This window comes from Sceloporus occidentalis, unplaced genomic scaffold, assembly GCF_023333645.1.
Source record: "Sceloporus occidentalis isolate IW3139 unplaced genomic scaffold, rSceOcc1.0.p SCAF_1, whole genome shotgun sequence".
Lineage (NCBI taxonomy): Eukaryota > Metazoa > Chordata > Lepidosauria > Squamata > Phrynosomatidae > Sceloporus > Sceloporus occidentalis.
The window spans coordinates 57,274,360-57,484,595 of record NW_028316981.1 but is presented as its reverse complement, the minus strand read 5'-3'; the positions used below and the strand labels follow the sequence as shown (position 1 = coordinate 57,484,595).

Here is a 210,236-nt window from a genome sequence, read left to right as displayed (position 1 = left end):
GGATAGAACCCACAGATTTGGCAGACTAGATTTCTGATAAGCACCATTATAAAGGGACTCTTTTGCAAAGCTGTTGCCTCCCTGTTTGTTATCGCTGAGTGAAAAAAGGCATGTGTTTTTCTACTTCAGTGCTGTGTACCCAGGCTACTTGTAGATGTTTATTTGGAATGACATAGGAACAGAGAGTCTGGCAATTACACCCTTCATTTCCTCAGCTACACAGATGCCCTTTGAAAAATGGCACTTGAGGTCCAAATAGCTACAAGTCTTGCACTTCAGCTGGTCATCCCCCCCCCCCCCCCCGCACAGCTCCAGTGACCAGAGACACACTGAGGCTGGGGTGGCTTGGTTCCCCCTCCACCACCACCTTCATAAACACCTTGGATTTGGCTTCAGCTCAGAGGGCACCTCACAGGCATTGCTCTTTGTGCTGTTTGAATGGTTGGCTAGGAAATGCAATGACTGTTCCTAACAAGCATGATGACAGGAAAGGGATTATCCAAGTATGACATAGTTCCTTAAACTTCAGGGAAGGGCTTCCGGGATCATACCAATTTTTTAATTTTAATTTTACAAAAATATACAATCACAGATGGAGGCTGCTGGAACCCTTCCCACCCTACCACATTTTTTTAAAAACTCAGAAGACCCAAAGGAATATGTGCTGGATTACTGACAACTGGCTACTTGTAGCACAGGCCATTTAGTCATAGGGCATGTTGTGTATGTCTGTATGTTGGGCATGTGCCAGCTACGCCCATTGCAGATGGCTCTTCATTTGTCTTCTTGTAGTTGAGTAAACAGCGGCACAAAAGATACAGCAAGTGCTTCAGTGATCAACATTGTACAGCAAGCTTCTGACTAAACAGAGAGATAGGTTCTGAATCCAATGGCCTTTCCCATTGGACCCAAACTCAAAGAACCAGCAGGTCTTTCTCAGAAAGGATCATGGGCTGAATTGTCTGTGGTGAGGGTCTCAAGGGGCAGGAAATAGCCAAAGAACTAGCCAGAACATAAATGTAGTTGCTGTGTGCCTTCAAATAGTGTCTGACTTAAAGCGACCCTAAGGCCAACCTATCACAGGGTTTTCTTGGTACGATTTGTTCAGAGGATGTATGCCATTGCCTTCTTCTCAGGGAGAGATCAGGTGTGACTTGCCCAAGGTTACCCAGGGGGTTTCCATGGCTAGTTAGGGATTCAAATTTTGATATCCAGAGTAATAGTCCAATGCTCAAACTACTATACCGTAATGGCTTTCAGAACATATATACAGGCAAGTATGTGTTAATCTCTTAGTGAGCAGTTGAGTAGAAAACTGTATGCAGATTGAAATTTTCTCAGGTTTGAAAAAGAAGGACCAGGAGAGTCACTATAATATGTATAATGATATAAATGTTGGACTAAGGGCCTGGGAGGCCAGGGTTCAAATCCTTGCTCAGCCATGGAAGCCCGCAGGGGGGCCTTGGGCAAATCATAGTTTCTTTGCCTCAGTGGAAGGCAATGGCAAATCTCCTTTGAATAAATCTGGCCCCAAACCCTAGGACAGGGTTGTACAACTTTAAAGTGGATGATGAAAACATCAAAATAGTTAAAGATTTTCTTTTCCCTGCTCAGTCATTAATCAGAATGTAGAATGCAGTCAAGAAATCAGAAGATTAGGGCTGAACCTGCATTGCAGAAATAATGCAGTTTGAGACTGCTTTTACTGCCATGGCTCAGTGCTATGGAATTCTGGGATTTGTGAGATATTTAGCCTTCTCAGAGAAAATTGGTGCCACAACAAACTACAAATCACTGGATTCCATAGTATGGAGCAATGGTAGTTAAAGCAGTATCAAACTGTATTATTTCTGCAGTGCAGATTCAGCCTAGGACTTGGAAGGGCAGCTACAAAGGAACTAGAGAAGCCCTTGAAGTGTAAAAACATATTATTAAATATTAAAGTTAGAATTGTCCATATCATTGTATTTCCTATTTCTATGTATGGTTGTGAAAGCTGAACACTGAAGAAAGCTGACAGGAAGAAGATCAACTCATCTGAGGTGTGGTGCTGCAGAAGAGTGCTGCAGATACCATGGATTGCTAAAAAGACCCCATTCCCACTTGCCCATTTACCCTGGATAGAAATGGGCAGATCTGGGTTCCCCCATATCGAATCTGCTCGGAAAGAAGTGCCCACTACCCTTTACCTTGATTGGGGCAATTTGCCCCTCTGAAGTTCACATTTGCAGTACCGCTTTAAAATGGAGCCTCCTTTGTTGTCAATCAAATTCACTTCCACTTTCGTCAAAGGTGACATATCCTACAGCCATTGGCCAACCGAATGGGTGCTTTCCCCCCTCCTTTTTTTTTTTAAAAAAAATGGCAGCAGTGTGTGCATATTCTGTCAACTTGTCAAATTTAAAAACCTCCAGGTGTGTGTGTGTGTGTGTTGTGTGTATTTGGGTCATTACAGATTATGGCAACCCTAAAACGACTCCATCCTGGGGTTTTCTTGGCAAGATTGGCTCCGAGGAAATTTGCCATTGCCTTTGCCCTGAGGCTGAGAGAGTGTGACACTCCCAAAGTCATGGGTTTCCGCAGCCCTCTTTGGAATCTCTTCCCTTCTCTTCCAGCCCAAAGCATTTGCATAATCTGTCACAATAATAATAATAATAACAACAAATGTCGCTTGCAGGGGAGGCCACCTGAATGCTATCACTGCATCCTCTTTCTTTGCTTTCCCTCCGATTGCCACCCCAAAATGCCATCTATCCTTCCCTCCTCTTTGGATCTCCTTGCTCTGCCTCTGTTTTCAACCCCAGAATGCCATCTATCCTCACCTCAGAATGCCATCTCTGCATCTTCTTGTTTTGTGACCCCAGAATGCCTTACATACAGATATACATATGTAGCAAAAGCATTCAAACATTGTATCAATTTGCCAAATTTAAAAGGAAACACAGTCGCATATTCTGACACACACACACACACAAATAATTTTTAAAAAGCCACTTGCAAAGTGAGGTGCTGTGCCGGCAGCAAGCAAATGAAAGGGAAATGTAGCACAAGCAGACACATTCTATCAATATGTATCAGCCTGTAGAACTATTTGCAGAGTCTGTCAAAAATAACATTACAAAGAGAGAGAGAGAGAGAGAGAGAGAGAGAGAGAGAGAGAGAGAGAGAGAGAACTGCCTGCAAGAGGGGAGGCATCTTCCACCCTCTGCCCTCCCTCTGACCTAATCCCTCCCCTAAACTTGACTGGGAACAAGTTCACATTTGCCGGCACCTGGTTTTTCCTCAAAAGATACAGGAAAAACTCTGCTTTCAAAAGACCCGCGCCAAGGGGGATTTGCTCCTGAATGGGTGTGCAAAGCTCAAATTCGAGTGTAAAAGAACTGGTGCCAGTATGAACTTCCCGCTTTTAATTCGGTTTCTGAACCAGGGTAAAAGGTAGTCTGAATGGCCCCTAATGGATCCTTGAACAAATCAAGCCTGATCTCTCCCTAGAAACCAAGATGTTTAAACTGAGGGTGCTGTACTTTGGCCGAATATGAGAATACCTCATTTACTAGAAAAGATAATAATGCTGAGCAAAGTAGAAGGCAGTAGGAAAAGAGAAAGACCGCATTGCAGATGGATGGACTCAATGAAGGGAGTCATGGCCCTGAGTCTGCAAGACCTGAGCAAGGTGGTTAGTTATAGGGTGACTCATTGATGGGGTCATTGCAGTTGACTTGATGGCCGTTAACAGCAAGAAAGGGACATCATAAATTGGAGTCAACCTGAAAGTACATAACAACAATTACAACAACAACAAAGGACCAGATGCATCATTTTCAATGAAGGTTGCAAAATAAAGGAGGTATTTCTCAAGATGTCAGGACCCCCTCCTGTGACAACTAAGGCTGATGGCCTTGGAGAGGATTTTCAGTATCACTCTGTTATAAAACAACTACATCCACTTAGTTTCAGTCTCCCTTCTCTCTTTCTGGTCAGCAACATTCCCTTTGATAAGTGGGATTTGTTGGCAGATCAACATAAACCTTAACCTGTTTGTGAACATTTTTGAAATGACTCTAGCTATCCAACTGCACCTGCTGCTTGTGGTGATTTGACTGGCCCATACAGAAAAGAGGATTCATGCTCTCTTTTCAGTTGCTTCCAGAGAATGATGGTGATTGCAATAATTCCTGCTGATTGTAACAGGAGGAGTCTCACTAGCTGAACTTATTTCTTCTGTGTATTTATGTGTCTTCATGTCTCCTATCAATGTATGGCAACCACATTAATTTAATCTATACATTACTGTTAAAAGAAGTCTTTGTTCTGTATGGTGTCTTACATGGCTTGGTATCATTACCCAGCAGCTAGGTAATCCATGGTGTAGAGGAGTAGTATCCTTGCAGAGCCAGACACCTCTGAAGCTGAAACATTGGAAACCTTGAACCCTAAAGATCAAAAACAGCTGAGTCTGACAACTTTGAGTCCAAGACCTGTCAGCCACTGAAGGTTGTACAGCGGACCCTTGTTATACTCTGGGGTTTGGTTCCAAGATCTGCCGTGGATAACAAAATCCATGGATGCTCAAGTCCCATTAAATATGACATAGCAAAATTGTGTCCCTTATAAAAATGGAAAATCAAGGTTTGATATTTGAAATTTATACTTTTTTTGAACATTTTCAAACCGTAGATGTTTGACTCCATGTATAAAAAATCGGTGTATAAGAAGGGCCGACTGTATAGGACAACACATCCTACTTTAAGAGCTCACAGTTTCTGGATCCAAGGCACCAGCCCCAACAGTATGCTCAGCATGAGAGGCAAACAAATAGCTGACTTTAAGTTTAAAACCTATGCGTTTAAGAAAGAGATGGGTAACTGGTGAGTCCAGGGGATAGTTTTGGTTTCCTGGGTCTCTTGATGCTACAGAGACTAACAAAAATGCTCCTAAAGGAAAACATGGAAGCAGCAAGAAAACACTTATCATTTTACAAAATAGTTATTTTTAATGTGAAACAGTGCAAGGGGCGCAGAAGACTATTTAAAAGGTAAATTGCTGTTCCTGGAAGCTTCTATAAATGACTATTCACCTTTTGGGGGCCAGAAAGTAGTATTCCAGGGAGTCTGAAAAAAAATAAGGGGCTCCAAAACCAGCCCAGGGGCTGAACGTTGCCTATTCCTGCAAATGACACTGCATTATGATTCTCTGAGGAAATCCTTCCCCATCTTCCACCTTTTGGTGCTGGTTATAACCTCTAAAGACCTCTATGACTTATATCCAGGCTGACAGATCATTTTTTCTCACACAAGCCTGTTTGGAGCCTGAGATCCCCAGGAGAGACCCTTCTCTCAGTCCTCCACAGGTACAGTTGCTGAGGACACAAGAGAGGGCTTTCTCAGGGGCTGCCCTTAGACTTTGGACCTTATCACACTAGACAAATTCTGCTCAGAAACATGATTTAAAAGTATTAAAAAACTTGCAAATACAGGATGATTTTCAGACGACGTTTCTCCCAAACAGCAACAACACAAAATTAAAGCAAATGGAAAGTGGACAAAAAGACACCTTTTTACCCGAAGTAAAAAGGTGTTGCCTTTGTCCACTTTCCATTCACTTTATTTCAAGAGACCCAGGAAACTCTTCACTGCCCAAAGTTCTTCCATGGTTTCAGTCTTGTGAGCACCTGGCCCTTTGCCTGTGGGAAAGTTATGCTGGCTGGGGGATTCTGGGAGGAATTAAAAGTAACTTTCCCACCTTTTGCTTTTAGGCACAAGATCCAATACACATGTTGAGTTCACAGGTGAAGCTAGTAGATCTTCTTATCCTCCTCCTGCCCTGCAGCATTTCTACAATCATTTAAACTGTAAATGGTAAAATATTTACATAGGACCCTTCAGTGGAAATACTCCTGCCAAACCATCTTAGCTGTGTATATTTCCTCAGAATAAACTCTATTATATTCAGTTTGTGCTTGTTGTTAACTGACCTCAAGTTGATCAGCCACACTGCAGAAATAAAGCAGTTTGATGCAGCTTTAACTTCCATGGCTGAATGCTATGGAATTTTGGGATTTGTAGTTTGGTGTTGCTCCTGAGCACTGCTACAGGGAAGGCTAAATTGCTCACAAAACTATAAATCCCAGAATTCCATAGCATTGAGCCATGGCAGTTAAAGTGGTGTCAAACTGCTTTATTTCTACAGTGTGTCAACAACTTTCGACTCTGTACACCGGATGGAATTAGTATAGGATTTAGTCCTCTACCAGTGCTTCAATCATTATTAGTACTTGTATGTATGTGTTGTGTGCCTTCAAGTCATTTCTGATTTATGGCAACCCTAAGGCAACCCTATCACAGTTTTCTTGGCAAGAGTTGTTCAGAGGAGGTTTGTCACTGCCTTCCCTTGAGGCTGAGGGCATGTGACTTGCCCAAGGTCACCCAGTGGGTTTCATGGCTGGGCAGGAATTGAACCCTAGTCTCCAGAGTTGTAGTCCGATGCTCAAACTACTACACCACGCTGGCTCTTGTCATTAATACTTTCAAGCTGCCATCTCCAACCCCACCCCACAGTATGTCAAAGTTGCCTTGGCCAACTTTGTTCGAGGAAAGAAATGAAAGGAAGTGTTGTGGGGTGATAAAGGAAGGGGGAAGACTCCATCTGTTGACTTTCTCTAGCTATGCGAAGTCATAGTCTGTGTTAGGAAAAATGGAGTGGAAAGCCTAGCCTAAAACACTGGTCTTCAAAAGATGTGCACCAGTGCATTGTACTGTGATCCAGCAATGGATCTTGATTTTTGGGGATGGTGAGGGAGCTTGGGCCCTTGATCTGAAAGCCCACCTCCCTTATCCCTCTTCTCTCAGCTGCCCCACTACTTACCTTCTCCTTCTGGACCCAATCCACAGTAATACTCAAAAGGAGAGGGCAGGGAAAGAGGAGGCTGTGTTCCTCCACCTCATTCTTGTCACTGCCTCCTTGTGTGTAGAAATGGCGAAGACAATGTGAAAGGTCAGGGAAGACATGGGGTTCAGGTTCCCCTGCTTGGGCATCCCACCAGACAATGGGATAATTGGGGGGGGCAGTGTGGTGTAGTGGTTTTAATGTTCAACTACAACTCTGGAGATCAGGATTCGATTCCCCACTCAGCCATGAAACCCACTGGGTCACCTTGGACAAGTCACAGTTTCTCAGCTCCAGGGGAAGGCAATGACAAACCTTCTCTGAACAAATCTTGCCAAGAAACCTTCATGATAGGTTTGCCTTACGGTTGTCATAAGTTGGAAACAACTCAAAGGTGCTGAACATGAAAGAAAATAGATAAAGCAGTGAAACTGAGACCAGAGCCACTCAGAGGGTGCATCTACACTGTAGAAATAAAGCATTTTGCCTCCACTTTGTAACTCCATTCTATGGAATCCAGGGATGTGTTGTTTTACAGGGTCTTTAGCCTTCTCTGCTAAAGAGTGCTGGTGCCTCACAAAACTACAGATCCCAAGATTCTGTAGGATGGAAGCATGGCAGTGAATGTGGTGTCAAACTGCATTATTTCTACAGTGTAGATGCACCCTGAAGGCATCATGGCTTACTTATCTTGCCATTCTTGGAGAGATGTTTGTGGGATTTCCTGCCTTGGATATCAAAACAGCTTCCTGGCTTTGAATAAAAAGCCCATTGACTTGAAACAGTGGCTGAGTAGTGCCTTTTGGTTCTCTGCCTTAGGCAGCAAAATATCTTGGGCAGCCCCTGAAATGTAGCAAACGATTAAAACTGTCTGTGTGTGTGTGTGTGGAAGCCCTTGTGAAACTCTCACCATGTTGAAAGTTGCTAATGGGTGCAAAGGTGTGTCATCCTCTGTTACATTTCTTCAGAAGTTCTCACTGAGTCACAAAACTGCCAGCATAAAATGGGAAGGAAAAGGAATCTTGCCGCACCTTTTAAGAGCAACCAGTTCACTGTAGCTTAGTTTTTGGTGGATTTATGTCTTAAAAGTGCCACAAGACTGTATCTTATAAGTAGTTCCTTACTTCCAGACTATCTTTTTGAAAAAAGGAAAGCTGGGCCAGTTCCTCTCTCCTTCCTACCTCACTGGGCTGTTGTGAGAATAATCAATTGCATTCAATTGAGGAAAGGTGGGACAAAATTAGTCATAATAAGCTTCTGGTAACTTCCGGTAAGAGCCAGCCTGGCTTAGTGGTTTGAGCGTTGGGCTATGACTCCGCAGACCAGGGTCCAAATCTCCGCTTGGCCACAAAACCCACTGGATGACTATGGGAAAGCCACACTCTCTCAGCCTCAGAGGATGGCAATGGCAATCTCCCTCTGAAGAAACCTTGCCAAGAAAAACCCATGATAGGGTCACCTAAGAATTGCCCTAAATCAGAAATGACTTGAAGGCACACAGCAACCACAACAACCTGTTAAAGTACGTACGGTGACCAGATGTCCCAACCGCAAAAGGGGACAAGGCTCGGCAAAATGTAGGACATTCAAGAAAAATGTAGGATGTGGCCCAATAAAAGCAAAGCACACTCACAGAAATGTAAATCCATGCTCCTTAGCCATGTTCAAAATGGAGGACATTTTGGAAAGTCTTCCTTGACAGAAAGTTGAAATGGAGATGTCCTGGAAAAGGAGGACGTCTGGTCATCCTAAACCCAGGGTGGTTAGGTGTCCTAACTGCAAAGGAGGACAAGGTACAGCAAAATGTAGGGCCTTCAATAAAAAATGGAGGACGTGACCAAATGAAAGCCAAACACATTCATATATAAATATAAATCCATGCTTTTTTGCTATGCTCAAACTGGAGGACATTTTGGAACCCCTCCTGGACAGAAGGTTGAAATGGAGGACATAGGTTCTGGAAAAGGAGGACCACCTGTATTCATCCTCAAAATGGAGGGCATTTTGGAACCCCTCCTGGACAAGAAGTCTAAAATGGAGGACACAAGGCCTGGATAATGAAGATCAACCCTGGTCACCAATCATGCTCAAAATGGAGGACATGACCAAATGAAAGCTAAACACACTCATATATAAATGTAAATTCATGCTTCGTGTTTGGGAACCCCTCCTGGACAAGAAGTCCTGGAACATGAGGACCACCTCTGGTCACCAATCATGGCCAGATTGGAGGACATTTGGGAAGCCCTCCTGAAAATGGAGGACAGGTGGTCCTCCTGGAAAGGAGGAGGAGGAGGCTCCCCTGGCCCCTCCCTCGGAGGCTGAGGCGGGGTATTTAACCTCCCTCAGAAGAGGGGCTCATTTTGTAGCGCTTTCGTAGCGAGAGAACAATACTAAGAAGAAGAAGAGGAGGCAGAGGAGCGGCCTAGAGGGGCTTTGGGTGCTTCTGACTGTGACTGAGCCAGGAGTGACTGAGGAGGAGGAGGAGACAGTCCCTGAAACCGCCAAGGGGAGGCGGAGCGGCCTCCTCCTGAGCATGAGTGCGCATGCGCGGGGCCAGGCGGCTCCTAGCGGCGCCACTGAAGAAGAAGGAGGAGGAGGAGGAGGGAGCCCCAGAAGCCGCAGCCTCACTTGGCGGGAGGAGGCGAGGCAGAAGGCAGAAGGGTCCATCGCCGAGATGCCCGCGACGGAGAAGGACCTGGCGGAGGACGCGCCCTGGAAGCGCATCCAGCAGAACACCTTCACCCGCTGGTGCAACGAGCACCTCCGCGTCGTCAACAAGCGCATCGGGAACCTGCAGTTCGACCTGAGCGACGGCCTGAGACTCATCGCCCTCCTGGAGGTCCTCAGCCAGAAGCGCATGTACCGCAAGTACCACCAGAGGCCCACCTTCCGCCAGATGCAGCTCGAGAACGTCTCCGTCGCCCTCGAGTTCCTCGACAGGGAGAGCATCAAGCTCGTCTCCATCGGTCAGCAAGGGCGCCTCTCGGGGGGGCTTTGGGGGTCTGCCTCCCCCGCAGTATCTCCGCAAATGTGGAGCCCTGTTTGGTGGATGCTGGGCGTGGGAGTACTTTGGTCACACACAGCCACTACTTCCCTCCCCTCTGAGGAAATGCACCCCTTGGCTTCACAGACACACACACACACACACGCATCTCCACACATTCTTCCTGTGTTGTGGATGCTGGGCGTGGGAGTACTTTGGTCATATCGGGGCTACCATTTTGGGGTGGTCTTCCTTCCCCTTTCAAGGAGCTGCGCCCCTTGGCTTTACTCTCTCTCTCTTTTTCACACACACAAACACAGAGCCACAATATCTCCACAAATGCATGAACACCCATGGTGCTTGGGTGCCTTTGGGTTGGCTCTATTTTGTGGATGCTGGGCGTGGTAGTACTTCATTTATACCAAGGCTACTACTTTGGGGTGGTCTTCCTTCCTCTCTCAAGGAGCTGCACCCTTTGGCTTCACACACACACACACACACACAAAGATACAGTCACAATATCTCCAATAATAATAATAATAATAATATATTTATACCTGCCTCTCTAATTAGATTGAGACGGCTGACAATACTAAAAAGATTAAAGTACAATAAGACTCAATATCTGACAAGCCCACCCGTGTGGGTGTTTCTGCCCCATGTGTTGTGTGTTGTGTGTGTCTGTGGGCTGGAGCCTGAGGAGGGGGGATCCCTTCTTCTGGCGCCTAGCCTCTTCCTTGGGGCAGCCCTGTTCAGGAGGGGCGCTGGGGTGGAGCCCACTCTGACACACCTGGGGCTTTGGGTGGCGAAGAGGAAGCAGTCTCACTCTCATAGCAAGAAAGGAGCGCCTCTTTTGCCAGGCTGCATCCTGAACTGACATGTCTTCATGCTATGGGATTCTGGGAAGGGTAGTTTGTTGGGGCACCAGAGCAAAGATCCAAGAGGACCCCTAAGAGGAGAGCAAAGCTCTGGTGACACACCAAACTACCTTTCCCAGAATCTCATAGTAGGCAGCCATGGCAGTTAAAGCCGTGTCAAACTGGATTATTTCTGCACTGTGGACACAGCTTCAGAAGCAGTTTCAGTGCCCTTGTTTTTTGTGGGGAGGGGGTTTATTGGATAGAGCTTAGACCAGTGATTCCCAAACTCTGGCCTTCCAGGTGTTTTGGACTCCAGCTCTCAGAATCCCAGACCATTGACCAAGATGACACCTGGAGCACCTGATTTGGGGAATTACTGCCTTAGATATTACTGCCTTAGGAGGGAGTGGTGCTTGTGCTTGTTTGGAATACTCTTGGTTAGGATATTTGTCTGCCTCCTCCTCCCCCAGTTTGTGTACGTCTAGCCTGCATTGCTCCATGGTGTGTGTTTTTTGTGCCTTCAAGTTGTTTCTGACTTACGGCGACCTAAGGCAAACTGATCACTGTGTTTTCTTGGTAAGTTTCTTCAGAAGGGGTTTGCCTTGGCTGTGCTCTGAGGCTGAGAGAGTGTGACTTGCCTAAGGTCACGCCCAGTGGGTTTATATGGCTGAGCCAGGATTTGAACCCTGGTCTCCACAGAGTTATAGTCCAATGCTCAAACCACTACACCAGGCTGGCTCTCTGCTCCATAGTTGCAGGAGCTAAACCTAATCCGGGGAAATCGGAGAAACAGCTGCGCTGCTCAGACAGGATTTCCTGAGGTGCCTCCCCTCCCAGCAGGTAGAGCCACTTCCTTTTGGCTCCAGGACTTTGGTTTCTACGCTGGAGGCTTATGAAGGGTTTGCAGTGTTAAAAAGGCAAGCCTCTGCTTTGGAGAGCTCAGCTTTTTCACTGCGGGTCTGCTTTCCAAAGACAACCATGTATTATTATTATTATTATTATTATTATTATTATTAAAGACAGAACAGTGAGTTGTAGTGATCTCTTGTACTAAGTAGTGTAGCTTCTTTTGAAAGACATCAGTTAAAAAACTGCCAGAAAATGCACCAGCCTATCACTTTCTCACTTTCTACTCTGAAGAGCACATGGATCACCAAAAAAAATCTGGCTGTTGTGTGCGCACTAGGTACACAGTGGGTACAAATGGGTGGAGGAAACACACACTTCTTAATAAATTGATTTAAAACTCTTAACAAAACATTCTAAAGTGCTTGTCGCATAGTAATAAGACTATGGCTTAATAAGACTGTGAGTCTGAAAGTATCAGCTTCTTGAGTTTGATACTTATTTCTTAATTTAACTCAACAGAAGCTATTTCATATATATTTCATATACTGTATTTCTCAGGCAATATGATGTTTCAGTACTTTGCGTTCAAGAAGACTCAGCTGTTATGGAGTGGACAGCAGCTACTTGTGTAAAAGCAGACTTTAGATTTGTAGGATCTTTTTTCTTTCTGATTTTCGAACCAGATTCAAAATAGGTGGATAGGTACTAAGAATTAAGGTCTGTGATGCTTCACAGCAAATCAGCCAGCCCAGGAGTTTGTGATCAGTATCAGGATGAAGCTCATACATAACCTTTCATACAAAAAATCTACTTCACTTCTGCAGATTTTTTTAGCAGTGCCGATTGAGCTGGGTTGGGGAAGTCTTTCATTATGGAACTATTAAGACAGTTGGAACAGATATGGCAAATCTACAAAAGGCTACTGATAGGCCACATGGTTGTCCCTTTCCATTTTATAGTCTTGTAGACTCCATTTCAGTATATGTTTGAAGTTGCACAGTTGTGTATATGCTATGCCGTATGCGTGTATGTACTTTTTCCTGTGTGCTTCATAGCATTTAGTGAAATGCAATATGTGTGTGTGTATATATATATATATCTCCATAAATTTATATATCGTAATATGTTTTGGTCGTTAAAGAGCTACACAACTCTAAGCACTACATCCAATTGTTAGTCCTAACCAGTGGAGTCACTAGGGTTGGTAACACCCGGTGTGGTCCCCCCCACCTCCCATTTCAGACCATATGGAATCTTTAGTAATGCTTTTTTGCACTAATGTTACTCATAAATCATAATTCCCTTATTCCACTGAATGTAATTCTAATAGTTGTGACATAAACAACTAGCAAAATTAAAAAGATACCTTCAAATTACAGTACTATCTCTGGCTTTGCGTCGCGAACGAAGATCCCTCGCTTTGCACAAGCGCATTGGTGACTAAAAAGGCCAATCCGGGACAAACAGGTCCGGTTGCAGAAAGCACAGCGGAAGGTCTCCTTGGGTGATGTTTCTGGGTTGTGGTTCTTTCTGCGTTGTCGTTTCTCTTTGAGACTCGTTCGCCGTGAGCTTTCGAAAAAGGCTGCAGCATCGTGGATAGTGCGTCTTCATGCCTCCCGATGCGAGGCCAGAGCGGACCACTGTTGGTGATCAAATTGGCCGAGCCTGAGATGTTGTTTCAGGGAGTCCTTGTATCTCTTCTTTGGGGTGCCCCTCTTACGCTGACCCGTGACAAGTTCACAGTAGAATACTATTTTTGGGAGGCAATGGTCCTTCATCCTAGAAACGTGTCCTGCCCAGTGTAGCTGTGTCCTCAATAGCATGGCCTCAATGCTGGTGATCCCTGCTTGTTCAAGGACAGCAACATTCGTCACATAGTCGGTCCAGTGTATATTTAGAATTGTGCGTAAACAGTGCCGATGAAAGCGTTCAAGGAGTCGTAGGTGTTGGCGATAGGTGACCCATGTTTCAGTACTCTATACACAACCTAAAAGTATTTACATATACATAATGTGTATAATGTGATGTTTTAAAAAATTTTTTAAAAAGAATTTTCATAAAATTTTGAAAATATTTTTTTTAAATTGAATGTTTGAAATTTGAAATTTTAATTTAAAAAAATTCTAGGGCCTCTCTTTTCTCCTCCCACTGAGCTTCACCCCACTCCCACCATCTCTTAAAGCATTTTAAAGGGAAGCAGATGAATGCCACAGCCCATTTCTGCCAAAAGGTTGGTCAGCAGCCATGGTATCATCCCCCCCTTAGGGTGTCACCTGGTGTGATCCGCACTCCCTCAGTGACACCACTGGTCCTAACCACCATAGACTCAAAGTGGGAATGTAGGGGCTTTTTCCTTATGGTTCAGCGGCTCTGCTCTGGTTGAGATTGACAACTGGACTGACTAGACCTTACTTTTTTGCCAGTGTTGTTGGAGTAATACGCTTCTGAAACCCAGTATTGAGGGACTTTAGAAATTGCCCATAAGGACTTAAACCTTCTTCCCTTCACCCACTTTCTGAAGACACATTTTGGAAAATTATCTAAATTGAACAGTGGTAGGGTCAGAGAAGGAAGATGCTACTGAGTTTTTAAGATTTAGTCTGAGTCCAGTCATGAGGGACTATCAACTTCTAAAAGAATTATTAATAGACTACCAGTATCATAGGTCCATGTGAATAGGGTGAAGATCCTGTGCCCTTCATATGTTGTTAAACTTTTAACTTCCAGCAGCCCTTGCTAGTGTTGTCAAATGGTGAAGAATGCTAGGAGTTGCAGTCCTGGAAAATCTGAAGGGCTGTGTGGGTCCCACCCCTCTATTGTGAAATATAACTCTTTCATAGTTGAGGAAAGCAGTAGTGTATCAGACATTAAGCAGAGTGTGAGCCCTCCTGCTCTCAGTAGCTGTGTCTCTCTACTTGGTTCTGTTCACATGGACCTATGACACTGATACCCTATCAAAAAGGATGTTGACAAATTGGAGCGTGTCCAGAGAAGGGCGACCAAAATGGTGAAGGGTCCGGAAACCATGCCTTATGAGGAAAGATAGAGGGAGTTGGGCATGTTTAGCCTGGAGAAGAGATGGTTAAGGGGTGATATGATAGCCCTGTTTAAGTATTTGAAGGGGTGTCACATTGAGAATGAAGTAAGCTTGTTTTCTGCTACTCCAGAGACTAGAACACTAGAAAGAGATTCCATCTCAACATTAGGAGGAATTTCCTGACAGTAAGAGCTGTTCTATAGTGGAACACACTCCCTCGGAAAGTGGTAGAGTCTCCTCCTTTGGAGGTCTTGAAACAGAGGCTGGATGGCCATCTGTCGGGGGTGCTTTGATTGTGATTTCCTGCATGGCAGGGGATTTGACTGGATGTCCCTTGTAGTCTCTATGATTCTATGATCCTTATTCTGGCTGTGAAATTTACTGTATTGTACTTCTCTGCAGCTGAGTGGCTTTATCCTATTGCCAGACACTTAGCAGTGTGTGTGTGTGTGTACGTATGTGTTTGGGTTGCCAATCATAACTCTTTAAAAATGGAGTTGGAAAAATATGTGTGCTTCTGTCCCTGAACCTTCTTTGGGAAAAAAATCCAAGGACATAATTTGATCTTACTCCCAAATAAGTGTTTGCAGGATTGTAGTCCAAGAAGACTTTGTATGGTTTCTAACAAAACAACTCAGATTTTTGCTAGATAAGCTTCTCATCTTGATCACCCTCCCAATCATATATGTAACCTAAATCCTGTTGGTGGTCTCAACTAAAATAGACCCAATTGAAACAGTGGGACTTATTGACTGACCATTCAAAAAGTTGATTCACTGGGTCTAACTCTGGGACTGAGATCCAGGCTTTACTCTGATACACAGCAAGTGTATAATACATTGTTTAATGAATACATGGGTTGAAACTTCTGGGTTGAAGTTGGAAGAAATATGGAAAGATGGAAAGAGCTCATACATGACTGGGATAGAATGCAAGAGACCAGGGTTCAATTCCCAGCTCGGCCATGAAACCCAGTGGGTGATCCTGGGCAAGTCGCATGCTCTCAGCCACAAGGGAAGGTAATGGCAAATCTCCTCTAAACAAATCTTGCCATGAAAACCCCATGATAGGTTCACCTTAGGGTTGCTATAAGTCAGAAAAAACTTGAAGGCACACATTAAGAACGAATAATCTAACCTAGAGAATCAGCCTGGTGTAGTGATTTGAGTGATAGACTAGGACTCTGGTAGCCCAGGGTTTGAATCTCTGTGTGGCCATGGAAACCCATTTGAGTGATCTTGAGCAAGTCACACTCACTCAGTCTCAGAGGGAGGTAATGACAAACCCCCAAACCATAAACAAACCATGCCAAGGAAAACACCATAATAACTTTGCCTTAGGGTCACCATAAGTCAGTAACGACTTGAAGGCACCCAACAACAATAATCTGCCCAATACTCAAAGGCAGAACATCTCTGTTTGAATCTCAGAATATAGTTGTACAATCTGTGATATCCAGGGTGGAAGTTGTGTCCCTTCTAGCCACTCCCTATTATTCCATTTTTAGAAGTTGGACATGCATACATAACATTAGAATAATAACAGAACCCAGTGTTACAAGATGAAAAGATGTAGGAAATATATTTTCTGGCAGGTTATTTTTTTTTAAATAAAGACTTCACGCTTTGGCAAACAGGACACTGTCAGTTGCAAAACAACTAACGAATCTTCACTGTCAGATCATGTATAGTTTTTTTTTTTAAGTAAATGGGATTGGTGGCTTTTAAAAGTAATTGGGATGCATTGGCTTAGTGGTTAACATGCCAATGCTGATGATGGGAAGATAGGAAGATTCGCAGTTCAAGGCCTGAGTGCCACATGATGGGGTGAATTCCTGTCACTAGTCCCAGCTTCTGCCAATTTAGCAGTTGCAAATGCAAGTAGATAGATAGATACTACTTCAGTGGGAAGGTAATAGCATTTGATGCAGTCATGCTGGCCCCATGACCACTAGAGCAGTCCTCGGACGATGTTGGCTCCCTTGGCTTAGTAAGAGAGATGAGCACCAGCCCCTACAGTCAGTTATGACTAGACATTTATGTCAAGGGACTGCCTTTACCTTTACCCAAATGGGATCCCAAAAAATAATTAAAGAAAACACATTGCTCTTGAATGAGACTTGCTTGGCTTTAGTAATTCAAGTGCTACTAAAGCCAAGCAAGTCTCATTCTAGTCAGTTCTTGAATAGACTTTAAGACTACTAAATGATACTACTCTGAGCTTCCCAAAGGAAGAGTAGGGATAAAGGCATAATGCATGTTCTGCAAATGGAACCCACCTCTTAAAAGTTTGAGATGCTAGCAGTCATTCATTCCTATAACTAAATCTTGTGTGCTCCCAATCAACAGCCAAGGGGTAGCATAGAATTAGTATGCTTAACAAGTAAAGAAAAATAAAACTAATACCTACCTGTGGGAGCTGAACATAACTTTTAAATAATTGTTACCCTGTTTGGTGGAAGGCCATATGAATTTTAAGTAAGGAAGTAACTTGGTTTTCTTTGCAGTTGTGTCTCTGGAGTATAAAACTATGTTGTTATGAGCAAAACGTGACCTTGAATTACAGACCTGAAGCATAACTTCAGAGACCTTGTGTCTGTGTAAATAGACTTGAGGCTTCAAGGAAAAGCAAAGGAGAAGGAATGTTGGTTTTCTGTATGTAACCCATATGTTTTGAGACAGGGGAACCTTGCTGATCTCTGAATATGTCTCCTTGTGGGAAAATACCTCTGACAGCTGCTGCAACTTGCGTTTCCAGGAATTACTTCACTCTACTTTCTTTCAGTTTAAATATTAACAGCAGAATATATTGTGCAAAGTGCCAACTAAAGTAACAATAGGAATCATGTGTACTTTTGCCCTACTCATGCTGGGTGTTGCTAGTGTATAACTAGCAGAAAGTTGACAGAATTGTTAACATGGGTGGGAGAATGTCTTCTACAGAACAAGACTGAACACCTTCTGTATTGCACATGGGAGATGTGCTTTCCTATTCTAAAGTGATGCTGTGACTAACATCTTGGCAAAGTATGGCTTGTGTGTTTCTCCTGGGTCAGTAGGATACAAATTGTATAGAAGCAATATGCTGGATTATAGTGGATTTGCAGACAACATGAATTCTGGGAATATCTGCCTTGGGTAGGCTTAAAACAAGGGTGTTATCTCCCCAATCCCATTCAAGTGGTTTTATATTGGTGATTTGGTGCACTAGGTAGGTTCCTCTAGGGATGCATGAGCTTATTTTAAGGTCACTTTTAAGCACTTGTTGTTGGGAGCAGGTGTTGGGATATGTTAAAAGACCAGGCCATCCTTAACAGCCTCTTTCCCTTGCTGGGAAACACTAAAGTAGGCTGACATGGCTGTCCTTACTCTAGCACAAAGTTCGTGCTTATACTTGGAGGACATACTGTAAAATAGCTTGGGAACTTTTAAGGTTGGTATTTGATTATTCATCCATCTAACCAAGCAATTTTTGCTGGTGGAATAGGATTTGAGACAGATTCTCCTTTTCCTGTTCACTTTCAGAGTTTGCTCTGAATGCTTGGAGGACACTTCTGGGAGAAACTTAGGGTGGTTAAAGCACATGCCAGAGCAAATTTTGAGGAAGGGAAAGTCCTGTATGTGGGTTCCTTTGACTGCTTAGTCACATTGAATTAAATGGGCTTTACTCCCAGTGTAATTGAGTATATGATAGCCGTCGAAGTCAGCCAGAACTTAATCTTGATCTTACCTGTCTCTGGGTGTCCTAACTAAACAGTTTTGATAGGTTTTCATCTCACAAAGCCATTTTTTTGTCCCAGACAGCACTGATGGGGATAGTTTCATGATCCTGTTTGGCAGTGCATTGGTTTCAGCCAACTTTATCCAAACCGGTAATCTACAGATGTCCTGATTGCCAGTCTAAAATTTGGCACTTTGAGTGTCAGTATAGCACAAGAAGAAGGATGCTTTCATTGTTCATGCACTAGTATGTGTTTCCTAGATGGAGACCCCTCTTTCCATAATAAACTATATCAATAATACTGGCTGGCCTCCAACTCTTCATATAGATTTGCTCACTTAAATATTCAGTGAACGGTCTTGATACTGAAAGGTTTTTCAGAAACGAGACATATTAACAACCTACCCTTTTTTGTTGTTGGAGGAATATAGTTAAACACCTGTGTATTTTGGCAGTTACATGCAACTAATGACTAGCTATCAAATTTAATAACTGATAGTTTACCAAGTCATTCTGGTTCATTTGCCATAAGCAAATTGCAATGTAGCTTTTTGCTTAGGCTCAGAATTGGATGACAATTGGAAGCCTAGTGACTACTACAGAAGTGGGAATTCATCTGAATTTACCAATGTGATTGCTGCATGACTGAGTGTGCCACTCCTAAAGTTCAGGTTATGATGTGCCGTGCACACTGTATGCTGCCAGATTTTTATGTGGGAACTTTTTCCTACAGTAAACTTGGCAGGTTTTTTTTCATGGACAATAAAATGGTAGTTGCTCGTTAGTGGCAGCACTAACATTCTGAAGACATCACTCATGCCAGAATCATATTCCTCCAATGAACCAGACCTCTTGGGTCAACTAACTAAAAGCTACTGCACTGAATGCAAAAATCTGCTGGTCGGGGTTGTGTTGCACTTTGCCTTAATTTCACAGCTTGGTAGCACACATGGAATAAAAGTCCATAGCACTCACTGAAACCATTTGTAATGTACTGGCCTGTGTCAGGCTGTAGATCTGAAGTCATATAACATGCTGTGCATATGACAGCCATGGCAGTTTAAGTTGTATTAGACATTGTCTGTTGATGGTGAAGGGTAGATTCCCCCCCCCCTTTTTTTTTAAATGCAGCCTTTTGCACTCAAGTTGGTTAAGTAAAGGCTGACTCAGTTTAACACTAACAGTGATAAGCAGCAGTGAGAAGATGACATTGTTTGGAGTTTCTGCCAGGCCCACTTTATAGTAGGAGTTTAGTAGTTTAATCACTTATGAGTTGTACTATTATCAGTACTAGGGTGTGTGTCTGAATGTGTTAATTGCATTGCAGTTGGTTAGTTTGTACCCTACTTGGGTTTTTGGGTGGAGTAACTCAACTGAAATGTTTGATTTATGGATTTCTTTATATGCAGTTGCCCTAGTGAATAGAAGTAGTAGCTTTTAAGTACAGAAGGTGGTTTCATTGCTGACAGCTAATGTGTCCACACCCACATACACAGACTGCAAGAATCAGTCTTGTATAACTGCAGCATAGATTGGATGCTTCCTCCTCATCCATGTGGCTGGTGATAATAGCACACTTCACCACTGTGTGCTGCCCCCTCCCTCATAGAGCAAAACACTGAAATGCTATACCACCTTCATGAGACCAGGCTTAATGAAAGTCAGTATCCATGAGTTTGGAAAAACAAACCAGATTGAGAATCCTGAATATCTATTGGAATTGAATGAATGTCTTTTACTGAATCAGTATATAGATGTGTCCAGTGGCAGTTTGTGAAGTCCATTGGGGTAGTAAATCTGCTCTGGGTTTTATCTAAAGGAGCTATCCAGGGTGCTAAACCCTACTTCTGAAATATGTTCAGCACCTTGAATAGTTCCTCCAAAACATGGACTAAAATATGGCATGGATTTACTGCCCCATTGACATGACATGAGAGTTTCCAGTTTCTGCTGGGCCCAACTGGTCTTGTCTATTTTCAGTGGGCAGTGACTCTACTAAATCTTGTGCAAAGAGATTTCCCCCAGTCCTGCAGCCTGAACTCTCAACCTGAGATCTGCTTGAATGTGGGTCTGCAGGGAACAAGCAGATGTATGAGGCCCCTACTCCAGCTCATGGATTCAAAGATTGTTTGGCTACATGATCCAGGCTGTCACTTGCTTAACATAGCTAGAACCTTCCTGTATAGAAGTGTTACCTGGCAATTTAGGAAGGATGATATTAACCAGGCTGTGTGACTTTGAATAGTGTGTTGATTTAGACATTATTATCAAGGATTACATTGGTTTTCTATCTTTCAAGTTGTTTCCAACTTATGGCGACCCTAAGGCAAATCTGTCATGGGGTTTCCTGGGGCTGAGGTCATCCAGTGGGTCTCTATGGCTGAGCAAGGAATTGAACCCTGATCTCCAATCATACTCCAATGCTCAAACAACTACATTACACTGGCTCTTCCTGTCAGTACAAAAAAGGAACTAGCAAAGAGGCTAAGAAGAATCTGGATTGCCTTCAGCTTCTGGACCAATCTATGTAAACCACATTATTGTAGTCTAGTACCGAGGTTACCAAGGCATGGCTGTGTCAAGGTTATTCTTGCCAGGAATAGTCATAATCTGATGTATCAGCTGAAGGTGCTATTAGGTGTTTCATCGATGAATGTGGGAGCATTCTGAGACTCTTTAAAAGTTCCTCTAGGGTAGATAAAGTGGAAATCATGTGGTCCTCATGTTGTTGAATTGCAATTCTCAGTATTCCTCATCATGCAGATTAATGGAACTTGCAGTCGATAAAATTTGGAGGGCTACATGATTCACACTCTGCTGCAGGGGATGTGCATCCAGGCCAGGTACATTACTTTATTCCTTATATGTACAACTTACATACTGTGCATCTGTCTTACAATCCTGTTGGTTGGTGATCATCCAGCCCAGCCCTGAATCCTGGCTCAGATCATGGACTGCCATTCCTGACTAAGATGTAACAGAGATAGCTGGGTGATCGGCATGCTGATGACTCTTCTTCCCAAGTCATTAATGACTGTACTGAGTGACTGTGGAAAGATGTTAAATGACAGATCATGCCCTGTGGCTTCCTATTGCAAGAAAATATCCACAGCTATGCATTGTCATTATTACCACTTTTACTCTTCCTGGAGAGTCCCTGAGAGAGCAAGGCACACAGATTTGACCAGGGACTTTTTTTCCTTTTCTTTTTTGCAGTTGTGTAGCTACTTTAAGTTTTCACTTGTATTTGTTCCCTATGATGAGATTTTTTTAATACATTAGGAATTAAAATTATTTTTGTAACTGGGTTTTTTGTTCTAGTTTACACTAGAACAGTATTTCTATTTTTAATGCAGTATGCAGTAGCACATTTGCTGAGAGGCTGGGACATAGACACTCAACATTCTCTCAACAGCTTTCTTTTTTAAATAGTATTGGAACTTATGCTCCGTAGACCTCATAGTCAATAAAATTGAAATGAAGGCATAATATATTCAAAATACTGTGACATTGGCATTTCAAAGATGTTTTCATGCCTTAAACTTATGATCTCTCCCCGCCCCCCTTTTCTGTGTAAGATTTTTATTGGGAAGGCTTATAATAAATGCTGGTAAATTATCAGAATGGAAACATAGCAACTTTGCTATTAGAATATGCTGGGACTGGGAGACGGGTAGGCCTCCTCATGTTGTCAGACTGCAGTTTCCATCACCTTTCATTATGGACTTATAGAATCATAGAGTTGGGAGAGACCTCAAGGGCTACCCAGTCCAACCCCCTGCCATGCAGGAATACACAATCAAAGCACCCCTAACTGATGGCTATCCAGCTTCTGTTTAAAAACCTCTAAATAAGGAGACTCCACCACACTTGGAAAGAGTGTGTTCCACTGTTGAACATCTCTTACTGTCAGCATGTTCTTCCTAAAGTTGAAGTGGAATCTCTTTTCTTATAATTTCATCCATTGCTCTGTGTCCTAGTCTCTGGAGCTTCAGAAAACACCGACTCTGGTGGCCAGGGCTGTTGGGACTGCATTCCAGCAGCATTGGGCGGTCTGCTCTTTTCTCCACCCCTGCAATTGAATGATGATTTAACCCACAACAAACATCCTGTGGAAGGGACAAGGTTCAATAATTGATCTCCACCTTATGACTAAATCTTTATAATAATTCTTTCTGGAAACTTTTTTAGGCCTTGTGCCTAAATTGCTTATCTTCAGACTATCTCACAAGAGTTTCAATGGGTTTTATTGTAAGTATACTTCTTGCAGTGTTATTATTATTATTATTAACCTTTATTTATGAAGCGCTGTAAATTTACACAGCGCTGTACATGCAATCTTATTAGTTAGACGGATCCCTGCCCTCGGGCTTACAATCTAAAAAGACATGACACAGAAGGAGAAGGGAGTGGTGGAGGGAAAGGGTAAGAGGTCCAGCAGTTCCTCTCTACCTCCGAGGCCTGGACCAAGGCAGATGGACTGGAGGGAAAGCTTGGCTTCATAATGGATGGTTAATCATTTTCCAGGGAAAATACATACTCTCAGGTAGGATAATGCATATACAGTACATAGCAATACAGGAAATGGTTTGATAAACAGGCACCAAAAGAACATCAAATAGTAAGCGACAATTATGCAATGCCTGGGAAGGCTTCTCTGAACAGGATGGTTTTCAACTCCGTTTTGAAGCTGGTTAAAGAAGTGATGGCTCTTGCTCATGGGGGAAGAAGGTTCCAGGAGTGAGGGGCAGCAAGTGAAAAGGGGCGAATCCGAGATGGGGCAGAGGAAATCCTGGGCTGGGACAGGAACCCTTGACTACCAGAACGGAGGGCCCTAGTGGGAAGGTGAGGAGAAAGAAGGTCTGATAAGTAAGGAGGGGCCAGCCCATGGAGGGCTTTAAATGTCGACAGCAGGAGCTTATACTGAATGCGGAAAGTATAAACTATATAAACTATAATTCCTCTGTTATTTTGGATTTTGATAATGGGTGACATAAAATCAGTGCAGATAAAATACCACAGCTACTGAAAGCTCCCCCCCCTTTTTTTTGTTGTTGCTCAGCTCAGGAATTCAAGGGCATCAGATGATTATTCAGTGCTGAAGTGATTATTACATGCATCGATTGGATAATAATTCATGTTTCTCTGGTGAACTAAATGCCTGTTTCAGCTTTGTTGAGGGGTAACTGTCCACATGGGGACACCAAAACTTTGTTTTTTAATCACTTCCTTTTACTTTGAGGGGCTTCACCTTTGAGAAGGAAGCAAATCATACAGAGTTTTTTTGTGGGGTTTTCGGGCTGTGTAGCCATGTTCTAGAAGAGTTTCTTCCTGGCGTTTCGCCAACATCTGTGGCTGGCATCTTCAGAGAAATCATACAGACTTTACAGAGCTGAGAAGTTAATCTTTTGGATTCTTCTGTAGGCTGCCAAAACAGTGTGAATCTGGTTGTGCTGTTACTGGCAAAATAATAATAATAATAATAATAATAATAATAATAAAACTTTTATTTCTATACTGCTTTTCCTGCAGATCAAAGCGGTTTACAGTCATTAAAAACTCTATGATCCATGTCATAGTACAATCTATTATACATTCCAAGAGTACACTTAAAAATTTAAAACATGTATAACAACAATCGGGCATCAGATAAAAGATTTAATCCATTAGGGACTGGTTTCCCTACAGCAAATCGGGAGGGTATGCTACCTGGAAGAGATAAGTTTTCAATGCCTTTTTAAAGGCTTCCAATGTCGAACTGAGTCGAATCTCTTCTGGGAGCGCATTCCAATGGGTTGGAGCTATTGCTGAATAAGCTCCTTGGTGTGTTGCTGCCAATCTTACCTTTGGCCATTCAAGGACTAATTTCCCTGTTGTTCTGAGGGTGTGGGGTGGATTATGTAGGGAGAGGCACTCCCTCAAGTAACTCGGGCCCAAGCCATGAAGGGCTTTATAGGTAACAACCAACACTTTGTATTGAGCCCGGAAGCTAATTGGCAGCCGGTGTAGAGATTTTAATACAGGTATTATATGGTCAGTTCTTGATGTTCCCGCGACCAATCTGGCGGCAGCATTTTGAACTAGTTGAAGCTTCCGAACTTGGTACAAAGATAGCCCCATGTAGAGCGCATTACAGAAATCCAAACGAGAGGTTACCAGTGCATGTACTATCGTTTCAAGGTCCTTTTGGTCCAGACAGGAATGCAGTTGGCGTATCAGCCGAAGCTGGTACCAGGCACTCCTGGTCATCGCATCCACTTGAGATGATAATTGTAGAGATGAATCCAGGATATAACCCATGTCCTGCAAAAAATGAACCATCTGTGGTCGATGGCATTGTTAGTCTGAAAAATGAGCATTGACAAAGTTGTATTCAGCTCATTACTATGGGCAATCTGCTTCACCAGAATTCTGGAGGAGAAAACTGTAGACTTGGTTATCACTTTCGGAGCTATTGAGCTAAAAGGACAAGACTCCTGGTTTATGAAACTGTTTAGCTGAGAAGACAAATTGAAGCCATGAAATATTTTCCTTTCACCCAACCATTGTTTGCTGGACTTATCCACTAATTGTTACTTGGGAGATCACTATTTTGGTCCATTGCTTGTACTGTAGCTAGTCACCTTAAATCTGCCAACTGTTGCTTAGATGAAGAGTGTCACTGAGTGTGCCTGTGGCCTGCCTGCTTTTGATTATGGAATTCTGGGTGGTGTAGCTAAGATTCCCAGAAAGTTTGTCCTCCATAATTAGCCCACACTGGGACCTGCTTAGCTTCAGCCAGATGGCTATGTCATTTGTTTGTACATTTTACCCTTGTATGCCATTCCACCTTCCTGAGTTCTTTGGACATTATGTCAAAACTTGGGAGGACCTCTTGCTTAACTTCTATTTCAAAAGAATGCCTTTCTACAGTGGGAGATGGACAGCTGTGGAAAGCTAGTCCCCCAGGAGACTTGAGGAGATGCATCCCCCACTGCACCTGCTTCCCCCCAATCACCTTTCTACCAAATGCCCTTTAAGGGGCAGAGGTGGCACTCTTGTCATGTTTTGGGGCATTCGTGGGCTATTTTAGGCCCTTATTTAACAAGAAGTGAGCAGAAATCAAGAAAGGCCTCACCTAGGCATAAATTGGCCCGGGGGCATCCAAACATGTTGGAAATGCCATTACAGCCTTAGAAATCATTTTGGGGGTGCTGGGGCCACAGAAAAGTGACCCAGGGTGTCTGCATGTTGCCCACAGGTCACACTTTGCCCACCCCTTCTATTTAAATTAATAACCTCATACACAGTTTAACTTTGGAAATGGTTTATCTAACTCAGTTTCTTTTGATACTGATTGGTGATTGACTTCTTCAGAAGATTTTTTTTATATTGTGGACCAAATTTGGGAGATTCTTCATGCAAATTACTTCATCTGTCACTAAGCTATGACAGTTGCTTCAAACATGTAAGTGTTAGCAAGAAGTATGATTTTTTTCCTCTTCCCTTCTGCCAGAGTTTTCTATACAGATACTCATACTTGGAAAAGGAAGCTAGTCAGAAAACTATAATTGATAAATATTGTTGTGTGCCTTCAAGTCTTATGGTGACCCTAAGGCGACCGACCCTATAATGGAGTATTCTTGGTAAAATTTGTTCAGAGGAGGTTTACTATTGCCTTCACCTGAGGTTGAGAGCATGTGACTTGCCCAAGGACTAACCTAGTTTATTTCTGAAACACCCCCCTCCCATTGTTATGGATGAAATCTGCACGTCCCTCAGGGACAGCTCTGATTTGCAGTTAATAGTAATTCCCAGTTGCCTGGTGTAATGTGATCTGCTGGTTGATTTATGTGCCACTTTAAGATATGGGTGAGAATATGGGTATACCTCAGTTAATAAAGCCTCTGACAAAGAAACACAATTTTACAAAGTCTTTTTATGTTAGTCAAGCCCATCTCCCTTTCCTCCTTGTTCTCTATCTAGCTGGAAATTTTATAGCAACATTGAGATGAGGGTTGGAGAAAGTCAGACTTTCAGTGTTGGTAGTAGCAGTGTGTCTGTGGTAAACAGTGCAATAAAGTTTGATCTGGGAAAGAATGGGATTCTGTTTTAAACAATTCGATTGTAGCTGTGTGTGCTTATCTACAACAGAAATGATAAATGGCAACTGCCTCCAGAATATTTCATTGAGGATGCATGAGTAGATTTGCATGCCTCACCAGCTACCCACAACATGTTGAAAAACCATGTATCTCTAATTTTGGCCACCAAAATGGAAATCGTATAAAAATAGAGACCAGTGGTGGGGGTGAAATCATGTCTGGATGCATTTTGGAAGAAGCTTGCAAGTAATCTCCAGAAGTAAACACATTTTTGTTTACTTATGTAAGATTTACCTCACTTGGTTGTTTCATTTCAATATGTATATGGTTAGTTTTCAATATTTTTTGTTGAAACATATTGATATGTTCTTCTTTTTTTCTAGTGTAGGAAACTAGCCCTGTTCTTTTCATGTTATTTCCACCTCTAGTAGTAATGTTTCTATTTAAAAAGTCATGCAACACATCCAGCAACATACCTGCTTTGTTGGTTGATGTATATCTGCCATGTGGCCCTCCAGGTGGTGTTGGGACTACAACTTGTAGTACCCTTATCCTGGGCTAATTAAAGCTGATGGGGACTGCAGTCCTGGCACATCTGCAGGGCCACATAATTCCATTGCCTGCTTTTAATGATTTAACAAATAAATCTCTCCCCCCCCCCCCTTTAATACTCAAAAGTGAGTGTAGGGGACTATTTTTTTGTGCTGGGACTCTAGCATTAGAGGTAGGGAGCTTTAAAAATATCTGGATTGTGTAAGAGATACAAGTCATAAACTGGATTTGGGATCCCGTGTCTTAAATGTAAATAATAAAAGAAGGTTCGATTTCTCTTAATTTGATAGGTTTTCTTAGCAGTTGACATTTTAGTCCCAAGGCCCAGTCAAGGTCATACAGTAGGGAAAAAAGATAAGACCTTCTATTCCCCACGTAGTTTAGATTGGATCCCCTTTTATGCATTCCTCCTGCAGTTTAAAAAAAAGTAGATGTCTTTCTAACATATGCTGACCCTAATTTGAATGTGATGTCTGATACAACAGTTGGGGAAACTAAGGCTTGGCTATCCATGGTATCCCCCTACATCTGTTTAGGACTAGCTAGAGATGTAGTAGTGAGTCCTATGGTATGACAAAGTCGGTATGCAGTGCATTGTGGAAGGAAAAAGACCACCCAGTCATTCAGTGTTTGGGGTACATTTTGTATCGCTGCACATTGTGTTTTGGACATAGCTCAAGGGGATCAGCAAGCAACATCATGAACAGACAAGCTAACTGGGCCTTGAGCCAACATTCTTATCTCCAGTGTTCGAAAGGTAGTGGTGTCAACCTGACCATCCCATATACTAACTATACTTACTGATCTCATCTGTCACAGTAGGATGCCAAACTTGATGAAGAGATGAGAAGAAAGCTTTACTTGTAATGGATGAATTGCAAAATGATTTAATGTCTTTTGTAACAAACCTGTTTGCTGCCTCTTAGCAGCTGAATAGCACTTGGGCATAATCCAAAATGTTGCTTTGAGTACCATAATAGTTGCAGGTCTTGACTGCAGCTAAGTTGGGGTGACTGGATGATTGAATAGGAAGAATACCATTACAAGTTTTCTATTCTGAGTAATAGGAGTGATAGGATGAGATGCTGGTCTGTATCATGTTCCCCTGCAATTTCTCCATAAAAGGTGGCAGATTGAAAATAGGTCTTACTCTTTTCTAAATAAAAAAGAACTATGTGTGTTGTGTGGGATAAACTTTTCCCAGGCACTCAGGGTCCTAGATGGTCTCCCCAGGGATGAAGAGAAGTGGTGGAATTTTCTGTGTAAAAAGAAACTGAAACTTAAGACAATAACCAAGGAAGCCTATTCTTCAGCAGTGTGGCTCTGCAAAGGAGCATTGTGGCATGGGGGTGATTCTGACTTGAGGTTGTTAATCACCAAATTAAGTTCAGGTGAAAAAAGTTGTGGACGCTCCTCTACAGCTAAGATGGGTGCATCTGTAATTGAGAAAGGGACAGGAGCTCCTAAATAATCACCTCAGTAGGTACCACTTGGGAAAATGACTAGCTGTTTCAGGATATCTCATATCAGCATAAAATCTGTGGTCTCAAATCTTCATGGCAAGCTAATATGAATAATAATAATAAATTTAATTATATTTTTCTGCCTCTCCCAGGTGGATCGAGGTGGGATTACAGTCTGTTAAAACCCATACATCAATAATAAAATACATCAATAAAAATAATACAGTTAATCTTAAAACCAATCCATCATCAAGTGGAAATGCAGTAGATTCGTACAATGGTCTGGAAGTGTTTCTTACACAAGGTCAGGTGGGTAAGCTCACCGGAAGAGATCTGTCTTAAGTGCCTTCTTAAACGGCTCCAAGGAGGTAATGAGATGGATCTCTTCCACAATTTCCGAGCAGCTGCTGTGAAGGCTCTCTGAGAAGTTGATGTAAGCCTGGTTGATTGATGTTCTAACACGTTCTTCCCTGTTATTCTAAGTGTGCGGGGCGGATTGTGTATGGAGAAGTGTTCCTGCAAGTAACTCGGGCCCAAGCCATATAGGGCTTTAAAGGTAATAAATATAGTAACTGGTATATCTGCAAAGAGAGCCAGCATGGTATAGCAGTTTGAGCATTGAATACAACCCTGGAGATCAGGATTTGATTTTCTTTTCAGACATGGCAACTCACTGCATGACCATGGGCAAGTCACATACTCTCAGCACCAGAAAACCCCATGATAGGGTCTCCGTAAGATGGAAGCTACTTGAAGGCACACAACAGAAACAAAACTTCTGCAAAAGGAGCTCTGCAAAAAATGAGTCCCCAAACCTCAAGGTTACCCAAGTGTAGGGATCAATGAATATTTCAGTATGGAATGGTTTTTTTCTAGGTATAGCAAACTTCTAAAACCTCTTGTTTGTGTGGAATGAGTGTCTCCCCCCCCCTTTTTTTTTTTAGTAGAATTTTGGAGAATTTGAATGCTCACATGCTCCTCTGGAATTTTAGTTGGTCCTAATAAAGGTATTGTGTGCCTGTGGATTTTAAGAATCCACCCTTTCCCAAAATGGGCTCACTGCTAGGATAGCTTCCCTAATGTTTATGGTAGCCAAGAAAAATGCTGCTGTCCCACTGCCTCCTTTGGAAGTGCCATGGAATTACCACATGGCAGCCAATGCTTTTGTTATCCTAATACGTTCCCAGGAATTTTATTGATCACTTACTGTTTCAGTTACATTACTGAAGATGTGGCCAAATTGAATCATAAAGACCACCGTGCCTCTCTGCCATGCCAATTGCAAGTGGTATACAGAAGTTGCTGTACAGATTTAATTCATTTCAGTTAAGAAAACAATACTGAGCTCTATTTGCTGACAAATGCTTTTGCTGCTGTGATAAAACATTCACATGGCAGCACCTGGGTGCATGTCTCTCATGCTTGCTGTATAAACTACATTCAAGTCCCATCTTCAGAGACAAACTTTGAGTTGCTATATATACTATATATATATGGGTAGATGAGTATGTTTTGTGCTTCATTAATGTGACAAGGTTGCCAGTTTTAGAGGAAGCAGCTAGGTTTCTTCAAATTCTAGGTGAAAATGCAGCTAAAACATCATGATTTTGCAGTGGTACGTTAATATCAAACATTGTGAGGGGTGGAGATGGCAGCTTGCTTCAACAGCATGTCTGTGGCTATCCTGGTTGTATGATAGACGTTGTAGAGCTATGCATCAGAAGGGTAACAAGTTTATTTATTTAATTAATTTATACCCTACTTTTCTCTTGGCACAGTGCCCACAAACATCTCCAAGCTAATGATGAATGTTGTTAGGGCCAAAGGAATCTTCCTGTATCTAATATTTTTTCTTTAAAAAGGTACCAGGTTTCTTTATTCTAGGATAATCTGCTTCTCACAGAGTGACAAGAGTGAACCATCACTTTAGTCTTCCATTAGGTAGCTAAAAATTAGGATTGGCTTTGGGGTTTATGTTGCAAGTGCCAAATTGGCAATGTAAATCTGATCAAGCTGTTTTGAAATTTGGCAGCATATGAGGAGGTAGCTCATGGCATCAAGTTTTAAAGAGGTGTGACAGGCTGTGAAGTGTAAGATGTTTCCTTGAACTAGAGCAGTTGATATATCCCTCCCCCCCGAATGCTGGCTGTGATGGAGTCTGGCTGAACTGCACGTATTTTCATGAATGGGATTTCCTCTCACCAGTCCTGTGAGTGTGGTGACTCTGGATGGCTTCAGATGGAAAAATTGAATCAAAGTGTACATTGTAGTCAAGGATTTCCCCAAACAGTAATCACTTCTGATTATTTCCAACGTGTTGGTTTTGGCTCTATAAACCCCTGTCCATTGCGGCTGCAGTGCTTGTCGTGTGCTGCTCAGAAGATATTTGGCTGAACCATATCTGAATAGCTTCACTTATCTGTGTAGTCCTTGCCTGGCGGCAGCTGCCTAAAAACATCTTGACCCACACCCAGTGTGAGTAAACATGCTTGCTAATAGTGAAGATGTTAGTCCTGGAAGCTTGCTAGACCTTTTCGCTATCATGGAACCTCTTAGTGCTGCCAACAATCTAAGGCAGGGTATTGCAGTTGAGTCACTGGAATCTTGTGAAACTTCATTGAGAGAATAAATTTGACCAGATGCCTCTAGGATGGATTTTATAATGTGGAGCAAAAGTACATGGCATTTTGGAATAAAAGAATAAGTGAGAACCAAAGCAAGGACGAATAAAGTAAACTGTTAAGAAAGCAGCTGTGGCAATAGAATACCCATTCTCATGGTCACTCCAGTTGGTTTTTGTAAATGGCTCCCTGACACCAATTTGAAGCAGATAAAGCCCCAAACCAGTCAAGTTCTTCTGGTACTTGAAGAAGGGGGTCTGCATGGGCTTTTTCCCAAGCTTTGCAATTTAAAAAAAGCACAACAATAATAATTTTGTCCTTTTCTTGGCATTTAAAATCAGTTGCCTGTGGTGGTCACCTCCTTCTGTCTTGAGTGACAGGACTGGCTTGAGAATTTTTTGCCATTTTTGGATACATTGATCAGTCCTGTCTCTCATTCAGGCACTAGCTGGTAGCTTGCTTGCCCTGGGGAAAGTGACTGATATGGCCTGTTTTCTGAAGAGGTTTCATGGAGTGCAACCAAACTGTCAAACTGAATAGGATTAGCCAGATGGCTTGTTCAAAGCTTAGCTAGACTGCTACCTGAAATGCTGAGCAGTAGTTGGGCAGGCTGGTTTTGGCTTTTGCGAAAGCTAAACATGAGAGGCTCCTGTTGTAGTTTAATCAATTCTTGTGTAATAGTCTAAAAAGAAAAATTGTTTAACAGCACAGTGAAAGGACAGTGTTGGGACTTACTGACTTCAGTGCTGCTGAACTCCCCCCCTCCTTTTTTGTTATTTGGGCCTGCTATTAATCATTGTTTTAGGGAATGCTAAGTGGGATTCTGATTTTTCTTCTGCTAGGAGAAGATGCTGAACAAACACAAAAGATGTTCATGCATCCACAGAATGCATATTTAGTAAGGAACTCTTTTATTCTTTTCTTATTTTCTGTGTTCTTACAAAAACTCCCTAGGATGCAATTTTGATTTGTGCACACAAAACTGCAAATAGTTGTGTCCACACAAGCCATATATTTTGACAAGACTTGGTATTATCAAATGAGAGGGTTTTGAGAAAGGGGAAATGAGAGGGCAAACAGCTGGTTTCAAGCTGACATAATTTGTGCTCAAACTATGCCCACATATTCAGAGCCAACCATGCCTTCAAAGATAACTGCCGGCTTCAGGGAGAGTCTGTTGTCTGAGGCTGGTGAATTGGAAGAGTGATACTGATAATTCTTGCAGCCTCAGTCTGAAGTGGTGCTATTCTTGTCCTGTTGGAAAGCCTTCACTCATATTAAAGATGTTTACTTGCAGCAGAAGAGTGTGCGCTGAAATATGGCATATATCAGTACAAATCATGTGGGTTGCTTAAGCCCACAGAACCAGCATTCTTTTGCCTGGTTTCCTTGGAAGACTTGTTTTTCTGACTCTCTCAAATGTCAAATTGAGAAACTGGCCTGCCTGTATTGAAAAGCAAAGCAAGTGGCCTGTGAAAGAGGTATTTAGTGGAAACACAAAATTGCCCCAGCAAATTTAGAGATGGGCTAACTCCTTTTAGCATTTTTATAGTGCAAGTTTCATAGATGATGTTTCAGAATAATCTGTGGTCTACAGTGTCTTGGCTCTTCCAAAGCTTGTATACTTGGCCCTCCATATCCACTGAGTGCATCTACAGATTCAGCCAACCATAGCTTGAAAATATTTTTTAAAATATTAAAAAAATCCAAAAAACATACCATGGACTTGCCATTTTATATAAGGGCACCATTTTAATATGTCATTGTATATAATGGGACTTGAGCATCCACAAATTTTGGTATTCATGGGGTGGTGGTGGTCCTAGAACCAAACCCCAGTAGATACCAAGGGCCCACTGTACTTGCCAGCTTCCCTATCTGTGGAGACCATCTGCTTGCCTTTCCCCTAGTGAAAGATGGAGGGGCAGGAAAAGTAGGGGTAGCACAAAGTGTACTCCCCTATCTCTGCCAGTCACCCAGTATTTTCTGGTGGAATTTCTGGGCAGGATGGTGGAGCTTCCTCCATTGGACCCCACTGTCTGTTAGACCCAATGTTTTCTCTCTGACATTTTTTCCTGAGGAGAAGCAAAAGTGCGGTGTCATTTTTGCTTAAGAGTAGGAAATCCTAGTGTTTAGTGTCCCTAAACACTAATGTTTCCTGGTAAAAGAACAATTTAGCTTGGTTGTTCCACTTAACAACAATGGAAATTGCATCATCATACAAAATTATCTATATGCTGTCTTCCAAACAAAGTATGTGGTAATGGAAGTGTGCTATTCAAAAAATGAAGTAAATAAAATAACTGCTTTTTGGTTTGGCAAAGTCTAGGTCCAGTTGTTAGTGCTTTTGCTGTGTTGCAAGTCACTGGGGAAAAAGGGGTATTTATTGAAGACCAGAACAGGCTTTTTCTCCCTTTGGAATACCTGTCCATTAGCAAGACTCCCCCTTTCTAATTGTGTAGTGCAAGAATTCACCCCCCCCCCATTATAACTGTATTCAAACACTCATAGTACACACTTGCTGATTGTTACAATTAGGGTTGCCGTAAGTCAGAAACAACTTGAAGGCACACAACAACAATTTGCTCATGAGTAGACAATCCATTATTTTTTTGGAATAAGATGATGCAAGCAGATTGATGAGTGAACATTCCAGACAGCAATCTTAAGTGGCAAATTTGAAGGGGGTGGGGGTAGCAGTGATAAGCAATATTGTGAGGAAGTATCGAGATATTGCTATAAATCAGTAGTTCCCAACCTGTGGGTCGGGACCCCTTTGGGGGTTGAATGACCCTTTCATGGGAGTCGCCTAAGACCATTGGAAAACACCTATTTAATTACAATTATGAAGTAGCAACGCAAATAATTTCATGTGTTTGGGTCACCACAACATGAGGAACTGTATTAAAGGGTTGTGGCATTAGGAAGGTTGGGAACCACTGCTATAAATGAAAGGAAATGCAGAATTTGGAGTCAGAGGCCTGATGCTCTAATTAGCTCCTTGAATCAGTGGAATTTATCTGTAGGTTGATCCACCATACGACACTTAAATTGATCTTTTCTTACATGGAATATCTAGTTGCCAGTGGTAGTGTGAGAGCCAGTGTGGTGTAGTGGTTTGAGAGTTGGACTATGACTCTGGAGACCAGGGTTTGATTCCCAGCTCACCCATAAAACCCACTAGGTGACTGTGGGCAGATTATATGCTCTCAGCCTCAGGGTAAGGCAATGGCAAACCTCTTTTGAACAAATCCTGCCAAGAAAACCTCATGATAGGTTCACCGTAGGGTTCCCATAACTTGGAAATGACTTAAAGGCACATGACAACAACAATATCCAGTTGGATCCATGCCTTTAATCTGAAGTGTTACCTTGGTAAAATATAATGACACACACGTGTGCACACATAGAGAGTGTATCACTATATGTGTATACCATATTATTAGAAACAATGATTGAGAGTGGATGCAGACATAATATTGGGGCAAGTGTGGGCAAGATGTAGTCTACAGGTCATGTGTGACACCTAGGAACCTTAGGTGTGCCTAACCCACACCTTCCCAATGCTTATAACTTTTAAAACTAGAAATGTGTCTCTTAGAGGGGACACAAGGCACACATTTCATTAATGGTGGGGCTGTATGTGGATCTTCACATTTGTGGGGAGACATTTGTGATTCCAGACTTCTGGAAGCTGTGTGTGTGTGTGATTTAGTATTTATACCCCACTCTTCATCCAAAAGACTATCAGAGTGGCTTACATTTTTTAAAATTAGACATTTCCCTGCCCTCAGGCTTACAATCTAAAGACAATACACAAAAGGAGAAGGGAATGGCAGTGAGGAAGGGGAATAGTCCAGCAGATCTTCTCTCCCTCTGATGCCTGGACCATGGCAGATGGACTGGAGGGAGGGCCCTTCTTTTTCAGGCAAGGCCTGGAGTTGGCCTGAGCATCTCTCCCTCTGGATGATGGTGAATAGAGGGAGGGCCTTTCTTCTTTTCAGGCAAGGCCTGGAGTTGGCCTGCCCATGTCTCCCTCTGGTTGATGGTGGATAGAGGGAGGACCATCTTCTTTTTCAGGCAAGGCCTGGAGTTGTCACCTCCTGCCCAAGAACATTCTAGCCAGGATTTAACTACCTACTGCTTATAGCCTGGAAATAGTAATTTTTAATCTATAGTTCCCCCTTTCTCTCAGACAGTATGGCTCAGACAGTTTCCAATCCTCGCTTTACCTGTTTACCCTCAGGTTGTACAGAACTGAATAAACAAATCTCTCCTAGCTGAAACCTGGCAGAGGTTGATGCCTTTTCTGGTCTGGGTAGGCTTGTTGGTACTCTTCAGGACCCCAGATTGGGATTATGCCTTAAATTTAACTGAAGAGGTATTGAAGAAGTAGAGATCCAAACCTGCATTGGAAACAAACAGCAGTAAGTGACTCTGTGTGTATTTGTAGATATAGGTTGGAATAGCTGCCAAGAAAATCTCCCTGGAATACTTGCATCAATATTCAGAGACGCTTCACAAGGCAGGATTTCAGTCAAGGGAATAACAAAGCAAACTGATCTCATCTACAGCTTCTGGGGGCTTTTCACATAGATGGGGGGCAAGAAGTGATCTCACAAATGAGGAATGTGCTTTGCTAAGTATAAGAGGGGGGCCTGCTCTCCTGGGACTTATTGTCAGTATAACAAGTTTGTCAATGATGTCATTTATCCAAAGCATGCTGGAGCAGGCTGTAAGGATACAGGAAGAGCTTAGGGAAGCTGGAGTTTCTGTTTTAGCAATAAATGGAAGCAAAGTTGTTCAGGGTGGGGTGCAGAAAATTTTATTGGAAAAGGAAGCATTACCAGGTGTGACTCCTGGTAGATCACTGCTGCCAGATACTCATGACTAAAAGGCTCTAATTCTGACCATGATGGCAAATGTGGAGTGATAACTACTTCAGGGTGGGGAGGGGAGTCGAGTTGAAGGTGAAGCAAGTTAAATGTCTAGGTGTGCAACAACCAGTGTAGGCTCTGAATCACAATAAAGAAGAATTCCAGTACTCATCAATTAGATCTTGGTTTAATTTTATGGTTTGTATTCCAAAATCCCCCAGCCTAGCCAATGGTTGGGGCTTCTAAAAAAGAGTATTTTGAGCTCTGATCACATGTGGCAGACACTTGGCATGTGTCTGCCTCAACAGGTTAGGAGCAGGGAGTGCTAGAGCGCAGGAGTGAGGGCCTGACTGCCACACAAAGGCCAACACATCAGTCATCTTGCTGTGGTCTAGGTGTGCCACAACCTCTCTTGTGGCACAGGTTAGTAACTCACGTAATAGTCATTAACTACAGCAGCATAACTTAAAAGTGCTTAACATGCAGCCACTGTGACCAAAGTAAATTATGAAAACAAACTTCCCATTTTTGGCTACTTGGTGTGCTTTAGTAGGAGGCAGGTGATGGAAAGTTTCCAATACTACAGTATTTAAACTTCGCAGGGCAGTACTCTGCAAGTCAATTAAGTACGGGTGGTCACAAAAAGTGTACTGGAAACACAAAATGTTTCACACAATGTCTAGCTAGAACTCTTACAATATCTGTGAGGGCTAAAAATGTTATTTCATGTCAAAGATGGAATGTATTTATGTGTCACAGCTGTAGAAGACAAACAGCTGTGGCTGTGTATCCTACAATTCTGTACTAACCCCTTGAAACCTTGGACTAAGACTTGTTGAAAAACCTGATGGTTTTTTTTCCTTTATAAAGAAACTGAAAAGAATAGGCATAATGTTAGCCCTAGTGGTGACTGGATGGATAAAGGCTTAAATTATGCCACAGATGTCTTATTGACCACTGCAGGCTTGTGTTGGATGTGTCTGCTCATAGTATTCAGTACAATTGCTTGGACTTGTCCATTTCAAATGTGCTGAGAGGACTGTATAAAAATGCTTGCACTGCTTGATGCCAACACTGTATTATGTCTCTCCTTGCTTTCTGAAAAGGCAAGTTGCTAAAGAGGCCATCCCAGTTTAAGATATCACAAGTCTAAACGACTTGCATTTTTTCCCATGGAGGTGACTCCAGACTAGACAATCTCTTCAAAAAGATTTCTTTTTAAACCAATAATGTTATGGGTGCCTTAAAGCAGTCCTATTCAAAGTAGTTTGTTGACTTACATTGGTCCATGAGAGATTGGCTGGCCATTCTTGGTGAGTTTCTGGGAATGAAAGAAACAGTTGTAGCCAGTGGGCACAAATATGGTACTGGTCCCTGGCAAACTGGGGGGGAGGGGGAGAATGCTGGTCTTCTACAAAATAGATTGCTTTAAAATATACCCCAGTATTTTTTTTTAAACATTCTGATGGCAAAGATTTCTTTCAGTAACCCTGTAAGTAAGTGAATGACTCTTCCTGTGCCTCCAGACTAATACAAGAAGCAGTTCTCAGTGTGTCTTATTTCACCATTTACTGGTCTGTTACAGACAGCCAAAATAAAGCTGCTTCGAGTCACAGTGGAGGTATGGTGTTTCAATGATGTATGTGTCCTAAGAGTCCAGAAGCCACACCAAAGCCACGCTCCAGTCTGGAGCGTGTCTTTGGTGCGACTTCTGGACTCTTAGGACGCATGCATCATTGAAACACCATACCTCCACTGTGACTCGAAGCAGCTTTATTTTGGCTGTCTGTAACAGGCCACAGTTTTCTGCCCCCACTCCCAAGTATCTTATATTATTTGATCAGGTTGCTATTGGAAATCTCTTCCTTCTACCCATTTTGTGGTTAGGTATGAATGTAGATGTCTCCACCCCAGAGGAGTCCATGTACCAGAACACAAACAGACAAAATGATTTGTGGCTTGTGCCAGACAGGAGAAAACTTGGCACTCCTCTGGTGTCTTTACAGAGGCCAGCTACTATGCCTTCAGTTCACTTCTGCTGAAGAATGGCAAGAATCTATTGTTGCTTCAGAAGATTTTCAAAACATGGCGCAGGGCAACAGAATAAGTCAAACCCTGCAGAAGGAGGGCATTAATTCTCTCTCTCTCTTTTGCCTTGCCTTGGATACACTTGAAAGCACTGACAGTTTTGGCTCTTTCAGGGTACCTTTTTAGCCTAGCACAAACTAAAGTTGTCCTTTTCCCTCATCCAGGTCCTCTGCATTTGCCAGAGGACAAAGGGATGGTGGTAGTGTGATAGGAAGGAAGAAAGGTTTTGAAAGAGATGTGGACATCTGTGTTTGGGCATGAAAGTTCTTGCGAGGTGGGTCACTGTGTTCTTTTCATATGAGGATTAGAAACTGAGTGGCAACATGCTTGAAATGCCTAGTAAATACTTTATGGGAAGCATTTGAACCCAGGGTTCATTGCATCAGTCTGAGACAAGCAAGCCCTTTTGCATGATGTATCCTGAAAGTGACTTCTAAAAACAAGGATGTGGGATGGAAGAGCCATTGTTTAGGGCTATTTCTGCCACTAGATTTCATGTGTGTGTTCAATAGTTAGGTGCTTTGAAATAGCTGCTGGTCAATAGAAGTTTTTAATTCTGCAGAGAGAATTACATTCTTGCTACTAATGGTGGTGATCATTTGGTGTAGTGTAGACATAATGAAAAATGATTGCCCTTTCTGTGAGTTGCAACAAAATTCAAAATGGCACATCATGGTATTAAGTGCACAAAATAGGTCAAATAGTTTTTGAAGCCTGCTGTCTTTTTCATCAGTTACAGATAAGAATCATTAAGAGGAAACATAAGACAGTCTTAATGTTCTAGATATGAGCTATGCTTGAATTTTTTCTTCATGTCTTGAGAGAGAGTAGATACAGATAGAGGCCACACTCTATTAGTATTGAGGAGACTTGAAACAAAGGAAATAAGATAAAATAGATTTTCTGCCTCCATCAGCATCACTTCTGAGATCTAGGTCTGTAACTGTCGTTTTGAGGCAGAATACAATCTTTTAGGAAGTTTCTGCACTGTCAATTCTGGAGATGAATTTCGATTTTGTAACAGGCAACGCATACCAATTAATGTCGCTTTCATGTTGCTTTATCTGATGCTGGATACACTTTTCTTCTATGCTGACCCTCTGCACCTTGGTATAGCAATGTTTGAAATAGGTTTTGTTAGCTTTGGTCCAGAGGATAATACAGCTGTGAAAGAATTTATGAAGCTGTTTCCTAAGATGATAATAGCTACCTCACCACAGGAAGCCTTTTTAAAGGAAAGAATGGGCTAATAAATGGAGATGACTGCGCTATGATGATCTTCTGTATTTTGAACACGATAACTGGAAGCTTAAATTGAGAGAGATGATTCTTCAGGAAGGCAAAACATCTTTAATTGATTTGCTTATATGCAACTTAAGGACAGACATAATCAAAACAAGGGAAATACACCCATAGAAATGAGAGAAAAATGAGTTTTATTTAGAGCTATGTAAAGATAATTAACATATAATTAAAAAGTGTAAAAATGGCCTTTGAAGCAGAGGATGACAGAAGAAGAGCCTATAAAAGACAACATGATAAAGTAGAATGAAAATTTTGGGCCGAATGTCATGTTTGGGGGGAAATGTGATAGAAAGATACAAAAATTATTTTGTGCAGTAATTTAAAAGAAAACCTATATAAGATTATGTACAGATGGGATCTGACCCCAGATAATCTGTCAGAAATGGCCCCGAATGTTCCAAATGAATGTTGGGATTGTCAAGATAAAGAGGGCTCTTTTTTCATATTTGGTGGACATGTAAGCATGTGAAAAGTTAGTGGTCTAAGATTTATATGTTAATCTAAAAAAAATTTAAAGCTAGATTTTGCTCTGTTAACCAGAGATGTTTTTGTTGTGCATGAGGAATAAAAAAAACCTGGATAATAAATATGGATCACTTCTTTGATACATGGTAGCAGCAGTCAGAATATTGTTTGCTCAAACTTGGAAACAAAGTGAAGCACCAGTGATGGAACAATGGGTTGCTTAAATTTCTGGAGCAGCCCAAGTGGCCAAATCAACATGAGGTGTGAAGGCTAAGCCAATTGAAGACTTTACTTATGGGACTTTTTGAGCAACAGGAAATGTAACAATGTAGGAATCTGTGGCTATGGTTATTAGCAATTTTAATAAGACAATTTAGTTGGATCTGTAATGGTAGAATCATATATATTTTTCTCTTTTTATATTTTTCTTTTCATTACAGTCAGGATTTGGGGAAGGGGGCCAGAACCCTACTGTGTATTAGTTGTATTTCTCCCTCCCCCTTCCCTTTCTCACTGCTTTCTCTCTTTGTTCCCCCTTCTTTTTTCTGTTTCTTCTCTCCACCCTCTGGTTACTTTATCTTTGATTGTATATTAGATTATTTGTGTAAACAATTAATACAAATCTTTTAAAAAGAGAATATATGAAGCTGTACTAGTTACAGTTACTTGTTTCCTTATCATGAAGAGTTTCCACTAAAGGTTGCTAGGTAGCTCTTAATGGCTTCAGATATAGGCAGTTTTCTCTGTGGAATGAAAATGACATACACCCCTCCAACTGATTTAGAGATACGTTTTTCCCATGGAGATTATGAATAATGGCTTTTAACAGGGAGAGCAAGTTGTGTACGTGAGTATACAAAGTGAATTGCAACAGAACAGTCTCTGCCCATTTAAGGCATGTTGTAATCTATTTTTTCTGAACTGAATGCTGGTTTTGAAAGGAAAAAAAGTACAGGTTAAGAGGACCAAAGGCAATATACTTCCTTGTTGCAGTCCATTTCAGTGAACAAATGCCTAATCTAAAATTATAGGGTTGGGGTCTTACCCCTTCTTATACTTGCAGATAGTCCCAGGGTGGTGGTGACAGAGTTGGTGATGTGGAGAGAAGCAGATTTTTGCCCCTCTTGGCTGCTGAATCCTATATAGCTTGTTCTGAAGCTCTCATGTTACTATTCTTCAGAACACAACTGTGCCATTATTCTCAGCCCATTTCATTTAAGGAAGTGTTGCAATGTGGGGTACTTTGTAAACTTCCAAACCCCTTTTCCTTTCTTGCACAGTGAGAGGTGAGCAATGTGCAAAAATGCAATATAGGTTGAACATCTCTAATCTGAAAATCCAAAATGCTCCAAAATTCATTTTCCCCCATGGGAGGCTGAGATAGTGACAACTTTGCTTTCTGATAGTATAAACTTTGTTTCATGTACAAAACTGAAAATATTGTATAAAATTAACTTCAGGCTATGTGTCTAAGGAATATATGAAACATAAATGAATGTTGTGCTTAGACCTGGGTCCCATCTCCAAGATATCTAATTATGGATATGCAGATACTCCAAAATCCAAAACACTTCTTCTCCCAGGCATTTCAGACAAGGGAATACCAACCTGTATGCAATTTTGCAGCACCAAAGAGGCTGTACAGGATCCTAGTTGGGGAGAAAAATACCACTGTAGATTGCAGAATGCAGCGGGAACATGGGCAGAAAATGAGTTGAGACATCCATTTTCTAAATGCTTGCTGTCCAGCACAGGGTTGATCACAAAACAATTTCAGTCCAAGCTATACTGTCAGGCATGTTTTGTCAGACAGTCCACTAGCTATGGCAGTTCTTCTGCAAAAGCTGTATTGGCTGGGGATATTTCTATTGTGTTGTATAATAAGTGGAGATGTGATGGCTGTCCTCTCTAAATCAAAGGGATTAGAGAGGACAATATTCTGAAAGCTTGTTGGAAAGGTCTATAGTTTATGGAAGCCAAGCTCATAAACAACTGTGACGTAGCTGTATTCCCTTCTGCTGGAGACAGGAGTGTAATTCCAAATCAAGGCTAGACAAGGAGGGCAAGGTAGTTTATTTGCTTAGGGGTTAAGTCTTAACCAATAGCTTTATTGAAACATTTGAACAAACAAAGTGAGTTGCATATCCTATTTCTATGTTACAGAAACTATGTCAGAAATTCATGTAAGTGAATTAGTGTGGTTGAATTGGCACACTAGTTACTATCAAAGCATTAATAGAAACCAGAATTACTTGCAGTGGTATGAATAAACATGAATGATGTTCTGAACTCTTGATCATGGCAAAGAAGAAAAAATAAATTAACAGCTCTATGTTCTCTACATCCAAGATGAGCATTAGTTTGTATTTTACTAGACTAAAAATATCTGCTAGCTGGAGCATGGTGGAATTAACATGTACTTAATCCAAAAGAATTTTAAGCCCAGAAACTTGTTTCTGGGTTGTTGAACTGAAGAGCTTGTAGCCCAGCCATACTTAGTTTCAAGCTTTCTTTATCTCTCTCTAATATACTTTAATGGAGATGGTGGTGGTGTCAGATCATTGTTGCTGTTGATAAACAGATGGGAATCAAAAGTCCTTGTAGATAATCATAGTAAACCCTTGGGTTTACTAGGAATATTAGCGACTACCCTAGGCCGCTGCAAGGCTCTTCATCTTAATCACTGAAATGCTCGGTTTTGTCCATCTAAAGCAAGCCCAAATGAAGTTTCTTCTTGACCCAGACTTAGGAAAATCTGTGGGAACACAGCATTTAACAGTATAGAAGGGCAGTAGTTCAGCCCTTCGTCTCAATTGCGTACATAGATGACAAAGCCTAGACTTCCAGTTGTTCAGTTCTCTAAAAAACTGTTTAGTCCAGCAACTCCAGATGGGTATATTTAAAACGCTTGTTGGTGGCCAGTGCATCTGAAGGAACCAGCCAAACCAGGGAATGCTCAACAATACTAGCTCCAAACTGCATGTGCTATCCCACCTTGTTCTGGCCAGATAAGCTGCAGAGTCAGGCTTTGTAGAGAAGCTTGGCAACCAACCCGATTCTCTCAAACTGCCGAGCGTACTTCATGCGACTCTTTTTCATGGCTTTTTCTTGCTTATGGTCTCATCTCTTTGCTTGGAGTCTGTAAAAAGCACAGCTCTTCTGTGTATTTCAGTTGCCAAGGAAACTGACTGCAGTAGCTTATCATGTTTCCGCTAATTGTCTAACAGCAAATTCCTTGTACTGCAGCAGGACAAAGTTCAAAAAAGTATCTTATTTAGCTCTTATGCTAAGAGTTTTTAGGCTGCAGGACTCAATCCAGGCAATTATGTGACTAAGCAGCTGTAAACTTCATTATGAATGACAGTGTTACTGAATAGTGAGTAAACAGTGCCACATATTTTAAAGGAATTTTAAAAACAGTTTGCACTATTACACATTGGGTGTATTTATAGAGTCAAAGGGTTCTACCTACTAGGTGCCACCCTTGGGTATTTTTAAAGGAGTTCTTTGGGTTGCAACTTAGATCTCAGAGCTAATTTAACTGACAGGAAAATGCCAGTAATAAACCTGAGTTTCTGTTTGGGACTTTCTTTTAGTAAATATTTAACACTGGTCTCCAGGATCTGACTAATTCTCAAAGATGGAAGTACATACTTATGTGATTGCTCAGTCGCCCAGTATTGATCAGCCATGAGTTCACAGTGGGTTGTAAATGGGAGTAGGACCGAGTATAGTGATGAAAGGTATATTAGAATAATTTTCAGTAAATTTGAACTCCATGCTTCTGTAGAAGTAACATTTCAAAAACAAAGGCACAATTACCATGTATTTGACTTGCTCATCCTTCAGAACACTAGCAAACAAAATTTCTTCTGGATAACTATAGGGGCAACCCCTTCCAGATACTAGCAAGATCTTTTAAGATCATGCAAAAGTCTCCTTTGCACTTGCGGTGGATTAGGAAATAGTAGTAGCCCTGTGAGAGTAATTGCAACCTGTAATGCCTATTCTGTTGTGATGCTTCATCTGTTCTTCTGCTTGAACGAGAGATGTAGAGCACTTGCTGTACATTGTGATACTGGTTAATCTATTCATTTAACTCATGGTTTGAACTAATTTCCATATCTGAAATATGAAGACAGTAGTATGGCTATCATTACAAGATGGTAGGTGTGCTTAGTTGCAAAATAACACCAAAAGGAAAACTGTTGAGGCTGAGCGACAGTTTGTCCCAAAACCTGATTACAGATTAGCAGGTGTCCCAGTGGCGCTGTAAGCCCCAGCCATTTTTTCTTACTAGGAATACCTCTGAATCCACATGGGACCCACAGATTTTCTGGGGTGGGAGTAAGAAATGGAAATATCAAGTGGTTGCAAGCCACAAACCTCAATATACGTGCATCAAAGCTTCTTTAAAAGAACCCACAAGAACCTGAGGGGGAGGGTGCCATAGTAGGTGCTGAAAGTAGAGTCCTTGGCTCCCACATCAGAGTTGCCCAACATAGCTCATGTTTTTAAAAATGTACTGCATTCAAAGAGTCTGGTATTTTAGATTTAAATCTTGATGCTTCCAATGTGATGTATCTGTGCATCTGATTCAAGATCAGACCTTATTTTAGGTTTAAGTGCTGAGTTTTTTAAAAAATCAAATGCTTTATACCTTGTGCTAGAAAAGACTTCCAAATGAGGAGGAGGAGGAGATGATGATGATGATGATGATGATGATGATGATGATGATGGCCATCTGCCGGGTATGCTTTGGCTGGATGGCCATCTGTCATCTGTCAAGTATGCTTTGATTGGGAGTTCCTGCATGGCAAGGGGTTGGCCTGGATGGCCCTTGTGGTCTCTTCCAGCTCTGTGATTCTGTGATGATGATTATGATGATATAAAAAGGTCTCTTCCAGCTCTGTGATTCTATGATGATGATGATGATGATGATGATGATGATGATGATGATATAAAAAAATAAGAAGGAAGGAAATGTTAATCATTATCTTTTGGAATTTTTTTATATCCCATCTTATATATGAGGATCTCACGGCATCACACAATAAGAACAATTTAATACAGTAAGAATAGTTTTGAAAGACTAAAAGGACATTAAACAACGCAACACTTAATAGACGATTAAAGCAGTTAAAATAATATTAAACCTTTACATGTGCATAAATTTGGCTGAAATCAATTAGGCCCTAAGGGATCTACTTCTAAAAAATCATATTTTGACTGGAATGACAACAGCATTGTCAATGAACAGGCCTCTTCGTAACTGGGGTGCCACTGCAGAGAAGGCCCTTTTTCATGTCGTCTCCCACCCCTGGAGGGTGGTCCCTCCAAGAGATCTCAGTTCTTAGGCAGGTGTATATCTGGAGTTGGACTTCCTCCAAGTGAAAGAAATGTCTACACTTATGTATGAAATAGTTGGCTTACTGATGGAATTCTATCAAGCATACTGCTTTGAATGAAACTGATAATGAATTCTTTCAGCTTTTGCACACTTTAGGGCTTGTTCCGAGGTGAGAAATTTATCTGGAATATAACAACTTTGAATCTACATGCCAAAGACCAGAATGAGGCTACAGAGCTAGCGTACTTTCCACAGTGAAGTTTCTGCCCTACAAGCATAGTTTGCATGTCTGTACTGAAATGCTGTAATGTAGCTAAACACTGTTCCTTAGGCCATATACCTTAATGACCTCAGATTAATAGTTTGTTGCTTAAGCAGTTTAAAACTGTAATTAACAAACTACAGTGGCTGGATATAAATTATACTGTTAATTGCCTGTGGAATAGATCAGTGCTTGGGGCCAGAAACATAACAATAAAACTTTGTAGTGGGAGGAGGTGTGTAGGTTGAATGAAGCTGATTATAGAATAGTGCATTGTTTTAGACAGAGGATAGTATGAAAGTCCCATCTTTTAGCAAGACAGGTCTGACACATAATGGAATGTTTAGTAAAAATAAAAGGAAAAAAAGGATTAGGAATTTGCATGGTGCAGTAATAACTTGTTCTCATAACTAAATGCCTTTAAACTTTGTTGGTGTGACATGTAAGTTTGTTGATAGAGCACTGGTGAACAAACGCCTTCATAAATCATTCAATCATGGTAACATTTCTGTAGGCTCCTTTTTTCTATTAAGTTTTCGATTTATAGACCTTTCTGATAAATCACCTTAGAGAAAATGAGAGCAATTCCATTTAGAAGAAATGGCATTTGTTTTTGCTTTTGAACTTGTTAATAGAGAGGCTAGCTTTTAAAGTCCAGCTTTTTAGGAAGGTGCTTGTTTTCCTTTCTAGTTCACTAACTGTAGTGTCACTGAAGTGTCCAATGCAAACTTTTATTATAGGGCACTGTGGAATTTCTAGTTTACAAGATTATTCTCAGTTCAGTGATAGGAGTGGAAAATATTTTCAGCAAAAAGTAAAATTTTCATAAAGATGTGAATAAACAGTGGACCAGTATAAGCAATGAGGAAGAAAGGAGACTTTGTTCAAAAGCTGATTTTGTTTGATAGATTCAAGAGGATTGATAACAGTCTGGACCAGTCTTGTGTTTACCCCCCCCCCCCCCCCCCACACACACACTACATGAAATATCTGTCTCTTGGAACACAAGGGCCGTGATAGAACACATACTTCACTATCAAAGTTCCCAAGTTGAATCTCCAGGTATGGCTAGGAAAGATTAGAATCTCTCTGTTGATACGGGTGTAAGGCAAATGTTGAGCATGAAACAACTGTCATTTTTGAATCGTTTAACATTTTTGGCAGCATTTTATGCAATACTTGTTACTGCTTTATGAAATATTTGTGTCCCATTTGGGGAGAAGGCAGGGTATAAATCAATAAGTGGGTTCAAGAACAAATCAAGCCTGAATTCTCCGTAGAAGCCAACATGGCTAAACTGAGACTGTTATACTTTGGACATACCATGAGAAAAAACAAAAAAGCTTGACAGAGTAAAAGGAGGTAGGAAAAGAGGAAGACTGCATGGCAGATGAATAGACTCAAGTCAAGGGAGCCGTGACCTTGAGTCTGCAACACCTAAGCAGGGTTATTGATAACAGGGTGGTTTGGCGGTATCTCATTCATAAAATTGCCATAAGTAAAAGTTGACAGCAGTTAAGAACAACAAGTGGTAAAACCGTCATGGAGCAGGCACAGCAGTACCGGTGACTTAGGTTTGCCTTTTGGGGCTATTACCAAGAAAGTATACTTGCTAGCTGGCAATAATATATCTGTATAATAATAATAATAATAATAATAATAATAATAATTATTATTATTATTATTTTTATTTTTACCCCGCCTTTCCAAATGCATGATCAAGGCGGCTTACAAGATGAAGAATAATAAAATACAGTTAAAAACATCACAATATAAAAATTTAAAAACATCATTACAAGGGGTATGAACGGGAATCTATACAAATCGCATTCACCAGGGCCAAGAAAAAAATAATCTGTATAAGCACTATTTCATTTTGCATGAAAAGGTCTTGGACTGAGGATAGTAGAGTAGGTTGCTCCTCCGTTCCCAAGATCTTAGTATAATGTGGAGGCTGATTTTAGACAATTGTACCTAGTAGCTGCTTCAGTCATGGATTGAGTATCATCTTTCCAGACTTGAGTCTTGGAGTGTGTCTATTTCACTTTTCACCGTAATCCTCAAGTTTCTAATTGGAATCAGATGCAGAGCAGTGATCCAGGAAGGTGAGCATTGGCATAAGGTGCTTCTGAGTGTATGCTGAGCCCAGGGCTTTTCATGTGGTATCAGAGGTGGAATTTGCACACAGAACCTTTTCCTTAACATTCCATCCTCTTGAATTGAGCAGTCTAATGTAGGAGAGAAATAAGGGTTTTTGTTCATATTCTACCATTGACAGTAAATCTCTTGCTCATCAGTTGTACCTCACAAGGAGATCCATTAGAACATTTTGGTTGACTTCTGCCAAATCCTTCTACCTAATATGAATGATTATGTAGTCTAGATCTGGTTGCAATGTTATCTATTTTTTGTGTACAGATGTATATGGGCAAAAACCTCTAAATGAAATTACAACAGAAATGTTGTCTTTCAGCGATAAACTTGATTCTTAAGGGTAATATGAATAGTAACTTGTTTATTCTCTTTTCAGATAGTAAAGCTATTGTTGATGGGAATCTGAAGCTAATTTTAGGATTAGTATGGACCCTTATCCTCCATTATTCAATTTCTATGCCGGTCTGGGAAGATGAAGGAGATGATGATGCCAAGAAACAGACTCCCAAACAGAGACTCTTGGGATGGATTCAGAACAAAATTCCATATTTGCCAATTACAAACTTTAACCAAAACTGGCAAGATGGCAAAGCACTAGGTGCCCTTGTTGATAGCTGTGCTCCAGGTAAGCCTCCTGTGTCCTCCAACTTTTTTCTTCCTTTGGTAAAACATATGATTTATCTTATCAACTTCAGTGTAAATGAAATTCCTTGGTTATAAGAAATCCTGCCCTGACCTAGAAGCTATAATTATGAAATGTAACTAGAAGGTCAGGAACCCTTAATGAAGGGATACACCTTGAGATAACATTTTAAAATTGCTGGAAGGCCTTAGGTTGCAGTATATAATAAAGTTCTTTGTGAATAAATAAGGTTTCTTAAATGCTTAATTTGTTATTAAACAACAGTATTTAACATCAGGAAATATTGCATTGATTCTAATGTATTTTTGCAAAACAGAGTATTTGAAATTTTTAGAGGAAAATGCAACACTCATGTAACAGAGCTGTTGCATCACTTCAGTGCCTGCTAATGCTCTAAGTACTAATGTTGCACACAACTTGCAAGCAAATGAGAAGATTATTTCAAAGTTACTGTCTTGCTGTTGTCAATAGGATTATTTAGAGCATGGATAGGAAATGTCGTCCATATTTTGTTGGACAGCAGCTTCCATGAACCTTCATGGTTGGCTATAGTGATTAGTGCTCATGGGAGTTGCAGTCCAACATCTGGATGCTTGTACACTTACTTACCCTGCTTTTAATTCTGTTTGGTCTATCTAAATGAGCAGTGGGAAAGGTGAAGCCTGCAGCTCATATGGAGCTGACAGCATCCAATTTTTTGAAATGGAAAAAAAAAAAACCAAACCCAAAACTTTTGAATATTTTGGTTGCCTCCAAATGCTCCCCAAACACCTTCTGGGAAGGAGGGGGTGGTTTTCTATATTTTGTTCTCTCCTGGGCTTTTTAAGCCCAGGTGAGGCCTTTTACCAAGAGGAAGTGACTTGACAGTTGATTTCTGAGTCAGTCCCTGTTGGGAAAAGAGGGCCTTTTCTTACTCTAAAATGGCCCAGAAAAGGCCAAAAATGAAGTTGAACCCTTGCAATCAAGGGTGAAACCCTCAATTTTGGGGAAATTGCCCTCCAAGGGCCCTGGGGAGCCACTGTGGCCTCCTAACCCTTGATAGTTCCCCATCCCTGTTCTAAATCATCTGTTGATATTATTATTATTATTATTTGTGAGATACAGATTTTTCTAAGTACTAAAGTACCAAATGAGGTTTCACACAGTATTTCTAACACATTTTCTGTTACAATATTTCTATCTCATTTTTTTATTGGCCAGATCTAGACATGTGATCAATTTTAAGACCACCTTTTTAAGTATGTAAAAACTCCACCCATAACATATCTTATCATACGTCTCATGACCATTTAAATTAGCCATTATAGATTCATAGGTGTGTTCTAATATTCATCACCCCCCATTACGCATGCTCAAAAGGGGATATCTCTTGACTTTTAGTAACCCCACCAAAAAAATAGTGTTCTTGGCATTTAATGAGGATGGAGCTCTCTTATCAGTTGGCTCCAAAAACTGTTTTGCCTCCTTCTTTGCAAAGTTGTCCTTGACTTCCAGGTGCAGTCTTATTTATTTATTTGTTTATTTATTTATTAAATAGAACACTTAGGCCTGTTACAGACTGCCAAAATAAAGCTGCTTGGGGTCTCTTTGGAGGTATGCTATTTAAATGATGCATGCATCCTAAGAATCCAGAAGCTGCACCAAAGCTGCACTCCAGCGCTTAGGAATGGAGTGTGGCTTTGGCGCGACCTCCGGACTCTTAGGACCCATACATCATTTAAATAGCATACCTCCAAAGAAACCTGAAGCAGCTTTATTTTGGCAGTTTGTAACAGGCCTTATTTTACTAATTTATACATTTTTATAAAATTCCCTTTCAGGGCCTCAGCTGAGCTTTATTCAATCCAATTAGAATAGATATATTGATTATAATAATATACATGTATATATGTAGTTTCATATTATCTATATATGTAATTTAATTATAGCATACATTTATATAGTCTAACATGATTTCTACTTTGTTCATGTGTTTCTACCTCTTTTTAAATCTTATGTGTTTGATTCAAATCCATTTCTTTCATTATTATTATTATTGTTATTACTATTAATATCCTGCCTCTGGTTGGATCTAGGCAGCTTATAACATAGGTGAAAATACAATACAACAAAATCCCTCCCTCCCACACAACACTTAAAATTCCCAAATTACAGTAACAATAATAAAAACATCCAATAATAAAATAATAAGAATAATAAAAACAACAGCAAGATGATAGGAATCCTGAGCATTCGATATGGAGGTCCATATTGGCGGGGGCCAAGTGAGCTAATCAGGGAAGGCTTCTGATATCTTTCAGATTTCAGATACCTTCTGAAAATTCAGTTTTTAAAATTTCATGTTCGGTGTTTGATTAATTGTATCAGGTCTTGGGTTGCTTTCCAAACTGAACTGTCAGATATGTGAACTTCAGATCTCAGATGAATGATTCCCCGGAAAACTTTGACTGCCGATTTCTGTGTTGATGTCATAGAGTCTTAATCTTTGTAATGCTATTCCTTAGGTCTGTGCCCAGATTGGGAAACCTGGGACCCTAAAAAGCCTGTTGATAATGCCCGTGAAGCCATGCAACAAGCAGATGACTGGCTGGGTGTACCTCAGGTATGAAAAGGACTGAAGTTTCTGTATACACCTGTGACAGGAAATAAACATGACAGTTACTTTCAACAACTAGTTTCTGATAGTATCTGCCTGCTTTCTCCAATGGATACTCTGGCTTTTATTGAAAATCCAAATAGATTATGACCATACATGTCCAGAGAGTACATTTGAAAGTTTCTTTAGTACCCTGGAGACTTGAATTCATTTAGAGTAGCTAGGTTTGTTTGCACCAGATGGAGCATTCTTTTCTTTTTGTTAGAAGACTGAGGTCCAAAACACACTGCAGAAGAAATAATCCAGTTTGAGACCGTTTTAACTACCTTGGCTCAGTGCAGGGAATTCTGGGAACTGTAGTTTGTGAGACATTTAACCTTTTCTGTCAGAGCTCTGTTACCACAATAAACTACAATTCCCAGGATTCCCTAGTACTGAGCCAGGGCAGTAAAAGAAGTCTCAAACTGGATTGTTTCTGCAGTGTGTTCTGGACCTGAATCAAATAGGTGTCTAGCAGTTCTGTCAAGCAGTTCTGTTTTCTCTCTGTCCCCTATTAGCATTTCATCATATTCTCTGTGCATTGACTGTTATTTCTTTGTTCTTCCTCTTTACATAGCCAACCTGCCTTTTTATTATTTTTAACCTCTCTAGAAATCCTGAGCTTGTTCTCAGCTTCAGCTTTTCTGATTTTTTCCATGCAAGTACAGGATATTGCTTAGTATTCCTAGATTCAACTGTCACTATAGATTTAAGTGGACCTTGAGGCCTGGAACCAGCTTCAACTGGTCTGGCATTTAAAGCCCTTTGTGGAGAGGGCTGTAGGTGCCAGCCCTTTTTTGGAGAGGGATGACCTGTTCACAGGTGTTCTTCCACTAGTAATCTCCCATTCAGGCTACTGCAGTGCATACTGTGTGAGACTATCCTTGAAGATGAATTAGAAACTTCACCAATTGCAAGAATGACAGCTACATTGCTGGCTGGAACATCTTATATAAACAATCTTAACACCAGTTTTAAATGTGTTGGAATTCTGATTGCTGCTAGAATGTTTCTGATCTTAAATTTGACATATTGATGATGATATATAAAGCCTTAAAAGACCTTTTAACCTAGTTACTTTAAAAGGTACAGTTTGCCCTGCGTTTTCGCAGGGGATCTGTTCCAGACCTCCTCGCGAGAATGGAGGCTCGTGCATATACAAGCCTCATAACCTTGAATGGGGCGTGCCCTCGTGTGTGCGGCCTGGGCATGCGCATCATTGGAAATAGTAGAGGTCACTCCTCCATGGATATTCTAGGGCGCGGATCCCAGATCCGCAGGTTAGGAGGGGCAACTGTATTTCTTCTTGTATATGATTGCCCAAGGATTGAGGTTTGCTGGAGGGTCCTTCTCTGTCTCCCATCAGCAGGAACATTACACTAGGTGAGGATGAGGGAGACAGGGCCTTTTCTGCTGTGTTACTTGCTGAGTTTTAGAAAGACAAAACTGAAAGATTGACTGGGATGGAAAGTCACAGCCAGTGGACTGGTAATAAGGAATGAGGTAGTGGGCCTGAACCTTTTTGATGAAGTTGCACTTGTCCTATGGGACCAGCCTGTATTGAGTACAAGCTCCTCAAGCAGTGGACTGTCGGGTACAGATGATATTGTAACTTCCTCATTTCTTTTCTTGGTTAAGCAGTAATAGTTATTTTCTTGTAAAATGCCTCTAAGGTATGTATGAATAGAACACTAGGTAATCTTTAAAAGGCCTGATTGCTCTTATGAAAGCTTTTTTAAACCATATTTTCAAAGATACAGAAATATTTAACTTAAAATTATGGAATTTGTTGGGTAATTTTTTTAGGAAGGTTTGGGCATTTTAGGACTTTGTACAAAAAAAATGAGTTGGATTTGAGAGCAGCCAGCTGCCCTCTCCTTATTCCTGATTCAAAGGAACAATGATTCATAGGAGTAGAAATGTACGAAGTGAACCTAATCCTGGTTCAGTGTGTCTGTAATTGTTTACCAGGTCATCACTCCTGAAGAAATCATACATCCTAATGTGGATGAGCATTCTGTGATGACGTACCTGTCACAGTTTCCCAAAGCCAAGTTGAAACCAGGTGCTCCACTGAAACCTAAACTTAATCCAAAGAAGGCAAGAGCATATGGCAGAGGTAAAGTTTAAAATGCTTCACTTTTCATTAACATTCATAACCCTTAAAAAAAACAATGTTGATTTTTGTTTTATTTAAATTTGATTTGTAATCAGATTGCCAAGTTCCATTGTATTCATTTGCTGCAGTGATGAGATTCAGAAATGTGGAAATAGTCCAAGAGCCACTCCTGCATTCACATGAATTCCCAAAATCTTTGAGAACCAGTTTGACAAGGCTGATGTCTCTGTCTGTAAGGTTTTCTTGCACCATATTCCTGACTTGTCTCATTGTCCATGCCCCTTCTCATCTTTTTATGATGTAAACGTAAACTACCATAGAGACATGACTACTTAAAGAAGGTGGATTCAGTATCCAAAAATAGGGAAATATGAAAATGTTACCTTGCTGTTACGATGAATACAGTTACATGTTAATACTGTTTATTACTTCAAACTCAAAAGTGCTCCATACATTCATATCAAGGTTTGACAGATGGGTGTTGTGTGTCTGAAGCTATTGGCTTTGGTGGCTAAGGCTGTTAGGACTTTAACACCTGGGAGGCACCAGATCCCATACCTGATCTAGGATGTTCTATGTCACTTTGTTTCTTATTGATGGCAAGTGAAGAAGGAAAAGACAGTACATTGCGCCTGCGCTGTATGCGGGTGCACTATACGCGGCTTCAAGCTTACACGGAAGCTGCGTGGCCATTAAACAAATGGGACGCATGCCCATAGTGCGCACCCCGTGTCACAAGCGCACACCCCTTTGTTTACAATGGGAACTTGAGCATATGCAGAATTCCCCTTGTACTGGTGGTTTTTATAAAATTCCTTGACATGGAAGAAAATAACATATCTAAAAATGAGAGCTAAGAATTGCAGGTTCAAGGGTGTCAGAAATCATATCCATGACTGTACAAGAGTTCCTAGGCCATTAGCTTAGATGATAAGCTAGCCCACTAGCTTAAACCTGTTCTCTATGAATCTGTCTGTCGATGGGTTTTAGCTGTAATAATTGAAAAATGCAACCTCCACGTTTAGCGACAGTGTTACATATTCAGATGCTGGGGACAAACCGGGTCTTGGCACTAGTATCTCTCTCTCTCTTGTGCTACTTCTTAAAAGCAGGCATAGCTCTTAAAATTTGATCCTGCTAAATCTTGGCAATAATGTCTTCATACTGAGGTTTTAATGAGTGACTTCTTTCTGGTGCCCTCTGACAATTCCATTTATGTGTTTGCAGGAATTGAACCACATGGTAACATGGTGAAGCAACCTGCCAACTTTACTGTGGACACTATTAGTGCTGGCCAAGGTGAAGTCATGGTTTTTATAGAAGACCCAGAAGGCAACAGAGAAGAGGTGTGCATATCAAGAGGCCTAGGGGAAGATAAGGAGTTGGTTGACTACTTGGTCTCTTTACATTTCTTGGATAAATGTTTGAGTTTTAAGAGTTTGAATCATAATTCTGTGCCAGGTGGCAGGATGCATATGAAGGTTCCAGGTTCAAACCCTAGCATTCCTACTTACCAGGATTGGATGCTAGGTGTTGCAGGGGAGGAAATCCCTTACTGAGCTGCTGCTAGTCAAAGCAGGCAGTAGTAGGCTAGGTGCAGAAATAATCTAGGTGCAATACAACTAGTTTATGTTTCCACCAGATTTGACCTTACTGTGGTAGGCTCTTGATAATATGAGAAAGGCTCTTGATAATAAAACCTAGAGCTGTGGAAGAAAGAGCTACTTAACTGAATTGGCTATCATTGAAGGGAAAGCCAACCTGCAAAAATGTAGCTGCTGATTTTTGTGGTTCCTGTGACTCTGATAAAATCCTACATATTTCTGCTGTTTTAAAAAAGAACCCAGGAAGTATAGTTCTCCATTAAAACATATTCTCCACACATCTTGTTTTGTATGGGAAGTGTGTGTTTCTTTACATCTACCAACTAGCTTGGGAGCCAGGGGTGTGTCTCCTTGGAAGGCTTCAGTCAGGCGTAACTGATCTCCTGGACCCAGTGAAGTTGTCCACCTTTGATTTGGTGACACAAAAGCAGTTTCTGTAGAATGTGTTCTCACTAGAACTGTGCAGGACATCAGAATCTTTGGTTTCAGTGGGAGGAGTCCACCATGTGCTCTTTCCAAACATGTTGCTATGGCTTCCAAAAAGGATAGTGCTTGTATGGGAAAGAGCTATCCTTGATTGCTCTTCCTCCATGCCTTTGGATGTTTCCATAACTATGTAGAGTGGATTCATGTAGAGAGAAATTGTTCTCACTTGGCTAAAGTAACATCAGAAGGAACTTTTAAGTGGGAATAAGGGAGATGAAAACTGGGTTCTTTGCAGTTCATTAATTCCTGGACATCTTTTATTTTATTTGTATCTTTTATTTCTCGCAGATTCAGGGCTGTTCACAAGAAGATTAAAAACAGATACAGATAAAAACACAAAAAGTTATAAAATGAAAATAATTACACGCACACATTGAATTAACCAAACACTTAGGTGCATTGACTAAAAAGTACAACACACCTCTTTGTAATGCCCTAGTCAAAATAAGGGCTCTACATTGTTCTTGAGAGAGTTGTTGGCTTGAAAAAAGCTAGCGTTGACAAGCATATTCTGCTGTGGAAGAGAGCGTGTTTGCAAAACTACTATTTCATATGTAAAGTCTGCCTTAAGTTGACAAGAGCTGTTCAGAGATACTGATTGGAAAGATTTTCTAATACCTTTCTCTTTCCCAGGCAAAGGTGATCCCAGATAATGACAAGAACAAGACCTATGCTGTTCAATATGTGCCAAAGGTTACAGGACCACACAAGGTGAGAAGATCTGGGGATTTTCAGAGAGTTCAAATGATAAGGACGTTTAGTCAGGACATTGTTACAACTATCTTACATCTAGTTAGTATAGTACAGTAGCCATACCTGAGAGTGACACCTTACCCCCACTTCTGTAATGGTAGTAGTTGGTCATGTCAGAAAGCTAGTTTCAGATAAAATGTGCAGAAGAAGCAAAGCCCAGTCACCACTCTAAAGCAAGAAATGGCTAAACTGTGTCTTTGTGTATATGCATTCTTTTGACTTCTCTTTTGTTGAGAAAGAAACACATCTTGAAAGCTGGCTTTTTAACTGGCTTGTTCCAAATCAAATCAGAAGGGTTTGGCTCTATTTAGACTCTGTCCTGTATAATCTAACCAACTAAATGGCTTGGCAGTGCATTTGAGTTACCTCCTATGAGAAGTCATTGTCCACAATGAAAAGTTGTCTCTTTCTCAGTAGGAGTCTGTATACTGTAGTGTGTTAGGCATGCTAAACAATGTTGTGGCCACAGATCTAGGTATGTTGTCCCAGTTATGGAATTATTTCTAGCAGCCTGTGGAACCCTTAGGGACATGGTGAGATACTGTTAGGTGCATCTCTTGGTGCAGTATGTTGGTATCATACTCTACTTACATGGTAGAAAGAATAACCTTCACAGATGGTGCATACTTACTTAGCTTTCTTAAACAAAATTGCTAAGCTGTTTCATTACTGGTACCCAGTGGTTTAATTTAAAACTTTAAAAACACAGTGAAGGACAGCTTTTTTGCTCCTCCCATGTCAGTTTTGAGACAGAGGCTGTGTTGCTGAGCAGCAGCCAACAACTCATGCAGTTCCTAACAAGTTGTGGTGTGTGGGTGGAAGGAGAGTTCTGGATATGATGGCAATTCATGAATTTAGGTAGACTGGAATAAACAGGCTTTCTGAAATATGTGTGATTTATCTGCTTGTGGTAGCCCATGTACCACACTCCATACATGCCTAGAGACACTTGTATCTAGAAGTTTTTAAGTGTTTTAATTAGTAGCTGAACATCAGTATACAAAGTCATAATTCCTGCCGTTTTCTGAGTGGGCAAACAAATAGTTTTAGCCAGTTTGTGATCTTGCATATTTTATGTGAACACTATTAACTGTATTTCTAGGTTTCAGTTCTGTTTGCTGGCCAGCACATTTCAAAGAGCCCATTTGAAGTCAATGTTGACAAGGCCCAGGGAGATGCCAGCAAAGTAACAGCCAAGGGGCCGGGCTTGGAAGTAACAGGAAATATAGCCAATAAACCTACTTACTTTGACATTTATACAGCAGGTAAGATGTGTTAAACAGGGTTGACATATATTTCTCACTGTATAATTTGTCATCTGGGCAGCTGTACCAAGCTTAGTTTTCATCCTGGGTCATAATTTGTTTATGTAGAATTCTCTTGAATATGGCTCAGATGGTATCTGCACAGAATAAAGAGTGATTGAAGAACAATGGTGAAAAATGAATAAGAACAGCTTTACTTTTGCACCATTCTTTTTGTATTGCCCAATATGTCTGAAGGTGGAAAGGGTGCATGATGCTCCATGAGTTAAGCTTAATAATTATTTTCCAGTTAAAGGTTCTGTGGATATTTAAAGTAATCAATTTATCACCATATTCCATTTATCAGTACTTTTCTTTTAGCTATGAGAAATGTACTTTGTCTCATTCAGACATCTAGACTTTATCATACAAGCGCAGGAGTCTGATTCCAGGACTAACAGTCCCAACATTAAAATGCAGGCATGATAAACTGATGAATTCATACTCCTTTTCTGAATTTTGCTTGGTGGTGGTGAACTTCTGAAAGAAAGTTGTCACACAGGTTTTAAAGTATTATTTGTTCCTTTTCTGCAAAGTGTGGGGTTGTAGTGCAAGGTGTATGAAATTGTTCCCTTAAATCTTTTTCTCATTGATCTTGGGAATTCATGGCAAAATGGGGGTGGAACAAGCTTGTAATCCCAGTAATACAGTCCACCTTTCCCTTACGCGGGGGATCCGTTCCGAATCCTCCCCCCGTGTAAGGGGAAAAATGTGGATGCTCAAGCCCCTTTCAAATGAATGGGGCTCGTGCCCGTGGTGGTGCAGCGGCGGCGCGCAGGCGCATGCCACGGGAGTGCGCACATTGTTTCCTTCTGGCGCACACCTCCCTTGCTTCCATCGTGGCTTCCAGCGTATGCTGGATGCCGCGTAAAACACGCCCGCGTATAACGTGGGCACACTGTACTAAGATAGGTGGACAGAGATTATGGTAGAAGATGTTCATAGAGCCCAGTTGAGACTGATCTCACAAGCTTGGCTTTACTAGGTGTACAGGCATTTCCTGCAATTTACACTTACATAGAAGCTTAATTTGTAATAATCTTTTTTCTTAGCTGAATTGCTAAATATAGCTAGGAATTTCTTAACAAGAGAAACAATTCTTGTTCCACTATATTTCAAAACTAAAATTGCTTAAACACTTTAGGTTGGAAAACTGCTAAATGCTGGTCTAAATTAATCTAGGAGTGGGTTTTTTTTTTGTTTTGTTTTGGAAAATGGCCAAAATCTTGCTGAATGTTAGGAGAATACATTTGGTGTGTATTTTCTGTCATGCAGCTCAGCTTGTAAAGCTACAAATCTTGAGTTTCACCTACTCAATGTTTTATAGACTTCAACTTCATATGCTCGTGTGTGTGTGTGTGTGTGTGTGTAGAATAAGATGTAGACGGGATTGCCTTTTCTACAACTCCTGCATAAATTGCCTTATTCTTGAAATCCCAGTCTCTTTGTACTTTATTTGTCCCTGTTTATGGCTTCAGAATGAGAAGACAAAGCTAATTCTGGGAGCTGAATATTAAGCTTATGTTTACTGTTTTGTAGGAGCTGGTGTTGGTGATATAAACATAGATGTTGAAGACCCTCAAGGGAAGAACATTGCTGAAGTTATGGTAGAAGACAAAGGCAATCAGGTGTACCGCTGTGTGTACAAGCCTCTTCAAGCTGGTTCTCATACTATTAGAGTAATGTTTGCTGGAGAGCATGTTCCAAAAAGCCCTTGGGGAATTGTTATTGGTGAAGGTATGCATTAAGAACAGATTTATGTCTCCTTGCTGTTTTATTGAGTTTAAATACAGCTCTTACTCTGTTCTTCTGTTTTTAAAGTGTGAATTTGTCTTCTAAATTGACATCAAGCAATTAAGTTATTCTTGCCTGGAAGTCCTTTCAGAAGAAGTGCTTCTAAGTGTTGATGTCTTCTTGCATAACTAACTGGGTTTTAGTCTGCCATCCTAATGGCCACAGTGCTTCTTTTGACACTTTTAGAATCAAGCTCTTCGTTGCTGTATCTCTTTATACCTACTATATTCACTTTGCTTTGTATCACAACTCTTTTTCCCCCTCCTCCTTCTGAACTGACATTTGGCTTTTCTATTCCATCTGTGCCTGCTCCTGTGCTTTCAGACTTCTGCTCACCTCTCCTGAGCTACTCTCAGTTTGTGGGATATTGGACTACACTGCTATTGGCTTCATAGTTGGGCAAGTTCTGTCGGTAAGAGAGTGTGCAGGGTGATCATGGGTATGTTTGGGGCAGGGTGTGGTTACTGAACACCTAGACTTCATCTTGAAGCAAAATCTACAGGGTGCAGTTACTGAACACCTCCTAGACTTCATCTTGAAGCAAATGTTGCAAGCAGGTTGCTAGACATTTGGGCTGCCTGCAAAGTGTTTTGCAAAAAGACAGAATGCTTAACCACAAACTGTCAAACTTCATTGCGAGATGGTTTGAGTCTGAACTTCAGCTTACTGGAGTATTTGAGTGAACAGATAGGCATAGAGCAAGTAGTAAATGCAGATTGGCTGAAGGAAAAGAATTGCCTGTGTTCTTGGAGCAGGAAATTGTCATATGGTGAACTGTCTCTGCCTCCAAGGAGATTGTTACCAACTCCAGAAAGAAATGTGAGTTGAGATGTTTGGAACCTACACTTTTCATCTGGGAGACCTTCAGGGTGCATGGCAATTACACCCCAATATCATGGCTACACAAATATTGACATGCAAGCTCATAGCTTAAGTTTTTTAAGCAGTCTTCTACCTCCCATAATGTTTCACTCTATGGGCCAAAGCAGCTGTTAAGGATGTAGCTAGCAGCTACTGTGAAACAGATGAGAAAGGCTGAGTTAGTAATTAGCTTTGTCTTTAATGTAGACTTTGGTCCTGTGCATTGCCTGCTCCACATTGTATCTGGTATATTTCTCCCTCTCATACATAGAGAGGCATGCTTTCCTTATAGTACAGATCTTCAGCAAAACATGTATATGAGTATTTCTCTCAGTGTGGTTGTGAATAGGTCCTTGACACTCCATTTATTTCCCACCTCATGGTTTTGCTAATTTCAAGCACATCTGCACAGACCTTTATTTGGAGATCTGGTTTGCTAATTTAGCATTCCAGGTTCCCACATTTCCATGGGTCTGGTGGTTGCTTGGTGTTCTGCATGGCATATATAGCAGAATCAGCACAGCAGTACTGTCTCAATCCAGGATATAATGTTTGGAAATTCTGGCTTGTAGTTACCATCCCCATGACTTCATCTTCCTCTCACTACCTAAACTTGGGACTTATTCTGAAAATCTGGTTCACATTAAGTAGTTTCATTTGCATGTATCCTTTAAGGCACATGGCTTCAGAAGAAAATAACATGCCCACTAAATTTGGAGCTTTGGAAATTAAGATACCTTTTACTATTATCAAACTCGATCCTTTTTGAAAACTACAAAAACTGATCTCAGATGTTTAGAAACCTTGTTGGCATTCAGACTATTTCAGTGGGATTTTCCTGTACGAAGTATAGGAATTTAGCCCCAAACTGTAATACTTACTTTTATGTAAATATAATGTGCCTTGACAGCCACGACCTTTCTCCTTAATACTACAGAATGACATTCAGGTTTTGCATTTCATAAAGTAGAATCTCATCCATCTTAAGCAAGCTGAGCGAAGCTGTTTCAGGCTGGCTTGGTTGAGTTAAATATCTCCAGGAATCAAAGACTGCATTGATGTCTGTCTGCAATTTGCTTGTAGCCTGCAATCCAAATGCCTGCCGTGCCAGCGGCAGAGGCCTCCAACCTAAAGGAGTTCGGATCAGAGAAACCGCAGACTTCAAGGTTGATACTAAAGCTGCAGGGAGTGGAGATATCCATGTTGCAGTAAAAGGACCAAGTAAGTGTTCAGCTTAGCATTGCCTGGGTTTTGGGCGTGGTTGAAGAAGTTTGCAAAGGGCTTAAATGTATATCAATCAACCTGTGGTACTACTATCTGCATGTTGACTTTGCCCCTCAGGGGAACTCCAGAGGTGAAATGGAGCTCCTTTTCCTCTCCACATACCTAATTTAATTGTACAAGAGTAATAATATAAATATGGCTGAAAGTATGAAATGGCTAGTTCTTGTATTGTAATAGCATCTGCTTTACGTGTTTGTGCAGAAGTAACTTGAGCCGGGCAACTCCTTTTTTGGATTTGGTAAGCCTTGAACTTCTGCTTTGAGCATAACTCTTGATGAGAAGGGAGGTAGGGTTGTGTTTGTGTGTGTTTTTGTATGTCTGTGTATAAATGTGTTTGTTTTTTTGCGGGTTTTTTGGGCTATGTGGCCATGTTCTAGAAGATTTTCTTCCTGATGTTTCGCCAGCATCTGTGGCTGGCATCTTCATTCTCTGGCAAAATGTCAGGAAGAAAATCTTCTAGAACATGGCCACATAGCCCGAAAAACCCACAAAAAACCATGGATGCCAGCCATGAAAGAAAGCCTTTGACTTCACATTATAAATGTGTTTGTTGATATACTAAGTTTCATTATAGCCCTGCTCAAGAAATATAAAGCTGACATATGACTTAGAAAGAATCTTTGGGCCAGGCTAAGCAATCTTTATATAACTTGGGTGTGTGTTTTGGAGAAATTCCCCTTGGTTTCACACATGGGCAGGAATTCCTGTTCTGGGAGCCCAAATCCAAGCCCCCTGGGTGTGCAGAACTAGTTATATGGTACTTAGCTCTCTGAATTCTAAACTTTAGCAGAAAGGTTTAACTTATTTTTGGTACGAGGTACTGAAGCTCAAGGGGAGAAACAAAAGGTCCAAAACACACTGCAGAAATAATCCAGTTTGAGACCATTTTAATTGCCATGGCTTAATCCTAGGGAATTCTGGGAACTGTAGTTTTGTGAGACATTTAGCTGCCTCTGTCAGAGAGCTCTGGTACCACAATAAACTACAATTCTCAGGACTCCTAACGCTGAGCCAGGGCAGTTAAAGAGGTCTCAAACTGCAGTGTGTTTTGGATCTAAAGTCTTTCCCAAACTTGGAATTACTTGTATGTTGGGCAAGTACTGCTGCCACAGATGAACCAGTGTGACCATAGCAAAACTGCTTTGAAGGATATTCTTTTGATTTGACTACCTTCTAGGCTTTTTCCAAATGTGAAAATCGGAAAGTGATGGAGGAATTTGCACTCAGTTTCAGATATACTGAATGTAATGAAACTTTCTAACCGCAGAACCATTTCAGCCTTCCAAAGCATTCCTTTGTCTCCCTCTCTCTGAACTGACATAGCAAGTGAAAGTTAGCAAATTCAGCATGCTATATCTTCTACATTCCCGGAAACTTAGATTTGACGTTCCTATAAAATCATGTACCCAATGTTAAAGTCCCTTGTCCATTTTTCTCTACTTCACCTTAACAAATCTATACTTAGGTGGAGTCATAAGGGACAGAAAGTGATAGCTGACTTGTTAGTTCATAGTGTAGAACAACGTTTTTATATTTTTAGAGAGAATGTGGAAATAACATGTTTGAAGTAATGTTTTTACTTGTGAGATGTTACTTTTAGTGGTAATGAGGAGGCAACATTATGTAAAACAATGTAACTGCTAACATCTTTCAATCCTTTTGTGTAACTAATAATGTGCACTTTTGGGGGATAGTATTTCTGTGAATTTTTACAGTTTTAGATATTAAACACAGTCACAGGTTACTAATTAATATCATTATTATGAGCAGCACATTGCTTTTTAGAAAAATAATACTAATATATTTGTGTTTTCAATAATATTCCAAGTTCAACAGTTAAAAGACAGGGCCTTTAAATAGATTTGATGCTTTCTGGATCCCGAGTGAAACAATTGACAGTCCTCCTCAATGTCTTACAAATAGGTAGGGTTTGTGGAGGAGGGCATGTGGAAAAATATCTTGTAAAGCAATGTTTATAAGATGATGCTTGAGCATTGGCTGGGAAAAGTTGCCAAATGTGTGCTAAAGACAATAGGCTTGTATCAACAAACGTCAGCATATTTAGACTATCTCAAGAAAACTAAATCAAATAGGCATTCCCCAAATACTTGTGGTCAGGAGGTCTGACAAAGTGTATGCTTTCCTTGTTTTAACATATGACATACATAATGTTGTAGACTAAGGAGTAACATAAAGGAATGAATTAAGCATGGTAATGCAATGCATTCACTCGTTGTTCTCTTCTGGAAATGTTTATGCCATCTTTCTTAAATGACTAGAAGTAGTTTCTCATCACAAACTATTTCTGGTTGAGAAAAAAAAGACAATCTTGGCAATTCATCTTAAAATATTAGAAGGCACAAAATAACCCCAAACTAGAGCAATTAGATTGGGACTACTGAAGGCTAATGCTAAATCAATTCTGTTTCTATAGAGGGATTGGAGGAACTTGTGAAACAAAAAGACTTCATGGATGGTGTATATTCATTTGAATATTACCCGGTAATTCCAGGAAAATACATGGTAACGATCTTGTGGGGAGGCCACAACATCCCCAAAAGGTGAGTTCAAAAATTTCATCCCCCGCCCCCCCTGCAATGCTTATGCATTGAAATTTTGGGAGCAACAGAAGTTGTCATCGTTGCTCAGAACAAAATCAAATGACAGAACCTTCCATGATACTAGAGTACAAGTGGGACTCAGCTCCCAATTATCATTGTCTGTCCATAGTTTTTCTTGGCAGTTTTGTTGGATAAAGGTGATTTCATCATAGTAAGTGCAATTTTGTTTGTTCTGTACTCATACTAGCTGGGAGTAACTGGCAATGCAGTGAATTACAGCAGCAATATTCTAGTATTCACTTTTAGTCAAGGCAGTATCTGGTCTCACAGTACATCCTGTCCTTCCCATTCTATCTAATCTAATTCTGTAGGCTGGGATTTGTTCTATTCTATTTTTATTTGTTAAAATATTTATATCTGCTCTATATCTGAAGATCAGAGAGCAGTGTACAGTCAGCTTGACCAATTTAAAAGCATTTAAAACAGTAAAAAACAAATAACGGATTAAGCAAAGTCAAAGCAAGACAGTTTAAAAGCAGTTAAAACATTTTAAAACCATGCAGCTTTGGGGTTTTGTATAAAATCAATTAGGGTCTAACTGTTAGGCCCTAGGGGCTTTAACAAAAAGACACATTTTTAGTTGGTGCTGGAGTGGCAACAGTGTTAGCACTGATTGGGTTTCCAGAGGCAGGGTACCAGGGTGTCATAGAAAAAACAGTCCTCCTCATCATAGGGTGTTGTCCCAACTGGGAGACAGAGGAGAGCCCCTCCAGCATAATCTCAAATTGTAGGCAGGTGTGTATAGGGAGAGAGGCACTACAACTTTTGAGGTCCCAGAATGTCATTAACAACATATGGAATTCAAACTGGTAGAGATTTCACATGTTAGGATTGGGAAGAGGTTAAAAGAGGCAAGAGTGAATGCAGGAAGACATTTTGTGGCCTGGATCCAGTGCATCAGCTGCTTATGTGGATTGGGGTCAGCAATAAAGCTTCTTCTTCTCAGTAATTCCTGCCCATTCATTTCTATTAATTGTCTTTTCTGATGTTTTTCCTCATAGTCCATTCGAAGTTCAAGTAGGTCCTGAAGCAGGTCCCCAGAAAGTAAGAGCTTGGGGGCCAGGACTTCATGAAGGTGTTGTTGGTAAATCTGCTGACTTTGTGGTAGAATCCATTGGTCCAGAAGTTGGATCCTTGGGTAAGGAATTGACTAACTTGCACTGCATATTTCTCAGATAGATACTGTATTACATTTGTCAACTGTATGAGGAAAGTGTCAGTATTAGAAACTAAAGCAAGCATGGATTTCTTTCCATTTGTGGCTTCTAAGCCACTAATTAGCCTATCTTCAGGTTTTGTTGCCTTCTCTAACTCATCTAGCAGTACCAACTGTTTCATCATGTCTCAGTTTTAGAAAGAGTAATATTAGCAGATGATGGAAATGTTTTTCTTGGACATGCAAGGTGGACTTTCCTGGTAACTTATTTGCTTGCCTTGCCTTTCAGATAGACTGTTGTTGTTGTTGCTGTTGTGTGCCTTCAAGGCATTTCTGATTTATGGCAACCCTAAGGCAAACCAATCACTGGGTTTTGTAGGGTTGAGAATATGTGAGTCATCCAAGGTTACCAAGCAGGGAATTGAATCCTGGTCTCCAGAGTCCACACGTAGGCCTTACTGTTTGTAATACAAGGCACACAGAAAGCTGCTTTATAGTGACTCAGACCACTGGTCCATTTGACTTGAGTATTTTTCGCTCTGACAAGTGGTGGTTTCAGGCAGGATTCTTCCTCGTTTTATTTGGAGATCCTTGGTATTTCCTGATGGTCCCCCCTGACTGTTAACCACAAAGTGAAGGATTTTCTAGCAAACATCATAGGAAGTGTTTCTGGGATTATGGGATCTCTGCAATGAGTGCCATGGGTTACTTTGTAAAAGAACACTTCTGTGCATTGAGTGCAGTAAGGGATAGAGCCTTTCCAGCTGTTACTTGTCACTTCTATGTACCATTGTTGGCTTTCTTTTTTAGGCTTTGCCATTGAAGGCCCATCTCAGGCAAAAATTGAATGTGATGATCAGAACGATGGCTCATGTGATGTGAAATATTGGCCCAAGGAGCCTGGTGAATATGCCATCCACATCATGTGTGATGATGAAGACATCAAAGACAGTCCCTACATGGCTTTCATCCAGCCAGCTTCTTCAGACTTCAACTCCGACAAGGCAAGATAATGAGGAACTGCCTCTCCGAGGAAGCTATAATCATACCAAAGCCTTCTGAATAAATTATGATTTAGTGAATGCATGGAGATATATTCAAGCCCCAGTTATAAGGAAATTCATCTTAACAGCTCCAAACATATAGGGATTCTGTTGGTTTACCTTCCACCCTGTTGCCTATCCGAGCTGACGCAGCTGGTCTCAGAGTTGCTGTTGGAGTCACCCAGACTTTTGATTCTGGGTGACTTCAACATCCCACCCGAGACCAGTTTAACAGGTGCGGCTCAGGAGTTCATGGATTACATGACAGGCATGGTCCTATCCCAATTGGTTCGGGCCAGTACACTATGCGGGTCATATCCTCGATGCAGTCTTCAGCACGGAGCAGGAATATTCATGGGCGGAGGTAACTAATACCACTGCATTGTCATGGACAGATCATTTCCTGGTCACGGTTGGACTGAGAGCCATTGTTGGTTCCACTGGGGGTGGAGGACCCATTAGAATAGTCTGTCCTGGAAGACTAATGGTGCCAATAGGATTCCAGAAAGCCTTGGAGGGTTCCTTGGTTGGTAATGCTGGTGATTCTGTCGAAGCCCTGGTCAACACGTGGAACATCGACCTTACCAGAGCTAGGGTTGCCATAATTGTCCACTTTTACCAGGGACAAAATGTGGAACAAATTCAAGACCAAACTGTAGGACAACTGCAGGACAAAACTCAGCCCAAAATGTAGGACATTGAAGAAAAATGGTGGACCTTAAATGTCCTACATTTTGAGCTGAGTTTTGTCCTGCAGTTGCCCTACAGTTTGGTCTTGAATTTGTCCTACATTTTGTCCCTGGTAAAAGTGGACAATTATGGCAGCCCTAACCAGAGCTATCGACATGATCGCTCCCAAGCATCCTTTCCAACCTGCTTCAAATCGCCAACCATGGTATACGGAAGAACTTAGGAAGATGAAGCGGGTTGGACAATGACTAGAGTGTGCCTGGCGAAAATCTTGACTTATCTGACAGGACTTGGCATAAGAAGTTTCTTTGTTCCTATAAAGAGGCAGTAAACGTAGTGCGTAATTCTTTCTCTCTGCACTTTTTGTGTCTGCAGAGTCACGTCTGGCAGAACTGTTTGGGGTGGTAAGGGAACTGACACAGACTCCACCTGTGCAGAACCCTTTACTTAACCTGACAACAGCCTGCTGTGATGCTTTTAACAACTACTTTGCAGATAAAATCTCTCAGATAAAACCAACTTGGATGCTGAGATTACAGCAGAATCAACTAATGAGGTGTCCAGTAAACCTGTTTTTGAGATTAAACTGGATCGGTTCGAGTCGGTGAGTACCGATGACATGGACAAGATCCTTGGAAAAGTGAAGAAGACAATGTGCCCCCTTGATCCCTGCCCATCATGGCTGGCCATCCAGAGGGGTGATGCCTTGATGGCATTTCTCAAAAATGTCATCATTGCATCTCTTAGGGAAGGCCAACATGTTTAAAGGAAGCGGTCGTTAGGCCGCTCCTAAAAAAGCCTTCCCTGGACCCCTTGGATTTGAAAAACTATAGGTCACATCTGCCATTTTTGAGCGAGGTGATCGAATGAGCAATCGCCCTTCAACTCCAAGTGATCTTGGATGAAACCGATTATCTAGATCCATTTCAAACCGGCTTTAGGATGGGATATGGGGTGGAGACTGCCATGGTTGCTTTGGCTGATGACCTTCATCTATACATCGACAAAGGAAGCGAGACCCTGTTGGTGCTTTTAAACCTCTCAGCGGCATTTGACACAATAGATCGTGACATCCTCTTGGAACACCTGAGAGAGTAAGGAATTGGAGGCATTGCATTACAGTGCTTCTGTTCCTTCCTCTCAGGCAGATTCCAGAGGGTGATGCTCAGGGACTGTAGCTCCTCAAAAACGGAGCTTAATTGGGGCGTCCCTCAGGGCGTCATCTTGTCCCCAATGCTATTCAATATTTATATGAAGCCGCTGGGGGAAATCATCCATAAACATGGGGCAGGGTGTTACCAGTATGCTGATGACATCCAAATATATTTATCCATGTCTTGGTCAGTAGCCATGACAACAGATGGGATTTCTCCCCTCAATCAATGTCTTGAAGCGGTAATGGACTGGATGAGGAAAAACCGACTCAAGCTGAATCCAGACAGAATGGAGGTACCTATAGTAGGGACCCCCAAACCAGGTATAGGGTTGCAACCTCCAGTCCTGGATGGGGTCACACACTCCTTTAAGGACTGTGTTCGCAGTCTGGGGGTGCTCCTAAACCTGTCACTTCACATGATAAATCAGGTGAATGCGACAGTCAGGAGCACCTGTTATCAGCTCCAGCTGATAGGCCAGCTGCGCCATTTCCTGGAAGTAAGGGACCTAGAAACTGTAGTGCATGCACTGGTAACCTCACGACTAGATTTCTTTAATGGACTCTACATAGGGCTACCCTTTTATCTAGTCCGGAAACTACAGTTAGTATAAAACATGGCAACCAGGCTGAAATGATCATATTACAACTAATCTGAAATCTCCTCACTGGCTCCCTATTGGTTTCTGGGCACAGTAAAAGGTGTTGGTGATTACCTTTGAAGCCCTACATGGTTTAGGTCCAACCTATATAAAGAATCAGCTACTTCCGTACAATCCACCCTGCACCCTCAGGTCCTCTGGGAGGAATTTATTGCAACCCATAAAAACCAGACTAATGGCAACCTTCCAGAGGATGTTCTCTGTTGCCGCTCACAGACTATGGAACGCCTTGCCGGAGGAGTTCCGTCAAATAACCAGCCTAGACAGCTTCAAAAAAGCTGTCAAGACGGATCTCTTCCAGCAGGCCTTCACAGAATAGTTCAATCTAATTTCTGTACTCTCCCTGCTTTATGTAACCACTGCCTCTACTAGGAAATTGCTGTCATTTTAACAGGTTGAACTTTTAAACTGTATTGTATTTAATCCTGTTTTAAAGGGGGATTAGTTTATTTATTGAGAGTATGTATTATTCCAATCTAGTCATGTAAGCCACCTTGATTGCTGCAGCAGAAAGGCAGGAAATAAGAATAAAATTTATTATTTAGTTTATTCATAACTGGAAACCATTAAGCCAATATTCTCTTAATGTTCCTACTTCATCCAGTAGCATGGCAGTAGTAAATACAAATATGTCCCAGGTTAATCTGACAGATGTGTAACTGGAGAAGTCCCTTCTTTGGAGTACTACAAAGCTAGGCACCTGTGTTTTCTCTGTGTTCTAAATTACTTTGTTTCAGCAATAACACTCAAGATGTGTTCAGACCTAACAAGTATTGTATCTGAGTCTTGAAAATGATCTGTGTTCACTGTAGGCTAAGCAATACAAGAGTCTACAAAGGTGTTTTGGTATGTTCTCCATTTTCTTCTAATTGTTCCTAGGTAAAAGCCTATGGTCCAGGGCTGGAGAAAACCGGCTGTATTGTGAACAATCCTGCAGAGTTTACAGTTGACACAAAAGAAGGTGGCAATGCTCCTCTGAAGATATATGCACAGGTAAGGCCAAAGATCAAAGTGGCATTTACTTCCCTTTCCGACATGTAGAAGAATTGTCTTATTGCCCACATAGCTCTTGCATGTACTTCATGTACCCGTAATTTGGATGGTATGGGGACAAAGGGTGGGAAAATGATTCCAGAGACACTCTATTAAAGTGAGAATTGTTAGGGGATGGATTATGAGTGATTATTATGGGAATGAAAGGTCTGTTAGAGCCTTTACTCCATTCACAGCAGAGGTGCCCATTTTAGAATGGTGAGTTCGAAAGAACCAAATTGCAGGCAGAAAAGTAAATTTAGTAACCTCAACAGAAGGTACATTATTAAGGAAATACATTCTTGAATAGCAATAGTACAATCCGTTCTAAAGTAATCTAAAAGAGAAAAGAGGATGATATTGTGGCATGTCCTCTGTCATCAAAGAGCAGATGGAAAGACAGTGGTGAGGTTCAGTGTGGGCCAGTTCTTTTTCTTTTTCAATATAGGGCAGTTACATAATCAACCCTAATTGAACCAGTCAAAGTTATCTGCCTATAACATTTTTGGATAAGGGGCTGACAGAAAAAAAAATCCTAATCCCTCTCTGTCTAATGGGACTTGAAGTCCTGCATTTTTTTGTATTCGTGGGGATCCTTGCAGATACAAAGGTCTGATTGTAATACTTCTATCTCACTGTTGCAGATACAGATCCTTCCAAGGCAGCGTACCATCAACATTCATTAATAAAATCCCAGAAAAACAACAATAGGGTATTACCAGGATCCATCCCATAGAACAGTTAAGAGGAGGTGGCCTGATGGGTGGTGAATCAAGTAAAAGTGTCCAGATGAAATGGGAGTAGGCATTTGCTGCTCTGTACTTGCCTGCCTGCCTCCCTCTCCTGGGATTTTCCCCATAGGGCAGTTGGTAATACATAGCCATGTATGTCGGGAACATTGAGGCCGGGGGCCAGCAGGAGGAAAAGACAGTGCAGCTGGAAAAGCGTAACTGTGTTTCAACAGTTTTCTCTAACCAGCTTCTCTTAACTCTGAAATCTTGTGCTTCAAGTTAGTCTTTTCTCTTCTTTTTCTTTTTAGGATGGGGATGGAAATCCTATTGATATCCAAATGAAGAGGAAGCCAGATGGCATCTATGCCTGCTCGTATGTTCCTACAAAACCAATTAAGCACACAATTGCTGTTACTTGGGGAGGGGCAAATGTGCCCAATAGCCCTTACAGGGTAGGTATTAAAGCAGTTAAAACAGCTGTCGCTGGGTTTGTTCTCCAGTTTAAACCTATCCCATTGTTGTATGCACACACTTACCTTAACTGGGATGTGGTGATGATAGTAGTTAGTGTTAACTCTAAGCAAAAGTTCTACTTTTAAAATGCCTGTGCCCCCTAGGTCCAGATTGGACAAGGCAGCCATCCCCACAAGGTGAAGGTTATAGGACCTGGAGTGGAGAGGACTGGTCTGAAAGCTAACGAACCTACCCATTTCACAGTAGACTGCACAGAAGCAGGAGAAGGTAAAAGCAGGCTTGTTTAAGATGTGGACTTCTGAGCACTAGTGTTGGGCTTCTTCTATTAAAAAAGTAAGTCCCATTGCTGTTGAAAGGGAACTCTTGATTGCAGTAAATGCCTTCTTTTGGAAATCTTTTTCGGATGGGTTGACAAAGCTAATTATGTGTCTTAAGCATATAAAATGTTCACGCAATGAGTAGTTAAGAGAGCAGTTGTGAAGTATATTAATGAATGGATCTTTTTCTGTTTTTTCAAGGTGACGTGAGCGTTGGCATCAAATGTGATGCTAATGTAATAAGTGAAGAAGAACAAGACATAGAATTTGGCATCATACATAATGCTAATGATACATTCACAGTGAAGTATACACCCCCTGCAGCTGGGCGCTACACTGTCAAAGTCCTTTTTGCTGGAGAGGTATGTTGTTTGGAGGGGGAGATTTGAAGGGCTAAGTCTCCCACCATATGGTAATCATATTGGTTGACTGTCTTTATGTTTTAGCCTTATTTTGTGGTTGACCTAAAGATCATTCCTGTCCTTCTGTTTTTTGTAATCACATTGCTTACGGTGGTTTACAACAGTGAAAAAGAACTATAAAAGGCATCATATCTATACAGTATAAAGAAATTGGTGATAGTTGCAGTAGATGAAAACGTCTGTTTCTAGTTTCAGTGTTCAGAAGTTGTTTCTGAATGCCTTGCAGTTGGTGATTAATATCTGAAGACCAAAATGAAATGTAGCATGGAGGAAGGAAACTTGTGGCTTAATATGGTGTTTAATATAAAATGGAATGAAAAGGAGAAATGTATTCAGTGTTCTCTGGCATTGTAGTGAAGAATTGGTGCCAGAGAAGAATCAGTGTTTCTTTTTTACATTTAGCTCCAAGAAAGTAGCCTTTTAAGAATGCCACAGACTTGCCTCATGCCCTCATAAGAAGCTCAGTTAAGACTGTAAGAACTGGTAACTTTAGCTTGGCATCATTTTCTGCTAACTCTGCTTAAAACCAGCCCTATTTCTTCCGTAGTTCGTATCAAGAAGGAGTGGCCAAAATTCAGCCCAGCAGGAGTTGTTGGTCTGTAGCTTCCATCAGCCTTGGCCAGTTTAGCCAATTGCTATGGATGCTATGGATTGCTATGTATATCAGGGGGCCACACTTGCCTGCCCCTAATTTAGAGATTCACTTATCTTTCAAGGAGCTAAATTTTAAAAGAAATGCTAGCAGCATTTGTCTGTGAAATGAGGGGGAAATGTTACATGCTAGCAGAGGCATAGTTTAATAATGGTTCTCTTGAACACCCCAAAATGAAATGGATTATTAAGGTGTAATGAAAAGTGACACTTCTCTTGTGAAGTCAAAGGCTTTCATGGCTGGCATCCATGATTTTTTGTGGGTTTTTTGGGCTATGTGGGCATGTTCTAGAAGATTTTCTTCCTGACGTTTCACCAGCCTCTGTGGCTGGCATCTTCAGAGAATGCTTGCCTGGAAAAAGTGGGTCAATATATACTGTGTGAGTCTGGGAATGCAAAAGTGATTTGCATGTGTATTGTTCTGTGCTGATGGCAGGCCTTAGGCTGGGAGGCTAATGCAAAAGAGAATTAATGTCTGCTAATTGGTGATCATTATCTGCTGGGAAAGCCCCTGACTCTGAATGGTTTCCTATTTGCATTTGCTGAGTTGTTATTTTGCTATTCCTCAGGACTGGTAGCCAACAGCACAGAACAATACACATGCAAATCACTCTTCTAGAACATGCCACATAGCCCGAAAAACCCACAAAAAACCATGACACTTCTTACTAAATTACTTTATTACTATTTATTATTTTATTTCATAAGGAAATTAATAATTTGGCTTTTCAATAAATTTGGATAGATGAAGGTACAAGGAACAAGGGAAAGATATCTGTAGTAGTACTATCAGAAAACTACTGCTTGTACTTAAAACTTTTTTTCTGTCTTGAAGGAAATCCCTACTAGCCCTTCCAGAGTGAAAGTGGAGCCCTCGCATGATGCAAGCAAGGTGAAAGCGGAAGGGCCTGGTCTCAACAAATCAGGTGAGATTTCTGCTAACTTGATAAGCCAAATGGGACTTGTCTTCCGATTGTCTCTTTGCTGATCTCTATTATATTTGTAGGTTCTAGATCAGGAACATATAATGTAGATCAGAACATATAGATCAGAATATATAAGCAAACTGATACTATGAGGCCTCAGTGTTACATTCGGTTAGAGGTTGGAAAAGGTTTTTTAAAAAAAACATATCACAGAATCTCCCAGATAGTGTGACCATGACTGAGCTGGCTTTTCCAAGCTCTGTGTTTGGTAATCACTTGGCTTTAGTATTCTGTCCTTAAAGGTCTGGAATGCCTTGTTCTAGAAGATACCTAAGGGTGACAATGATGAATGCCACATCACTCTTTTTTGCTTTTCCTCCTGCTTAGGTGTAGAGAATGGGAAGCCTACACACTTCACTGTCTTCACAAAAGGAGCTGGGAAAGCCCCTCTGGATGTCCAGTTCAGTGGTCCAATGGCTGGAGACGCTGTCAAAGATCTTGACATCATTGACAACTATGATTACTCCCACACTGTAAGATACACTCCAGTACAGCAGGTGGGTTGTTCAAGTAACCTGCAACAATGTGAACCTAATATAGTGCGCCCACGTTATACGCGGCTTTCAGCATATGCTGAAAGCTGTGAGGGAGCCGCGCAGGAGCGTGTGGTGCACAAGGGGCGGCGCATCCCATTCATCTGAATGGGGCGTGTGCCCAAGGTGCGTGCGTGCCGCCGTTGCGCCACCACATGCACAACCCCCATTACTTTCAGTGGGGCTTGAGCATACACTTTTTTTTTTAACCCGGGGGGCCCAGAATGGATCCCCTGCGTAAAAAAGGGTGGACTGTACAAGGCATCAGGAGTTTATAATGGGTGCTATTATGGGAAAAGTGTTTCTGAGTTCTGCAGGATGTTGCTAATGCCTCCTTTGTTGAACACATTGTAGAGAACAAGCTGGTGGCATATGCAGACTTTCTGACCTGAACAAAAAAAGATTGATCAGATATGTTCCTGGGTTGTTTTATATTCCCTCTCTCATGTTTTGGACTCTAACTGTAGCTGTTCTAGCAGTTTGAACCATGAATGTTTATTGGTACATGTTTCTGATGAGTGAAGTTGCTATAGTTTTTTTGTGGGTTTTTCGGGCTATGTGGCCATGTTCTAGAAGAACATGGCCACATAGCCCGAAAAATCCACAAAAAACTATGGATGCTGACCATGAAAGCCTTCGACTTCATAGTGAAGTTGCTTTTGGCCTTGGGATTACATTGTGAACATCCTGAACATCCTTTTCTGATCTTTGTAAGAACTAGCATTGGCTTTGCTGCTGTAGCACTGTAGGGTTGGTACCTTTTTTGTGCATCTCAATCCTGTCAATTTTCATGTGGTACCTTTCCTGTCCTAGGAGCTTTTGGATGTCCATATTCTGCAGATGGCTTTGCTTTAGTTGGATCATGGTTAAAAAAAGTTGTCATGCCAGCTTTCTATTTGGCTTGCTACTTCTGGATACTGGCTGGTATTAATGGAAAAAAGGGTTTATGACTTCTGAAACAGTGATGCTGTGTACTGTATTCCGGCAACTTGCAAAGGTTCAGAGTGGGGTGAGTTTGAGAGGCTGTCTTCAAAAACATGGTTGACTGCTGTTAAATGTGTCCCTTGGAAGGCAGTGAACTATTCTGGCTGACTGACTGTCCAGGAGGTATCAGCCTACCCCCTGTCCTAATCTGGTCAGGTCCAAGACACACATTAATGACAGTTAAGTCATTTTATACGTTCTACAGACTCTGATAGAACTGTAGATTGCACCACTTCAGGAGAAGGCTTATATCTTAAATGAAAGCCACGTAAAAATTCCCTGTCTGTCATATACCAGCACGCCTGGGAGAAGCCTCTAATGGAACTGGCTGTTGCAACAAGGGCCAAGTTTCATCCCTACATCCTCCCTGGCAGGCCTCACCATTGCATTTACATCTGAAAATATGACCTGGAGGAGCCTGTACACCTACCATCCTATATTTTCTGCCTTTTGGGGAGTGTTGTGGGGTATTCAAAAAAGGGAAATCATTCTATTTTAGTATGTCTTCATAATGTTTTGACCATTTTGGGGTGTATTTGGCTGGTTTTGTTTTTGTTTTTGTGGGAGTTTTGGACCCTTTGGGGGAGTTGGAGGGAATTTAACAGTACAAAAAGAGGATGGGGGACACATGCATGTCCCCAGAGCAGTTTCTTCATTCCTACTCTGTTCTTCATGCAGGTAATTGCTACTTTGGTGGGAGCCTTTTTTAAAATAAATAAATATGACAACTCCAACCCAACCTCAGCCTGATATGGTAGTAATAATAATAATAATAATAATAATTATTATTATTATTATTATTATTTGTATACCGCCCTATGGCAAACCAATCCAGGCGGTTGACAACAGTAAAATATAAAATATAACAATTAAAAACTCTTTATCCCTCCCCCCTTAAGACAGTATTAAACAATATAACATATTAAAAACACAATATCAAAGCATAAAAACAACAATTAAAAACTAAAAACCCTGATATCCCTCTGTTGATCCTCAACCATCACTAAGATGGGGCCACGGGAGGAATGAGGGAATTAGGGAACCTGGGCCGGGATGGTTAATCTGGAAAGGCCTGCTGGAAGAGATCCGTCTTGACCGCTTTTTTAAAGCTGTCTAATGATGTTATCTGACAGATCTCATCCAGCAGGTCGTTCCAGAGTTTGGGGGCGACAGCAGAGAACGCCCTCTGGGAGGTCGCCGCAAGCCTAGATTTTAGAGGCTGCAGTAAGTTCCTCCCAGAGGACCGGAGAGCGGTACAAAGTTCCTCCCAGAGGACTGGAGAGTGGTACAATGGTACCAATACTACCATTGGTTTCTGTATATAGATGGAATATATGTCATTGGGCCTTTCATTTTAGAGAAGGGAAGTCCAGATAAACTCAGGAAGCTAAACAGTGGCATCCTGCCAGCATCCTGCCAGAGACTGAAAATTTATAGTAGGTGGTGGTGCTGTTCAGAAATGCTGCCTTGTTTGAAAAGTGCACCATAGGTACATCTGTATATGTATTCTTTTGAAATTAACCTGACAAAAGCTCTGGAATGGGAGGGGAGAATGAGCAAGATAAACTGAATGAGGGGTGGAGTAAGCAAACACTGCAGGCAGTTCTTGGCTGTGTCAGTTCTGTAAATATGGCTGTGACAAATAGTAGCTATCAAACATTAAACTGTTTCTAGCCCTGTGAAAATGTAACTCTCATACTGAAGCGCTTATCCAAGGGATTAAGTCCCAGAACTGCCACATGATATGCACCTTAGTCACAGGGAGTTAACATGTTATAATGTTTTGGCCCTTGCCCAAGTGGCTTAGCTGAAAAATCTTAATTTCTAAGTATCTTTTCTATAGCTATTCTCCATGCTTTCAAATTTATTAGTGTTCCACAGAAAAGGAACAATGGAAGAAAGGATTCTGGATTAATTTTGTGTGTACCCATTCAGGAACACTGTAGATAGCTGCATGGCAGTTTCTAGGCAGTAAACACTGCTTGTTTCTTAGCACCTAATTAATCTGCTATACAGAAGCAAGCAAAAGTAAAGTTGTCCATTTGTCTTGATTGGGGCAAATAGGGTGCAGTTGAGAATGTAGCTGGTGAAATGACAAGGAGTGAATGAGAACCAGGAAGCAGATAGTAGGCAGACTATGGGACCCATCTGGCTTCCTTTGATATTGAAGTGGAATGATCTTCTTGGGTGTGGAACACTGGCGTTTGAGTGGTTTCTGTTTCTTAGAATTCAGCTATTTGGAGTCATATTTAAATGGCTTTCTTCATACAAAGATACTCTGTTAAAACAGACTCAAACCCTTAACTTTCTAATTTGTTTCCTTAGACCTTTTGCTTCTTTGATCCCTGTTTTTAGACTCTTGAAATGTGTTTTGTGTCAAAATCCATATTACTGTGATATTTTTATTATCTCAGATCAAGCTTCATATAATACTATGGAAGCTGTCAAGTTCTCCAGAATTCATAGTCAAGCAAGATGCTAAAGAGAGCAAATAAACTTTGGGGGAGGGAAAAAAAGGCTAATATTAAAGTCAAAGAGTCTATACTCATAACAATCTGAAGATTAGAAGTGAGTAGATGCCGTAGACATTCAAATTGGTGCCAACAGGTACTGAAATGAACTTAGATTCCAGGGACATGGCCAAGGACTACTTATTGGGAGGAAGCTACATATAAAAATTGGATCCCTCATTTCTTAAAATCCAGCTGTTATAATACAAAATATAAATCCTTGAGGGTGAACAACTGGAAATGTGAAATGTTTTTGCTTTACAGTGTTATAGATAAAAATAGCAAGGTCTTCAGTAGATTTCATTGAAGTTTGATTAAATTCAGAGTTCCAATGCACAATATTCTTAGAATGAAGAAAGCATAAAGCTGGTGAATATGAGTAAAAGAAACGCTTGGATTTTCAGTTAAATCACACACAGCAGACCACCTTGGTGTCCTGGGAAAATCATAGTAGCATTTAGGGCAAACGTCTAAAAGGTGCTTCCTCCACCAGTTTGGGTTTTCTAATTCCAAATATGTAGGTGGTGTTATAGCCATGTTTGCATGTATTATGTGCAGTTCTTAGCAGCAGTCTGGAGCTTTAGGTTAGCTTCTACCTGCTTGATCTATGCAAGTATGGATAATGCTTTCAAAGAATATTAAAATGTCCAACAGTTCAGTGCTATGCTTCCTGGGATATCTTATTTATTTATTTATTTATTTATTTAGGTATTTATATCCCGCCCTTCAGCCCTAATGGCTCTCAGGGCGGTTTACAATATTATTTTTAATCAGACAGTTCCGTGCCCTCAGGCTTACAATCTAAAAGACACGAAACAAAAGGAGAAGGGAATGGTGGAGGGAAAGGGGATGAGGTCCAGTGGTTCTTCTCTCCCTCTGAGACCTGGACCAAGTTGATGGATTGGAGGGAGGGCTCTTCCTTCTTCCAGGCTGACCCTGATGGAACTGGACCTGCCTGGTGAAACTCCCTCTCAGGCCGGCGGATGGCAGTTATGGAGGGCGGAGTCTCCTTCCTCTCAGGCCGGCAGATGGCAGTTGTGGAGGGCGGAGTCTCGTTCCTCTCAGGCCGGCAGATGGCAGTTGTGGAGGGCGGACTCTCCTTCCTCTCAGGCCGGCAGATGGCAGTTGTGGAGGGCGGAGTCTCCTTCCTCTCAGGCCGGCAGATGGCAGTTGTGGAGGGCGGAGTCTCCTTCCTCTCAGGCCGGCAGATGGCAGTTATGGAGGGCGGAGTCTCCTTCCTCTCAGGCTGGCAGATGGCAGTTGTGGAGGGTGGAGTCTCCTTCCTCTCAGGCCGGCAGATGGCAGTTGTGGAGGGCGGAGTCTCCTTCCTCTCAGGCCGGCAGATGGCAGTTATGGAGGGCGGAGTCTCCTTCCTCTCAGGCCGGCAGATGGCAGTTGTGGAGGGCGGAGTCTCCTTCCTCTCAGGCCGGCAGATGGCAGTTATGGAGGGCAGAGTCTCTTTCCTCTCAGGCTGGCGGATGGCAGTTGTGGAGGGCGGAGTCTCCTTCCTCTCAGGCCGGCGGATGGCAGTTGTGGAGGGCGGAGTCTCCTTCCTCTCAGGCCGGCAGATGGCAGTTATGGAGGGCAGAGTCTCCTTCCTCTCAGGCTGGCGGATGGCAGTTATGGAGGGCGGAGTCTCCTTCAGGCTGGCCCTGATGGAGCTGGACCTGCCTGGTGAACTCCCTCTCAGGCCGGCAGATGGCAGTTATGGAGGGCGGAGTCTCCTTCCTCTCAGGCCGGCGGATGGCAGTTGTGGAGGGCGGAGTCTCCTTCCTCTCAGGCCGGCGGATGGCAGTTGTGGAGGGTGGAGTCTCCTTCCTCTCAGGCCGGCGGATGGCAGTTGTGGAGGGCGGAGTCTCCTTCCTCTCAGGCCGGCGGATGGCAGTTGTGGAGGGCGGAGTCTCCTTCCTCTCAGGCCGGCGGATGGCAGTTGTGGAGGGTGGAGTCTCCTTCCTCTCAGGCTGGCGGATGGCAGTTGTGGAGGGCGGAGTCTCCTTCCTCTAATATCTTGAATATTGAAATATGAAATGAAATGAATAATCTGTCCAACCTCTCTAGGGTAGCATGGACATTCTGGTGAATTATGGTGGTGATCCCATCCCAAGGAGTCCTTTCACGGTTGATGTTGCTGCTCCACTTGATCTGAGCAAAATTAAACTTAATGGTCTAGAGAACCGTAAGTAACTTTTAAAATGTGATTAGATTAGATTAACTTTGAGAAATAGCTGCAATATAAACTGTTCCAAAATAGTGAACAAGATGTCAGAAAGAATCTGAATTTAGAGTTGTAACTAATTTATTTGTTCTCTGTCATACTAAAATCACAAATTTTGAGTGATGCGTGCTATTTAATAAATCTATGTAAGAAGGAGCATTGAGAAGTATGCTGGAGTAAGATTTCTTGATTGTACTAGTAGTTAAATGCAACTTGCAGTCTTAATTATAGATCAGTTTTGGCTTAGTATTCATAAAGTATTGGGAACCCAAACAGGCAGTTTAGATCCTTGAAAAAAGCTGCATCTGTAGTGAGTTACCTTTTGCTGAAAACATACAATTGGATCCACAGGGACCCTAGCAGAGAATGTATCTGTCTCTCTCTCTTTGGGTTTGTGATTGCACAATTGTCACCAATTCCTCTTCATTTACAGCCTGTTACATGGTGTTACACACTTGTTTTGGTTTACAATTTTACAATTTCTTTCTTCCTTTTACAATTTCTGATTTTACAAATTTCAGCTACTGTATATTGAATTGTTTACATTAAATACATGATGAGATATTTAAGGAGAGCTAGCACTGAGAAGTAGCATTTAAATAATATAAATAAATGAGGATCAGAAAGACTGTTCCATGGGCAGAAATCTACTTCTGTTTTGGATCCAAGCCATGATCTCCCTGCCCCCAATCCAGAAATCCCAGAGGGTGATACACTAGGGCTTATTCAGGATTTTAGAGTTTACAGTAGAGACCTGTATCATTCCTTGCTCCCTCTCAGTGGCTAACTGGAACCAAGATTGTCTAAACAGTAGCAAACCACTTAGTGAACTTGCTTCACCTTTCTAGACTTGACTGAATATTTATTTTATTTACATCCTGCCTTTTCTTCCAGTGTGCTCAAATATGAAAAAAAAAAACCAGTAATATTTCTGGCAGGACTGTGTAAGAATGGCCTGTACAGAGGGTCTCTTTCAGCTCTTACATTGGGTTTCCTGTTTTCTGTGGCTATTTAAATAGTCTATATTTAAGGGGGTGGGCCAATCCCATCAGGCCTCCCCAAAGGAACTGAGCCCTTCCCAGAAGGCATCTGGCTCCATCCTCTACTCCCTTCCCCTTTTGTGTCATGTCTTCTTAAAAGATTGTATGTACAGTGCTGTGTAAATTTACAGCGCTATATAAATAAAGCTCAATAATAATAATAATAATAATAATAATAATATAACATACATGGCTTAGTCCCCCAAATTTCACTTTACCTGGATTACTGAAACAGTGCAAAACGAACTGTGGCATAAATACTACTTATTTCAAGTGTTCCTCTGGGTAGTTATTTAAACACATCCAATAATGTTTTGATATGTAGGCATATCCTTCTCCTATTCCTATTTTGATTCCTCGTGCTGTTTTGATTACTGTTACAAATTCTTAGTATGATCTGCAGTCAGTAGAAAAAGACCCTTTTCAATATGTTATCTTTATTTCCTAAAGGAGTTGAAGTAGGACGAGATCAAGAATTTCTGATTGACACTAAAGGAGCTGGTGGACAGGGCAAACTGGATGTCTCGATCTCCAGCCCTTCCAGGAAACCTGTGCCATGTTTAATAGAACCAGTGGTAGGCAAAGAGTGTTGCACTGCAAAGTATATTCCAAGGGAAGAAGGCCTTCATGTGGTTGATGTAAATTATGATGGGAATCCAGTTCCAGGAAGCCCTTATACTGTGGAAGCTACTCTCCCACCTGATCCCACCAAAGTAAGCAAAAATCTAACTAGTCCTAGTTTATATGACTTGATGACTTAGGTGCTTTCATCTGTGATATGTTTGTCATGTACATTATGCTATTTCTAAGTTTGACCATTCCTTTGGCAAGAAAGAGGAATTTGGGGGACCCTGATCATGATCTTGATATAGAAACTACACAACATGTTCTGGGCAATTCTAGACTTGTGTTAGTGGAGAATTCCATACAGAACATAAATGATTTAAGTTTATAATTTAACTTCTTAAATTCCTTGCTGAATGCTTCCTTGAAGTTCCTTCTGAAATAGTCTCTGTTTCAGTGTTATTGTCTTAGAAATCAGTACAGGTTTTGCACTATAGAGCAAGTTCCTATAAAGCCACAATATATCTGCTATAATAATTATTATTATTTTGGATCAGCTGTAGTTACATATTCATCTCATTTGGATTTATTTTTAATAATCTAAATTTGTGTACTATTTTAATGCATGTTGAGCTTTATAATAGTTTTCATGATAAAAAGCCCCTTCTTCTCTAGTTCCTATTGAAGAAATGATGGGACTTTAAAATAAATTAACAAAAAATCATGTTTGATCATTGCAGCTTTTGTTTCTCTTGTTTATTTAACCCCCTTGCTTTCAAAACCAATTAGACTAATGTGAATCAAGTTAATAAAAGCATGGCAATATGCTGATTAGACTATTATGCAATAGTATTGCTACTTCTAAAAACAGCAAATATCATATTAAACTTGCAACCTTTGATGTGCATTCAAATAGTCAAGGATGCACTTGTTTCTCATATCTTAAGTTTAAGACTGCAGAAAATTCTGCAGTTGACTGAAGTGGCTTGTTACAAATGTAAGCAACCTGGTATTCTTCGGAAGTTTTGAAATAAAGATACAAACTATGACCATTGGCCATGATGGCAGATGCGTATGATACCTGTAATCCAAGACACTTGGAGAGCACCAGGTTGCCTACTGTTCACTTTCAGAGTAATTTAATTCAACACTTCTTTTTATTAAACTCTTCAGGTGAGAGCCTATGGTCCTGGCCTTGAAGGTGGCCTTGTTGGAAAGCCTGCAGAATTCACAATAGACACGAAAGGAGCTGGAACTGGTGGCCTGGGACTGACAGTTGAAGGACCATGTGAAGCCAAGATAGAGTGCTCTGATAATGGTGATGGCACATGCTCCGTCTCTTACCTGCCCACAAAACCGGGTGAATACCTTGTGAACATTCTTTTTGAAGAGGTCCATATTCCCGGCTCTCCCTTCAGAGCAGATGTTGAAATGCCATTTGATGTGTCCAAAGTAATTGCCACAGGCCCTGGACTTGAACATGGTAAAGTAGGTGAGGCTGGCTTGCTAAATGTGGACTGTTCAGAAGCTGGACCTGGGAAATTGGATATGGAAGCTGTGTCAGACTCTGGTTCTAAAGCAGATGTTGAGGTTCAAGATAATAAAGATGGGACATACGCAGTTACATATGTGCCCCTTTCTGCTGGGATGTACACACTCAAAATGAACTATGGTGGAGAACAAGTACCAAACTTCCCTGCACGGGTCAAGGTTGATCCTGCTGTGGACACAAGCAAAATCCAAGTTTTTGGGCCAGGAATTGAAGGAAAAGGTAAGCCTATTTGTTTTTCTAAAACTAAAAGGTAAGTTTATTTTAGCTAATGAATTCAACATTTCTGAAGCATATGCAGATGTAAGGGATGCATGTGCAGGTGTACCTTTTGGCACTTGACCCTTCTTGCATTTTTCACAATACTAAATACTCATTTCTCTGGTCATGCTAACAACTCATAATGACATAGGAAACAATTTCAGTGATGGTTTAACAGATTAGCAGCTCTGAAAGAAACTGCATGGATGAAAGGGAAACCTGGGTGGAGGAACCAGTGGGTGGGTTGTATTTACATTGTAAATTGTTTGGCTGTCTTTGACACCATGTTGGGGGGGTTGAACTAATTTGTGTGAAGACATGTGTATACATGTGGGTTGAAAGCATTGTTCTGTTCAACTGAAATTGTTCTCAGTGGAAACTGTTTACACTGCAGATGTCTTCCGTGAAGCAACAACAGATTTCACTGTAGATGCTAGGCCCTTGACCAAAACTGGTGGAGATCATATCAAAGCACAGATTGCGAATCCCTCAGGAGCTTCCACAGACTGCCTTATCAAAGACAATTCTGATGGGACATATGCAGTAGAGTTCACTCCATATGAAAAAGGTAAATACTGCTAACTGCTATTGACTTTAGTTAGTGGGGTAGAAAAATAGATAGTAAGCAGTACCATTCTGTATTTCACATGTATAATACCTGCAGGGCTTAGTTGCTCTGGAGCACATAACATAACCTCTTTCTTGAAGATAACCAGTGGCTTCCTCCTGATTTAAAGCATAACTTCCCCAGATGATCAAGAAATCACTTCCTTGAGGCAAGAAGAATACCACTTGTGGGTCTACACTGCCATGTAATCTTTCAACATAAATCTTCAAGGAGCTCACAAATGTATGTTGATATTTTGTTTACAGGCCCTCATACTGTTGAAGTGACATATGATGATGTTCCTGTGTTAAACAGTCCTTTCAGAGTGGATGTCACAGAAGGATGTCATCCTTCACGTGTTGTAGCCCAAGGTCCTGGACTACAGGAAGCCTTCACAAATAAACCCAACCCATTCACTGTTGTCACTCGGTAAGCATCACAGGCTGTAGTCTGAAATAATCACATGGGAAGTTAAACCACGTTAGAGAATCATTTTATGTGAGCGTGTGCACATATGCTTTGTAAACTGCAAGGTGTGACTGTAGATGCATATAATGTAACTGTATATGCTTGCCGCTCCCTTTCGGGCTAACTGTCATGGATTGGAACATGCCATAGACGAGAAACAAATAGCATAAATCAGTTCAGAGCTGCTTTTGGCATTGCCTCAAGCTTACTTGTTGGCATGTTGATAGCTGTTAAGTGATTCTTCCTGACAGACCCACCCACACACCTCAAACTTGCTGTGCTTGATTTTTTTAATGTCTTTTCTCAGATCTCTTTAGCATGTGGTTCACATGCCTGCCAACATATATCCTTATTTATGACTTCAGCATTCCTTAGGCTTAAATCAGGATCAATATGCAAGTAATCTTTAGTCAATCAACACTAAGACTTATTTGTACTTCAGGGTTTTTATCACCCTTCTTGAGACCTTACTGGATAGACTTGCTGCCATTTGAGAATGAGTGGCTGAGCACAAATAGTTGCATCATAAAATGCAATACAGTGAGCCCTTGGTTCCAGGACCCGCCCACCCCACCTCCCGTGAATCCAAAATCTATGGATGTTTAAGTCCCATTAATTACAATAAATGGTGTCCTTTATATAAAATAGCAAAATCAAGGTTTGCTTTTTGGAATTTATATTTTGGGGGAATATTTTCAAGCTGTGGGTACTTGTATCCATGGATAAAGAAACTGTGGATATGGGGGGCCAACTGTAGTAGACTTTAACAGTGAAATAATAATCAGTCATATAATTATATGAACTTTTGCTGTTTGCAGAGGGGCTGGAATTGGTGGCCTTGGAATAACTGTTGAAGGGCCTTCAGAATCCAAGATAAGCTGTAAAGATAACAAGGATGGCAGCTGTAGTGCAGAATATATCCCGTATGTTCCAGGAGACTATGATGTCAACATAACTTATGGGGGTGAACACATCCCTGGTAAGACCACTTGTAATGTGTAATAATAATAATAATAATAATAATAATAATAATAATAATAATAATGTTTTTAATCACACTATTTAACTGCTTTTAAAATCCTTTCTAAGTATTAAGTTTTAAATTGCTTTAATATTAATAATACTTTTATTCTATTTTAATGTTGACTTTTTCTATGTTTTTATTATTATTATTTTTATTGTAATAATTTTAATTTGTAAGCCACCTTGAATCCCACTGCGGGAGAGGAAGGCAGACATAAAGAATGATGATAATGAACTTCTGACTTGTTAGAAAATTTTCAATACAGATATTAATAGAACTTGTATCTTAATATGCACTGTACCTGGTAAAGTAGTATATCTTAGCAAGAACTTTCCCAGTAATAATTGAATTTTCCTGTGCTACCCTTTCCCTCCTTCCTTTTACAGATTTATTACTTATATTTATAGCCAGCTTTTCCACTAGTGGGCTCTTCCTCCCCACATTGGCTATGTAAGATAGGTCAGGGTTAGAGTGGAAGGAAGTAGCTGGCCCAAGATCTCCCAATGAATATCCTGGCTTACTGGGGAACCTGCATCTCTTTAAGTCCCACTCCAGCACCTTAACCATTGTATCATACTAGCTCTTAGTGTTCACTCTTCACCCTTCCTTACATTCCTGTTTCTCAGTTTATTAAACATTTTCAAAAGGACCAACCACCTTGTCTCTGGACTCTGTCCTTAAGCTTCCTGGCTTCTGGAACTTCTTCCCAGTCATCAGCCTGTCCCACAGAGCTTCTCCAGTCCCTAGGGGTCTGTGTGAGGCTTCAGTTCCAGCCCCACTTGCAACTTTATGATCTCTCACAGAAGCCAGTCTGTAGATGTTGTGACAGTTTTGTTCCTGTACATCTTGTTGCTTTGGGGAACTTTCAATCAGTTAGTGCATTTTTAATTTCATTTTCTCTTATCCTCTATCCTTCCCCAAAAAGGAATGGGCATCACTATTACAAGTATAGAACATACAAAAACTATTGCTGTTAAATAAAAGTTGGCATTTCTGGATAAGAGTTGGGGCCAAATGAGCAGTATGAGATGGAGCTATGCTACTGAAAAAGTGGCTGCTATCCTTGATGTCCCCCTTGTGGTCATTTAAGCTTTAGTGGACTCCCGTCAGGCTAACCCCTTGCCTCTGCTTTGTTGGCAGGAAGTCCATTTAAGGTTCCTGTAAAAGATGTCATTGACCCCTACAAAGTGAAAGTTTCAGGACCAGGCCTGGGAACAGCAGTCCGTGCCAAAATTCCCCAGGCCTTTACTGTGGATACCAGTAAGGCTGGAATAGCACCACTTGAAGTTGCGGTGACGGGCCCCAGAGGTAATGCTTCAGTGCCTTAGCTTAGTATCGGTACTAGTTTTAAATGTCAGTGCATATTTACAGGTAGGAATTAGAGTTCTTGCTCAGCTCCATTGGTAGCAGTGGAACCCAAATGAAGAATAGAACTAGTGTTGAATACAGTTGGGAGATATATGCTAAATTTTTCTGAGTAACTTAGTTATTACTCTGTGGCAGAGCTTACAAAAGTTGCTTTTTGGATTAACTACTTCCAGAATCCTTCCACCAGCTAGGATGGACATACTGTTGGGGGACTTCTGGGAATGGTAGTCAAAAAATAACTCTTCCAAGCTCTGCTTTTTAGCGCTACAAAAATTACTAGCTATAGTAGTGAAGACGTTCCTTAAGCAAGTTCTGTTGGAAACCCTTAAGCTGCTATTTAAACACCCTTGGAATGAGAACACTTTGCCTGAATACTGGTAATATGGAGGAGAACTGCAGTTCCTGTGCTGCCTCATCAGTGAGTATTGGCTGGACCTGTTGGAAATTGGATTCAAGCTGGAGGGCCACAACCCCACTAACAGGCCATCTTCTATAGGAAGCAGTGGAAGAGTGAGTTACCATCTAGAATCCTCTCCCAGCTGAAATTGAGAGCAAAAGGTCTTACATCATACAGCAGCATATTAGATTTTACTTTCCAGATTGTCTTCATCTAAAGTGTTCTTGTTCCTTGACAGAAGCAAGTAGGAAAATAGAGATGAAAGGCTAAGGACAAAAGAAATGTGAATGTGGGGGCAGGGAGGAGAAGGCAGCATAGAGGTTAAAGCCCGAGGCCAGGGAAAATGTGTGTACTGTTGGAAGACAGATTGCAGATAAAAGTCTGAGTCTCAGAAAGTATGTGTATGAGGGAGCAGGGATGATTGGAAGAAGACATAGTTTAGGACAAGGTGAATGGGAGGGGAGGAGAAGAGAAGGCCAAAGAGGGTTTTATTACTATCAGATAAATGCTTGCTAGTTAACATAATATCCTATAAAATATAGAAATCAAATGTATTGAATGTCATATGCTTGTACCAAATACATGAATATCTGAAACTCTTTCAGTGCCTACACTTCCAATATGAGCTTTTCAAACTTATCAGAGCACATTTATTTTAGGCCTGCCACTGCCAGGTCTAATTTGACTTCATATGCAGCACCATTTCTTCTCTGTGCCTTTGAAAATAACTACTCAAGGGAGGTAGTGGTATTCAAACATGGTTATTGCATGCGAAGCTACTTGGCTGTTCTGTAATCCATTTTAGGCCAAATACTTTTTGCAAGGAACAACTGATAAGTTCTGGTTTTGGATTATTAAGTTAATAGTTTTTTGATTCTAGCTGATGAGCCGGATTCCCAGTCATGGCACAGTCCCCTGAAAGCAATTTCTGAGTTCTTTAAAGGTGACCCACAGGTTGAGTCTAATGAAACAGGTTTGAACTTTCACTAACTAATTCCTTTTGTCTTTAAGAAAATCTTCCAATCTCAATAGATGTTCTCTGTTACTGTGAACTAGTTTAATTAAATTACTCTGCTCTGATGCTATGCTACTAGTTTCTCACTGAAATAATTCACTACTTTTTCACTCTTTCCCTCTTCCTGCTCCCCCCCCCCAATTAATATAACTTAATTGTGACTTCATACATGTTTAATTACAGCTTATGTATGTACAACTAATCCTGGGAAATGGCTGCATGTACAGATTCAGACATCTTAATTTCTGGGATGGGTCTTAAAATATTTCCATCTTGAATTGGCTGATCACCCAACCCTTGCTTGGTAGTGATGAATTTATTCAGTTTTTTAAACTCATTAGTGGCAAGCTGAATAAAACCACTACTTTTTGTAAACTAACAAGTCACTATTCTGGATTGGATGTTGAGCTTAACCAGTGGTAGTGGGTAACAGTAGAAAACAAAAATGTTTGTCCCTGTTTCTGGAAGCTTGTATGTTAAGTCTGCCCGATAACTGACCTAACCATCTTGTTCCTAATTTTGGAACAATAAATTCTTCTAGTCTTTCTTTGATACTGGGCTCTTAGCTTACAGCTGTTGGACTTCAGCCAGCCAAGGAACTGCTTGTGATTTCACTTCTTTCTAATTGGTGAGGTCACAGACTGGGAATGATAGGAATAAGGACTAAATTGGCTTTATCTGAATAGACCACAAAACAGATGTCTGTGTGGATTTCTTATAGAGCTTTAAATCAGTGTTGTGTGCTTGTGCTCCAAGTGACAAGATTATTCATACATAACTAAAGCCCTGGTGAGAAGGCAACTAAATGAATTAAAATGTGGTATCCTTTGTCTTCCCTGCTTAGGTTTGGCAGAGCCAGTTAACATAGTTGACAATGGTGATGGCACTCATACAGTAGCATACACGCCAATGCAGGAGGGTCCTTACACAATTGCAGTAAAATATGCAGATGAAGAGATTCCTAGAAGGTAAGAGGAAGAAAGTCAGGCAGTAGAATTTTAATGAAATGTAGCTATTGGCTGGCTTCCATATTTAGAGTGGAGGTTGCATCTGTAGTGCATTTTTAAATCATTGTTATCTAATTATAGCAAAGAACTTGGAGAATTGCCCTGTATCACCTGCGCTTCATTTCTCTTGGTGGTTGCAGGAGAGAGATAATAGTAGAATTCAATGTCACACTACATTGTTAAAATGCTATTATTCCACTTTAACTGCTATGCCTGCCTCCTATAGAATTCTGGGGTTTATAGTTTAGACTAGGACCTCTCTGGCTGAGAATTCTAAATGTCCCTTCCTAAACTACAAATCCCAGGATTCCACAGAAGGCAGGGATAGCAGTGGAAGTGGAATAATATCACTATAACAGTATAGTGTGATATAGCACACAGTCTAATTTGCTTGATGTCTGCTTCTGAATATAGTATGAAAGGCTAACTTGGACTTACCCTTTCTCAACATATACATTTTAGCTTGTACATGTAATAGCTTTGAGTAGTTAGTACTAAAAGACTATGGAACTAATTGATGTTCAACCTTGGTAGGCATACTAAACCTGCATGTACTGTAATTTTCATGCCATTTATAATTATGAAAACTGCCAGATAAATGTGGATGCTTAGTGATGCTGGAGAAAAAAAATCCTTCTTTCAACAGTCCTTTCAAAGTGAAGGTGCTTCCAACATATGATGCCAGTAAAGTGACAGCTAATGGGCCTGGCCTTAATGCCCATGGGGTTCCAGCCAGCATACCTGCTGATTTTGTTGTTGATGCTAGAGATGCCGGCCAAGGACTTCTCTCAGTACACGTAACTGTAAGATATTATGTCTTTTTGTGTCCTTTCTAATATGTGTTCCTTCAGCAGATAAGCTCAGTCTTCACATGTGAAACTCTATAAATATTTGAGATGCTTGATTGCTAACCAATAGAGGGCATAAACATTGCTTCCTAATAAAACTGTAGAATATTAACAGGGGTTAAATAGCTGGCACAGAACAGATTGACCTTCCATATAACAGTTCCTCCACAACTTTCCTTAAAAAGAGTAAGTTAAGTATCAGCACAATGGTGTATGGCCACTGTATGCTGGCTCTGAATTTTTCAAGCAAAACTTGTGAATCCTAATGGAAGATGTTTTGTACAAAGTACTTGATAAAGTGCTTTCAGTGTGAAATATTTCTGGCCTTTTCAAATTCTCTAAACTAGGCCAGTCTGCAGTTTTCACCATGAGTGAGCATATACAAGGTTTTGTACCAGGCCAATACATGTTTGGAAGCTAATCATAATGGTTCTGGGCTCAGTTTCAGGACAGCTTTGTTGGAAGATTTTTCAAGTACAGGCATCGGTTTAGAGAAGTGCTAGTTAACCCTTGCAGTGAGTAAGAAGTCTGTTTGCCTTATGAGGTGAATACGTACTTGGCCAAATAAAATATGGTATACCCTTTGTCTAATGCTCATTATTGAAAAAATGTTTTATGGGGGAAAAGTTAAAATGCAAAGGAATAATAATCAAATTAACCTGTTTTACTCAAGAAACTTTACTGTCACAGCCCTTAAGTTTTAAACTGCACAGCACAGATACTGCATGTAGAAAGTGAGCAGTGATATTGGTGACTGACTGCCCTAAACTTTGACTAAGCTGAAGACGCAGTAGATTAACATATCTGCTTCCTGCTGGTGCATGTAGTGAACATTCATCCCTCCATATTTGCGGATTTGATTATTCACGGAAATGATTAATATGTTCTCTCAAGGAATATCTAGGTCCTCCAGTGCAGTTCTATGGTCAATGTCTGTCAGACGTTGACCACAGAGTTGCACTGGAGGACCTAGAGATTCCTAGAGAGGTGTCCTCTCAGGTAAAATATGGTGTTTTTGTTATTTGTGGTTTTTCTATGTTGACAGGGGTCTTATGCCCCTAACCCTAGCGAATGTGGAGGGACAAGTGTAATATTGAGTGCATTGCCCAGAAGCCTAGTTCCAAAGACTTTCGGATCATGAGGTGGGATTTCGTGAGCTGCAACAAACCAACCATTATTTGATAGATTAATTTTCATGTAAACCTTAAATTGATCTTTTGTTACTTAATAACAGCATCCATTCAAAGTAGCACAATTGTGTTGGCAGAAACTGTCAAGCCTAAACAAGCATGTCTGAAATCTTGCAGCCTTCAGATATAATACTATGCCTTTTGGTTTTAATGTGGCTTGCCTCTGTTTGGTGTCGCTTCTGACGTCCAGGACCAAGATGGCAAGCCAAAGAGGGCAGATATCCATGACAACAATGATGGCACTTACGCAGTAACTTACATCCCTGACAAGACTGGCCGATATTCTGTTGACATCAAATATGGTGGCGATGATATACCTCTTTCTCCATATCGAGTTCGTGTATCACCTGCAGGAGATGCCAGCAAGTGTCTAGCAACAGGTAAAATCCTACTTTGGTCTCTCCTAATTTCGCTTCTAAATACTTGAGCAAAGCAAATAGTCTTGCCCAGAACATGGGAGCCAGGTTAGCCATACACCAAACTGGATTATTTTAAGATGATTATTCTTCCCCTCTGTAATAAGCAGAGAGGTTTGTGGAAATTTTGAATTTGTATAGGACTCTGTCTTTTTTAAATACTTTCAAAAACACCATTGCAAGCATACTGATAACAGTTCATGGCAAGAACTGTTACTTGAAGTTAACTGATATTTGAAGGTTCTAGATGGGATTTTCCTGGGCAGAAAAGTACTATAAAGGAAGTTGGTAAATATGATCAGAAAAGTAACTGCAAAGCTTGGTCACAATTTCCTCAGGTATTGCAGCTTGATTGATGGACACATTGAATAAAATCTGCTGGTTTCTTGGATGATTTCACATTTGCTCATAGCAAGACCTGTGACTACATGTGACTCTTGTGTCCATTATTTGCATGTTAAGGTGCATGCATTGAAGGAATAGCTACATTTACATGGCATATTAAACTGAAGATACTGACTTGAGAGACCTGAGTGGAGTTCACTGGACATAGATCCGCTTCATTTGTCTTATTTTTATTTTTGCTTGGCTTGAGCTGCCAGGATTTAATAGTTAAATGTAGTTTCTTCTTATGACCAAACTAGGACCTATGTTTCTTCTTAGTGACTTCTGTGACTCACAGGGGTTGCTGCCAAAATGGCTTAGTTTTAGACGTTCCCAACTAGGTTCTGTGCAGGTGCAGAACAATCTATATCTGTGAGTTCATAGGTGTTCACTCAAAGAACCACAGTTTCAGGTAAGCAAACTGTTCTTCAGTGCCAAGCAAACTGTTGTTCATGCCATGTTCCTCTTATATAAGCAAATTTTATAATATATAGGGTAAATCAGAAAGGTTTATGCCACTTGTGCACAATTCTGGTTGATTTTTGATTTAGTGTGACATGTTTACTGGGCCAATGTTGGTAAAGAGGTGTTTAAAATTACTAGTCTTGCAGAATCATCCTGCATATTAGAGGCAAGAAATGAGTTTTTGCAAGCTGAAGCAAAGAGCTGATAGAGAATGAGGGATGTGTACAGAAAAAATATAAACATTTGCCTTGAGCCAGGAGGAAACTTCCATTTTGTGCTTTTAAAGTGTGTGTGTGTGTGTGTGTATCTTGATTGGGTGGGGGGGGGGGGAGACTACCTGATGGCAAGGGGCTGCACAAATCCTCTCTAGATCTGAGAGGATCACATCCACCCACCATGGCCTCCCAAAATGTTCAGTCTTTTAAAAAAATGTCCTCTCTGCTCCCTAGGGGAGGGTGGGTCCAGTTTCACCATATTGTTGATGACATTTGTTTAACTTCCTGCTTTTAGCAAGGGGCCTCTCTTGAGCTTAAAGCAGCCGAAGATGGGGAAAACATTACAAAACCATCCCTTTCTGCACTGCTACTGGGAGTAGGGGCAGTTGAGTAAAAAAAATTAAAAACCTCAATGTTTTCTAAAATATTATTCAGTGGAAGGTTGCCCTTGGGGGTCCCATGCAGCCTTGGAGACCATGAATATCCTAGAGGCTGCATTTTACCTATCCCCAGCTATTTATTGGCCATAATGACCCTTTTGTGTATTTTCTCTTTCTATGTGCAAGTATGGGAAAGTGACTAACAAATCTTGTGGTTGTTTCAAGGTCTTGAGATGGCAGAGTAGATTCAAGGGGAAGGTCAATATATATAAGGGGCGCAGGTAGCAGACCTTTGGCCCTCCACATGTTTGACTACAGCTCTCATAGTCTCTTATTATTGGTTATGCTGGGTGGGGCTGAACATCTGGATGGCAAAAAATTCCCCATCTCATGAGAGGGTTTATGCTGCAGCAGCCCATTTTCAACAAGAAATTAGCACAGCAAAGGTGGGTATAGATTTGCATCACCAATATAATAATAATAATAATAATAATAATAATAATAATAATCCACTACGGTTAGCCTGAAGAAAGAGAGCCCTCCCTCCATGATAATTGTCATCCTTCAGCCTGCGAGGGAGTGAACAGGCAGGCCAAGCTCCACCAGGGCTAACCTGAAGAAAGAGAACCCTCCCTCCATGATAACTGTCATCCTTCAGCCTGCAAGGGAGTGAACAGGCAGGCCAAGCTCCACCAGGGCTAGCCTGAAGAAAGAGAGCCCTTCCTCTGTGATAACTGTCACCCCTCAGCCTGTGAGGGAGTGAACAGGCAGGCCCAGCTCCACCAGGGCTAGCCTGAAGAAAGAGAGCCCTCCCTCCATGATAACTGTCACCCTTCAGCATGTGAGGGAGTGAACAGGCAGGCCCAGCTCCACCAGGGCTAGCCTGAAGAAAGAGAGCCCTCCCTCCATGATAACTGTCATCCTTCAGCCTGCGAGGGAGTGAACAGGCAGGCCAAGCTCCACCAGGGCTAGCCTGAAGAAAGAGAGCCTTTCCTCCATGATAACTGTCATCCTTCACCCTGCGAGGGAATGAACAGGCAGGCCCAGCTCCATCAGGGCTAGCCTGAAGAAAGAGAGCCCTGCCTCCATGATAACTGTCATTTTTCAGCCTGTGAGGGAGTGAACAGGCAGGCCCAGCTCCACCAGGGCAAGCCTGAAGAAGAGCCCTCCCTCCAGTCCATCTGCCTTGGTCCAGGCCTCAGAGGGAGAGAATAACCACTGGACTTCATCCCCTTTCCCACCACCATTCCCTTCTCTTTTTGTGTCATGTCTTTTAGTTTGTAAGCCTGAGGGCAGGGAACTGTCTAATTAAAACTAATAATTGTAAGCCGCTTTGATAGCCTTTAGGGGTATAAATACCAATAATAATAATAATAATAATAATAATAATTTTTTGTATTTCCCACCTCTCCCTGTGGATCGAGGTGGGGTTACAAAAAGAATAAAAACCACAATACAATACAAAATACAATATTATCTAAAAATACAGTCAGTAAAACAACAATATTACTACCAATCACTAAAAAGGCCAAATTGTCGTCAATTTTCCGTGCCATCAAGTCAGAGTGGGAATGTTCCATAAAATCAGCTATAAAAGGTCAGGTGGATAGGCCCACTGGAAGAGATCTGTCTTAAGTGCCTTTTGAAAGGCTTTTAAGGTGGTAATGAGACTGATCTCTTCCAGTAAGTTGTTCCATAATTTAGGGGCTGCAGCTGTAAATGCTTTATGGGAAGTTGTAGTTAGTCTAGTTTTTATATGTTCCTATAGTTTCTTCCCTGATGTTCTAAGAATGCGCGGGGCAGATTGTGTAGGGAGAGACGTTCCCTTAAGTAACTCGGGCCCAAGCCATGTAGGGCTTTAAAGGTAATAACCAACACTTTGTATTGTGCCCGAAAGCTGATTGGGAGCCAATGAAGAGATCTTAATATTGGAGTAATATGGTCAGATCTTGACAAGCTGTAGAGACGTGTCATAATTTCTGCAACGTTATCACAAACCGTTCTTGAAGAGTTCAATTTGATTCTTTAATTATATTTCACCTGAAAACCATTGCTATATTGTACAAATCACAAAACCACCTCTAGATTAGGGTGGGTGTCATGTGGTCCTCTAGCTATTGCTGAACTGGAAGTCTGGCCAGTTTAAGCCAGTGGTAAGGAACGGTAGGAGCTGAAGCACGCTCAAAATCTGGAATGCTACATGATTCCCACTGTCTCTATTCTTGCTAGAATATGTTGATCTAGACTCAGAGACTGGACATTTTGGTGCATCATCTGTATGGATCTTGGCAAAATTGTTCAATAATGGAAATGTCAGTTAAATGAGAAATAGGCCTTGAGTGCAGTTAAATTTCTCCTTAGTTCTTCCAACTTCACAGGCAGCCATTGAACACTTGACCTATAGCTTGGAGGGGCCCTTGGTGTGCATTTCCCTGTTATAAAGTGTTATATCAATATCCTTGTTTCTGAGGGTGCAATTTCAGTTTAGCTTGCTGTGTTTGCAGTGATTCAGATATCCAACAGGAAAAAGCATGCTTCTTCCTTGACAGAAGGTATGAAGAGGCTGGTCTGACATTCATGCCAATTACTTTCCAGGTCCTGGCATTGCAGCCACAGTGAAGACTGGAGAGGAAGTTGGCTTTGTAGTAGATGCTAAATCTGCAGGCAAGGGTAAAGTGACATGTACAGTCTTGACACCAGATGGTACGGAGGCTGAAGCTGAGGTCATTGAAAATGAAGATGGAACATACGACATTTATTATACAGCTGTTAAACCAGGAACTTACGTAATTTATGTCCGCTTTGGTGGAGTGGATATTCCAAACAGCCCCTTCACTGTCGTGGTAAGAGGACTAGCTGCTCAATTTTGAAACCATTGAAGTGAACAAGAGTTTTTCTGCTAGAGAGACAAATGGCTGGCAGGATAGTTTTAACAAGCTTGGCACTTGTTGCTTTTCATATTCATAGTAGAGTTAGGCTAAATGTTTTGCCCATATTCCGTGTGGCAAAAATGGTGCTTTTTTCCAAGTTACACACATGACAAATATTGCACCACAAACCTTGTGAGCATTCCTCTTTTTTGTACTTTCTCAGCATCCATTGTTCCCTTGATCTTGCCACTTCTATGCTGTAGTCTCAACCACTCAGGAATGCTGTGGTCAATAGGAAGTGAACAGAATGTCTGCTCAATACTGGTGATTTTGTCCCTGGGAGCAAACAAACATGAAAGCATGTGCTGAGTGTAGTCAGTAAGACGAGGTTAAATAAAAGTTACCAAGAGTGCTGTGCCTGTGTAAGTGAACTTATTTTTCTACAGTAAGCCCCCATATCTGATCAAGGAACAACTTTTAGTCCGCATAAAAAATTTACAAAAATAACCCCTCTACTAGTTGCTCACATTTTTAAAGCGGTAATAGAATATCTCAGATTATAGCCAAGAACTAATTTTGCTTGAGATTATTTTGAGAAGTTTCAAGATGAGGCCCACATCATCCCAGCTGTCTGGTATGCATTCTTTTCAGGGTTGGTAAAAAAACAAGAGTTTTTTCAAAATAAAACATGGCTCTGTTTTCTTTTGGGTTTTTTTGCATTAATTTTTTAATGAAAAAATCCTGCCTATTAATACTGTGATAGATTAGTTTATGTATTAAAAAGCTTGATGAACTATGTTTGAATGCTTTCTAGCATTAACAATACAAAGTTATTGTGTGTTGATATGATTTACATCTTTCAATAAACCTTTGGGAATTATATTGACAAGTTGGTAGCTTATATATAGGAGTATAGGACTACATTAATATAGGGCTAAATCAGAAAATTAAATAGCAAAATGCACTTCAGATGTTATGGCCAATAGCTTAAATAATAATTGTTCTTTAAAAAGTGCTCTTTTAAAGCTAGTTTTTTTTTTACTGAACTTTAGTTAGTGGAAGGATTTGTTTTTAAAAGTCATTTGTTTTAAGCCAGATTGGCTTAAAAATGAGCAGGATGCAGAAGGAAGATCTGGAAGACTCTTCTCTAAAGGTTGACAACTGGTGTCCCATAGCCAATTTAGCTTCTGAAAAGACATTGCTTGGCTATTCAGTTGCTAAATAAATGAGGGAAAATTAGGGTTGGCTGAATTAGAATCACGGAATCATAGGTTAATCTTCCAAATCTTCCTTCTGCATCCTGCTCCTTTTTGACTAGAGTGAAAGAAGCCCTTGGCCTCAGTAGTCAAGAAAGAGAGCTGGCATTGGTTCTGTTTTACTAGCATGGTTGTTCTGAATCAGCTTTTGGAAAGCAATGGCTCCATGACCATATCTGGCCACTCAGTGTTGTTGTCAGCCACACTACTCCCTCCAGTATATACCCACTTCTCCCTCAAGATGTTTGTGGGGTTTTGGGCTGAGGCAACTGGGAGGCTGTGTGCAAAACCAGTAGCCATTATAACTTCACTTGGTGCTCCTGGCTTGCTTCAAAGTACCATGCAACTCATGCATCCTACTCTGGACTTAGATAGTGTTGCCATCCGTCAGTTTTTCCCCCTAGAACTCCTATGCTAGTTTGGATCCCATTTTGGGCAAAAAGAGGGATATAAGTGCAATTAATAAATGAATAAATATGTGTTTATATGTATATTAGCTTTTGGTGTTTTTATATGCTGTATTGAAGGAAGATTTTTTTTTAAAAAAACCCCCACAAACCCTATAACTTGCCTTTCGCCACCAACCAGGCTACAGATGCAGATGCAGACGAAGTTGCAGTATTGTCTCAGGAACCACTAAATGCAGCCTGTCCCCCTGGATTCCAACCCTGGGTACACAAATTTTGTTTCTGTTTTTAACACTTTCTTCCATGCTCCATTCAAGAATTGACTGCCTCTTGGGATTGCTTAAGCTTGCTTTCATGTCATATCTTCATGGTGGTCAGTACTCTACCTTGGGAAAGCTCAAATTTGATTCAAAATCTTCCTTCATTGTTGTGCTAATGCTGTTTTGAACAACTTCTAACATCACAATCATTTCAGCTATGGAACTCTTTCCTTAGGGAACTCCATATTGATTTCCTTCTTGCTGTAAGATGGCAAACAACACCTTCTGGAGTATTGCTACAGGATCACTTTGCTGCTGTGGCCTTAAGTTCAAGTGTCTTTTCTTCCTTAAAAAGTTACTTTCTTCCAGACCGAGGTCAACTTTTTTTAGATGGAGCTATCTTATGTCTTGTACATGTCCAAGTGTCTTTCATCTTCACTCTCTTATTTGTGTGTTTAAAAACATTCTCTTCTGAACATGTTCCATTTAAAAGCATGATTGGGAACAAAGATGTGTTGTGGTCGGCCTCTACAGCTGAATAGCATCTTCATTCTGGATTGCAACTGTCTGAACTCATCACAAAATCAAGCAGACTTTTTTTTTTAGTTGAACACAAAAAATGACAGTAACTTTTTTGTGCCTTAGGTCACAGAAGAACCTTATGTACCTGATGGTGGCATGAATGGTATTGGGTTTAAACCCTTTGATATGGTCATTCCTTTTGCAGTAAGAAAAGGAGAAATAACTGGTAAATAACTTTCCACACTCATTTGATTATTCTCTATCAAATATTCAGTTCTATCAAATATTCAGTTTTATTTAGCTTGATGACTTCAAGTAAAATTCCTTGCATATTTATTCTCTCTCTTTCTGTGTGTGTGTGTCTTAATTATCCGGTTATTTCTTCATGCAAGTGATGCATAGAACTAATTTTACAATAACTGTCAACCTGCATTATTGTTCAGTTTAATCACATGATCCTAATAGATGTTGGAGGGAGGATGGAAAACAAAGCCCTCCTGAAATAGCTGTTATTCGCCATAATCCTGCATTGTGGGTGCATCATATTTAATCTTCTTTTGAGCCTTGTCCAGAGCAACAACTCCTGTTGTTGTTGTGTGCCATCAAGCCCTTTCAGACTTACCTGAACTCCAGATGTAATGTTCTGATGGTATGACAAATGCTACGTGGTCCAAATGAACAATAAATGTGCCTGTCTCTAAATTAGTCCTGAAGTATGTGGCTTAGTTGAAAACTTTGGAAGCTGTACTCTGTTTACTGCATAAACTAATAAATCTCTCTGCATGCCTTAAAGGACAAAAAGGAAGCCCTTAAACAGAGGTGCAGAACAATCTTTGAACTTGGTATCTTTTTATTTTTTTGCACTCTTGTTTGGAAGATTAAATTGAAGAATACAATGCAGGACTGAGAATAAAAATTTCCTGAGATGTATTTTTGTGTCTGAGAAAAAAAGTATTGTGCATTTGAGTATTATTTAATCTTTCTGTTTTGAGGGGAAGTCCACATGCCCTCAGGAAAGACGGCAACAGCTGACATTGTGGATAACAAGGATGGCACTGTCACAGTTAGATATGCTCCTGTTGAGGTTGGATTGCATGAAATGCATATCAAATATATGGGTAACCATATTCCAGGTGAGTGTCAATGTGTATATTGCCTTGCAAGAACTTGCTGGGAGAGTAGAGCAGGAGAAGTATTGCATTTATGCCACATTTGCTTTGGATGGTAACCCACGTCAGTTCTCTGGCTTTGGGTTGCATTGTTCTGTAGCATGAATTCTTAGTGGGTTTGCTGCCTGTGTGAGACTTAATTGGATTTGTGGCCCTCTGTGTAATCCAACTGATACTTATAACTTGAGTGCAAATTTATTGAAAGTTAAATAAAAAATTGAAACGTATGTGTAAAATTTTAGGTCTTTTTTTTTGGGGGGGGGGGAGTGTTAATTTGCAGAAGGGATGAGGTCATGAAGAGCTAAACCAAATTTGAGAAATTACTAGGGTGGCAGAGTGACTGCTCGCATCATATTGTTGGCTGGTTATATGAAAAAAAAAGCTTGAATAAAAATCCTTCTGAATTGCCTTTCCCTGTTGCTGTTGTTGTTAACTGCCCCTGAGTCAATATCATGGCAACCCTGTGGATGAGACAGAGACCTTTCTCTGTGACCAAACAGTAATAGCTAAGTTAGGGTTTACCACATGGCACTTAAATTGTATATCAGTATTGTCTAGGGGAAAAAGCTAAATAGAAAATAAATCCTCAATAGATTAGATTTTGTATGTGAAGTCATGGTGTACTGATATAGATACAACCAAGAATCCTTCATGTTTTTTCCCTGGTTTTTATGCTAGTGCTTCCCTTGTCCCTTTATGGAACAGGGCAGACATGGTGATGTCCTACCCTTGTAGTTGCAGACAGTTGCCTAGTGTGTAGTATGAGGTGAATATCCTTTTCTCAATCATTCCTACTCTGGTCTCCATTAATGGTATGGATAAGTACTAATTTCCTGTTGGTAAAGGCATTCTGCATCAGGGATGCGGTGGCTCAAGTGGTTATGATGCTGACTCTGTTGATTGCAAGATCAGCAGGTTGGCAGTTTAAGGCCCAGGTGCTGTGCGACAGAGTGAGCTCCCATCACTAGTCCCAGCTTCTGCTAACCTAGGAGTTCGAAAGCATGCAAATGCAAGTAGATAAATAGGTACCACTTTGGTGGGAAAGTAAACAGCGTTCTGTGCAATCATGCTGGCCACATGATCACAGAGTAGTCTCTGACAATGTTGGCTCTTTGGCTTAGTAACAGAGATGAGCACCGCCCCTTATGGTTGGACACAACTTGACAACCTTGTCAGTGGGGAATACCTTTACCTTTAAAAGGCATTCTGCAGGTCCAGACTGCAGATAAAAAGTTAAAACAGCTCTCCAGTTGGTAAATTAGGACATTGGGTTTTATAAAATGTTTAGGGAAATACTGATTAGAAATGAAAAATATGCATAGCTTCAGGGTAGTGTGAACTTTGAAGCAGAGCTAAAACTATAACTTGAGAAGCCCATACAACATGTATGGTTTCTGTAGATATCCAGCGTGGCTTCGTAAAATGGTTTGGGTTTTTCATGCACTCAATGGTAGTTTGCTTGATGACTCTGGCTAATTCCAAGTTTCATTGGCAAAGGCCATGCAATTGCTCTCCCTCCGCCCATAAAACATCTGTTATTAAATATTCTATGTACATTTTTTGTACAGACGTGAGAGATTAATTTAATAAGTAAATGTTGTATATAGGCTGGGTTTTAGTAGACTTAAATTTGCATCTAGTCAGTGTGTGAATAGCCAGCATCAGCTGAAACTAGAAAACTCATGTTGGACAAGGATTAAATCAGTGGAACTGAGCAGCATGCCTGGAAACTCATCAAAATGTTTATGGAATACAGTGGCTTCTGTAGAGTGGTTTACAAGACTCTGTAGGATTGGAGGGAGCATACCTTTGAATACCAGAAGGGTGTTGTATTTCCCCCCTAAAATAACAGCGAGAGAGGACAGTTACTCTTGTGTCCTATTTGGTGGCATCTTTGACCTTATGCAGAGGGAACTCCAAAAGGAAATATACAAAGGAATTACAGTAAACACCAGAGATTAAACTCTTTTTAAAAGAATCTTTAATTTAACTCTTTTCAATTAAACTCTTTTTAAATTAAATTAGATTAAATTAACTTAAAGTCTTTTAAAAAGAGTCTTTAAACCAAGGAAGTGGGATGTATCATTCACTAAATATTGTTTGAGTTACATTAGTAAAATAACACACACAAGAGAAATGAAAGGTGTGTGTGTGTGTGTGTGTGTGGTTCCAGTATGGCTCTCGACGCTATCATGTCCATTAGCCCAAGCCATCATAGCCAATGGTGAGAGATGATGGGCATTGCAGCCTAAATACTGGTGGTCCACACATTCCCCACCCTGTTTTAAACTTTTTGGACAAAAAACATTTTTTCTACTTTGGAGAAGAGTTCAAAAGTCTATTGGTGTGTGTTAAGTGTAATATCTTTGTTTTCTGCAGAGAGCCCCCTACAATTCTATGTGAACTATCCAAACAGTGGAAATGTGACTGCATATGGACCTGGCCTTGTCTATGGTGTAGCAAACAAGCCAGCAACCTTTACCATAGTCACAGAAGATGCTGGTGAAGGTAAACACTGAGCTGTTTCATTACGAATTCAGTGATATCAAAGTGAATCTTGCTTGTTTTGGAAACTTAAACCACCAACTAGGCAAGGGAATATTTGGAATGCAAGCTGCAAGCCAAATGCTATAAACAGACTTAAGGGAGGTGAATAGAGCTAATTCATCAGTTTCACCCTAATTTGCCCAGTTTCACATTAATTCACACATGAAGTTACCCATTAACTTAAGGGGGTGTATTAAAATACTGGCACCATGTTTAGATATAGTCAGCAGGACTGGTTTGTATATTTGAAGCACTTTGCAGACTATATGGTGCATTATAAATGTCCTATCTAAACTTGAAATGTCCCTTTTAAGCTGAAAGCTACCCAAAGCCACAAAATAAGCTTCATGGTTGAGCTTGGATTTATACCACCGAGTCCTTTAACCAAACACAACTATTTTGACATGGTGCCATATTCTAGAAGTAATAATGGACATTACTTCCATAGAATTGGAGTTGGTACAGAATCTTATAGACCAACTAGTCCATCCTGCTCTTTCATGCAGGATATTTAGAGCTGATTTGAAAAGTAGTTTGGCATAGACATTTGTTAATTAAAAATTTCTTATTTGCTGTACTTCAGCATTTTTTAACATGAGTTGCACATGAAGAATGTTGATGCTGAGAAGGTTAGTTGTGATGCTCTATCAGGCCTTTCCTCAAGGGTCCCGCACAGCTGTAATTACAGTTTGCCTCCTCATTTGCGTCCCATACAACTAAAACAGAAAATTGCTCTTAATCTGAATTGGCTGGTTGCAGTCAAACTCTTGGGAAATAGAAGTTGCAAAATCCTGGAAACATTTCTTTCTCCTCATTTTTAACAGGTGGCTTGGACTTGGCGATTGAGGGTCCCTCAAAAGCAGAGATCAGTTGCATTGATAACAAGGATGGTACTTGTACAGTCACTTATTTGCCAACACTTCCAGGAAACTACAGTATCTTGGTCAAGTACAATGACAAACATATTGCAGGAAGCCCATTCGTTGCCAAAATCACAGGTATGAGCAACTTTTAAATAATAATAATAATAATAATAATAATAATATAGTTTATTTATACCTCCCGCCTCTCCCATGGATCGAGGCGGGAATACAACCTTAAAAGACACTTAGTACAATTTACAATACAGCAATAAAATACTAACACTGAATTGACCAAGAATTCCCATGGAGCAGTTACTCATGAAGAGTTGGTTTTAAAGCATTTGTTGTACTTGGTCACAGTTTAGTAATCTAGCATATTGTAGTGTAAATTCATGTAAAGAAAGGGATTACCATTTACACTTAGATATTCTGTCCAGGTTGCTTTCTTTTCTTTAAAAAAAAAATCCATGTTGAGAAGTGACAACTTGGTGTGGTGGAATATTGAATTACTCAGTCTCTGTGCCAGGGCTGGACAAAGTCTGGCCCTTCAGCTGTTGTTGCTGCAGTTCACATCAGTTCTAGTCAGCAGAACCAGTGGTGAGAACTGCTGAGAGCTGCAGTCTGCCAGAATTTGGAGGGCTGCCATTTCACCACCCTTGCTTTCTGCCATGTGCCAGTGTGAAAGTTTTATAAAGTTTTCTCTGTGTTAAAAACCGAGGATTAAGTATAAAAATTGAATTTCAATCTATTCTCTGTAAAAGCTCCTGAGAGTGTTCTTCAGTTATTGCTTATCTAGATTTCCAGTTTCTCCCGTGAACTTCTGAAACAGATGAGCAGCATGTATCTTTCCATTTTTCACTGATGCTTTCTCTCTAAAATCAAAGCTGAAAGGTACACAAGTGGTTTAACCCAAAATATTAAGATAAAATGATTGGCAAGCATGTTGCTGAAGATTTGTTTAGTATATATTTTCCTAATGGGGAATCTTCTTTCCTAAAGATGACAATAGAAGGCGTTCTCAAGTTAAGCTTGGCTCTGCTGCTGATTTCTTGCTGGACATTAATGAAACTGATCTTAGCCTCTTGACAGCCAATATTAAAGCCCCATCTGGCAGAGATGAACCTTGCCTTCTGAAAAGACTACCAAACAACCACATTGGTAAGTCCCTTGGGCCTTCTCTGGAGGTCTCTACATTGGTGTCTCTGGCTTTGGGTGGCCTTTGGTACATTAATTGGGGTCACAGTTGGAAGCTGCAGTAAGCTTCTTGAATGTGTTACTAATTTGGGAATTTGAGAGTAGTGATGCTGTCTTGTTTTTTGTTGTGGTTTATTTTTTATTTTTTGTGGAGTGGGGGAAGAATTGATAGGAATTTTTTATAAAGTGGAATGGTATAAATTTGTCTCACCAGCAGCTTCATTCTGGCAGGTATCTCATTCATTCCACGGGAGGTGGGAGAACACCTGGTCAGTATTATGAAGAATGGAAGTCATGTACCCAACAGCCCAGTGTCCATTATGGTGGTTCAATCTGAGATTGGTGATGCAAGAAGAGCGAGAGTTTCTGGACGTGGATTGGTGGAAGGACGCACGTTTGAAATGTGTGACTTCATTGTAGATACAAGAGATGCAGGTTAGTGGTAGTATTCCATTCTGCAAATCTCTGGCAGTGACCTCATGTTGGCTTAATGGATAATGCTGCTCCCTTGTGTGAATGATTGACTCCTATGTGAGTGAAGGACATAGTATGCTCTGATTCCAACAGCTGAAGAAATCTAGATGTCATTTAATGGCTTCTTCATTTGACCAGCAAATTTAATTCATTCTCTCTCTCTCTCTCTCTCTCTCTTTCTCTTTGTGTGCATCTTCGGGTCTCCTATTGACTTATGGCAACCCCATGAATTTCTAGGGTTTTCATAGTTCTGCCAGTTTCTTTCTCTGAAATCTAGCCTACAGAGGATAAAACACATGATACCTGTGTAATTTGTATAATCATGCAGATGATAAAACACATGATACCTGTGCTATTTGTGTAATCATGCAGAAGACAATACTGTATTTTAAAATTTATTACACAAAGAGAATATGCACACGCACACACACCAAATGTATAACTACTTAGTTAACACCAAGGCAAGCAGACAGAAAGTTATAAATGTGTGATACATGATAACAAAATATAAATACAGATAAATGTGTGGCAATAATTCTGGTAATACACTGTTTAATGCAGTCTTCCTTAGGTGCATAACTTTATAAATGTAATTCTTGTGGCCTCAAACAACCAGGCTGGCTTTTACAATAGTGACATCTCTTGTTCTTTCTTTCCTGAAATTTGACAGTAGTTTGAAAGCATCTAGAGTCACCAGTTGTAGACAGAACACCTGACTTCTGTATGGTTGTTTTTATATACTTACCGTATCTACCCACCCCATTCATGGACTGTACACTGGTATGCATGGTGTGCCTAATATTAGGGACTTCATAGAACAGGTTTCGATCGTCTTTTATTCTAATAATTTTTGAAAGGTAAAATTCATGGGAGTATATCATAAGAAGAATATCTGGCAAGGTTGTATCTCTTACTGATTTGCCAGTAACATTTGAAATCTGTAACATCCATCTTAATAAAGATTTCACTTAAGGGAACACTTGAGCTAGGAGCTCCTCTTAGTTGCTGGCTCTCATTGCAACTGCTCTTTTCTAGGCTATGGTGGGATATCACTGGCAGTGGAAGGACCAAGTAAAGTGGATATCCAGACAGAAGATCTAGAGGATGGGACTTGCAGGGTATCATATTTCCCAACTGTTCCTGGTGTTTACATAGTGTCAACTAAGTTTGCTGATGAGCACATCCCAGGTAAGAGGAAAGGAAAAATTGGGTGAGATAGGAGCTGCTATTTTGCTAATGTATGAGCAATGATCACGTGGAGTATAGATTGCATTGGTGATTTGTTAAGATTTACTGTTAGGGTATGAAAATACTTGAAGGAGTAGATTGATGGCAAAAGTCTGCATGATAAGATAAATGAATTTTGTAAAGTCACTTGAACCTATGGTGTTTGTGAAGTTGTCTCTACTTCAGCACATTGCTTATTCTTCCAGTTTCAGAGAACACAGAAATGGCTGGTCTGCTACATGAAGCTAGCCATGACTATTTATTTGTCTCCTGCTTAATTTCCTTTTTGAGTGGGATAAGATTCTAAGCCACTGTGACAATAACACTTTTTGCAGCCAGTATTTTTCTCAAAAACCCTCTCAGCTGCCTATATATATGTCTTGTTTACTTATGCTCTGATAAATGCAACTTAGTGTGATCATCTTTGTTCTAATTAAAGGGAGCCCTTTTACTGTGAAAATAAGTGGAGAAGGAAGGGTGAAGGAAAGCATCACTCGTGCCCAAAGGGCTCCTTCTGTGGCCACTGTTGGAAGCTTGTGTGATCTTAACTTAAAAATTCCAGGTAAGTTTCAGCCTCTGGTATAGTTTAATGGCATCTGATTAAAAAAAAAAAAAGGGGGGGGATGTAAAACAAACAGGGCTTCATTTAATAAGTCTTCTCTATTATATTTATTTCCCCTGGAACAAGAACAAATAAGTCATTGAATTTTCTGAGTGTTTGGCTCAGTTAGTTTGTAACAGACAAACTTCTGTCCCATCTTTCTTCCAAGAATGGGACTCAGGATGGTTTCAGAAAATGGGAAGTCTGAGCACTGCCAGTCCCCATGAAAAATACACTTAATTTTTATTAATGCTTCCAGTATGGAATGCACACAATTGTTTGTTAATTTTCTTAGCCTCCATGAGAGAGACTTGGCTTTAGATCTAGATCGAGTGAAGTCTAATGCTATACCTACTAACCCAGAATTTTAATTCCCTTCTCTGTTAGAATTAAGACTGCATTCTGCCATTAGAGTAAGGTTGCTTCTTGAGGTGCTCTCTTCCAATTTTGTTTGTGTAGATGGGTGGGAAATTGCTGACATAGCAATGTGTTTTAGTGTCTGTTTTTTCATGTAGAGGTAACTGTAGAAAAGACACATAACTTGTATTTATTCTTTCATTCTTCTAGCATGAAACCCATAGTGGTAAAACTTGTTTGCCTTTTTTTTAGCTTACCCTAAACTAAATATCTAAAATCTTGGCATGTAATCTTCTCTTCCTCAGTCAAATATTACACAATCTGTGTCAGAAATTCAGATTAGATGTTATTCTTCTGCTTGCTTCTTTTTGCTATATATTGTGCCATCTTCTTTCTTTTCTTTCTCCACTACTCTAACCAAATCTTGCTTTTCCTGTCTTGTGTTCCTCTCTCTTTCTCTGTTGCCATCTTATAGTTACATGGTTCCAGATGGCTGTATGTCTGGAGAGACTGTCCTATCTTTCATATCACTTCAGTCCCACTTTCCTGTGTGCTGAGCAGAGGGAAAACTGCCAGACTCAGTTGAGAGAACTGCAGTGTCCCATTTTCACTGATGCCCCAACTAACATCAGAAGACAAAGTTTTCAGTCAGTCTGTTTTTGGGATCTGCACAAGTATTACATGCATGGTTCTGTAGTGGTTGTGGGTATGTTTAGTACTGAGGTTGTTCTGCAATTGTTGTTGTTGTATGCCTTCAAGTTGTTCCTGATTTATGGTGACCCTAAGGTGAACCTAGCACAGGGTTTTCTATGGCTGAGAATGTGTGACTCACCCAAGGTCACCCAGCAGGTTTTCATGGCTGACTGGAGAGTTGAACCCTGATCTCCAGAGTCCTAATCCTTGTTCAAACCAGTATCCCATGCTGGCTCTCTTGTTCTGCATGTGCACCCCATATTTCAGCAAAGCCCTATAATTATTATTTATTTTTGCAAATATTCTGTGTAATCTGTAATGCTCAAGTAATAAGACAAAAATTGCTTTTTTTTTCTTTTCAGAATGCATGGAGCCTAAATATCACATTCAGCAGTTAATAGTGTTATAAATATAAGCAGTTTTTTCTCTGTGCTCTCAATTAAAAAAGACCATCCGTGTAGTAACTAGGAAAATAGTTAAAACATTGGTAGGCTTGTATTCATTGGGAATGGCGTGAGCATTCAGAAGGGGAAGGGTTTAAAATATAAATCCTCCATTTGAATATTTGTGACCCATTTTGGGTCTAGCTGAGGCTCCTTTCAGTATATATCACACTCTCCAGGAGTCTGTTTTCCATCTCTTTCTGTGAATCCCATACTTTGCAAGGGCAGGTGGAGGACTTAATATTTTAGGTCAGTATCAAACTCCATATTTGTCTGTTACAATATTGTGTCTTCTGATTTTCAGTAGGCTTAAAAGTTACAAAAATGGATGCTGGGATTCAGAAAGAAATTTTCTGCTGAAAACAGCTGGAGGTTATTGCTTGTTCCCCGCCAACTCTGTTCAGGGGTGCAGGCTCACTGCCAACAGAGACACTGTCTTTCATGTGCAGTGCGGAAACTTATCAGCTTTTTTGAACATGCATGGGTGATATGTTTCAAAGAGTGCTCACTGCTACTCTTGAGCAAACAGTTGGTTTCTCATCCATATTATATTTTTTTGATTTTCAAAAATGTCTGATGGTTGTACCTCTGGAAGTTAGGATCCCTGATGTATAAATCTATACCTGGTAAAATGGATACATGCATGAGTTTTACATAAGATACTGTGTTTGTTTTGTTTTTAAATGCTTGTGTGCACTTTGTAAACCCTCTGTCCCCAGTCAATGTTCTCAGTCAGAAGGCATTAGAATTCACCAGGAATAGTTAAGAACTTCAGTTGCAGACTTAAGCAGACATGGTGAGTTCATCCATAGGAGGCTTTACATGAGGACGTTCTCAAAACAGCCAATGTGAATGGAGCCTCCCCCCCCCCCCACTATAAAATATTTGATATTTTCCACCCAGTGAGTGCAGCATGACCAAAAACAAAATCTTCCTGCTTTCCATTAACACTGGACTCTTTTCTTTTCTTTTTAGAAATTGATATTAGCGACATGTCAGCCAGGGTAACTAGTCCATCAGGGAGAATTACAGATGCAGAAATTGTAGAGCATGATAAAAACACATACTGTGTCCGCTTTGTACCTCAAGAAATGGGGGTCCATACTGTTGATGTGAAATACAGAGGGCAGCATGTTCCAGGCAGTCCATTCCAATTCACTGTTGGACCTCTTGGTGAAGGGGGAGCCAATAAGGTCAGAGCTGGTGGTCCAGGACTTGAAAGAGCAGAGGCAGGCATCCCAGGTAAGACTGGTGCTGATATACACCTACATACATGACAAGGGTCTGGTTTCTTGCAGTGGGGAATAATGGCTCATATCCTGTTAGTGGCATAAGCCCACCTTATGCCTGCCTATGTTTTTTTTAATTGTTGAGGATATTGGTATTCTCTTTCTCTGGTATTCCCTCCCTGCTGCTGTTGAGCCACTGTAGCCCTCACTAGCTATTCTATGGCTTGTGGAGTGCTGGTTGGAGTGGGCTCGAGGATGTGTCTGGCTATGTCCCTGTAGCCAGACATGAAATGATTACCTCATCTGTTGAGAACTTTGGATGGCCTTGGTGGATCTCATCAGGTGATGTAATAATTCTGTGTCTGGCTAGAGGGACATAGCCAAATATTTCTCCCATCTCTAGCCACTTTTACCATGGAATGACCATGACGAGGGACTGTAGTGGGGTCAACAGTACCAGATGGATATTGAATGGCCAGATATAGCATATGAAGAACTGCTGTGCTGTGTTGTGTTAGCGCAAAACTATAAACCAGTAATAATATGACTTATCATTTTTGGTTTGCTTTGGTCATACACTTCTGGACTGGTTACAATGCATTTTCAGAATGTTATCCCAGTAGTCACAAGAAAGGGACTGAAAGGTGATAATGTCTGTTTCTAATTGTTCTATCTTGTCAACAGCTGAATTCAGCATATGGACGAGAGAAGCTGGAGCTGGAGGGCTTTCTATTGCTGTAGAAGGTCCAAGTAAAGCAGAAATTGTGTTTGAAGACCATAAGGATGGATCTTGTGGTGTATCATATACTGCTCAAGAGCCTGGTATAAAATTTAATTATTAATGACCTGAAATATTAATGAATTGAGGTACAGTTCAGATTCCTTGTTTGCTTAGTGAAGTTATTTTGTTTTTCAGGTAACTACGAGGTGTCCATCAAATTCAATGATGAGCATGTTCCCGAGAGCCCCTACTTGGTTCCTGTGATAGCTCCTTCAGATGATGCACGTAGGCTTACTGTTATGAGCCTTCAGGTGAGACACAAGGAAATATCTGTGCAGCTTACCACAGGCTGATTTCATCCTTGTTCTCAGGCTCTTACACTTACTAGCAGAACTTCTCAGGAGGAAATCCTTGGCAAGCAATCAGGCCTTTCCAGTAGGGGAACAGCTCCTTATATAGATCACTGTTTCACAGTATACCTGTTCAGGAAAAAAAAATAGCCAGTTGCTATATTTTCCTAACAGCACTGTTGTGGTGGTGGTGATGTCTTCAAGTCATTTCCGACTTATGGTGACCTTGTCGTGGGGTTTTCTTAGCAAGATTTGTTCAAAAAGGGTTTGCCATTGCCTTCCTCTGTGGCTGAGACAGTGTAACTTATGCACAATCACTCAGTGGGATTCTTTTTCTGAGCAGGAATTTGAACCCTGGTTTCCAGAGTCCTAGACCAGCACTCAAACCACTAATCCAGTCACTAGCCATGACATTACCTGTTTAAGTATTTCAGTTTAGGTCTGTTCAGGCATTTCACTGTAAAGGCTATAATTTGGCAGCAATTGGAAATAATAGTGGTCAGTTAGCCTAATCACATCAAGATAAGGCATAGAACTAACCATTTTCCAACCAGCTTGCCACTGTACATGCTCACACAAGTGGGAGAGCAATGCTGGTGGGAGGAGATTTGACTGACTCCAAGGTGCCTATTTCTTGAATGCTTGGCATCCAGAATCCTCAGAGATGAGATGGTATGAAGAGGTGGTGTAGAGAATTGCTACTAAACCCTAGGAGCTGGGCATTCATGAAATAGTAGTTCCCACCTCTTCCTATTGCTCCCACTACCTCAATTTCCAGCATAGGTTCACTAGTGGAGCTATAGGATTGTGGCCCAACACTGAAGCATTTAGCTGTGTTCTGACAATGCATGTGGTTAAAGAGATTGAGCTCAGGGGCGAGGACAAAGCAGTCATTCACAGTTGTGCAGGTGTCACAAAACCACAGGTTTGTGGTTCACATGGTTCCTTAGCAGCTGCCAAAGGTGGAGTGAATGTCAGCTCTGTAAAGGCTTGAGTCTATGTGTAGCCCTTTATCTTTTTTTGGGATTTGCATGGAGCTTAATGCAACATTTTAGACATGCCTTAAATGTAAGTTGTAATGAATCTGGATGAGAGACTTGGTTTCAGCCAAACTCCAGCTAGTATGTGTTGGCTTTTTTTTTTTCACCTTGAAGGTAGGCTGGTTAGATAGTTAGATTACACAGCCACACATAATCTATGTTTTTGTGCACCAATTCCTGGTGTATCAGTACACTTTTCTAAACCAAATCACCTCAGTAAGGAGGAGTTACAAGGATGCTAATTAGCTGCTGTGGTACTGATGTTTTTCTTGTGTTTCATTTAAAGACTCCTGACAGAATGTGTGGTGTCAGCTGGTTTTAACCCTGAAGAGAGAAATAAAATTGATTGGCATGAGGGTGGGTGAAGAGAGGTGATCATTTTCCACAAACAAGCTCCCCCCCCCCCCACACTCTATAATTTTTTTGACACTTTTTAGTGTCCTACTTTTGTTTTAAGCTTTTGCTGATTTCAGTTAATTTCTCTCTTGAGGAGAAAGCTGTAAATGGAATCACAGGTAAGCTATACACTGAAAGCAAAGCATTGTGCTCTAATACTACCAGTGATACAACTTGAATTTTCCAATGGTTAAGAGCTGGAATCACACAGATATATCACCTGGTACTGTGTCTTTATATTTATGTACATGTATGTGATGATCAGTATTGTGCAGCATATTATGTGTTCTTCTGATTCATCAGTACCAGAAACGTCCAGTAGCACAGCACAAATAATAGTTTCCTTGAACAGAAAACTGCAAGTACTATGCTAGATGGGGATGTAAAAGCCTTTTGTTCTTGGCAATACTTTAAGCTGTACATGATGAAGGGAGATCCCAAGTGAATGCTGAGTTATACCAAAGCAGGCATAACATAGGGAACTGAACATTTGAACAGTACAAACCTTTTCTTTCAGGAATACAACCAGCTTTTCAAGGGAAAATCATATCACTTTGTCTCTGGAAGCTACATGAAAACATCAGGGCATTTCTTTCTAGTTTAAGTCTTGTAGAGGGTTGAATGTTGTCCACTGAGTAAGGCAGGGGTAGGCAACATTTTTGACCCGGGGGCCGGGTTGCTGTCCCTCAGACAACTGGGGGGCCGAAGCCAAAAAATAAATAATTAAAAAAATTATATAAATAAATAAACCGGGACAAATGTAGGGCAAAGTTTTCAAATGGAGGACACTTTTTTTAAAAAAAATGGAAGACACGCGAAAAAATTTGCTAATTTTTTAAAAAATGTTAATATAAATGCATGTTTCTGAAGCTTCTATAGACAATTGCCCCCTTTGCCCTCACGTGAGAGGCCAAAGGCCCCGGCAGCAATCGGCGGCAGGACTGGGCTGGGGCCGGTCCCAAGGCCTCGCCAGGCCGCATCTGGCCCGCGGGCCGCAGGTTGCCTACCCCTGGAGTAAGGCCTTCATATCTATTAGGATAAAGTACTGAAGTCGTTGAGCAGAAATGTTTGTGCAAACAGCATTGTTTATGCTGACACAGTACAGATGAGATACTCTCCATACTACAGCTAGCATCTTGGTTCCATGATGCTTTTTAGACAAAGCGACACAAAGTTTTTCTCTCTTTCAGAGGTAGTGAATTACTGAATTGTTGCAGCATGTTTTTCTTGCAAGCCAAATGTCAGAGTGTGTGTTAATCTTAATGTCACATTCTTAGGAGTCTGGGTTGAAAGTTAACCAGCCAGCAGCCTTCGCAATTAGACTTAACGGGGCAAAGGGCAAGATTGATGCTAAAGTGCATAGCCCAATTGGAGCTGTAGAAGAATGCCATGTTTCTGAATTGGAGCAAGGTAAGGAAGCACAAAAAACCTGGTGAAAATACAGAATTCATTAAGTACTACAGCAGTCCAGTGTCTGAGCCTTCACAAACTGAACAGATGCCACTACATACAAAGTAAGAAACATGCTCAGTGGTGATTAGGTAGTTATTTTGGAACCCAAGTACAAGAAGCTCTCTTTCACAAAATTTTGAAAACTACTTCCATAACCAAAAATAAGAAACTTGTGAGTAAAACCATTAGAGTTTCTGTGCTTTGTGTAAAATCAAAGTATGTTTGTGCATAGGGGAGCACATCAAGTTGAGTAATGTCAGAGACATCTTAATGGCCTGGTGGGGTATGATCTTTTTATCTTTTATGTAAAGCAACAGCTGGTCCCAATTCCCATCCTGCCACACAGGTGATTGTGTCCCTTCTTGTTTTTTAATATAACTCTCAAGCTGATTCTAGCAGTGTCCTTAGTTTCTTTAGATAATTCTGGTGGGGCATGTATCTGTTGGAAAACATTAGCAATGTTTCCAGAACAATCATCAGGCCAGTCACTTGTTTTGTAGAGCAGAATATATTCTACTATTCATGTTGTTGTAATGTGCCTTCATGTCAGTGCCAACTTAAGGAAACCATATTCTAGGATTTTCTTGGTGAGATTTTTTCAGAGAATGCCACTGCCTTCCTCTAACCCTGAGAGTGTAACTTGGTAAAAGTGACTCAGTGGGTTTCTGTGGCTGAAAAGGGATTTAAACCATGGTCTTCCAGTCAAAGTCCAACACTCAAACCATTAAACCATACTGCCTCACTAAAATTATTTACAAGTCCTGTAATAATAATCTTTACCAGAATAAAAAAAACTTGGTTGTCAATGGATGTAAGTAAGTGTTTTTCAAATGTTGGCCTTAATTTCTACCAATAGTTTTTGTCTCTTACTTGACAGTGATGAAATAAAGACTGGTTTAAATATGCCAGCTCAAATTTTGGTGTATGTCTTCTGCATGGGCAGGGCTGGCCCTACCATTAGGCAGAATGAGGCACCGACCTCAGGGAGTTAATGCTTCAGACCAGAAGCATTCTTTGCCAAGACTATAAATCATGGAAGGCTGATATGCTGTAGTTTAGGATGATAGGTACACTCTACTTGTGGCAAGTTGTAAATAACATTTTTTGTATATTTGTTACAGATAAATACGCTGTTCGGTTCATTCCACGTGAAAATGGTATTCATTCTATTGATGTGAAGTTCAATGGGAGCCATGTTGTAGGCAGTCCTTTCAAAGTAAGAGTTGGAGAGCCAGGTCAGGTGGAAAGCCCAGCTCTTGTTACTGCCTATGGTCCAGGCCTTGAGAATGGCATAACAGGTAAACTCCCCCCCCCCCCTTTTCTTCTTCTTCTTATGGTATTGGAATGCTAAACAGTATTTTAGTCTCCAGGAAGACAGCATTCCTTGTAATCAGCTAGCATGAGTTTTTATTTGAACCATGAATTATGAAAAAAACCAATATCTAGCAAGTGCAAGACAAGACGCCAAACCCATTTGAACAGTTTTCCTGGCAAGGGAGATAAGCAAGAAAGCTATCGATATTATAAGTTAGAGTCACAAGAGACAGAATATGTTAATCATGTTTAAGATCGTCCTGGTTTTATTTGGGGGGGTACAGGAAGTTGTTGGAAGCTACAAACTAAATACATTGAAGTATGTTATACAAGTGGGGGAAGATAGGGGAATGTTTATTGTATGTCAAGATATATTCATAACAAGAAATATAATGTGGTTGGATAAGTTGGTATGAAACTCAATAAAAACATTGGGGGGAAAAAAGAACAGTTTTCCTGAGGTGTGATCCTCTGGCTTAGCACTAAGTTAAACAATCACAGATGGACAAAATTGTTTTGAGCTAATTGGCGTTCTTCAAAAGGACACTTTAAAACCAGAGTGGACAAACTTTGACACTATGAGTATAGTTGGCATCTGCCTGCCTTAGAATGACCAATAACAAGGGACTGGGAGTAAAAACTCTTGTATTAAATGATGGTGCCTATACCTTTGGAGAAATTAAAATTGATTGAAACTTGGCAGATCAGGTGAGTATCACTTGTCAGTTAACCAACAAAGTATTGATTGGTCATAGCTGATTCTTAGTATTTTGGATACTGTGTTCTGTACTATGTTTTGGATACAGTGTTCAATGTTGACTCAGTAGCAGGATTCTGTATGGCCATGAAGACTGATTAGTTTTGGATCACAGTCATGTTCTAAAGATAGCTTTTTGTACAAATACATCCAATTTTGTTTTGTTTTGTTCCGCTCTTGTCTTCACAAATTTGTCCAATAGCAGCTGGAAGTGTGAAATAGTATTTGAGAGACAAGTTTGTAGTTCCATCAAGAATCACAATGAGATTTTTCCATTAGCATGATTCAGACAGTACAAATAGATGATATAGTACCACTTCACTTATACATTCTGGTAACATCACTTGCAATGGACTAGTGTAAAACTTAATTCTCTGTATCCATGCCCAGTAAAATACAAAGGATGTGGGGAGGAGCACATCTATAAATATAAGTCAGTTAAGAACTACAGCTTTTCATGATCTTGCATCTGTGGTATATGCTTGACAAATATGTGGCTGCTAAGATGGAATGGCGTTAATAATTGAACTTGTGGGATTCCCCCTATATTTAGTATTTATTTATTTGATTTATATGTTATCTTTTTTTACAATAATGGAACTCGAAAGTTGCTTACAGTAATATTAAATAAAGAGTACATTTAAAACAAAGTTAAGATCAAAGATCTTAACAGGATTAAGTTAAGTTTTGTACTTTGCTTTCCAGGGTTACAGTCCATGTTTACTATAGACACCACCAAAGCTGGCCCAGGTACCCTTGCTGTTACCATTGAGGGCCCATCAAAGGTGAAAATGGATTGTCAAGAAGCACCTGAGGGCTACAATGTCATGTACACACCTATGGCTCCAGGAAACTACTTAATTGGAATTAAATATGGAGGACCTAATCACATAGCTGGTAGCCCTTTCAAAGCAAAAGTGACAGGTAAGACAAGTGAGCCAGTTGTAAAAGTTCTCTTGTGATCACAGTTTGGACAGGGGGGGGGTTCATAGTGCAAAAGGTGAGAGTGAGGCACCATTCTCTTGCCTTTAATATCTGTTTCAAATAGCTGTAAATTCTTATATTGTTGACTTAACACCAGGATGTAGGCATACTGCTAAACTGAGCTCTAGTTCATTTCACTTCCCTTTTTAGGTCAGCGATTGGTTAGCCCTGGTGTCTCAAATGAAATGTCTTCTATTATGGTGGAATCTGTCACCAGATCAACAACTGATACCTGCTACAGTGCCATTCCTAAATCTTCATCTGATGCAAGCAAAGTTATCTCCAGAGGTGCAGGGCTCTCTAGAGCTTTTGTGGGCCAGAAAAATTCTTTCTCCGTAGACTGCAGCAAAGCAGGTAATCTATTAGAAAAAACATGTGGGGGTTTCTTAATAGTTTGGTGGCCAAACCTGAGCTTTGCACCTGGGAAGTTTTATATCCCAGAGAAAATGTTTGAATTGTCATTGACAGTTGAATATCAAGTCACCCATTATTGCATACACCAAGGAAGTAAATGAACAGACTGCTGAGAAAAAAATATTGGAACTGTTGTGTCATATTTTGGGGCTACCTAAGAAATGTGCCTGGTATTGGGTGTCTATCTTGTCTGTATAATTAGTATGTAAATATATACTTATATACACATATATGGTATATACACTGTCTAAACATGCTAAAATTCTTAACATTTATTGGCACTCTGGAGCTGTTTAATTTTGGTGGCAGTATTTTTTGTTCTCAATGTAATGTTAATCTTCTCTTTCTGCCTTAGGTTCGAGTATGTTATTGGTTGGTGTCCATGGACCTACAACACCTTGTGAAGAAGTATCTGTGAAACATTTGGGAAACCATCAATACAATGTAACATATGTTGTGAAGGAGAAGGGTGACTACATTCTAGCTGTGAAGTGGGGTGAAGAACACATTCCTGGAAGTCCATTCCATGTTACTGTTCCTTAAGGTCACTTTCCAAAAGATACAACTCTCCACAAATGAAATTGTACAATGCAATACTGTGAGCGGTCCTACAAGAAACAAAGTATCTTCCTATATGCACATTTTTAATGTTCCCCATTAATGTTTTTAAAGTATCCCCTTCTTTTGTCTTAAATATCACTGCTATAGAGTGTAATTGTCATATTCCGATTGTACCTTTCTGAATCAGTACAAAATCATGTAATACTGAAAGATGCTGTCTTTGTGTGTGTGCGTATTTTAGATTTTACAAGTTAAACTGGAATTTGTCATGGATAATTGGGTATCTTAAACTACTGATTTATGATGGAATTTTTTAGACTGGAAACATTTCATTTAGTTGTAGAATATCACTTCGGCTTTGCCAGTTGAAAGTTCTTCTGTAAAGAAATGAGGTTAAAGTGGTACTTAATGTGCCTTTGTATACTTGATTGATTTTTAAAATAATACCTAATAGTGAAACCCAAAATTGTGTTAACAGCTAAACACTGAAGTGCTTTACAGAATCCTTGGCTGTTTATGTTTGAGGAAAATTAAAACTGCTTGCTTTTTTTTTCCTTAAAGGGAATCAAAAGAGGGTATTGAACTGTTGCCAGAAGCTTTGATCACTACTGTCCTCCTGTGCAGTTATAATGCTGGTTTGCTTTTAACCATGATGGTTCTTGACAGGCCGCCAAATTAGGTTGATGATCTTACAGAGATGCACCTTTCTGAATGCTCAAGATCAATTGTGATGCATCCTATACAACCTGCAATAATGTTTAGTGCAAAAATAGCTGACTGTTTCTGCTCACAGAATGTTCATGAAGCTCAATTATTGGCTATATTGTAAAGATGTTTAATTGCCCAACACAGTCCAGTCCAGTCCAGTAAAAAAGTATCTTGGGACATAACCCCAAGTAAAGATGATGTGAAGTCTTTCTAGTCTAAGCAGTTAACCATTAAATGACTCTCTGAATGTTTCTCAGCTAGTTAAAAAGGCAAATTACTTGAGCCCTTTCAAAGAAGAACATTAAGTCCAAGGAATTCATATACAGATGTTTATTTCCTTCATTGTTTTGGCAGAAAGAAATGAATACCTGTCTGTTCTAACATTGGAAATGACAAAAAAATTTTCAAAGATCCATTCCAAACATGCAGGTAATAGTTACTACAAAGCTGCTGTGGTTTTTAGCAGAATTTTCTCAGAGCTTTAAATGTGCCTGATGGAGGAATAGACTTAATTAGAAGTAGCTTTGTTCCTTTCCCCCTGTCCAGCAATTTTTTTTAACTTGGTAAACTTTTTTTTGTAGTTTGTATATCAGTGCACTAAGTTAAGCACAGCTTCTTGGTGGAGAAATAGAGTAACAGGATTTTAACTGTGCTGTGTGCCTTAATGTGAAATACTCACTACATTGTAAACTATTAAAGAAAAGCAAAATAAACTGGAATAAATGCAAGATTGTAATATTGTATCTCATAACTTATTAAAAACTACAAATGTTTGCTTCATGAAATAAAATGTGCATGTTAAAAAAACAAACTCGGGTGAGCTTATCAATATTGGTTTTACTGTGGTTTATATCTAATGGAATAATTTGCTTTTCACCATTATGTGAAATTTCTGTTGGTTGTTCTTGGTAGGAACTGTAACCTACAGTAGTACAGGCATAACCCATGTTACTTTGTTTGAGTATTAACAGATGTAAAGACATTCTGCAATACCTTTGACATTGAAAAAAATCTGTAGCATAAGCTTTTGTGGACTCCATTCCACCTCTTCAGATGCAAAGCCTTGCCGTCTCAAAGGTGCTACAGGGTTCCTTTATATCTTTTCCTATATTTTCCACTTAACACAGAGGGAGGCAAAAACAAACCTCAAATGTTGCCAAAACTCAGTGATAAGGTCTCTTCAAGTCGGAAATAAGTTGGAAGGCACCCAACAATAGCAGCCTAAAAACACAAGTTAGCAAAGTATCTAACAGCAACAAGGAAATCTTAAGTACAGAGCAAAATCATCCCCCCTCCTTCTCTGTCTGTAGAACTTGCTTTCAGCAATAACAGCAGATGCAGCCTTTAAGCTTCCTAAAATCATAGGGATGTCCCAACCTGTCTCTAAACTAGTCACATCCTATCACTTTAGCATGCTAAATACTAAATATTTTAGGTCAAGAATGGGCAACATGTGCCCCTCCACAAGTTTTCAGGCTGTGGCTCCTATGATCTCTCATCATTGGCCGTTTCATTAGGTTTGGTGAACACTGCGATCCTACAATAACAATCTAGGGGATCACAAATTGTCTACCCAGTTTAGGTGTTAAAACTAGCATATGAACTGTGGATTAAATTAATAAATGGCATGAAAAACCTGTGCTTGATGTCCTGGTCACATGCTGACAGTCATCCTAGAAAATACTTGAGCTAGAGAGAGAGACAGTATAACATCTCATCTTGATCTTTGAGTAAAAATCTGGTTGCAGCTGAAATACGTTCTGCCAGTTCTGATTCCCTCTGTCCCTGGGGGAGAGGGTTATCGAAAGCTCTTCCAAACAGTTAATCCAACACAGTGGTCTCCAAACTGTGTGCTTTCAGAGATTTTGGACTTCACCTCCCAGAAGCCTCAGCCATGTTGGCCAATAGTCTGGGATTCTGGGAACTGAAGTCCAAAATCTCTTAAAGAGCACAGCTTGGAGACCACTGAACACCTGGACAGCCTCCAGGTAAAGTAGAGAATTTGGTAGAGTTACATCATCAGCAGGATATAACGGTAGCTTCATAAACTTACCAAATGCAGTCATGGGCTATGTGAACATTCATTAGCCATTAACCTTTACTGCCTTGTGATTTAACACAGCTCCTAAAGGATGTATAGTTTTCTGTGCAAAACCAAATCTTATGCTGAAGTTAAGACTCGTCCATTGGTGTTGTAATAGTGTGTGTGCTTCAAATCGGACTTTATTTAAAGAGTGCAACCTGCTCCAGCCTTGCTATGGGATTGCAAGAGTTTGTAGTCCAACACATCTGGAAGGAACTAGACTACCATAGTGGCATTAAAATCCCAATAGCTTGGGACCCCTAGGCTGCAAGGCCTAAATTGGAATGGGGTGTGTGTGGGTAGAATGGGAGTAGCACTAAGCATGCTGGTAATTTGTACAATACATTCAGTGTGTTTGGTGAGATGGCTTGTGCATATTAGCATCATGCTACAGAATTTGTCTCCATCAAATGTTAACCAACTGTTGTGTTGATATTAAGGTGCTAGCCACTGTAGAAACTAACACTGCAGCACAGACTTTGAACTGGAACCCTCCCCACTTCAATTGGTTAAATAAATGCACAGACTTTGCAATGATCATCACCTCATACATGGTGCTTCCTACTTGTGCTCATTGGCTACAACTGTTCCTTCCTTCCTGGAAATTTGCTGCAGACTGGCAGCCAATGGCTTGCAGACTGGCAGGAGTTCACAGACTGTTATATCTGAGACCCGAGACTTAGCCCACTCCCACGCTTCGACCACAATCATATATGTACCACACTATGAATTTATGACAGTGTTGCTGTTCAAATGCCAAAATCCCTACTTTTTCTGCAATTGCAGCATAGTCCACAAAGGCTTTTTAAAACCACCATTCACCCCTCCCCATTTTAATGTTGTTGCTTTATGTTTCAATAAAAATCCTACAAAGCTTGCTGACTATTTTGCAGCCTCAAAGTCTGTCTACTAGACCAAAAGGACCTTGAAGCAATGGTAATCTCTCGTTTAGATTTCTGTAATGCGCTCTACTTGGGGCTACCCTTGTACCAAGTTCGGAAGCTTCAATTAATTCAAAATGCAGCTGTCAGATTGGTCACCGGTACATGCAGGTCTGACCATATAACACCAGTACTAAAATCTCATAACTGGATTCCAATCAGCTTCTGGGCACAATACAAGGTGTTGGTTATTACCTTTAAAGCACTATATGGCTCGGGCCCAAGTTACTTATGGGAACGCCTCTCCCTACATAATCCGCCCCACTCACACCCGGGAAGAACTTGGTGGAATATTGCAACACCTGATTAACTGTAACTTCCCACAAAGCATTTACTGCCACCACCCCTAGGTTATGGAGTAGCCTGCCAAAGGAGATCCGTCTTATCAACACCTTAGATGCATTAAGAAGGCACTTAAGACTCTTCCAGTGGGCTTTCCCGCCGGATTTTGTATAGAAATCACGTTCAAGGTTCCACCCTGACTATGAAGACACTATGATTTGATGTTTGAATATTTTAAGGAATAATAATAATAATAATAATAATAATAGGATTTATTTATATGCCACCCAATCACTGGGAATCCAGGCGGCTTACAACAGAGGGGATAATAGACGGTTCCCTGCCCTCAGGCTTACAATCTAAAAAGACATGACACAAAAGGAGAAGGGAATGCTTTATCTATAGTGTTTATTTTATATCTTCTCTGTTTGTATGTCAGTGTGATACCTTCTACCTTTTCCCGACGATATCTTATGTCTTTTCTTTGTAAAAATTGTGTGAGGAATCTGTATTCTTGCCTTTTTTTAAACACATATGCAGGTAAATCTCGAAATACCTCAATTTCTTTCCCCTCTATCACTAACTTCCCCTCATAACTTGTCTGACATAATCTCTCTCGAATTCTTATATTTGTGAAGCAAATTGCCACATCCCTAGGCAAGTTTCTTTCCCTGGCAAACGTTGAGTTTATTCTAAATATTTTTTCAACTTGCATATCCAAAAAGTCTTCTGTCATTTCCATGATTTTTGCTAACTCCGCTATCAGTCTTTCAAATAATTGCTCATTTTCTCTTTCTGGTAGTCCTCTAATTTTGGCACTCCTTTCTCTGTATCTTACATCCTGCAATAATATATCTCTTTTGTCCTGCTCTCTGTCTTTTTTTATTTTCTCTGTCTTTTTATCCAATTCTTTAGTTTTTTCTGTTATTTCCTCTACCTCCTCTCTTATTTCTGTTACTTCTCTTGTAATCTTGTCTATTTTTTTCGCTAGACCCTCAATTTCTTTATGCATGTCAGACCTAATTTCTTCTCTGGTCTCCTTGAGTTCTTGTCTGCTCTGTGTTTTAAATTCTCTCAACTCTTTTAATAGTCATTGTAATATCAGTTTGTTTAGTCGGTAATTCCATTGATCCCCTTCTTGAATTTGAGTTTGAAAAATTTTTTGTTTGGCCAAATGTTTGCAATTGAGTTTGTATTTGAGTTTGTGTTTTAGATCTTAGTACCTGTTGCCATGTCTTTGCTAACTACCAATTTACTAGGCCAATTTATCATCAAATCTTTCTTCTTATTTATGACTTTTTCCTCCCTTGCAGCAATAATATCATTCAAATCAACATTCAATCAATGTTTATCCCAGATTACACTAAGAAGAATGATTTACAGTCCGGGCTATTTATCATGCAATTAAATTGGAACTTCTTTCCTTATTTCTTCCTCTCTTGTAGATGTTGAAAATAAAACAGGAGAAAAAGGCAAACTGGAGCCAAAGGCTTTCTGTAGTGATAATGGCTACTCTGCGGCCCTCTCTCCCTCCCCCACCAATTTCCCTGTGAAAATCAGTGTCAGGAAGGTAGCACAGCCCCCCCGCGAGCCCCCCAAAATAACCCCCCTTCGTGGAGCGGAAACCCAGGATCCTAATAAGGACCTGACTTATCACTAACAGAAGGGCTAGTGAGATTGTATCTCACATCACCTCTCGTCTGCCTTCCCAATATGTGGCGCCGGGGTGGCTGATGTACCAAAGGGCGCCTATTCTCACCACTAAAATAACGTGGGAGATCACTGGAGTCAGGAGCGTTGGGGGCTTTATGACCCCGGCTGTTCTGGCCACACCTCCTCCCTCCGCGCCGCCACCCACAAGCGCCTCCGCAGCTGGAGTCGGGAGCGTTGGGGGCTTTACTCTTGGGAAAGAACTGCCAAGTTCACAGTAGCGCAAGACTTAAAAGAAAATTATCTGAAAGTGTATAATCGCTGGTATTTTACACCGGTGAAAATTGCTAAGATGTATAAACTGAGTAAAGACAAATGCTGGAAATGTGATAATGAAAAGGGATCCTACTATCATATGTGGTGGAGTTGTTCTCGAATTAAGTATTTTTGGAAAAAGATACATAATATGATACAAATAATGTTAAACATACAGTACTCTATGCGACCGGAAATTTATTTATTGAATATGACAGTATTTTTGGGAAAAGAAAATGAAAAAAAAAATTGGAGAATTATGCTCTACCTTATAACAGCCGCTAGAATACTACTAGCAAAAAATTGGAAGAATAAGATAATATCGGACATAGAGGAATGGTTACAAAAAGTTCTGGACTTAAAGACTATGGATGAGTTGACATTGATATTAAAAAACAAAAAAGAAGAGGTGGATGATTGGAAGATTGTAGAAGACTTTTTGAAAAAATACTGGCATTTAAATAGAAAGCAATAATATGATGACAATTACTTTACATGAGAGAAAAAGAAATCTAGACGGATGATAACATAAATAAATAGAATGATGAGTTATGGTGAATTACGTTAATAAGAGAAATGAAGGCAAGGATGGTTTATATGCGGTATATGTGATTGTAATTGGCTGGGACAACAGAAAATAAGATGTAATAGAAACATTTGAAATTGTTGGAATTTCAATGTATGTTGTTTTTAATCAATAAATTTTTTTTTAAAAAAAGGAGAAGGGAATGGTGGGGGGGAAGGGATCAGGTCCAGCATTCTTCTCTCTCTCTGAGGCCTGGACCAAGGCAGATGGACCGGAGGGAGGGCTCTTTTTCTTAATTGAGGCCAGGCCCAATGGCGTTGGGCCTGTCCTTTCACTCCCTCCCAGGCCAGAAGATGACAGTTGGAAGGAGGGAGGGGAGGGCTCTTCCTCTTCAGGCCCGATGGCGTTGGGCCTTGTCATGGCCAGCCAAGAGCAGGTCTCAGAGGATGAGGAGGAGGATGGGGTTCCTCCAGTGCAAGAGGTAATTGAGGCTACACCAGGTGCTAATCCTGCTCCAGTGCAAGAGGTAATTGAGGCTACACCAGGTGTTAACCTGCTCTGCCAGAAGCCAGCCCTGATCTCCCAGCCCCAGAGGAGGAGGCTCAGCCAGGTCCTAGTGCTGGTGGGATTCCTCTGGTGGTACAGCAGCCTAGTGGTGACTCTGGGGAGGAACCAGGCTTGGAGGTTCCCTCCTTTAGGCAGCGCAGGGCTGAAAGTGCTGGCAGACGCAGGTCCAGGAGGATTGCTGAGAGACAATTGGCAAACAAACCTCAGCTGGCACCGAGGAGGGAATCTCCTACTTAACCACCTGTGAGATGCTAACTCGGGGCCAGAGTTTATTGCATGGTCCTTTGGTGTGATTGCTGCCTGCACTGGCTCACTGTATCTTGACTCCTTGTTGCCTTGACTCTTGACTTCGGAATGGACTGGACTATTGCTACCCCCTGGCTGACCTGACCCTGGACTGGACTGACTATCGTGATCCCTGTTATCCTGGCTTCGGCTTTGGCTTTTGGTTTGCTCTTTCTCTCACTCCCTGCAAGGTTTGTGGACTATTTCCAGCTGCATAGCTAATTACCTTGTTGAGCCATCCTCCTCGACATATGTTTGTGTGTGCTGGCCGCAGTCCAGGACAGGCCTGTCCTTTCACTCCCTCCCAGGCCAGAAGATGACAGTTGGAAGGAGGGAGGAGAGGGCTCTTCTTCTTCAGGCCCGATGGCGTTGGGCCTGTCCTTTCGCTCTTTCTAAGGCCAGGAGATGACAGTTGGAAGGAGGGAGGGGAGGGCTCTTCCTCTTAAGGCCCGATGGTGTTGGGCCTGTCCTTTCACTCCCGCTAAGGCCAGGAGATGACAGTTGGAAGGAAGGAGGGGAGGGCTTTTCCTCTTCAGGCTCGATGGCATTGGGCCTGTCCTTTCCTCCCTCTAAGGCCAGAAGATGACAGTTGGAAGGAGGGAGGGGAGGGCTTTTCCTTTTCAGGCCTGATAGCGTTGGGCCTGTCCTTTTGTTCCCTCTAGGCCAGAAGATGACAGTTGGAAGGAGGGATGGGAGAGCTCTTCCTCTTCAGGCCCGATGGCATTGGGCCTGTCCTTTCGCTCCCTCTAAGGCCAGAAGATGACAGTTGGAAGGACGGAGGGGAGGGCTCTACCTCTGCAGGCCCAAAGGCGTTGGGCCTGTCCTTTCACTCCCTCCAAGGCCAGAAGATGACAGGGATGTGTAATCCAGTATTAGGATTTTATCGTGTGTTGAACAGTATTGTATTTTTAATGTTGTAATCCTGCTTCGATCCCTGGAAGAAGCAGGGTATATAAATAAATATTTATTATTATTATTATTATTATTATTATTATTATTATTAAATAAAGTGGAGCTGAGCAACATCTGTGAATTCAGGAACCATTTTTACCCACCTTTGAACCTTCATACACTGCAAGCCAGAAACTCCAGGAATTAACAGTGCCACTAAGGGCCAAATACAACAAATTCTACAAAGGAGTGATACCTCCATTGGCCAGCCAAAATGCACAAAATACACCATGCAAGCTTTCGAAGTTCCATTGGCTTCATCAGGGAAAGATGTTAAAAATCATACAGAGGAAAACTGATAATGTTAGAGTCACAGGCCTATGTTTGTCTGAGATGTTACTTCTGTTTCCAGTTAAGGTGGTCTGGAGGGTTATCAATGCAGGCAGAGGCCATTCTTGGCCATGTGGAGACAGGAAGAAAAGGCAATAAATGGCAGGTAATAGAAATTTAACTCCATCAAGACAGGGATTCTTAGAGATGTCTCATCCATGGGGCCACCATAAGTCAAGGCCAACTCAAGGACAGTTACCCACAAGAAGAAAGCAACAAAAAGGTAACACTGCCAGGAGTCTTGGGAAGGATGCAGTTTGTTTTCTAGAGCAATTGTGATTCTCAATGAAAAAAGGCCAGAAAAACAAAATTGCCTGCTGCATTAGAATTACAGATATATCAAAATGCTAATCAGAGCAAAAGCTGGGCAAAGTGTGTCCCACCATGAATCCAACCCAACACCCTTCACATTTCCCTACAACATGGAAAGAAGCCTATTATTTCTTCTCTAAAACTAATCCCACCCACTTTAGACTTGGGGATTAGGGTCAGGAAAGTTCCCTTTAAGAAACTGAAGTGACTGTTCAGTATCTTCCTGTTTCTCAAAGAGGCCTGTTCTAGTCAATAGGGGAACATGGGCATTATACTTCTCTTGCTAGATCATACTCAGCAGATGAAAACAGCTAGGTGACTGAACTATTCATGTCCCATAGTGCACATATACATAGCCAGACATGGCAGTATGGTATATGGGTGTGAATTAAGCATTATATCACACAGGGGGCTTGTAGGTCCTTCTGCTTGCTTCTATTGTCTCAGGGATCAATAACACAGATTATTATTCAAAGGGGTCATTCAGACATCACTTTTTTTGGTGTGTGGCAATGCGAATAATTTCACTTGTGCATTCTGGGATTATAGTTCACACGATGGAACAGCATCTCTGCAAGTTTGGTTGCTCACATGTGCAAGCATTCGAATAAAGAGTCGATGATGCAAATACATCCAGAACATGTTCAAGGCATGCAGTGTTTTATCCCGGGTCTATTTGCATTAGTTATTCACGCTACCAATGATGCAGATCTTTTTTAAAAACTTGGGGGAAACCCCAATATAGATTATCCTGGATAAAGTGGGTTTTTTTTTTAGCTGTCCTCCCCCCCCCCCCCAAAAAAAAAAAATAATAATCCAGACCTGGCCTGGATAAAGGAATGGATCTGCGGCAAAAATTACATGGTGGCACTACTAGATTTATGGAAAGGCAGAGCTGGAAAAGAACTGCCAATGGAGGTGTCTGGAGCTAAAGATTTTATGACAGATGACAATCCAACCTGTGCTTAAAAACCTCCAGTGAAAGAGTTCATTGTATTCAAAAGAGCCCATTGCATTACTAAGAAAAAAAATCACATGGTAGCATAAATATATTTTGTCTCAAAAAACCAAAGTCCTATGCTACATCTGCTCTGCAGAAATAGTGCAGTTTGACATCACTTGAACTGCCATGGTTCAATGCTATGGAATTCTGGGATTTGTAGTTTTGCAAGGTATTTAACCTTCTCTGTCAGACAGCTCTGATGCCACAACAAACTACAAATCCCAGGATTTCAAAGGACAGAGCCGTGGAAGTTAAAGTGGTGTCAAACTGCCACACAGATGTAGCCTTAATCTGAGCTTTACTGAAGGGCCTGATCAACAGTTTATGATTCATAATGTTTCTTCGTTTGGGTTATTGCAGCTTTTGATTTGACTAAACAAATTTCACAAGACCTGGAACAACAGGTGCATCAATACATGGAAATAAGTGTTGATAAATATCCTTATGTATATTCTATATTTCAGCTTCAGCCTCCCCCGCCCCCCATGGCAACAACAGTTCCAGAGTGGGCTGCCTTAAGCTGCATTTAAAGGTAATTTATACAGTCATTTTTGAGTAATTTATTATTGTTGTTGGGTGCCTTCGAGTCATTTCCGACTTATGTTGACCCCAATGAGAATCTATCATGGAGTTTTCTTGGCAACATTTCTTCAGAGGGGGTTTGCCATTGACATCCTATTCTACCTGTGAGCAGTACATCTTTTATGTTATTAACAGCCCAATTACTATGCAATTTCTTAATACATTCAATGCATTTGGAGTATAATTGTTTGTCAAAAAGAGAAGAGAGTCCCCACATCAAGGAAGAAGCTCTCAATAAACAGGGGATGGCACTGAAATGCTGAAGGACACTGAGCCATGGGCATCACAAGTTGATCTTGTGCCCCAGAGCTAACCTGCATTGAATGCCTGCATTGTTTTTGCAATACCACACCTTGGCCCAAGACTGATTGAAAGTCAAGCGTTATGGATCTGTTGTTCAAAATATTTTCTTCCTTCTTTACATTAGTTTACTCACTGGATACTTTGCGAATCTGGGGTGGAGGCTCTGGTATTTATATCTTTTAAATGATGGCTTGCTTAACTCCCAAAGTCTAAGATTTTCCCATTTTGTTTTGGGTGTGGTAGTACTTGCACTGTGATTAAAGCATTAAAGAAAGAAACCAAATGACTGGTCTGACATTTTTTTCTATTCAGTACAGCTGCATCCCCCATCTCTCTGGTTACACACGCTCTTGAATTTACTTCTATACTTAGCTTTAAAGGGCATTTTTTTCAAATGAACACTACAGGACAAGACAGATACAGATATATTTGCATGTATTTAACTTTTCACTCAGTGGCTGCTCTCTCTGTCTCTCTCTCTGTGTATGTGTGCATCTACATTCCTTGGAAAAAGTTTATCCCCTTATTGTGTTACTTCCCAGCAATCACAATGACTACTGTATGCAAAAAGGGGACTTTCTGAAGATGTTTGAATGTTTTAAAACATAAGTTACAGTGACAACTAGTAAGATTGGCCTACTTTGTACTCACAACTCCTGCGGTGTGTTTGAGCAGGGCATATAGCCAGTTTTCATTCATTTAAGGGAGGGAATGGAACGGCTGTGGTGAATCTAACAATTTGTCCCTTCCCATTAGTTTCATTTTACTTTCCTTTCGGCCAGTTCCAGCACAGGTTAAAACCAGGGCAATCCCCTTGGGCAAATCCATTCCTTGCTTATGTACAACTTATGTACTACCGATTCCACCCATTTCCAAATGTGTGTTAGTTAAATGCTTTTAAACTTTTCTCCCTCTGTGACAATATATTCCTTATAGGTCAGCACCAATGGAGGTGCAAAAATAAGGGGGGAGGAAGTGGTTTCACTTTGATTTATAAGTCCTGCAGTCACAGCATGCCAACTGGGTGGAAAGGTAATCTGTGAGGCCGTTCTAGTGACAAACTCAGTTCTTCTCAGCATCCCACTAAAAACCTTCTCAAAAGCAGCTTTTATTATGTCTCACAACAGCAGTGTAATGCTGAGAATGGGGAGGGAGGAAAGAAAACAGAACCCTGTACGCTGCCAGCCAGTTTGGTGGCTACTGTAATTTGAGCTTAGCTTGACTGGCCTTTTTGTGCAGGTTTCCTTGGACACCAGAAACAAGCAGAGTTCACATATACCAGGCACACACACACACACCAGTCACTACACTGGCTCTAGCCATCCTTCTGAGGCCATGAGAAGACTGCTAACCACACAGGAGCAGGATGGATGGAGGGAACTGGTTAACAAGGAGGCCTTCTGCAGAGTCAGCTGGAAGGCCAAGTATGGGTCCAAATACCCCCGGCAGGTGCCTAACTATGGGATTTCTCAGAAAAAGAGCTTCTTGCCTGCTATCCGCCCTCCAGATGATGGTGGGAATTCTTCTCCCTGTGAAGAAATAACTGTGCAAAAGGATGAAGGAAAGACGCCACCAGAAAGAGAAGATGATGCCAGCCTTCAGGAGCCTCTGCCCGAGATGAGGCCCCCAACAGCAGAGACAGTGCAACTGCTATACCAGGGCTTCTCCCATGAGGGCAAGGGGAGGCAACACTACCTCAAAGAGAGGAAGAGGAAGAGCCCTGAGGAAAAGTTTTATTACCCGATCCTGTCATCCTGGGACTATGGCTGGCGCTTAGGTATGTGGAAACAATGTGCATCTGCACTACGCCATAGTAGCAGTTTGATGCCCCTTTGCAATTATAGAAATCTGGGTGCTGTTGTCTGGTAGAGTCAGCTGGAGAGCTCCAATGCTGCACTTCAGGGGGAAAGAAAATTCTGGACCAGAAAATTCCTAGTAAACTACGAATCCATGGCAATTAAAATAGTATTGAAGTCCTGTATTGGTTTACTGGAGATGCACTCTTGGTGGCTGATTATCACATTGTTTTTACAACATGTAGGGTGCTAGAGTGAAAACTAGAGAGGGGTCCTGTACCTTGAATCAGTGTGCAAAAGGGTCTTGCAGCACTTTTGAATCTAAGTGAAAGAAGTTGGTAGCATGAACTTTCGTAGACGTGAGCATCTAAGGAAGTAGGCTCAAGTCTGCAAAAGCTCATGTTACCAATTTCTATTTTTCAGTTAGCCTCAAATGTGCTACAAGATTCTCTTGAATACTGATTTTCCAGACTAACATGGCTATGTCTTTGAATTGTACCTTAAATGATTGTGTAGAAGAGTAGATTTCAATAGAAATGGCTGATCACAGAACCAGGTAACAACAAACATTTCCTTCTTCTACACGACCATTAACGATTCAGGGACTGTCTCCAGTTTTCAATCTGTTGACCTTAAACTGGAGAGGCATGTAGCAAGCTGATTTTTTAAAAAATGTATTTAGTGGCAGTTACAAATATCAAAGGATCTTTCGTGGTTCTTTCTCTTGGTTTGTTGTGCAAATGTCATTACAGAAGCCCAGTTTGAATCAACTTGTGAAAAAGGGATGGTTTAACCCCAACCATCTCCATTTTTGCTTTCTTTGCATGGAAAGCAATGTCTCTGAAGAGGAGACGTTCATATTCATGTGGTATGTCCTCCATGTGAGCATGAATGCTGGAAAATAAGGGTTCCTGCTCACATGGAGGCTATGCACACAGACAGGAGCTTCTCTTTAGACTTGTTGCTTTCCATAAAAGCAAAATGACAGGGCAGAGATTGGTGTCCCCCTTTTCATATGTTAATTCAAAGCAGATTCTGTCTCATTTTGGAAGCTAAGCAGGGTCAGACCTGGTTAATACTTGGATGGGAGACTGCCAATGAACGCCAAGTGATATAGCCTAAATTTCAGAAGGAATTGGCAAAAAAGAAACCACTTTGGAGCATCCTTTGCCTAAGAAAACTCTATGAAGTTCATATGATAGGAAATATCCCAGCAGAGGGTGTCACATGCTAGGGATTCTTGTTTAATATACAGAAGCAAGCTAAAAGCAAGGTGGTTTTTTTTAATGTTTACTACAGGGTCTGGATAATATTACATTTTCTTCCATGGGACTGATAATGTCCTTAATATAAAGCACATGTGGGTACATTTTCTTGAGTTTCCATTATATTTATATGTCCTATTCATATAATTTTTTTTAAAAAAATCCATGTCTGACTGCTCTTTGGCAAGCAGAAAACTCAGCAGGTGAAGCTTTTAAAATGAAATGATGGGACAGCCTGTAGCGGCTGAAATTCTGCATAGTCTGCTACCATTACAGACAAGAGGGAGGAAAGCTGGCTATCCAGGTTCATGTGCTAAGCTTGTGTATCTTTTCTTTGCAGTGATATTGACCTACTATTTTGTGCATTATTGTTTTGTGAGCAGAGTTTTGTTCAATGGAAGCCACCGGTACCCCATGGTTGGACCAGGAGTGTCTCCTCATTCCACATTGCTGTGATCTGATGACCTTTCCAGTTCAGACTATGGGCCCTTTCTACACAATTATAGTACTATTTTCAACTTTAGCTGCCATGACAACATTCTGTGGACTCTTGGGCTTTGTAGTTTGGGGAGACACTGCAGGAGTTTTCTGGCTGAGAAATCTAAACACCCTTCCCTAAGTCTGGGGACGGAGATTTGTCCACCACTCCTAGATGGGGTCACATTTCCCCAATAGTACAAAGTTCTCAATTTGGGAGTACTCCTGGACTCATCTCTACAATTATCATCTCAAGTGGATGTGATGGCTAGGAGTGCTTGGTATCAGCTTTGGCTGATACCCCAACTGCATCCCTACCTGGACAAAAAGTACCTTGAAACAGTGGTACATGAACTGGTAATCTCTCGTTTAGATTTCTGTAATGTACTCTACATGGGGCTACCTTTGTACCAAGTTTGGAAGCTTCAGTTAGTTCAAAACGCGGCAGCCAGATTGGTTACCAGAACACCTAGGTTAGACTACATAACACCAGTTCTAAAATCTCTATATTGGCTGCCAATTAGCTTCCAAGTGCAATACAAAGTGTTGGTTATTACCTTTAAAGCCCTATATGGCTTGGGCCCGAGCTACATGAGGGAACGCCTCTCCCTACACAATCCGCCCGCACTCTCAGAACATCTGGGAAGAATCTATTAGATTACTCAAAGGTCAGGCTAATAACAACTTCCCACAGAGTGTATACAGCCATGGCCCCCAAGTTATGGGACAACTTGCCGGAGGAGAGCCGTCTTATCACCACCTTGGATGTCTTCAAGAAAGCTCTAAAGATGGATCTCTTCTGGCCGGTTTACCCACCTGACCTCTTATAAAGAACTTAAGGAAAAAATCCCACTTCTGATCGCAATTGTACATTTTAAACAATGTTTTTGTTGTCTTGAATTGAGTTTTTAGGTTTTTAGGTGATTTGTTGTTTTACTGTGTGTAAATTGGATGTTAATGTTGTTTTGTGGCTATTTTAATAATAATAATAAATAGTTTATTTATATCCCGCTTTTCCAATTTTTGATCAAAGCGGCATACAAGTTTATGTTTTTACGGTTGTAATCCTGCCTCGATCCATTGGGAGAGGCAGGAAAATATAAATAAAATTATTATTATTATTATTATTATTATTATTATTATTAAACTGATATTGAAGTGTAAACATTAATTGTGCAGTGTTAAAGAGTCTCATGGATTGCTTGTAATGGAATTAAGAAACAATCTCCGTAAATAGATTTTCAGATCAGAAAGGAGATCTTCTGCTCACTCAGTTTCTCTTGAAAAGATTAATAGTTACAGCAGGATTTCGGGCCCCTCATCAGTTAACACCAGGGTTCCTAAACTGCAAGTACTGAAGGCTTGTGCAGACAGACCATGTCATTCTTCCAGCTACAGATGGCGAACTCAGGGGTTGTATGTCAGTGGTGGCCGTTATATGCCCGATTCAGATTTCAGCACAAGCCAGGAAATGAGTGACACATTTATTGCTCTCGTCCTTATCAACTGACAGGGTGTGACTGTTTTGCAAGGGAATCTGAAAATCACATCTGTTGACTGTTGGTTCTGTACTCAAAATGTGTTCAAACAAGTTCATCTTCCAAGAGATGCAACTGAAACATTATAACATGATGCACTTCATCTGGTTGTTTGTATACTCAAACCTAAGCCATCTGATGATATAGGAAACATTTAGACAAAGCTATTTTTAAAAAAATATAGTACCCTCAATGTGCATGACATTTTATACAACAACAAATGTTTTATTTTTGTTGTGTGCCTTCAAGTCATTCTCAACTTATGGTGACCCTAAGGCGAACCTATCATGCGTTTTTCTTGGCAAGATTTGTTCAGAGGTTTGCCATTGCCTTTCCCTGAAGATGAGAGTGTGTGACTTGCCCAAGGTCACCCAGTGGGTGTCATGGCCAAGAAGGGAACTGAACATTGATCTCTAGAGTCACAGGCCAACACTCAAACCACTACACCATACCTTTTCTCAATAACAAAGAAAGACCTGTGCCCCAAGGAATGTACAGTTGAAAATTCAATAGGGAGGAACAGGAGGGGAAGAGGAAGATGAAGGAAATTAACAAGCGGTGATGTAGTTGTCTGAGTGTTGGACTACAATTCTGGAGACCAGGATTCGATTCCCTGCTTGACCATGGAAACCTACTGGGTGACTTTGGGAGAATTACATGCTCTCAGAACCAGAAAACTCCTGTGATAGGTTCACCTTAGGGTCATCCTAAACTGGAAATGACCTGAAGGCACACAACAACAAACAACAATATGGCACTACCTTTTCACTGTGGTGGGACTGCATGCCCCTGTGAGGCAAGGGGCTATGCTGACGATAGCAATGCTGTTGGTAGGGTCTCCCATATCAGCAGCAGTCGTGGGGAGGGTGACACTGGTGGAGGATCTCTCAGAGGCAACTGCAGTACCATGCTTTCATTGTAAATCCATTTTGAATGTCTTTTGCCAGGAAAGCCCAATGATGAGACAATCCAAAATGAAACAAGACATAGGACAATACTGCACTACATTGTTACAGCACTATTATCCCTTTTACTGCTAAGGCTGCTTCCTGTGGCATTCTGGGGTTTGTAGTTTAGTGAGGCCTGAGAGTACTCTGGTTGAAAATTCTAAATGTCCTTTCCTAAACTGCAAATCCCAGGATTCCCTTTCACCTCTGAGCATGTGAACACATGAATGTCTTTTTGGCTTACGTCCGGTTGTATCGTTAGCCTCATAGTTGTCCTGTGCTCTACCCCAGTAGCTCACTGAATTACAGTCGGCCCTTTTTATACACTGATTTTTTATACACAGATTCAAGCATCCACAGATTGAAAATGTTCCAAAAAGTATAAATTTCAAATATCAAACCTTGATTTTCCATTTTTTATAAGGGACACCATTTTGCTATGTCATTATATTTAATGGGACTTGAGCATACATGGATTTTGTTATACTCAGGGGATCTTGGAACCAAACCCCAGCATATAACAAAGGTCCACTGTACTTCTGACCTGGGAGTCCCATCTTCTGGTATTATCAGCAATACCACACCACACTCTTATAGCATTACAGTATTATTACACTTTTAATGCTATGGCTGCCTCCTGTGAAACCCTGGGATTTGGAAAAAGACATTTAGAGGCAATTTCTCCTGCTCAGGTCTTACAAATTCAGGAGCATGGCTTTCCCTCTCCCCCTGAATCAGTCCATTTGTAATGTTGTCTTTCTCTTTTCCTACTGCCTTCCACTTTAGCACTGTATTTTTAAAATATTATTTGTATGCACTTTGGTATAAAACCAAAAGGCTTGCATTTAAAGAACTTTGGGATACTAATACCAATAACTTATAGTTGCTATGTGCCTTCAAGCTTACTCTGACTTATGGCAACTTTATCCTTATCCTAAATTCTTAGCAGGATTTATTCAGAGGGTATTTGCCATTTACTTCCTTTAAGTTTTAGATAAAGCCTTCCCCAAGGTTGTTCACTGGGCTTTTTATGACTGAGTAGAGATTCCAGCATTGGTCTTCCACTATTCTTGGGCAACAGTGAAACCACTACATTGCACTACCTCCATTCATTGCCATCATAATCATCACTATTTTTATGACTTACCTATTCTGCCTTATAATTAATGATATCCCTTTTTTCCACAGGAGATGCTGTTAAAGACATCAGAACTCCAATTTATGGCAAATCCCGAATTGTAAAGGATACTTTCTACTTCAAAAATGGAATTTTCTATCATCCTTCAAAAACTGACAAGCTGTCATGAATATTAATGCTGGTTGAAATGTGGAAATAATTGTACAGTTCTGCCTTGACATGGATATTTGTTCTGGTATTGGATCATGCAGACTCTTTGATTTGGCCGTAGATTTAGAACAGAGTAGAGTAGATCCATGAAAATGAAGAGGGTGTTTGTTATTTCAATAGGTCTCCTCTATGCATGACTAATTTGGTGTCAACCTCATAATTAACTTTCAGATTTAAAGGTTGCTGCTGTCTTATTGTCTTTTTAATGCACAATAGCCAAGTTCCTGCATCCTAGACTGTATGTAATGATGATGGAGCTACATTGTTCATACAATATGGATCCCTGTAAAAGAAATGTGAAGATGCACAGGAGGCCACCATACAAGGTGTCCTGTTATACAACAGCTGCTCCTACCACATAAGGGAACAATCGCACAAGATTATTGCTCAATGGGGGCCATTTTTATTTATTTATTTATTTATTTCAGTTCTATTCTTCCTTTCTCCTAAAAAGGGACCCAAAGCAGCTCACAAGACAAAAACATCAAAACATCACAATAAAAACTTAAAAACAAATCTAATTAAAATAGTATAAAATTACTACAAAAACATACAAAAATTAAATACATAACTAAAACACACACACCATATAAAAAACCACCCAGTCCTAAATACATGTTAAAAAGTCTGCTTAAATAAAAATGTTTTTGCTTGCCGATGAAAGGCAAGGAGCGAGGGGACCAACCTAGCCTTCCATGGAAGGGAGTTCCAAAGCTCTCTCTTGTGTCCTCACCAAGCAAGCCTGTGATGGTGGTGGAACTGGGAGAAAGCCTTCTCCTGAAGATCCTAGGGCTCTAGCAGGTTCGTATGGGGAAATATGGTCTCTCAAAGAGTCACAGAACAAGGTACTGTGAATTCTTGGCTGGGAACCCACTGTTGACTACACTCCCACGACTGCTGCGCTGCTGAAGTTGGGCAGAAAACTGCAACCAAATTTGAGCAGCAGACCAGAAATACTAAATTATGATGGTTTCCCCACCAAATTTTGGTGGAAAATGGTAGAAAACCAAACAAACCTCAAACATCAACATGGGTGTTTCCTGCTTTTTAAAAAGGAGAATTCCTGGTTTCCTGACAAGGTTCAAGAGCATGGTTTTGGAAGACTAAGGGCAGTAAAAGGGCCTTGAGGGCCATATGTTTTGTCCATCCTAGTTGAGTCTCAAGTCTGCATATATCATCTGTGTTGCTGGTCTTACATGCCTTCAAATCAGGCTTGACTAATGGTATGAACAGCCTGCTCAGGCCTGCACACTCAGAGCAGTGACTTCTGTGGTTGTGCCTTCCCCCCTTTAGTGCAGTTGTCCTCTTTTCCTCCTACTTCCAATTTTAACAAAAGTTATCATCTCTTCCAAATGAGACATGCCATCTCATATGTTGAAAGTATAACTGCATCAGTTTATTCCATTTGGCTTCTAGTAAAAACCCATATACCAGATATGCTCCAACTATAAATCAAAGAATTTATGCCCAAAATTGACTCTAAAATCTGAGCTCGACATATATGGGTCACTACAGTCGCCATGGGGCCAGATCAACTGGAGGGCAGTTAACAACAACAAATAGTAATACTGCTTAGAAAGGTCCTAAAAAAGCAGCCCCAATGCACTCACTCTCCATGCCTTGGCAGTAATTTCTGAAAGAGCTGCAAGGCAGAAAAGAGAGAGAGAGAGAGAGAGAGAGAGAGAGAGAGAGAGAGAGAGACTTCTCAATTCGATGTTAAACACTTTTCTTCTCATCTTCCTCCTCCACTGGATCTTTCTGACCACCAAACAAACCCATTTCTCTCCACTTCATTTTCTTCTCAATCTGATGTTAAAACCTTCTCCTCCTCTAAGTTTTACCCTCAACTTATCCATGGGTCATATCAAAACCCATGATTTTGGCCCTAAAACCTTCCGTCAGCTTATACATGAGGTCGACTTGTACATGAGTGTATACAGTATAATACTGCATATATTGTGTGTCAGTTATTTTGGAGGGCCTCAATACTCTAAATGCACCAGATTCTGTCTGATTTTGGAAGTAGGGTCAGCCCTGGTTAGTACTTGGATAGCAGACCACTAAGGAATACCAGTTGTTGGAGGCCATATTTCAGAAAAAGGAACTGGCAAAACCACCTCTGAATATTCTTTGCCTAAGAAAATCCTATGAAATGCAAGGGGTTGTCATAAGTTGGCAGGCAACTTGAAGGTACATACACACACACAGTGCATTTTGGAGCAAGTTTAGAGGGTGGCTGCAGTTGTTCTAGTGGTATATTTTTTATCCAGACTGCAGCTGTTCCCTTTCTGGTGACCCTTAGCAAGCAGAAAGATCTTGAGTACCAGCAATAACAATGAATTAAAAGCAAAGCATCAGCCACAGGCATGCCAGCCAGGTGAATCGATTTACACTCAATAGATGAGGTTCATTTGAAATTCCTAAAGGGCTGCAAATTTGTAACTATTATTTATTGGAGAACTGCATAAAAAACAAGGGAGCATATCTCTACGATAGATTGTGCCAGAGACTAGTCCTGACCAATGATATCATAGTGAATTTTGAAGTGCAGGCACTCATTGTGACAGTCGTGCCCTCCAAAAGAATACAATATTGGAAGCAACTTGTTGTTCCAGCTTTTGTTCATCTACAAACCAGCAATAACAATTTTCATCTTCACAGGGAGAGGGTTTTTTGTGAAACTAATGGATCTTAACTATACATTCAGGACCAAACTTCCCCCAATGCACTTTGTATTACACATGAAGTTTACAACAGCATATTGTTGCTGGGAAAAAAGTCAATTCCATCGCCTTTCCCAACTAGTATGAGGATATCAGCTATTAGCTAATTTAGAGGGAACTGAGAAATCCAAGGAACCGTGAAGTGGATAAAGTCTGAGGATGGTGGCTGATGTGATGGCTTATTCTGATAATCAAAAAGTCCCCCCACTCTGACCCCATGAACCATGGTTGGTTGTAGTAGGTGGTTGGTTGTAGTAACTTGCTATTCCTAACATCTCATCTCTTGGTAGCGGAAGTGTGAAAAACTACTGCCTAAGGCTTTGGAGAGCAGCTGCCTTTGAGTAAACAACACCCATCTGGGTCAGCCAACAGTCTGGCTGTAAGAAATCATCTCCTTGTTGAGCTATCACATTGCTATCTTTGACTTAGTCATTCTCACTGAGGAAAATGGGACCATAGATCTGCTGTCTGTATAATGATAAAAGCAGACCATGAGGATTTATAGCCATAATTGCTTGTTAAATCAGACATTAATATGTCCCTTGTTGTGGGGATAATTAACAGCTGGCAAACGGTAAAGGCAGACACAACCATTAGAGATAGGAGGCTCTGTGATTTTCATTGACTTGTGAGGATGCCTTGGTTTCTTTAAAAGAGCCTGTGAGGGCCACACATACAGGGTTTCTTGTATCTTATTCAGAGTGCAGCTCAGGTATGGAGTGATGAATTAATCTGTGAGTCCCTGCTGTTGCCTGCCTGGGTCAGACTTGTTTCCAGATCCTCAATATATTTCTCATTCCCTAGAATTGATGAGTCTATTCTCTTCTTCTGAAAGCTTTGACAACTATCCATTCCTCCCAGCTGCCACATTACAACCAAAACTGGCTGAACAAAAGCCTTGTTGTTTTACCACTCCGCCTCGTCTGGCATAACAATGTCAGATTTAAACGAAGTGCATTCTATGGGGTAATTCAGACGTTTTTTAGTGCAACTATCAGAATAATCTCTCACACATTCCTGTTTTGTTGTTCACACTATTTTTTAAATCAGAACTGCCTCTCTGGCCCCATTCTCACTAGCCCATTTGCCCTGGATAGAACTGGGTAGATCCGGTTGCCCCCATACTGAATCAGCCCAGTTACAAGTGCCCACTACCCTTTACCTTGATCGATGCAGTTTGCCCCTCTGAAGTTCACATTTGCGCTACCGCTTTAAAATGGAGCCTCCTTTGTTGTCAATCAAATTCACTTCCGCTTTCATCAAAGGTGACATATCCTACAGCCATTGGCCAACCGAATGGGAGCTTTCCCCCCTCCTTTAAAAAAAACAACTGGCGGCAGTGTGCGCATATTCTGTCAACCTGTCAGATTTAAAAACCTCCAAGTGTATATGTGTGTGTGTGTGTGTGTGTGTGTGTGTGTGTGTGGGTCATTACAGATTATGGCAACCCTAAAACGACCCCATCATGGGGTTTTCTTGGCAAGATTGGTTCCAAGGAGATTTGCCATTGCCTTTGCCCTGAGGCTGAGAAAGTGTGACACCCCCCCCCAAAGTCATATATTTCCACAGTCTTCCCTCTGAATGCCAGCCTCTAGCTTCCCCTTCGCTTCCAGCCCAGCATTTCCTCCTCTTTAGATCCTCTTCCCTTCCCTTCCAGCCCAAAGCATTTGCATAATCTGTCATAATAATAATAATAATAATAATAATAACAACAACAAATGTCACTTGCAAGGGAGGCCACCTGAATGCCATCTCTGCATCTGCTTTCCCTCCGATTGCCACCCCAGAATGCCACCTCTCCTTACATATGCACACATGTAGCACAAGCATTCACACATTGTATCAATTTGCCAAATTGAAAGGGAAACATTTGTAACATTCGCATTGTAGCATTCGCATATTACACCCAATTTTTTTTTTTAAATGCCACTTGCAAAGTGAGGTGCCGTGCCGGCAGCAAGCAAACAAAAGGGAAATGTAGCACAAGCAGACACTTTCTATCAATATGAATCAACCTGTAGAACAAGCATTTGCGTAATCTGTCAAAAATAAAATTACAAGAGAGAGAGAGAGAGAGAGAGAGCTGCCTGCGAGAGGGAGGCATGTTCCGCCCTCTGCCCTCCCTCTGACCTAAATCCCTCCCCTGAACTTGATCCAATCATGACCGGGGCCAAGTTCACATTTGCCGGCAGCAGGGAAGAAATGGGTTTTCCTAAAAGACACAGGAAATAATCCACTTTCGGAAAAAACGCTCTAAGGGGGATTTGCTGTGGTTCGGGTGTGCAAGACCCTAATTCTGATGTGTTTAAACTGGTGGGAACTTCCAATTTTTAATCCGGATTACAATTCGGTACAAAAGGTAGTCTGAATGGCCCCTCTGTGCATATCTGTGAGTTCTGCTGCTCACATGTGTCAGCACTTGAACAAAGATGGAGTTGATGATGCCAATGTATTCAAAACATGTTTGAGACATGCAGAGTTTTATTCCGGTTTATCCTGGGTTCATTTGCATTGGTTATTTACACAGCTGACAATGTGAATCTTTTAGGAAAACTCAGGGGGGGGGGAACCCCTGAGATCGATTATCCTGGGTTAAGTTAATTTTTAGGCACCCTTCTCAAACTTACTTGGGTCCATTGGAAATACATGTGAACAACAAAGATTCAGCCCATATTCTATGGGGACTATTTTCACCGTCTGAATAAAAACTCAGTCTGCTTTGGGATCACTCCTGCTGAAAGGGTTCACAAGACAGGTATGCTTTGTCAGGCTGTCTCCACAGTTAGGACATAACAAGTGTTTTAAATGAAAGCTCAGATTCCCCTAAACCAAAGATGTTTCACTGAGCTAAGAAAAATGGTGTTGCAGTACACAGCTTGTATTACTCTCTTGTCATTCTGTATATTCTCTGTAATAGATAGTGTGGCTTCTGCTATTTTTTCTATTTGACCTGTAACCTAGATGACAATAAACATTTCTCTCCTTCTTTCTTTCCTCCCCCCCCCACTTTTTTATTTGTTTTTGCTGGAGAAGTTGAAGAGGTCCTGTGACTCACGGCTCCACAGAGACTACTTGACTAGAACAAAATATCATAAAACGGAGTGCTGCAAAATAAATTTAGTGAACGAGATCATAAATTTCTTTGAGCTAACATACAGTATCTTAAGAGGTGGCTCCCTTTTCACAAAATGTGAATAATTTTGTGCAGTCAGGTTGTTATGTCTTGTGTCTCATTTTATGAATTGACTGAAATTTGATAACAACATGAAATATACTGTTAGTTGGATGATTTACCACAGGAATGTTGTCCAAGAGGCCACTTAGGAATTAGAGATAAAAATTTCAGCCCTCAATGTGATACGTTGCTGATATTATTGTGTGCTCTCAGTAAAGGCTTAGCCAGAGTTGTACAATTCAACTTGTGATGGTTGCTGGACCAAATCAGAACATCAGGTTTTGATTTTGGTGCTCGCCTTCCTAGTATATGTCTCTTGTATGTTTGCTTGACTTATAGTCCAACCCAAGAATTCAAAGCCAGTAACAACTTGTTAACTTTTCTACCCAATAGCACACAGAGTGTGCTGTAGTGGTTTAGAGTCATAGGCCAAGACTTGGCAGATCAAGGTTCATTCCTCTTTCTCAGACTGACCTACCTCACAGGATTCTCATCAAGATGAATTTGTGTGGAGTATAACTGAATCTATTGAAGGAAAAGTGATATAGGAATATCACCTGTTGATAATTCTTATATAAGGCCATCTCATCTAAAGAACGGATTGAATCTTGCTAATTATTGTGCTAGTGTGTGTTTGTATGTGAGAGAGAGTATGTGTGTGAGCGTGCACACTTGCACACACACATGTGTGTGTGTGTGTGTGCATGTACACTTGTTAAATGGTGTTTCTTAAAATCTGGTTTTAAATTTTTAGAATGATCTCTTTTCAACTTTTGTGTTTTGGAATTTTTAACTCTTGTTGTTTTAAATTTGTTTTAAGCTTTGAGTCCCAAACTGAGGAATAGATGAGATAGACATAACAACAACAACAACAACAACAACACTTTATTGAACTGACCTAGTGAATGGATAGTGTAACTGAGAAAACATTCTGCCTTCTAAAACTGCATGTACGAAATTTTATTTTCCCACCATCATTAAACTCCTTCACAACTGCACCAGTGCAGCCGTGAAGTCATGACTTGAATCAGGCTGTGCAGCCAAGCTAGTTGGCAACATATTAGGACCAAGATCAGAGTTCGATTCCCCACTTGAGCCTAAAACCCCCATTGAGTGACCTTGGGCAAGTCACACTCTCTCATCTTCAGAGGATGGCAATAGTAAACCCCCCTGAAGAAACTTGTCAAGAAAACCTTATGATAGATGCTCATTGGGGTGGTCATGAGTCAAAAATGACTTGGAGGCACACAAAAACAAACAACATAACAAATATTATTTTTAATACTTGGCTCATTTGCAGCACATGCATGAATATTAAGAAGCGAAGTTGACACTGATTTGTTGAGGAGCTGAGATGTCTGAGGAGCTATTTTAGCAGAGTACCTAGAGTACAAATTGAAAGGTAGAACTACATTTGTCAAAATTCCTATTAGCACTAGGAGATTCTGGATGTGATGGCCTCCACAAAAGCAATTCTTGCCATCTTTGAGTTAGAGTGTTGTGTAGAAGCAAGGTTTTTATCCAGATTCAGGTGTGATGCTGATTTCAGGTGCATCTATACTGTAGAAATAATGTAATTTGGCACCTCTTTAACTGCCATGGCGCCATCCTACAGAATCCTGGAATTTGTATTTGTCTGAGGTACCTGTACTCTTGGGCAGAACTTGTAAAGAGCTTGTAAAATGGCAAATCCCAGGATTCCATAGGATGGAGCTACAACACTTGAAGTGGGGTCAAACTGCATTATATCTACAGTGTAGATGCGCCCTTAATGTAGTGGTGGCTGTCATTTTTCATTCTTTCTATTCAGGTTTGTAAAAGCAGGAGTGTTTTGGTACAGGACCATTGTCATTGTCTTTGGTTTAAGATTAAAACTTGACTTCTGGAACATGTGGTGGAAAGTTGAGGGGACACATCAGTAAAAATGCTACATAAGAACATTCTCCTTTTAAGAGCAGGACACCAACAGGATGCTGAAAATTTCAACTGCCCCCATGAGAGAAAGTCCAGTGCCACCTGGTGAATAAATGATATAACTACAGTTTTATTTTGGCCCAATAATTGCAGTATTGAAAACCAGTATTGAAAGGCTTTCCATCAACCCCATATGAGACTTAGAGCAGTACTCATTGTAATTGAAACAAATTATGGCCCCATTCTCACTAGCCCATTTGCCCTGGATAGAACTGGGTAGATCCGGTTGCCCCCATACTGAATCAGCCCAGTTACAAGTGCCCACTACCCTTTACCTTCATCAGGGCAATTTGCCCCTCTGAAGTTCACATTTGTGCTTTAAAATGGAGCCTCCTTTGTTGTCAATCAAATTCACTTCCGCTTTCGTCAAAGGTGACATATCCTACAGCCATTGGCCAACCGAATGGGAGCTTTCCCCCCTCCTTTAAAAAAAACAACTGGCGGCAGTGTGCGCATATTCTGTCAACTTGTCAAATTTAAAAACCTCCAAGTGTATGTGTGTGTTGTGTGTATTTGGGTCATTACATCGCATTGTAGCATTCACATATTACACCCAATTTTTTTTTTTAAATGCCACTTGCAAAGTGAGGGGCTGTGCCGGCAGCAAGCAAACAAAAGGGAAATGTAGCACAAGCAGACACTTTCTATCAATATGAATCAACCTGTAGAACAAGCATCCACATAATCTGTCAAAAATAAAATTACAAGAGAGAGAGAGAGAGAGAGAGAGAGAGAGAGAGAGAGAGCTGCCTGCAAGAGGGGAAGCATGTTCCGCCCTAAATCCCTCCCTGAACTTGACCTGATCATGATCATGGCCAGGTTCATATTTGCCGGCAGCAGGGAAGAAACAGGTTTTCCTAAAAGACATGGGAAATAATCCACTTCAGAAAAACCGCCCAAAGAGGCTTTGCCCTGGTTCAGGTGTGTAAAACCCTAATTCTGATGTGTTTAAACCGGTGCCAATGAGAACTTCCGACTTTTAATCTGGGTTACAATTTGGTACAAAAGGTGGTCTGAATGGCCCCTATATTGGCTAGAATGCTCATTTGCAGTACAAATTGCTCTCTTTTCCCATTGTCTTCTGTGTTAACAGTGGCCAGGTATTTGCAGAAATGAATGGGAGAGGCTCTATAGCTATAAACCCTGTAGCTATAAACATACTTGGTCTTTGGTGAGCCATTATCTATTTTCCTCAGCTTCCTGCTCTGCTGTATGGGAATAATATAGTACCTGTCTTTTACAGTGCCATTTATGGTAACTGCCCTTGCATTTTATGAGACTTATTTCCTAGTAAATGCAGCTAATCTATATTACAACACTGCTGTGAGTTGGAAATTATAAGCTGGCCTTTACTGGTGTGAGATCCTCCTTACAAGAAAGGTAGAACATTCATGTGACACACACTGTCCAAGACAGAATGCTTTCAGCCTCAAAAAGACATGATATTTGTACCCATATTATTAAAAGTTTGGAGACAATACCTCTGCTCAGTCTGGTTGCTCAGACTCAGTTTGAAAACACACACACACACACATTAATAAAATACACATAGATATAGAAAAATACTTGTTACAGGACTGTGGAAAATGTGTGACTCAAAAAAGTATATACAGACTGAAGATGGACAACAGCCTGAAAGCAGAACCTGGGTGGTATTAGCAGCAGCCAGCCATAAAACAAAAATAACCATCCTTACTGACCACACAGAATGTTTTCCCCCTTTCCTTTCCTTTCCTTTCCTTTCCTTTCCTTTCCTTTCCTTTCCTTTGCACCCCCCCCCAAAAAAAACCCCAATTAATTCAGCAGTATATGAAAACTTTTCGTAGTATTATGTCAAAGACCTTGAAGGGGAATGTAGATTACAAATAGAAAATCTGTTAGATTTCTACTCTGGCATTTGAAAAAGGCAAAAAGCCAAACAGTTGCATTTACTCTGGCCTTATTCACCATCCTGACATTTTGCTTGTTTTTGTTCTTTTGACTGTGTAATGTTATGAATGGCGAGACAGGCTGAAAGATGCACAGGGTGATATAAGCCCTGGAAATGTTACAGATTTGGGAATTTTAACATATGCCCACAGCTTAGTTTTGTCCTCCTTATTCCTGGTCATGCTTTTTTTAAAGTCACAAATCTCATTTCAAAAACTGAATTTTTTATTAGCCTTCTAATGCCCCCAAAGCTTCCCTATCAGGTATCGCAATACACTACACCAGTGTTTCTCAAATAGTGGGGCGCGCCCCCCAGGGGGGGCGCGAGGCTCCGTAATGGGGAGTGCGAGGCTCCGTAAAGGGGGTCCACCTACTTGGAAGAGGGCCCCGTGCGCCATGGGCCGGAATGGGCTGGCGGCGGCCCCGGCAGGGCTGGGTCCTCCTCGCAAGAGCCCTGCGGCAGGCGGCGGTGGCAGAGGGGATGAGTGGGCCATGGAGGGGAGCCTCTCCAGCAGCGGAGTGAGCGGGAACCTGGGCCGCCCGGCCATTGGAGGAGGAAGGAGGAGGCTCTGCGCTGGAGGCAACGGCCGAGAGGGGCTCCTCTGAAGGGAAAGAAGGCGCCTCTCTGGGGCAGAAGAGCAGCTAGGGCCAGGCTCCAGTCCTTCTCCTCCTCCTTTGGGAGGGACCGCCCCTGTCAACCGCCTGAGAGGCCGCCCCTTGCCTGGGCGGGAAAGGAGGAGGCCGTTGGCCGAGGCTGAGGCGTCGAGGAGGATAAATAAAGGTACTCAGTTTGATACCACTTTTGTCAAAAACACACTGCAGAAATAATCCAGTTTGAGACCACTTTGGTCAAAAACACACTGCACAGCTCTCTGTCAGAAAAGGATAAAACTACAGTTCCCAGAATCCTATAGCATTGAGCCAAGGGAGTGAAAGCAGTCTCAAACTCAAACTGCAATGTGGACCTTATCAAGGCATGCATCTTAGTAAATGGAGGGCATTTTGGAATTCCTCCTGGACAGAAGATTGGAATGTAGGACGTATTTCCTCAGATGCATGGGAATTGTAGTTCATTGTGGCACCAGAGCTCTTTCTCACAAAACTACAATTCCCAGGGTTCCCTAGCACTGAGTCAGGGCAGTTAAAGTGGTCTCAAACTGGATTATTTCTGCAGTATGGATTGGACCTTGAGCATTTTTAATAACGAAGGTCCAAAACACTGCAGAAATAATCCAGTTTGTGACCGCTAACTCTCCTGGCTCAGTGCTAGGGAATCCTGGGAATTGTAGTTTGTTGTGGCACCAGAGCTCTTTTTGATAAAGAAGGCTCAATGTCTCACAAAACTACACTTCCCAGGGTTACCTAGCACTGAGCCAGGGCAGTTAAAGCAGTCTCAAACTGGATTATTTCTGCAGTGTGTCTTGGACCCAACTCAGGCTGCATCTTCACTCCAGACTCCAGAGACAATCCAGTTTCATACCGTTTTTACTGCCATGGCCCAGTGCTATGAAATCCTGGGAATTGTAGTTTGTTGTCACACCAGAGTTTGCTGAGAGAGAAGGTTAAATGTCTTTGAAAACTAGAATTCCCAGGATTCCCTAGCACTGAGCCATGGCAATTAAAAGGGTGTCAAACTGGATTTATTTTTGCAGTGCGGTTGCAGCAGAACACATTTCTATTTGGCACAAAGATTCCTGAACCCCCTTCATGTCAAAATAAATATCTTAAAAGGACTGAAAGATTCTTTGTTTGGTTCAATGGTGATTTTGAGAGTTGGAATAAGTTACAATTATTTTTATTCAATTATGTTTACGTTTATTTGCAAAACATCCGCTATTTAGCATTATGGGAATTTTCTGGGAATTGTGACTGAATATTCCGTGTGATGTGGGGGGATTCAGCCTGTTTTGGACAAACATTTTAGGGAATTATCTTTGAGGCTTGTTGGCAACAAGACAAATGATACTATTTACAGTCGCTCGGGGGCGCAAAATGTTTTCTTCTTCCTAGCGGGGGCATGACAGAAAATAATTGAGAAGCACTGCACTACACCAATTCAGGGCTCATTGTGTCTGGGGCCTCATTCACACTGGTGGCAGTGCACTGGAAGGAACTGGGCAGATTCGGGGGGGCCCCTTCCCAAATCTCTCCAGAAGCAAGTGCTGACTACCAATCAGGGGCATTTTAACACGAATGCCCTCTTGAAGAATTCGGGTTTAAAGTGAAGGTGCCTGGCTGTCAATCAAAGTTATTTCCATGATGGTCATAGGTGATGTTTCCAGCACTGATAGGGGCATCAGAAGTGTGCTTTCCACCCCTCCTTTTTTTTTTTAAGGACCAGGCACCACTTGTCAAATTTAAAAACCTCTGGTGTGTGTGTGTGTGTTGTGGGCATTTGGGTCAGTGTTGTAGGTTATGATCTGCCCTTGGCCCCATATTCAACCCTAAAATGCAAGCTAGTGCCATCTCTGTAGCCTGTATCCCACTCCCTTGGCACCACAGAATGCCTCATACACAGGTGGTAGTAGTAGTAGTAGTAGTAATAATAATAATAATAATAATAATAATAATAATTCCTCACCTCGGAATGCCAGAAAAGGATGCATTTTTTTTTTGCTTTCCCTAGGCTACCCCTGAATTCCTTAGAGACAGTAGCAAAAGCTGTATCAATTTGCCAATTTGCCTAATTGGAAAGAGAAGCATTACATTCGAATTGTAACATTCATTTGCATTGCAGCAGTCATTCCAAAGGAAAGAATATGCGCATAGACAGCCAAAAATAATTTTTAAAAAATCCTAAGGAAAAAGGTCTCTGCCGGATAGCAGAGGCTTTCCTTGCTGTAGCGCCCTGACCTGCCCTGAATTGACCCTTGCTCCTGCTCATGATCTATCTATATATCTGTATATGTATATATCTTTAGCAACAAACTTGCACATTTTTTGCCAAAAATAATTTAAAAAAATAAAATCCTAAGGAAAAAGGTCTCTGCCGGATAGCAGAGGCTTCCCTTTCTGTAGCGCCCTGACCTGCCCTGAATTGACCCCGTCAGTCACCCCCCTTTTGCCTCCTGTAACCCTTTACATCCAGATCCCCCTTTTCCTTCGGCTCTTTCCTCCTCCCCCTCCCCTCGGATGAGGGGAGGGAATGCTCTGACCTCTGCCCGTCCTCTGACCTTAATCCCTCCCTGAATTTGCCCCGATCATGATCGAGGGCAAGTTCATATTTTGCGGAACCCGGGTCTTTTCAGAAAAGACAGATTTTAGCCCGATTCCCGATAACCCGCAGTAAGGGGCATTTCCTTGTGCAAGCCTCAACATGGATTGTGACAGAATCGGGCCCAATATGAACTTCACGTGGAAGAATCGATTTTAAAACCGGTTTAAAAGGTAGTGTGAATGGCCCCTGCGAGTGCATCATGTGTCGAACTGGATTATTTCTACAGTGCAGATGCAGCCCAGGTATTCTGTTGCTTTCAAACACATCATATGTGTTAGCAGTGGGAAGACAATTGTCCACATAAACATAACAAAAAGAAATTGTTTGAAAGACAGTTTGAAAAAACAACCCATTTTTTAAAACAGGCAGCACCCAACTGACTGAAATCCTATTCAGCAACAGACCCACTTACATTCAAAAGGTCTTTGTTGTCTTGTGCCTTCAAGTAAATGCCATCTTATGGCAACCCTATCACAGGATTTTTCTTGGCAAGATTTACTCTGAAGAGGTTTACCATTGCCTCACTCTGAGGGTAAGAGTATGACTTGGTGAAGGTCACCTACAAGGGGTTTTAATGGCTGCATGGTAATTTGAACACCTGTCTTCTTTGAGTCCTAGGTCCCTAGTCCAGCTCTCAAACTACTACGCAACAACTTTTTCAACCAGAGGAAGGGAAACAGGGAAGGGGCTGACCTGCATTCCCTCCAACATTTCACAGATGAAAAGTGGGACACACATGGCCAGGTAACATCAAGTGGTCATGATAGCAAAATACAATAACATCCAAACTCCACAAAACAGTGATACCTTTATTGGACCAACATATACATGTTGCAAGCTTTTGAGGCTTCACTGGCTTCTTCATCAGGTAAAAGGTGCTAAAAATCATACAGGAGAAAGAAAATAAAAAGTGACAGTTATTCATACGCCTGTGTTTTGTTAAGATGAGGTTGCTGAGAAGAACAGAGCTTGCAACATGTATATTATGCATTTTGGTTGGCCCAGGAAAGGTATCACTGTTTTTGGGATTTTGGGTGTTTTTGGACTTTGCTTTAGGGCCAACATGGCTACTCTTGGACACGATGGCAAAGGTTATTAACAAGGAAGAACAGATAAGCTAGGAGAACCTACAGCAATTTGCTTTTGCCTTAGCCTATGGAGAATGGCAGGATTCTGTCCCCTCCTCTCCTTTTCTCCCAGGTGAATTAACAGAGTCCCAGCTATATACATTTATTTATTTGTTTGTTTGTTTGTTTATTTATTTATTTATAGGATTTATATCTTGACTTTCTCCCACAATGGAATTCAAGGCGGGTTAAACTAATGTGTGCTCATCATATTTTTCACTTTGAACCTAGTTTGCAGCAACTGAAGTACTGAAGCAGAGGAGAAAGTGGGAAAGTAGGAAGAAGATAAAGAAACTGGAATATTTTAAAAATGAAATAGTAGGATGACAGCTGGAAGGCATGAACCTAGCTTTCCTCAAGCTAGGCCTTTGAGAACCTGGGAGTGCCCCTGAGAAGGCTTGGTGTCACTTTCTCACCCACCATTCCATCAGTGGTGAAGAGATGAAGAAGCTCTACCCAAAGATATTAAAACAGAGATTTAGTCATCATTCCCGCTTGGCCATGAAAACCCACTGGGTGACCTTGGGCAAGTCACACTCTCTCAGCCTCAGACAATGAAGAAACTTGCCAAGAAACCACCATGATAGGTTGGCCTTAGGGTCGCTATAAGTCAGAAATGACTTCCAGGCAAACAACGCACAGACATCATTTTCTCCACAAAGCCTAGTTATGAACCGCATGTTTCAGTAAGATGATGATGCCAAGGACAAATAGAACTCTTTATGCAATGAAAGAGGGATTTTTCTTCTAGCATAACATAACATAAAACGGAAATATTACAATTGCAAGCATTGAGTTATATGAATAAATAAAGGGAGGAGACCATGGAAGACAAACACAGAAATACCACATGGGAGGCGTTAGTTTTATTTTATATATGATTCTATGTTATAGGAGGCCAACAGCTACATTTTTAAATTTTTATTATTATTGGAATGGAAGAAAGAGAGGTTGTGCATTTCTGGCTTCTTCTCCTAAGTGGAATGAAGCCATTTGAAAGGAAGAAATTCATCGTTGACAATATTTCTGCAAACCATTATCTGCAAATATTCCCAGTTGAGTCACAAAGGAAATGACTTCACTAGAGAAAATGAGAATTTATCCTGAGTCAGAAATGAAATACTGAACCCTCAGTGTTTCCTATCTGAGCTCTGTATTTGCTCAGCCAGGATTGCGCTGCGCAAACGAAAACATGGCTATCATCTTGGGCCTGGCCTCCCATTCTCCAGAGGGCAACCATAAAGTGCAAAGTGTAATTTTGCACACAAACACTGTTGTTTGTTTTTTTAATGACACACGCACACACAAACATGAACATTCATATAGATTTACAGTTAATCTCAGGAGAATCTTAAGCAAATAAAACAATGACCAAGAGCGAAAGATAGTTGTTTGGTCTAACAAAGTAAGCAGTTGCCTTATAGCTAAAGTATTGCCTCCTTTCCAAAAACAGGAAAGAGCTTGTGCTCCACCTTGTGGGAAAAATGGTGTAATACAATACATTTAAGGGAATGAAAAAATGCTCTTATTTTAAAATGCAAAGGAACAAGGATCTGGCTGGTGTCAGTGTAGTGGTTTGAGTGTTGGACTATGACTCTGGGGACCAGGGTTTGATTCCCAGCTCAGTCACGGAAACCCCCGGGGCAAGTCACACTCTCTCAGCCTCAGGAGAAGGAAGAGGAGCAAACACTTGCCCTTCAAGGATCTTCCGTCACTCAGCCCTCTCTCGAGGAGAAGTCCAGGCAGTGGAGAAGGACAGGCCTCGGCTGCTCAGGTTTCTCCTGAAGAAAGAGCTGGGTGGATGATGATGGATTAATTAATTAATTAATTAATATTCAATTAAAACCTATCTGTGGCCTGAAGAAGGTTGGAAACAACTCGGGCACACAACAACAACAAGTGGTGTCACTACGGTAGGTGTCATCCCACTGCAGTGATATGAGAACAGGTTTGTGTGCTACAGCAATGAGACCTGGAAATTAAGCCTTGCATTACTTCCTACAGTGGCATGATTTATATGCAAGAGTGAGCTCCTCCTTAGCAGTGAGTTAAAACAAGGCAGAACACAATGTGATATAACTCACTGTGCATTTCATCGTTGTTTTAAAAAGTATTAAATGTATAGTAAATTTCGACCCTCTGTGGACAAAGAACACCACCTCATGAACATTTATGAGGCCTTCTCTCCGTCCCATCACCATCACAAGCATGCTTGGCCGGGACTCAAGAGAGGGTCTTCTCAGTGGCTGTTCCTACCCTCTGGAACTCCCTCCCATGGGAGGCTTGACTGGCCCCATCCCTGCTGTCCTTTAGCCAGAACATAAGGGCCTAACTATTTAAGCAGGGTTTTAATATGTAATGTTCTCAGGAGGGCTTCTCATTACAGAGTGTGCTTTGTTTATTTTTAAAAATCTTTTATATCCTTTTAAAAATAATTTCATACTGTTTTAAATGAGGAGTTCATGTGAAGATTCCTAATAAGAATAGTAATTAAGGGAAAAAGGAGTTTGATTATGATCCCTAGTATATTTGCATCAGTTGCTAAGGCAAGAAGAGTTTAAACAATCTAAGGAGAAACTCACTACTGAGAGAGTCTGTTTCTCAATGGTTTGGAATTTGGTCTCCTTTCTTGCCCAGTTTACTACTTTATGGTCCCTGTTCAAGCCAGTTCCTACACAGGCGATTATGCTGAAATGGTACCAGGCTGCCTGCAGCTGCATGAAAAGATATGTGAACTGGAGCCTGAACTTTGCACTTCAGAATTAATGCAGTGTGACACCACTTTAACTGTCATGGCTCAGTGCTATGGAATTCTGAGATTTGTAGTTTTGTGCGATATTTAGCCTTCTCTGTCAGAGAGCTCTGATGCCACAACAAACTAAAAATCCCAGGATTCCATGGGATGAAGCCATGACAGTTAAAGAAGGGCCTTATATTTGTGACAGAGGTGGGGATAAGCAGAAGCCTTTACTCTTGGTGGTAGCAGTGAGATTTTTGAAAGTCTTCACACATGGTGGCAGTGGAGATTTAGGCAGAACCTTACATTTGATGGAAAAGTGAGGTGTTTTTTTTTTTAAATACTTGTACAAAGAGCAGGTCAGTTCTTGTAAAACAGTAACCTTTAATTGAAATATAGCTGATGTGGTTGGTGTGAAGAAGTTAGCAAGTTCTATTTCCATCCTTGTTTTGCCTTGAGTCTTTGGCCATTAAAACAAGAACAGAGCAGAGAATTAAGTGTCAGTTCCTGTGTTGTGTTTCCCCAGCAACTTCTTCCATTGTATTCCGAGCCAGAGTATATCCTCCCTATGGGATAAGGATCTCATTGTGCCAATATGCCTCTTCCTTATTCTCTCCAACGAGTGAATGTTTGAAAACACTGCTTTGGGGAAACAAGGTGTTTATTTCTAATCTGGCTCTCCAGACTGCCATGGCTAGAGGACCTTTCGTAATTTTCCATACCCTTACAACTGAATGGGATCAAACAGACCAAAATAGATATAAATGGAAATTGAGTGTTGTTTTGTTATAGGCTGGCCATGGGAAAAGAAGAAGAGGCAGAAAACAAAACTGTCACAGTAATGAAGAAAGACTTCCCATGGAATCCTTTTAGTGACTTACGTTGATGTATGTAGGGTCTATGCCAGCATAACAACTTTTTCAAATGTGGTCTCATGTCATCCTGTGCAATGGCTCTCTCCAGGTTGCACAATGGCATCTGGACAGTGGTGTGCACAACTCTGTCCCTGACCTAAATAGCTACTGATTGTCTGGGCAGGTGCATTGAGATGCTCTTGCCCTCCCTTGCAGACTTCCTGTGTCTCTTTCTCCTAGAGATCCTGAGTAACTTTGGAGCATTATACTTCATCGACAATAAATAAAATTTTGGCCAATGTCTGCATTACAGTACTGTGGAGGTATCTGAGGAGGAATCAAGGTGATTATTTCATATCATGCTGTAATGATTTGAGCATTGGACTACAACTCTGGAGAACAGGGTTTGAATCCTCACTCAGCAATGGAAACCCACTGGGTGACCTTGGGCAAGTCACACTCTCTCAGCCACAGTGGAAGGCAAAGGCAAACCCTCTCTGAAAAAAATCTTACCAAAAAAACCCCATGATAGGTTGCCTTAGGGTTGCCGTAAGTCAGAAATGACTTGAAGGCACACAACAAAAATGACGTATTTTTCTAGTGAGAATGCTGACAGATGAGTATGGCAGGAAGACTGACTGACAAGAATAAGAGAACAGTAGAACATTGTTACATTATGGCTCAGTCGCTTCCAAGAATAAAAAGCAAATAAATAAATTTCTTCCTGTTCTGAGGTATCATTTGTGGGTTCAAATATTTCTTCTTTAGAGGAGAATTAATTGTGGTTGGAATTCTGTATTGCAGCTATGGAAGCAAAATATTGAGTTACAGATCCATAACTGATCCATATTTACAAAAAGTAGTCATGATTGCAGCACTGTTGCCACAATTGTGACTGTCCTCCCAAACCTACTTTACCAGGGTGCACCAGTTGAAGATGGTCCATTCAGCTGGTGAACAGGCATATTTCATCCCCCAACTCTTGCCAGCAAGTGAAGCTGTGACTCTGAGAAGCAGGTCTGTTGGAAGTTCTCATCACAGCCTTGCTGGTGGGAGTGGGATGGAAACATCCTCCTCCTTGCATGCCAGTTCCCAGTTGAACTGACTTCTTTCACTTGATCTAAATAGGTAAAGCAGTTTCCAGCCTACTTCTCTAATATAAAATATTCCAGTTGTAAAGAACAGTGAAATTATACAGAAAAAGAGACTTTGGATTATTGTAGCCAAGATTTTGTGCTTTCTCTACCCAAGAGCTCAGATCACTCATGTATAGCATAAAACGTCTAATGCAGAGTTCTTCACTGGCTGTGCTATGCAATCCTTGTGTTACATGGCAGTGTTACACAACTGAATATACACCTGAAAATGCAGCCAACTGTGGAACAAAATGTACACCGAATGATCATCCACATGCACAAGCACTGCATGTACAAGTCTACTTCTGCAACTTTAAATTGTATGCAGATATTATGCGCTGGACAGGAACGTCCAACTACTTCTACAGGGGAACACACACATGTGAGGGGTAAGCATGATTCTAGCTGTTGTGGGTTTTCTTGTCATTCATCATGTCAAAGTCCCCATGTGCCATTTCTATTTGTCAGGCATTATGACTGCAATAAAGCTGGTTAGTACCTGCACACACTAGCCACTATTTCACACTACACACTTATAGCACCATGATTCCATTTTAACTGCCTGGGAAATATCATTGCAGCACTAAGTAAAAACAGCACGGATTATTCAGGCATTTGGAGCATGTGAGTGATTTTAAATTGTTTTAAACTTTATCAACAACTTAAAGTTTTAAATGATTTAATATGATTGTAGTCTTGAAATTAATTTTTCTCTTAATTTTTAAAAACAGTTCAAATTGATTTTATCCTTGGATATCGGATATAATTATGTTAACAAATAAATTAATAACTAGGACCAGAACTTTGCACTTCACTTTCATAGCCTTGGGTTCTTTGTTTGCCAGGTTTCCATCAACAAGGTAAACCAAGTTTACCTGCCTTTACCAGGTTTATATTGATTTGGCATGTGATCCAATCTTTAATTTTTTGCTTAAATGCTCATATTTGAAGAACACCCTGTACATGATTCTCACATGCTTTTGAGTATGATTTTTTAAATAATTATTTATTATAATTTACAAGAAATCATAATAGAACAGACAATAAAGCACAAGCAAAATACTACTAAGGAGACATATATGAGAGTGTCTACCAAATACAAGCATATAAGTATAAGTCATTAATATTATTATTATAACTCTTCCATAAGACATTTTCCAGAGATTTAAATATTGGTCTGGCAGTTTTGGCTGACAAGAATGATTGTTAACGTACTGTAGAAAAGGAGTATGAATTGACTCAGTAAAATACTTCTATTCAGGTGCATGGCATGGAAAACAACAACCAAAAATGAATGAAGAAAAAACAGAATGTGCAAAAAATGACAAAAATACACCAGAGTCATTAATCATTTTGACTTGAGGGTAACTTTCACTGTCACCTCATATAGAAAGACTCTGTGTATCAAAGAAAAATCAAGCTGTGAGATGAAATCTCCTTTAGCATCACAACACTAATTGTACCTGCACATCTATGATAATCTTTCATGTTTATTTCCCCTTTATCCCAAGACACAGAACTGTAAGGGCAAAGATAAACTGCTTAATATACAAGGAAAAACAACAACAGTTTTTACAAAAAACAAGAGATAAGACAAATTACATATAATATCATATAACACACAAACCAACCTATATAATCATATTCTGAAGTCTTTTCTTTTTTTCTTTTGTTTCTATTTTAACGAAATGTCAATAAAATAATTTTAAATTAAAAAAAAAAGATAAACTGCTTAATGAATTGTTTGAGGGATTTCATAGGTACACCTTAGTTTACTCTGACTGTGGACTTTGTGCTTGATCAAAGTATGTATTTTTCTGTGGCCTGAACCCATTTGTTGACTCAGTACGATGGATTTTATTTTGTGCCCTACCCAAATCAACTACATGTCTCTGACTTCAAAGAGGTGATGCAGCTGTGCATGTTTACAAGATTTATATGAGAATGTTGCAAAAAGAAAGAAAGAAAGAAAGAAAGAAAGGGTGTGTGTGTGTAGCTGTTAGTTCTTAGTTCTTGGTATTTTATTTTATTTATTTTTATTTTTTTGGCTGAAGAAGCTAAATGAACTAACAGAGACCACAAGCAATTCTGAATAAACATCTCCACCAAATAACCCCTGCTGTTGATCTTTTGAAGGCATTCAGGCTGTTTCGTTTATGTCAATGTTAATTTTAGCATCTTTATTTTAGAATACTGGTAGTTTATTTTGAATAACACAAGCATTTCATTTTGCTTTTGGTGACATATCTCATATAGGAAGGAGATGTGCATTTTAAAATGTTAATATGGATATTGCTCTTTTCTTGTATGTTTAAAGATGATGCTTTTTGTAGATTTGTGGCCCATTAAAGTATTTTTTTATTTCTGCGATGTCTCTGATGTTTTGTCCTTCTTGGAGAGGATTTGGTAGTTCTCAGCTGGAACTCTACTGGAAAGTGATCACTCACGGCTAAAGCCTGTGAAATAATGTCACAGAATACATTATGTAATTATGGTAGACAACATGTACTTCAGTCCTTGTTTCAATACAATACACAAGTGTGAGGGGGAAAAATACATACTGTGTTGAACAGTTGCCATTTGCTGTGACATGAAGCCATGCAGAGACCAATCTCCACCAGTCCCTGGTTTCTTCTAACTCAAGGAGAACACAGCCATCATTATAGGAAAGTTCTCTCACAGCTGACCCAAGACATTTTACTGTCTGAGGGCAACAGGCAAGATATCAGCCCACCACTTCACATATAAAAACCAAATGAACTTGCACTCCAACTTTGCTTCAACAATGGAAATGGGACAGTATCCTCCACCACCCCAAGGGTAACCTACTACTGTTCATGTTGTACACAGTTCTGATACTCAACAGATATAAATGAATAGGGGACTCAAGAGAGATATGAGGGAAGTGTTGTCGCTGCTGCCTGGCAGCATCTGCTGCCTAAGGCTGGAACCTATTGGTGATATGCACCAGCATAACCTTCAGCCAGAATATGTATTTTAGTGGATGTGACAGAAGGAGAAACTCACTACCTTTTTGCACAATGCACCCCTTCCCTGGTGCAGTGGCGCTGTATATTCTGCTGCATTATCACTGGATCTTGGCCTAGAACAGCTGCCTGACTGCTTCATCAGAAAGGCTGGTTTTGAGCTGTACAGTTACCTGTTTGCTTTTAAAGGACCCAAACATAGCCCAGGAAGGCTATGGATGCATCTGAATAACATGCACCAACATGGGGCAGTCAATTGTACCTTGCATCTACCACTAAACTACGTGATCTGAACTTCTGTGTGAGCTACACAGGGGAATATATAACAAAAGAGAACCTAAGATTGCACATGATGAACACAATGTATATGTAAGGGATGGAAATAATGTTTTCAAAGATTTGAAAATTGGTAGAAAATCATGTTTTTGAGTGTTGAGAAACCCTGATGAGAAGACTCCTAAATTTATGCATCCATAAGTGTTTTGTATTTGTGATTGATACTTAGTCATGATTTGGACTTCATTGCCATTATTATATCTGTTCCTCCCCCCCCCCCCCCCCATTAACTTTCTAAAGCATCAGCTGCATTGAGAAAAAGACGTCCATTATGCCAGTGATATGAACATAATTGAATTACATTTCTATCAGGTATGAGAGGGATGGACCAGAAAAAAAATATTTAGTGAAGTAGCTGATGTAGGATTCTGGCCAATGCAGAAAATACTGTTTTCTGTGGAATCCTTCCCACATGCAAATTTTGCATAGAATAAATAAATAAAATTGCTGAAATTATTCATTGCTTCCTTCAGTTACATTGTGTGTGTTTGTGTGTGTGTGAGAGAGAGCCCAGTTTCCTCTTGATATGTTGTTTCACTTTAAACTGATGCATCTTGGGCTCATGGCAAACCCCATGACAACACCAACACAGCTGGAGGTGCTAAGTAGCTTGATGCCTTTGCACAATCCCCTGCCATTTTTATACCTCCTCTGACACTGGCTGCTCCTGACAGATGTGTCAGGCACAAAATCTGGCACTGCTGAGTTCCAGGAACTCAGTCTACAGGGCTTTATGGTGTGAGAAGACACTCTGGCACCTTCTTATATCATATAGAACTGTTAAAGTTGTCAATCAGTTATGGTAGTTCAGTGTCTGCTAATCTGGCAGTGTGTCTCACGTTCATCCCTCACCACTGGAAAGTTATTCACTCATATTCTTAAAACATTATCATTTCTTCTCCCTGCTAAAGTTATGGGACTCCAACTGTTTCTACACAACCTGATCCACATAGATACCTAATCTGGGAAGATAGGTGACCATGGACCAGCTAAGGATTGATTGTACCAATTGACACATGGGCCACTGCCCTCCCAACTCAGGCTACTCCCAGCAGTCTACTCCTGCTTGCCTCTACAATCAGTCCATGGGGTTGGATGCTCCCTCTCTGTCAAGGGAATGATAGGTTGGAAGCCTCCTGTAGCAACACAAGACACTGTTTTTTCAGTCCAGTTAGACCTTAAATGTCTATAAAGTGTGGAAGTGGCAAACTACTTCTTGAGTATTCTTTGCCTAAGAAAACCCTATGAAATTCATAAATTCACCATGAGTCGACAGGAAACTTAAATGCAGGCACACATGCAAGTGCACATGCGTGCACACACAAACGGTATTATATTGCAGTGTCACTGCAAGGAAGAGGACAAAGCCAAATTTGGAGAGGCCTGTCTGTTGCTTTTGGCTGCTTCTTCCATTGGCCATTTTGTACTCCCAGTCTTGATAGGCATCTTCTGCCAGTGTGTTGTCCAAAGGCCTATCTTCTTGATACCCATATGGATGGGCTCTGAATCCCAGAAAGAAAATGACATTTTTTTAAAAAGCCCCCAACAACTGTATTCTGGGCTCCTGTTTTTTTCCTGACTTTCCCGGCTTTTCCTGTTCATGTTCTTCACTGGTTGAGGAATCTCGCTCTCTCACACCCTGCACCTGGTCCTACTCCTTAGTTTGCTTTCTCAGTTCAGATGCAGGACAGCTGTGGACTCAATCACTGGCAGATGCACACTCAGATCAGGAAAGAAAAAAGAAATCAAGCCCATGTGTTACAAACCTGTGCTTCAGTCATTGCAAAGGCACTCTGGAAATCAAAGATATTTGCTGAGTTTGGCACGACAGCATTTATGAGCTTATCTCCATGGAGCACAATCCTATAATAATATGTGAAAACAAGACCGCAGTGTATTAGCCATCTGTGCAGTAATAGAAGACGTCTGTTAGTTTCAGAAAGAAAAATCGAGCAATTTAGAGTGGTGGCTTGGGTAAGGAGAAAGATGGAATCACAACCCAAAGCTGACGTTCTGACTAGCAAATTACAGGGCACATAACAATTCCTCTCTCCCCTTCTACACAGGACTAGTCCTACCATTCAGAAAAGTTTAGATGTCATGAAAGGGAAACTGATTGTTAGCTATTTAATTTGAGACAATGGTTGTGATCCTATTAGTGGTCTAAGCAGACATGGGTCTACATTACATCTGCATATTTCTTGTTTTGGTCATTATGGATGTTGGTATTCCCTTTGACTCTCTGCAATGATTAAAGCCCTGTCTTGCACCCATGGTGCAGCCATTGCACCCCCCCCCCCCATAGCTATTCTGTGGCTGGTAGAGAGGAGGTGGGTAGATCAGAGAAGATGCAGAATTATTACATCAGGTGCTGAGACCTCCAGAGGCCTCAGCAGAAGATGAAGTCACCCTGTGTGTGTTCTATGGAAATGCAGCCAAACATCTCTCTGCCTATCCCCACCCCTCACTCTCCACCAGCTGAAGAATGGCTAGTGGAGAGCTGCAGTAGCTGAACAGTGAGTTGGGTGTACAATGTAGCACTGAATGACATAGGCAAACTATTATGCTATGCTATGCTATGCTATGCCATATAAAGGCTCACATCCTTAGCGTATTTTTAGTTAGAGCTTGGAAAGTTACTTTGAGAAGTGTAATTCATTCCCAGTACCAAAAGGACTTTTGGTACTGGCAAAGGCTGCTCCACTTCCTCCAGCTCTACAGCAACCAGGAGGTGCCCAAGCAGAATCCCATGGCTGCTCAATAGTCATTTCAGTTGAGGGTGCTGTCATTTGGCTCCTGTCACCCATCCAGGAAGTAAGTATTATTCAAGGAGGTAATAGATATCTTCTTGCACAACTTTGGAGAAAGTCCTTACTCTGGTGTAAATCCTGGTTGTATAAATCACCAAAATGATTCTGGCTCATGACTACTGAGCATATTCTGTCATCACTGGATTGTTTTATGGCGTCCCTGTTTGGAAGGGAGGGTTGGGTCAGGGTCTCATAGGTCTTGTTGTTTTTATTATTGTGTAGTGTATAAATCATGCTGTTACCTGCCTTGATCCCCAAAATGGAAAGGCGGGATATAAATAAATATTTCATTCATTCATTCATTCATTCATTCATTCATTCATTCAATTAACATTTTTTCCTCTAAAGATCCCTGTGGCTCTGCTGTCTGAAGGATTCTGGGAGTTGTAGTCCCAAATTACTTTCCTAAGACCTGTTTTTTGGTTGACCAAAGATGTGAATCAAAGACCAAAGGGGCTTCCCGTTCATAGTCAGTGTTCCTGAAAACCATACTACAACAGTTAAGTGTTTCCCAATTATCTTGTGATAATTTGGGCCTTGTGGAATAAAAGGAAGGATCTTGTGATGCAGCCAAGACAAACAGAATAATCTCCATGGTTTCGCAATTAAACTCATTAAGAGCTTGATTCTCTTTGTTCATCTTTCTGTGGGAGGTTGAGGAGGATAACAAACTGTCATTTAAGCACCTCACCCATTCACTATTTTCCAGTAGCCATTATTTTATTACTTTCATTTTGAAAGATCGGGGGGGGGGGGGGGGAGTATAAATACATAGTGCAGATTATCCTAGGGACATTATGCTATCACTTAGGATTCATTTACACTGCGGAAATAATGCAGTTTGATACCACTTTTAAGCGCTGTTGCTTCATCCTATGGAAGCCTAGGATTTGTAGTTTTACAAGCTCTTTAGCCTTCTCTGCCAAAGAATGCTGGTGCCCCACAAAACTACAAATCCTAGGATCCTGTAGGATGGACCTCGGCAGTTAAAATGTTGTCAAGCTGCACTATGTCTACAGTGTGTAGATGCATTCTTAGTCTGTATGAAAGCTAGACAGTCTTCAATGAAAAGAAAGCTTATTAGAGTGAATGTGAATTCAAAGTAATTAATACTGTTTTTATCTACTTTAGAAGCCTCCACCCATTCAAAGCTTGGGGCCCTGATGCTCACTATATCCCCCCTTCATAGTCACTAGCTATGTGATGGGGGGTAATGTCAGGGATGATGGGAGTTGTAGCTCTTCACCTCTGGCTCTAACTCACCACCTTGTTATGCAGCAGAGCTGACCAGTTTTGGTCAGTGGTTAATGCTTTTCTTCCAAGCAGCAGAGTTTCAGAGAATAGGCTGAAGACCCTGACAAACTCTCCAAGCCTTCTCACTCTTCTTCCTCAGATGTCTCCAAACTTCTCCAGGATTCTGCTGACACTTGTATCTTCACCCAAGACACCAGACAACTCAGTAGTCTTATATAAAAGATCTACTTTATTCTACTATATATAAATACTATATGCCCTATAAATCACAATCTCTACAATCTCCAAAACTCCAAACTACTCAACTACCCAAAACTACCCACAAAATACATTGGCAAACATAGCAATTATTATAGCCATTGTTAATCACCACCCACTAGTCAGTTTCCACCCAGTGGGTGTGTACATTCATTTTGATTGGTTCACACAGTTCAACCCATACTTAAGAATTTCATCATTTCACCTTGTACACTTCATGAATCTCAGGTGTTTCCAATTGTACATTCTATAATTCTGTCCTTGATATTCAAGTCTTCTAAATTACATTAGCTTTTTCACCTGTGTGGCTTCTTAATTGCTCTTGCTTAGTCATTGTGACTTTCACATACATGTTTTATTTCTACTACTGTATGTCCCATGTTGCATTTTCCTTAACAGGTAATTGGCTAGGAGAAAGTGGAATCACACTTGACATTGCCATTATATAGGTGCGGCAGTAGCAGAGTAGGCTACACACAGGAGGAACTCACCAGTTACGTTATCACACGGGGGAAATTGGAAAGTCAATTCACGTTGTTGTGCAAGAGGTTATCATACATAATTGAAGTCAATGCTAGGTCAATTCGAACCCAATCCAGGGTCAACTGAGAGATGTGTAAATTTGGGGAAAAACCGAATTTACAAATGAATTAATGAGTAATGTGAATTGCCTAAATTACATGAAATAAAGGGTAATGAATGAACAAATAATGTGAAACAAGACAAAAACACGGGAACCTGAAGCAGGCCCTGCCAGAAGTGTAAGAAGGTCATGATCTGATTCTGTCCTCACTGCGCATGTGCAGGGATGCTAAGAACAATAGATATGAATTGTACATCCTTTGGGATCAGACTTTTGCTTCTCAGCTAAATGAAGGTCATACCACTGGAGAGCCATGGAAAGTTTTTGCTACCTGCCTGTCTGTACAGACCTTAGTGCAAAGAACAGTTGGAGGAGAACTTCTACTGTTGCTCATCATTGCAGGACTATGATTAGAATCCTATGATTAGAGTCTGTGATTAGAGATCACTAATCATTCTGGCACTATCTGAGGCACACTGCTGGGAAAGGAAGCTATATTCTGACTCAGGAGGACGCTCATATGAGACAAAGCCCTCACTTGCCAGCTGTGTCAGAAATGAGGTGAAGAGAGGCAATCTTGGCAAGAGTAAAGGAGAGGGCAGAAGGACATGAGTTGGGCAACTGATTCATGTCGATAATTCTGCTCAGGTGATTATTCTGGCAGACTCCATGAAGGTCAAAAGGTTTTCTGTCTGGATATCCCAGGAAGAGCTGGTAAAGGCACTATAGTCCAGGGATGTCTGGTTGTAAAGGCTATTCCTGCATAGTTATATAGCTGTATAGGCTAGTTGGTTAGTTGCCCCTGTTTCTTTTTCTGGTTTTCAGTGAATGGATTGCAGCAGAGGAGGTACTGAAACATGGCTAGTTCAAAGTCTGAGCCTGTTATGGAGTCTAATGGGCCAACTTGCTCCTGTTAAAGAATGCCCAAAACTCCAAGCCTTGTGCCACAAATTGGCAATCCATGCTTTAATAGTGGGCAGTGATATTGTCCAATTGATCATGCAGTGAAAGATCTAGTATACAATAATCACTCAATACAGAATGGGCAACATAGCTTTAGGCCAGGGCTGGAAACCGTAAAGCCATCCAAATGTTGGACTCTGGCTCCCAGCTGCCTTAGTGAGTATGTTGAAGGGTGATGGGCATTGCAAACCAATCTATTGAAGATCATATGAGCTCCACTGTGCCTTAGGTAAACACTAATTTCCCTAACAAACCATTTTCCGTGTTGCTTAAAAAACTGAACAAAAACTAACATTCCAGATAGCAGGCACTGTATAGTACAGAGGCACTAAGGGGTTGGGCACCCCTAAGGAGCGGCCTGCAGCCACCCCTTTTACAGTCAGATTGGGGCCATGGCAACCACACACTGTGGCTTCAATCTGGCCTTTGCAGGGAGCAAAAAGGAGCTGCAAAGAGCGGCTCTTTTTGCACCCTGCAAAGGATGCGATAGCAATGGCGCCACAGCTTTACGGTGCTCCATTATGGCTTTATGATGCTCCTTTGGCACTGCCAGAGGAGCGCTGTGGTCCTTTACGGCTTTACGGCGTTCCTTTGGTGATGCCAGAGGAGCACCATGATGGCATGTGCTATGTGGCGCAGTGCGCAGTGTCATGCTGCTGTGAAGGTGGAGCCAGAGTGTGCGTCATATGAATGTCACGTCCTGACTCCGCCCCCATGGCAGCCTTTCTGCCAGTGTGCACAGCTCCTAAGTGCAACTAAGGACTCTCCTGAGAAGTCAAAATGACTAAAACGAGGCTATTGTACTTTGGGCATGTCATGAGCCAACATGACTCATTGGAAAAAACATTAATGTTGGGAAAAGTGGAAGGCAGTGAGAAAAGAAAGGAACAGCATGATGAGTGACTGGTTCAAGGAAGCCACAACCCTGAGCCAGCAAGACCTGAGTGGGACTGTTGCTGACCTCATTCATAGGGTCCCCACAGTTCAAAGCTAGTTTAATAACAGCAACAACTGTATGCAATACTAATGATTCAGCTCTGCAGCGAGTTTACCTGTCATAAGGGCAATGGGTGCTTGCCTTCACAGTTGTATCAGTTTGATCATCAATCAGCCATTCAAATTCACTGTGATTTCTTAGTCTGATGTTCTTCCATTGCTTCCTTGGAACATAGCCACAGCCAGCATTGAAGTCTCCCATGAAGATGAAATTCTAAACAGTGAGATTGTTAAAGACAATCTTGAAAATGACGGATTGCTGACAGGAGTGCAGAAATGTATGGCAACACCTTACTCTCAATTTTTAAAATTATTGGAGAGACTTAAAGAAGATGAACAAAAGGGGCTGACTGGGTGCCAGAACCATGGCTACTCTTCTCATGGCAGGGTGTGCAGACTTTTCAAACTTGCTCACAAACTGATGGATGATTTCTGCTTTCCAGCCACAATTACCTGTGTAGATTTTTCAGTACCAAGAGAAATCTATGAGGAGCAGCAGAGAACTAAAATATAAGAAAGTGAAGAGGGGTGTGTGTGCGTGTGTGTATATGTGTTGGGGGGGGTGACTGGGAGAGATGAAAGGACTGAACAATCAAGAGCAAAGGTGGGCAAAGTGCAGTCCTGAGCCCATTTGTGAGCCCCCAGTTGTTTTTGTGATCCTTGGCTCCATCAGATTTTCTGGATCACGATCCCCCCCCCCAAAGAGTGAATTGGTGTTTTTTCTTGGGCCCTTTCACACCACACAATCATGGCACTATGATTCAACTTTAACTGCTTTGCTGCATTCTATGGAATCCTTGAGACTGTAGTTTTGTTTGGCACTAGAGCTTCATGGGGAGTATTATCAATGCCTCTCTCTAAATTCAATCTCATTTTCTAAAACTAGAAATGAATATTTGATCCCTTCTAGTTTTTCCTTTTTTTCCTTTCCTTTCAGCATTTTTAGCAAACCATGCCATCCCAACCATCCTGTGGCAGAAAAATCACCTTCCCACCTGCTGCAGATGCAAACCCCTGAATTAGTCTGAAGTGGTATTGTAACACCCAGGACAGGAACCTTACATGCTCTGATCAGAGTCAACCTCAAGATTACATTCAGTAGTGAAAATATACTAGAGTGAAAAGGACTAACCTTAGACTTCCAGTGTCGTTTTACATCCAGGTAGACATCATAAAGCGAATCAATTTCCTGCACAGCCTTTTCAGGTGTTGTGTGTAGTGGGATGATTACAAATTCCTGAGCCACTTAAGAAATAAACATATTGTTTGAAGATTATTGGCATTTTTATTATCTCCCTATCAAGATCTTAGAAACTGACACATGTAATAAAGCAGATTCACTAATTTCTCCCAGTTTCCCTGTCTTGTTGCAACTCACCAAGCCCCTTCATGAGGGTCTTTTGAGTCACGGGAGTGGCTGGTCAGGGCTGGAGGAGCCAGGAAAAGTCAGTTGCATGAATACAGTGGGACCAATGTATTCACTGGGGTTTGGTTTCAGGACCCCCCAAAGATACTAAAATCTGTGGAGGCTTAAGTCCCATTATATAGTAAATGACACAGTAAAATGGTATCCCTTATATCAAATGGAAAAATCAAGGTTAGCTTTTCATTTTTGGGGGGAGGGGGGATATTTTCAACCATCCGAATCATGGATAGTTGAATTCATGGATGCAGAATCTATGGATACAGATGGCCAACTGTACTGCTTTGATTCCACCATTAGGTATTGTGGATATTTGAGTGTTTTGTCATGCAGACATGTGATGCCTGAATTTTTCCAAGCATTTTAGACTAGAATATTTCAGAGACAGAAAAATGGTATTAATTTCTTTTTCAGTACCTTAATACCTTGAAAAGTCTCCTCTGTGTGTATGTTAACACTATATTTTGGTGACTACAGCCATTTAATTACTAGGACAACAGTGATCCTAACAACACATTTTGGCTTTGTGACCGTTAGGGTCAGTTCTCGCGTCACATGCATCTACATGTAGATTTAAACTCCCAAAACGCAATTATGTTCTGTATTTTTTTAAAGAAATGTATTCCATCTATATGCCATACTTCCTTCATTTTAGTGTTGTTGTTGTGCTCCTTGAAGTCATTTCCAATTTATGGCAACCCTAAGGCAAAATTATCACTGGGTTTTCTGATTTATAGATAATTCCTAGGTGGACACCGAGCTGGGGTCAAGACCTCATTTAGCTTCTCCAGTAGAACTAACTGCACCAGCATATTTTATTCATCCCAATATGCATGTTGGAAAGACTAGATACAAATCTAGTGGCCACCAGCTGTGCCTGTAACAAACCAACCAGTGAACATTTGGTACACAGCAAAATGGCTTTACATACCAAATGCTGTGAGTCTGCCTATTGGGATCTTGCACAGTGCTGCTCTTCTTCCTTCTTTCTATCCAGCCATGCAGAGCAGGCTCAGATCATGCCTGATACCACTCTTTCAGTCCCCTGTAGAGCTGAGAGTAGGAATAGCAGGTACCAACCACACTTGCCACAGACATATCCCTGTCTGAAGCCATTTTGTTGCATGCCAACTGTTGTGAGATTGGCCAATTGCCAGTGTGACTGGCACCCACTCTCAGCAAGTCAAGCCAGAATGGGATTAGGCTTCAAATATGGCATGTCTTCTGCAAAACAAGACACATGGGAATCTTACCTCTTGCATGTGTTCTAGGCTGCCCTGAGATCTTGCAGGAGCCTGGAACTTTCTCGAGATATACCCTTCTCACAAGATTTGAGGTGGGCTCCATATAGGCCTACCACACATGTAGAAGCCTGTCTTGAACTTGCTGGGTAGCAGAGAAGGTTGTTCTGTACTGAAGTCTAAAATCTGGCAACCTTACATGACACATACCTGTTTGTTCAATGGCACCATGTGAGGAACTTCACTTTTACAACCTTAAACTGAGTGAATGTTCTGCATGGGGCGGGGAGAGGTCCAGTTGCTTCCATAGAAGCATATACATAAGACTCCTACTGGATTCTAACCAAGGAATTCTAAAGAGGAATTCACAGTATCCATCTTTGAAGCCTAAAAAATTCTTAACAGACTGCATTATGAAGTGCTCAGACTATCTAACTTGTCTTATTGAAGTGCCTAAGTCCATTTCAACTAAATGTTTCAGTTTGTAATATGTTTTGGAGGCTCTTTCATGCCACGCATTTATAACACCATGATTCCACTTGACTCGCCATGGCTGCATCCTCTGGACTCCTGGGATTTTTAGTTTTGTCAGAGGAAACAGAAGAGCTTCTTGGCTGAGAATTCTAAATCCCCCACCATAAACTACAAATCATACACCATAAACTACAAATCCTTACAGTGGAAACATGACACTTAAAATGGAATGACAGAGTTAGAACTGTGTAGATCATTCCCATGGCTCCATGGAAGACTAAATCAGGGTGGATTAATTATCATGTTAAATAAACTACAGAGTATGGGATCCAAATGTCCTCTGGGGCCAATAGAGTGCCCTGAAGGCTGAACATTTAGCTCTACTGCTGCTGAATCCAAACAGGTCTGTCCCTGTAAACTACCTGGATGACAGATCACCTGTGAAACTATACATTAAACCATTGTAAAGTTGTTAGAGTAAATTGATGTTCAAGTGAAACAGATAAACATGAAGCTTACCCAGTCCTCCTTTTAATCTGTATCCGTGTTTGGTTCTCCAGTTATGTATATGAGCAAGGGAATATATTGAATGCTTACCAGCAGCAAAGCAAGTGGGATATAGTGATTAGAATGGTGGTCACCCTAAGACTCAGAAATCTGGATTTGGATTTACCACCCACCGATTCACTGTCTCTGAGCCTGACCTCCCTTGTGGGGTTACTATGAAATGGGAAGAAGGACCATGAACATTGTAATAGGTTCTCTAAGGAAAGCTGGAGTATAACAGTGGCATGTGCGCGCGCGCACACACACACACACAAATACATACATTCATACATACATAACTAACCAGTGCCTGGAGAAGTGAACCAAACAACAAAAGGCTCCCTGGAAAGTGCATCTTCATTGCCAGGTTGCACATCTGGGTACTGATAGCTTTTTTTCACAGATACCTTTTTTGGTCTGCAATATAATTTAACATATAGAATATCGGTTATCTCCAGTATGGATTGTTTAGTCCCGTTCATTTATGAATATAATGTACTGAGGGGTTTTTTTTCTGCTCAGAAAAAAAAATCTAAGGTTGCTAGCAGACAAAACTACAGTTAAAATCCACAATTAAAACACAGCAAGGACAAGGACCCCAAACGGGTTTATTATTTAGTCTGACATTCTGGATGCATAATAGAGATTTTGCTAATGACCTAAAGCTCCAGACAACCTCAAGCATGCTGTGTCAATGCAGTGAAAATCCATTCCAGCAATAACCTGGATCTGAAGCAGAAAACCAACATAGCCTCTTCTTTATATGTTCAGAGTTATGTTTAAAAAACAGCAACAGATTCCACACTCCCAGGAGACTGATATGTATGAGAAATGCTAGAAAGCGTAGTGCTTTGGCAAATGAAGACAGTGTGATACAGTGGTATAATGTAACAAAATGTGACACTAATACATAATCTGCAAGATGTGGAAGTTGGTTTGCTGTTGGAAGAGAGTTTTTCTTTCCCATTTTTCACAGAAGAAGAAAAAAGGTCAAATGAGTAATGCTAGCCTTTTCATTTAAACAACATCTAGCAAAGCTAACCTGGGCATATAACGAATAGGTACAGTGGTCCTTCCACATTTGCTAGGGTTAGGGGTGCAGGAGCCCCATGGAAGTGAGGAAAAAAAAGCAAATTAACCCTATTGTAAGTTCTTTTTTTGGGGGGAGGGCAAGATTTATTGAGAAGAGGTTTGAGGTCTTCTTGGTAGCTTGAAAGAGTGTGACTTGCCCAAAGCACCCAGCAGGGCTTTCATGTCTGAGCAGTACGTTAAAACAGTATAAAACATTAAAAATATAAAGTTGGCTTTTGGAATATTTGCATATACATAATGATATACCTCAGAGATGGGAAGGAAGTCTAAACATGATATTCATATATGGTTTTTATAAACCTTACACATAGCCTTACACATAGCCTGAAGTTAACTTTATACACAATATTTTAAGCCAAGTTTTGTGCATTGAGTCAACAGAATGCGAAGGTGTTACTATCTCAGCCACACATGAAGACAATTTTGAATGCTGGAGTATTTCAGATTTGGAATTCTGGATACTGGAATTCTGGACCCTACCACCTTCAGTAGTCAGAGAGAATGCAGGGGAGCCAACTCTTGTTCCCTTCTTTATTCTCTGAGAATGCCTTCCTCACTTGTGCTTGTACTGTTTGTCTCTGATTCCTCTCCATTCTGCAGTCACTTGGCACGGCTGCACCCCATGTAACTGCTATTTATCTTTAAACATGTGAAGTTGAGACCACAAATCTCACTCCTCACTCCCACTCCACCAAGCCCTCCTGCTGCATGGAAGCCCAAAAAGGGTTTGTCAACTGGTGGCCTCCATGCCAATGAGCCAATTAATCCACACTGAGGTTTACTCCAAACTTTAAAAGAACATCCCAATTAGGTTCAGCACTTGGACAGCTCCTTTAAAGTTAATACTATAATCTAGAGCAGATTCACTGTGGTACTGACAAGGAAGCCACCAGGTACCAGGTTGTTAGTTGGGTCTCAATTCACCAATTACCGTAAGGTGAGTCACAGCACTGCAGCTTCTGAGACTAAATCTGGATATATAGCTTAAAATGTAATCATAATTTAAAATTGTATAAATAAATAAATACATAAAGAAATATAAATTTATATAAAGGCTTGATTCCCACTTCCTTTTAAATCGGATCGTGAATCAGTTCAAACTGATTCAAACGACCCTGGTTCCCACTTAATCTGAATCGCTGGAGTGATTCCGAAAGGGTGGTCATGCTCTAGGCCCATTTAACCCGTGTCAAAAAGACGCTGATTTTTTGCTGCATCTTTTTCGATAAAGCGATTCTGCACAAATGGGAACCACTGAGAATTCGAATCTGGGTTTGGATCCTACTCACCTGGCTTGCTGGCTTGCTCTGCGCCCCCACTGCTGTACTGGTGGTGGTAGGGGCTGCTGGCGTAGCTGATACAATTGGCATAGGCCTTGCTCAGATATCCTGGGGTGTCCGCCCTGCCCTGGTAGACCTAGTACTGGCAGCGTAAGGGGCTGAGGAGGGCAAGCAGTAGCCCCCCCTCAGCCCCTAACCGGCGTCAGTGGCGAAGGACTTGGGCAGAGTGGGTGACTCTTGGGGTGGGTGGCCTTTCATGGTGGTGCTGGGCAAAAGTTGCCGGCATGGATGGCAGGCACCCTTTGATCAAAGACCCCCGTCAAGGCTGAGGAAGAGAGGCAGGCAGAGACAGGGAGACTGGTCCTCTAGGCAACCATGGCAGGATGGAGGGAAGGAAGGAGGGAGGGAAGGAAGGAGGGAGGGAAGGAAGGAGGAGGGAAGGAGGAGGTGGTGGCAAAGGCTGGGAGCTCTTTGGCTCTGAGAGACTGCTGGCAGGGAAGGGAGAGGCCTGTGGAAGAGGACTTCAATCGGCGCAAATATAGTGTGAACCATGCTCTGCTACTGAACTGAATCTTCGATTTGGATTGGAAACTGAATTATCTGGTAACCGAATTAAGTGGGAATGAGGCCAAAGTATATATTGTATTATATTGTATGATATTGTTTGTGACACATGAGGGTCCGAAGAGTATTGCTCCTCTTTTGACTCTTTGAAAAAAGAGAAATTGCAAATAAATAAAGTATATTTGCAAGGTGTAACTGTGGTTGGATTCCAAGTAATTGTTTGAACTGTCAATTGCCATAAAAGGTTGCAGTAGGCCTTTGCATACAGGTTCCGGTGGAAAGGGGGAAGGAGGGTGTCATTTCTCTCATGTCCTGTTTGTGAGTTAACCATGGATTAGGTGGATCCAAATGGACCCACCTAATCCATGGATCTGTATGGATCTGGTGGGTCAGTGTATGTTCATGCTAATCAAGATAAGCCTTTGGTCTGAGGCAACACAGCTTTTTGAATGCTTTTTTTTTTTTTCATCCTTAACTGGTAAAGATAGACATTTGTTAGCACTGCAAGGTGGTGTTCTTCATTTTCAAGCATGTCAATGCCTTAATGGCTTTTCTTCAGAAACTTTTACCAAATAACTCTTTTGAAGGAAGCTTTCTGTTGAAAACAGCCTCTACTTAGCTTTGCAATTCCTTGAACCATTGTATGGTTGTATACACTCTGGGAAAAAGTACAGCTAGGCAAGGTGTTTTGTTATTTGAAATGAATGCTTTAAGAAACTCACTCATCCATTCTTTAGCATAGTTTTTGTGCAACAGCTATATTATCCTTGCATATGAAAAAGCTTTTAAGAATTGTTTGCAATGGACTTTTGAAAGTGTGTTGTCATGCTGATGTTTATCTGTAGTTTGAAATGGATTTTTAATGGTTTTAATTATATTGATCATTTAATTCCATTTTAAAATAACATTTTTCTATTTTTACTCATGTTTTTGTATGCATATTAATCTGTACTTATTTTAATATTTTGTAGGCTGCCTTGAAACCCAGCATTGGGATAAAGGTGGCACTTAATAAAATAAATATATAAAAATAGATTGCTGTTCTAAATACTTAGTTGGCTATAAGTGCCATTGAAATCAGTGGAAGCTACATACAGAACATCTGAGTGAACTTGTATAGGATTAATTGCTTGTCTGATATCAGCCTTTGTAAAACAGTGCAAAAGTTAATTTTGTACGACGAAGCCTACTATTTCAAGATGTGGTTCATGTTATACAAACTGTTTCACAGTTCACAAGATGTTCAAGAAGTCTAGGCTTCTAAGCCAAACCTTATTATCTGACAAATCAGTTGGTTGCCTCTGATCAGTATTTTATGTCTGTGTTACACACACACACACACACACACACACACACACACACACACACACACACACAAATATTCTTATTTATACAGCATCTTCAAAGGGTGTACAAAGATTCTTATGCATATAATAGGGCCTTGTCTACAAGGAATGAAAAATGTAAAAATAGGCCATGCCAAGCTACATTTTCTAAACACCCCCCTCTCTCTCACACACACAACAAAGGAATTTACTTACATGTAGAAAAAAGCATATTGTTCCTTATAGCTCTTTCTCCCTAGTCTTCTGCTGGCCATGTAACTGTACTGTTCTTGTGAACGTCTGAGGTGAAAAATGAAACTGATTTCAGTCTTTACATCTACTTTGTGTTTCCCTCTATCTCTGTCTCATATATCTTTATCTATACCTAAGAGTGAGATAAAATAGAACAGTATTCAGTGCCTCTGGTCCTATCATCTGAAGGAATGGTTCAGTGGTTAGTTACTGGAGGCGCAGGGTGTATAATCCCAGCTCTAGGCAACCTGGCACGCACTTGATGTTTTAGACTACAACCTGTGACAACCCCATTCTCCTGTTATTTTTAATCTCATTCTGTTCTTTATTATGTACAACAACCCTGCAAAGTGATTGAGTAACACAATTGCCTATTTGGCTTAGTGTCCAGACAACAACTAATCAATACAAAGAGTCAGTGGGCAAGCTGAAGTTGTGGCTGGGACCTCGTAAACTGAGGGAGGGTCAGAAACCTTCTCACTGAGAAGTTTTTACAAACTAGAACCCCAGTGAAAAGCAGAATGGCCACCTGTCAATGTTTTGTCCTGCAAGCCCATGGAAGATGAGAGAAGGGGAATGGTTGAGGCTTGATGGATGTCAAGATTCCAGGAAGATTGGAGCTGCAGAACTGGGACCAGAGGTGCATGCCAACATGGGTAGGAGTTGGACTGTGCAGCTAAGACATTTCTGAAGGACAATGTCATTTTTGGAGGCAGAATTTTTATTTGGGGATAGTGGCTTCATTTTGCTTCTTTCCCTCAGCTACAGCTGTGAGAGGATTTCTTCTTTCCTCTTTGTTTAAGTCTCTTGCTGGTGTCTCTCCAGGACTTACTTCACTTTGAACTTTATCTCATGAGCCACTTTGGAATAGTGAGAGGGATGGTGACAAAGGGACAGGGAGAGAGGAGGAGATTGTGACACTGTGTGACTGCCAATTTTGCAACTGCTGTGGCAACAACATTTCTCACTTGAGGAGTTCTGGGACTGCCATGCAATTGGAAGCTATTGACAAGTTTCCCCTGTCAATGGAAAAGGACGCCCTTACTACACTTGGCTGACACAGTAGCAATGGGTTGGAGGTAACGTTGTGTGACAAGTATTACCAAAGGCACTATTAATAAAATAGTAAGAATTGCATTTAAAAGTCATGTGTAGTAATCTCTTTTATCAATTAGCTACTTTTGTCTCTCAAGGAACGGAAAAGAAGGGAGGGACAGAGTGGCTAGCCAGATTTCCTTTCCACTCTTCCTAGATCTGACATGTCCCAAAAAGGAGGGAATGTGCTTGGGGCAACTGGTGGAGTATTAAGCAAATGGAGTGCCAACTATGAGATGTACATCAATACCAGTGGTATTTGGTCTGTGTCTGACACCGCAGGTTTAAATATATTTAAATTCTGCACCTTACCCATTCAGTTTCTCCAACAGAGAAGGACATATTCTGTTCCTGTTGTCTTTTATTTCCATCAGTAGCATGATGTCACAGCGAGATATAATCTACAGGAGTAAACAAACAGTGTCTGCAGAGACCTTGCATGAGATAAACTTGAAAGGTTAGGAGGCATGAGAAGAGTAAAGTCTAATGACATGAATAGGATTTGCTTGTCTCAGAACCTTTAGATCCATGAAAAATTATAGGCTTTAAAATTCTGGTCTTTCAGTGGTGCTTGTACAGGAGATGGTAAACAGACACAATCTGCCTCCTGCCTGTGAAACTTAATTCTATGGGTACAATGAACTTTTTAAAAGGGGGAACTCGTTACTTAAGGTCCAGGTCACAATAATACAGATTTATATTACCCATTTTAAACATACTTGTGTGACTGAATTCTAATGAGGAATCACAGGTAAGTCTGGTTACCATTACAGGCATTCCTTGGTTAATGCAGCTGGCATGTTTCCGAGCGTTACTTCTTTAATAGACAATTTGTTACCAGAGGCAGACATAACATGGAAAGAATATAGGGATAGATTTTTATGCCACAAGAAGAAGAGCAGGCAAACATATTTCAGTGAGTGTTTTGTCCAAAATTAATAATATGCACATATAAAATGAAACAAAAAGATCATGTAAGCCTTATGCAGTAAAGCAAAAACATGGTGAATCTTCTAGAGAGCATTTGAAAGTTTTTTTCAAAATGCATCCAGGGATTACTTTTTCTTGCACCAACTTCTACTTTTGTTGCGATTTTGGTGGCTACACTTACGGATCTATGTTTTTTTTAACAAGCTGGAGGTGGCTGGAGAAGCAGGCTTATCTGCTTTCACCTTTTCTCTTTGTTTTGCTGTTCACAAAACAATTATGCTCCCCTATTACATTCAGTGGGGGATTCTGGAGGGAACTGCTGTTTGGCTTGCCTATTATAGGCAGGCATGCACAGTTAAGGTAATATATGTTAGACCAGAATCCTGCTCTTTGCCAGCTCAGACTTGTTTATTGCACTGCTTACTGCTGCTGTGAACTAACATTACATGTGTTTGTTTCTCTCTTCCTGATTTACCTTCTCTCCATGTCAATGCTGTTTAAAAGTCCAGCTGAAGAAAGGATGAGGAGGATAAGGGGTGAGTGGCAGCCAGGCATAAAATGTGTTTCGTAAAAAGAATTTTCACTGTCAGAATCTTTGTTTCCTGAAGTATGCCTGTATAACCTTTTTATTTTTAAAGAAACCATGGCTGGGGGTTGTATTTTTGTAGTCCAAACTCTGCCCAGTTCATTCTGCAACCTAGATTGCATGGTGCTTCTTTGAACATATGAAGGTATACTTTCTTTAGCTTCTTGTTGGATCAATGTGGCATTCAGTACCTGTATATTTCTTCTTGAGGCTATAGCTAGCTGTGGCAGAAGATCCTTAGAAACTTTCAAATGTTGTCTTGAATTTAGCAGTCACATACTGCATGTTGAATAGTTAGATAAATCCATGCAGTCCATTGAGTCAAATGAATCTTTTTGCCCATCATTTAAATAGAAAGAAACACACTATAGCAACAAGACTGCAAGCCAATATATGGAAATAACCATGTCACAGAAAAGCTGCCCATTCCCTTCTTTTGTCATTGTCAAATAGAAAGATGTGAAAAACATGATTTTCTGAGAAATGAAAGATTCTGAACACTGGTTACACCTACACATTTGCTTTTATTACTTAAAAGCATTAAATGGCTTCAAATGAGTTCAGTGCAGTATGAAGATTATGTACTATTCTTGCTTATGCGCATCAGAGGATCAGGCTTTTGAATGGTATCACAAGCTTAAATCACTTGTTTCCTTGCAGCACATTTTATTATACAATCTCTTTTGTCTGCATAAGGCCAACTTTCTGTTAGGATGATAATTTCTCCCCAATGGGACCAGGTACATCATTGTGGTAATTAAACCAAATCAAGAATGCCAGTAACAAAACAATATCTGATGAGACTATTGATGAGAAGAGAACAATTTCTCTTCCACATCCAGCTTCATTTCTTCTAGACATAATGTGTAAATTAATCTTACCAAATACAGGTCTGCAAATAGATTTTTGCACCATTAGAAACACACCAGATTTATTAGTGCTCAGCAGTTTACTAACCTGGAATTCCATTGTGTAAAGATAATATATTCTGAAAGATGAGTTACATAAAAAGGTCCAGTATTCATCCAACTATTTCTGTAATTCCAGAGGGTGAATAACATACCTCTACAATGACGTCCAAGATTTCTGGTCTTGTTCTCTTAGCTTCTCCAAATGACCTCACATTGAAAGAGCAGATTCTTAAGCTCAAAGCTGCATGGGAAGCAAGGAGCAGAAACAGAGAGATGCACAACATCTTTCAAAGTCGGCCAAAAGAAAATGCTGTGAGATTTGTCTCTCTCACTCAACACTCACTCTACAGAATAAACCAATGGAATTTAACTGTTATATGTTTCACAGCCACTATGCAAATTATGAGGCATATTACAGGCTTCCTCTCCAGTCCATTGATTTCCCTATTTTCAGATTAATATCTGTTGCTGAGGAACTTGTTATTCTGCCTTGGGGATTACCTGAAATTGGAGCCAACTTCCCCAACTGAGTTGGGTCAGTTGGAGCCTCAGGAGAGTATATAATCTGAAGTGTGTATGACAGCAAAAATTGCAGTCTGTCCCAGTCATATATAAATGGAAAGGCCCTAATTTATGAAGCAATGAGAGCATACAAAGTGAAACTGAAAGCTCCCCATGCTTATCACTCCAGAAATTATCATGGCCTCTCTCCTGTCACTTTTCTTCCATCCTGATCCACTCCTGATAGTGGCAGTCTGAGCAGTAAGAAGTGGGGGAGAAACCATGATGAAGTAAGCCATGAATGTAACTATCCATTAGTTCATCTGTCTCAGAACTGGCTATACTTGGTGGCAGTGGTTCTTATGAGCCTCAGAAGACTTTCCCCCCATTTCCTGTAAATCACAATTCTTGTAATTGGAAAGGGTGAGGACTGAATCTGGGAGCTTTTATACGTATAGTGTGTGTTCTACTACTGAACTATAACCACCCAAAGACCCCTGGACACAAATGCAGACAGATCTTGGATGGGAACTCCACAAATTCTTCACACATGCTGGCTGGAGAATTAGAGGAGTTGTCATACAACTCCCTCAATCTTTCCTGACTGAGCTCTACATACAACCTCATTCATCTCTCTCATGCCTTTGATTTAGTAACTGAAAGAATCAATGGGTACTTCTCAGGTTGAGGAAGCAGATTTGCTTGTTGTCCACAATATCCATATAAAACACAAAATGGAGAAGTATACAAAAGCAGAAGTTGAAAGCAATGAAGGTTAACCAGATGACTTCCTGATTTTACTGTCTCTTCCTGATAAAGCTGGCCTTTCCTCACATCACTCTGAGGGATTTTGCACATGTTTCACACTAAGGAACTCATTATCTTACTATTCTGGTAGGTTAAGATGAGAAAACAGCCAGCTCTGATCCACTCAGTTCTACTACAGCTAATCAGGGAAACCATGTCCAGGCTCAGTACTATGACCCTACCTTTTACTGAACCAGAAATTCCTCTGCTGAAGAGAAAGAAAGAAAAGAAAAGAAAAGACATAAGATAAACTGTTTACGATATTACAACCACACATGAGAAATACATGTAGCCTGTGGCTTGAACCTTGTCCTACTTATCCACTTTGAAGTGAGACCTCTCTATGCATCATGAACGAGCCTGATGGGATATACAATTACTTCTATATAGATGCTGGTGATGTAGGGGGCCTACTCTGTAGAAAACTATACATCTACATGAAGATCACCAGGATCAACATTAGGCAAAATGAGACAGTTACCCTAGTGAATGTACTTTTTTCTGTCTTCTATGAGGCCAGACATAAATGAATATTGCAAATGAAATCACAACTTAATTAAAAAAATACTTGTTTGAAAAAATCCACAATATAATGAATTATATATTAAACTAAATGCATATAGAATGTCACCAAATTCCCATGCATCTAATGAGGTGCCAGTGCTGGACTTGACTGCAGAACTGTTCTATAAGTGCAACTCAGCAATATAGCAACCTTGGAGGTATATCTTAAAATCCTACCATAATTAAAAAATAAAAAATAGGTAAAAATGCATAACAAGAACAACAGCAATAACAACAACATAAGGAATTTACCCTTCTGTCCCTTCCTTGGTACATGAATGAAAATCCTGTTACCATACTAAAAGTGAAAAGGGCCTCATCCTGATATCTGATGAGTGCAACACCACTCTGTCTATCTTTCTCTTTCTGAACTGAACTGCTAGTAAGAACAGCCACTTCTGGGCCAAACCATAATTCAAGGGGATTACATTAACAGGTTATGAAGTTACCAATGACATCATCCCAGATGTTTCTCATGAGTCCCCCTGGCTGCAAGAAAGAAAATGAAACGGGTTTCTTCTTCCACATTCTGGGCATGGGGATTCTAGGACTTTCAAAGTTGAAGGACTTTGCCTCACAGCTAGACTCTTACAGACTTGAGAAAAGGAAAAGGGCAAACACTAAGATCCTTTTTTTAAAATGCTGACAGAGCATAAATCTCTGCTAGAATACTTAATATTGGCCGTTCAATGGCACCTGGGTAGAGTCAGGCATATCCCTCCAACCAGTTGGTGAGTAGAGTTGTGTCTGGGTATCATCCGGTTGCCATTTACAGCCAAAGAAGAAGGAGCAGCTTTTGCTCTTGGACCTCCAACATAAATGTAGCATAAAAGCTGATTCTTTCCTCTCCAGATGTGCCACAGCAGGGGGACAACATCCTGGTGCAACTCCACTCCTAACCACTGTCTAGCTGGGCAGGATGGGAAAGGAGGTACTGGATACCTCCTTGTGCAGTGACCCTCAAAATACTTCCACTGGTATAATACCTAGTTATGGGAACATAACTCACCAAGAGGATTAGCGCTAAGAGCTGCAATTTGTAATTACTTGAGAGTAAGTCTTCTTGAACATAGTGTGATGCACCTACATAGGCATATGTAGGCATGCATACATAGGCATGGACTTAACATCTACACTTTACAGATATGCAAGGATCGAAGAAGGAAAGCAAACTTAAAATAAAAGCCCAAGGCCATATGGGGAATTCATAGCAGAACAGAGAAGTTAAAAAGGGATTTCCAAGGAGGAACAGATGAAGTTATTGTGCAGACACCTGGCATTTATTCTATAAACAGGAAGTCTGAGGCTAGCGATAAGGGAAGAACAGCATATACAGTGCAGTTGCCTTCTTTAACAACAGTCTAACTGGAATGGCTTACAATTCAGGAGAGGACAATCAAGGGAAAGCACCAGAAAGTGTCTTTTTGAGAATGTTAAACTGGCACCACTCCTTTAAAAAAAAGAAAAGAAAGAACCCCCTGATTTTATCTTTGCATACATTGCATAGGCCAAAGAATAATGGCTGACTATTTTTGTCAATTAAACTTAGAAAAATTGAACTTATTTAGAGGATCGAGGAGCATATGAAGAGAAACAGCTTGATCTCCCTTCCCTTGGCCTTCCCCTCCCTCTGCCCTAGAATCATAGAATCATAGAGTTGGGAGAGACCACAAGTGCCATCCAGTTCAACTCCCTGCCATTCAGGAACTCACAAACAAAGCATCCCTGACAGATGGCTATCCAGACTCTGCTTAACCTTATCTCCTGAAGGATTGTGAGCACTGGAGTTCTAGGAAAGAATAAAACAATGGTAGCCAACAGGCACAAATAGGGTACTGGTTCCTGACACATTGGGGAAAAAATAACTGCTGGTCAGACAGCTTGGGAAGCAATTACACAGGGGAACATTTATTAATGTTGTTCTTGTTTGTTGTGTGTCTTCAAGTAATTGACAACTAATGAATAGCAACAGCAAGTACATTTCTATATCGCTTATCAGTGAATTAGCACTCCCTAAGTGTAAGCCAATTGCCTCCAGCAAGTTGGGTATTAATGAAGTAATGAAGACCCTAAGGTGAACCTAGTACAGAGTTTTCTGGGGTTGAATGTGTGTGATTTGCCCATGGTCACCCAATGGGTTTCCATGGTTGAGTGGGGAATTGAAACCTGATCTCCAGAGGTATAGTCCAGTGTTCAAACCACTATACCATGCTGGATCACTTATTAATGCTTATTGTGTTCTCATAACTGCTCTCTATAATGCACATTGACATGCATAGTCATGCTCACATGCCCATCAATATGCTTCCAGAAACCAGCCTGCACAGGATACATGCATATAGTACTGCATTACATTATAAGGCTACAATTGGATACCCACTTACTTGAGTGTAAGTCCTTTTGGATTCTGTGGGGCTTGCTTTTTCCTACAGGGTTGTTACAAAGAGGAAGGTGCATTTTGTTCTCTGCTGCCCCAGAAGATAAGGACCAGGTTGCATGCCTTTAAGTTACAAATGTTAGATTGAACATTAGAAGAAACTTCTTGACAGTCAGAACAGTCTCGCAATAGAACTAAGTACCTAGGTGGAGTCTCTTTCACTTGATGATTTCAGAAAGAGGACGGACCTGCTGGAAATGCTCTACAGCACTGAGTGGGGTTGGACATGATGGCCCATGAGGCCCCTTCGAACTCTCTGGTTTTCTGATTCTCAGTGCTTACTGCTTTATCTGTATCCAGAAATATTTAGTGTCAGCATGCAGATGATTGATGCTTTGAATACAAACATAGCTGTATTCCTTTCCTGTGAGACGCCTTTGCTGGCAACACCAACTGGCAGGGTTAATGCAAATCTCAAAATATCATTTCCTTTTCCTCCATAGTTGTTGTTCTGTAAAACTGTCTTTGTTACTGTCAGCTTCAGGAAAATTCAAACTTTGGCCCTTAACCCATGTAGGAATGCGATATCAGTGAACTCTTGATCAAGGAGAAGTCCTCAATAAGGACACACAGCCTGATGTCCTGTTAATGACATGCGGGCGTCAGTCCCTTCATAACAACCAAAGCCCACTCACACACACACCCTCCAGCAATATTCACTGTTTTGATGTGACAGCACCTCTATGGCTACTGAGAGGCTGGTAGGGGACAGGGGAGTTTGGAGAAACCTCCTGTGGATCTCAGCTGAGCTCATCACATGATGTTATTGATCTGGATCATGCTATGGGGGCCATAGCCAGAAGCTTCTCTGGTTCCCCCTGTTCTCCAGCATGCACTGAATAGCCAAGAGGAGGCTGAATAGTGTAAACAGGGAAGCCAGGGAAGGGGGTTGAAAGGGAAAACAAAGCTTAATTCCAACTGGTGAACTTTTATGCTGCATCCTGCAATAGATGATGTTAGCCACAGTCAGCGTTGGCTTGTTGCTATCATCTCAGTGGAACAGTGAATCCACTCTGGGTTTTAGTCCAAACTTTAAAGGAGGTATCCAATGTGCTGAATCTGTTTTGGGATAGGGTCACCGTCAACATCTCCTTTGATTAAAATTCCAATTTTGTTGTTCACACTATTTTTTAATTGGAACTGCAGCTATGCACATCTCTGCGAACCCTCTTGCTCATATTTATCAGCATTGTGAATAAAGATGGAGTCAATGATGTGGAGGTATTTGAAACATGATCAAGCCATGCAGAGTTTTATCTTGCTTTACCCTGGGGCTAGTCCTATCAGTTATTCACGCAACCAACCACAATGTGAATCTTTTAGGAAAACTCGGAAAAACCCTGAGATCAGTTATCTTAAGTGGACTTTTTGGCAGCCCCCCCACCTCCCGAAAAAACTTAGATGCAAAATGCATGTGAACAATTTAGGAGATTATCAAATGGGGGGGAGGGGAGCCAGTAGTAAAAGGCATACTCCTGACATAATCACACAATCGCGCTGAAGATTTTCAGACGTCAAACTCATTCAGGACTTATCCCTTGAAGATCGAGGAATGCTCCAGCAACAAGCCATTCACGGGGAAGTCCCAGGAATGGTTTATTGCAGGAGCATTCCTCGATTTTCAAGGGATAAATTCTGAATGAGTGTGACGTTGTCTGAAAATCTTCAGTGTGATAACATGAAGAGTAAACCTTTTACTCTTGGCTCCTCCCTCCCCCCCCCCCGGTCTGATAATCTCCAAAGATTCAACCCACATTCTCCTGGGATTATTTTCACTGTCTGAACTGTGACAGCTTTGCCCTGTTTTAAAGCAGACAGCAGAATATCAGGCTAGCAAGTTGTGCACAAATCAGAAGTAAAAAGGACTGGAAAGCTCTTAGTGCTTTTCTGCTGGTGCATTACAGTGACTGCATTCGTAGCTAGCATAACAGCTAATCATGGCCACAACGTCCTACTAAACAATCATGAAGAAACACTGACAGCCAAAGCTGATAAATCTGGATGACTACTTAGGCTCGAGACAGATCGCTGAGAAACGACGGCATGCTGGCACCCGTTTTCTCTCCACAGAAAAAATTCATGCTTCTTGCTTCTGGGTTCTTTCTGCGGCACCACAATGATGTCACAAGTACGCCATTGGCGCACTTGCAACATAAATGACGCACGGCGCCATGTGGATGCCGTGTAATGCTCATGTCACAATGGCGGCACCAGTGTACATGGGGTGCCGCCATTGTAACACTGCCACTATGTACTAGCGTTAGGGACCGTGCAGTTGCCGTGTGGTCCCTAACTCTAGTATTGGTGCTGCTATGCCGCTTATTGGCAGTGTGTACCGCACCTTTGATAGGTCCACTCTGCAAAAGAGGAAATTTAATGCCAAAAAAAGGGAAACATAATGGCATAAAATTTGGATGTGCTAATATATAAACACAGGCATTCTGCAGTTACCAAAGTCTGCAGTTATAGTGGCATTGCTGTTTTCAAAGACCACTCAGCCCCTTTTTCCTTCCTTGTCTTGTTGCTAGCTAGTAGTTTTTCCTTAAAGCAGTATTGGCATTGGGAGGATGGTGAAGAAGGGCAAAAGAAAGACAGATATTCAGTGTTGGGTTGCAGCAGTGCATCTGCAGTAAACAATGCAATGGAACTTGAGCTGGGAAAGAAAGGGATTCTGTTCTAGCAGATCCTACTGTAAGTGTGTGTGCTGTGAGGAATGGGTGAGGATGTAAATTTGGTGGCAATGAGCTGAACTAAGATGGAGAAATGCAATGCATGATGGGGAAAGCTGTCTGGCAAGCGAGGCGAGAATTTTTGAAGACTGCTGATGTGGCGATAGATGGCGTGTCCAAAACCTTGTATGTAGCTGCTTATCCGTAAAGAAGAAGATGTCCAGGACTAAAAGAACAGCCTGGATAGATGACAAAATGTGTAAACAAAGACTGATAAGGAAGAGACTGCAAAGAACTGTTCGATCTAAAGTGTTGGTCAGCGTCAAAGGAAGAGGTCCTAATGTAAAGGCAGAAGGATGGAGGACGTGGTAAAGCCTTAAAAGAGAGACTTTTCCAAATCAAAGGTGTGCTGTGGATCTGCGGCAACAGAGCTCCCACGCCTTCATGAAGGCGACTGATCAACGGCTTCAGTAAAGTGCCATCTGTGTGTGTGAGTATTGTGTGAATGGTGTGTGTGAGAGCTCTCTTGGTACTTGTATTTGTCTATGTCTATTCCAATAAATGTTACATGCATAGTGTCTAAAACCAAATTTGGTGTCTCTTTGTCTGTGTCAGCCCTGCTGTGAATAAGTTTACTGGGAGGAAGATTTCCACTACATGCTCTCAGGATAAACAGGTTGCCCTTAAAATCTGGGCATAACAGTACCTGCATACAACAGGCAAGGTAAAGAGCAGCAATCTCTAGAATCCTTACTGGACATGTGTGAACAGTAAAATAGAGAGAAAAGGGAAGAGCAGAGACAGTTCCCACCAATATGAGAAAAAGTGTTGATATATTGCTACTGGGAAATACATCCTTCCACCTGAGCCATGAAAATTGCAGCTAAGTCCAGAGATAACAGGGATCCTTGTAGGGTATATGAGTGGGGATCATTGTTGGACTGCTCATCCTGGTGCCCCTTATCACCATAGCCAAAGGTGAGGAATGCTTGGAGCTGCAGTCCAACAACTGGAGAGCTGCATGAATCATACAGTTCTCCCATTGTTGGACTGCAACTCCAAGCATTCTTCCCTGCTGGGTGAGGTGGCTCTTGACATTGGACATTATCAGACAAGGGAAATTGGAAGTATAATCCAATGGCAATCCGAACGCAATCATAGGGTTTAACGTTATTGCATGATAGACTACCACACGTAATTTTGGGCAATGGGAAGTCAGTCTGAACGCAATCATGGGGCTTCACATTATTGTGTGAGAGGTGATCACACACAAATTCAGGCAATGGCAAGCTATTTTCAGGCAATGGGGAGTCAGTTCGAATGCAATTCGAATTCACGTAAATTTGCTGAACTAGCAAATTCACATGAATACGTTCTGGCCCCACTTTCTTTTCATTCGAAATTAAGAGAAATTCCTCCCGTGTGATAAACTCCAGAGTTAGCCCTATCAGTCCAAATTTCCCTAACTCTTCAGGTGCTGGCTTCACTACATCACTGCATTAAAAAAATTAAAGTGGAATGATCAGCTCACTGCATCTGGAAAAACATTAGTCAGAAAGATTAATTACTCAATAATGAAAGGGATGCAAAAATAACCTTGAAAATCAGAACTTGGTATAGGGAAACAGAGATCATGAGTAAATAAAAACAGGTGCTCTTTCACTTCTCTTACAACACATCCTGCAATTTATTTTATTCCTCATTATCATATGGTGACATTCTGGTATTTCTAGATAACTGTGAAACCAATTAAAATTAATTTAAAGCTTCCACACTGGAAAACTAGAAGAGAAAAATGTATGAAATGAAATGGCTCGGGGCATCGTTTGTTTGGTTGTGTTTGCTCTCTTGAACTACAGGCATACCTCAGTTAACAAAGCCTCTGATAAAGAAGCTTTTTCAAAAAAGTATTTTTATGCCAGCCCAGCCCATCTTATCTTTCCCTCCTTGTCCTCTGCTTAAGATTTTTAGCAGTATTGGCATTGGAAGTATGGTGAAGGAGAGCTGGAAAAACACAGACTGTTTAGCTGCCATAGCACTACTCTATGGTATACTGGGATCTTCAGTTTAGGGAAGTGCATTTACTGTTTTCAGCCAGAGAGCTCCTTTGGTGTGTTTGATGAAAATACAAATCCCAGGACTCCACAGAATGCAGCCACAGCAGTTAAAGCACAGTCTTAGTGGTATGACTGTGTGAAGTGAAAAAGCCCATCATTATCAAAGAGTATGGTGTGTGTACAACAAACAATGTGGAACATGTATGTCTATAATGAGATTTCAAATCACCTATTGACTTATGGTGATCTCATGAGTTTATAGGGTTTTCTTAGAAAAGGAATACTCAAGAGATGGTTTTGCCAGTTCCTTCCTCTGAAATACAGCCTACATCACCTGATATTCATTGGCAGTCTCCCATCTGAGTTACAACCATTGCTGATCCTGGTCAAATTCCAAAACCAGACAGGATTTGGCGACTTTGGGTTATTGAGGCCCTTGTTGTGTGCCTTCAAATAATTTCTGACTTATGGTGACCCTAAGGCAAGCCTATCATGGGGTTTTCTTGGCATATTTCTTCTGAAGTGATTTGCTATTGCCATCCTGTGAGGCTGAGAGAGTGTGACTTGTTCAAGGTCACCCAGAGTTTACATGACCAAGCCAGAATTCGAACTCTGGTCTCCAGAATCATAATCCAACACAGGGTGACCAGATATCCTCCTGTTCCAGGACATGTCCTACATTTCGACCTTCTCTCCAGGAGGAATTCCAAAATGTCCTCTATTTTGAGCTTGACCAAGAAGCATTAATTTATATTTATAGTAGAGTTTTTAGCGTTTACTTTGTAATGCCCTATATTTTTCTGGAATGTCCAGTGTTTTGTGGCCCTTTGTCTTCCTTTCTGCTTATGACATCTGATCACCCTGATCCAACACTCAAATCACTACATCACTCTGGCCTTTGGTGTGGAACATTGAGTGTACGTGTGCGTGCGCCTTCAAATGTGTCCACTAGATGCCAGCATTTATATTTTGTAATTAATTCGGGTTTTTTCTGCTCAATGGCTTGAATGCTGGACTATGACTTTAAGGGGTTTAAATACTATCTATTTTTCCCCATGTGCACCTTTATATCATAAACTCAAGGAGATCTGTGAACATGCAGACTACTTTAACAATTTAACATTTGTACAATTGTGGAAAGCCTTCACAGAACTAAGATTGAATATGATGGACACAGCATATAGAGTTGGGAGGCATAGAGACATCCCAATAAAGAAGCGCACATGCATATATGAATGCCTGGAATTAGAGGACCTTGTCTACTACATATTGTTTTGTACACTATATGGTGAACCTAGGGAGGGATTTGTGACACCTTTAACTGAAACTAGCCCTTGCCAGAGTCCACAAGAAGTGAGTTTTATCTCCTAGCAGATTTGGACAAATATGTGACCTGGAGAGTAGCTTTGTATGCCCTAGCAGCCAAATAATAATAATAATAATAATAATAATAATAATAATAATAATAAGAAATACATAGCAGAAATAGCCATAAGTTGTAAAGGTGATAATTATATTTAATAATTTTATACTAGTTATATATAGTTATCTTACATTTTTCTAAATGTTTAAATTTATAAATCATAAATTGCTGTATAACCACTGATGTCACAAATATGATATGTATGTATTTTGTTGTTTTTGTGATGTTGTTTTATGCATGTGATGTTGTTTTATGGCCAAAAGCAATAACATTTGACTGACTGACTGACTGACTGACTGACTGACTGACTGACTATACTGGCTCTGTCTTGCTTTCTGAGTTGGTGTCTGGTAGCTCATACATTTCAAATGTCCAGATTTGGCAGAGACTGTTTCAATTAATCGTCTGTCATGCAATTACCCCCTACACACACTGCTTTTAAAACATCCTAGTTTTTTTATCCTCTTCCCATGTTTCCCTTTGAGCTCAGCATACTTTTGTTACTGTGTATCTTCCAGTTATTTCCAGTTTATGATTACCCTAAAACAACCCTTTCATGAGGTTTTCTTGACAAGATTTGTTTTGATGGGTTTGCTTTTGCCTCCCTCTTACATGTACATTGCTGCAAACTGAGTTCAAAGTGCAAAAGTAGTTTTCACTCAATTAGGAGGAGAAGAGGAGGTAGAATCCCAGTCTTCCCAGTAGGCTTTGGCAAAAGCAAACTGCTGCAGCCTCTCCTAGTTCTTGTGTTCTTTCTCATCGTGATCACACCCTGATATTGCTTGGCCTTACACACCCCCATCTTCATCTGTGAAATATTGGAGAGTATAAGATTCCTGTTTGATATTGGAACCTAAGCAGGGTCAGCCTGGTTAGTGTGTGGGTAAGAGAATGTCAGTAAATACCTAGTGCTATAGGCTATTTTTCAGAGGAAGGGACTGGCAAAACCACCCCTGAGTATTTCTTGCCTAAGGAAACTCTATGAAATTCATGGGGCCACCATAAGCCAATAGGCAACTTGAAGGCACACACACACACAGAGTAGCTTTTCTCTCTCTCTCTTTTTAAAATACTTCATTCATAATACAAAATACAAAATCTTGCAATCATAAAACAATGGTATAAAAAGTTTCACGTCGTTAAAAATTTTCCTTATTAAAATTTTACACAATTCAATTAGTTTAAAATAAATCTGACCATAAAGAACAGTGACTAGATGGAGGAGAAATGGATGTAAAAATTGTATTAATGTAATCTATAAGAGGAGACCATTTTTCCTGAACAAGTCTTTGATTTTGTTGTTTTGAGTTATATTTCATGTTATTTGTTAATTTCTCCATAAGCCATTGATCCCAAACTCTTTTCCACCAGCTATCCAAGGATGCAAGACTCATTTTCCAATTATTAGCCACTTCTAGACGAGCTACTGTCAACAAAAAAGATAACAACTTTCTATTTTTTAAAGATTTATTACCTTTTGTGTATATTGAAAATAACAAAAGAGCTGGGCAAAAAATTATTTTTTATTTTGTAATTGAAGCAATTTGGTTGATCACATCATGCCTGAAGCAGGTAATTTTGGAACAGTATAACCACATATGGATATAAGTCCCTAAGACTGGACAACTTCTCCATCACACTAACCTACAATAAGACTGAATGAGGCTACTGTCGTTGGAGATAGGCTCAGGCAACAGATTCTAGGTATTGTGAAAGGACAAGTAATTGTTGCTCGCTTACTTTGGTGTCTCTCCTTCACGCACACAAGCCGTCCTGAGGGTCGAGGAGGAGGGGTTGGTATCTTGCTATCTAACTCCTGCCAGTTTCAAGTTCTATCTTTTCCCCCCAGCTATCGTTTCTCTTCCTTTGAGTTTCATCCTATTAGACTCTTTTCTCCTCTACAGCTCCGGGTTGCAGTCATCTATCGCCCTCTTGGTTCTGCCACCCAGTTCCTATCTGACTTTGAATCATGGCTGACATTCTTCCTTTCAGATTCAGTCCCCACTTTGATCCTAGGTGACTTTAATATCCACGTTGACGATTCCAATAACCCTACAACATCTCGCTTTAACTCTCTGCTAGCTTCTTTTGGCCTCCAACCACACTCCAACTCTTCAACTCATTCTCTTGGTCACTGTCTTGACCTAGTTCTTGCTGCAAACTGCGCCATTTCTGACTACCTGGCACTTGACTTTCCACTATCTGACCATCATTTAATCTCCTTTGCTCTCACTTATACTCCTCCTCCTCACCATACTATTCAACGCCTTTTTCGTGATCTTCAATCTGTCGACTCTAACCATCTTGGTCTGACCCTGGATTCATCTCTCTCTTCCCTAAATCTCGGGGATTCTGCTGATTCAGCAATGTCTTTATTTAACTCCACTCTTTCCTCGACTCTTGACCATCTTGCCCCTGTCTCTGTACGCACTTCTTCCTCCAAGACTAGACCTCAGCCCTGGCTTACCCCCAACATTAAGTTTCTCCGGTCCTGCTCTAGAGCGGCCGAACGTCGTTGGAGAAAGTCCAAAGAGTGGGCTGATTTTATCCATTTCAAATTTGTTCTTTCGTCCTTCTCATGCGCCCTATCTATGGCTAAACAGAATTATTACAAATCATTGATCTCTGCCAATGAGAGGTGCCCGCAGCATTTGTTCTCCACCTTCAACTCTTTGCTTAAACCTCCCTCTCCTCCTGTCTCTTCATCTTTCTCTCCTAATGACTTTGCTAACTATTTCATCTCTAAGATTACCACTATTCGCTCTGAGATAGTCCCTCCTGATTCTTCTTCTGCTCTTAATCTTCTATCACCTTCGCCTAACAAATTTTCTGTCTTTCCTCCTGCCTCCTTGGATGAACTCTCTACACTTCTGAACTCTTCCAAACCTGCTACCTGTCCTCTTGATCCTATTCCTACTCGTCTTCTAATCTCTATAGCTCCCTCCTTTCTGCCCTCGCTTCTCCATATCTTCAATCTCTCTCTCTCTACAGGCTCCTTCCCTTCGGACTTCAAACATGCTCTCATTTCCCCAATTCTGAAAAAACCTTCTCTTGACCCCTCCTCTTTGTCTAGCTATCGTCCGATTTCTCTTCTCCCCTTTCTTTCTAAGGTTTTGGAATGGGTTGTTCATTCGCGCTGTCTTAAGTTTCTCGAAACCAACTCCATCCTTGATCCCTATCAGTCTGGTTTCCGCCCAAGGCATTCCACAGAGACAGCTCTCACAAAGATCTCGAATGACCTTTTACAGGCCAAGGCTACTCTGTTCTCATTCTTCTCGATTTGTCTGCAGCCTTCGACACTGTTGATCACCGTCTCCTAATTGACATACACTCTGACCTTGGGTTCTCAGACTCTGTTCTTGACTGGTTTAGATCTTACTTGTCTGGCAGATCTTTTGCAGTAGTTGCAGGGGGTCAGACTTCATCTCCTGTTCCCTTATCTGTTGGAGTTCCCCAGGGCTCTGTTCTGGGTCCCCTTCTGTTTTCTCTCTACACACTGTCCTTAGAAAAACTCATCAGCTCTTTTGGTTTTTCCTACCATCTGTATGCCGATGACACCCAGCTGTATCTTTCTGCCCCTGACCTTTCTCCAAGGCTTGAACAGCAAGTCTCGTCTTTACAGCTGTCTCACAGTGGATGCGCCATCGGCGTTTGAAGCTCAACATGTCCAAGACGGAGCTTCTTGTCTTTCCTCCTAAGCCCAACCTTCAACACTCCTTTTCTGTCTCTGTGGACAACATTTCCATTCAACCAGTTCAGCAAGCCCGCAGTCTTGGCTTTATCTTTGATTCCTCTCTGTCGTGTATCCCTCAGATCCAGATCACAGCCAAGGCTTGTAGATTCTTTTTGTACAATATTGCCAAAATCCGACCATATCTCTCCGCCTCTACTGCCAAGATCCTGGTCCATGCCCTAGTGATCTCACAACTTGATTACTGTAACGTCCTCCTGGCTGGACTTCCTCTTTCTCACCTCCGTCCTTTAATCTCTGCCCAGCATTCAGCTGCACGCATTATCACTTCCACCCACTGTTCTGACCACATCTCTCCTGTGTTGGCATCCCTTCACTGGCTCCCTCTCCCTTTCCGCATTCAGTATAAGCTCCTGCTGTCGACATTCAAAGCCCTCCATGGACTGGTCCCTCCTTACTTATCAGACCTTCTTTCTCCTCACCTTCCCACTCGGGCCCTCCGTTCTGGTAGTCAAGGGTTCCTGTCTCAGCCCAGGATTTCCTCTGCCCCATCCCGGATTCGCCCCTTTTCACTTGCTGCCCCTCACTCCTGGAACCTTCTTCCTCCACAAGCAAGAGTCATCACTTCTTTAACCAGCTTCAAAACGGAGTTGAAAACCATCCTGTTCAGAGAAGCCTTCCCAGGCATTGCATAATTGTCGCTTACTATCTGATGTTCTGTTGTTGACTGTTTATTGATTCATTTCCTGTATTGCTATGTACTGTATATGTTTTATCCTACTTGTAAGTATGTATTTTCCCTGGATAATGATTAACCTTCCATTTTGAAGCCAAGCCCTCCCTCCTGTCCATCTGCCTTGGTCCAGGCCTCGGAGGTTGAGAGGAACTGCTGGACCTCTTACCCTTTCCCGTCACCACTCCCTTCTCCTTCTGTGTCATGTCTTTTTAGATTGTAAGCCTCAGGGCAGGGAACCGTCTAACTAAAAAGATTGCATGTACAGCGCTGTGTAAATTTACAGCACTTCATAAATAAAGGTTAATAATAATAATAATAATAATTACAGTTTTACAGCTAGGCAATGTGAGGGGTGTATGTAGGATATTCTGCCTCAGGAGGTGAAATAACGTGTTTGGCTTTGTACCTTGACTTGGATAGGTGGAGGCATTATTTGATGTTCTGATTCAAGCTATACAATGCCTTGGGCTGGCCCTGTTTTGTCTTAGGAAGTTGTTCCCCTTGTCAGTTGCCTCATGTCTTCTTCCTGGTTCCATATACATCTATACTATACACAGATGTAGTTTCTATGGCATCTTACCACCTCGGCTTATGCCACAGCAGTTATCTTCAGGAATAGATCAAAATGCCTGGCAATTTTGAGCAATCAAATCTGAGAAGAAATGACATGAGCAAACAGCAATGAAAAGTCCAAAAAACAAAATGAATGAATGAAAGAAAGAAAGAAAGAAAGAAAGAAAGAAAAGAAGGCGCATGATGGTGGTGGTGGTGGGTGGAAATATATTTACAGAAGGTTAATCTGTATCCCATATGCTAAAATCCTTGAAAGAACATTTAATAATAATAATAATAATAATAATTTATAGCCCGCCTTTCCGTAGATCAAGGCGGGTTACAATAATATCAGTTACAGGATAAAACATGATAAACAGCAAATATACATTAAAATCACAGTACAATTCACAATATCACAATATAACAATATCCAGCTAGCATAGGATGTTCAACAACAAAAATAATAACAGTGGGGGAGAGGAAGGAGGCTACAAAGGAAAGGAATGATAAAATTGCCATCTTAAACATGTTTTTTTCCTGAGACAAGTACTATACTGATTAACACATACACACACACATATACACACACACACACACACACACACACACACACACACACTTAGCATGTATTAAACAAAAACTTTCAAACAAGGTAGAGGTGCTAGACAAATATTTCTTGATATACAAATTAGATGGTAAAGACATTTTCTTAAGAAAACAGTTACTTCTGGAGCTGTGCAGGCAGAACCAAACATGTAAAACTCTGAGTCTAAATCCAGTTCTTAGCTCCAACTAAAATAGACTCACTGACTTAATGAAACTTATGTAAGTGCTGATTTACCAAGTTTCTGTTCAGATTAACCACTGTAAATCAGTATAAAAGAAAGTGAGTCCTTGTTTGCCTAAGAAATCCAGGCCATGTTGTTGTGTTGTTGTGTATACAACTAGCTGCCTCTCACTGATTAGATTGTTACTCACTGAGAGAGAATTGAAAAATATATAGATCTAAGCAACCTGACAGCACAAATTCTTATTTACTTCTACAAAATGGCTGAAAACAGTTTTGAAATTAAAAGCTTTTGCTTCTTTCTTTTCAGTTGCCACGATAACAGTTCTATACAAGTATTCAGACTGCTCTTCAGATAGATCTTAATTTGCCACAGACATGAAAATGTTCAGTTTTGGACTCAGATTCATCTGATGATGGGAGCTATATTGAAAACTGCAATACAAAAGAAACCTGAACTGTATTTGTTGGGAATGTTAGATGAGTAATTAGAGAAAAAGCATGGTAGAGTTCTGCAGTACATGGTTATAACAGAGAGAATTGCATATTGTCAAAAATGGCAGCATCATTAGGATTGGTATCACCCAGTGCAGTCACTCATGGTATCATCCCATTCACTGACCTCATCCCATAGCACACCATACAGAATTCTTAGTCATGTTTTTTGTACTAATGTTACTCATATATTTCTGCAAATTGATGAATGTAATGGCAAAAGTTGCGACATAACTTGAAAAATTAAAAGTATACCTTTAAATTACAGTGGATCCTTTTTATATGCTGGGGTTTAGTTTCAAAATCCCCCATGGATAACAAAATCCGTGTATGCTCAAGTCCCATTAAATATAATGACAAACCAATGAATTCGCTAATTACTGCATCTCAAAGATTACCTCTATTCGCTCTGAGATAGTCCCTCCCGACTCTTTTTCTGTTCATAATCTTCTATCACCCTTGCCTAAAAAAATTCCTGCTTCTTTGGATGAACTCTCTACACTTCTGAACTCTTGCAAACCTGCAACCTGTTCTCTTGATCCAATTCCTACTCGTCTTCTAATCTCTATAGCTTCCTCTTTTCTGCCCTCGCTTCTCCATATCTTCAATCTCTCTCTCTCTCTCTCTCTCTCTACAGGCTCCTTCCCTTCAGACTTCAAACATGCTCTCATTTCCCCAATTCTGAAAAAACCTTCTCTTGACCCCTCCTCTTTGTCTAGCTATAGTCTGATTTCTCTTCTTCCCTTTCTTTCCAAGGTTTTGGAATGGGTTGTTTATTCTCGTTGTCTTGAGTTTCTTGAAGCCAACTCCATCCTCGATCCCTTTCAGTCTGGTTTCCACCCAAGGCATTCTACAGAGACAGATCTCACTATGATCTCAAATGACCTTTTAAGGGCCAAGGTTAATGGCCTTTACTCTGTTCTCATCTTTCTTGATTTGTCTGCAGCCTTTGACACCGTTGATCATTGTCTTCTAGTTGATATACTTTCTGACCTTGGGTTCTCAGACTCTGTTCTCGACTGGCTTAGATCTTGTCAGACAGATCTTTTGCAGTGGTCACAGGTGGTCAGACTTCATCCTCTGTTCCCTTGTTCTGGGTCCCCTTCTGTTTTCTCTCTACACACTGTCCTTAGGTAAACTCATTAGCTCTTTTGGTTTTTCCTACCATCTGTACGCCGATGACACCCAGTTGTATCTTTCCACCCCAGACCTGTCTCCAAGGCTTGAACAGCAAGTTTTGTCTTGTCTTACAGCTGTCCCGCAGTGGATGCATCATCGGCGTTTGAAACTCAACATGTCCAAGACGGAGCTTCTTGTCTTTCCTCCTAAGTCCACCCTTCAACACGCCTTTTCTGTCTCTGTGGACAACATTTCTATTCAACCAGTCCAGCAAGCCCGTAGTCTTGGTTTTATCTTTGATTCTTCTCTGTCGTGTATCCCTCAGATCCAGACCACAGCTTGTAGATTCTTTTTATACAATATTGCCAAAATCCGACCATATCTCTCTGCCTCTACTGCCAAGATCCTGGTCCATGCCCTAGTGATATCACGATTTCTGTAACATCCTCCTGGCTGGGCTTCCTCTTTCTCACCTCCGTGATTTCTGTCCAGCATTCAGCTGCACGCATTATCACATCCGCCCACCACTCTGACCATATCTCTCCTTTGTTGGCATCCCTTCACTGGCTCCCCCTCCCTTTACGTATTCAGTACAAGCTCCTGCTGTCGACGTTTAAAGCCTTCCATGGGCTGGCCCCTCCTTACTTATCAGACCTTATTTCTCCTCACCTTCCCACTAGGGCCCTCCGTTCTGGTAGTCAAGGTCGGCTGTCCCAGCCCAGGATTTTCTCTGCCCCATCTCAGATTCACCCCTTTTCACTTGCTGCTCCTCACTCCTGGAACCTTCTTCCCCCACGAGCAAGAGCCATCACTTCTTTAACCAGCTTCAAAATGGAGTTGACGACCATCCTGTTCAGAGAAGCGTTCCCAGGCATTGCGTGATTGTCACTTGCTATTTGATGTTCTTTCTTGTTGCCTGTTTTATTGAACCATTTCCTGTATTGCTATGTATTTTATATGTATTATCCTATTATTTCTTAGATTGTATGTCATAGACAGGTTTACACTTTTAGATTTATTGTTTTTATGTACAGCGCTGTGCAAATCTACAGCACTATATAAATAATAATAATAATAATAATAATAATAATAGCAAAATGGTGTCCTTTATAAAAAATGGAAAATCAAGGTTTGATATTTGAAATTTATACTTTTTTGGAACATTTTCAAACCACGTATGCTTGAATCCATGTATAAAAAATCCATGTATAAGGGCCGACTGTACAATACTCCATTTCAGGGTGGGCTACGGAGTTGAGACTGCCATGGTCGCCTTAGTTGATGATCTCCGTCTGGCCACTGACAGGGGAAGTGTAACCCTGTTGGTGCTCTTGGACATCTCAGTGGCCTTCGATACCATTGACCATGGTATCCTTTTGGAACACCTGAGAGATTTGGGTATCAGGGCACTGCGCTCCAGTGGTTCCTGTCCCATCTCTCGGGGAGATTCCAGATGGTGAGGCTGGGGGACAGTTGCTCTCGTAAAGGAGACCTTATATCGGGCATCCCTCAGGGCGCCATTCTGTCCCCCATGCTATTTAACATTTACATGAAGCCGCTGGGACAGATAATCTGGAACCATGGAGCTCGGTGTTATCAGTACGCTGATGACACCCAGATCTATCTCTCCATGTTTCCGACTGATACAGTGATTGAGGTTGGCACCTCTCCTCTGGATGCCTGCCTGGGGTCAGTAATGGGCTGGATGAGGAAAAACAAACTCAAGCTGAATCCAGAGAAAACAGAGGTACTCGTGATAGGACCTCCGAATCCGGACAGGGAAATTTGCCATCCTGTCCTGGATGGGGTTACACTTCCCCTAAAGGACAAAGTTCGCAGTTTGGGAGTACTCCTGGATCCATCTCTACAATTGTCATCTCAAGTAGATGCGATGGCCAAGAGTGCTTGGTACCAGCTTCGGCTGATACACCAACTGCATCCCTGTCTGGATTGAAAGGACCTAGAAACTGTAGTACACGCACTGGTAACCTCTCGTTTGGATTTCTGTAATGCGCTCTACATGGAGCTACGTTTGTATCGGGTTCGGAAGCTTCAGTTGGTTCAAAATGCTGCAGCCAGATTGGTCACGGGTACAGCTAGGTCAGATAATATAACCCCCATGTTAAAATCTCTTCACTGGCTGCCAATTTGCTTCCGGTCCCAATACAAAGTGTTGGTTATTACCTTTTAAGCCCTACGTGGCTTGGGCCCGAGTTACTTGAGGGAACGCCTCACCCTATATAATCCGCCCTGCACCCTTAGAACAACAGGGAAACTCCTATTTGAACATCCTAAGATGAGACTGGCAACAACTCACCAAAGAGCTTACTCTTTGGAACGCTCTCCCGGAAGATATCCACTCTAGTGGTACATTGGAAGCCTTTAAAAAGGCTTTAAAAACCTATCTCTTCCAGCAAGCATACCCTCCTGACTCTTTTTAGAGAAATATTCCCCAATTAGATTAAGATACTTGATAGCCTATAATTTTGACCACTTAATTTCTTATTTTAGATAATTTTATTGAATATTTATGATTGTAATTGAATGTTTTAACTATTTTTGAACTGTATTATGACGTTTGTTGTAGTTTTACCTGATGTGAACTGCTTTGATCTTGAGGAAAAGCGGTATATAAATAAACAGTGTATAAATAATAATAATAATAATAATAATAATAATAATAATATATGTACAGCCTCAATGTATTTACATGTACAGTCCTCCCTCCATTTTTGCAGACTTGGGATTCATATCCCTCGACTATGGGAGGCGAATGGAGGGCATTAAAATGGGGAACGTGCCCACATAACCCCATGGGGTGTGCACCTCCATTCTAGCCAATAATGCTTGCATATGTGTAATTTTACAGAACATTTAAAAAGAATACAGTATTTTAAAAAAATATTTTAAAAATTAAAATGTATATATATATTTTTTTAAAAGGGCAGCTTTCCTTTCTCTTCCCACTGTGCCTTGCTCCATTCGGATCACCTCTTCAGCTTTTTAAAGACAAACACTTCAGCCCATTTCTGCTCAAATGCAGAAGTTTGGGGAGCAGTGATCTCACCCTCCCAGAGTGTCACCTGGTGTGATCCACACCTGCTGCATCCTCCACACACCTCTAGTGACATCCCTGAATGGAAGGACTCTGTGACACCAACCTAGAAACACTGGTTAATTAAACTTATGAGTATGCTGAAACTGATGACTTGACAATGACTGCATCCAGATTGCAGAAATAATCTAGTCTGATATCATTTTAACTGCCATGGCTCAATGCTATGGAATTCTGGGAGACATTTAGCTTTCTCTCTCAAAGAACCCTGACAATAAACTCTATGTACCCATCTCTGTGAGTTATTTGATTGATCTGATTGTTTTAATAATGGGATGTCATGTTACTGTTATAAGGGAATTTTAATTGGCGGGAAGGACAATGGGTTCATTTTATATTGTTGTATTTTATGCCTATTGTATGCCGCCTTGATTCTGATGGAGAGGTGGAATATAAATTATTAATTAATTAATTAATTAATTAAACTACAATTTCCAGAATTCCATAGCACTGAGCCAGGCCAATTAAAGCGATATCAAACTGGATTATTTTTGCAGTGCAGATGGAGCTAATGTTAATCAAGGAGAGTTCTGTGGCTACCTTGGGCTACCAAAAAGACAAATAAATGGGTCTTACAAAAAATCAGGCCTGAATTCTCCCTACAAACCAAGATGATGAAACTGAAACTGAAACTTGGTAAGGTAGAAGGCAACAAGAAAAGAGGAAGATGGACTCGAAAGCCACGGCCCTCAGTCTGCAAGACTTGGACAAGACTGTTGATGACAGAATGACTTGGAGGTCTCTCCAAGTCACCATGAGTAAAAATCACCTTGAGTAAAAGTCACCATGGCCACAAAGAGTAAAAGTCAACTTGAGGGCAGTTAACAGTAACAACAGGTCACAAACAGCAGTTCAAAATGTGCACAGAAGCATGTTGGCAACAGTGGAGCTCTTGTAACGGGGGCATATATTCTGGAAGATTTCCATAGTAAAGTAACTCCATTTGCTATGAAAGGCACACAAACACATCACTATTTATGTCATTTCAGGCCCCTTTCTCTCTCTCCCCGCCACTGTTGGGGTGTCCTTGGGGCAGCTCAGGCCCCGATCCATCGGGGAAAGGGGTGGGTGCAGGCCGCCCCAAAGGGGCGGTCTGTATCCCACCTTTATTGCTTTTGCCACACAGATACTCATGAGTAAACATACAGCTTATACTACATGTTTGGGCTCCTTCCCTATGCACCTTCACCTTCTAGGTGAAGAAATGTATTACTCAAGAAGAGCTGTCTTTTTAATAAAAACACACACATGAACACAAGCTCTTTTGGAACCTATGGAGTTGTTTCTGGGAAAGCATAATGTTTAGCTTCTGTCAGACAAGTTGTTCCTCTTTTAGGTTTATATAAAAGATTGGTACCTCCTGTGGTGAGGAGGTGTCTTCATGTGACAGCTAGATAATAGTCTGCTTTTTGAAAAAGGATCAAAGGGCACAGCAGATAAGAGGTAATTACCTCCCATCATAAAAATTATGACTCTTGATCCTTTTCTGAACCTTGGCATGGGACTAAAATAACCAGAAACCTTAAGTCATGCAACATTTTCTCTGTCCTTGTTCAGCAAATGTCTCCTTTTCTCTACTTAGCAAGGATACACACACACAATCACAACTTGGTTTCTTTTTTCAAAGTGAAAGTAGGGTTCTGCCATATAAAGTGCAGTAGGGTTCGGCCTTAGCAAGATGAAACCAGTGAGGTGGGAAGCCTCTGTACCTGTATGGCTTCAAGATCAAGTGCCTTGATATTTGTTACCATGAATTCAAAGCACTAAAACACAGAGACTTAGGTTTCTGGCCCTGCCACAGATGCCTCTTGAGTGAATGGTGACCATGCACAGATGCAAGAAAATGTCAGTGTAGAATTTTCCCCTCCGTTCCTTCCAAAGTCACTGCACATTGGCATAAGCCATTTATAGGACCTGTCTACATGTTCAGAAGTTCCAAATAGGAGCTGAAATAGGAATTTATATGGCAGGCAAACAAATTCAACTGGGAGAAGCTGTGTATAGTTGCAAGACTTGTCAGGGTTGCAAGTCCCATCCCATTCCCCCTTTCCATTCCCTGTGACTTCTGTTCCATTTTTGTAATACTAGAATAAATTGCTAACGCAGGTAGAAATGTTACCTTAAACAACTTTGCCTTTGCCCTGGAGCCAAAGGTTGGAAGCAATAAACTTTAAGTAATCCAGTTACCTACTATTTTGGATAGCAAGTGTATAACAAAGCCACATTTCAAATAAAATAAAATAAAGACTAAGAAAAAACATTTTATTGGTGCAACAAGTTAAGAGTTAATAATTACTTTGAGTTATGACTTGCAAAGGGCATCTTAGTAAACATTTTAATAAGCTCTGTTTTTCAGTGTTTCTTCCCATTGTTTTATCAATCCTACGTTTTACACCTGAAAAAGTAACAGAAGAACGCAAAGGAAAAATAACAAACAGTACAAAAATAATAATGCAACAAGTTACTTGTTTTCATCATTGTTAACAAGTAGAAACAACAAGGTGCTTTAAACCTTGTAATGAGTAACAGAATGAATGACTTTTAACTATTTAAGTTCTGTTTGGTCCTGAGAAACCATTTGGAATGGTGGTTTCATCCTCACAATTATCACTCTGGTATTTTGTTCTTCGTGCTAATTGGTACATTTTTGTCATAGCACTAAGCAGTAAGATCTCCCATTTAAAGGTGACAGGGTCCAATGTGTGTGAATCTATTGGTATGCACACCCACATAAAGCCTTCAGGCACTACAGCCATCTTTATAAATGCAACATCTACCCACACTAATAATGCTGATATAGTGGCACAGGGAAGAAGCTGTCCTGGTTTCAGATAGCACATGTCCAGTCTGATGAAAGACTGTGCAGGGAGCAGCCAGGGGATGAGTCATAGCCAATCCAGAGTTAAGTGTGAGGTGCCCTTGGAAATAGCAGTAGGCAGAGAGATCTGTCCAGAGGAAGTCTGAGTTCAAACACTCACCAATCCTGCCTGTTTTAGAAGCAATCAAAGAGCCAAAGTGAGAGGAATCCATGTAGGCAGGGAGGAAGAGGAAAGGGTGGTGGTGGTGTCAGGTGGCATGTGCAAATGTAAGCTGAGAATGGACCCCTTTGTGCCTCTGTTATTCAAAGTGGAGGGGCTCCGGGAGAGTTCCCACAATTGTATTCAATGGGGAAGCTGATTTAACTCAATAGGAAGCAGCGAGAGGGCTAGGGTAGCTCTTAAAGCTGGGACCAAGCCCATGTCAATTCCAAACCCAAGAATTCCAGAAGACAGGGTCCAAATTAGTTTAGTTTATTGGTTTGCAAGGGAACCAATATTTGCACTAGGCAGTCTCTCACATACTCACATATAAGAACTAAGATGCTAGGGTTGCAGAGGGCAATACTGTACCAGTGCCAGACATGGCGCTTCAATTGGTGGAATTCAGTGAGATAAGCTCAGCATCTGCTTTGGAACAGGGTAGGGTGGCCTGCTTATGTTGAAGAGTCAGGCGAGAGACCAATAGAGTGTCTGTCTGAATCTCAAACAAGACTGACTTGTGGGTGGATAGGTTGGCATGCACTTTTATAGGGCAAAACATATCCTGGGGCAGATTTTGGGACATGAGGGAGAACTGAGCAAGGAAGATGAGAAAGGCTAGACAATCAGTGCAAATGTCCTTGGACAAAAAGAGTATTGCTTCTGGCAGGGAGTGTACTTGGATTTCTATTCACGTGTAAATAATAATAATAATAATAATAATAATAATAATAATAATAATATTTATTTGTGTTTCCCCACCTCTCCCAAAGGATCGAAGCGGTGTTACAGACTACTAAAATCAATACATACAATGCAATACAATACACTATAAAAGCACAAAATGGTACATCTATGGTACATCAGTAAAATACAACACTCCAACAGCATCCAACATCCAGGGTAAGACAGAATATCATTGTCGGCAGGCATATAAGTACCAGGTCTATTGGCCACCTTCACTCCTATCAGTGCAGGGATTATGCAGATTCTGATCTCAAACAATCTATCCTGTCTGCATGCTCTGGAGTTCCCCCATGCAGAGCTTACTGGATTTCCTTATTTGGCAAAGCAGTTTCCTGCACTTGAATGCCCTTGTGGCTGTGTTTTAAACATCCCATTGATATCAATTTGATATCGACATGAAAGAGGGATTCAGGGGCTAGACCTAGAAGTAACACCTCCCCTTCTTTCCCTGCATAGGGAAGAGGAAATAAAAGGGAGGTGTTCTCACCTGGTGCCCACAAATTCTTATTGACTGCAGTCAGCTTTGCATGCCATTTTCTCTGCTGACTGGATATGAACAACTATAGGCCTGTTTCTTTGCTGCCATTTTTGGGCAAGGTAATCGAGAGGGCAGTTGCTCTTCAGCTCCAAGCTGTCTTGGATGAAACCGATTATCTAGACCCATTTCAAACTGGCTTCAGGACAGGCTTTGGGGTTGAGACTGCCATGGTTGCCTTGACTGACGATCTGCGTCTGAGCATCGACAGGGGTAGTGTGACCCAGTTGGTGCTCTTAGACCTCTCAGCGGCTTTCGATACGATAGATCACAGCATCCTCCTGGACCGCTTGGGGGGATTAGGTATCGGAGGCACTGCATTGCAGTGGTTCCGGTCCTACCTCTCAGGCAGGTCCCAGAGGGTGCTGATTGGGGACAGTGGCTCCAGAAAGAGGGAGCTCCTTTGTGGAGTCCCTCAGGGAGCCATTCTGTCCCCAATGTTGTTTAACATCTATATGAAGCCGCTGGGTGAGATCATACGGAGTTATGGTGCTGGGTGCTATCAGTACGCTGATGACACCCAAATCTATTTCTCCATGTCTCGTTCGTCGGCCTCAAATTCTAATGGCATCTCTTCTCTCAATGAATGTCTTCAGGCGGTAATGGGCTGGATGAGGAAAAACAGATTGAAGCTGAATCCGAACAAGACGGAGGTGCTCACGGTAGCGGCCCCGAAACCAAGAATTGGGTTGCAACCACCAGTCCTGGACGGGGTCACACTCTCCTCTAGTGACTGCGTTCGCAGTCTGGGGGTGCTCCTTGACTCGTCGCTCCTGATGATAGATCAGGTCAATGCGACGGTCAGGAGCGCCTGTTATCAGCTTCGGCTGATACGCCAGCTGCGCCCTTTTCTGGAAGTAAGGGATCTCGAGACAGTTGTGCACGCGCTGGTAACCTCACGCCTTGACTTCTGTAATGCGCTCTACATGGGGCTACCCTTGTGCCTGGTTCGGAAACTACAGCTGGTTCAAAACATGGCAGCCAGGCTTGTGTCAGGAACATCCAGAAGGGACCGTATCACTCCGGTTTTGAGGTCCCTCCACTGGCTGCCTATTGGTTTCCGGGCCCAGTACAAGGTGTTGGTTATTACCTTTAAAGCCCTAAATGGCTTGGGTCCAAGCTATCTCAGAGACCGCCTCTTCCCATACAATCCTCCCCGCGCTCTCCGGTCCTCTGGGAGGAACTTGTTGCAGCCTCAAAAATCGAGGCTTGCGACGACCTCCCGGAGGGCTTTCTCTGTTGTCGCCCCTAGGCTCTGGAACGGCCTGCCGGATGAGATCCGTCAATTAACATCTTTGGACAGTTTCAAAAAGGCTGTCAAGACGGATCTCTTCAGGCAGGCCTTCCCAGACTGAAATATCCCGGCCTCAGGATCTCAGGATTTCCCCCTCCTCAGTAATGTCTCCAAAGCCCCCTTTTCTTTAGAACTGAAGTTGCAGTGGTTTATTGGTTGGTATTATTTTGTTTAATTTATTGTTATTTTAACTAGTTATTGTGGTTTTAAATTAGATATGTTGTTTAATTACTTTTTAAGGGGGGAGGGAAATAAATTGTTTTTATGCTGTATGTTATTTTAATGCTGTAAACCGCTCGGATTGGTTCGCCACAGGGCGGTATATAAATAAAAATTTATTATTATTATTATTATTATTAGCCTGAAAGGTTAGCCTGGGTGTAGAATCGGGGTGTCACGTCCAGATGACGCATGCCCTGACTCTGCCCCCAGAGTGCCATGATGCTGTGCACCACTCCACATGGCACACAGCATCATGGTGCTCCTCTGGTGCTGCATCCATATGACGCAGCCCCGAAGGAGTGCTGTAGATGCTGCTGCGGCTATGGCACCCTTTCAAGGATGGAAAAAAGCTGGAATGGGGACTGCAGTATCCAGTTGCTGTGGCCCCGATCCAGTGTAAAAAGGCGTGGCAGCAGGCCGTCCCTTAGGGGCAATCTGTAGAGCCCCTTAGTTTGGTTTCGAGGTTCCTTGTCCAGGGTTTTGATTTTCAGCCACAGAATAACATGGGAGAGAATCAACTTAAATCCTGTTCTTATTTTCACCATTCACCAGTAGCATTATTTGAGAAAACATGCCATAGGTTTATTATGGGAAAACTCAAACTTCTTTATGGACAAATTAAGCTTTGTAAAAGCACCAATTACAGTTTGTGCATGACTGTGGTGTAGAGGTCTGAGTGTTGGAGTAGGACTCAGAGAGCAAGGTTCAAATCCTTTAATGCACTCTGGCAAGTGACACACTCTTAGTCTCAATGGAAGGCAATGGCAACCCCCCCCCCCCCCCCGAATAAAGGGGCTGAGTCTTCTACCACTTTTAAGATTTATTTATTTTGTCATGAGCTTTTGTGAATCACAATACACTTCCTCAGATGATGTACAACATACAAATGTCAGGTTATCTCAGATATGAATGAACATGCTACATGGTTGTGATGTGGGATTCAAGTGAAATTACCTTCAGGAAAGGACAATCATCTCTCTGATCATAAACCTGCCATAAACCTTCCATATAATCCACCCCGCACACTTTGGTCCTCTGGGAAGAACCCGCTAGAACCTAAAAAGACTAGGTTGTCCGTAGTGACCCAGAGGACCTTTTCATCTGCCACTCCCAGGCCCTGGAACGACCTGCCAGACGAGATCGAACATCTTACCACCTTGGAAGCCTTTAAAAAGGAAATCAAGACAGATCTCTTGTGGCAGGCCTTCCCAGATCAGCCTCCTTGACCTGCCTCCTCCTCCTCCTCCTGCTGCTGCAATTCCTAGTGTTCCTAACATTGATATCAACATTGATACCGATATCACCATCCCTGCCCCCCCTCCTGTAGGAAAACTTTCCTGCACAATTCACCCATTAGGGTTTTTTTAAAAATTTCATTATGCTTGTATTGGCATGTTTTTATATTATCTGCTGTTTAATCCTATTTTATGATTGGGTGTGGGCTGGGTTTTGGGATTTTTTTTATTTGTAATTTTTTAATACATCTATTTATTGAATTTTATTCAATTATGTAACAAGTATACTACACTGAATGGAGTAAAAATTAAAGTAAAATTAAATGAAATAAAGATAAAAATAAAAATTCCATCTTGTGATATTACATATGTTCAGTTGCATAATAATTCAAATTTGGCAATCCATAGTTACTTTTATCCTTCGCTAGTAATTATGTTTGACAAATTAAAATCCTGCTTCTCTGATTATTTCGTACTTTGAATATATTATTCATCCTACTTTGTTACCACATTTTTTGAATCTTTTCCCATTTGTTCTCAAATTCTTGGTTTGTTTTCCCTGCAATATACATTGACATTCTATCCATTGTTAACAAATCATATACAGTGGATCCTTGTTATACACTGGAGTTTGGTTCCAAGATCCCCCGTGTAAAACAAAATCCGTGTATGCTCAAGTCCCGTTAACTATAATGACATAGCAGAATGGTATCCCTTATAAAAAATGGAAAATCAAGGTTTGATATTTGAAATTTATAGATTTTTTGGACATTTTCAAACCGTGTATGCTTGAATCCGTGTATAAAAAAATCCGTGTATAAGGAGGGCCGACCGTATTCTTAGCCTGCATTCTTCTATTGAGGGTATTACCTTTGATTTCCAATTTTTTGCATAGGCCATTCGTGACACAGAAATCATATATAAGATTACGCTAATCTGGTTATGAGTCAACTTAGTTTGTAACACTTCCACAATGTTTAGTAGAAACAATTCAGGTAGAAAAGGAATATTTATTTTTAAGATTTCTTGTATTATTTTATGCATATTTTGCCAATATTTCATAGAATCATAGAGTTGGAAGAGACTGCAAGGGCCATCCAGTCCAAACCCCTGCCACAGGAAATCTAAATCAAAGCATCCCCGACAGATGGCCATCCAGCCTCTGTTTGAAGACCTCCAAAGAAGGAGACTCCACTAGACTCCAAAGGAGTTTGTTCCACTGTCAAACAGCCCTTACTGTCAGGAAGTTCCTCCTAATGTTGAGGTGGAATCTCTTTTCCTGCAGCTTGCCTCCATTGTTCTGGGTCCTGTTCTCTGGAGCAGCAGAAAACAAGCTTTCCCCTTCCTCAATATGACATCCCTTCAAGTATTTAAACAGGGCTATCATATCACCTCTTAACCTTTTCTCCAGGCTAAAGATTCCCAGCTCCCTAAGTCGTTCCTCATAGGACATGGTTTCCAGACCCTTCACCATTTTGGTCGTCCTCCTTTGGACACGCTCCAGTTTCTCAACATCTTTTTGAAATTATGGTGCCCAGAACTGGACACAATATTCCAGCTTTGGCCTGACCAGAGAATAGAGTGGCACTATTACGTTCCTTGATCTAGACACTATACTTCTATTGATGCAGCCTAAAATCGCATTGGCCTCATGTTCAATTTGTGGTCTACTTGGACTCCTAGATCCCTTCCACATGTAGTCTCGTTCAGCCAGGTGTCACTCATCCTATAGCTTGTATTTCTGCCCTAAGTGCAGTACCTTACATTTCTCTGTGTTGAAATTCATTTTTTAGCATTGGCCCAGCTTTCTAATCTATTAAGATTAGAATATTTTTTTTTACCTTTGCACATTGCCACCATACATGATACATGGTTCCGATTTTTTCCTTGCATTTCTAGCAATTATGGTCAGAGTGTTTTTTCATCTTGGATAATCTGGATGGAGTTAAATACCACCTGTGTAAATTTTTTAGATAATTTTCTTTAAGCGTATTACATTTCATAAATTTCTGATTATATTTCCATGTATGCTCCCACAGTTCTAGTGGTATTTGTCTGCCTATATTTTGCATCCATTTTATCATCGTTTCTTTAATGGTTTCTTCCTTCAACACAATTTTAACTGTATGCTGTGTTATTTTATACTCTTGTAATCCACTTTGATTCCTTGAGAAAAAGTGGAATATGAATAAATTATTATTATTATTTACAAAGCTTAACACAAACATTCTGGCATCAGTAAGCTAATACAGACTCTTGCTAGCAGTTAAGAACTTCATTATCTCTTGGCCCAATAAAGGCATTACTTTGACGTGTCATTTGGATTTTGTCATTTTTTGCTATGTGGCTAACATTGTTATCTCTGAAGCAAAGGTGTCACTCTCTCAGCTACACATGCGGATACTTTTGGATTTTGGAATATTTCAGATTTTGGAATTCTGGATAAGACAGACTCAAGATGTATCTTGTTGTAGAACCAACGTGTCTACCCCTGAACATATTTCTGGGTTAAACCAGAATGCCTTAAAATATTGATAATTGTGTGTAAAACCATACATTCTGCTCTTAGAAAATTTGGACTGTTAATGGCACAGTCATATCCTGAAGAAATGTTTAGTTATTATACACATACTGTTTGGAAACCTGCCTATTAATCCATGTAGTGTGCAAAGAACCCTTTATTCCTGTTCAAGCCTCTGCTGAAAGATTAGATACTGTATCCTGAATGTATCCCAATTTAACAGTTTCCCTTTTTAATATCCCCTTGAAATTCCTTTGATCCACCACAGCTACTTTGAGATCAGTTTGACATGACTTTAACTGACATGACTCCATCCTATGGAATCTTGAGATTTATAATTTGTAGTGGCACCAGAGCTCTCTGATAGAAGGCTAAATATTTCATAAAACTACAAGTCCCAGAATTCCATAGCATTGAACCATGGCAGCTATAGCTGTGTCAAACTTCCTTAATTCTGCAGAGTAGATGCAGCCTGAGATGGCCTCAGAGACTGAGATTTTCTGATTTTTCATATACTACCATTTAAAACATTGGATTTATGTGCATTTATCCTCTTTTGTAGAGATTGTCGTGTTTATCCTATGTAGAATGGATAGAGGCATTGCTGTCAGAGGATAGCAGATTTCATGTCAGAGTGCGATCAAATAAATGTAGTTCTGATTTTTGAGGTGTCATTATGGGGATACCTGAATAGTTAAGGGGACAAAATTGGCAGGTGGGGTCGTAGCAGTATCTCTTTTGTGCTTTTTTCATTCATGCTGTGTGGCCTTTTGTACATATTTAAGGCCTGTAAGCAAGTTTAGGCCTATCACCCAAAGCCTGTGAGGGGGTAAATTATTTTGCAGAATGGCTTGTAGATCATTAATGATACTTTCAGGGAGTCTCAGCTGAGAACCATTGGGGACAAGGAGTGGTATTCTGTCATCTTCTAGTTAGGGTCTGTCTTATATTAGGGGATAAGATGGGGTTTATAATAGAAATAGTAAAAAAGTTCCTGTACCCTGGATCAAACATAGATCAGAATGGAAACTGCAGTCAAGAAATTAGGAGAAGACTAGGAATGGGAATGACAGCTATGAAAGAACTAGAATAGATCCTAAAGATATACAACTGAGCAAGTTACAGTTGTCCAAGCCATTATATTATCCATCACCATGTACAGATGTGGGAGCTGGACAAAGAAAAAAAATATAAATTCATGTGTGATGAGGTGCTGGAGAAGAGTGCTGAGGATACCATGGACAGCCAAAAAGACAAACAAATGGGTCCTTGAACAGATCAAGCCTGAAATCTCCCTGGAAGTCAAATGGTCAAATTAAGGCTGTTGTACGTTGGCCACATCATGAGAAGACATGACTCATTGGAAAAGACAATAATGCTAGGAAAGGTGGAGGGAAGTAGAAAGAGTGGAAGACCCCAAACTAGATGGATGGCCTCTATAAAGGAGCTTATGGGTATGAATTTGTAGGAACAAAGCAAAGCAGTGGAGATTATGAGAAACTTGGAGATGTCTCATCCACAGGGTCACCATGAGTTGGGTCGAGGGCAGTTAACAATATTATTTTATGCTTATTTGTTTTTCATTATCTATCATATGATATATATATATATATATGTATATGTGTGTGTGTGTGTGTGTGTGTGTATATATCCTCCTTTCTTTCCTGTATCTAATAAAATCTACAACTTCACCAGCCACAGATGCTGGTGAAACGTCAGGAAGAAACTCTTCTAGAACATGGCCGAAAACTGCACAGAAAGCTACAAATGCCGGCCATGAAAGCCTTCGACTTCACTCTACAATTTTTCTCTTTAAAGATTGCAAAAAGATCTCCTCTGAATTTTCCTTTATATAATTAGCTGCTGTAATTCATCCAGGTCTGCCAAATCCATTGTCTTTTCTAGCCATTCAGTTATTTGATATTTGCTTAACTTTCTGATACCTTGCATATACAATTCTAGCAGCGGTAATCATGTAACTTATTAAATCTCTATATTTTGTCTCTCTTTTATCCTTTAAATTTGTCATATTTAAGAAGTATAGCTCCATTCTCAGGCCTAATTTAAATCCAAAAATCTAATCTGCCTCTTATCTAAAATCTGATGATTTTACAACTGTTTGGTGGCTTTGGGTAGCATCATAACCCATACAGATCAGCTAGAGCAGTAAGTTTTGTCTCTTATCAACTGTCTCAGCTTGCAATGTGGAAACTTTTTGTATAGAAGTCTAATTCTGTGTTGAAGAGGAGTCCTAGAGACGTTCTTTCTGTAGCATTGATGGGTCTTTTGCTGTGTGTTAATCCATTAAAAAGCTTGAATGTACATTTATATTAGTGTCTGCAGCTTTTATTTGGTCATGTCCTACAATTTTCTTGAATCTTCTTCATTTTACAGTGCTTAGTTGTCCTCCATTGTGGTTCTGATATTTGGTCAGGGTGGTCCTCCTTTTCCAGGACATGTCTTCCATTTCAGCCTTCAGTCTGGGAGAAATTTCAAAATGTCCTCCATTTTGATGAGGACTAAGAAGCATGAATTTACATTGATTTGAATTTTTTCAGCTTTTAATTGGAAATGCCCTACATTTCCCTGCATGTCCTACATTTTGCAATGCCTAGTTGTCCTCCTTTGCAGCTAGGACATCTGGTCATCCTGCAAATAAAGGTATCGCTGTTTCAGGGATTTAATAGTCATTGTTATTAGCAACAGGAGTAAGGACAAATGCCATTTCGATCTTTGGTTATTTTTAGGATGCCACGGTTAGAAAGGACTTGAAAATTACTTTTTGGAAACAAAAGAAAACTATCTGTCTACTCATCTATCTCATGCAATGTTTAGGCACCATACCCTCTCACCTTGCAGTTCCACGTTTTGTCCAAAGTTTTGGTTTTGGATAAATGTAATTGGGACTCTGGCATCTTTTAACATGACCTCCGGTTCCCAGATGATGTTGCTTCCTTCAATACATGAAGAGGAGAGGTAAAATGGTCAGCATTTTTCCAAAGAGGGCTTTAAAAAAACAATAATAAAAGAAACGTCAGGAATAGACTCTGCTAGAACATGGCCACACAGCCCAAAAACCCCACAAAAACCTATAATCATAAAAGAAGTTACAGGGTACTGGATGGCTTAAAAACCTGTTAAGAGTGTGTTAGTGGGAATGTGTGGCTCTACCCACACTGCAGGGATAATCCAGTATTAGGCCACTTCAACCGCCAAGCCTCAACGCCATAGAATTCTGGGAATTGTAGTGGCACCAGAGCCCTTTGGTAGAGAAGGCCCAATGTCTCACTAAATCACAAATCCCTGAATGTCCCAGTACTGAGCCATGGCAGTTAAAGCGGCGTTGAACTGGATAATTTTTGCAGTGGCGGATGCAAGTGTGGTCTGCATGGCACACACTACACTCTTAAAGCATTGCTATTCCGCTTTAACTGCTCCGACTGCCTCCTGTTGCATTCTGGGGTTTGTAGTTCAGTGAGGCCCAAGAGCTCTCTGGCTGAATATTCTCAATGCCCTTTCCAAAGCTGCAAATCCCAGGAGGCAGCCAGAGCAGTTAAAATGAATAGCAACGCCTTAAGAGTGTAGTGCCATAATAGGAGATTATGCTAAAATGGAGGGCATTTTGGAATTCCTCCTGGACAGAAGGTGGAAATGGAGGACAGGTCCTGGAAAAGGAAAAGGCCAGGCCTGGTCACCCTGTTTATTTGGTCCAACCAAAATGTAGCAAAGACAGGATGCAGATACAAAATAATGACTCTTGTTACTCTGCTGTGGTATTATTTCTTCAGATGGAGGATGATGCTCTCCTTGGCCCTGCCCTAAGCTCAAAGGAGGAACAACTATGCACCCCAAAATGTAGGACCTTCGAGAAAAAATGGAGGACACAACCAACCAAAAACTTCAAACACTCATACAAATGTAAATTCCTGCTCCTTAGTCATGCTTATAATGGAAGACATTTTGAAATTCCTCATGGACTAAATAAAATAAAAGCAGAAAACATTAATAGACATATAAATCCATGCTTCTTAAGCCACGCTCAGAATGGAGGACCTTTTGGGATTATTCCTGGACAGAAAATAAAAGCTAAAAACATTCATACAAACATAAATCCATGCTTGTTAAACCACGTTCAAAATGGAGGACATGTCGGATTCCTTCTGGAGAGAAAACAAAAGCTTAAAACATTCATAGAAATATAA

At 41.0% G+C, this 210,236-nt stretch overlaps 3 protein-coding genes across 9 annotated transcripts; 2 read left to right on the top strand and 1 right to left on the bottom strand.

The window, feature by feature from the left end:
- Positions 1 to 9,442: 9,442 nt before the first annotated feature.
- Positions 9,443 to 118,019, top strand: LOC149321445 (filamin-B). Of its 6 annotated transcripts, XM_089521833.1 has the most exons (48): positions 9,481 to 9,854; positions 47,935 to 48,183; positions 50,706 to 50,803; positions 52,808 to 52,955; positions 54,183 to 54,301; positions 55,679 to 55,756; positions 56,901 to 57,063; positions 58,642 to 58,839; positions 60,841 to 60,978; positions 63,476 to 63,602; positions 64,664 to 64,800; positions 65,629 to 65,822; positions 69,246 to 69,359; positions 70,438 to 70,581; positions 70,747 to 70,870; positions 71,122 to 71,282; positions 72,829 to 72,919; positions 73,307 to 73,476; positions 79,065 to 79,182; positions 80,712 to 80,974; positions 81,999 to 82,596; positions 83,030 to 83,203; positions 83,509 to 83,671; positions 84,529 to 84,689; positions 85,875 to 86,042; positions 87,380 to 87,472; positions 88,359 to 88,482; positions 89,168 to 89,324; positions 90,750 to 90,939; positions 95,015 to 95,262; positions 97,134 to 97,217; positions 97,858 to 97,960; positions 98,727 to 98,867; positions 101,283 to 101,411; positions 102,275 to 102,448; positions 103,313 to 103,471; positions 103,739 to 103,942; positions 105,017 to 105,169; positions 105,648 to 105,770; positions 106,642 to 106,872; positions 108,278 to 108,544; positions 109,216 to 109,353; positions 109,448 to 109,563; positions 112,316 to 112,448; positions 113,612 to 113,788; positions 115,267 to 115,485; positions 115,696 to 115,899; positions 116,315 to 118,019. In XM_089521833.1, exons 1-48 carry the CDS (start codon positions 9,563 to 9,565, stop codon positions 116,500 to 116,502), a joined length of 8,145 nt encoding a protein of 2,714 aa, XP_089377959.1. In that variant the 5' UTR covers positions 9,481 to 9,562; the 3' UTR covers positions 116,503 to 118,019. The 6 variants fall into 6 exon arrangements, with proteins under 6 accessions (XP_089377922.1, XP_089377931.1, XP_089377940.1 ...); XM_089521796.1 differs by lacking the exon at positions 106,642 to 106,872 and having other exon boundaries at positions 9,443 to 9,854; XM_089521805.1 differs by lacking the exons at positions 87,380 to 87,472; positions 106,642 to 106,872 and having other exon boundaries at positions 9,443 to 9,854.
- Positions 118,020 to 128,663: 10,644 nt separating this feature from the next.
- Positions 128,664 to 134,876, top strand: LOC149321444 (protein SPMIP1-like). 2 transcript variants are annotated; one of them, XM_089497909.1, is made up of 2 exons: positions 128,664 to 129,135; positions 134,570 to 134,876. In XM_089497909.1, exons 1-2 carry the CDS (start codon positions 128,694 to 128,696, stop codon positions 134,686 to 134,688), a joined length of 561 nt encoding a protein of 186 aa, XP_089354035.1. In that variant the 5' UTR covers positions 128,664 to 128,693; the 3' UTR covers positions 134,689 to 134,876. The 2 variants fall into 2 exon arrangements, with proteins under 2 accessions (XP_089354035.1, XP_089354095.1); XM_089497969.1 differs by lacking the exon at positions 134,570 to 134,876 and adding an exon at positions 130,760 to 130,958.
- Positions 134,877 to 155,226: 20,350 nt separating this feature from the next.
- Positions 155,227 to 175,791, bottom strand: DNASE1L3 (deoxyribonuclease 1L3). The gene is made up of 8 exons (XM_089497809.1): positions 175,660 to 175,791; positions 173,393 to 173,481; positions 171,950 to 172,033; positions 167,777 to 167,889; positions 164,921 to 165,033; positions 163,845 to 164,002; positions 158,691 to 158,787; positions 155,227 to 156,057 (listed from the first exon to the last, which is right to left on the bottom strand). The coding sequence occupies exons 1-8, from the start codon at positions 175,789 to 175,791 to the stop codon at positions 155,947 to 155,949; spliced, it is 897 nt and encodes a 298-aa protein (XP_089353935.1). The 3' UTR covers positions 155,227 to 155,946.
- Between the last annotated feature and the right edge of the window lie 34,445 nt (positions 175,792 to 210,236).

Bases quoted from the DNA above. Each gene is read 5' to 3' on its own strand.
- LOC149321445 (XM_089521833.1), top strand. From the start codon at position 9,563: ATGCCCGCGACGGAGAAGGACCTGGCGGAGGACGCGCCCTGGAAGCGC. The intron at 84,690-85,874 runs GTAAGACCACTT...CTTTGTTGGCAG, and splicing joins TGGGGGTGAACACATCCCTG to GAAGTCCATTTAAGGTTCCT. The intron at 88,483-89,167 runs GTAAGAGGAAGA...TTCTTTCAACAG, and splicing joins GATGAAGAGATTCCTAGAAG to TCCTTTCAAAGTGAAGGTGC.
- LOC149321444 (XM_089497909.1), top strand. From the start codon at position 128,694: ATGAGAAGACTGCTAACCACACAGGAGCAGGATGGATGGAGGGAACTG. The intron at 129,136-134,569 runs GTATGTGGAAAC...TTTTTTCCACAG, and splicing joins GGACTATGGCTGGCGCTTAG to GAGATGCTGTTAAAGACATC.
- DNASE1L3 (XM_089497809.1), bottom strand. From the start codon at position 175,791: ATGTTGTGCATCTCTCTGTTTCTGCTCCTTGCTTCCCATGCAGCTTTG. The intron at 172,034-173,392 runs GTAAGGTGCAGA...TTTTCACCTCAG, and splicing joins CTGTTGGAGAAACTGAATGG to ACGTTCACAAGAACAGTACA. The intron at 167,890-171,949 runs GTAAGTAAATTC...ATTATATTGCAG, and splicing joins CAATATGCTTTTTTCTACAT to ACCAAAAAAGGTATCTGTGA.